The 288,358-nt window shown below is 32.6% G+C and overlaps 4 protein-coding genes across 13 annotated transcripts in view; all 4 read right to left on the reverse strand.

Moving 5' to 3' along the window:
- The window catches only part of LOC114338015 (probable chitinase 10), a 172,932-nt gene extending 145,967 nt beyond the window's left edge, over nucleotides 1-26,965 (reverse strand). For 2 of the 5 annotated variants that reach the window (XM_028288594.2, XM_050649141.1), the window contains exons 1-3: nucleotides 26,831-26,922; nucleotides 9,816-10,049; nucleotides 5,208-5,228 (exon numbers count right to left, since the gene is read on the reverse strand). In XM_028288594.2, the coding sequence (XP_028144395.2) occupies nucleotides 5,208-5,228; nucleotides 9,816-10,049; nucleotides 26,831-26,882 (307 nt within the window). In that variant the 5' untranslated portion in view covers nucleotides 26,883-26,922. Of the gene's footprint in view, nucleotides 1-5,207; nucleotides 5,229-9,815; nucleotides 10,050-26,830 lie in introns of all 5 variants that reach the window. The other 3 variants (XM_050649144.1, XM_050649143.1, XM_050649142.1) reach the window with 3 other exon arrangements.
- Nucleotides 26,966-42,212: 15,247 nt separating this feature from the next.
- Nucleotides 42,213-75,073, reverse strand: LOC114338036 (uncharacterized). 3 transcript variants are annotated; one of them, XM_028288621.2, is made up of 8 exons: nucleotides 74,891-75,073; nucleotides 74,791-74,838; nucleotides 70,081-70,278; nucleotides 69,614-69,658; nucleotides 69,405-69,449; nucleotides 69,193-69,231; nucleotides 55,108-55,269; nucleotides 42,213-42,449 (listed from the first exon to the last, which is right to left on the reverse strand). In XM_028288621.2, exons 1-8 carry the CDS (start codon nucleotides 74,895-74,897, stop codon nucleotides 42,415-42,417), a joined length of 579 nt encoding a protein of 192 aa, XP_028144422.1. In that variant the 5' UTR covers nucleotides 74,898-75,073; the 3' UTR covers nucleotides 42,213-42,414. The 3 variants fall into 3 exon arrangements, with proteins under 3 accessions (XP_028144422.1, XP_028144429.1, XP_050505119.1); XM_028288628.2 differs by lacking the exon at nucleotides 69,405-69,449; XM_050649162.1 differs by lacking the exon at nucleotides 55,108-55,269.
- Nucleotides 75,074-89,772: 14,699 nt separating this feature from the next.
- LOC114337974 (probable chitinase 10) lies at nucleotides 89,773-238,163 on the reverse strand. Its single transcript, XM_050649139.1, has 10 exons — nucleotides 238,007-238,163; nucleotides 237,082-237,264; nucleotides 236,305-236,328; nucleotides 231,077-231,391; nucleotides 148,483-148,506; nucleotides 144,227-144,388; nucleotides 100,266-100,319; nucleotides 95,065-95,220; nucleotides 94,757-94,909; nucleotides 89,773-89,816 (listed from the first exon to the last, which is right to left on the reverse strand). The coding sequence occupies exons 1-10, from the start codon at nucleotides 238,092-238,094 to the stop codon at nucleotides 89,773-89,775; spliced, it is 1,203 nt and encodes a 400-aa protein (XP_050505096.1). The 5' UTR covers nucleotides 238,095-238,163.
- Nucleotides 164,731-205,594, reverse strand: LOC126883526 (peritrophin-48-like). 4 transcript variants are annotated; one of them, XM_050649158.1, is made up of 7 exons: nucleotides 205,336-205,594; nucleotides 205,230-205,277; nucleotides 200,046-200,213; nucleotides 194,838-195,008; nucleotides 181,381-181,398; nucleotides 176,470-176,631; nucleotides 164,731-164,807 (listed from the first exon to the last, which is right to left on the reverse strand). In XM_050649158.1, exons 1-7 carry the CDS (start codon nucleotides 205,340-205,342, stop codon nucleotides 164,800-164,802), a joined length of 582 nt encoding a protein of 193 aa, XP_050505115.1. In that variant the 5' UTR covers nucleotides 205,343-205,594; the 3' UTR covers nucleotides 164,731-164,799. The 4 variants fall into 4 exon arrangements, with proteins under 4 accessions (XP_050505115.1, XP_050505114.1, XP_050505117.1 ...); XM_050649157.1 differs by lacking the exon at nucleotides 164,731-164,807 and adding an exon at nucleotides 165,667-165,744; XM_050649160.1 differs by lacking the exon at nucleotides 164,731-164,807 and adding an exon at nucleotides 165,667-165,744 and having other exon boundaries at nucleotides 205,230-205,271; nucleotides 205,336-205,445.
- Nucleotides 238,164-288,358: the final 50,195 nt, after the last annotated feature.

Raw genomic sequence — 288,358 nt, forward strand, 5'->3', positions numbered from 1 at the left:
ATTGTTGCTGAAGACGAAACCAAGATTTATAAAAAAAAATAAAAAATTTCTACAACTAACCGAAGCCGAAATAATTGTTTTTTTTTTCTTAAATCATAGTGCCTTTATTTATAACAATTAAGAAATTATTTTACAGTCATTGGCTAAAGAAAGACTTATGTTCAATGTAAAATAAAAATTAAATAAAATATAGTTACATTAAATTGTTAAAAATTATTTTTTAAATCGGTGCTTTTGCAAGCGGCCGAGTTTTGCAAATCGCCCGGCTCGCATCAAATCCGCGCTCTCGGAAAATTTTTACGTAGCTTGTATTAAATTTTGACAGAAAACAATTTAATAATATTACCATTATAATATACACTCTATTTACCACTGTATCTGTTTTTCTTGATAAACTTTTATATGTGAAATCCAAAAAGAATAGTCACTACAAGAAGAAAAAGTTTTATATTGTATATTATAGTAAGAAGTAATATTATTATTATTATATTTATATAACAATAAAAAAATTTAAAAAATATACTTATATATTTCATATATATATATGTATCATTTTTGTAATATTATTTTTTCAGAAATGAAATTTCACATATGAAAGTTTATCAAGAAAAACCAATACAGGTGGTAAATAGACTGTATATTATAATGATAATATTATTAAATTGTTTTCTGTCAAAATTTAACACCAGTTACGTAAAAATTTTTCGACGGCGCGGATTTGAAGAGAGTCGGGCGAATTGCAAAATTCGGCCGCTCGCAAAAGCACCGATATTAAAAATAATTTTTAATAATTAAATATAATTATATTTTAAAATAATTTTTATTTTAAGATAACATAAGTCTTTCTTTAGTCAATGACTGCAAAATAATTTTTTTATTGTTATAAATAAAGGCACTACGACTTAAAAAAACAATTATCTGGTCTTCAGTTGGTTGTAGAAAATTTTTATTTTTTTATAAATCTTCGACTTGTCTTCAGCAACAATAATCTGTAAGTTAGAAACTCATACGATGTACAGGGCCGCTTCAGCTCTAAATGTTTTTAACGAAATTTGCCCCCTTATTTTCAATCCCAAAAATTATCTCTGCTTCAGTTGGTCGTAGAATTTTTTAATTTTATATAAATCTTCGTTACATCTTCAGCAACAATAATCTGTAAGTTAAAAACTCATAGGATGTACAGGGCCGCTTCAGCTCTAAATGTTTATAACGAAATTTGCCCCCTTATTTTCAAACCCGAAAATTAGGGGTTTAAAAATGTTTTACGCTTTTATTTACATCAGAATATGAAAACATAACTCTTTATAAGGAGACTAGATGTTTCACCAACTCTCTGCGATTTTTTTTTTCAAAAAATTATAGCCTTCGACATTTGACCTCTTGGGATAAACCATTTATAATATCTAAGCAACAAATTCGTTAATCTGGCTTTACATTTTTTTTATGTTTGGAATTGAAAGAACTTCATTTTAAAGCTTTAAAAAATAAAAAAAATTATTCGTACAATAAATAATGCAATTGTAAAAAACGGCCATTTTGGACATTTCGCAGGCTGTTTTGCAATAACCAATTAACGAAATTAAACTTACCATAGCTCAAATTGTAGGTTTTTTAATTTACTACAACTCTCTATTAAAATGTTTTTCTCTAAAATCGATATCCTAAGCTGCAAAATTAAAAATCATTAAAAATTGCAAATTTAACAAATGAAAATCGCAATAGAAAAAAAAGCGCACCATATTTTTGGTTACATTTTAGTAGAAGTTATTCCTGGCATCGTCCTTTACAACACCTGATAGGTTTCAAAAATTCCTGAATTATATCCTGAAATCGACCTATTTTTCACCCACAGCCTGGGGTATTAGAATTTATTAGTATAGCTAAGAAATGTATGAGGGAAGTTTTATTTGTTAGCTTTTTTTATTCATTTTCCTGGTTTTTTTATTTATTTTTCCACCCCAGGTTATTCCTGGATTTCAAAATGGTCAACATGGTTAGTATTTTACAATAATGTACTTAATATGGTAAAAAATATATTATATATTTTTTATTTGCAAATATAAATGGCTTTAGAAATATATTATAGTACCCAAAACCAGGAAAAAAAAACAAAATTTTTTTAATATACTGTAAGAGCGTAGGCACTAAATTTCGTTCCAGTTCTTTTTAAATGCTTTAATTTGGTTTTTCGAATCCTGAGAAAAATAATAAGTATTTTTGAACAATTTAAAGGCAGAATGAAATTGAAAACCTACATCATTACCGAGGGTAGAAAGTCCCTGAAAACTTCTATAATGTTTATTTTAATAATAGTCTAAGAGCTGGGAGCGGATTTTGTGCGTCATAAGTAATATGGAAAAACTATACGGGGATATGTTGAATTAGTTGTGTACATGACTTTCCCCAACGACCGGAAACCAGATTGGGGGACGAGGGTAGTTATAAGGGGTCAAAGTCGCGGTTTTTATTATTTTTTTTTGTGACGCGCGTGATCGAGATAATGCACCAAAATTTGGAAATAAGTAGGCCATGACGTAACTAAGTAAAATCTCTAGGGGCGGAACGCTGCATGGCCGACAAAGGGGTGGGGGTAGGGGTGAAATTAAAAAATATAAGGGGTTTTTTGCGACGTTCGTGATTGAGATAGTGCACCAAAATTTGGGAATAAGTAGACCATGTCATAACTAACTAAAATCCCCATAAGCGGAAACCAGAGTGGGGGACGAGGGTAGTTATAAAGGGTAAAATTCGCGGTTTTTATTATTTTTTTGTGACGCTCATGATGGAGATAGTGCACCAAAATTTTGGAGTAAGTAGGTCATGACGTAACTAAGTAAAATCTCCAGAGGCGGAACGCTGCTTGGGGTACAAAGAGGTGGTAGGCAGGGGTGAATATAAAAATATAAGGGGTTTTTTGCCGTTAGTGATCGAGATAGTGCACCAAAATTTGGGAATAAATAGATCATGACATTACTAAGTAAAATCTCCAGGGGCGGAACGCTGCGTGTTGGAGAAAAGTTGTGCTGCGTCACATAAAAAAAATAATACAAACTGCGATTTTGACCACTTAAAACTATCCTCATCCCCAACTCTGGTTTCCGCCCCTGGAGGTTTCTCTTAGCTACGTCATGATCTACTTACTCCCAAATTTTGGTTCACTATCTCGATCACGAACGTTACAAAAAATCCATTATAATTTTTATATTCACCCCTGCTCGCCATTCCTTTGTCCCCCACGCAGCTTTCCGTCCCTGGAGATTTTGCTTAACTACGTCATGACCTATTTATTCCCAAATTTTGGTGCATTATCTTAATCATTACCGTCACAAAAAATAATAAAACAGCGGCTTTGACCCCATATAACCCCCTATATACCCTTTCCCTATATACCCTCGTCCCCCACTCTGGTTTCCGGCTCTTGGGATTTTACTTAGTTATGTCATGGTCTACACATTCCCAAATTTTGGTGCACTATCTCAATCACGAGCGTCGCAAAAAAGCCTTTATATTTTTTATATTCACCCCTACCCCCACCCCTTTGTCGGCCACGCAGCGGTCCGCCCCTAGAGATTTTACTTAGTTACGTCATGACACACTTATTCCCAAATTTTGGTGCACTATCTCGACCATGAGCGTCACAAAAAAAAATAAAAACCGCGATTTTGACCCCTTAAAACTACCCTCGTCCCCCACTCTGGTTTCCTGCCGTTGAGGAAAGTCATGTACACAACTAATTCAACATATCCCCGTATAGTTTTTCCATATTATTTATCACGCACAAAATCCGCTTCTATCTCTCCGACTATAAGTTACACAGGTAAAAAAAAAGAGAAAATTGAGTGTGATTTTTAATTTCAAATATCTGATTCAAAACAAACCTCTTGTTTATTTTAAATGACTTTCTATCCTCGCTAATAGTGTAATCTTTCATTCTGCGTTTAAATTTTTCAAAAATATTCATTAGTTTTTCCAGGATTGGAAAAAAAATAACACTATGTCCGTGGTGATATTTTCCAAATCGAATTGATTTAAGACGTGAAATTAATAAATAGTATATTACTTTATGAGGCGGAGAAGCATGACTTTTCTTGACGCGCCCGATATTACGCGCCAAACGGAGTGAGGCGCGTAATAGAGGGCAAGTCAAGAAAAGTCGCTTCTTTGCCGAATAAAGTATACTATTTTTTTTTCAAACGTAGCAATTTTCAACCATAAATAGTGCAATTCATACGCTATTTTTACTCGAAATTAACTGTGACAACTATCAAAGTCGTCTAGATGTTAGAAATTAAAACAATTAAGTCGTCGGAATGATTGCTGAAAGTTGTGCTCGACCATCACTATCATCAACAATTACCAATGCGTATCAAGAGTCGGGAACATTTTTGCACGGTTTCAATTTTGAAAATGCCTCATTAACTAATTGTACTTTTAATATTACTATAAATAAAAATGATGTTTAATTGTTGTTAATGACATTTGTATTGTTGCTTTGTGACATGTTTCATATTGTTGCCATGACAACATTTTTCCCTCGGCCGTAAAGAAATGGGAAAAAAACTGCTGCCGGCGGAGACATCAAATTTTGACAGGATCAAGTTAGATAAGTAATGTCATCATTATTTGACGTTTGAAGAAAAAAGTAATTTATTTTTTATTATTTATGGAAGATCCAAGCACAAAATTCACCAGGGTATATTCTGTTATCCAATTATTTTGTTGTTAACAATGTTCAAAATTTATCTAAGCGTTCCATAGATACAATATATTATTATGATCACATTATCACTTCTTCCCTTTTCTCGACTATAAGTCTTTATTGTGTAATACCTATATAAATTAATTTAATCACTGAATACATAGCTGGTGAAAAAATAATCCTATTAATGAACCGAATTAACAATTTAAGCGATTATACAAGTAACGGTTATCCACGAACTTTCAAAACTTAACGAAATAGCCATTTATATGTTAATGATGACAATATCATTGTCAACTAATATTTACATCTCCATACCAGTGAGAATTTTACTACACGTGATATGCCATGCCGTGTAAAGAAAGAAAAGGTAGCGATAGCCGTAAAATATTAACGCCTACGCTCTCAAGAACTTAGGCAAGCATTAGTGCATATAATTTTATAAAGAAAATAAGAATGACTTTTAAATTAAAAAAAACTACAATATCAATAAATATGCCGTACTTACGTGGAAGGGGAATTATCTTTGCTAAAAAAATAAAGAAAATTAAGTTTTTGGCATACTATAAAAATAAATGAAGTTAATAAAAAAACAAAATATTATGGATGATGTAATGTATATGTAATGATGAAGTGGAAGCGTAGATACGTAATTATGACTCGTTGGTCATCATTAGTACGGTGTAGCCAAGTTAGAATAGCAGTATGTTAACTTGGGAAAGGATCACTACCGGAGCAATGCAACCAATTTTTGGCAATAATATTACAAGACCCTGAGGATTCCAGATAACACATTCACGGAGGAAGCTACTTATTGAACAGTTGACTTTTTATGAAAAGGCGTCTACAAATCATCAGAGTGTATACAATAAGAACAGAGGAAATATGGAACAGAATGGAAGTAGAATGCTCAATTACAAAAGTGTTGGAAAACAGAGCCCTGTAGTGGTACACGCATGTACCAAATAAAAATAATGTCAGAGCAGAGGTGATCGAAAATAATATTGGACTGGGATCCGCCGGGAAGAAGATGGAGAAGAAGACCTGCTATGAGATAGAAAACGTACATAGAAATTCTATGATATATAGAGACCTAAGTGAAGTTCACTGCGAGAACAGATTGCCATGGAGAATGGAAACGGCGAATTCATAATGGGAGAACGTATAAGAAGAAAAAGAACACATCTGGATTTGGTTTCTTATGTTTTCCTATTTCTCGCAATCTTTTGATAAAGTCTGGTACACTGTTCTGCTGCACAAAATGAGACAAGTGCTTCCTCGCAACCACTTTCTAATTCTCTAATCCTATATTTCCAACCGCCATTTCCTTGTAAAAGTAAAGGATTAGTGCACTAACGTATAGCCGTTTAAAGCTGGAGTACCACAGGGTAGTCTCCTTGGACCTGTTCTCTACCTAATCTACACAACATATCTTCCTACAAGTCAAAGCATCGTCACAGCCACATATGCAGACGAGACAGCAATCCTCGCGGCTCACTCAAACCAATACATCGGCTCCCAACTACCCAGACCAATTTAGATAAAATAAAGATGTTAAATTCATGGTAAATTAAAGTAAATGAAAGCAAGTCAGCACATATAATGTTCACAAATCGAAAAGGTACATGCCCAACCCTCTTATTAAATAACGCAGTTCTACAACAAAAAGAACTTAAAATGAAAACTGCTCAAGAAGAAATATCCAGTTACTCCCAAAAATACGATAGGAGATACGACTGCAAAACCACACCAACAGGCTAGCGAAGAACCTTTAAAGGCCCCAGGCAAACAGAAGGCTAAAGCGTCAACTCCAAGCAATCTAGCAACAAGATTTTAAATTTTCACTTTTTTAATTTATTATACACAAGTCACAAATAAATTTGTTAATAACATTATGATTGTCTCAAATAGAATAGTACACCAGGGCGGATCTGTTTTGAGGTGGATGTGAGAGGTGGCATTCGGATTTTTGCAGATAAAGTTAGGTAACAACTTCAACAATAATAATTGACTTATGCTCCTTCTTAAATATGCCCGGAACATTAATAAAAAAATTAAAATATTTAAAAATTTCGAAAAACACCGATTTTTTTCCACTTTCTTTGATTATAACTTTAAAACGATTCAGTTTGGAACAAAGTCGTAGAGAAATAAAATAAAGATAATTGAATTTTGTATGATAAACGACTCCTTAAAAATGTCTTAAATTATTACCATTTCTGGTAAATACAAAATAAGGGGACAAAATAAGCCTGTCTTATTCAATGTTTTTCAACTACTTTGGTTGTACTTAGAACCTTCATATTTTGCTTAGAAAATTCTTATAATATACTTAAACCGTCCACAAAATTTCATTACAATCGACCTAACAGATCTTGCATAATAATTTTGCAATCTATATTTTTTTCTAAAAGTTTAAATTTTTAAAAACTTTCTGAACAAAAAGTGGACCATTTAGAAGTTTGCTAATTTTTTTACATGTAAAGAGGTGCTCTACCTATATAATACACTTTACAGAATTAAAATCAGATTATTTAAGCGGCCTCAGCACTGTGTTAAATTTATAAATAAGGTTTTGGGTTATAAACAAATACAGCGAGGACGTTTGAGTTGGAATAAATTAATTTTCTTGAGAATGGGAGACTCTGCAAATAAATCCCGGAATAAATCGATTTTTATTTTTAATTATAATTTTTTGGCATAAATATCATATTAGTGATATCATCCATCTGGGTGTGATAACGTAATCTAAATATTGGAATTATTTAAATAATTTTTTTTTTAATTCAAACCCTGTATAAATGATTATGTTAATGTTTATATTAGTGAATACAAAATTGAATAGCCTTTCGATTGAGCTATCACACGGCACCTATTCTCATTTAAAAAACTCATCGATTACGTCATCACGCCCAGATGGATGACGTCACTAGTATGATATATAATATACCAAAAAATTAGAATTTAAAAATAAAAATCGACCTGTTTCTGGATTTATCTCGAGAGACGGCTATTCTCGATAAAATGAATTTATGCCAACTCAAACCTTGTCACTGTATTTGTTTATAAGCCAAAAAATTGTTATTTTAAAACAGTGCTGAGGCCGCTTAAATAATCCGATTTTAATTCTGTAAAGTGTATTAGATAGGTAGAGAACCTCTTTATATGTAAAAAAAATTATTAAACTTCTAAATGGTCTACTCTTTCTTCAGAAAGTTTTTAAAAAAATTGAACTTTTTTAAAAAAATTTCAATTGCAAAATTATTCTGCAAAATCTATCAGGTCGATTTTAATGAAATTTGGTGACCGATTTAAGTATGTTATAAGAATTTTCTAAGCGAATTACGAAAGTTCTAAGTGCAACCAAAGTGGTTGAAAAACATTGAAGAAAAACAGGCTTATTTTGCCCCCTTATTTTGTATTTATTGCTATTTTGCAGAAAGGGTAATAGTTGAAGACATTTTTAAGCAGTCGTTTATCGTACAAAATTGAATTATCTTTATTATCATACAAAATGAATCGTTTTAAAGTTATAATCAAAGGAAGTAGAAAAAAATCAATGTTTTTCGATATCTTTAAATATTTCAATTTTTTATTAATGTTCCGGGCATATTTGAGAAGGATCATAAATCAATTATTATTTTTAAAGTTGTCACCTAAATTTATCTGCAAAAATCCGAATGCCACCTCGCACATCCAAAAAATAGGGTTTTTTTTACAGATGCGCCCTGGTCTACAGGGCATTTATCACACAATAAATCGATTTTTAAATACACCACCTAGAGACTTTCAACCTTGCCTGAAAAAAAAATTACTATGTATATAAAAATGGACGGATATACACAGTTGCTTTTTAAAATGCATCACATGCATCCAAAAATGCATGAACATATCAAAACAAGTGTATTAAGGGCCAAAATTTTCTTACTTGTGGGTGTTTTGGGGTCGCTGAAGACCAATACGCTATCAGAATCGACCACCAGAGTACCTGGTACCCAGACTCACTGCTAAGTCTCGTCATCTGAAGTTTTGAGAGTTTTCGGCACTAAATTGATGCAAACTAGTCGGGTTTTGTTGTCGCTGAACAAGAATACGCCATTAGAACCGACCCCTGCTGTACCTGGTGCCCAAAACCCCTCTAAACTCTATAAGATAACATGCCCCAGACCCCAGGTGGTCTGGAGGTTGGTTCTGACTGAGTATTTGTATTCGGCGAAACTCCAGAAGATGACGTGCCTTAGCAGTGATGACCGTAGGCACTAGGTATTCCGGGCGTCAGTTCTGATGGCGTATTCGTGTTAAGTTACCCAAAACTGCTCGTGTAATCTGTTAGCATTAATATAGTCCTGAAATCCCTCGAAACTCCATAATATGACGTAACCCTAGACATCAGGTGCTTCGTGTGCCGGATCTGATGGCGTATTTATTTTCTGCAACCCCAAAAACCACCCGAGTAATCTATTTGCATCAATTTAAAGCCGAAAACCCTCTAAACTCCAGAAGAATTCCAGGTACTCCGTGGATCGCTTCTGATGGCGTACTCGTGTTTAACGTCTCCAAATACCTGCAAGTAATCAGTTTTAATAAATTCAGTGCTAATCGCGAAATTTAGTGCGAACCTCTAGATGACGTGCTTTGGCAATGATTCTGGACACCAGGTGCTCCGTTCGGTCCTGATGGCGTAGTTCAACGACCCCAAAAACCGCCAAGCAAAAAAATCTGGCCCTTAATATGCTTATTTTGACATGTTTATGCCACTGGCGTAACCAGGGAGGTTTTGGGAGTTATAACCCCCCAATTCGGATGTACTTTGTGCTCTATACACTTAACATCATATCCCCAGAGACTCTCCAGTAGTTGTACCCACCCCTCCTTAGAATCATCCTGGTTACGCCGTTGGTTTATGCACTTTTGGATGTATTTTATGCACTTTAAAAATAAATATTATCCAGCTCCACAAATTTTTCTATAGTAGACTGAAAAACACATTGCAAAAAGTTGTAAATCTCTAGATTCCGGTGTTTTTAGTGCTAAATACCCTGGTCTAAAATAAGTAAATTATTCTATGTTTAAGTTTATAAAAGAATTAAAATTCTTAGTACTCTTAGTAACTTACAGCAATTCACATTTGCTTGAATATCACAGCTGCGAAGTTCACTATTCCAGTATAAATCGTCTTGGCATGTACTAAGGTATAATTTTCCTTCTCTACAAGTGTAATATTTCTGGCAGTCGTAAGGGTAATTGTAATAATTTTGTAGTCCATTCTTACAGTCCTCCTCAATGTCACTTTTATTCTCTGAAAGCAACTGTCTTCTAGGCACTTGTCTCGCTGTTGCAGAGTCGACTACTAAAATGAGAAAAATATAAATATGTAAAAACGATTATATTTAATTACATGTTAAAACAAGTTAATGTTTTAACAAGTTAAACAATGTTAACCAAGTTAATATTTAAACATGTTAAAATAAGTTAATTTATAATTAACTTACCAATGATATGAAAAATAAGTTAACCTTCGGATGACCAAGGGGGGTAAATTTGGACCCCAGCGTATGTTTTTATTTAATAAATTCAAAAGTATTTTCAATTTTTAACTCATTATTTTTTATTGGACTTTAATATCATTCTATATATCCTCATATTTTGAAATAAAAAATTTCCTATATTTTACGAATAAAAAATATATTCTGAAGTTGATGTTTAGTAAAATACCGTCTATTATGTGGAATTCCAAGTAGTTTTACAATGGTTTTACACTGCGCCTTATCAAAATCTATTTTTAGACTGTGGTGCTTGTTATGTACGAATCATGACATTCCTGTCTGCTACAGTTAGTCATTATTATTATTTCTTGGCGCACATTATTATAGCTTCTTAGTATTTTGTGTACATATAAGATATGGCCCGTAAATATCTTACTGAGGCTGAGTTACAGGAAATTGTTACTGCTAGCGATTTTTATGATGATATAGAAGATGAAATAATATCAGAAAACGATGATGTATTGTTAGATGAAGGTTTAAATGCTGAAAACATTTATTCCAGGTAATTTTTGACCTGGGGTCATTTTTTACCCCCGTTGGTCATCCGTGTTACCAAAAAAAGTTGGTCATCGGAAGGTTAATTGAATTAAAATTTATGAATATTTTGATTATGGCAATGGATAAATATGTAATAAATCAGAATAACATAACAAATATTACTCATAACAATCATCATCAAGGATAATAATCATCATGAAGAGTTTAAATACATATATGAATATATTATTATTTAAGCTAAAAATTAACTAAAACTTTTGAAAAAGAAAATAGCAGATAAATCTATTGCCCACCTAAAGACTCCAATAAAAAGAACAGTATACTGAATTCTCCAAAAACCCAGGGAAACGGTTTTTTATTGAAGGTGGATTCAATGCGAAGAATACACACCGGAACTCGAAAATAACTGCCTCTAAAGATAAGCTTTTATTAGCTATTGAAGAACATATTTGTGAATCACAATCAACTGGTAGACCAACCTAATGGCTTACGGATCGAAACAAGACCTCTGATCTAATAGACTTATTTATCAATAAGAATATTTCAGTTAAATTCCTAGACATTGGGTGCGTTCGGACGACCATAGCTGGACAGCTGAGTAAGCGATAGCCTTCAGACGGCACCGCTGGAATTCAATCGCTGAGAGATTTACTAAGCTTTCCTATCCGCACTGGATACAACCACTCAGCCGATTTGTGCTAACAATCAGCCGCTGTGGTCGTCCGAACGCACCTAATGATGACTATTGGGATTTAAATGCTGGTCATTCACCCGTAGTACTAACAATGAATGTCAAAATTATTAAAGAAGAGAGAACCCTATAGTGACAAATAAATTGATGGATTGGGAAAATTTTAAGCTGGGCCTTGAAGAGGAAATAAATCTTACAGTTCTACTACGAAACGCAGAGCAATTAGATAAATAAGCACAATTTTTGGTGAACAATATTCAGCAAGGAGCTTGGGAAAATATTGTTACACTGAAACCTAAGTTAAAAGGAAACAATTATCCAAAGGAAATAAGAAACATGATAATTGAGAAAAGAAAGCTGAGAAGAATTTGGCAAGAGCTCCTCAAGTGTCCTCAAGATAAGGCTAAACTATATCATGCAAATCAACAACTCCAAATTAGTATCCATCCAGTAGCTAAAGAATGATTCAATTAATTCTTACTTACAAGAGTTAACATAATATATAACGTAGCACTGATTATTCCTTATGAAATGCTACTATTATTCACTGCCCGCCTATTAAGCTAGAAAATGGAACGTTAAGCTGGGCCAGACGTAGTGTAAAAGCAAAGCTATTTGCTACATGTATCTTAAAAATACATTCAAACCAAATGCAGTTAATAGGACAATGAAAGATAGGACGAATCTGTTCGCAGAAAAGGTGGCAGAAATAAAGGAACGTATTAACCCAAAGAAGAGCTATGGTTAAACTAACACACCAAATTAATGCTGATTTCGGATTAAAATATGTAACAATGGTACTGAAAACGGCCGAAGTCATTATGACTCAATAGTAAAACCAGCACAAGTCATACACGCTAATATCTCAGCTCCCTGTGATATTGTAGCTGTATGAGTATAATGTACCCTCAATTATTGAAGCGAAAAATCTGATTCCCACACATCAATTCAGGTTTAGGAATAAGCCTTGAACAATCGATCAGGTGCACAGAATCACAAATATGATCAAACGATCGCCAGAAGAAAAGAAACTATGTTCAACTGTCTTTTTTGATGTTGCACAGGTTTTTAATAAAGTATAGCATGACGGTTTAATACATAAATTAAAAAATTTGTTGTCCAAAGAGTACTCACAACTTTTACAATCATACATAAATGAACGGTATTTTAGAAATAAGCAATAGAAATCTTTTTTAGACTAAAAAGAAATTAGAGCAGGTGTTCCCCAATAAACTGTATTGGGTCTAGTCCTATACGTATTATACAAGTATGATATACCTGTACTAGAAGACAACTCCGTTGCCACCTTTGCTAATGATCCGGCTATCGAAGCAGTAGGGACGACTAGTAAAGTCTGATTCACATAATATAATAGCTCAGATCACGCTCCGCTCACGGTCAGCTCAAGACACGATCAAAATATTCTCTCGGAGAAACTCCGCGGTCAAAAAAAAAAGGGACGGAACTTGACCGTCGTGTTTAGTGCGGATAGCATGATTAAGATGCATGTAAGGATAGTTGACGGAACCTTGAGCTGAGCGTGAGCGGACCGTGTGGCCTGAGCTATAATGTGAATCAGCCTTAAGGAAGCGACTAACAAGGTCCAAATAGCAATTCGAAATCCATAAATGCACACAAAATGTGTATTCACGCTAAATGAAGCTAAGTCTGCACATGTTAATTTTACCAATAGAAAATACAATATATTCCATTTATAATCAACACCGTCCAAGTACCACATGCAGATACGGTTAAGTATTTAGGGATAACATTAGATGACAAACTACTCTGAAAGGCTCACGGCAACAAAAAATCTTCTTCTTCTTCTTTTTTATATATAGACATTACTCTGTCTGTTTTTCAGTGTGCCTCCAGTAAGTTGTCATTCCATCTTTTTCGTGGTCTTCCCACTGATCGTCTTCCTATTGGGGAACCGTCTCTCGCCGTCCTTACTACTATATTTGTTGTCATTCGGTTTATGTGGTCGTTCCATTCTACTCTTCTGTTTTTCACCCAGTTATTAATTTTGTCCACCTTGCATCTCCTTCGTATATCTGCACTTCTAGCTCTATCCCACATCGTCATACCATCGATTTTTCGCAATGTTTTCATCTCTGCTGTTTCTAGACTTCTTTTTGTCCTTTCTGTATCAGGCAACAAAAAATGAAAGAACTAAATATATGTAAGTTACAAAAAAAATGTATTAGCTAAAAACTCCACTTTGTCGACCAATAACAAGTTACTACTTTACAAAAAAAATTTAAACCTGTATGGACTTATGGATGCCTACTATGGAGGTATGCTGAACCAAGCAATATTACAACACAACAAAGATTCTAGAACAGCACACTGAGAAACATTTGATATTCTCGTTGGGACGTGGCAAACAGTGACCTATATAAGAACCTAGGAATAAAAACTCTGCATATAAGCATGAAGAAGATAGCAGGACGTCATGAGCAACGACTTCATAGGCACGAGAATTTTGAGCCAATCCAGCTCCTTGATACTACTGGACAATAGGGTGGAGCGCAAATTTATTTTTTCGAATTCCATTTTCGCGGGGTGCGGAATTGATGCGTCTTTCATTTTGGAATGAAAAACTTAGATGACATTTTTTTCTATTTTTAGTCTGAAAAGTGCCCCACGGTCAACTAGAGTCAACTAGAGTCAACTAGAGTCAACTAGAGTCAACGATAATGTTTTATTCATTTATTTAAGCTATTAGGACTATAATATGAAGAAAAAAAAAAAGAAAAATAGTCAATATCCGTCAGAATCCGTCTCTCCTCTGTGACCCACAGAGGGCAGCACTTGCTTCTGTAACTAATTTGACACACCTTTCAGAGGATTGTGTGTGACACGGAATTTTTCCGTGATGGCCTATGATGGCCTGAGATATCCTTTCGGTACTTAAATTCTTCGTAAGTGGAGGTTCTGTCTTGGTTTTTCAATCTATCATATCGATATAATCAGCAGCATCCATATTTAAAGTAGGTACTTGGAAAATATGTAAGGCTCCTATGTATGATGTCTCTCTGATCTTCAATATGCTGCGAGTGCAACTTCTCTGACGTACTGTCTGTTGTCGGCTAACATTTCTAGTAGTAGATTCTCTGAATGTTCAAAGAATGCATTTCTCTGTATGACTGGGACAATAACATTCTTCAAGTGGTTTGGCAAATAGCGCGACAGTTTTATCGTATCATATAAATGTTTGGCACCAAAAATACAAACTGGCCTAGTCTTGATCCTGAACCACATAGGAGCATAGATCGTTAAAATAAATGTGCTTTGTATAATTAGGTTTTCTGACGGAGTTTGGCTTGAGACATATAATCTCAATATCTGATTAACCATTGTCAACCATCTAGGGTGAACTAGTTTACCCGGATTTTTTTTCACAAAATTTTCATCGAAATGTCTGCTATTGATATACTGACATTTGTAGTAGATATAGTTAATCGGTGCTTAATTCCTGTGTCGATTTGGTAATATCGGGCAACGTTCATTTAATTGCATCAAACGGAACAATGGGTAATACTTCACAGTTAGTAACTGCCTTGCCAATGGGGCCTGTGAAACCTTTTGGTCTACTTCTAGTGCCATCTAGATGTTGAAAAAGATGACGCAGTGTCAGTTCATTGGCGTGTAGTTGGCATATGGTTTCATTGGAGTGGAGGTGGAAACTTGCTTTCCAATAAACTAATAATGCCACCTTTGTTTCCTTGGTTAACAACAGTCCCATCACAACCAACAGCCATTATTTGATTTACATCAATAGAGTTCGAGAAAATAAATGTCAGAATAGAGTTACAAAGTACTAGCTTTAGAGCGAGCTCATCGAACTCTATTTCTGTGTATAACCCGTGATGAATCGTTTTCAGTAATAAGACCAATTTCGTGGAAAGCTGCAGAAATGATTGCTACTCCAGCACGATCTGAAACCCCATAACGATCTAATGTTCTGGCAACAACCGGAAATGTGACATCAGTCATTGCGAGTGAAAAAGTGGAAATAATCGATTGCGATTGGGAGTCCTCAATTTCACCGCTTTTGTTTGATGTATCTGACTGTTGAACATTCGGTCGTATCTTTGAAGTTGTAGGTAATCTAGAAGTACTAGGAATAGATTCCACCCCTATTTGCAAGACTATTTGTTCTTCACGTTGCTCTTGTTGGTGTAATCTATGTAATTACATCTCAATTTTTTTGGCCGCTTCACGATCTAAACTATTAATCATTATTTTATGGTCAGTTCGTTGGTCGATTAAGAAATTGCGTTCTGGTATTGGAATATTTCGGTTTCTAGGACAGTTGCAATCTCTGAACTCTAAACATTTGCAAGTTGCAATATCAAACAATTTCTTGCTATCCTCACCAAACTTTAATAGCTTCTCTTTGTAACCTTCTTCGTCCTTCCTGCCTTCATAAGGTTTCAATAATGTTATATACTTATCGTGGAAAACTATAATAATTCTGGCCAATATTGTTTTGTGCTCTACTAACTTATAATTGAAATTGAGTGGGAGAGTGAAGGTCGACTCCTGTGACAGGTTATAACTCTTTGGTTGCAGGGTTAGGTCGGTGGTTGGAGCGAAATTCAAAATAGATCAATTTAAGTAGCGCTGGGGCAGTTATTCTGATAAAAATAGAAATAAGTGTTATTGAAGTTTTCGATTCATATCCTAGAAGCAAATTGATACCGCACTCTGCGTAGGTAAAAATACAAAAAAATTTTTTTTTCAAATTTCAAAATTTGACTCACGTTGGGGAAGATGTTAGAGTCAAAATATAAAAAAATGACAGTTAACTTTTCCAATCCTTTCCCACAGTAGCGTCGATTCCGCACCCCGCGTTTGTAAAAATTAATATTTCATTTTTCCCCATATAACAGCGTGGACAACCCACCCTACTGGACAACCTAGAAGATTAAAATGGACAAAGCTTTTTGAACTAGTTTGAGTGGTAGTGCAAAACAAAGCATATTACTTGTGCGCGCGTGTATGTTAGAAGGTTGCACTATCTTCTTAGATTAAATAAGAGACGCCCTAGGAAAAGCTCTCAATTTTAAGGAATACTAGTCATTTGGGTTAAATTAAAATAACTCATTGGTCATTGCTGATAAGATTATAATTGTAATCATCATCGTACTGATGATTCTGGGGAACAAAAAATAAAACAATAGTTTTACAGAAAATATTATCCTGTAGCATACTCGTATTCTTTAATATTTATTTGCTTCTGTACCAATATTATGTACATTCTACTGTAAATAAGTGTCAACATATCAAATAACTTCTGAAAATTTAATCAGTGACGCAACATGCTCTATCCTATTGTATACATCAGTCGAACAAAAAAAAGTGTTTTAATAATGCTGTGTCCATATCTGGTTTAAAAAAGTCATAAATGTTTTATAGCCCTATAAATGAGATATTTTCTGTCAAACAAACATCTGTATGATTCAGGTAGTTTAAAAATAAAGTGCTTTGTAGTATTATTTTACCGTCGACTGCCATGTTGTCAATTATTTGCTTTTAACGTATATAATTTAAAAAAATAAAACAATTTAAAATTTTGTTTTCCTGCAATTTAAATAAAATAAACATTATTACTAAAAGAACAACTAAATAAAAGTTGACTCAAAATTAGCTACCAAAACATTAATTTTGTAGTGGTAATCTAACCCCAATTTTGTGAACTGTATAGGTAATATGTAAGAAGTTTATTAATTTAAAAATATTTTGTTTATATAGGATTAGCCCCAATTGATTGTAATGACAATTACATTTTTAACTAAAAAATTTAACGTATAAATATAAAGGATGATTCATTTTTAGAGGTACTTTTTTGGTGATGATTTGTCGGGAGATCATGCATGAATTGTATCACCTAAAGTTGCTTTCTTAATCAGTATTGTTTGACATTTCATCCTAGAAAGACTTAACTCGACACAACTTCTAGAAATTATTTAACTGTATTACGAAAATAGGCGTTAAATGAGGAATGTATTTCGTGCGCTTAGAGCAAAAAAAGTTTTCCGATAAGGCCCGTTTTTGGCTTAATGAGGATGTGAATAAACAAAATGTCCGTATTTGGCTTGATGAGCAACCCAAAGAGGTTCAAGAGTTGCCAATACATTCAGAAAAAAACACTGTTTGGTGTGGTTTATGGGCCGGTGTCATCGTCGGTCCATGTCTTGGACCGGCCAGAATGTAACTGTGAATGGAGACCATTATCGCGCCATGATAACGGACTATTTGGAACCATAAATTGAAGTTCGTAGTTTAAGTGACATTTGGTTCCAAAAATATGGCGCCAACTGCCATACATCCCGTGAAAGCATGGCTTTACTTAGAAAACGGATAGGTGAGCAATTTATTTCACGCTTCAGACCAGTTACTTGGCTGCCTATATCCTGTGACATCACACGTCCAGTCGTTTTCCTCTGAGAGTACCTCAAGGCCAAAGTCTATATGAACAAACCGGCTACGATTGAGGCATTGGAGGCCAGTATTACTCGAGTCACTGGTCAAATATCAATCGAAAAGCTCGAACGCGTCATCGAGAATTAGACCTTCAGAATGGACCGCCTTAACCGCAGTCATGGTAAACATTTAAAAGAAATTATCTTTAAGAAGTAATTAATTGTAAAGAATGGTTCTTTTTTACGACAATAAAGATTTTCAAACAAAATTCATTTTTTCATTGTTTTTTCTTTTTTAAAAAAGTACTTCTAAATGAATCACTCTTTATATACTATAATATTATTATTATGTTATAATAATATTATAATATATAGTATTCCGGAAATATAATATTTCCGGAGCGGAAATCGAAACGTCAAACTTTAGTTAGTTAAATAATAATAATAGACAAGGCGAAAACGGCGGGTTCGTTGGCAAAAACATTCCCATGAGATTTTTTTGCATAATTACATTCGTGAGACATCCCAGAATAAGGTTCAAGAAGTCGCCCACGTGAAAAGTGGGCCAAATTTTTTTTAACAATTTTTTTTAATCAAATTGCAAAAATTAATATTTTTGACCCGGACAATTTTTTTGTAGGTTTTTTGGACCAGTCTGGATAAAAAAGGTTTCTTATAATTTTTCTCTAAAATTGATTGTTTTCGAGTTATAAGCAATTTAAAATTGAAAAAAATGAAAAATGGCGATTTTCAAGGCTTAATAACTCGGTTAAAAGTTATTATTATGAAAGTCAGAAAGGGCCTAAATCAAAGTTTAATGCCCCCCCTACAAGGTCCCGAAGAAATTTTTGCCATTATTTTATTACTAAGCTGTTATTTTTAAGTAATAATATTGAGCGCCATGCACGCCGTAAATGTGAGTGCAAGTAAGATGCACAATTACTGCCGGAGTGGCATCTCTCTCGCACTCAGTATTTACGAGCGGCTACCACGTGCATGGCGCTCAATATTATTACTTAAAAATAACAGCTTAGTAATAAAATAATGACAAAAATTTCTTCGGGATCTTGTAGGGATATTAAACTTTGATTTAGTCACTTTCTGACTTCCATAATAATAACTTTTAACCGAGTTGTTAAATCTTGAAAATCGCCATTTTTCGTTTTTTTCAATTTTAAATTGCTTATAACTCGAAAACGATCAACTTTAGAGAAAAATTTTAAGAGACCTTTTTTATCCAGAATGGTCCAGAAAACCTACAAAAAAATTATCCGGTCTAAAAATATTGATTTTTGCAATTTGAATAAAAAAAATTGTTTAAAAAAATTTGGCCCACTTTTCACGTGGGCGACTTCTTGAACCTTATTCTGGGATGTCTAACGAATGTAATTATGCAGAAAAATCTCATGGGAATATTTTTCCCAACGAACACGCCGTTTTCGCCTTGTCTATAAGTAATTTTCATTAAATAATAGTTGTGGCTTCTATACAGGGTGTTTCATTAACAATTGTTTATATCGTAAGTGAAGAAACCTTAGCACAAAAATATGAAGATTTAACCCAAAACACTTAAATAAAATAGTCTTCCTTACCGAGATACAGAGTGTTTTATAACAAATATTTTAAAATGATTTTAGTCCATTGTTTTAATACCTTCCAATATTTTTTGTTCAAACTTGACAAACAGTTTACACATGTTAGGATACTCTAACTAGTGTTAACAGATAGTTTTCCGCTGTTACCAGAGGCGTGCTGTAGGGATATATACTTCATTTTCGCTCTTTTCCCCCCTCAGAATTTACTCCACTGCCGTAGTAATCATTACAGCATGTTTTTTTGATTCCTTGTTACTTTTTACATAAATATCATCCTTCCATCTCATTGAGATAAAGTAAGTAGTTTTCAAGTTATTTGCGTTTAAAGATAATGGGTTCCATAATACTAATAATATTTTAAACTACTTATGGTAGGGGATCCCAAGCGGGGATTTTTGCAGTTACTCGAGCGCGTCAGATTATCTTATAGGGAGAAACCTAGCACCCTGCAGATGTACCTCTACCATATATTGGCTCTTAACACAGGAGAGTTCGTTAAGGGGGGCCCAAAAAAAATCTATCCTTAAAAAAACTCGAAATTGTCAGATTAAGATAAGGTAAGTTAAGTACATGCAAAAGAGTGTATATTTCAAAATCTGACGGTTTGAGAAGGGTGTAAGGAAATGGGTGAGTTCCAAAGTTTCACAAAAAAGCGAATATGTCGCGAAATGAATGACAGATCGAAAAACTAAAAAATAATTGCTCAATATTTTTTAAAAATCTATCGAATGATACCAAACACGACTTCCCACGGAGGTGGTGTGGAGGCTACTTTAAAATCTTAAATAGGAGCTCTCCTTTTTTATTGCAGATTTGAATTCCTTACGAACAAATAAGTAACTTTTATTCGAAACACTTTTCGAATTATGCATAGATGGCGTTATAATCGGAAAAAACGATTGTTGGAAATGGAAAATTAAATTAAAAAATGGCAAGCGCCCACTAAAACGGAAAACGTTACTTAACTTTTTTTGGTTTTACGACCTACTATTCATAACCTAATAGGTCCCCAAAGCGCTCGAGTGACTGCAAATTTAGTATACTTTGCTCCCCTACTATTAATAATAATTTTAAACTACATTCAATAAGATTATGTGTGTAAAATAAATAATCTTATAGAATCTATTACATTAAAACGCAAATAACTTGAAAATTATTTACTCTATGGCATTGAGACAAAAGGATGGTATTTATGTAAAAAGATACAAGAAATCAAACAACATGCTGAAATAATTATTACGACAGTGGCGTACATTGTGAGGGGGAAAAGGGGCGAAAATTAAATATATATCCCTACAGCACGCCTCTGGTAACAGCGGAAAACTATTTTTTAACGCTAGTTAACGTATCCTAACATGTGTAAGCTGTTTGTCAAGTTTGAACAAAAAATATTGGAAGGTGTCAAAACAATGGTCTAAAATCATTTTAGAATATTTGCAATACAAAACACTCTTTATCTCGGTAAGGAAGAATATTTTATTTAAGTGTTTTGGGTTAAATCTTTATATTTTGTGCTAAGGTTTCTCCAGTTACGATATACACAATTGTTAATGAAACACCCTGTATAAACATAACAGTTAACTTTATAAAAATTTTAATCTTTATTATGATAGCAAAACTTGTTTAAATTTCACACATACATATTTAATTTTGCCCCTTTTCATAAAGGCAAATACATAACAGGTACTAAATACAGTGATGAGCGTGGTAAGAACCGGTAAAATAACGCAAAAGGTGGACAACATAATGCGTTGTGAAATAAAAATATATGAAACTAGCAGAGGTTGTACATTTTTGGTGTAAACCTATAATAGGACATGACCACTTAAATAGTTTCTCAATTTTAGATATTTAGCTTTTTTTTCGTTTCGACTGGAAATAAGTATGACAAGGAAGTAGCTGAATATTTTTTGCCTGAGGAAATGGGAAACTGTGCCTGTTTAATTTTTAAATTATTTATTAAATAAAAATATTTTAAAAATTAAACTAAAATTATTAAGTCATTAATCATAATCTTTGTTTTTGATTTATTTATGGACGTCCTTGCTTTCAAACTCACTCATTATATTCGTTTTAACAGCTTCGTCAAAATTATTTAAAATTAAAAAAGTGTTAATGCCACGTTAATGTCATATCTATGGCTAAATTCAACTAGCGCGTAGCTACTTCTAAAGGTGTGAAACTATCGTAAGTGGTAATGTTTTATAGGTTAATGCCCATCATTTCCCACCTCTACTATTTTTTCCTACACAGTAAGTAGCCACATTTTATTTAAGAGATTTTAGTTAAATCTTAATATTTTTAGGTCTAGAATCTACAACTCAGAGATTCGAGATTCTTAATAAAATTTAACCCTAAAAGGGGCCGTAGTAATATAACTCCAAGAAAAAAAGAAGAAGAAAAAACGACAAAAAATTTTGTTAATTAGTAAAAAATTACCAGGAACCCAATTATCGAAACGGCATTTCAAAATACTTAATCCCCGCGACGTTATAAAAAAAATATATATATAAACAAATTTGAATAATTTTCAAATGCCATTTTAGGGGGGAGTTTAACAGAAATTTGAATTTATCAATACATTTATCGAAAATATACATAAAAATAAAAATAACGAGATCTTAAGCAGGTGAATATTTCTTTGGCAACAACCGCGTTTTTGCAATTGAAGATATAGTAACATTTAATAAACAAATTCAATATCTCAAAAAATATTAAATATTTTTCAACCAATTTTTTTTTTGGTTAATACTGGTAACATAGCGCAACTTAAGTCTGTAAAATAAGATATTTTATAGTGCTTATTTAAAACGCTAAAAATAATTTTTTGCAAATTTGTTTTTAAAATTTTATATACAATTATAAATATAAATAAATAGGGGGTCAAATTTAATTTAGTAAGTCTTATGTGTAAGACTTACCCTTTAACTTTGAAGAAAAAAATCCCATATACCTTCATTAATAAGTGAGTTACCTCAGCAGTTAAAAAAGTATTTTTTTTTGCAAAAATGACCCCTTTTTAATTATTTAAACAATGATCCCCTTGTATGATTTGGATACTTTCTTGAAAATATCTTTTGTGCCCACCTAAACTTTGATATATAGTTTGTTTTAACCTGTACGATTTGACATTTTGACTTTTTTTTATTTTATTAGGCTAGTTTGCCTTCGCGATATCTCTTTATTATCGTGCTCATCACTGTATATACAGAGAGAGTCTGTAATTTGGAATAAATTCAATATCTCAAACATTAATTTTTTTTTAAATGCTCAGACCCGTCGATTAATATTTCAAATTGTCCTTTTTGACATACAATAATAATGTATACAGGGTGTCCCAATTTAGAGATATGACGTCATCGTTGATTTTCTTAAATGGCAACACTGTCATTTTGATAGCTATTTTGATAGCGTGTCTAAAGTTATACACAACTGCAAAATTTCTAAGTTTTATTCCTTATCATTTATGTACAAGATAATAAAAAATAACAAAAGTTATGAAAAAAAAAGTAATCAAATAATAATTGAATTTAATTATTTCAATTAAGCAAATACTCATAATGTTGCCCTCTATTATTGTCAAATTGTCAATGGGCAACGTTATGAGCATTTGATTAATTGAAATAATTCAATTATTATTTGATTACTTACTTGTTTTTCATAACTTTCTTATTTTTTATTATCTTGTAAGTAAATGGTAGGGAATAAAAATTTGAAATTTTGCAGTTGTATATAACTTTACACGCGCTATCAAACTAGCTATCAAAATGACAGTATTGCTATTTAATAAAATCAACGATGACGTCATATCTCTAATTTGGGACACCCTGTATACATTATTATTATATGTCAAAAATGACAATTTGAAACACTAATCGACGGGTCTGAGCATTTTTCAAAAAAACAATTAGTATTTTAATTATTGAATTTATTCCAAATTACAGATACATATAACTTTGTTATTTTCTATTATCTTGTAAATGGTAGAGAATAAAAATTTGATATTTTGCAGTTGTGTATAACTTTACACACGCTATCAAAATAGCTATCAAACTGACAGTGTTGCCATTTAAGAAAATCAACGATGACATCATATCTCTATATTGGGCACCCTGTATACATTATCATTGTATGTCAAAAACGACAATTTGAAATACTAATCGACGGGTCTGAGCATTTTTCAAAAAAACAATTATTAGTGTTTGAGATATTGAATTTATTCCAAGTTACAGACTCTCTCTGTATAATGTGATATATTTTAAAAGATAAAATCTTTTTATCTGTTTCGTTGAAATTACTTACATGCTCACTATCACTCGTTTTTTGCGCTTAAGTATTAATTGTGATGATTTAACTGTGTTTATTTAATCTTGACGTAAACTTAATAGATAAATATAATAATATTCAAGTATCAAGAAAAATTGCGTGATTTATTATTAATCTATCCTGTGTGTGCAATTATACTTTTACGATTATAACGAAAAACATTATAATGGTAAATTTTTAATATAAATAAATTTGATCACGAAAATATAAACACAGATGACATATCGCACCTCCGCTCAAACAGTGTCATAAGTCAAAAAAGCAAAGTATCGAGTAAACGACATTTAAAATTTGTGCTAGAACTTTTCCGGGTTTAATTCAAAAACTATTAAAATTAGTACAATAACTATTTTAGTCAGTTACAACGGTTTTTGAAACTCTACAAAATAGTGTGTCAATTCTGCTAAAAATATTAAAAAAAAATATTTTCTTTGAGTTGTGACAACATGCAGATAAAATAACGAAAAATTTACGAAATACTATTTTTCTAAAGTGGCTCTTGTAGTACAGAATATAATATCATTATTATTATCTGTTTAACAGACTTATACTTTTTAATGATGTAAGTAACTTTGAATACAAATAACAACATTAAACAAAAAATACTGCAAAAAAGATAAATAAGTGATAAATGTGTCACTTTTCTTGAACACATAATATGCAGATTGATTTGAATAAAGTAATCACATATATACTGTCTTAACTCGACAAACGACGCTTTATACACATCTTAGATGGACAAATGGCTTACACAAGTCGATATGTGACACTATTTATATTCGGTGCACTGTTGATTTTGGTTAATTATACGGGGTGTAACAAAAATACAGGTCATAAATTTAATCACATATTCTGGGACCAAAAATAATTCGATTGAACCTAACTTACCTTAGTACAAATGTTCACATAAAAAAAGTTACAGCCCTTTTAAATTACAAAATAAAAATCGATTTTTTCGAATGTATCGAAAGCTATTGGAGATTTTTTATTGAAAATAGACATGTGGCATTCTAATGGCAGCACCATCGTAAGAAAAAATTATAGTGAAATTTGGACACCCCGTAAAAATTTTATGGGGGTTTTGTTCTTTTAAACCCCGCAAACTTTTATGTACGTTCCAATTAAATTATTATTGTAGTACCATTAGTTAAACACAATGTTTTTAAAACTTTTTTACCCCTTAGTATTTTTTCGAAAAGTCAGTTTTTATCGAGATATTTCGAATATTTGTCAAATCCACCACGTATTTGTATATGGCTAAGTACGATTATGGACACTTAGTAATAATATGAACATTTATCTATGATTTACATTTTTAGGGATATTTTGAACCATATTTAAAAAGAAGTCACATCTCGATAAAAGGTGCCTTTCGAAAAAATACAAAGAGGCAAAAAGTTTTAAAAACACTGTATTTAACTAATGGTACCGCAGTAAAATTTTAATTGGAACGTACACAAACATTTGGGGGGTTTAAAAGAACAAAACCCCCATAAAATTTTTATGTAAACATATTGAAAAATAAGCCTCAACTCGATAAAAACTGCCTTATCGAAAAAATACTAAGAGGCAAAAAAGTTTTAGTAATATTGAATTTAACTAATGGTACCACAATAATAATTTAATTGAGACGTACACAAATGTTTGGGGGGGTTTAATGGAAGAAAACACCCATAAAATTTTTATGGGGTGCACAAATTTCACTATAATTTTTCTTTTAGATGTTCCTGCCATAAGAATGCCACAAGTCCATTTTCACAAAGGGCTATAACTTTTTTTGTGCATATTTGTACTAAGGTAAGTTAGGTTCAATCGAACTATTTTTAGTCCCAAAATATGTGGTTTAATTTATGACCTGTATTTTTGTTACACCCTGTATAATGACTTATGATATAGTGGCATCTAACGAGAACTACTTGAACTATAAATGTAACACTTTTTGAGATAAGATTTTGTAGTTTTATTAAGCTCTTGGTGCAATAAAACCTATTTATTTTTTTTTTAGTTGCAAAACCATTTGAGCGGAGGTGCGATATTGTTTTGGGGCGAAATCAGACCCGCCGAAATCGTTCAGTCCGCCGCCGTCCGGTAAAAAATAAATTATTATAAAAATTTTTAATTTGTTTAAGCAAAGATTGTTTAAATAATTATATAGCTTTCAAATGATAATATTTGCATTTGAAACGCTAAAAGGTACACGTGTGGCAAATTTTTCTAAAAAAAAACACCACAGCATCGGAAAAATATGTAGTTTTATTTTGTTATTAATAAATTAATATAAATACTACAACAAAACTAAAGCATCTTTGGCATTTAGTAATAAGTTAGTTAGGTGGCCCCACTCGAGTTACTTTGCAAAAAAAAATGAAAAAAATTTGTACGTATACCGTTTTTGAACTTCTGTTTTCTTTAACCTTGTTTTTTTTGATATTGTTGGTATTTTTCACGCGTAATAATGATCGTTTTTATTATTAGATATAATATAATATATGTTAGGAGTCTCTTGAAGATATGAAAATTTGTATCGAGAAAGAGTACCGAAATAAAACAATAATAACGGTTTGAATATTACCATCCTATTGTTTATAACTATTGACATATATGACAATCAATTATGAGCGGTTGTATGTCAGAAACCCATTCTCGCAATTCAACTTTTTTCTTGAAGATAAAAAATGTAATACAAAACCAAAACATATCAATAAAATCTTTATACAAATTAATCAATTTTCTGGGCTCTTATACAGTATGTCTGCGTAATGTGGAACCCATTTTGGAATCTTTTATAATATCAATTTTTCGAAAAAAGTTATTCTTCATAAAATGCTCCGCATGATATAAAACCTAAGATGCAACCATGAGATATCAAATTTTATCTTTTTCATACGAGGTATGTCCAAATATATGAATTTCGCTCAAGAGTAAAATACCTCTATATTTCACAACATCGAAAGTTTTTATTATAAATAGTTGTTCCAAATTAAAAGCTATGAATCAAAAGAAATTTTACTGTTTAAAAAATATTATTGTAGAAATTTACTTACTACTTAACACAAAATAAACGCTAAGTATCACCAAAGTACCGGTAACTTTCATAATACTGATTTTTGTTCGGTAATTATCTGAAATAGTAGTGTTAGTAAACAAGTGGATTATAGAAACTTACTTTTATATATACCTTTAAAAAAGCAAACAATATTTGCATTCATATCTAAACTTTTGCTAATCCGTTGAGAAGAATATTTGTTACGAATTTCGGGCGATAAGATCAATTTCTAATCTTTTTGTGTGATTGATACATGATAATATGGGATTAGAGGATATTCCTATTACACTGTGTACTGTCTATCATTATTAATAACTAGTACACATATACGCAGTAGATTTAGAAACTAAAACAATATTAAAAATAAAAATGTATACCATTTTTATTCAGTTGCAAAGCGAAGCCAAAACTGTCTTAATTTTTACTTAGATCAGAGAGTGCAGTGAGCACTCTTATCGACGATTTCACCTCTTGTTAGAGGTTCATCAGAGACTGCATAGGCTGCTTTCTCTTGTCCAGGTAAACATTTTTCGACATATTAATCCCCCATTGCAACTGACGAGAAGGAAGTAGGTGCGTAGCGGCATCTGCTAAATAAAAGACTAAGTTTTTCAACCTAATGCAAATATTTGTAAATTAAATATTTTTAAAAGATTTTTAATTGAAAAACTTATTGTTTAAAACAATATTGTTTGTGCTTTATTATTAATAATTACAAATATTAGTTGTAAAAGATGTAAGTAAACTAAAATACTGCGTTTAATAAAAGTATTTAGTGGAACTTCATCATTTCCTGGTGACATAATAATTGTCTCAATATGTATACCTACTATTACCATGGGCGCCCATACCCATGGGCAGGGGGGCGGCGTGCCCCTCCTAGCTTTTCAGGTGCTGGATACTATATACGGTTATCCAAAGTATACAAAATATAATGTGCAACATCTTCACGTCTGCCCCCCCCTGAAAATTTTTTATATGGGCGCCAGTGACTATTACATGTAAACTCTATAGCGTGTTTTCCCTATCTCCACTTTGAACAAGACTATCAAACAATTTTCTTCCTTAAGCGCCATTCTGCATTTTTCTCTATGCTTCTTTTTCTTGGATCTTTCCCGATATAATCAATTGGGGCAAGCTGTATTTCTCTTATTTTTTGGTTATATTATTTGTTTTCCATTTCTTTATTCATCCTTCTGAGAACCTCTTTGTTTGTGAACTGTTCTACCCACGATAGTTTTAGAAAAGCGCTGAAGAATAATAAAGCCCCAGGGATTGACAACTAACATACCAGCTGAAATTCTCAAAATGGAGGACACACACTGATAGATAAATTCCAAAAATTAATAACAGGCGTGTAGAACACAAAAAAAGTTCCAGGAGACTAGAAGAAAAGCAATTATATGCATGCTATGACTAAAAACTATAGAACCATACCCTTACTCCTTGTTAATTATTAGGTGGTTACGTGGATAATAAACAAGAGATTAAGTCGCTTCACAGAACAAATCATTGGAGAATACCAGGCCGGATTCAGACTAAGCTGGTGTACTATTTACCAGCTATTCAACGTAAAACAAATATTAGCTAAAACCTGGGAGCACGACATAGATATCTACCAAATCGTTGTACATTTTCGACAAGCTATGATGTTAACATACATAGAGATAAAATGTAATTATACAAAAATTTGGTTTACCAATGAAATTGGTAACGTTAGTTCAATCCACCATGACTCACACAGAAGCGCAAGTACGAGTTCAAAATCAGTTGACAGATCCCTTCCAAAAAACTAAAGGACTGAAACAGGGAGATATGCTGGCACCGACTCTGTTTGATATATGTATGCAATATGTAATAAGAAAAATGTGTTAAACCCAAAAATTTATTGTTAATAAATCTAATCAAATTGTAATGTACGGAGATGGCGTATACTTGATGGTAAAAACCGCAAGAGACATAGAGCTTTATGTGGAGCTTAAAGAAAATGCGAAAGGAATAAGGGTTAGCTGTCAACGTACATAGATATAACTATATCTCTAATACAAGCAAGGAACTAACAAAACTTGCAGAATTTGATAAAAGAAGATGCTAACATTATACAGGGTGAGGCAAATAAAGGGCCTATTAGAAATATCTCGAGAACTAAAGGCAAACAAAATCATGAAAATTTGAATTAACGGGTTTTGAAAAGTTATCTGTTTAATGAAAATATTTTCATCTATTTGCTACTTCCGGTTATACAGGAAGTTGCTTATAACTTCGTTTTTTTAAATGGGACACCCTGTATATTTTTACATTTTTGGATTCTGTTCGATGTCTTCTATCTTAAAGTATTAGGTTTTGTAATGTTATACAGGGTATTTTAAAAGATAATATCTTTTATTTTTTTTATTAATTTCGTAGCAATATTCACACCCTGTAGAATTGCAATAGTTTAACATCTAAAACTCTACTTACGTTCAAATGATTTTTAATATATTTTACTATTGTTAAGAATCATTAGTATAGCTAAATTTTTAATTTTAGTATACAGGGTTGGTCGAAACTCGGAATGAGTATTTTCTGAGTTTTCCTAAATGGGACACCCTGTATTTTAGTATTGTAATGAAATGATATTTTATGGTACTTTTTTTATTTCTTAAGCATTCCCTATACCTAACGGCTTTAATTTGCGCTTAATTGTTAATCGTACCAACAATCTTAACTACGTAGGTATTTTGATAGCTAAACCATTATTGGTCATTTTAAGGATCAGTCTGGATTAATATATATTTATTTCTGAAAAATTATTTGTGATTGAATATTTTAACGGCCAACCTAATAAAATTTTACGTATTTTTTTTGCAATTAATATTTAGCTTGAATCATAAATAACTCACAAATTAAAGAAGTTAGGTATAGAGAATACTTATAAAATAAAAAAGTACTATGAAATATGATTGCATTACAATACTAAAATACAGGGTGTTCCATTTAAAAAAACTCAGATCATATTCATTTCGAGTTTCGACCAACCTGTATACTAAAATTTCAAAATTAGCTATACTAATGATTCTTAACAATAATGGACTATATTAAAAATCACTTGAAAGTAAGCAGAGTTTTTATTGTCAAATTATTACAATTCTACAGGGTGTTAATATTGCTACGAAATTAATAAAAAACGTAAATATCTCTTAAAATACCCTGTATAATATTACAAAACCTCATATTTTAAGAAAGAAGATATTGAGGAGAATTCAAAAATGTAACAATTTACAGGGTGTCCCATTTAAAAAACGAAGTTATAAGCAACTTCCGGTATAACGTATTAATAGATCATCCTTCAAAACCCCTTTATTCCAATTTTCATGATTCTGTTGCCTTTAGTTCTCGAGATATTTCTAATAAGCCAGTTATCTGCCTCACCCTATATACGCGTAGTAAAACAGCTCACACACTTCGGTGTAATGGAAATATATTATAATGGCTTAGGAACATTGATCATAACTGAAAAGACAATGACCCTTATTAATACCTTTGAAAGAAAGATATTAAGAGGAAACAGTAGCGATCAACAGGTAGCGAAAACGCGTTCCAAGATTGCGGCTGTAATTTTGAATATTTTTTCGAGATATTTGGCACACGTATTCGTAATATAATAGAGAATGGCGGTACAGAGCACAATTTGAAAAATATATTAATATGTGGAAATTACTCTGTAATTAAATACAATACTAAAAAAACGAGCCTGTACCGCCATTAAGAAGAACAAAAAAATACACTTTCTTCAAATAAACTTTTTTATCCGATGCCTAGATTTTGTGTCATTTTGGAACTACTAAAATTTTTTATTTCATTAGTAGTTCCAAAATGACATAAAATCTAGGCATCGGATAAAAAAGTTTATTTGAAGAAAGTGTATTTTTTTGTTCTTCTTAATGGCGGTACAGGCTCGTTTATTTAATATTGTATTTAATTACAGAGTAATTTCCACATATTAATATATTTTTCAAATTGGGCTCTGTACCGCCATTCTTTATTATATTACGAATAAGTGTGCCAAATATCTCGAAAAATATTTAAAATTATAGCCGCAATCTTGGAACGCGTTTTGGCTACCTGTTGATCGCTACTGTATCACCTTAAGGACGATGTTGGGACTCATTTACGAGAATGGTATATTAGTCCAGTCGAGTTAGACGAATAACAGGCCTAACCTTGCATTAAAAGCTGCCCCAAATTTTATTTTTTTAATCTTTAGGGGGAGTCAATAGAAGTGTAAGTTTAAAATCTCGACTGAATTCCGTGATTGCGTTAGCCGCCATCTTGATTTTAAACGAGAAATGTTTTTGCTCAATATCTCCGCCATTTTCAACTTTTCGACAAAAAGTATAACTACCAAAATTGTTAAAAATATAATTTTCTATCATTTATGTTTTTACAATTTTTTCGTGCCATCGATATTTTCCGAGTTATAGCGGAAAATAGTGACAGTTATACATATAAATAGAGCATAATTATTGAATTATCTCGTTTATTGTTAGTTTTACGACAAAAATGTTCCTATACAAAAATAAAGAGAATTGAATTCTACACAATTTTAGTTTGTTTCACTTTTTTGCTAAAGTTAATATTTAAGGTAGTATGTATGCGATAATGGCGCGAGCGTAAGACTTGATTGATTTTGTAGCAATTGTTTTTGTTCAATATCTACGCCATTTTCAACTTAAATTGTTCCAAATATGATTTCTTACAATTTCTTTTTTACAATTTTTCTTTCTTTTTTCCCAGCTGCCCCAAATTGTATAATTCTCTCCTTTAGGGGAGATCAATAGTAGTGTAAATTTAAAATCTCGACTGAATTCCGCGGTTGAATTAGCCGCCATATTGATTTAAAAGAAGAACCGTTGTTGCTTAATATCTCCGCCATTTTCAACTTTTTGGCAAAAACCGTAGGAACTAAAATTGTTGGAAACGAAATTTCCTACAATTTCTTTTCCACAATTTTTTATGCGATCAATATTCTCCGAGTTAAGGAGAAAAATAGTGGAAGCGGAGGTGAAGCATAATTATTATTGAATTGTCTCATTTATGACGACATAACTGTACATAAACAAAAATAAAGAGGATTATATTTTATACAATTTTTGAAACTTCCAATGAAACACCAACCAAACTAAGTATATAAAAGACATAAATAATAACTTATATGCATTAAGTTTACTTAATTTTATTAACAAGCGGGTTTTATTGGTTGGATTTGTCTGTCGATAATAATTAAGTTTCATGTCAGCCAACATATTTTAATATTTCAACATTTTTTTTTTAATTTCGGACCCCGTTGGGGGAATTTTCCCATTCCCCCTCTTAGACCCGCCACTGGTTCTTTCGAAAAATTGTAGTAAATCCTAATTGCAACAATTTCAGTTCCTACACTTTTTGTCGAAAAGTTAAAAATGGGGAAGATATTGAACAAAAACATTTGCTTTAAAATCAATCGGGTCTTACGCTCGCGCCTTTACCGCATACGTACTACCTTAAATATTGATTTTATCAAAAAAATTAAAGAAATCAAAATTGTACAAATTCAATTCTCTTCATTTTTGTATAGGTTAAAATTTGTTGTAAAAGTAATGATAAAAGAGATAATTCGATGTATCAATAATTATACTTTAACTGTCACTGTTTTTCCCCATAACTCGGAAAATGTGCACCGCAGGAAAAAAACTTTAATAAACGAAATTATAGAGAATCGCATTTTCAACAATTTCAATATCTACATTTTTTGTAGAAAAGTTAAAAATGGCGGAGATATATAGCAAAAACGATTCTCGTTTAAAATAAAGATGGCGGCTAACGCAACGGTCAAATTCAGTCGAGATTTTAAATTTCTACTACTATTGGCCCCCCCTAAAGATTAGGAAAATAAAATTTGGGGCAGCTCCTAATGCAAGGTCAAATGGTATCCCGACTGGGCTATATGGAGAGTAAGATTCAACCACAAGTTATACCAATATTTCACAGAAGCTTCCATAAAAAAATTTGAAAAAATACAAAGATTGCGCTGGGCAGGTCACCTTATAACCTTATAAGAATCGACAACGACAGAACGCCTAGTAGGACACTTAACGGAATTATGGTTGGACGTCAACCAGTAGAAATACCAAGGAAGAGGTGGATACGCGAAGTTAGAACCGATGCTAAAGACATATTGAAAGCGGACAACTGGAGGAGAGCAGCCAGGGACCATGATATAATGAAACCGAAGATATGACACCACGCAGCTCCTAATGTCAAGTGACGTCAATACGTGACGATTCCGACATTTTGTCATTTGTTGTTGTTTGTTTCCATGGTTTGTTTCTTCTATTTATTTACAGGTTGTAAGCTTTCAACGATTGTTATTAGTATTTAATATATCATGAGGTTTGCAAATACAACATAATTAACACATTTTTGTTTATTAAAGTTAATAAAAAGTGTTTTGTTAAATATATTCTATTTTTTATTTAACCGAAAACCTATTTAAGTTTGGAAAGGAAGTATTAAGTTTATGTTGAAATTTAGTATTAACAGGAGCTCTGGATAATAGGTAAGAGACATAGAATAAATCACCTAAGAATCATAGCTACAACCTGTTACGCACAACTTCCAGTTCAAATAAGAAAGAAACTTGACAAAAAGGCAATCAAACGTTATTTGATTGGTGTAGACGAAGAAGACACAGAATTTTTGTTGAGGAAGAGAATAAGGTCACACTGGCAAGAAATGTTAAACATTTAGAAAAACTGATTGTCAGAAACGAGTACAATTGCCTCTACAATACCTCTTTATAGAAAATAATTCTAAAAATGACCATGATTATATAGCTACTTCTCAATTAGAACAAAATGAGATCGATAATGAAATAATCTCCCAGAATGGTGAAGATGACCATAAAAGGACCGGTAGATATGGAAACAGGAAGATATAACCTAATAAATTGTGATCAAACTAAAAAGCCTTCACAAATTTCCACAGCAGGACAAGTTACAGTACAGATGTGATGACCAAACCTCTAACGAAAATAAGATTTCACATCCTCTCAAAGACGGGACTGATGTAGATGCGAGAAACCTTTTTAATAACGGAAAGTGTTGAAATTTAGTAGGTATTAATAAGGTTTATCTCATTGTATTCAGTGAATGTCATAATTACGTTAGTGTGATAATAATTTTAATGAAAATATCACTATTTTAAGTGCACGTTTGCCTACTTTATCTTCAATAAATCCATAATTCACAAAAGTTCATATCCATTACTTTCACATTACGTTTCCCAAAAAGAAATTTAACATAAATAATCCATAATTTTGTTACTAGAATGCTTCCACTCTTCATGTTATCCATAGGTTATTTCAAATTGGCGCCACTAACTAGTCACGTATTGACGTCATGCGCAGAACCGAACGAATTTGAAACACTTTGGTGTCATATCTGCCAGGAACAGAGATACTTGGAGGAGGATGTTGGGAAAAGTCAGGGGCCGACTTGAGCTGTAGGGCCGTAGGAGAGAGAACTCTATGAAATATTTGTGTTACTAAAAAGCGACTGGTAGAATCTTACTTATACATAACTTATTTACACTAAGCGTCAAAATTAACGCACCACCTTAAAAATGGGACATTTTTAAAACCTCGTATTTTCTAAACCTACTGTCCGATTTTAGTGATTTTTTTAGTATGTTACAGCTTTATTCTTCAAGAATATCTGTGTAATAATATTGTTTCCAAACATGTAAGTGTCATTGTATACCGGGTGTAACAATGATAGTGTGTTTTTTCCTCAAAGTTCGGAACACCCCGTGGAATATTCTAGCGTATATAAAATATTGAAATTAAAACTCAACTATAGCCTTACTTTTTCCTAACATTTTGCTTTTTGATCCATTCGCTTATGTTGCATAACAAAAAAGTTAGGTACTTTAACAACTAGCAACGTTCTTCATCAATACAGGGTGTTTCTTAATACTGCTCCATACTGGACCATTTATTTACTGCTCTAGAACCGGTTGAGATGTGCAAATGAAATTTAGTAGGTTTTAAGAGGTAGTTATTGCGCATTTTTTGGCTACAATTAAGAATTTTATATTCACCATTGGCGTGCACACGGGTCATAATCCCCATATGTACGCCAATGTTGAATATAAAATTCTTAATTGTATGCCAAAAAGTGCTTAATAACGACCTCTTAAAACTTACCTACTTTCATTTGTATATCTCAACCGGTTTTAGAGCAGTAAATAAATCGTCAATTAGTAAGAAAATATTCAACATCCCGTATCTCGGAAAGGAAGAATTTGCGGACATATGTTTATAAATCAAACAGTAATTATTTTTCATGCATAATTAACCCTTAAAGTTTGTCGCACTTATTTAGAAACACCCTGTATTGAAGAAGAACGTTACTAGTTGTTAAAGTACCTAACTTTTTTTATTGCGCAATGTAAGCGAATTAACCAAAAAGCAAAATGTTAAGAAACCCTAAAGCTACAGTTTAGTTTTAATTTCAATATTTTATCTAGAATATTCCACAGGGTGTTCCGAACTTTGAGGAAATAACACACTATCATTGTTACACCCGGTATACCGTGACACTTACCTGTTTAGCAACAATATTTTGAAGAATAAAGCTATAACATACTAACAAAAACTCTTAAATCGGACAACAGGTTTAGAAAATACGAGGCTTCAAAAATGTCCCATTTTTACGGTGGTGCGTTAATTTTGACGCTTAGTGTATTATATCTCAAAGAAAGTATACAATATTTGCATTCATATCTAATCTTTTCCTAATCCATTAAGAAGAATATTTGTTACGAATTTCATGCGATAAGATCAATGTTTAATCTTTTTCTGTGCTATTGATACATTATAATATGGGATTAGAGGAAATTCCTATTACCCATGTATTATCTATCAATAGTAATAACTATTACATATATAAGCAGCAGATTTAGCAACTACAGCAATATTTTTTGTCCAGTATCATTAATCATTACAGATTATATTGGAAGAAAATATGAACTAAAGAACTGCGGTTTAAGATATTTAGTGGTATCTCACTTCATAATTTTCTCTTCATATTATAATCGTTCTCCATATACTATTAAATGCAAACTGTATATTGTATTTTTCCTATCTACCCTTTGACTAAGGGGATCAAAAATGTTATTCTTTCGTCTCCACAACGTAAGTCGGCAGCCATTTTAGCTATTCGGATTTTAGAGAAAACTGCTCTAAAAACTTCATATCTCTAATACGTCTGATGTATATCCGTACCATCCTCTAAGGTGCGCAGCCATGATATTCTGCGTCTCTATATGCTTCACTTTCCTTGTTTCTTTCCCTGTATAATCAGTTGAAGCAATCTGTATATCTCACCACGTGTAATATGTTCGAGGTATTCTTATTATCTTCTTGCAATTCGATGTACATCCTTACCATTCTCTAAGGTGTGCAGCCATAATATTCTGCGACTCTATATGTATTCTTACCATTCTCTAAGGTGTGCACCCACGATATTCTGCGTCTCTATATGCTTCTTTTCCTTTGGATCTTTCCCTGTATAATCAGTTGGAGCAAGTAATATCTCTCTTCACGTGTTATATGTTCGAGATACTCCAACTTTTCTTGTGACTGTATTTAGGATTCCCCTTTCTTTATTTATTTTATTTGTATGAACAAAAAAAACACAAAGTATAAAGGAAATTTGGTGACTGCGAATACAATAAATTCATATACCTCGAATGACAGAACTTCTGTAAAACTAACCCTTTAAACATCAAATTCTACTTTCAAATGAAAACAAACATTGAAATAAAAATGTACACCATTTTTATTTAGTTGAAATAGAAGCCAAAACTGTCTTAATTTTTACTTAGTTCAGAGAGCGCAACCAGCACTCTTATCGTCATTTCACCACTTTTTATTGGTTCTTCAGAGAACTCATAGGTTGCTATCTCTATGTTAAATAGAAATTTTCGACTCTATTAGTCCATGTATTGCAACTGACGAGATGGTAGTAGGTGCTTAGCGGCATCTGCTAAATAAAAGTAAAAATTTTCATCCTAATAAAAATATAGGGTGATTGGTTAGTGTAAGGAAGCTCAGTAGATCTGTTATAGTAAAAATTACAAAAAAAAGTTATTGACAAAAATTGTAGGCAGCTTTAAACTCCATCTTTTAAAATTAGTTACAATCTTACAGGGTGTTCCATAAGATGGTGGCAGACCAAACTTTTGTTTTTTTAAATGTAACACCCTGTATTTTATTTTAAATTTAAAATCTGCTTCACTTCCACATCACAACAATATAAAGTTTTATTATGTTATACCGGGTACTTAAAAAGTTATAGCCAATATTACCTGAAAATCGTATCAAGTTTAACTCCCTGTATAATTAAAAAGGAGTATAGGAACATTGATCTATTGCAACCATAGTTTTTTAATAATTGTTAAAAATTATAAAACACATTCGTTTTCATAATATTCGTTAAATCAAATACAGGGTAAGTCAAAATGCAAGTACATTATTTTCTTGGTAATTTTAAATAGAACACCCTCTATTTTATATCACTATCGAAAATTACTAATATCGTTCTTCAAATTTTATGAAGTACTCCCTATACCTAAAGTTATCAGGTTTCTAGATATTTTTATTTTTCCATCAAAGTATTAATTTCGTAGATATTTTAACGTTTACCAATAATTATTGTGAGTTGGCCATTATTGATTTGTCAGAAACTGACAGTTTGACTTTATTGTTTATTAATTCAGTAACAAAATAACGACACAGAAAAGAAAAAAATTTATTTTAAATAAAATTTATAAAAATTAACCGACGCAAAATAAAAAAAAATAACAACACAAAAAAATAAAACACAACAGTAGTTTTAACTTATCTTACTTAAGTAAGGTGTTCAGAATGACCTCCCAAAACATCTATGCATACTTGAAAGCGGTCATTGAAAGAGTTGCTTACATTACTAAGCATTTGTAAAGAAATATTTTGAAATACAATTCGGATTCTATTTTTCATATCATCTCTTGTTTTTGCAGGTATTTTATATACTTTGTTCTTAACGTAACCCCAAAAAAATGAGTCCATTTTATTGAACTCTGGTGACCTTGGGGGCCACCTTACTGGTCCATCCCTTCCGATCCATCTTTCACCAAACTGATCATTAAGTTCACCACGTACTAATTCGTTGTGGTGCGCAGGAGCACCATCATGTAGAAACCACATTTGTTCACGTATATGAAGTGGAACCTCTTCGAATAATATCGGTAACTGATTTACGATAAAATCTAAATAAATATCACCATTTAAATTATCTTCAAAAAAATATGGTCCTACTACATGGTTATCGACGATACCTCCCCACATATTTAGAGACCATCTTGTTTGACTATGTGTTACTATGTGGTATGGATTACTTGTTGAATAATAGTGAAAGTTATGCCTATTGACAGAACCGTTTCGATGGAATGTAGCTTCATCACCAAATAGGACATAATCAAAAAAATCTCTCTGCTCATTAATTTTTTCGAAGGCCCATTCACAAAATACTATTCGTTTCTGAAAATCATCATTATTTAATTCTTGGTGCTTTTGAATATGATAAGGGTGCATCTTGTTTTTAGATAGAATGTTTTAAACAGAGTAGTAACTAAGTTCTTGTTCATTGGAAATACTCCTTTTACTTGTGTGTGGGTTTTCTGTAACTGCCATCAACACACTCATTTCGTTTTCCTCTGTCACACTAGTTTTTGTTCGTTCATGTTTTTCGTAATTCACTGAACCAGTGCGGTTAAATCGATCTTTCAATTTTTCAAATGTATCTTGTCTAGGTTGCCGCCTATCTGGAAACCGTTCTTGATAAATTCTAACTGATAGTAATGAATTTTTATTGCATTCCCCCAAAATCCAGATCATATCTACCATTTCATCAGTAGTAAAATTCATTATTGCTAATTTAATTGAATTAATTACTGAATTACTAAATAATGATTGTTGCTAATTTACGGTGTACCGCAATACTGAATTAATAAACGATAATGTCAAACTGTCAGTTTCTGACAAATCAATCATGGCCAACTCACAATAATTATTGGTAAACGTTAAAATATTTACCAAATTAATACTTTGATGGAAAAATAAAAATATCTAGAAAACTGATAACTTTAGGTATAGGGAGTACTTCATAAAATTTGAAGTACGATATTAGTACTTTTCGATAGTGATATAAAATACAGGGTGTTCTATTTAAAATTACCAAGAAAATAATGTACTTGCATTTTGACTTACCCTGTATTTTATTTAACGAATATTATCAAAACGAATATGTTTTATAATTTTTAACAATTGCTAAAAAACTATGGTTGCAATAGATCAATGTTCCTATGCTCTTTTTTAGTTATACAGGGAGTTAAACTTGATACAATTTTCAGGTAATATTGGTTATAACTTTTTAAATACCCAGTATAACATAATAAAACATTACATTGTTGTGATGTAGAAGTGAAGCAGATTTCAAATTTAAAATACAATACAGGGTGTTCCATTTAAAAAAAACATAAGTTTGGTCTGCCACCATCTTATGGAACACCCTGTAAGATTGTAGCTAATTTTAAAATGTGGAGTTTAAAGCTGCCTACAATTTTTTTCAATAACTTTTTTTTGTAATTTTTACTATAACAGATATACTGAGCTTCCTCACACTAATCAATCACCCTGTATTTAAAAATATTTTTAAAAGATATTTATTTCAAAAATTAATTGGACCATTTTTCTGGTAACACCTTCATGGCTTCTAAAAATTGCAAGCCAGATGGATGCTGAAGCGCAGAAGACAAAAGGGAATTCTAAAACTTGCAATTCACGACCCCGTCTATTCAGCGTGGTAAATTCCAACGGAAAATGGACCCATGTTATTCAAAGGAGTAATGCTAATATAAAATAAAAATGTATACCATTTTTATTCAGTTGCAATGCGAAGCCAAAACTGTCTTAATTTTTACTTAGTTCAGAGAGCGCAACCAGCACTCTTATCGACGATTTCACCACTTTTTAGTGGTTCTTCAGAGAATGCATAGGTTGCTATCTCTGTCCTAAGTAGAAATTTTCGATTTTATTAGTCCACGCATTTCAACTGACGAGATGGTAGTAGGTGCGTAGCGGCAGCTGCTAAATGAAAGTCAATATTTTCATCCTAATAAAAATATTTAAAAATATTTTTAAAAGGTATGTAATTGAAAACTAATTAGACCATTTTCCTGGTAATACCTCCATGGCTTCTAAAATTGCAAGCCAGATGAATGCTGAAGTGAAGAAGACAAAAGGGAATTCTAAAACTTGCAACTCACGACCCCGTCTGTTCAGCGTGGTAAATTCCAACGGAAAATGGACCCAGGTTAGTTAAAGGAGTAATACTGATATAAAATAAAAATTTATACAATTTTTATTCAGTTGCAATGCGAAGCCACAACTGTCTTAATTTTTACTCAGTTCAGAAAGCGCAACCAGCACTCTTATCGACGATTTCACCACTTTTTAGTGGTCCTTCAGAGAATGCATAGGTTGCTATATCTGCCCTAAGTATACATTTTTTACTCTATTAGTCCAGGCATTGCAACTGGCGAGATGGTAGTAGGTGCGGAGCGGCATCTGCTAAAAAAAAGTCAAAGTTTTATCCTAATAAAAATATTTTTAAAAGATATTTAATTGAAAACTTATTGGACCACTGTTCTGGTAACACCTCCGTAGCTTCTAAAAATTGCAAGCCAGATGGATGCTGAAGCAAAGAAGACAATGGTCGTGAATTTCAAGTTTTTAAATTCCTTCTTGTCTTCTTCGCTTCTGCATCCATCTGGCTTGCAATTTTTAGAAGCCATTTTCTATTAGGATAAAAACATTGACTTTTATTTAGCAGAAAACCGCTACGCACCTACTACTATCTCGTCAGTTGCAATGGGTGGACTAATACTTAGTAGGTACAGAGATAGCAACCTATGGATTCGCTTCAGCATCCATCTGCCTTGCAATTTTTAGAAGCCATGGAGGTGTCCAGGAAAAAGTTCCAATAGTTTTTAAATTAAATATCTTTTAATAGTTTTTTATGATATAAGTGTTAAAAGTACAATTTTAAGTCACGCATGTGACAGTCTGCAGAATGAGCGAAGCGAATTCTGCAATTCACATGAGTTCCTTAAAAATGTACTTTTTAACACGTATATCATACTATATTTTTTCTACAATCGTTATAAATTTATAAAATACAATATTTTTGTTAATTGCTGAAACCTTGAAACCTATGACCCGTAAAAGTTAGAACTGGTTGTCTACCGCCGAGGGGAATGTCTAAAAATTCTTAGCGAATATATTATACCGTTACATAAACTTGTTTTTTCTAAAAACGTGTTAAAAATGCAATAATACATTTTAAATTAAATTTTAAAAAACCTTTTAAAACAACTTTTTCAAATTGTGCAAGTTGTACTATTAATATTAATGTTAATAAATGAAATATAAATATTTTGACGTTTCATAATTTGACAATTCGCTTTTAACTGCAGTGCCTTAAAAATTTTAAAGCACCAGTGCCTTAAAGTAGCATTTTTAACGCTCCTATGGAGTGCTAAAAACTGCATTGTTTTAACACAGTTGTAGAAAAAATATTTTTAAATATTTTTATCAGGATGAAAACTTTGACTTTGAAAAAACATTGAATTGAAAAAGGCATTCTCAATGGATACTGCTCTCTGAGGTGTATCCTTAATATAGTAATATTTCAATAGCGTAGTAGTACTCAATTCATTAATTTTTCTGCCAATGAGTTGGTTCCAAGTTAATATTACTCCTTTATAAATAAACATCATGAGCCCTAGAAAGTTGATCAATCCAGAGGTATTATACATAAAAAAATCTTCCCCTCTTAACTTTTCCCATGCATGAAATTATTCACGAATTACTTTTTATACTAGGTTTTTTTTACTCACAGATAGTGGGTACGATGGTTCAGCGGTTTAATGTTGAGTTCATCAATCTCTTCAATAGTGAAAAAATATTAAACACTTCAACAAAATAACTTTATAAAATACGTCCACGGGATAATAGCCATTTCCACAGGATAGTTATTACCACCGACAGTACATATCAATGATACTACACATCGACGTAGGTTTCACTTTATGTTTTGATTTAACTTTTTTGAAAATGAATCATGACGCATGGGTAAAGCTAAAATAAACAACTTTATTATTGTTAAGTTCATCCAGGTCAGAGTTATGCACTAGATTTTTTAGGTGGAGGTAAGGAGAAGCTAAAGTCTTTGACGGCCATCTAAATTCTTCATTGCTTTTAGTTCATTTAAAGAGTTTTATTAAGTATATAAAATATTTTACAAAATTAATTTAAGAACATGATCTGTTATAGTGAAGCATTTTAATTAACAATTAGTACATAAATCAAAGTTTGTTGGGCTAAAAAATTAATCTGCAAGTATATTGCATACAAAATCCTGATTTTTTTCATATTACTTCGTTGCTCCCTCACTTATTTTAGTAGTATATTATATTCTCCGGTGTGGTCTGACCTTAAAAGAAAATATTTCTCATTAATGAAGTATTTTGTTAAGCTAACTTCAAGTTTTCTACGTCATTAAAATTTGCTAAGGGCTTATGCGCAAAATTTCGGCTCCAATGCTTTTTTTTTAATCCTGAGAAAACTAATAAATATTTTCGAAAAATTTGAACGCAGAATGAAAGATAACATTATTACCGAGAACCTAAATTGAAATTAAAAATTACACTAAATTTAGTATTTTTTTTCACCCCTCTAGCTTATTAAAATAAATATTATATAAGTTTTCAGGGACTTTCGGCCCTCTGTAATGACGTAATCTTTCATTCTGAGTTTAAATTTTTCAAAAATCTTAATATTTTTCTCAGGACGCGAAAAAATGAAGGCATTTAAAAAGCAGTTGGGCTGAAATTTTGCGCCTACCCCCTTAACCTTTAACTACACGCGCTGGCGTATTTTGTACGCCAGATATAAAAATTCTGCTGCAAATAGGTTTAAAAATTTAATATTTGACCTTGTTTACCTATTTAACCTATTACTGGAATGTGCTTTACAATTGATTTTAGTTTCGATAAAATCGGCGTTCTGAGAAGATCGTAATTAGGTATCAGTTTATCATTTGTTGTTTCCGGTGATGTACAAAATGTGCCACGATTCTATTTGGTAATATAAGTACATCTTTCAATTGGTTTTTTAGTCATTATGGCATAAAATATAGTTTTCTTTATAAAAAATACTTTTTTTCATGTAAAAAATCACTTTTAAAATTTTTTTATTAGTTGTTTTATTTTTCAAGGGATCATATTCCAGTTAGAAATCCCAATTTACTTACTGAGAAGGAACTTCATGCATTCGCCGATGCTGAATAAGGTTTATAACAAACAACTAAAAGTATTTCTCAAATAAAAAACAAAACCCCTGTTTTAAGTGTATCCTCTTGTGCGCACAAAGTACGCCACGCGTGTACTTATGTTATAGCTTGATGCGTGTAGTTAAAGGTTAAGGATCATAACTTAATAAATAAATATCTACCCATTTATAATAATTGTAAAAATTTTAATACTAATAAATTAATTTTCTCCTGAGTATTTTACTTTTGGTATTGTAAACTCAAAGGAGTCTAATTTTATTTATTATTTTAATTTCATCAGGAACATGCTACAAATTTACCTAAAATTTGGTACAAACAAAACTTTCATAATATTATCACCAATATATCATATTTATCATATTTTATTTTATGAGGCAAATTTTATGGAAAAACACCTGTTGTTCTACTAACGTACGAGGCTGCACTGTCGTCCCTTTTTTTCGCATGTCGCACCTCCGCTTAAACAGTGTCATAAGTCAAAAAAGCAAAGTATCGAGAAAACGACATTCAAAATTTGTGCTAGAACTTTTCCGGGTTTAATTCAAAAACTATTAAAATTAGTATAATAACTATTTTAGCAATCAGCTGCCTGGCAAGCAACACCAACAATACAAAATAAATGGATAATAAATGACTGCCCACAAGTTGTCAAAGAAAAAATTTTGCTAAAGAGAAGATTGAGGAAAAGATGGCAACAGACCAGAGATCCTGCTGATAAGCGTAGATTCAATAGTGCATCAAGGGAATTAAAAAAGCTGTTCGAAGATCTCAAAAACCAATCACTTCAGTACTACTTGGAAAATTTAGATTTCATTAAAGATAGCGATTATTCGCTATGGAAAGCCACGAGAAAACTGAAACAACCCCAGAAACCGTCACCTCCAATCAGAAAATCGGACAAAGAATGGGCTCGTAGTGCACAAGAGAAAGCACGTTGTTTTGCAGAGTATTTCTCCGAAGTATTTACTCCCAATGAAATGAATTCACCTGTGGAAGTAGACGTATTCTCATTTCTTCAAAGTCCATATCAAATGAGTTTGCCTATTCCGAAATTTAAATCGTCCGAAGTTCTTAGCTATTAATAATTTAAACGATAGAAAATCTCAAGGGTACGATTTGATCAGTGGAAAAGTGTTGAAAGAATTACCTATCAAATGCATAAAATTTATAACGTTAATATTCAATGCCATATTAAACTTAGGTTACTTTCCTGATCAATGGAAAATGTCTCAGATAATAACCATTCTAAAACCGGGGAAACCTCAAGAGGAAACTACATCGTACAGGCCAATCAGCCTCTTGCCAATCACGTTTAAAGTTTTCGAAAAACTATTAGTAAAAAAACTCGAACGCTGGATCAAAAATCTAATTCCAGACCACCAGTTTGGATTTCGGTCCCACAACCACGGTCAACAATCCAAAAAGTTCAGAGAGTGGTAAAACATATAAATGCTGATTTTGAGGCCAAAAGGTACTGTTCAGCGGCATTTCTTGACGTTAGGCAGGTATTTGACAAGGTATGGCATGAAGGCCTCCTATACAAGCTAAAAAGGATATTACTGCACAGCTTTTACATCCTTCTTGAGTCATATTTGTCAGGTAGGTGTTACTTTATTAAATACCAAGATGCAATTTCCAAACTCTATTCTATCAAAGCTGGCGTACCACAGGGTAGCGTGCTGGGACCTACCTTGTATCTCTTGTTTACCGCAGATATACCTCCAACTCTTGAGGAACCACTAGAGGAGAGACCACCTACAGAAGAAATGATGCTAGGAACATTTGCCGCCGATACTGCAATCCTAGCCTCACACACATACCCTATTTATGCCTCGCATCTCCTTTAAGCGTATCTAGACAGAGTACACGTTTGGTTTTTGGAATGGAAAATTAAAGTCAATGAAGGAAAATCTATTCATGTTACATTTACAACACGAAGAGGAACTTGTCCTCCTGTAACTTTAAACAATTACCAATTACCATCAGCCAACGAGGTAAAATATCTTGGTATTCATTTGGACAGAAGCCTCACATGGAGGAAATATATCTGGACCAAGAGAAAGCAACTAGGTCTCCAACTCCGAAATATGTATTGGTTAATGGGACGTTCATCAAGACTATCTCTGGATAATAAATTGCTGCTCTATAAGGCAATACTTATGCCAATCTGGACATATGGGTTGGAACTATGGGGAACAGCCAGTCACTCCAACATCGAAATCATCCAACGCTTCCAATCAAAAACCCTCAGAACCATCACTGATGCACCTTGGTACATCAACAACAAAATTATTCATTGAGACCTTAAAACGGATATGGTACAAGAAGTCATCACAAAACGTAGCGCTGCATACATTGCCAAGTTGGAGGATTATGAAAACCAGTTTGCACTTAACCTCCTGGACAATTCCCAAGAACAGAGTAGGTTAAAGAGGTTCAAACCATTGGATTTACCATTTAGAATAAACTTTTAAACTAATTAGTTAGTAGTTATAAAATGTAATTACTTTCTACACAACTTTATAAAAATTGTACTTTTATTTTACCAGTGGGTAAAATCTTTCTTGTCCTTAGTCAATGTAATTACTTTTGTTTATTGTTGACACTCAACAGATTGCAAAACACTTTTAAATAAATAAATAATAAAAAAAAAACTATTTAAGTTTTTTGAAATTCCAAAAAATAGTGTATTAATTCTGTTAATAATATTAAAAACAAGCTGAAAATGCGAGCATTATCATAACGAAAACTTTGTTTATTTACGTATTTAAATTCATAATATGAAAAATTGCTATTTTGAAAAGTTGTATAGAAAAACTATGTTTTAATGTGCAATTGTATCATTCTATTTTAAATGTTGTGAAGTAAACAGATACTTTGCTCTGGATCTGAATTAATATTTTTTTATACCTCGTATAAAATTAATAAAGTTTGATATAATATGATGGTTGCATCTTAAATCTTAGACCATGAAGAGCTTTTTATGAAGAATAACTTTTCTTCGTCAAATTAAAAATAAAAGATTTATTAATGAAAATTATGTTGGTATCCGTAATTTGAGAAAAATCTTCAAATATTTTTTGTTATTAAAAAGATGAAATTGCACATATTAAAACATAATTTTTTTATTCCAAAAAACATTTTATAATAACAATTTTCAATATTGTGAATAAATAAAGATACTTTACTTTTTAGCGAAATTTATATTTTTTGACATATTTCGTATAATATAGATACAATTTGATATCTGATGGTTGAATCATAGGTTTTAGGCCATGCAGAAATTTTGGTGGAAAATATCTTTTTTCGTAAAACTAAAAATAAAAATTTTTCCATAATATATTTGCAACTTAAGAGACACCCCGTATATAACACACACAAAAATATAATGTAAATAATACATATTATTGGGTAGACTAAGGGTCGGTTGTTCGAATGCTAATCAACAATGATCACTATCAAATATTTAATTACTGCCAATGTCAACTTTTATTGGGTTGCTTAAAACATAATTGATTATAATTATGAGATTAGTTAATGAATTAACATAACAATTATTAACATAATTGATTAAGTAATTTCATAATTGTAATCAATAATTATGATTTCAGCAACCGAATCAAAGTTGACATTGACAGTTGGTGACAGTAATTAAATATGTGATAATGATCATTGTTGATTAGCGTTCGAACAACCGGCCCTAAATATTATTTATCAAAAGTGGCTCTTGCAATACCGAATATAATATCATTATTATTATCTGGTTAACCGACTTATATTTTTTAATGATGTAACTTTTGCCTTCCGTGGCTAACATTGGGTCTGTGAGACCGACCAGTTAGAATTTTTTCGATTATATTCAAATCGTTCGTTATGAATCTTAGCCGCCATCCGTAGCTGCCTGATTTAGATGCCTGTTTTTAGTGTTGAAGTTTGAGTCTTCAGTGTCAACTAATTATGAAATTATCGGCAAATCTTGTCTCAGAGACCCATGTTGGACCCATGTTGGACCCATGTTGGACCCATGATCTACTCGATGAAAAAAATATTTAGATTAACGAAAGACCGTGCAAACAAGTGCTGATAATTTAGTAACCCAATTGTCAGGAATGAAAAGTGAACCTAGGTACAAGAAAACAGCAATGGAAATATTGTGGTTGTTTTTGACAAATAAGATGTAATGTGATTGTTTTATTTTCTTTTGTACTTTGCTAATGTTAAAGACGTTTAATAATTTAAAAATAGGTATCATTTGACTCCTTCAGGGAGTAAACACAATCCTACGCTTGAAAGTGTGTCAATGGAAACATATTTTTATATCGGTCTCTGAGACCCGATATTAGCTTTAATGTTCAGAAAGCCTATGTTAGTTGCAGAAGGTTAAATACAATTAACAACAATAAACAAAAAATTTGCAAAAAGAATGATAAATACGTGATAAATGTGTCACTTTTCTTGAGCACATACGCAGATTGTTTTGAATAAAGTAATCACCTGACACTGTTTTTGTTCGGTGCACCGTTGATTTTGGTTAATCATATAATTACTGTAGTATCATCTAACGACAAATACTTGAACTATAAACGTAACACGTAATACTTTTTGAGAACAGATTTTGTAGTTTTATTAAAATGTTGGTTCAATAAAACAGCTTTTATTTTTTTTTAATTGTGACACTATTTGTACGGAGGTGCGATGTGTCTTTAGGGCCAACGGGTTTTATTATCGAAGCAAATATCAGATATTCTTCGCTTATTAAAATTTTAGAATAGTGCAATATATTTACGTAGTTTAGCTTGCAGGTATCTGTTTTTTGATTAATTTACTTTTCGTTCTTTTTTAAGTGGTACATTTAGAGAAATACTTTGCTTTTATTCTTGTTATAATTATCGCAAATCTTGACATTTGATAAATAAAATTTGTTGTCTGTTCTGTAGCATGGGTGTGCTACCGCACAAGAATTTTTCTCTGTTTTGCAATCACTTTTGTGTTGCCTTATTCTTAGTTTTAATCAATGCGATCATATACTGTTCATCACATTCATCTTAGGCTTATCGCATCATATGTATATATTTGAATATTAAGATTTTATTGTACGTATATTAATCATGATATACATCATATGTATATTATGATTTTAGTCTGGACAGATTATCGGAGAATAGGCCGTTTTGGGAAAAGTTATTTACCAGCAATTTTATTGCTGGAATCGAATCTTATGACTGTATATATTAATAATATAGGTATGCAAAGTCCGCAGATAGTGTACTACTTATTTATATAACTCCATATATTTTAACTTTACACCAAAAACACTCTAATAAAATTCACCGTAATTAAATTCTACATAGAGACGTGTTTTTCCTAATTTACTTTGACGCAAATTTTCCCCAGAAAATGCGGGTTTTTCCAACAAAATTTTTATTTTTCTACTAAAATTTTAGACAGGGAATTAATCATCAATAATTAAATAACTTAATAATATAAAATATCCTTTTGTATAGATTATAATTACAGAAGCAGATCGAAATTGAATAAACAGTTTAGCAACAATTGAATTCTTAATTAATAATTTATGGTCGCTATAATATCCACAATAATTATGGTACATAAGAATAACTATGATATTTGCTTAAAAAAATACTGTAACTATCTAATGTACTCTACAGAATTGAAATTGAACTATTTAAGCGGCCTCAGGAATATTTTAAAATTATAAACAATTTTTTGGCTTATAAACAAATAGAATATCTCAGGAAATATTAAATTAAATTAAATTAAATTATGAAAACGGTACTGAAAAAAAAACTGCAGGACACCTCTTTTAAAAGAAAAAACGTTTTATTGGGATGAGTGGTTCCTGAGATACAACCGGTCACAGTTGACCGGCATTTATGGAATAGATATAAACAATAGGATCATAATTTTCAAACCATCACCATTTTATTTTTGTCCTCTTTCTCCACACCAATTTTCATATCTTTAAAATGCTCATAACAGATATTATTATAATAAAAACTACCGATATTACGAGTGAAAATTGCCAAAAATAGCAAAATTCCAATCAAAAATTAGGTTGGAAAAAAATGTAATCCCAAAGTTCAAAATCAGTAATGCATTTTCTCGGGTTCCCATGGAGCAATTTCCTTCATTCTTTTTTTGTTCCCAAGTAACTCGCCTAGAGCAATCCAACTAAGGCATTATTAAATGTCAAAGTTGCCTTTGTTTTGCTATAATAAATTAATTTATTTATTATAACACAATTTTTTTAATTTGTTTAAATAAAGATTATTGACATAACTATACACATTTCAAATGAAAAAATACAGGGTGAGTCATAACTATAGGGACGTAGACTAAGGACAGGTTATTTGGACCAAAATATGGCTATTGGGCCAAATATGCCTTAATAAAATGTTGCTGAGAAAAAAGATACAGGGTGTTAAAGTTAATTTTTGTTTTTCGTTTTTTGCTAATAGTTTCCCTGTATATTTATAAATTGCTATCAAAATTGGCACAGAGGCATAATCTTAGACAAGAAATAGTATTTTATCTACAATTTTACGTTTTGCCATAGAGGGCGCCACGTTGATCATTCCTGATGACCAAATTGATTCTAAACTTTTTCTGATAAAACTTTTTAGTAATTTTTATTAGAAAATATGACGTAAACATCATTTTTACGTAAAATTGGTACTCTTGTTTAAACATGATAATTTCAACCGTTTTCGATAAAAACGCAATTGAAGATTTAAGGAACTCAGAAGGGGATATCAAATACCAAACTAATAAACAAAGTTGCAACTGAAATGATTGTGACGAGGCATTTCAATCAAGAAAGTAATGATTACTTTTAAAAAATGCAACACTACACTACACTGTCACATCAAAATAATTTACTCTGAACAAATGACATTTACCAACAACAATTATCTGACAGTCCAAAGCATACTTTTCATAAATGAAATAATATTTGAAATCCTTTTTTAAGACTCTAAGCAGTTCGACTGCGTTTTTATCGAAAACGGTTGAAACTATCATGTTTAAACAAGAGTACCAATTTTACGTAAAAATGATGTTTGCGTCATATTTTCTAATAAAAATTACTAAAAAGTTTCATCAGAAAAAGTTTAGATTCAATTTGATCATCAGGAATGATCCACGTGGCGCCCTCTATGACAAAACCTAAAATTGTAGATAAAATACTATTTACTGTCTAAGACTATGCCTCTGTGCCAATTTTGATAGCAATTTATAAATATACTGGGAAACTATTAGCAAAAAACCAAAAACAAAAATTAACTTTAACACCCTGTACCTTTTTTCTCAGCAACATTTTACTAAGACATATTTGGCCCAATAGCTATATTTTGGTACAAATAACCTGTCCTTAGTCTATGTCCCTATAGTTATGACTCACCCTGTATGTGTTTTTAACGTTAAAAGTAAGTTTATCTAAAAAATGTCTACAAATGGAAAAAACTTAGTTAGATGGAATTTTAGTTAGTAGAATTTTAAAATAATATACCTTTTACCAAGACCAAATTTTTTTATTAAATTTTACTTAGTTAGATGGCTCCACTCGAATTACTTGGGGACAAAAAAAGAATGAAGAAAATTGCTCCATGGGAAGCCGAGAAAATCCATTTTTTTAACGTATACCGATTTTGAATTTTGATATTACATTTTCTCGAACCTCATTTTTGGGGTCTAGGACATTTCGGCGTCGCCGTTTCGGCGTGGCCATTTCGGCGTGGCCGTTTGGGCGTAGAGCCGTTTCGGCGTAGGCCGTTTCGGCGTCGGCCATTTCGGCGTCAGAGATTTTATTTTAGTTGACTAAATACCTACATTGGAGTCTATTAGTAAGACATTATTTTGAAAAAAATCTTTTAATATAGTTATTTAAATAGATACATTGGAGTCCATTGATCACAAAATTTTAATATTAATGGTAGATTTGTATATGTCAATTTTATACTTATGTGTGTGTGCTTGTTATTTAGCTCATAGTTAATGTAATATCTGTAATTGGCTTCTAGCTGTAGATATTATATATAAATAAATGAATAAACAAGATTTTGGAAAAATGAATATTTTATTTTAGTTATTATTTACATGTTATAATTAGATATGTGCTAGTCCAATTAAAAATCCTGAAACATTTATATTTACATACAAAACATTTATATTTAACCTACAAAACTTATTCACGAAATATTAATTAAAATAAAGTATTTACATGTTATAATTAGATATGTGCTAGTCCAATTAAAAATTCTGAAACATTTATACTTACATACAAGACATTTATATTTAACCTACAAAACTTATTCACGAAATATTAATTCAAATAAAGTACCTACTTACATATTATAATTATGTGCTAGTCCTCTTAAAAATTCTAAAACATCCCCGTTTGCATCAAAATTTCCCACAAGCCGTGAAATGCGATCATCTGCGTCTCTGTATTTTCTTAATTTCAATGGTGGGAGATTACCTGCCACAAGTTGCTCGAAATAGACATCTCGACCTTTCTGCACCTGACGCAGGCCATCTATAAATTTCCATATGGTTGGATGATCTGCTCCCAATTCCATCTTGAGTCTTCTATGGGCGGCCTCAGCGTGATTATTTGTCCGGTCTTCTCCATCCAGAGTTCTCTGGTAGAGGTTCCACATCCTTTGGGGAAATAAACTTGGTCTTCTGCCATTTCCTCTTCTGTTCATACGTCCAATATAGTAGTCTTCAAACCAGTCTACAAGTGGTTGGTGTTCAGCAGGTAGAGCTTCCGCTAGAACGGCAAAGGCATCATCTAAATGTTCGATAGGAACAAATGCTAATGCTGTCAACATTCTGCAATTTAAAGCGAATTGTGGATCAGCATTATACTCTCTCGTATATCCCATAGCAGCCACTTGTTTCTTCATATTTTGTGCCAAATGGAAAAAACATCCATTGATGTCGACGCCTGGAAAACAATCTTCCATTGCCTTAAATGCCGCCTGTTCGAAATCGCAATGGATTGCTCTGGGTTGCAAATTTGGTACAATTTGTCTGATCAATTCAAACATACGGGTATATGTGGATCTTGTTTTATTCGGCAGCATGGCATAAAATATTGGATGGACTCCATTATATTTTGTGGCCATAACTGTGTATACTTGTAAAAATAGAGATGGTGCTATAGCAAATGTACCGTCACCATACCACACATCTGAGGTCTGTAGATGTTGCAGCCACGATTCTCTCCCGAAAATCAAAATTCTTTGCAATCCTTCTCCATCATCTGCTAATAAAAAATTTTCTTCTACACCATCTTGTAACGTGTAAACACGATAAGACTCGGGAATTACTAACTCTTCAACAGTTGTCGGATTTGATGGGGCTGCATGAACTTCGTTACGTTTTCGTCTGATGAATTTTCTCATCGCGCCAGTGTTTGGGAGCCGACCATGACAAGCTTGACTTGTATTTCTCAGGCACTCATTGATTACCACTATTGTCCCTTCGTTTGTTTCTGTAGCACGCTTTTTCATTTTTGTAACAACTTGTGCTACTTCCACGTCCATCGCCGAGGAGTCGTGAGTGTGAACATTTACTTTCTTGATGACTTCACCATCTCTTGTATGTATTCTTGCTTTCCACGTTTGTTTCCTCTCACACCTCCAAAATTTTAGGGATTCATCGCTTTTACTAACAGCGTCAAAAACATACATGAAACCATCAGTGGTAAATTTCTCTCTTCCTCTGGTCGATAAAATTTTTCGTTCCATAGCTTAAAAATTCTTCGTCTGTATATCGTATAAATACTACTATGAAATATTATAAGACACTACATAAACTCTTAAACTGATCTCTGTTTATATAGCTGTACCCTCAATAATCCAACCAATCAAATCAATAATAGGTAGGTACCTACTTAAAATTTCAATTAAGATTAAAAATCAACAAATTACTTGCATCTCTCGTTAATGACATTATAATGTAATTTTTGAAATCAACAACTAATTTAGTTTTCGAATATTTAAAATCAACAAATAACTTGCATCTCTCGTTAATGACATTATAATGTAATTTTTGAAATCAACAACTAATTGATACATGATAATGTCATTTGGAATTAACAGGTAATTTAGTTTTCGAGGAAATGTTAATAACATTATTATGTGATTTATAGAATTTTGTATTTAAATTTTCGAAGAAACTGCAATAAATATAGGGATAACTATTATTATACTAACTAATGGTAAATATTTTAAAAGCAGATTCCTTTCAAGAAAATATTGTATAATTTAATTTTTTTTAAAAATATACATTCTGCAAATATTTTTGCTTAAAAAAGATATTTTAACAATATTAAAATTCTCCGTCTATATACCATATAATGTATGTCTAATTAAAGTTGAAAAATGTCAGTTATCATCTAATTAGCTCTGGGACAATTAAGAGAACAGCAATTATTATTAATATGCATTAATAAAAAATCCAATATAGGTATTTGCAGAATAAAATATAACAAAATGTTTATCAAAGAAATATATTTAGTTTATTTTTCTACTTGACCATTAATGTTAAAATTGTGTGACCAATGAACTCCAATGTATTTAAATAACTATATTAAAAGATTTTTTTCCAAAAAATTGCCTGACCAATAAACCTCAATGTAGGTATTTAGTCAACTAAAATAAAATTTCTGACGCCGAAATGGCCGACGCCGAAACGGCCTACGCCGAAACGGCCTACGCCGAAACGGCTCTACGCCCAAACGGCCACGCCGAAATGGCCACGCCGAAACGGCGACGCCGAAACGTCCCATTCCGTCATTTTTGATTGGAATTTTGCTATTTTTGGCAATTTTCACTGGTAATATCGATAGTTTTTATTATAATAATATATATTATTAGTATTTTAAAGATATGAAAATTGATGTGGAGAAAGAGGACAAAAATAAAATGGTGATGGTTTGAGAAATATGATCCTATTTTTTATATCTTTGCCATAAATTGCCACTCATTCCAATTAAACCTTTTTCCTTTAGAAGAAGCGTCCTGTAGCTTTTGCCATTACCGTTTTCATGATTTAATTTAATTTAATATTTCCCGAGATATTCTATCTGTTTATAAGCCAAAAAATTGTTTATAATTTTAAAATATTCGTGAGGCCGCTTTAATAATCCAAATTCAATTCCGTAAAGTGCATTAGATAGGTACAGTGTCTTTTTAGACAAACATTATAGTTATTCTTATGTATCATAATTATTGTGGTTATTATAGTGACCGTAAATTTTTAATTAACAATTTAATTGTTGCTAAACTGTTCATCAAATTTCGATCGGCTTCTAGAATTATAATCTATATGAAAGGATCTTTTCTATTACCAAGAAATTTAATTATTGATGAACAATTGTTATCTAAATTTTACTTATCTAAAATTTCAGTTGAATATTAATTTTTTTTCGGAAAAACCCGCATTTTCCGGGAAAAATTTTCGTCAAAGTAAATAGTGAGAAACCTTTTCCTATGCAGAATTTACGGTGAATTTTTATTTGAGTGTTTTTGGTGTAAAGTTAACATCTTTGGAGTTATAGAGCAAAAATTGAAAAAAAAAACGATTTTCGGGCGCCACTTTGTTTATAAAAAAAGTAGAACACTATATACACTATCTTTTCATACCTATATTATTAATATATACAATCATAAGGTTCGATTTCAGCAATAAAATTGCTGGTAAATAACTTTCCCTTACATTTTGCTAATTATCCCAGAGTATTTTAAATATTTTTATTAGTATTGTTACTTACCACAGTCTGATTCGGTATAATTAACACATCCGTTTTTGGTGTCACTCCAAAATAGGTCTGAAGGACAGTCCTGAGGGCCATACCATTGGTTATTTTCACAAAAATAAAAACTCTTGCAATTCTTGGGGTCAGGTTTTAAGTCATTATCGTTACATGTTGACGCTAAAATTTAAATGTAGGTTAAAAACTAAATTATTATAAAAATAGAACTAAGTATAAATTTCTTTAAATATACATAATTTCAGTTTTATTTTAAAATAGTTTAAAATGGTAAAATGCCACTTAAATATTCAAAACTACTATTATGCTTGATTTTGCCGAGAATGCTAAATATAAGGGTTTAATAAAGATACAAAAAAGTATGCCAGTTCTACCCTCGAGATTTTTCGTAAAACCACCCCTCGTACAGGGATGCGGAATATATCGATTTACCAAGAATATATGCGCCGTAGAAAAAAAAAGTTCTCTCAGAAACAGCGATTAAATCGACCGGCTAGTTTAATTATCATATAAAATATTTTTTTTAAATAACATTTCTATCACCTTGACGATATCTTTTGATCAGAATGCCCCATAAACAAAAGCCAAAATTTGTCTTAAAGTCAAAAAATAAAGTTAGTTTCTATAAAGCTGCTAATAAATAGAAGGTGCAAGATTTTTGCTATTTCTCTCGATTCTCATGAGGTCAGTAAATTTTATCACTTCCATTGACCGATCACAATGGAATTCCCATTGATATAGCCAACCATCAAAAACTATAATATGAAATTTCGTTTTTGAGATTCTGCAATAAATATGGGTCATTCCTAATATGCCTAAAAACGCCGAATTTAAACTTTGATATTATGACAAACTATTTATATATTTTCAAAAAACCTTGTTACCACATAGTGGTGTAAGGCGACAATACATTACATTATGTAACATTATAATAAACGCTGTGTCTAGATACACGCTAACGTGTACGCAAATAAAAAAGTAAGGTACACGCGAATTAAACTTCATCAATCCAGTGACGTCATTATTTAGCGTACGCAGTGACTTTATATTTTGGTACACGCTATTTTGATATGTTTATTGTTTGATAGAAAAATATTTGTTATTAAGGAGAGGAGAAGGGAAGCAGAACTATTCAGATGTTCCAAACTTAGTGGAGTCACTGAAGGTGGATATGAGCTATTACCTCCGATTTCGTTGAACCTCCATCGATTTGCATGAAAATAGGTGAGTGGTTAGAGGATATCTCAAGGAACAAAGGTGACATGGTGCCAACTTGCGCTTTTACCCTGGGGGTGGATGCCACCCCTTCTCGAGGGTGAAAATTATTTTATTGAAAATATCCCCATAATTCAATAGAGGGACAAATTCTAAGCAAAATTTGTTATATAAAGTTATTAAAATAAATCAAAACTTTTTGAGTTATTAAAGATCAAAAATTTTATTTTTCTTGAGAAAGATGCATGTTTTTAACCGATTTTTCATCAATAACTCAAAAACTGTAAGTTTTTACAAAAAAGTTATTATTGTCAAAAATGAAGCTAATAAAAAATCAAATAAACCCCTTACTAGAAAAGCCTTACAATGTAAATTTTCAACGATAAATAAAAGTGAGTAATAGGTAATTGAATATATATTTTTTTCGGCGAGTAAAAAACTCTAAGTATTCAAGCTGAAATAACAGGAAATTGATGCATTTTATAACATAAACATATTAAACATTAATTTGTCAAAGTACTTAAAAATATCTATCAAATGAGCCCCCGAACATGTTGATAGCGTTAAAATTTATGCTCCAAAATTTTTTTTCAAAATTTATCTTTTAAAAATTTTTCCAAAAAATGGTGTTTTTTTAATAACTCCGTTGATTTTTACGATATGTGATTCATCTAAAAACTGTTTGAAAGCCAATTCTAAGTGCTATTTAACCACGTTGAACCTAATCTTTTCAACCCCTTACTTAAAAAAAAAAGGTTAAATGGCCCCGATTGCATGGTTCCCACAGCAAAATTTAAGATTTAAACGTTTCTATCTCGGTTATTCTTTACCCTATAGAAATAGTAAAGCAGGTAGAATATTTGGTACAGAAAAATCTACATTTAATTGTGTACAATTTTTTACGTATATTGAGTATTTTTGGAGTTATTATCAAAAGAATGTGAGAATTACAATAATTTTAAAAATTATGATTTTTTAAAATTATGACTTCTTTTCAAAAATATGCATTCTAAACCAGTCAAAATTATCGATAATATTACTTATGCTAATATAAAGAAGTTCTTGTAAAGATTACTATAAATTTTAATTTTTGTGGAAATGGCGTATGTTTTATTTTTCACTTTTTCCTAAAAAATTCGAAACGGTTCTTTAATTTTCATCACAACTTGCTTAATTTCGACGCTATTACCTTGTCCTGAAGCTCATTTGATAGGTATTCCGAAGTACTTTGCCAAATGTTTAGCAGGAATATTTTATACATTGCGTCGTTTCCCGTTATTTAAGCTTGAATACTTAGATTTGAGTACTCGTCGAAAAAAATACACATTCAATTGCCAATAACTCACTTTGAACTAACATTAGTTTAATTCGTTATGTGAGAAATGTATTCAGTTTTTTATTATCTTCAATTTCAGTAATAATAACTTTTTTAAAAGCTTATATTTTTGATTTATACGTGAAAAACCGATTTAAAACATGCATTTTTTTACGAAAACAAAATTTTTGGTCGTTAATATTTCAAAAAGGGTTGATTTATTTTAATAACTTTATATAACAAATTTTGCTTATAATTTGTCCCTCTATCGACTTATGGTATCATTTTTAATAAAATAATTTTCACCACCGAGAAGGGGTGGCATCCACCCCCAGGGTAAAAGCGCAAGTTGGCATCATGTCACCTTGATTCCTTGAGGTATCCTCTAATTACTCACCAATTTTTATGAAAATCGATGGAGGTTCAACAAAATCGGAGGTGAAAACCTTCAGTGACTGCACTAATAATGTAATAAATCAATGTGTATATAAAAGTATTATATTCACGTTAGCGAAATAAATTTTAGTTGACATGAAATGTACAAAATAATGTTAAAGATTTGTTTACTACAGTTAATTATACCAGTTTATAAATTATAAACCAATGCTGTTGTAATTATTTCTATTTATACAGGGAATTGAACTTGTTACGATTTTCATAGAAAATATGTTATAACTTTGTAAATACTCTATATAACATAATAAACCTTATATTTTTGTGATGGGGAAGTTAAGAAGATTTCGAACATAAAATAAAATATAGGGTGTTCCATTTAAAAAAACATAATCTTGGTCTGCCACTATGTTATCGAACACCCTGTAACATTTTAACTAATTTTGTAATATGAAGCTCAAAGTTTGCTACAATTTTTATTATTAACTTTTATTGCTATCTATTACTATAGCGGGTCTACTGAGCTTTATCACACTAATCAATCGCCCTGTATCTTTTATCTTAATACTTCTGCTACCGTTAACCATGAATTTTTGTCTCTTTTTCATACTGTTTTCAAATAATGTTAAACTCATTAAAAGAACTAAATAATTGTCCATATTCCATAGTTAATTAAAAAAAAAACACTAAACAAATAAAAAATAAGAAACTATACTAATCAATATTAAAATATGAACACAACGCGATTAGACAAATTCCAACACTCTGATACTCTGCGGTATATACTTACCACAGCATACACGCGGCTCAAGTTAGCGTGTATGCAGAAAACCAGTAACAGTTCACGCTAAATACTGACGTCACTGAATTGATGACGTTTCGCCTGTACCTAACTTTTTTATTTGCGTACACGTTAGCGTGTACCTAGACACAGCGTATAATAAAATACAAAAACAACTTAATATTAAGTTTAACTAATAACTGCTATAAATTTATATTATGTACAAATTTGACCCATTCCTGCTTATTTCTGGCCAGCATCCTTGCTTATATCCAAGTTTTTCCCCTTTTATCGAATATTTTGCCTAGTGTTCTATCCGTTGTTTTTCTTGGTCTACCTTTCTTCTTTCTTCTTTGCGTTTTTACCTGCCAAATTTCTTTCACCAGTTTTGTCTGATCCGTTCTCTCAAGATGACCCCACCAACTGAGTTGCCTTCTCTATATAAATTCTATCGTTTACTCTCTTTCCAAATCTTCTTTTATATGCGTGTTCCGTAGTCTATCCCTTTTGGTAACTCCTCGAGCTCGTCTAAGGTATTTCATTTCTACTGCCTGTATTTTACTCTTTTGTCGTTCTGATAGTACCCATGACTCGCAATCAAAGGTTAATACAGGTCTATATATTGACTTGGACACATAAATTTTTGTTTTTCGTGTTATTTCTTTTTTATTTATGAATTTATTGCTCATTGTATGGTATAGGTTCATCGTTTTTCGAATTCTATTATTAATTTCTGTTTCATGTCTTCAGTTGTCTTCTAATTCTACTCCTAAGTATTGGAATGTTCGTGTTTGTTCTATAATTTGCTTCTTCTATTTTTTGTTTATATTTTCTTCTTCTTCCTTTTCATTCTACCTTGTTGGCTAGGGCTTTGACACTAAACTTGACTAAACATTAGACTTAAATATTATGTTTATAGTTCCAGTTGCTTTGTTCCCATTACTAATATAAATTTTTGTAATGGGGAATTGATTAGTAAAGTTCTTATTCTAGCAGAGTATAAAAATGTACTACTAGCAATAAGAGTTTATCATCTGCAACTCTCTGATAGACGACAGCCAAGAAGAGAAACTTTACAAAGTTTACTAGAACAGTTTCGACGTATGTACTAGGCATTTAGATTACGAGAACGTTCATACTAATATGCAGATTTTCAGTGACACTAACATTTAATTCGTTTTAATCATTTACAATAGTATTTTTGTTCGATCGGATTTCTCGTAATCTAAATGTCCAGTTCGTTGAAAATGCTCTAGTAAATTTTGAAAATATTCTCTTTTTGGTTGTCATCTATCATGGAATTGCTGATGATAAACTCTTATTGCTAGTAGCACATTTTTATTTGTTATACCCTCCTGGAACAAAAAAACATCTGAATCAGTTCCTTATTAGAAAAATTCATATTAGTAATGGTAGCAAAGCAACTGGAACTTTAAAAATAGTATAATGTTTAAGCATATTAGTGTCAAAGTCATAGCCAACTAGATAAAATATTGTATGTTTTTCTTAATATTAAACACACCAACAATTTTAACTACGTAGGTATTTTGAATTCAGGGTCAGCCGTGATTAATATGTGTTTATTTTCAAAAAATTATTTCTGATTGAATATTTTCACGGCACACCTAATAACATTTCACGTAATTTTTGTTGCAATTGATGTTTGGCTTAAAGAACTACGAATAACTTACAAATAAAAGCAGCTGGGTATAGGGAGTGCTTAAGAAATAAAAAAGTACTATAAAATCTGTGCTCAGTTTTGAGATAAACGCGTTTAAAGTTTGAAATAATATGTTTAAGTTATACTTTTAGAGTTTTTACAAGAGCGTACCCTTCAAAATTCTTTTAAATACTTTTGATCAATTAAATATTTATTTCTCTCAATTACATAATCAATAAAAAATATAAACAAACCGTATAAGTATTATAAAAAACAATCATAATCTTTTTCTTACATGGACCTAACACAATTTGCACAAATATCATGAACTTAACACGCTTAACGCATAACACAAACTATAACAAAAAGCATAAAAAATAATATTTATGGAGATTTTTAAGACCAAAATAGCAGGTTTTAATATATAATAATAGAAAAACATTTAAAAAGACAAAAACTTGTGTTTATTCACCATAAACCATGTAAGTAATAATACAAATTAAGTAAAATAATACAAAAATAAACAAAAACTGATATGGAAAACAAATCAATTTTTTTTAAGTTTTAGATATTATTTAATATGTACATTTTTCCCTTCTTCCTGACAGTTTGTTTCGTTACTTATTTTCTTCATTTTAAATATGTATATTTTCATATTTATTTATATTTTTTTTTTATTTAGAAATAACCGCATTAACCACGAAGGTCATCAGCGGGGTAACGAGAATACAATTAATAAGTTTACAAAAGTATGAAATTGTGTACAATTAAATCTTACTTACTAGGTTACATTTATTAAGGAATTGGATAAGAGGTTTACAGTCGGTTTGCAGGTTAAGAATGTCTTTCATATTGTTTGAATAACCAGATATAGATTGTTTGTAAGTGGCGAATTCATCACATTCTGTTAGCACATGTTTTACTGATACTGGTATATTACATCTTCTGCATTTTGGTGCTTCGGTATGTGTAATGAGATGCTCATGAGTAAGTTTACAGTGTCCTAACCGAAGACGAGATAAGATGACTTGGTTCGATCTGTTGGTTGTATGTGGATTCCATGGACCAGTATCTTCTTTAACGTCTCTTAACTTGCTCGTGGATGTTTTCCATTTTTCACTCCATAAATTGAGAGTCATTGATTTTAGTAATTGTTTTGTATCTGCGGCTGGAATTGATTGTTCTGCCAATGTTGGTAATTGCGCAGCTGTGTAAGCCCAACGATCAGCGTTTTCATTTCCCTCGATTCCAGAATGAGAGGGAACCCATAGAAAAACTATTTTTGAGTCTGTTTGATGCAGACTGTGTAATATTTCTTTGATTAATATGACTATTGGATTTTTCGTAAAGGTTTGTTGTATGAGTCTCAATGAATTGAGTGAGTCAGATATTATTAAGGAGTGTTTGGTTTGTGCATTGGAAATGTGCTTCAACGCTTGTAATATGGCATAAAGTTTACCATTTAAGATGCTGTAGGAGCTGGGAAGCTTAAATAAATATTTGGTTTCATTGTTTATGTATACTGCTGCTCCTACACCTTGGGAAGACTTGGACGAATCAGTGAATAAGTGGGTATAATTTTTATATTTTGCGACTATTTGTTTATAATTTTGATATATAAGACGTGGATTGGTATCGTATTTATTATATTTCGTCAATTGGGTGTTTACATGTGGGGTTCTGATAATCCATTGAGGAATGCTGTGTTCATTCATTAACCACGTTCTGGGGAAATTTTGGAGATTTAACGTTGATATATACCGGTGAATTCTAATATAAAAGGGTGGTGGAGAGGTGCTATGTTGAAAAGTTGATTTGAAACGATTACAGAACGTGTTTTTGCGAGCAGGAATTGATGGTATTGATGCTATTCTGGAGGCATAGGATAAACTAAGAATTTGTCGTCTGAAAGATAGAGCTGGTTCGCCCAGTTCGCAGTATAGGCTTTCTACAGGCGTTGTCCTGTAAGCCCCTAGAATTATTCTTATTGCGGTGTTGTGTATAGTATCTAAGCATTTTAATATTGAAGGACGAGCAGATGTGTATGCAATACATCCATAATCAATTTTCGATCGAATAAGGCTTCTGTATATTTTTAGCAGCATTAGACCATCAGATCCCCAAGACTTGTTTGCTAAGCATCTTAATAAATTTAAGCCCTTTTGACAAGAAAGAGTTAGTGTTTTAATATGATTTTTCCACGACAGACGTTCGTCGAATATCATGCCCAGAAAATTTATGTGTGGAGTATAGCTTAGTTTCTGGTTGTATAGGAATATTGATGGTCGCTGCTGCTCTGGTATATTTCTTTTTGAGAATAATATGCAATTTGTTTTGTTTGGGGAGAAATTGTACCCAGACATTATAGACCAACGTTCGAAGGATGTTATGCATTGCTGAAGGCTTTGAGCCATGGTGCTAAGACATCTTCCCTTGATAAACACGATCATGTCATCTGCGTAAAGTCTGGCTACAACTGGTTTCTTTAAATCTTTTAAGACATCATTCATAGCAATTAAAAATAAAGTTGGGCTGAGAATTGATCCTTGTGGTGTGCCGTTTAATTGTTTCTTGGTTGATGATGTTGTTCCAGAAATTCGGACTTGGAATTCTCTTTGAGATAAAAAATTGCGTATGAAATTTATTATATTGCCTTTCAATCCCCAGTGATGTATTTTATTTAGGATGATTTTATGGCATGTAGAATCAAAGGCTTTATTAATGTCAAAATAAATTGCTAGACATTTATCTTTAGTAGCAAATGCTTCGTGAATATGACTTTCTAGGTCAATAATGTTATCAAGTGTGCTTCTAGATGGTCGAAATCCGGATTGTTCGGGAATTAATAATTTGTGAGTTTCCAAAAACCATATTAGTCTCTTGTTGATTATTTTTTCTAGCAATTTACTCATGGAGCAGGTTAGGGAGATTGGCCTGTAAGATTCAGGCAAGAGTGAAGATTTGTTAGATTTAAGTATGGGGATGATTGTTGCTTTCTTCCAGATTAAGGGGAAGTCACTATTATTCCACATGTGATTAAAGATATTAAGCAGGATTTGTTTCGCCGTTTCTGGGAGATTTTTTAGAAAAACTGGAGGGATGTCATCGGGACCAGAAGAACTGTCTTTTAGTGATGAGAGAGATTCCTCCATTTCTTCTTTTGTCAGTGGCTTGTTTAGAGAATTAAGGTTTGCCAGCTCTTTGAATTCCGTAGGGAGGGCAATGTTATCATTAGTTATATTTCTGTTTATGGAAAGCTTATGATAATAGTCTGCGAATGCTTCACCTATTTCTTTTGTTTGGTTTATTCGTTTGCCGTCATAATCTAATGCTTTAATGACATGGTAAGTTTTGTTTCCATAAATACCTTGTATCTTCCTCCATGCCGATGATATTGTAGTGTTTCTGTTTATGCTTCCTACGAACTTCTTCCATGACTCTTTTTTACTTTTGTTGGTAATATATCTTGCTTTTGCCCTATGTTTTTTGTATTCAATTATACTTGTTGCGGTTTTCTCCCTCCTACATCTATTTAGAGCAGATTTGCTGTTTTGTATTGCTTCGGCACATTCGTCATTCCACCAAGGCACAGGTTTAAATTTCTTGATATGTTTTGTTTTTCCTATTGAAAATTCAGCGGCTTTTATGATTATTTCGTTAAGTTGAGTTACTGCTGTATTTGCGTCCTTCCACTCATTAATTTTGTACGTGTTATTCTCAATGGTTTTTGAGAAAGAGCTCCAGTCGGCTTTCTTTATTTTCCATTTCTGATGGATACTATCTCCGTTTGATATTTTGTCTTTTATAATTGAATTCGTTAATTTTATAGGAAAGTGGTCACTGCCTAGTAAGTCATCCATAACTCTCCATTCAAGGTAAGGACTAATAGTTGGGCTACATAATGAAAGATCGATGCAAGAAGAATTGCCAGTAGCTATATTGAATCTAGTATTGCTGCCATCATTCAGTAAACTTATGTTCATGGTGTTGAATATGTTTGATAGAATTCGTCCCCTTCTGTCTGTTTTTTGAGAACCCCAGGAGTAATTGTGGGCATTAAAATCTCCTAGAAGAATGAAAGGAGTTGGAAGTTGATTAACTAGAGACTCCAGTTCATCCTCAATTAAATAATGGTCAGGAGGAATGTATATGTTGCAGATGGTGTAATTTAGTTGTGCTTTAATTTTTACGGCTATCGCTTCTAGGTTTGTATTTATTCTAATTTGTGTTGCTTGTAGATTCTTTGAGACGTAAATGGCTACGCCGCCACTCGCAACTTGTACATTTCGGTTTTTAACGAATTCATTGTATCCCCTCATTTTGTGGACATTTTCGTCTCGGAAGTGAGTTTCTTGTAGACACAATATGTCCAGAGAATGGAGGGCTATGATATGCTGTAGCATATTTAAACGGGTATAGTACCCATTTAAGTTCCACTGGAGTAATGACTCGAATGTATTTATTGGGTATCTTGAGATGTATTTGAGATATCAGATTGGGTATCACTTAAATCTTGGGATTGCTTTAGTAATTTCTTTTTTAGCCTTGTGACACGAGTTTTTAGTTTCTTAGTGTTTGCGTGAGGATGTAGTTCTTCTAACATATCTATTAGTTTTGGAATATCTTCTGTGAAGTCTTCCGCAATGCTAAGAACATCCCTCGATCCGTATGTATTTTCTAGGAGCTGTTTAAGCTGATGGCTGTTGATTATGAAGTGAGGAGAATGAGAGTCGATATAGTTTATAATAGATTCAGTAAGTTCTATTTCTGGATCTGATGTATTAGATTTGGGTTTTTTGTTTTTCTGAACGACTATTTGGGGAAGAGAGAAGGTAGAAGTATTGGGTGGCATTTGTTCTTCTGGAGTGGCTGGGGTCATATCTTCAGCTGTTCGTTTTGTTACGGATGAAGTTGTTGACTTAGTAGTTTTGTCCGAGGTTGGGATATTTTCAGATTGAGCAGTGTGATCTGGATTTGTTACCAGATTGGATGTGATCAAAGCAGTATTGGCGACGTTTGCACAATTTTCTACTACTGAGGAACTTTCGGGTAGAATATTATTTATTGAGTGGGAATTTAAGTCATTAGGAGATGTTTCATCCGGTTGAGATATTGACGAGATTGGAACATTATGTGTGGGTTGTGATGATTGTTGGGAATGTGGGTTAATATTGCCCGAAGGGCATTGGGATGCAACATGACCCGATAATTTACAGGTGAAGCAGCCTTGACTGTCTAGGGCTAAAAAGATATGATATGATAGATTATCATGTGTTATTTCTAAGAATTCGGGTATGGTAATATCTGGGGAAGGAGCGATATACACCTGTCTTCTGAAGCTGAGTATGTGTTGGTATTCTGGATTTGATGCACCTATTCTAAGAAAGTTTATTGGAGAAACTAATTTTAATCCAATATTTTCCAGTAAGGTTACAAGAGTTTCGTGTGGGATCGTTGGGCTTACATTCGATAATACTAGTCTGTCTGCTGGTGAAATTAGACGTCTTGCTTTGATGACTTCATTATTGACAACAATTTGACCATGATTAGTTAAAAACTCATCAACCAGTGATTTATTGGTTAGATAAACACATATTCTGTTGTGTGAAATTCTGCTACAGAAAATTATGTTTATTGGTTTTACCAGAGGTCCCAATTGGAGAAGATAATCTTGAAGTTTTGCTCCCTGAATGGAGCCGAAGATAAGTGCCTGGTCTTTGTTAGGATACTTGTAGATATTTTTTGAGACAGTGCTTGCATAAGATGTGTTGGAGGTATTCATATTATTTAAATTATTATCTGGGTGAGTGTTGGTGGATGAAGATTGATTTGTAAATGTTGGTTGTGACATTTTATTTAAAATATTCAAATTTGCTAAGTTATTTTGTTAAATATAATTATTGTCCAAAACATTTTTCCCAGGCCGACCCTGCCTTTTGTTGTTAAAAATTCTTTATTTCGCTAGGCGAGTTTTTACTAGCTAATTACTTTTCAGTCTTGTGTATCTGATATCTAACTTCAATCAGCCTAACAAAAATCGTCTGGATGCAGTTAATATTAAAAATTTACTCACAGTTGCTGTTCTTGGTATTTTATGTCACTGCACTAGTAAAACTTAACTATTAAAAGGCTTTTATTTAGCGATAATTTGTTTAAATCGACCGTAAATTATAAAACGTGTGTTTACAAACAGGTCTCACAAACAAGTCCCTTATTTATATTTTAACTGTCATTTTTTTCGTGGTTTTTACATTTACTTTCTTATTTTGTCAAGTATGTAGTTGCACAATCTCTTAATTTGCTTCATCAGGAATGTCATCGGTGTAGGTATTCTTTGCTTCATTTGAGGATATTCTTTATAGCATTAGTGAAATACTGGTGAAATGTATGAAAGCACGTTAAAGAGGACATTTTTTTCTTCTTGGGTATAGAATTTTGTCCTGGGTAACGTAAACCAGGGTCCATTTTGCTAATGGTTTCTTTGCCTCTTCTTTTGAAACTAATGCATTGAAACGGTTCATTAAGGTCTAAGGTATTCTTATAGGAAATTATTCCAGACTCGTTTTTAACAAAATTCAGCCACTGTACATCTCTGCAGCTAAAATCGTTTGCAATAACATTATTTTTTCGCTGCTGAAGGTCGGTTTTTAGAAACTTAGCAAAGTCAAAGAAGTTGTCTTGATTCATCTCCTTCACCACGAAAGGGTGTTTCTTACCAGTGCTTTGTATAAATAAGTTCGGCCTAATCATGAGGATGGTGGAACGTCCAGCAAAAGCTGTTTTATTGTTTTCCATAAGGACGTGTGTAGTATCACACTCAATGTTCGTGTGGCTAGTTACCAAAAATTTATAAATTAATCTCTTCCAAGTTAGGATAATTTTGCAGGGCTATCATACACATAGCTGCTACATGAGTATTCTTGTTTTGACCATCACATGTATCTGAGTAACTATATGATCAAACTTTTCACAACTGGCTTTAAAGCTTTAGAAATAAATTTGTATACACATGAGCCAACTTCATTTGCACCTCTCCCAGCTACACCTTCATGCCAAAGGTAACAGTAAATTGTGCCATCACTGCAGTCGTAGACTGTTAGATTAAAAGTTCAAAGTTGGCGTGTGTAGAAGGCTACAGATCTATGCACGAGTGGAGTGGGAAGGCATTGCTGCATGTCAAATGTCACAATTAAGGTTGAATCGTTAACTGTTGAATTTTCTTTCTTTAACTTTTCAGACTCATAGGCATACTCCGCGTTATCAAGGTTGTCATTTTTTTTGTTTTAAAAACTCCTGGTTTTCATTCTCAGAACATATTTTTAAGTTGCATGTCTAGCCTAACACATTTTGAAGAGGTATCTGATTTAGGCTTTTTAATTTTCAAAATTTAAGTTGTGGAACTCCTTACAAAACTTAATATAGCTTAGAGGTTTTAAATTGTTTTCAGATAGGGTACGCTTGTTTTCTTCATATTTTAGTGTCACTATCGTCAAATGTGGAGAAACAAATTTTTCCCACAATCTTGTCTTCAGTAGTGTCTTTCGTAAGCTGGAATTCCAATCAAAAATTGATTTACTGCATTCCTTTCTTCTTCAGTTATACATTTTTTTTCTCAAATTTCCTCTATTATTTGGTTGGATTATGCCTGAAGAAGATGATCTTTTCTTTTAAATAATAGTTTATAGGTATCTCCGACTTTCTTTAAATACTTTTAGTAAAAGAGACAAATCAGCTTTAAAGGCGCGGCCTACAGAGAGTCAACGAACTAACTTATTAATGTATAGTGTGTTAAGTCGCAAAATTGTGGGACTTAACACACTGAGTCTCCCTGTTTCTTAAATAATGTTTAGTGTAAAGAGTGATATGTCTAAGTTCGGGACTTAACACGCTTTACACAGTTAGTATTGATTGTTTTTCATTTGTGTAAAATGAATATCTCAGTTTAGGAATGGAATTAGACTTGACAAATTATACACACATGTAGATATCAAATTCTAACATACAGATAGGGATTTGCTAATTTCGACCATTTTTGGACTTAACTCACTTTACGCACAGAGCACAGAAAAATGATTTCATTACAATACAAAAATACAGGATGTTCCATTTAAGAAAACTCAGAAAATACTCATTCCGAATTTCGACCAACCATGTATACTAAAATTAAACATTTCGCTACATTATTAATTTTTAATAATAATAGACTATATTAGAAATCACTTGAACATAAATGAAGTTGTTGGTATCAAATGGGTACAATTATACAGGGTGTGAAGTATGCTACAAAATTTATAAAAAACCGTAATTATCTTTTAAAGTACCCTGTATATTATTACAAAACCTTATGTTTTTAAAAAGAAGACATCGATCAGAAGCCAATACTCTAAAAATATACAGGGTGTCCTATTAAAAAAACGAACTTACAAACAACTTCCGGTATAACCGAAAGTAGCAAAGAGGCCAAAATATTTTCATTAAATAGTTTATACCTCAAAACTCCTGTTTTCCAATTTTCATGATTCTCTTTCCTTTCGTTTTTAAGATATTTCTAATAGGCCCTTTATCTGCCTCACAATGTATAGTACCCAAAAAACCCATTTGCAACCTGGCTGCTCAAGTATCCCGAATATGGTATATTTTTGCGTTATGTCCCTGGCGTATAAGTATGGTTGATGATACAAGTTAGAAAAAAATGTAAACAAGAACTAAGTTTTTACTTACTTGAAGTTGTTTCGCCGGGAGTTGTTGAAATGACTTTTGCTAAAAAATAATTTAATAAAATTATTATTTACAAACATTTTATAGAATACATTATTGTACTAAGTAAGGTGGAAGGTACACCTTAGACAAAAATGAATGTTACACCTTAGACAAAGGCGAATGTTACACCTTAGACAAAGGTGTAACAATCACCTTACACGTTTTTTACTTACTTGAAGTTGGTTCGGAAGTACCGAAAGTTGTTGAAATGACTTGTGCTAAAAAATAATTTAGAAATAATAATATATTTTTGGCATGCATATACAAACATTTTATAGAATCCACGATTGTGTTAAGTAACGTGCATATTACACCTTAGACAAAGATGGATGTTACATCTTAAACACAGGTGTATCAATCACCTTATAAGTTTTTTACTTACTTGAAGTTGATTCGGAATTACCCGAAGTTGTTGAAATGACTTGTGCTGAAAACGGATTAGCAATATTAATACGGTATTTTTACGGACTAATACAAATATTTTATATGATGCATTATTTTATTATGCAAGGTGGGTGTAAACAATACAGTACGTAATAACAGTAAAGAAATTGTAATAGTTTTTAGTGAATAAGTCAGATAAAATTTATAACATATTCAAAGCAGTTTTGTATAGTAACAGAACAAAATATTTCAATTTTTATTGTGCGCTATTTGCATAGCGCAAATCAAAACGTCAAAATAAACATATTTTAGTGTAAAATTGTGGATAATTGTTAATAAAAATTGTAAATTAAAAAAATAAACAATTAAGCATCAGTAGAAAAAACTGAAATTTACAAAAACTGAAATATTACGTAAAATTACTTATTGTTTCATTAAATAAATAAGTATTATTGATATACATACAACAGTCGGACTCTTCTTCACATCCTTGTATATGGTTATCCCAAAGGAGTGGAAAAACACACTCCATGTGCTGTTTGGTGCCATTTATACATTGAAAAAATGAGCTGCAATCGTTTGGATCAGGATAATAAGCATATTCGTTGTCACAAGATACATTGGGGTTTTCCGTTTGAGCCAATATAACAGCGGGTAGTAAAGCTGAAAAAAATATATATTACTTTTTTCTAAACAATATCTACAACAAAATAATACAAGAGTAAAAACCGCTGAACGACGTAAAAATCAGTGGCGCATACAATATTCCAGCTATACAAAAGATCTGATATGAATATTACGTGGCGCGAAAATGTATTTTCATTTTGATGCAAAATAAAATTCGTAAGTTATGATTCGGGAATCCTCCTAGTAGCATTTAACGTGTCTTGGTTTGTTTATTTTTACTGCATCTTGAATGTAAATTTAGATATTTAAAAATTTAAATAAAGAAATAAATAAAATAAAATAAATAAATTCTTGACTTCACTTCATTGTTGTGCCGGTTTCGCCATATAGTATTACATATTAAGGCATCTTGCCAGTTTATTTGCTTTTTGTACTTGATCTCTCACTGGTTTTTCTAGTTTTTCATAACTGAACACTGTAAATCCAAGGTATTTTATTTCAATTACTTGTTCAATACAAATGCCATCAATTTTTATTTTGCATCTGATTGGTTCTTTGTTGATTACTAATTACTGTTTTAGTTTTCTGAGATGAGATGGTCATATTAAATTCTTTTGCTCTTATGTTAAATTTGTTTCATTCTTATATAAATTTGACACTGGTTTTGTACCGTTTGTTACCAAAAAATAAGTAATGTAATTTACTATTCTGCTATTTATAAGTCAGATAGCTTAACATGACATATTTTGAACTTTTGACCACCGTATTGAAAGTAATTTTTTTGTTTCAGACTGAGTTCAAAACATTTTCGGTAGGTAAGTTAAGCAGTAGGTACAGCTGGTTCCTAAAAAAACTGATACGACTCTTAGTAAGATTTGATCATTTTGAGCAGTGTATGATTGATCTGACATTATATTAATTATGACAGACAAATAATAAAATAAACAAACAAACAGCCATCTTTTGACGTTGAACAGAATAAGTTATGTGACCAATTTTAAGATTTGGCAGTGACAGTGGCAGAATGTAAATAATAATTATTTATCCTTCAAAATACACTGCTCAATTTTCTACAAAATACGCTTTAAGGGTCGGATCAGTTTTTTTTGGAACCAGCTGTACATTATTTTAGTGTTTAAGTAGCATTGTATTTAAAACTGTTAAAAAGAGATCTACTTCTTTTTGATATTAGTACAAACTTCCTCGAGAGTTTACATATAGTTTGGTGCAAATGTCTGGAATAAATTCGTTATTTCATAAGCCGTCAACTTTAAGAAAAAATTATTAAACAGGTCAATTTTTATTTTTAAATTATAATTTTTTGACGTATATATCGTACTAGTGACAACATCCATTTGGACGTTATGGCGCAATCGATAATTTTTTTTAATAGGAATAGGGGTAATGTGCTAGCTCACTTGAAAAGATATTTAATTATCCATTTAGTAATATACACGTTAACATAATTTATTATACCGAAGGGGGCATCATTAATTATAGGGGGTCTACCGAATTTTTTTTAATTAAATTAACCCGGCACCTGCCACGTGGCTTTGCAAGGCGCCAACTGCCACGTGGGGTGCTCACAGCACCCCTTAAAAATTTTCTGTGATCTACTTGTTTAAAAAACAAAATAATGTGTTGAGTAACACAAGAATATAAACAAACATGTTTTATTAACTTATTAGCCACTAATATGTTACAAAAGTTAAAAAATAAAATGAAAAAGGTGTTATAAGCAAATTAGCAAGTACCAACCCATAATAAATGAAGTCAAGTAAAATATCTAAAAAAAATTAAGATTTAGTGAGTATAGAGTCTATATTAATAATTTAAATCAGTTATTTCAATAAAAAATGTAAATTTGACCTGTTTATCAAAAATACAAAAAAAATTTAAAACTTAAAGTGCCAGATGATGACACCCCAATTCGACTTTAGATCTATAAGTTCAGAATGACAATAAATAACCACTTCAAACACTAACACATATACAGAGAGAGTCTGTAAAGTGGAATAAATTCAATATCTCAAATACTAATTGTTTTTTTGGAAAATGCTCAGACCCGTCGATTAGTATTTCAAATTGTCCTTTTTGACATTCAATAAAAATGTATACAGGGTGTCCCAATTTAGAGATATGACGTCATCGTCGATTTTCTTAAATGGCAACACTGTCATTTTGATAGCTAATTTGATAGGGTTTGTGAAGTTATACATAACTGCAAAATATCAAATTTTTATTCTCTACCATTTACAAGATAATAGAAAATAACAAAGTTATATCTGTAATTTGGAATATATTCAATAATTAAAATACTAACTGTTTTTTTTTGAAAAATGCTCAGACCCGTCGATTAGTATATCAAATTGTCATTTGTGACATATAATAATAATGTATACAGGGTGTCCCAATTTAGAGATATGACGTCATCGTTGATTTTCTTAAATGGCAACACTATCATTTTGATAGCTATTTTGATAGCGTGTGTAAAGTTATACACATCTGAAAAATTTCAAAATTTTATTCCCTACCATTTACAAGATAATAAAAAATAACAAAGTTATGAAGAACAAGAAGTAATCAAATAATAATTGAATTTATTTATTTCAATTAAGCAAATGCTCATAACGTTGCCCATTGACAATTTGACAATAATTGAGGGCAACATTATGAGTTTTTGCTTAATTTATTAAAATAATTAAATTCAATTATTAGTTGATTACTTCTTTTTCATAACTTTGTTATTTTTTATTATCATCTAAATGGTAGAGAATACAAATTTGAAATTTTGCAGTTGTGTATAACTTTACACACCCTATCAAAATAGCTATCAAAATGACAGTGTTGCCATTTAAGAAAATCAACGATGACGTCATATCTCTAAATTGGGACACCCTGTATACATTATTATTATATGTCAAAAAGGACAATTTGATATACTAATCGACGGGTCTGAGCATTTTTCAAAAAAACAGTTAGTATTTTAATTATTGAATATATTCCAAATTACAGATATAACTTTGTTATTTTCTATTATCTTGTAAATGGTAGAGAATAAAAATTTGATAATGTATAACTTTACAAACCCTATCAAATTAGCTATCAAAATGACAGTGTTGCCATTTAAGAAAATCGACGATGACGTCATATCTCTAAATTGGGACACCCTGTATACATTATTATTGAATGTCAAAAAGGACAATTTGAAATACTAATCGACGGGTCTGAGCATTTTCCAAAAAAACAATTAGTATTTGAGATATTGAATTTATTCCACTTTACAGACTCTTTCTGTATATGCTATATAATATTATAGAAAGCTGCTATGCCGCACAGCTCGGCTACCAAACTTGAAATACCAAATATTTGATAAAAATGTGTTATGGGGTGCCCGGCACCTGCCACCCCACGTGGCAGGTGCCGGGTTAATTGACAAAAAAAGAAGAACGCATGTAATTTATTTGATTCAAAATACATTCTACTGCTGTAAGAAAACAGAAAAAAATGTTGCTTTTCGCTAAATTCAATGTTCAAATTGTAACGCATTGCCTCTTGGAAATTTGAACATTGAATTTAAGCGAAAAGTAATGTTTATTTGTGAAATAAACATTTTTTCTGTTTTCTGAAAGTGGTATAATGTATCTTGAAATAAATAAATTACATACATTCTTCTTTTTGTGCCAATTAATTTAATAAAAAAAATGTTTTTCACATCCTGTATAAATAGTTGTGTTATTGTTTATATTACCGAATAGAGAATTAAAAATAACCTCTCAAAGCTAGCACATGACCCCTATTCTCATTAAAAAAAATCATGGATTTCGTCATAGCTCCCAGATGGATGACGTCACAAGTAAGATATATAGGTCAAAAAATCGTAATTTAAAAATAAAAATCGACTTGTTTCAGGATTTTTCCTTAAAGTCGCCGGCTTCCGAAATAACATTTGCATATAATTTGGTTTATTCCAAACATTTGCACTATACTGTATACTGTTAAAATTATAATAGTAACATCCTGATCCTGACTTCATACGCTTAACGACTAATTTTTATTGTACATAAAGACAGGTGGAGAAAGGCAGAGTCCAAATTTGGGATACCGAAAAATTTAAAATAAATATTTATAAGGTCATGTACAACATTGATTGTATGCACTTAATGATTAAGTTTAATTTTTAAGAACAAGTTGAAAAGAAAGACTTGAAAAATTTGAACTCCGTGGAATTTAAAATAAGTAATCGTAAGGAATATACCTAGGTCTTGATAAGTTAATTGTAATTATAGAAATAAGGCAGAACAGTAATTAAGCAGATCATCGCACAAACTTAATAATCTAGAAAAATGTTGACGACCAAAATAATGTTGATACAAGTTTTATTGAATAATATCAATATTATATCATGATTACAATATTCTAAGTTTACGTTTGTACGACTTCTTAAAATTTAAGTTATTAAGGTATACAGTATACAATATGTAAACATAATTAAAAACTTGTTTTAATAAATTAGTTTAGCATGTGTAATATAAATATTTAACTTACCCCCCTGCATCAAAACTGCAAGAACCCATCCAATAGGACCATTTAATCCTACAAAAATTTCTAGTAAGATAAAGTGTATCTATTTTTTGTTGTTACTTACGCAACATATTCCTAGTTTCGACACCTAAATAAATATATTTTTATCATCAAATTGATCAGTAAGATTCAATAGATAAATTGATAAAAAAACCTATATTATTTATCTTATCTTCGTAATGTAACTATTAAAAATTAATTAAGGTTATATAAATAACTATGTTCTCAATCACTTAATAAAGAAGTTTTTTCTTCTTCACGTGCCACTCCTAGCGGAGATTGGAAATCATCATGGCCACTGCGACTTTGTTAGCAGCGCGCCTAAAAAGTCCAATCGAACTACACCCGAACCATTCACGTGGATTGCGAAGCCATGATATTTTTCGTCTTCCCACACTTATTTTGCCCTTAATTTTGCCCTTCATGATATTTCTTAAAAGTTCGTACTTTTCACCCCTCATAATGTGCCCCAAGTATTCAATCTTTCTAGTTTTTATCTCATTTATAATTTCGCATCTTTTGTCTAAAGTTTGGAGTACTTGTGTGTTAGTGATGCGGTCCATCCATGATATTATGAGTAATTCTCCAATTCCAATTCTCTATTCAGTAATATAAACATTAACATAATTATGGATACATTGTATCAAAAAAAATTGTTTTTGAATTAAATTAATTAAGTCAATTAATTAATTAAAAAAATGTGTTTGGACACCCTGTATAAATAATTACATTAATGTTGATATTACCAAATAGAGAATTAAATAACCTTCCAAATGAGCTAGCACACGACTCATATTCTCATTTAAAAAATCATCGAAATAGACAAATAACCTAGTCTATAATCTGTAAGGGCCTAGGACGTTTCATCGCCGCCGTTTCGATGCCGCCAGTTCGATGCCGATACCGGCCGATTCATCGCCAGTCAATTAATCGCTATCTGATATATTTCCGAATTTTCGACAGTTACAGTTATTAGTTATTTTTAGTATTAATTAGGAATTCTAGGAAATGCGAGATATGACGGCGATGAAATGGACTGGCGATGAACCGGCGGCATCGAAACGGCCGGCGATGAACCGGCGGCATCGAAACGTCCCATTCCGAATCTGTAATAGGTAAACCTTGTATATTCGGTAAACTCACTTCTTCTTTTAAGTTCCATCTGCTATCGAAGGTTGGACATGATCATGGCTATGCGAGCCCAGTTGACTGAATGTCTGGCACCGTAAAATTTTTTTTCAACACTGCATTCAAACCATTTCCTCAAGTTGTCAAGCCAGGATGTTCTTGGTCTTTCCACTTTCCACATTCCGCTTTCGTCGATTATTTCCCATATAGTCCATGTCGTGAGACCGCTCCCGTCTGAAAATTTCTAATTCGGTTTATCTGCGAATTCATATTCAAAAATGTCCCCTTTAAACAAATCTGGGCCCGGATTACGTACACTCGATACGCATCGTATCCGCCATGTTTTACAATAGCGCCTTATGGGAAAACATGGCGGATACGATTCGTATCGAGTGTTCGTAATCCCTATGCTGAAGGGTGCCGGACGGAATTTTTGGGCAGAAATTGTTTAAACAATTTTTTTAAACAAATACATAAGATCACCTTTTATTGCTCCAAAAAAATACTTTTAGGTTTTCTGGGTCATTATAAACAAGAAAGGTATCTTGTGATTTTTCAAAAAAATTGACAGTTTTCGATAGGCGATTTAAAATAAAAAAATGCGAAAATACGCATTTTCGAGGCTTAAAAACTCATATTTAAATTAGCATTTTTAAGGGTACCAACAACTTGGATTAAAGTTTAAACATTCCTTTTCAAGATTCCGAAGAGTGATCGGGTCTAACTTCAATTTAGACCGTAGTTTTTTAATTGTTAGTTATGCGTGTCCATCCGGTTTTTTTGCCGATGCGGCGCGCACTAATTTCAAAAATCTCCTATTTTCCTCCAAAAAGTATTTTTTCTAGGTTCTTTGGGACATTCTAAATAAAATTAATTTCTTGACATTTTTCTCAAAAGTTAATAGTTTTAAAGTTATAAGCGATTAAAAATCCGAAAAATGACACAAATAAACACATTTTCGCATTTTAAATCGCTTAAAACGTAAAATCTAGTAACTTTAAAAAAAATGTCAGGAAACATTTTTTGTTTAGAATGTCCCAAAGAATCCAGAAAAAACATTTCTCGGAGGAAAGTAGGAGATTTTTGAAATAGAGCGCACCGCACCGGCAAAAATAGGATGGACATGCATAATTAACAATTAAAAACTACGGTCTAAATTGAAGTTAGACCCAATCACTTTCGTTAATCTTGAAAAGGAATGTTTCTACTTTAATCCAAGATATTGGCACCCTTAAAAATACTAATTTAAGTATGAGTTTTTAAACCTCGAAAATGCGTATTTTCGAATTTTTTAGATTTTAAATCGTCTATAACTCGAAAACCTTTCTTGTTTATAATTACCCAAAAAACCTAAAAATATATTTTCTCTACGAGCGTGCAAAAATGTCTACTTTCGCGCACGCATTTTAGTTTAGAAAGTTTCACTTTTCCGCACGCGTGTTACTTTTCCCCACGCGTGTTACTTTTCCGCACGCGGTTTTTACTTTTCCGCACGCGTGTTAATTTAGATATGTTAATATGGCCTTAAAGTAATAATAATATATGCAATAAACTAATATTTAGATGAAATAGACTAAATATTAGTAATAGATGAAATAGACTAAATATTTCACTTATTCCCCGTTAGAGGGCGTTCTAACCTTACTCCGGTATAAATAGTTTTATTGTATACCGAGAACTACGGAAGTTTTGATTTAAATTTGTCTTCTTGCATAGCCTCCTTGACAAAAGGTAGACCTAGAAATAGCGCTATCGGGGGATGGCAGGAGACAGATTTAAATCAAATCTAAACCGTCTATTTTTGTATTTTTAATATTTAGATATTATTTACTAATTTATTTCAAATATATCTTATTGTTTTCCTGTTTTAATGAAATTAACGCGACAATTCGATGAAATAAAATTATTTTGACATAATATTCGAAAGTCAAATCGGTAGACAATAAGAGTCGTTTTGAATTAGCGTCATGGAAACCAAGATCGTCGTCATGCTAACTAATTATATTGAAAGTTTGGTTTTGACAACCTTGTCAAAGAATTAATTTGTGTATGTATTTTCATATTAATTAAATTAATTGATTAAGATTTGGTAATTTTTTAAAGACTCTTAGAAAAAATATTGTTCCTAACTCTTGCAGAAAGTCTCTTTTCCGCACTCGACTGCTTGCCGAACTCCCGCTTCGCGTCGTTCGGCAAACTGCAGTCGCGTGCGGAAAAGAATGACTTTCTGCACTTGTTAGGAAAACAACATTTTGGAGAAATAAAAGGTGATCTTATGTATTTGTTTAAAAAAATTGTTTAAACAATTTCTGCCCAAAAATTCCATCCGGCACCCTTCAGATTTGTTTAAAGGTGGCATTTTTGAATATGAATCCGCAGAGAAACCGAATTAGAAATGTTTTTCAGACGGGAGCGGTCTCACCACATAGACTAATATAATAATAGGTTTAGCCTTATTTGACTGGATTTTAATAAGGTATTGAATATTTCGGCTTAGTTATTTAAGTCTTGTGTTCTTTTCTTGCACCTTCGCAGGATAGGCTATTCTCCGTTGGATACATAAATTTTCTGTTTCGTTGAGTGTATTTTACTGTCTGCTTGTTTAAGGGGCCGATCCTAGATCTAGTTCAGCTAGAATTGGGTCGTCTGCCGATAGATATATTTTATGATGTATAGTAAGGCTAAGTAATCAGATATGGCCATGCATTACTGTACCAAAATTTTCCATTTTGAATGTGGAAGACCTGCAACTCTATAGTACAATTTGTTGCTTCAAATGCTTATTGTACTTGCATTTTGAATTTTGTTAAATTATTTTCTAATTTATTGTTTAAAATTTAATATTTCCAAGTTCACATAATAATTTTTTAGACTATGAGCCGGTATAGGTGAAATTTGCTAATCATTTTAGGCACGATAAGACACTATAACTTAAATATATATATATATATATATATATATATATATATATATATATATATATATATATATATATATATATACAAGCTGTACGCTCCCGAGGAAGCTGATGCTGTTTTCACTTGAAGATCCTTTTTGTGGGGGATCATCCCATTCTGACTTTGGTTTTACAATTGCTGGTGTGACTTCGCTGTTTCCACTACCTTTCTCCATTCTTCTCTCTCTCTGATTTTGCTTTCTATATTTCTAATTTCCATACTTCTTAAGTCTTCTTCCACTTGTTGTCTTCATCTGAGTTTAGGCCTGCCTCTGGTTCTTGTACCTGGTGGTATCCATTCGGTTATAACTCTTAACGGATTGTTCTTCTCTCTTCTCATTATGTGTCCATACCATCTAATTCTCTGTGCTTTTGTTGCTCTTACTATGTTCTCTTGACCCATCCATTCTTGTATTTCGTGGTTCATCCATTGCCTTGCATCCTCTTCGTTTTCCCTCTTTGGTCCCAAAATTTTTCTCATAATTTTTCTCTCAAAAATTTTCAGCTGCTCTTCTTCTCTTGCTGTTAATGTGAATGTCTCCAAAGCATACGAGTATAGCACTATTGGTCTTATGGTCGTTTTGTAGATTTTCATTTTTTATTTCGGCTTATCTTCTTATCTTTGAAAATTTTTTTATTTCTGGAGAATGCTTTGTTTCCTGCTTGAATTCTTCTTTTCATATCTACACTTTCATTTCTTCTGTTGACTAATACTCCCAAATATTTGAATGTTTCAACCTCTTCGAAGCTGTGTGCGTCTATTGTCATTTCTGTCAGTTGCGTCTTCTTTTGTTTACTTACATTCATGTATTTTGTTTTATTTTCATTTATTTCCAGTCCTCTTAGTTTGGATTCGTTTTCTATTTCTTGAAAGGTTTTCTTTAATGCCTTTTTATCTGTTGCTACTATGGTTATATCGTCCGCATATCCAATTATTTGTACTGTATTTTTATTTATAGTTCCTGCGTTTGACAACTTTTTTATTATCTTATCTAATGATAGAATAAATAGTACAGTTGAAAACGCATCTCCTTGTCTTACTCCATTTTTAATTTTTATTATTTCTGTTCTCTCTCTTCCGGTGTCTATTGTTGCTTGGGAATCTCGCATTGTCATTTCTATCATTCTTATAATTTTATTTGATATTTTGCTCTCTTGTAAGTCTTGGATCATTTTTCTTCTACTTAGTTTGTCAAAAGCCTGTTTAAAGTCTAGAAAAAGTATATGTGCTTCTCCGTCGTACTCGTATGTTTTCTCTATCGCTTGTTTTAGTGTATGGATAGCATCTATCGTGGATTCTCCTTTTCTGAAACCGTACTGGTAGTCTCCTATGCTTTGTTCTGTGTATATTGTTAGTCTGTCTCTAATTATACCAGTCAGTACTTCATATGTTACATTATAACTTAAATCTTCTTCTTCAGGTGCCGTCCTCGTTCCGAAGTTTGGCTATCATCAAGGCTATGCGTATTTTTGATACCGTAGATCTAAATAATTGGCAGCTGCTGCACTTGTATCAATCTCTTAAATTCTTTAACCATGAATGTTTTCTTCTGCCAATGGATCTTTTACCTATTATTTTTCCCTGAATAATTAATTGTAGTAGCTGGTACTTTTGTCCCCTCATTATATGTCCCAAGTATTGCAGTTTGCGCTTTTTAATAGTAAGCGCAAGCTCTTTTTCTTTCTGCATCCTTCGCAACACTTCCATGTTTGTCACTCTCTCTGTCCACGATATTCTCAGTATCCTGCGGTACATCCACATCTCGAATGCTTCTATTTTCCTTGTATCGATCTTTTTCAGTGTCCAAGCTTCCATTCCATAGAAAAGAACTGACAGCACGTAACATCTCATGAGGCGAATTTTAAGATTTAAACTTAGCTCTCTTCCGATTATAACTTAAATAGTAGAACCTAAAAGAAAACGTTTAAACACTGTGCCGTCAGTTTTTAGTGGCACATGCGTCGACAGTGGCGCATCAAACTTTCCACTTGTGGACGGGATAAATAAATTAAAAAGTACTCTGCCCCACTTCCAGAATTAAATTTTTTTCATTTTTAAGTTCTACGTGATGAAATAATAAAACTCAGCCTAATTTTAACTCCCACCCCTTCCCCTTTACCCCACCTTCAAAAACTTCATTTTTCGTTTTTATTTTTTGGTGGGATGCAATCATTTTAAAATTTCAAAAAATTCTTAGACTCAGTTGAGGCTTTTACAAAACATGTCTATTTTTTATAGGTCCGTAGGTTAAGTGTACATAATTTTTAATTATTTTTTTGGAAAAAAAGCGTATAACTTTTTTGGAGATGGCTGGAGCTCTAATTTTGTTTCTATTTTATGTACTTTATCAATAACTATGTTTTTAATTTTTTTCAGATTTTTCCGTAAGGTTCGCCACCTTCAAAAATCCAAATAACTGTTTTGTATGGGGTTTTTGGGGGTTTGAACGTATTTCTACCATTTTTAAATGTTCTAAAAGACCCAGTTACTTCAACTAACATATGAAATATAATAGATTTTGAGAAGGCGTTTGATAGAGTTCAACATGATAGGTTGTTTGAATATCTAGAAATGATTGGAATAGATGATAAATATCTGAGACTTTTACAACATCTATATTGGAATCAAGAAGCTTCTATTCTGGTAGACGGCAAAGAAACAGACAAAATTTGCATTCAAAGAGGTGTCAGACAGGGTTGTGTGTTATCCCCAACTTTGTTTAACGTATACTCAGAAATAAATTTTAATGAAGCCTTGGAAGAACAATGTGGAGTTCGAATCGGGGGAGAAACTATTAACAACATCAGATATGTAGACGACACCGCGATCATGGCTGAAAATATCGAAGATCTTCAATTCCTTATTGATCGAGTCACTAGAGAATGCTCCAATAACGGACTTAACATAAATGCAACAAAGACAAAGTTACTTGTGGTTAGTAAACAAGACGTCGGCCCTATGCAACTAATTGTCAGTGATGAATCAATAACAAAAGTTAACTATTTTAAATACCTAGGATGTTGGATAAACGAGACACTAAATCCGGATGAAGAAATTAAAACTCGTATAGAAATTGCAAGAAGAGCATTTATGAAACTTAGATCTATTCTGAGCAACTCTCAGCTGAATTTACAACTAAGAATCAAGTTCCTAAAATGTTATGTGTATCCTGTATTACTATATGGATGTCAAACCTGGATCATGAAGGTTAACATGATGAACAAATTAGAAGCCTTTGAGATGTGGTGGTATCGTAGAATGCTCAGAATATCTTGGGTTCAACGCATTTCAAACAGAGAAGTCTTAAACAGAGTAGGTCAAGGCGAAGGTGACTTAATGAAGATGGTAAAAAAGGGAAAACTTGAATATCTGGGGCATATAATGAGAGGTAGCAGATACAGGATGCTGCAGTTAATACTCAATGGAAAGATCGACGGGAAAAGAGGAATTGGTCGAAAGAAATATTCATGGCTCTGAAACCTTCGTCAATGGACTGGCTTATCAGCAGATCAATTGTTACATGCCGCACAATATCGAGAACGATATTTGCAAATTGTTATGGAAGCTACCCACGCCTAAAAATTTGGGCACGGTACTTAAAGAAGAAGAAGATGAAATATAAAAAAAACTTTGCTTTGGTCTATTTTGAAGTCTATAAACTTGGAAAATGCTCCAAAACCCCCCCAAAAAAATACAGTTTTTGGGATTTTTGAAGGTGGCAAACCTTACGGAAAAATCTGAAAAAATTAAAAATATAGTGTGTGATAAAATAAACAAAATGGAAGAAAAATTAGAACTCCAGCCATCCCCAAAAAAAGTTAAACGCTTTTTTCCAAAGAAATATTTTTTTTGAGGCTATGTACGGATTATATCTTCCTACGGATCTATAAAAAATAGACATGTTTTGTAAAATCCTTAACTATGTCTGTTCATTTTTTGAAATTTTAAAATTGATTGAATACCGGCTAAAAAAAAAAATAAAAACGTAAAATTAAGTGTCGGATGCGTGAGGAAATGGGAAGGGGTTGGTGGGTTAAAATTCAGCTGAGTCTTATTATTTAATCACGTAGAACTTAAAAAATGAAAAAAAAATGAATTCTGGGGGTGAGGGAGGGTACCTTTTAATTTATTTATCCCGTCCATAAGTGGAAAGTTTGATGCGCCACTGTCGACGCATGTGCTACTAAAAAGTGACGGCACAGTGTGCATACGTTTTCTTTTAGGTTCTGCTATATGGTCTTATCATGCCTAAAATGATTAGCAAATTTCACCTATAGCGGATCTTAGTCTATTTATCTGAAATCAAAATGCGCTTCAGGTCTCAAAAATTAAATTTTATCTGAAATCAAACACAATCTTTGCCGTAATATTGATTATGTCTTTCAGAAAGTTCATTGGTCTATAATTTTGCAAAAATTAGCACTTTTTCTAGGTTTGGATATCATAATCACAACAACCTTTTTCCATCTAGATTGGAAGTGCCTGAATTTTACTGTGCTGTTTATAAGCCTTAGTAGTATAAGTTATACTATTGCCCTTTTTAGGTTCTTCAGTTGTCTATTTTATTGTTTCATCCGACTTTTTGTGCCGTCTTTGCGAAAATGCTTCGGGTGAATTCGTTGACTTCCTCTGGAAGTTTATATTGGATTTCTACATATCCGGCATTTTGTATTATTTATGTGTAACTTTTTTGTACCTCGTGTTAAATTTGAGATCTCTTTGTAAATAATTTTTATTGCTTCTGTTTTATCTTCGATAGTACGGACCACATAAGATGATTTTCCTTTAGAATATAGATATACAGGGTGTAACAAAAATACAGGTCATAAATTTAATCGCATATTCTGGGACCCAAAATAGTTCGATTGAACCTAACTTACCTTAGTACAAATGTGCACGGAAAAAAAGTTACAGCCCTTTGAAGTTACAAAATGAAAATCGATTTTTGCCAATATATCGAAAACTATTAGAGATTTTTTATTGAAAATGGACATGTGGTAGTCTTACAGCAGTAGTATTTTAGGAAGAAAAGATAATAAAATTTGTACCCCCCATAAAAATTTTATGGGGGTTTGGTTCATTTAAACCCCCCCCCCCCCCCCAAACTTTTGTGTACGTTCCAATTTAATTATTATTGTAGCGCCGTTAGTTAAACACAAGTTTTTAAAAACTTTTTTGTCTCTTAGTGCTTTTTCCAAAAGTCAGTTTTTATCGAGATATTTGAATATTTGTCAAATCCACCACATATTTGTATAAGGTAAAGTACGATTATGGAGATTTGGTAATAATATGAAAATTTATTTATGATTTACATTTTTAACCATATTAAAAAAGAAGCCACATCCCGATAAAAGATGCTTTATCAAAAAAATACAAAGAGGCAAAAAATTTTAAAACACTGTGTTTAACTAACGGTACCGCAGTAATCGTTTAATTGGAACGTACACAAACATTTGGGTGGTTTAAAGGAACAAAACCCTCATACAATTTTTATGTAAACATATTAAAAAAGAAGCCGCAACTCGATAAATACTGCCTTATCGAAAAAATGTTAAGAAGCAAAAAAGTTTTAAAAATAGTGAATTTAACTAATGGCACCACAATAATAATTTATTTGGAACGGACACAAAAGTTTGGAGAGGTTTAAGGGAACAAAACCCCATAAAATTTTTATGGGGTGCACAAATTTCACTATAATTTTTCTTTAACATGTTCTTTCCAAAAGAATGCCACATGTCTATTTTCAACAAAAAATCTCTAATGGTTTTCGATATATTAAAAAAAATCGATTTGCATTTTGTAACTTCAAAGGGCTGTAACTTCTTTTGTGTGCATATTTGTACTAAGGTAAGTTAGGTTTATTCAAACTATTTGTGGTCCCAGAATATGTGGTTTAATCTATGACCTGTATTTTTGTTACACCCTGTATAGGTAATTTCTTCTTCATATTGAATTTTTCTATGATATAATATTATGTATACCATGTATATTTAATAGGAATCAAGAAATAAAAAACCAGTAATGTAACATTTGCTTTTTTATTTAAGTAGATAATGATTCAATCAAGTAGTTTTGAGTAGCATTGAAAATTTATCTTCGGTTAGTATTTTATATTAGTAAGTACCGTATTAATCACTATTCCAGGCTAAAAAATATTTACAAATTACCACTAAATCATACAAATCAAAATATAATATAATTTAAAATAATATGTTTGCAATAATTGAATAATACGAAATAGACAAAGTGTAAAAGTTCTGGCCTGTATATTCGTTCATAATATTAGTAACACATTGATCCAAACTAAAGAAAATTTCAATATACACTAAGCGCCACCTTACTAGATACATAAGAACATTGAGCTATTACAATTCTGGACCCTCCACTTGTTGCAATGTGTATTTTTTATGTCTAGTGACGTTTATAACGTCAGAAAATGTATAGAAACTGAACATTAACCAATGAACTGTCCATAGGGCTTTTCATTCACAGTCATTTGTTTCGAGCTTCTGTCATGTGTCACATAATATTAATATATCTACGTCATATGTCTTTGGTTTCTATCATTGGTATGTACCAAAGACGTATGACGTAGATATATTAATACTCTGTGACACATGACAGAAGCTCGAAACAAATGACAATCGATTAAAAGCCCTATACGGATGGAATGGCCCTGTCCCATTCAAATAGTGAAGCGAGATTGCCACCAACATACAAGAGAGAGGTTCTAGAGAGAGACAGAGAAGGTGCTGGAAAACTTGACAGGCCTAGTAATTTCAGTTGCCTATATCAACTTAAATCGGAGAAATGGACCTCATATTTTTTTAACTTGGTATCAGGGCTGATAGGCAGTATTTAAAAATTAAATTAAGTTAATAAAATTAAAAAAATAGGAGGTTTATTTCCCCGATTTAAGTTGATGTAGGCAACTCAAATTACACAGCCTGTCAAATTTTCCAGCACCTTCTCTGTCTCTCTCTAGGACCTCTCTCTTGTATCGTGGCCGCATTAATTTTTTCATACCTATTTCATCCGTATTGACAGTTCATTGACATTAACACAGAAAGTTAACAAACAAACAAATATAAAAATATTTTGAGCATAATGGGTAGACAAAAAACTAATCAGTAAAACTAATCAGTGAGAATTAGAAGCATTCAAATTGTGATGTCATCATCCTAGTTGCTATCAACGCATCGAGATATCGTAGGTTTTACAAACTTTCAATGAAGCTATTCTTAAACTGATGAATTCAAAACGTCTGCTAATAAACATCAAAAAGAGGAGAAAAGAGAATACGAGGACCTCAATACCATCTACTTCGCCTTATAATACCGGGAAAAGTGGAAGGAAAGAGATAGGTTAGTCGAAAGAAACTTTCGTGGCTGCGTAATTAGACAATGGTGTGGTTCCACAGTAGAAAAATTACACTAGCTTGATATTTAGCAGTGGCCGAAGGTACATACAAAGAAATCTAAAGTGCATCCGAAAGTTTTTATCGGTTATAGTGATTAATACTAAATGTGTACTTATATACATGTGATAAATATAGTCAATATTGGAGACTAAGATTAAAAAGGGGGTGCATCACTGGATGCCTCCCTGGATGCCATAGTACTTCAATTATTATTATCAGTTCTATTGCTCGTTGTCTACAATGTATCTAGTGAAACATTTAGGTTTAGGTTGAGATTATATAGATAGATTGTAACTAAAGAGGGGTTAAGAGCGTAATCACAAAATTTCGGGCTTATGTGTTTTTTATTTGCATACATTTAAAAAGTGAAAGCTCACTGAAAACTTCTATAATGTTTATTTTAATAAGTTACAGGGGTGAAAACGAAAAGAAAATTGAATATGATTTTTAATTTAAGCATCTCCTTCAAAAGAAACTTTTTGTTTATTCTAGGGGACTTTCGGCCCTCGGTAATAATGTAATCTTTCATTCTGCGTTTTAACTGTTCAAAAATACTTGGGTATTAGTTTTCTCAGCATTAGAAAAAAATGAATGCATTTAAAAAGCATTGCCTCGAAATTTTGCGCCTATGATCTTTAATAATAATAAAAAAGATGACATAATATATACAATACAATCGTAAAGCAAATACTTACGACAGTTAACGGTTTCTGGAGCTCCACAAAGATTGGCCATATTGCTAAAGAACAATCCTTTGGGGCATTCCAAATGAGTTATTTTATTATCTTGATTATATACGTAATATTTCGCACAATCTTTGGGATCAGGCCAAAATTGATGGTCCAAGAGCTGTGAGACATTTTTGAGTAGGTATTTTAGGCAACCTGAAAATTTTTCAGCTGACTATTCCATGATAGCCTAATACAAAAATGCCGGTCTGGCTGGAGGGTAGCGGTTATTTTCCCCAAAAATCCCCCCCAAAGTTAAACAAAAGGGTAAAAATTGTTATTACAAAAAATATCATTGACGTGACTTTAAAGTAAATTTATATATTCAAATATAAAGAAAATAAACAGGCCATGCGATTTAAGGGCGATTTTAACTCTGCAAGATACTTGCATGGGCGCCCCAGGATTATTTTCAGGGGATGCATCTGCTTCAGAAGATTTCATCTGAATCTGTACATACTATTAAGAAGTATATAATATACAACTATACATGCATAGCTATGTATGTACATTCCTTCCGGACAGGGAGGTGCAATTGTTATTTGACAGGGTATTTTTTAATAATAAAAATAAATATTCTAAAAAAGACAGGTTTTTTTTTGGTGAAATTTTCCAATTGTCAGGTGATCAAAAAAATTACGCGTGAATATAAATGAAAAGCGCTATAGGTCAGCAGCAGTGTGAGAAAGATCGTATACCGATAGCTGTTTGCGTCCTCTGTTGTAGCTGAGCGAGTCCGTTCGCAGGAGAAAAATCACATAACCTGGCCATATCCATGTTGTTGTTTCTCGAAACGTTAGAGTAATTATTATATATTATAGTTTTTTAAGTAACTTTTTCTTAATTAAAGAAAAATAATACGTATTTTACAATAGACTTTTCAAATATGATAGAAAAAGACAAATTTATTATTATAAATATATAGGTAGAAAAGTATAAAACTATAAACTAAATTATTTCTGTGGCCGAGTCTTGTACTTCTTCTTCAAACTCCTCATCTGAGCCTTAATATTCATTCTCTTCCTCTTCGTCAGACTCCCCTCGAGACTCAGATTCCTCTTCTACATGATCTGTAAATAGTTGTATCATTAATTAGTTTAGTTGCTACGTATTCTCCGTCCTTTTATACGGAGTCGAAGCCTGGACAATCACATGCTCATCTGAAGAAAGACTTACCGTTGTTGAGATGTGGAGTTATCGAATACGTAACAAACACGGAAACATTAAGAAAGATGAAAAAGGCAAAAGAAATACTCAACACTATGAAGGAAAGAAACATGAGCTACTTTGGTCATATACTAAGAAATAAAAAACGTGATGTGATTGGTTATATAAGGAAAAGTATTAAGCATTGGTTATATAAGTAAGAATACGTAGCAACTCAATCAATTAACCACTAATTAATTTTTCATTAATTCTAAATACATATTACAACTATTTACAGATCAGGTAGAAGAATCTAAGTATCGAGGGGAGTCTGATGAAGAAGAAGAGAATGTATATTTATTTTAGCTCATTTTTCTTTCCTTCATAGTGTTGAGTATTTCTTATTTTGCCTTTTTCATCTTTCTTAATGTTTCCCTGTGTGTTAAGTGTTGTGTGCATGATATTTTTTACATTATTCGATAACACCACATCTCAACAATGGCAAGTCTTTCTTCAGATGCGCCCGTGATTGTCCAGGCTTCGACTCTGTATAAAAGGACAGAGAATACGTAGCAACTTAATTAATTAATCACAGATTATTTTTAATTAATTCTAAATACATATTACAAGTATTTACAGATCATGTAGAAGAGGAATCTGAGTCTCGAGGAGAGTCTGACGAAGAAGATGAGAATGAACATTTAAGCTCCGATTAGAAATTTGAAGAAGAAGTACAAGATTCGGACACAGAATTAATTTAGTTTATAGTTTTATACTTTTCTACCTATATATTTATAATAATAAATTTGTCTTTTTCTATCATATTTGCAAAATCTATTGTATAGTACGTATTATTTTTCTTTAATTAAGAAAAAGTTACTTGAAAAACTATAATATATAATAATTACTCTAACGTTTCGAGAAACAACAACATGGATATCGCCAGGTTATGTGATTTTTCTCGAGCGAACGGACTCGCTCAGCTACAACAGAGGACGCAAACAGCTATCGGTATAAGCTCTTTCTCACACTGCTGCTTACCTATAGTGGTTTCATTTATATGCACGCGTAATTTGTTTGATCACATGGCAATTGGATAATGTCACCAAAAAAAACGTGTCTTTTTTAGAATATTTATATTTAAAATTAAAAAATACCCTGCCAAAATAACAATTGCACCTCCCTGTCCGGAAGGAATGTACATAGGTATGCATGTATAATTGTATATTTTATACTCATTAATAGTATGTACAGATTCAGATGAAATCTTCTGAAGTTCAGATGCACCCCCTGAAAATAATCCTGGGGCGCCCATGCAAGTATCTTGCAGAGTTAAAATCGCCCTCAAATCGCCTTGTCTGTTTATTTTCTTTATATTTGAATATTTAAATTTACTTTCAAGTCATATCAATGATATTTTTTTGTAAAAAAATTTTTACTCTTTTTTTAAATTTGGGGGGGATTTTTGGGGAAAATAACCGCTACCCTCCAGCCAGACCGGCATTTTTGTATTAGGCTATCATAGAAGAGTCACCTGAAAAATTTTCAGGTTGCCTAAAATACCTACTCAAAAATGTCTCACAGCTCTTATACTATGAAATAGTTTAGAATCTAAAACAAAACTAAATTTACATACGTAAATTACACAATAGTAAAATATTTTGGTGTATGATTTATTTTTCTCTTTCATGACATGAGCCCAAACTGTTCTTGTCCCCTCGATAAGTAGTCGAGGCATTGAAGGATTGAAGTGTCGATTTTTTTGCAGTAAGACGGATTTTAATGCGGATTAGTGCGTTGGATTCGTGAGAATATCAGGAAATTTTGTGAACTAATGTAATGAATAAGAAATCTCAAATTGCATTTGTGCATAAGAAAAATTCATTTCAAAAATGCATTTCGATAAATAGTGGAAAAAATTGACTCAATTTTCTTACTCGGGGGGTTTTTGGGGTCGCTGAAAACGAATATCGAGGTCGGCGAGAGTGTGCAAGCTACCTGGTGCCTGCAGCGGGTGAAATAAACGTCTTCCTCTGGAGTATTGTGGTAATTTATCATATAATTGGCTTAAACTTATTACTCGGGGGTTTTTGGGGTCGCTGAGAATGAATTTAAGGTCGGCGAGAGTGTGCAAAGTACCTGGTGCCTGCAGCGTGTGTAATAAACTTCTTCCTCTGGAGTATTATGGTAATTTATCATATAATTATTTTAAACTCGTTACTCGGGGGTTTCTGGGGTAATCTATTTTCTTCGATGTAACTATACTCCATCTAATTTACTTACCGTTGCACGTCATCCGCGTCATAGCCCGTCACAAGATACCAACACGAAATATTTAGGCGGTAGTTGTGTTCTTTTTTAGAATCACTTTGCCGAGTACACTGGCATTACAGCCACTAGGCATATTTTATTATATATGCGTAGAAATAATATTTAAAGATTTCTATTAATGTTAACTTAAAGAAATGCACAATAAAATGTTTCACTTAATTTGTATAAATGGATTATAAAGCTTTTTTATGAAGCACATTTGTTCGGAATACACTGTAACTATAATCGAACGAAGGTGATATTTTGGCATGAATTGGTAACATTTATTTGACAGTTGCGGTGATGACACTTCATATTTGTTTATATCCTTAACTATAAGTATTTGTTTCATTATATTTACTGTTTTTATTATGTACTTTAACGTAAGATTATAACTTAATTCTTGTTTTCTATTTCTAAAGTTTTTATTTATTTACACTGAATATTAATTTGTTTTGCTGTATAATCCACTTCCGCAAAAATTGTGTGGTGTATTTGATTTAAAATGAATTCAAGAATTTTTTGTAATGGGGTAACAATGTCAACTTAGATCTCTAACGTAAATAATGACGTGCAACAGTAAGTAAATTAGACGGACTGTATAGCGATCGAAAAGGGTGGTATTTTTATTATAAACAAACATACATTTTTATTATTACAATATATTTATGGTTAAAAAAGTTCATTATACAGAATTTATCGTAATTTATCTTTAAAATTCATTTTCTTCATCATTATCATCTTCTTCTTCAATATTGCTTTCCTCTCTCGAGTTTAATGCAATATTTGTGCAATCAGAGCTTGCACAATTTTTGCAGGCTAAATTACAAACTAACCCATGCTCCCTGCACCCGCATGAGTTGCCGCAGTCTGACTTACAACTACAGAATATTAAATTTCAAATGTTTGGGGGACCAGGTTGCTGAGTCATTCTAATTCTACATTATTTGGTAATTCCCATCCCTAATCTGTTGCAGGCACCAGGTAATTTGCACACTCTCGCCGACCTCATATTCATTTTCAGCGACCCCAAAAACCCCCCGAGTGATGAGTTTAAGCCAAATATATGATAAATTACCACAATACTCCAGAGGAAGACGTTTATTACACCCGTTGCAGACACCAGGTAGTTTGCACACTCTCGCCGGCCTCATATTCATTTTCAGCGACCCCATAGACCCCGAGTAATGAGTTTAAGCCAATTATATGATAAATTACCACAATACTCCAAAGAAAGACGTTTACTATACCCGCTGCAGGCACCAGGTAGTTTGCATACTCTCGCCGACCTCATATTCGTTTTCAGCGACCCCAAAAACCCACGAATAAGAAAATTGAGTCAATTTTTCCCACTATTTACCGATATCCACTTTTGAAATTAATTTTTCTTATGCACAAATGCAATTTGAGATTTCTTATTCATTACATTAGTTCACAAAATTTCCTGACATTTTCACGAATCCAACGCACCAAACTGCATTAAAATCGTCTTACTGCGCCAAAAATCGACAGTAAGGCCTATTTTTGTGCTTCAATACCTCGACTAAAGTCCCACCTTATCCATCTCTCTACAATTTCCTTACAAATTTTTATTGTGTACATTAGCTTTATTCCTGTATAATTCTTTCAGATCCTATGTTCCTTTTATATTAATACAGTGATACCATCACTCTCTCCTTGTATGCATTGGGTACCCTTTTTTCCTCACATATCCTACTTATTATTCATCACAACATATCCTAGAGTCTTTATATATCCTTGTCTAGAGCGTTCCAAACCCTAACATGTATTTCATCAGGTCTTGCTACCTAACCATCTTTCATCTTCATTTAAAGCCTCTTCCACCTCATCTCTCGTTATCACTGGTATTAATATCTTATTTGAGGTCCCGCATCCTCTGTGTCATTAAGTCCTTTGATGACTTGTCATATACGTTAGCAATGCTCTATAAGCTTTTCATCCCCTCGGGCGCTCCAACTTTTCACAAAGCTTTGAAGACAATCTTTTCTTAGCAGTAGCCTTGGTCTCTCTTTCCAACATAGTACGTACGTTTATCTTTCTCTCTTTTATACCTCACGTTGCTCAATCTAGCTGTTTTCTTCTCCTTAGCCTTCTGTTGCATTTCTTTGATCCACCCTCAAGCTCATTTGTCTTTAGAAGGCTGATAACATGTAGGAAAAAAATTAATCTTATATACCAATTTAATACTTCCAATATTAAATAAATTGCTCGTCAAAAGTTAGGGATATAGAAAATTCTGCTGATTTTCATAGTTGATTTTTTCGCGAACAGACGGATTCCGCTATTTTTTTGAAGATATTTTTCTTTAGCGGCGAATCGATTAAGGGTAAAATTTGATTGATCCGCGCGGATGCGCACACCGACAGTATGGTATTAGTTGTTATACGGGCTCTGATTGGGTGTTGAAATTTTGAAATGATCTGTCAATAATTGTTCAATATGGAGGTTATCGGTAAACAACAATATTGTATAATATTAGTTTTTATTGATGTGTGGACAGAAATAAAATCAAATTTATAATTATAGTGACTTTTTAAATAGTTTTGAAAAGCCGCCGGTACGTAATTCTAAATGTTTCAGTTGGAAATACCTAATAGTTTCAATACCTATCTATTTGGAAAATGTAAACAAAATAATGTAGTTACCTATTAGTAGGCAATGCTTTAATTTACATAATCTGATTACGAACAAACTTTCTACAAATCTTCATCTCATATATCGTTTTCTTACTCTATATTTTGTTGTATTTTATTTCGACAAAAATCAGACTAATAATTTTATTAAATTCATATAAATTTATGGTGTAAACGTTTAGTTTGTGTATATTCCCAGATGACGTATACGAGAGTTTGGTGCAGTTTGAAATGGCGTCAACTTTCGTACGGCGCGGTAGACGTGAAGTGGGTTTAAGCCCCAAACAAGTTATTATTTTTTTATTTTTTTTAATAGATTTTATGATTGTCAGTATATTATTATATAATTTTTGAAGATATTCTTCTTTTTTGAAAGTGGTAGATAAGAAAGTTAGTTTGATTTTTAAATAAAATAAGTACAAATAACCTTTTAAATATATTCACTTCGTTTAAATTACCTATTATATAATAGAAGAATATCTTCTTACGTGCGTACAAAGTACACACACATTCCTTTTTTTATTTTAGCCTTTTCTCTAGTATTTACACAGTTATGTAAAGGTTTACTCAAACTTATATTTTGTACTTAAACCGGATGGGAGAAAAAAATATGTTTTTCTTGTGTTAAGTTTGAGATACCCTGTAGGAAGAACGAGGTACAAATGTGAGTATACATTAGAACAATATTGTAGTCTTATGTTTTGTGAACATGCTGTTGTTTGAATGTCCCTGATATCTTTAGAAACATAAAAAATAGACGGTTTTGTAATTTAACATGTGTTTTAACCGAAACAAAAGTTTGAGACACCTTGTAGGGAGAAAAAGGCACAAAGGTGAGTATACCCCGATATTATGTTGTAGTCACATATTTTTTGAATATTTCATTTTTTTAATTTCTCTCATATCTTTAATAACAAAGAAACTAGACGTTATTACTCTTTAATATGTTTTTCTACGTTTCACATGTGTGATGAGACGCATGTCGTCAGTGAAAACACATATTAAAGAGTAATATCGTCTAGTTTCTTTGTTATTAAAGATATAAGTGAAATTGAAAAAGAAAAAATATTCACAAAATATAAGACTACAACAAAATGTCGAGGTGTACTCACCTTTGTGCTTTCTTCTCCCTACAAGGTGTCTCAAACTTTTGTTTCGGTTAAAACACATATTAAATTACAAAACCGTCTATTTTTTTTATTTCTTAAGATATCAGGGACATTCAAAAAACAAAATGTTCACAAAACATAAGACTACAATACAATTTCGATATATACTCTTATTTGTACCTCGTCCTCCCTACATAAACTTAACATAAGAAAAACATTTCTTTTCTTTCACCCGGTATAAGTACAAAAAAAAAGGTAAAGGTTTGAGTAAACCTTTGCATAACTGTGTAAATACTAAAGAAAAGTCTAAAATAATAAAAAAAATTAGCGGAATCTGTTAATATGTTTATATCCCTAACTTTTGACGAGCAGTTTATATATAATAAACATATATATGCCAATAAAGGTAAATATGCTAAACTAAAAATAGAAAAAAAGCTTATTGAATTATCGTGCAATAAAATTAACGTATACTTACAACAATGAACATTTTCGTGACGATCACAAATATTTTGCTGGTCATCAAAGAAAAAGTCTTTAGGGCATTGAGCTACAGATATTTTACTGCCGTTACAGACAAAGAACCTCGTACAATCTCCATGATAAGGCCAATATTGGTGTGGTTTGCAGGCTAAAACGCAGTAAAGAAATAAAAAACAAGTAAACAACCAAAATATTATAATAATCTTCCTTTATACCGCTAGTGCAGTTTGTATTATAGCGTTGTAGTCTGCTATTTGTTGGACCAACTGAATATAAGGAAGGAATTTATTTATATTTACTTACTGCACTCAACATTCTCATATTCGTCACACACATTTGATGTGCTATTAAAGAACAATCCCATAGGACATGGCCAGTGCTGTAGTTTTCCATCACTATCACATTCATAAAACAACGAGCAGTCATTAGGATCAGCCCAACGGTTACCTGGTGTACAGTCTAAAAAATTACAATAACTTTATAATTTGATGTCAAGGGATTTACATCACACTAAGCAAACAACTACTTCCATAGAACAAAAGCATAACAGTTATAAAACGAGAGTTGAAGGCAGTAACGAGGGATATTCATAAATTAAAAAATAAACAAGGACAGGCCATAATAATATGAACAAGATATCCTGAAAATAATCGAAGAGTAATATAAAACATTATACATATTATACTCGACGTAATCACACTCCACGAGTGGAAATCCCTTCTTCTTCTTCTTCTTCTTCTTCTTCTTCTTCTTCTTCTTCTTCTTCTTCTTCTTCTTCTTCTTCTTAAGGTGCCTGTTCGTTCCGAACTTTGACGATCATTCTGGCTATGATGACTTTATTGGTTGCTATACGGAATAGTTGTGTTGAGGTCTTTCTATACCACGCTCTCAAGTTAGCAAGCCGGGATATTCTTCTTCGTCCTGGGGCCCGTTTTTCTTCAATTTTATCTTGTAAAATGCATTGGAGTAGCTCGTATCTGCCATGATTTCTCATTATATGTCCCAAATACTGCAGCTTACGGTCCTTCAAGATGTTGACTAAATATGCGGTTGTGTTTATCCTCCGTAGTACTTCTTCATTGGTGAAAAATCCCAGCAATACAAAATCAAGGATTACAGAAGTTTCCAAAGAGGTAATAAGATCAGCAGTAAAAGGAATGAAAAACAACAAATCACCTAGAGAAAATGGTAGTTTAAGTAAAAATTGTAACAATAGTAGGCACGAGTGAGTCATAACATTCTTAAAACTTCGTTATAATGCCTCTTTGAACCTCTTTGAAGGAATTAAACCAGAAAGATGAAATAGTGCCATTATAGTATTTTTACTATAAATGAAAAGTAATTGAAATTGGAAACTACAGCTGTTTTGGGAATAATTACTAACAGACTGAGACCTAAGCTAGATTTTCTCCAACCACCATTTTCACCACTGGAGCAAGACGGATTTAGGAGTAGCTTTGGAAAGAATAACCACCTATAATTAAATAAAGCCCTTGATGAAGAATGTTAAAGAATACAACAAGCTGTCGATTTTAATATTTGTAGACATTAAGAAAGAATTTGACCGTCTATATTAACAAGTTAAATGAAAATATAATATTATAATAAAATAACATTTATATCATAAATAAAAATTATAAAATGGTGTACATTATTTTTTATCAACAACATTCAAACAGATTATTCAGCGCCAACCAAAACCTATATATATTATCTAATATATACACTGGTCAAAATAAAAAAGGAGCCACTAACTTAAATTAATAAAACACCTACCTCTACCGGAAGTATTCATTTCCTGACCTGATTGTAGGGAGCAAAGTCATACTTCTCCTCCTTAGGGAGTAAAAGTAAAAGTGACGTGATAATATGTCTAATGAAATACATTATTGATGCTCTATACAATATTCTATTTTCTATTACGTAAGTATCTACACATTTTGTTCTATTTATAGAACACCCTGTATACGCTCCGAGCTTCGCTGGTATCGCGACCTACCTACAGTATTACTAGTATAATTTTTACCGGAAATTTATCTGGAAAGAAAAAAGTGATGCCTATCCTCTGTGAGTTTCGTTGGTATGGCTGGTATCGCCATCTAACGGTTGACTAGTGTTCCTATTTCGGCCGGAATTTTAAAGAGGACAGTAGAAAAGCAAATGGTAGTTGTTTAAAACTTGTTATTTATTATTACTGATAATTAATATCAATAAGTACAGAATTTATTATTCATTATGATTATTTTTAAGATTCTGCTTATCGTTTTGACGTTTATGTTGACAACTAATATTAGAAAAAATTATTCTGCAAAAAAGTATAATAATTTAATATAATTATAGTATAATACTTCTTAAATATTAACTTATGCATTTATTGCACCTAAATAATTAATTAATTAACAGCGTAAACCAAAAATTGTGTTTACTTACTTTTTTCTAATTGCATCAATCCATTTTTGTCGTTGAATCACCTTATGCCTTAGCGACAGGAAAGTTGCAGAATACACAGTTACCATTGTAACCAATTGAAACCAGTATTTCGACACTATTTAATAGGGCTTTTCATCGACTGTCATTTGTTTCGAACTTCTGTCATGTGTCACATAATATTAATATATCTACGCCATACGTCTTTGGTTTGTATCATTGGTATATACCAATAACGTATGACGTAGATATATTAATATTATGTGACACATGACAGAAGCTCGAAACAGATGATTGTGAATGAAAAGCCCTATACAACAACTTTGGTGAGACATTTAAAAGCTATATGCAACTCTTAATGCAGAACATCAAATTTCCGGTAAAGGTTTACAGACTTGTCATTACTGGCGCTCGCGAATTTTTAATTATCCCCTCTACCGACGAGCTCACAGCGTATTGCGCAGAATGGAAAAAACAGTAAATCGCTATTTTGATTTAACAATGTTTACATTAATAATTTGACTTATATTTGACAGTTGACAGTTATACTGTACCTATTTGTTAGTTTTAGTTTTCTAATAAATTGTGTTAGTTACATAAATAAATTATTTAAAAATGAAAAATGACTTGTTATTTGAGAAAGGTAGAAAAATCATAGTATAACATGGGAGTAAAGTGCCTTTCCTCCCTTTACTAGAGTAAACTTCATTCTCGGGAGAAAAAGTAGCACTTTGCTCCCTTGTTATACAAATTACTAAATATTTCAATAGGTAGGAACTTAACTATCTACGTAAACACAGTAAACACATACAGTTTTATAAATGAAAGAAAAAAACAAGTTTCTTATCTTCGTTTTTCTTGTATTCAATAAAAAAGCAAAACTTGAAAACATGTTGAAATCACATTTATTCAATTATTGACTTTCTGGCGATATTAAAGTTACAGTTTTTAAAACTTAATGATGGATTTTGATGTGCTTGTAAGGCCCCGAAGGAGTAGAGTGTATCTTACAGAAATTTAAATTGCTAGGGCAATAACTTAGTTTGAAGAAAGCTACTCAAGACGCCGTACGCGTACGGGAGCAATTTTAAAAGCTAGTCGTACTAAGAAAAATAGAGTATGGACCAGACATATAATGTATGGAGCTATTAGAGGACAACCTTCTACGCATCTTACAAGGCAACTACAGCTAGAGAGGATCGGCCTTTACAGCTGGACCATCAAAATCATCTAAGTACTGCTCGAAAGCTAAAAAATGAGTTGGTAGAAGCTACGGGTACAAGAGTAAATACTCAAACTATACGTAATTGGCTTTACGAATATGGGTTGAAAGCAAAAAGCCAGCTAGAGTACCATCTTTAACCCCTGCGTATCGTAGAGCCAGACACGTGTTTGTAGAAGAACGCATGAATTGGACCATGGTACAACGGAGTAACGTGATGCTTACTGGCGAGTTAAGATTTCTTTTAGATCATGTTGATGGACGTGTAGTCTGGAGAAAAGCAGGCGAGCGCGTTTTGAATTCAAAAATTCAAGAAACTCAGGCTTTTGGGGGAGGTTCAATGATACATTCGGGTGGAAAAACCTTAAATGGCGGCTCTGACATAGTAATTATTCGGCGAGGGCGATTACAGCAGAATGGTACATTAATGAAGTTCTTGACCACATGTTGTGCCATTTCCTGAAAATATGGGCGCAGAATTTTTCCTTTAGCAGTATAATGCGAGACCGCACGTGGCTAGGATAGCACAAAATTATTTGTTTACCTACAATATTCCGGCCATGAAGTGGCCATCGAAGAGTCCAGATTTATATCCCACTGAAAACATTTGGGATTCACTAGGGAAGCTCATGAAGGATGATCGTAAGCTACTAAGAAACCTACAACATGTCGATGAAGTTCTGGTGGAAGAATGAGAACAGCTAGACCAAAAAACCATTCCAAATGTAATTGAAATCATACCTCGACGTTTTGCTGAAGTTCGGCACGTTAGAATAGCCCACACACGCTATAAGTTTTGTTTTAAAATAATTTTTGCAACGCTGATATTAAAAAAATAAACCTAATTTTTCGCATTTAACACTTTTTATTTTTTTCACAAGAAAATGTACAGTAAATTAACAAAAATATTTAGATTTAATTAATAAAAAAATAAAAATAATGTAATAATAAAAAGAATTACTAAATAACAACGAACGTCTTTATAAGTGGCTCCTTTTTCATTTTAATCAGTGTATTATATTATAATCCCAACACAAGCAAATTTTCTAATAAAACACCGTTATTTACAGTTGAGTCTAAGGTTCTTTACCCGTGCGTCATCATTTAAAGCATACGAAATAATTCGGAAATTTACTAAACGCAACAGCAAGTGACAGTAAGTAGCTACTGCTCTAATCACGGATTATAATTTGACGTTATCAAAAAATAACATGTCAAAGTAAGTTTTGCTTTAAACTTTTGGTTCAGAATTACAGCTACATTTGGAATTGCTTAAAAATGATTTTAATATTGATTAATAAATAAATAAACAATTTATAAAAAAATTCAATAACATTTTTCTTTTTGTTATTTTATTCACTTTGGCGGAACATTTAAAACAAACATTTCTTAACTGTGTCAATAAGGTTAGCTTTGTACGTTGTCAAAATGAATCGTTAAATAACATAAACTTACCATAAAATTTCAAACTCCAATATAAAGTTAGTTGTGAAAACCACTGTTAGTACACTACAAAAAATTTCAAAATTGAAAAATTCGACAAAATAGCAGCAACAAATTCAACAAACTGACAGCCACAAAAGTAAACATACTAAAACGTCAGAAATTGTACTTAAAATGTGAAAACATCCCCAATCGTCTTTTTTTTGTACCTATCTATTTTCAATGTACTGAGGCTAGATCGTTAAAAAACTAACATGTGTTTTTACTTAACAAGAGGAGGTAGCTAGTTTGTCATTAGTTTCATGCGTGCAAGAGAATGATGCTAGATAAAAAGTATGCGTTTTATCTCGTCAGGTATTAATGACGCACGGGTAACGACTTGTGAACTCAAGTGTTACGGTTTTGAACTCACCGCTTGAATTAGCCCCGTACACACATACGGCTCCGAACAAAAATAAAATTACAGCTGAAATAAAAGGAAATTATTATTATACGAATGTACTTAAAATTAATAAATTGACATTTTTTTACAATTCAGAGCTTTATTTTACTGAATTTAAAAAAATATTAAAAATGAAACTTTTTATTGAGTCCAAGTTTCTGGTAACGCTTTCGTGCTTTCTATCATTTGCAAACCAACCGAATGCTGAAATAAAGGAACGCCAGGGGAGATCTATGATTTTCATCTCGCTTCCTACCTGTTCAGCGTGGCAGTATTCCAACGAAAACTTGTTTCCGATACTCAGGGGTATCTTCTTCTTTAAGTTCCATCTTCTATCGAAGGTTGGAAATCATCATGGCAATGCGGACCCTGTTGACTGCCGCTCTAAATATATCTGCACTACTGCATTCGAACCATTCCCGTAAGTTTTTAAGCCAGGATGTTCTTCGTCTTCCCACATTTCGCTTTCCTCGAATTTTGCCTTGCATAATAAGCTGTAATAATGAGTATTTTTGCCCTCTCATCACATGTCCCAAGTACTCAAGTTTTTGTCTTTTGATAGTTAGTATTATTTCCGGTTGATTTCCTATCCTTTTAGTTACTTCCACATTCGACATTCTTTGAATCCATGATATTCGTAGGATTCTTCTGTAACACCAAAATTCAAAGGCGGCCAACTTATTCAAATGGACTTGTTTCAACGTCCACGCTTCCAAGCCATAAAGAAGGGTAGAGAACACGTAACATCGAAGCATCCTTAGGCGTAGTTCTAACCTTATATCCCGACAACAAAGAAACTTTTTAAGTTTAATGAATGATGCACGTGCTATTTCAATACCAGTCTTAATTTCTTTGGTTTGGTCTACATTTGTTGTTATCCATGTTTCTAGGTATTTGTAGTTATCCACACTCTCAATCACAGTATCTTCAATAGTTAATTGGACGTTTACCTGTGCTGATTTAGTTATGATCATGCATTTAGTTTTCTTTAAATTCATCTTCAGTCCGTACCCATGAGAGCGTTCATTAAGGCGTTGCATTACGTTCTGTAAATCATTGTTGTTATCTGTTATTATTACTGTATCGTCTGCAAAACGTAAGTTGTTCAAAACTTCTCCATTGATAGATATACCTTCTATTGAATTTGAGAGCGCTTCTTGAAATAACGCTTCACTGTAGACATTGAAAGGTAGTGGAGACAGTACGCAACCCTGACGGACTCCTCTCTGTATTTTGATATCTTGGGTGTCCTGGTTGTCAACTCTTTCCTTTGCAGTTTGATCCCAATATATATTAGATATAATTTGCATGTCACGACTACCAATATTTTTGCTTTTTAATATATCTACAAGCTTTTTATGTTGAACTTTATCGAATGCATTTTCAAAGTCTACAAAACATAAGTACATATCCTGATTCATGTCCATGCATCTCTGGGCCAGCACATTCAAGCCAAACAAAGCATCTCGTGTGCTCATACAATTTCTAAAGCCAAATTGTGTGTCACTGATTTCATATTCGAGAGTTTTAACAATTCTACTGTGTATTATTTTCAAAAATGTTTTAAGTGTGTGACTCATTAAAGATATTGTTCTGTGATCCGAGCAGGTTATTGCACTTGACTTTTTGGGAATTGCTACAAAGGTCGATTGCAGCCATTGTTTGGGGATTGTGGCAGTCTGATATATTAAATTAAAGAGTTCAACCATTACATCAATGCCATCTTCATCAATAAGATTTAATAATTCGATGGGCACATCATCTGGTCCAGTGTAGCTTTACCCTCTTTCGTGTTTTTAATGGCATAGATGACTTCGTCTCTTAATATTGGTGGTCCGGTATCCTCTGTGATTTCTAATGACAGTTCTCCTCTTTCATCATTAAAGAGTTGTTGGATGTAATTGGTCCATTGACACAATCTCTCCTTCACGTCAGTAATAATATCCCCTTTATCATTTTTAAGGGTATTCGTTCTTGTGCTTTTTCTAGAACCTGTCATTTCTTTGATTTTTTTTTTCACTCAGAGGTAGAGTCTGGACTAATTATCGGAGAATAGGCCATTTTTGGGAAACGTTATTTACCAGCAATTTTATTGCTGGAGTCGAAGCTTATGACTATATATATATTAATAGCATGGGTATGCAAAGTCCGCAGATGGTATGCTATTTTTTTTGTTAACAAAATAGCGACCCCAAATCATGTTTTTATTAATTTTTGCTCCATAACTCCGAACATTTTAACTTTACACCAAAAACACTCTAGTCAAAATTCACCGAAATTAAACTCTGCATAAAGACATGTTTTTCCCGATCTGCTCCGACGAAAATTTTTCTCGGAAAATGCGGGTTTTCCCAACAAAATCTTTAAATTTCAAATAAAGTTTTAGATAAGTAATTGTCTACCAATTGCAGCTTTCTTGGTTTAGATTATAGTTCCAGAAGCCGGTGAAAATCTAACGAATATTTTAGCAACAATTCAATTGTTAATTAATAATTTACGGTCGCAATAATAACCAAAATAATTATGATACACTGATCAAACTTTGAAATCTTATAAAGGTGAGATGCCTATTTAATATTTTGTCGACAAAATATAAATTTTTAATTTTTTTGAATAATCTTTAAATGTTTAAAAAAAATAGTTATAAACAAATTAACGTTTCTCAGAAAGTTTTTACTATATTCTAATTTTAAAAAATAGGTAAAATGCGTATTTTAAAGATCTTGAAAATGAATGCTTTAAAACTTTTTTGCAACCATTTGCAAAAAAGTTATGAAACAGCAAAATCAACATACGATTACTACGTTGTTTATATATATTTTTTTAATTATTTCAAAGCGTAAAAGTAAGTATAAGGTGCAAGCTAATTACTTACAAAAATATCGATTATTAGTTTAATGGTTATATTTTAATTAAAGAATAAAATTATTTTTTTTATAATTTTTTAATACAGTACCGTAGATAAAATTTTCACTGGAAGCGACGACCGCCGCGCGACGTAGAGTAGTTAATAAATAAAATTATGTAGGTATTTTAACCTACATAATATATATTTGAGATTGTACACACCTGGGCTTCCTGATAATAGGAAATAACCTCTCAATCATGATAGAAACCAGTAGTGTCTAGTCAATTATGCAGAAATTTGAAAAATTTGGCTGTACAAAATAAAGTACTACAAAATTGTGTATAAAAAAAATTCCAGGAATTTTATTGATCTTATAACCCCTTGAAACATATAGAGACATTAGATACAACACAATGCACATTAGGGTGGGTCGAAAAAAATCGATATTTTTTTTTCGGATCGTAATACCGCGGAAAAGTTGCTAAATGGTATGACTAAATAGGGGAAAAAATATTAAAATTATCGGATGTTATCTTCCGTTCGCGCATGAGCTCTAAAGTTTGATTAAATTTTGAAAAAATTAAAGTTTTTTGGAAATTTTTAATAATTTTTTTTATTACGATATTTAATATGTAATAGGGAAAAATGTCATCTACGACACACTAATGAATTAATATAAAAATACTGGTAATGAGTTTTAACATCTTCCGTTCGCGCATGGGCTGTAAAAATAGCAAAAAAGTGTTGAAAACCTCAAAAATGTGGACTTAGGAAAAATAAATATATACAAGCTTCAACATATTATTGATGTATTATCCAATAAATACAAAGTACATATTTCACTTACGAATAGATTACATGTCTGGTAGTTTGAACTGTCTTTTGTTATCAAAGTCTGGCATCGTGGACCTTGACTTAAGTGTCGTTCTTATGTACCCGTCTCGAGCTGCAGATCTGCAAACCTTAGCAGAAGCCTCGCTCACCAACTTGACGCTTCTCTCCACTGCTTGAGTATGGACTGGCATCTTCTGTGATAGGATTTCCCACTTCGGTACTTCTTCTGTTTTGATGTAGGTTTTCAGTTCATCATCAGTGACATCTTTCAATAGAGGCGGCGAAGAAAATTCACAGTTTGTCCAATAATTTAATTCCGTGTAGTCTGTTGCGGAAAAGTTTAGCTTAGGTGCCACGTACGTTCGAATTGTTTTCCTCTTTTGTTCTCTTTCTCTTGCCTTAATGATGCGGCGGAGGCCCAGTTCTCTTATATGTTTTCTGGGATCTTGAGTCATAGTAATCATAACATGTTCTGGATGCGCAAAGAACCCATTTCTCTCTATAACTGGGTCAATTACAGCTTTGAGTTCATCTTTAAGATATCTTGAGGTTTCAATACATTGGTGCACGAGCTTAGGGCCATCAGTAAAAAGTTTGGTCTTCTTAATACAAAACCACATCGGCATATATGACTTCAGAATGAATATTACTATTTCCTGGAACTCAGCAGTTGGATTTTCTTGACTAATGTAGAGTCTTAAAGCACGGTTCGCTGTTGTTAGCCACCTTGAGTGAGACAAAGGTCCTGGATCCCTGATTGATAAATCTTTTGGGCATTCACCTGATTTAATCGCTTCTGATATTTCCAGCAAATACTTCTGATCCTTACTAAGAGTTTTTTTGTCTATCTCAGGGATTTGGCAATCAATACTTTCAAACTGCACTACTGGAAGTGTTTCACATTTGATCAATTTCCCACCAATCGGTCCTTTCAAAGAATTTGGCCCGGTCGACTTACCATCTAAATACTGAAATAAATGGCGGAAGGGTAGTTCATTAAAATGAAGAAGACAAACTGCCCATTGCAGAGGCTTACCTAAGTGTGTTTCAATACGGCGTATTATACCGTTTTTCAATCCGGTGTTAACATTGGTGCCATCACAGCCAATAACGACTAATTCGTCCAAAGAAATGTCATTGCTTGTCAAATAGGATATAATAGAGGTCGCAATATCCTCTAAACTTCCTGAATTCGGGGTCACGTGACCCAGAAATATATTACCAGGTTCTTGTATAAGCACGTAATGTTCCTCCTTTACCACTCTTTTAAATCGTTTTGAATGTGCCTCTTGTACCACAATAGTGTCGTCTTTACGGCCATCAAAATATAGCCCAATTAGCTTATTTTCTGTTATAGAACTGGACAAATCAGCCCTAACATTGTGTTTTTCTCTTCTTATTTTACACTTGTCAACTACTTGTGAATTGTCGCTATTAGTTACCACGCCAACGTCCTGCAAAACACTTGAGGCTATTGCTGCTGTAGCACGATCGGAAACACCGTAACGATCACTAGTTAATGCAGTAGATTTAAGGTTAATCCTCATTTGCCAACCGGATTTCTTTTTTGGAGATTCAGGTATGAATTCTTGGTCACTGTCACTGCAATCGTCACTGGAGGTCAAGGATTCATCATGTTGTTCAGTTTCGGAAACTTGGACATCTACTTTTGGTTTTGGACAGCTGGAACGAGATTTCCTCTGTAAAGATTTGGCACGTTTCTTTGTTTCATTTAAGTCCACACCTCCAATTTTGCCAATGCCGTGAGTGCGTAGTGAATAGATAAATTTCAGCTCAAGTAAAGGTATTTTTTTAAGCTATTCACAAGTACAAGTTATTGAGCAGATACACTGGCATTGATCCGATGTTTTATGACAGGTACATTCAAGGGCAATGGGGCATTTGCATGCCGCAATGTCAAAAAGCAAACAGCATTTTTTCTTAAAATCATCAAGGTTTCTCTTAAAGACTTCCTTGTTTTTGTCTCGAGTATGAGATTTTCTTAAACTATAATACTTGTCATGCAGTGCAGTCAACAGTTGTACTACTCTCTTATCACTTACGGTGGGAATTGATGCTCTATTGTACAAACACACTATTTTGCCAGCTACTGTATTGGCTACTTGTCCAAAACTAACTCTTTTGTTGTTTACTTTAACTGCTAAATTATACCTCTCATTCGATATACATCGAAGAACGTCCTCTCCTATAGGGAGCTTGTTAGGCGGAAAGTCTCTTGGTGTACCGAAAAACGGACACTGGAATTCTTGTCTAGTGATCACTGTCTTTGATAATGCCATCATTCATTGCACAATTGTTCAAAAAACTACACCAAAATATGAAATTTGGAACACACACTACGCAACACATCCACCGCACTCAAGAGACAACAGCAGACTGGCACACAAAATTGCGCGGCGGACCAGTGTAATGGCTGCCTGCAGCGGAGAGGGGGTATCACGTGACGCGGCGTGGGTCGTTGACCCGCTAGTGGCGCTGACAGTAAGTTTTGTATCGCTGTGCGCGATCGAAAAACCAAGCCTAATTACGTCTGAATTTTTTTCTTTAACTATCAGAACATGTATAATCAGATATTAGGTATTACATTATTGATATCTGTAACTATACATGAAAAGAAAATAGGACAAAAATCCGATTTTCTTGTATTTTGGCTATATTTGGATGTCCATGCGCGAACGGAAGATGTTGAAGTGCAATACCGGTATTTTTATATTACTTTATTAGTGTGTCGTAGATGAAATTTTTCACTATTACATATTAAATATCGTAAAAAAAAATTATTACAAATTTTCAAAAAAAAATTATTTTTTTCAAAACTTTAGAGCTTATGCGCGAACGGAAGATAACATCCGATAATTTTAATATTTTTTCCCCTTTTTAGTCATACCATTTAGCAACTTTTCCGCGGTATTACGATCCGAAAAAAAAATATCGATTTTTTTCGACCCACCCTAATGCACATATTATATTACAAGTTAACAAACGTTTATCTACCTTAACCTCTCAACCTCTGATACATGTACCACTGGTGGTAGGTACATGGTACATATCATTATGTATTGGCACCCAAAACGCAAAATCACGAAAACAGAGCGAAAATCAACACCGCATAAAATATCACAAAAATATTGAAAAAGTACTTTATCGCCAACCGTCACTAAAGTTAATCATTATTGTCTCATTTGATGCCATTTGCGGCAGTAAAGTAACACTTTATTGTACTGAAAGAAAAATTTTACTTTACCTGCCGCGATTAATCAAATTAACTGAGATTGAATGTAGGTGGTCGATGGCAGTAATCGATTATTTATTTGAGTGAACTTAAAATTTATTTACTTTAATTATTAAAAATATTGTACAAAATTTACGTTATTATTAATTAATCAGTTATTTTCAATGGGAAATAAGCCACAATTTTACAAAAAAAATTGTTTTTAATAACGTTTCGAAGCCCAAATCGGGTTTCGTTGTCAAAATACAAAATACTACTAAAATAAACATTTCGAAATTAAAAAAATCGTAAAAAATATCAAAAATCATTAAAAGTATAAAACTTGCTTAAAGTGATACAGTAGCGATCAACAGGTAGCCAAAACGCGTTCCAAGATTGCGGCTGTAATTTTGAATATTTTTTGAGATATTTGGCACACGTATTCGTAATATAATAAAGAATGGCGGTACAGAGCCCAATTTGAAAAATATATTAATATGTGGAAATTACTCGGTAATTAAATCTAGGGCCGGCAGACTAAAGCACATAAGTCAAAAAAACCGATTTTTCTTTTTGTACATGCACATGTCCATATATTTTTTCGGGTCTAGGACGTTTCATCGCCGCCGTTTCGATGCCGCCAGTTCGATGCCGATGCCGGCCGATTCATCGCCAGTCAATTAATCGCTATCTGATATATTTCCGAATTTTCGACAGTTACAATTATTAGTTATTTTTAGTATTAATTAGGAATTCTAGGAAATGCGAGATATGACGGCGATGAAATGGACTGGCGATGAACCGGCGGCATCGAAACGGCCGGCGATGAACCGGCGGCATCGAAACGTCCCATTCCGTATTTTTTCTCCACCGACTGACTCAAGCACATACGTCATACACGTTTATTTCTCATTGATTTTAAGTAGCGTACTTTTTCAACCTTTCAATTACTATAAATCTTTAGACGTTATAAAGAACATAAGTTGACTTATGTGAAAAAGTACAACTGATATATTCAGTTTTGCTGATTTATAAGCATGACTTAAGTTGTTAGGTACATCAAGTATATGACGTTATTGTCTTCCTTGATTAAGAATATACAGATATTTAACTTTAGGTACCTACTTAAAACATGGCTAAGAGAGAAGCAAGATTCAATGAATATTGGGTAATGGGTATATACAGTCCGAAAAATGAAAAAATACCCATGAACGACCACATCAATCACTTATTTCGTATTTGCTGTCTTTTTCTATAAATAACAAACGTTTGTCATAGAAAAGGACAGCAAATACAAAATAAGTGATTGATGTGATCGTTCATCGGTATTCTTTCATTTTTCCGACTGTACAAAAAAAAGTCTGCTTACATGTCATCATTAATAGAAATTGTAGAAAAAGCTTCTCAAAGACAACGTGAAATAGACCCTGAAAACAGAAATTTCGTATGAAGACGTATAAATATTTTGTTGTAATAGATGTACTGCGTTAAGCTATTTGTAGGGGGTGGAAATGAAGAAACGGTCTTCAGTAGGTGATACACAAATTAATGATATGCGTGGAACAACTGTACCTAAAAATAAAATATCCGAGAACAAAAGGAAGGAAATAAAAAACCATATCTTGTCTCTTCCGTGGTAAGAAAGTCACTACACCAAAAGAGTACATCAAAGGAATATTTGCCTTCCCTCCTAACAATCGCCAAAATATATCAACTATTTGTCTATCAAACCTCCTTCAGAGCAGATCAAACCAGATCAAGCTTACGAATCTAAAAAAAGACACACAGATGTATCAAAATGATAGTACCGTACAAGTGCATACAATACATGTGATTTACAACAGTGTTTACCGACTCCACCATTGACTTATGTAGCTTTTTATAAACGTCAATTGTGGACGTTCAATTTGACCGTACATGATAATAAAACTAGAAGAGCTTTATGATATGTGTGGTATGAATCTACTACTGCTCGAGGAGCGAATCAGATTTCATCTTGTCTCTTTAAACATCTTCAAACAAACCTACCTAATAACACAAGAAGTGTAATATTTTACTCTGATACCTGTGGAGGTCAGAATAGAAATTCTCACGTGGGTTCTATGTTTACGTGGGCTGTACATAACTTACAGTAGAGAGAATCAACCATCAATTTATGGTTCCCGAACATAGCCATTTTGAATTTTAACAGTTCATGGAATAATAGAAAGATAAAAAACAGAAGTCCAAATATATCTTCCTCATGACTGGAGTCAACTTATTAGGCCAGCAGTAACAAATTTCAAGTTGTGGAAATACTGACTTTTTGGATTTTTGGACTTTTACTTTGGTATTAAGAAATAAAGATGTAGATGGAAAGCAGTTTAAATGGTTGGACAAAAGGTGGCTCCGCTATGATACGGAATTTAGAATGGTATCTTACAAAGACACCTTACAAATGGAATCAAATTTTCACAAGAGACATTTAAGACGGAGGGAATCCTTTATAAGTCGCCCCCAAAATCTCAACTATCATCAACACGCCTAACTTCACGCGCAACTTTGATACATCATTGATTCAATTTCTACAATATCCTAAATATTTATGTTTCTTATTATTATGTATCCGAGTTGCTGTGAATATGATAGGTCGTATCCAACTTGGGGCCTATGATTTTTGGATATATCAAAGTTGCGCGTGAAGTTAAGCGTGTTGATGACAGTTAATCTTTTGGGCCGCACCCATCATTTATACCTAATAACATTCCAATTATATCACTATTGCCTTTAACTATATCAAAAGACAAAAAGATGACTTAGTTTCTCTACTAACAATAATACCAAATTAATGTTTTCCATAAATTTTATATAGATTTGCCTAGTAAGGAAAAAGTAGCTAATTTGGATTGATGGAAGAAAGTATTGTGTTGTAACAAACTAAAATTCCTAGTTGTGCTGTTAGACATAAGTCATATATACTTGTGTTCTTTTTAACATAAGTCAGGAAAAACAATTTTCCATAGTTTTTTATAGAGTCATACTTAGCTACAAGTAAGGATGTTATACACACTCTCATAAAATACAATAAAAGTTTTTAAGAAATATTGAATTATTTTTTTATACAGTTTTATTCGATTAGTGAAAATCTTTAATTTTTGACTTATGTGCTTTAGTTTTCCGACCCTACAAATATAATATTAAAAAAACGAGCCTGTACCGCTATTAAGAAGAACAAAAAAATACACTTTCTTCAAATAAACTTTTTATCCGATGCCTAGATTTTGTGTCATTTTGGAACTACTAATGAAATAAAAAATTTTAGTAGTTCCAAAATGACACTAAATCTAGGCATCGGATAAAAAAGTTTATTTGAAGAAAGTGTATTTTTTTGTTCTTCTTAATGGCGGTATAGGCTCGTTTTTTAATATTGTATTTAATTACAGAGTAATTTCCACATATTAATATATTTTTCAAATTGGGCTCTGTAGCGCCATTCTTTATTACATTACGAATACGTGCCAAATATCTCAAAAAAATATTCAAAATTACAGCCGCAATCTTGGACCGCGTTTTCGCTACCTGTTGATCTCTACTGTTTCCTCTTAAAGCTAGTCGTACGACCTTATACCATAGACCATTTTAAAGGTAATTGACTTCTCTTCCTACTAAATGTAACATTGTATAAATATACATATTATGTATACCTAGAAATGCGTAGAAAAAGGTTGCAGAACAATGTTTGAGAAATAACAAGGAAAATGGCCCAAAATCGCCGTGAGTGGCGAATTTTTAAACATCATATTTTGGAAACAGTAAATCCTAGAGACTTCTACCAAACGTTATTTTAAAGAAGAAGGATGGAAATTTTTTTATAAAGCAATGTCTATAACTATCTCCTTACAGAAAAAGTTATGGGGCAAAAAAGAAAATTGCTTTCTTTAGTGTTTTTTTTGCTTTTTGTTTTGAATATATTTTTGTAAAAAAAATATATTTGACTTTAAAAGGATGATATTTCGATAGTAAATTTAACCTGGAACAGTTTTTTTGTAGACCTGTTTGTACCAAAAGTGCATAGAACTCACCCTAATTCACGCCTTTCTCAAAAACTCACCCCTTTAAATGCTAGCACTCCGCGGTTTTTTCATATTTACTGATCCGTTGACCGTATGAAACAATAAGACCCTGTTAACTTTGTAGTTCCTTTCTAAAGTTGAAACAAGTACGCGAAGGACTACCCCAGCTAATTGAAACAATTCGAAAATATTATTCCAATCATCCAAGATAGCCATCGCTACACCCTCAGCTTAGCTCAGTCACTGAGGTATTTTTTCGTCTTGTCCTAATCTTAGAAATGAACTCTGAAAATTTGCGAATGAAAGCAAACCAAACAGTATTTTTAACTACACATATTTATTGTTCAATAAAGATATAATAAAAATATGGCTAATTATGTGCATTAAGAAATATATTCAAATTCTTGCCAAAAACTAACAATTCTTGATTATACTTATGGCTTTTGGTATCTGATGGTAACTTCTTGATGTTGAATGGTACTGCTGTTGGTTCTACAACGGGCTCTGAGGTTGTAGGTGTTGTATTCCACCAGGCCTACGGATGTTGGTCGTTGCAGTCTTGGTGATTTTTTTTATTTGTTTTTAAATACAATCTGTTACATCACAAAAAAAGTAACACTAAGCATTTTTGTTGAACGAGCAAATGTGAGAGGAGTTTTAGTCCAATGACTATCAACTCCTAGTAGGTTTGTTACTAATAACTACACTAAATCACTTAGTTTCACTTAAAACCCTAAAACACTTTAAGACACTTATGTTTTAATGGCAAGTCAAGAGGAGTTCTAATTTTCAGTCTATTTAGTTGTGTAGAGTTGTCCAAAAAATCCACTACTAATTCGTTGGGGTGCTTTTCCATTCGTCTGAAATATTTATCACTGCATTTGATGATCATCTGCTTCACTGTCTCGATCTTCAAGTCCCTGTAAATGTCTGCATTTGGAATAAACCACGGTGCATTTGCGATAGCACGAGGAACCTTGGATTAAAACCGCTCCAGTTTTGCTAGGTTGCTGTCTGCTGCAGTTCCCCACAGTTCAATCCCGTATGTCCAGATGGGCCGGATGATTGCTTTATACACTAATATTTTGTTAGATAGATGTGGGTGCAGCAGGGATGACATGTCTTCATTGTTCTATCGCCAGCGATTTGAGGGTTGTTGAAACTCCCGGAGGGAGAACGGTGATCTTATTCCAAAAACTTGAACAGTAAAACACATATCAACAATCAAGAAGATAAATCAACGTGTGCCGTCTGCCATTCTAATCGTCAGAAAGAGTAGCAGATGACAAGAATAAATTAAATGAAATTTAGATGAGGAGAATAGTTAAAATTTCTGATTACTAAACGTGCATATATGTAAATTAAAAAGATATATACAGGGTGTAACAAAAATAGAGGTCATAAATTAAATCACATATTCTGGGACCAAAAATAGTTCGATTGAACCTTACTTACCTTAATACAAATATGCACACAGTTACAGCCCTTTGAAGTTACAAAATAAAAATCGATTTTTTCCGATATATCGAAAACTACTAGAGATCTTTTAATGAAAATGGACATATGGCATTCTTATGGCATAAACATCCTAAAAAGAAATTATATTGAAATTTGTGCAGCCCATAAATTTTTTTGGGGATTTTGTTCCCTTAAACCCACCACCCCCCCTCAAACTTTTATGTGCGTCCCAATTAAATTGTTTTTGTAGTACCATTAGTTAAACACAATGTTTTAAAACTTTTTTGCCTCTTAGTACTTTTTCGATAAACCAGTTTTAATCGAGATTCGGCTTCTTTTTTAATATGTTTACATCAAAATTTTATGGGGTTTTTGTGCCTTTAAACCCTCCAAATGTTTGTGTACGTTCCAATTAAACTATTATTGCTGTACCATTAGTTAAACACAGTGTTCTTAAAACGTTTTTGCCTCTTAGTATTTTTCAGATAAGGCACCTTTTATCGAGATGTGGCTTCTTTTTTAATATGGTTCAAAGTATACCTCAAACTGTAATTTATAAATAAATCTTCATATTATTACCAAGTCTCTAAACTCGTACTTAACAGTACAAAAATATGTGGTGGATTTGACAAAATATTCAAAATATCTCAAAAAAACTAACTTTTCGAAAAAGTACTAAGAAGCAAAAAAGTTTTAAAAACATTGTATTTAACTAATTTTGCCACAATGATAATTTAATTGGAACGAACACAAAAGTTTGGGGGGTTTATAGGAACAAAACCCCATAAAATTTTTATGGGGTACACAAATTTCATTATAATTTTTTTTCTCAGATGTTCCTATCATAAGAATGTCACATGTCCGTTTTCAATAAGAAACGTCAGTGTTCATTGAAAAAAATCGATTTTTATTTTATAACTTCAAAAGGCTGTAACTTTTTTTAGGTGCACATTTGTACCAAGGTAAGTTAGGTTCAATCGAACTGTTGTTGGTTTCATAATATGTGATTTAATTTATAACCTGCATTTTTGTTATTATTTAAAACTAAAATATCAGAAACCATGCTTTTGACATTGGAGGTTAGATATAAAAATTTTTATAAAAAGCCGTTAGATTTAGAAACGTAATTACAAAAAAAATAATTAGAACACAACTCACCCCAAGAGAATGAAAGTCTGGAAATAGATAAGGCCTTATGGGCTCATCTCTTTAAATAGATAATTTTTCCCTGTCCCTTCCATTTTCATTTTGTGTCAGCGGGTAGGGATAAAGTGTCACTTTCATGACAGTGCGACGTTTGAAATGACGACCAAGTACTATGAAGTAGCAGGCATGTTCCGTATTGAAATACAGATATTTACTGAGTAAGAATTTACAGGGTACGTTCAGTATGTTCAATTGATGATTTAGATTTTAGATGAAAAGAGATATATTAAATATATTAAAAGAGGATAATAAAAGAGGATGATAAAATAGGATAATAAAAGAAAGCACCAACGAGTTTTTAACGAAGAAAACAGGTAAAACAAATAGAAGAAAATTATTGTTAGGCCGAAACCAAATTTTTTGAGTAATATGGACATCTATATTAACCACCTTTATGTTTCCTGCAGCCGATTTTGATGATATACATAGTTATAAACAAATGAAAATCAAAAACGGTAAATTTTCGCTTTTTTCGTCTATGTCAGAAAATTATGAGGTTACAGTAAAACTTCGGACAGTTTATGGAAGAAGAAAATTTATTAAAAAAAAATGACAAGAAGTAATTTTAAACAGTGTAAAATTATTTTGCAAAAACACGTCGATTTTTTACTTACTTATAAACAATTAGAATAACTTTTTAACCGTTACCCGTAGATAAATTATTTTTTTTCAGATCTGGAAAGACCAAATTTTTATACACATTTAGAAAGAAAAATAATTGTCCTAGGACAATTAGGGACGAACTTAGCCCCCCTTTTTTAATTCACATGTTATTGCAAAATAATTTTGCAGTATTTATAATTATTTTTTGTCATTTTTTAAATTAAATTAATAGTATAAATCTTCTTCTTTCATAAACTATCCAAAGTATTAGTGTAACTTCACCATTTTCTGACTTATAGCGTTGCAAAACAAATTAATTTGGGAAAAACAAATTAAATAACTTTTAAACAATTTGACCAATTGGTTTGAAATTTAAAATATAATTTAAGCGCCACAAGTCTCACCAACTTGTATATTAAGAAATTTCTAAGTTAATTTTTACATAAGTTATGAATATTTATAAAACTCAAAATTTATAATTTATTTTGCAATTTTCTAAGCAACCAATAAGGATAGACATATTCAGTGAACGCCATATTAAATTTTTTTATACGATATATCAGTTTCTCACTCTCAAATTTGTTTAAAATACTTAACTTTTTGATTATAGACGAAAAGACGAAAATTTACGGTTTTTTTATCTTCATTTCTTTATAACTATATATATCATCAAACTCGGCTGCAGGAAACATATGGGTTATTATTATAGATGTCCATACTACTCAAAAAATTTAGTATCGGCCTGGAGGCGGATGTGTCACCAACTTGATATTTTTTTTTCTTATTTCTCTGAACTAAATGACTATTATATGGGTAGACGCATTAAATTTGATAAAGTTTTTCATTGAAGTGTTTGATCTTTTTTTACTATTTAGGAGATCGACGGGCTCAACATTAAACAGCTTGTACATCATACCGACTGTTACTAATATAGAGATAAATATAAAAAACTGTAATAAATAAATAAAAAAAAACAAAAGTTTTATAAATGGCTATTTTCTTGTGTCATTTTTAAAATTACTAGTTTTGATGGGACACAAGCCACAATTTTACTAAAAAAATGAGATTATTTACGTTTCGACGTCCAAATCGGATGCCGTTGTCAAAATACAAAATATATTAAAGAAATAAACAAAAAGGTTGTGGCTTAGTAAAAATTCCTCTAATATTTTTTTCTGATTCATTTATATCGGCAATTCGGACATATATTATACATTTTAAAGTAGGAAACTTTAAAATGATATTGTCAATATTTATGTGTTGAGTTCTTGGGACGACTTTACTGAAAGATAGTTCATTAGATTACATGAAATCAACCGAAACTCAAGAATAGGTATCCGTCATAAAAAATCATTACACGTGATCTGTCTTTAAAAAGACAACCACATGCAACGGTGACAGTAAAATTCTCGCGTTAGAAATTCCATAGTAAATCACGAGGGAGAAACCAGGAAAAAACCTCGTGATACTATCGCGACATCTTGAGTATTAGGTCTTACTTTTGTTTACTTTCAAAACTAATACCAAATTCTGACCTTAATATGTAGATATGTTATTTAAAATTATAAATAATATTAATAGTACATAGATATATAAATATTACTAAAATATAATTATGGCTCTAATTATGCTAAATGAAACCAATTTTGTCGCAAATTCCTCGGTAGAATGCAGTAGGATGTGGTTACCCAAACTAAAAGAGGAAGTCAATAGAAAGAAAATACCAGGATTAGTAAGTCAATAACAAACGAGCTAGTACAGATTTTATATTCGTCATTTTATATCCATGAAAATCATACGTCAAAATTCTTAATAAATAATTTATCAAATGCATGCCGTATCGCTTATTCTTGTATAACTTATGGGTTCCATGGAAAAGTGGCTTAGTTTTGCGATATTGGTTTCTGTGAGTAAAAAAAAGAGAGTATAAAAAGTAATTCGTGAACAATTTCATGCATGTGCAAAGCTCCGTTGAAACAACTGTGGTTAATTTAATCGTTTAGAATTCAATAGTTGTTAAAGTTATGTAAATGATATTAAAATAATTGAATTACCAACGGAATGCATCCACACGCTCATGAAATCAAAACAAATACGCCTATTAACAAAATAAAAATTTTATTAGTTGCAGATATACACTGTATATATGCCACAATTACCTAAAATACCAGAATAGAATATCTATCTCACTAACTACCCATATAATGAATAGCCCTTGGGGAACTGCAATTGTACATATTATGAAGACCCATTATCATTAGCACTGGAAAGTAATACAGGCATACTGACAATATCTGCAGTATATTGCTCACCTAAATTTGACAATGGATTTATGAAAGTCTTAGATACGAATAAGTATATGAGAGCCTTATCAAAGTATTGGAAATAAATTCATAAACGGCGGAGACTCTTCTTCTTCAAGTGCCCTGTCCGTTGGGAACCTTGGCTATTAACATGACAATTCTGACCTTGCTGACGGCAATTCTAAATAATTCGACCGATGTGAGCCCTAACCAGCCGCAGATTTTGCAGCCACGAGTGTCTTCGCCGCCTGGACCCGGCTTACCGTTTATTTTCACCTGAACAATCAATAATTACAGTAGACTTATCGTGTCCACAAATAAAACCATACACACTCTAGACTCTAGACCTTTCACGTAAATGGTCAATGTCAAGGCAGCAAATTAGTTGTCTTTCCAATCCATAGATGTCGCCTTTAGTTTTGTATTTACTTTAGAATTTGTGGCTAAATTATTATAGTGGTGTTACGTTTTTAGTCAGATATAATCACAATTTTAATCAATTTTATTAACCTTCTTTCGTTTGTATAAGCAGAATTTTTAGTTTACATTAAGCGTTGTATAACGATATGAGTTATATCAGTGGTTACTATATAATAGTAGTATATATGTCAAAATATTTATTCAGATAAGCAACTTAATAATATGCCACCAAATATGCGTTGACGTGTAGTGAGTGTTACCTAGATTGGTACTGTATACTTGTAGTATGTTGCTAACTTTTGGTGAATTCGGGTTCTATCAGTTGCCTCGTCTGACGATGACAGCTTCCGCCTGGCGTGGTTGTCATAGCGGCAAGAGCAGCTAGTCGTCACTCGATCTTCCGACGTCGTTCGTGAAATAAATCAAGCTTCCAGTGGCCGGTGCTTCAGAATAGAAATTTTGTTTAAAATGTTTAGAAAAGGAGTTTTTTGTTGGGGTTTTCTGCAGTTAGGAGGAGAGTTTGGTTCCAATTTTTACAAGGCACCGGTCACTGGAGAAGGAGATAGAAGATTGAGTCAATTTGGCACCTTATTTATGTTAAGTATGGAATAAATAATCATTTTGGGGTTTTATTTTTGTGGTTGAATGTTGTATAGTTTGGATTTCATGGAACAGATGTTTATTTCACGGTACTAGAAAGTACCTCCTCGTCGTACCTTCTCGTCGGTGACAAAAGTATCCCATAGGGTTGGGGAAAACCGGAGGATACCTTTACTTGGCTCTCCAATCATCACCCTTGAAGGAGTTTGGATAAAGAACCCACTCTCACTTTTGTAGAAGCAACAGGTTTTATAATTTAATTCGCGTTTCAATTCTTTTAATATTATCTTTCAATTTTAATAATTTTTGTCAATAATTTTAAATAAATTAATAATAATATACCTTCATTTTTTTTAATAAGTACCGGGTGTCCCAATAAGAATGGCTCTCGGCCATATCTCAGGAACCGTTTATAGTACAGCTTTGGGAAAAAAAAAATTTATAACAAAAGTTACCTCGAGAAAAGCCTGGAAATTATTTTCATATTTGTAAGTCCACCGCTAGAGGGCGTAATTGAATGTCAAAAAGTTACAAATCAAAATTTTACAAAATTTACATAATGAAAGGGCACTGAAAATCCAATCATCGTATTCTTCGCAAAATTCTGCGAATATTTGATTACACAAGTGTAACTCTACCTTTGCAAATAAGAGGTGGGGGTGAGTGGGAACCTTGTTATGAAAAATGGCTGTACGTCCGGTTCTGCTTAATCGATTTTTGAAAACTTGGTCTCGTTGAAAGCAGATTTTTTCGTTATTGTAAGAGTTATAATTACGAAACAGCCTAATAAGTAATATGCCAGCTAGGGGGCGCTATTTTATGTTTTTCAGAAATCTAGTTTTCTTTGGAAAATATTAAATACAAGTATGCACTTTTAGCCCTGTATTACAAAATTAAACCAAATTATCAACAGAATATCGAAAACCGCATGTCGATACCTTTTTTCTATCTCGAGATATCTTAAGAAGCGTGTTAATTTTTAAACATAACTGATGATGTCTCCTGTAAACGAAGTTACGGAAATCAAAGTGGAAACAAGTAGTGTGCTGTGGAAAAAAATTAAAGCGTGACAATTGTGGAATGCCGACAGAAGTGAATACTTATTATAGATTCGATTATATTCGTTTGATTCAATTAGATTCCATTCGATTAGATTTAATTTTATTTAATATATATTATATCTATAATTTAATATAAATATATAATATATAACTAATTTAATACATAATATTATGTACTAGTGATTTTACCCGTTAAAATTAGGATTAATAAGATATAAAGATACATAAAGCTCTAAATTATTATTTTTCTTAATAATGTAACCGATATTTTTTAATTTAAAAATTTAATTACTGATGAAGTATAGTAAATACATTTCTTGTAAATTTTGATCGTAAATAATGCATGGAAGAGTTCATTTATTTTTAGATACTCTCATTTAAGTGGAGGCCGTTATACAAAAGTGACTTTTTTAAATTTGTTAATTACATTATTCCTTTCAACCTACTTATACTCAAATTGTATTTTTAAACATCCTATTCATTTTATATATTAATAATTAAATTCATTATCAAATTTGAAGTAAAACTTCTTTTGAAAGTTTGTTAATTCTAAAATTAATGGGTAAAATCACTAGTACAGTTTGTCAAACGTAGCAAAAAGTTTAAAAATGTCGGCGATTGTAAGATTTTCAAACTCTTTCCTACGTTTGACAAACCATATATATTATGTATTAAATTGGGTATATTTTAAATATATTAAATTATAAGCATAATTAGAATAAATAAAATTAAATCCAATTAAATGGAATCGAATTGAATCGAACCGAATATAACTGAATCTATGATAAATATTCACTTCTGTCGGCACTCCGCAAGTATTCCGCTCTAATTTGTTTCCTTAGCACACTACCTATTTTCACTTTGATTTCCTTAACTTCGTTTACCGGTGACATTATCAGTTTGTTTACAATTTATACGTTTCTTAAGATATCTCGAGATAGAAAAAAGGTATCGACTTGCAGTTTTCGATATTCTGTTGATAATTTGGTCTAATTTTGTAATACAGGGTTAGAAGTGCATACTTGTATTTAATATTTTCCAAAGAAAACTAGATTTCTGAAAAACATGAAATAGCGCTCCCTAGCTGGCCTATTACTTATTAGGCTCTTTCGTAATTATAAGTCTTACATTAACGAAAAATATCTGTTTTCAACGAGACCAAGTTTGCAAAAATCGATTAAGCAGGAACGGACTTACAGCCATTTTTCATAACAAGGTTCCCACTCACCCCCACCTCTTATTTGCAAAGGTAGAGTTACACTTGTAAAATAAAATATTCGCAGAATTTTGCGGAGAATACGATGATCGGATTTTCAGTGCCCTTTCATTAGGTAAATTTTGTAAAATTTTGATTTAAAATTTTTGATATTCAATTACGCCCTCTAGCGGTGGACTTACAAATATGAAAATAATTTCCAGGCTTTTCTCGAGGCAACTTTTGTTATAAAATTTTTTTTCCCAAAGCTATACTATAAACGGTTCCTGAGATATGGCCGAGAGCCATTCTTAGTGGGACACCCGGTACATATAATTAACTCAGTAATATTCAATAGTTTTCAGTAAATTTAATCTTTTCACCGTTTATCACATTTATCTAAAATAGTCTGGGGTTGTAGAATCTTCATTGTAAGATCATTTGTGCACAAACGGTCAGAGGGTTTTGCTTCCTTACTTCATGACATTTTTTTCATTTATCAGGTATTATACTCAGGTTTATCACTTCCGATCAGATATGAGATAGTCATCTGATAATTTAACCAACTTTAATAATAATTTGGTTCAGTTACATACTTATTGAGACCAACTAACTGTCTTGGGTCTAATAAATTAATATTGTTTTTTCCGCTGTAATCCTGCATTCTCGACACGAGTCTACTATTCCAGTACGTCACGTTTTGACTAGTTAGTTTGTATAAATGTGTATATAGGGGTTTAAGGTATATTTAATTAAATTTAATTTTACATACGTATATGTTTTATTATCGTACCATTCTAGTAACTATATAAAGTATTAGTTAAGTGCAGCAGTATAAGTCATTCGGCGAAGTATTTATTTAATATTTCCCTGGCGCCCCAAACCGTTCTTCTTAATATCTTCTCTGTCAGTAGTTCTCTTTCTTGGCAGTCGTTCTTACTCTAACTTATTTTCTTTAATCTCCAAGATTTTCGGTAGATACCATCCTTAGGGTATGCAAATTGGCCTAACCCTATCCTGAGCCCCCACTTTTAAAGTCTCAGACATATCCAGCTAACCTAGCTCCATCTTACTTTAATAAATAATTAAAACCATCCATTACCACCCCAACATTGATTTGTTACAGTTGCATCCCGTGGTGTTTCCCCACATGCAAAAAAAAAACAATATAATACATAATAGATTCTGAAACAGTTTATTCCAATATAGCCCAATCAGGTAGCACAACATTTAACGAAAACCTCCAAAAAAATAAAAAAAGGATGAAAATTTGGGAATAGGTAGTTGAAATTGTCTATTATTATATAAGAAAAAGTTTACAATTCTACATCCCCTCCATTTTACAAAAATTGGGAAATACGTGGTGAAAAATATTTTCTCGGGGGTAAAACAATATACGTTCAAAATAAGTCCGAAATTGTATAAAATTACTAATTCTAAGTAACTTTTGTTCTATAGAATTTTTTGATTCAAATAAAATTATTCGTTACCGCTTCACAAGTTACTTTACTTATGTATTATTTATATTATCTGTAAGTTTCATTAATTCAAAGTGCTCATTTTTGAAAAAAAATTGGGTTTAAAATAAAATGTTTTTTTTAAGTTTGAAGAAAAATTAAATTTTTGATGGAATTAACTTAAAAATTATTAGTAATACCAAAAATCTCAAAGAGTAATAAAATGTTGGTTTGGCTTTTCTGAATATTTTTAGTTTTTTGTTTTCTTGTTAGACAAACATTGGTTGTGCTACGGCTGTTCAAAATTTGCCTAAACTCGTGATTAGTTACTCGTTCAAGCCATTTTAACCACAGCTTTTTCAAAAATAACCATTTTGAACCGATGAAACTTACAGATCATATAAATAATACATAAGCAAAGTAATCTGTCAAGTGGTAATGGAACAAATTTATTTGTGATGCTAATTAGGGGGTGATTTTCGCGGATTTTTTTACCAAAAAATAAAAGGGACCAACAATATTTTGAGCGTAATTCACTTACTTTTAATGTTAGAAGTTTTTTTAAAAAACAAAAATAAACATTTTTTATACGCTTTAAAAAATTTTACGAATTTTCCCCGAAAAGTGCTCCGTTTTTGGGTTATTTCACATTGAAATATTCAATTTGGCATTTGACAACGAAGAATATCCTACTTTTCATTAGCTACAACTTTGCTTCTACTGTGTCTACAGACTTCATGCATACAAATTTTTTTTAAATTTTTTATAAGCTATATTTTTGCTAAGAATATTTTTTGCAATAAAATACTGACTTTTTGAGTTATCTCCGAAAAACCGTCCAAAAACATGTTTTTATTTGTTAAAAATGGATATATTCACTCGCAAATAACTCGAAAAGTATTGACTTAACGAAAAAACTCTATAGAACAAAAGTTGTTTAGAATCAGTCATTTTATCCAATTCCGGTCTTATTTTGAATGTATATTTTTCACCTTCGAGAGGTGAAAATTCTACATCCCTTCCATTTTTATAAAATAGAGGGGATGTATTATAAAATAGAGGGGATGTAGAATTGTAAACATTTTCTTATATAATAATAGACAATTTCATTTACCTATTATCAAATTTTCATCCCTCCTTTATTTTTTTTTTGGGTCAGATTATTCTTTGATCGGGCTAATAGACGAGTGTGTCATTAACATTTCGGGCCTATATATTTTTCGAAAGTTTGTAAAAGATTATACGGTATTTATCTAAAAAAATCTTCCTACAAGGTATTCTTTAACAAAAATTCATTCAACTAAATATTTAACGTGAAATTTAATAAAAATTTTCTTCTTGGTAAAAAATACCTAAAATAAGTATAACCACATTAATAAAGCAAATGTTAAAGTTAAAATGATGACCAAGCTAAAAGGAAAGTTTGGCTATACTTACAAGAATATGGTGAGCCAACCAAAAAATACAAAGGTCAAAGCCTTTCAAAAAACAGACAAAATTTTATATAAATGAAAACATCGAAAAATCCAAAGGATGGATAAAATTCCTAAGGATACGGCCCTATGGCAACATATGACTCCCAAACGTTGTAAATGGGTCAAAAGGTAACTAGGTCATTCTGTTATAAGAGGTGGCAAGCAACTAATAGATGAGACTTCAAAAGCGAATCTGTCTGATGTCAGGACGACAATTGTCAATGATTGAAGTTTTATGAAATTTTGGTAACGCAGCTACTAAATTTAAAGTAATTTATGGTACAAGCAATGATAACAGCTAACATCAGTGTGTTGGAATTATAAAATTACAAGAACTTAGTGCGAATTAATTATCTAAGATTTATAAAATAATGGGCGAATTTGAAATTCCAAAATCATCAATGAGGTGTATATAAATTGATGAAGTGAAGATAGGCAAACCAAAATACATGTGGCTTGTTTTACGGTTTGTGTTAAAATGAGATAAATAATATTTGTGAACCAACACAAATGATGGTTGATAAAAAAGTCTGCATGAAGATGAGACAAGTGAATAGGGGTTGTAATATCAAATGCTGAGGAATATTGTAAATGCAAAAAAAAAATTTATAGTTAATAGGATATGGATGGATTCATCAACACCAATTTAAATGACTGAAAAGTCATATATCTAGTCAGTATCTCTCCCATACTCTTCACATCATCTTTGTCAACCTGGTCTTCGTTTAGTGTCCAATCATAACCATTTCACTTTCTCAACTCATTCATCCAACAATACATACAATATTTCAATTAAATTTCTCACATCAAATTATTCTATCAGCCCACCTTCTACTCACATCATAAGGTTAGTTTGGTCTTTGGGTCTCTGGAGTTCCCAGTCTCTCAATAATTATCATCATTAATTGTGATAATTGTGATATAAAAAAAATATCCACAACGTCGTTTATCTATCAACCGTTCTTTTATTCTGTTCTACCTTTCAATTTAATTAAACTAAATACATTTAAAAAAAAAATTCCCCATTTACTCAATAATTTTACTCAACACCTAACTTCATCTGATCTCACGTTAGACATAGCTTAGATACTTTTATCCAATTTTATTAATTTTTCTTTGCCTTAGATGTTATTTTACATAAAAGGACAGCATAAAGAAATTCGGACTAAGCTTTAAAACAACCTTTCCAGTCACTTAAATTGGTGTTGATGAATCCATCTATATCCTATTAACTATAAAAAAGTTTTTTTGCATTTACAATATTCCTCAGCATTTTAAATCACAACCCCTATTCACTTGTCTCATCTTCATGCAGCCTTTTTTATCAACCATCATTTGTGTTGGTTCACAAATATTAATTATCTAATTTTAACACAAACCGCAAAACATGCCACATGTATTTTGGTTTGCCTATCTTCACTTCATAAATTTATATACACTTCATTGATGATTTTGGAATTGTAAATTCGCCCATTATTTTATAAATCTTAGATAATTTATTCGCAATAAGTTCTTGTAATTTTATAAATCCAACACACTGATGTTAGCTGTTATCATTGCTTGTACCATAAATAACTTTTAAAGTAGCTGCCTAACCAAAATTTCATAAAACTTCAATCATTGACAATTGTCGTCCTGACATCAGACATATTCGCTTTTGAAGTTTCATCTATTAGTTGCCTGCCACCTCTTATAACAGAATGACCTAGTTACCTTTTGACCCACTTACAACGTGTGGGAGTCATATGTTGCCCTAGGGCCGTATCCTTAGGAATTTTATCCATCCTTTGGATTTTTCGATGTTTTCATTTACATAGGTAAGACTTTTGTCTGTTTTTTGAAAGGCTTTGACTTTTGTATTTTTTGGTTAGCTCACCATGTTCTTGTAAGTATAACCAAACGTTCCTTTTAGCTTGGTCATCATTTTAACTTTAACATTTGCTTAATTATTAATGTGGTTATACTTATTTTAGGTAACACTGATGATGCTCTTGTTACAGAGCGAGAAAGTTTTGTTCATATGTTTGTTGCCCTTTAGGGCTTTTTAAACTAATATACCTTTTACCAAGAAGAAAATTTTTTATTAAATTTCACTTGTAATTAATGGTATACAGCCAACTACAGGAAGTTCTTCCTTGTGGATTTTTAAATATTAAACCTTGATTTTATACAAAAATAGTGCTTTAACATGACACATGGCAGTAGTGTTTAGCATTTTGAAAACAAATTGGAATATTTGAAGTTTTCAGTAAAGCTGTGATTTTTGTTTATATTAGTATTTCAGGACGGATTACAATACTACCTACTACCATAAATTTAGACAGAACTTAAGACGTTTAGTATTTTTTTATCTAGATTGAACTTTTAAGGAAATTTTAAGATATACCTACTATAATTATGGGATAAAACATTGAATTGTGTTTCTGTTTTAGTTTCCTGCAAAATTTCATCAACACTATAATTTGTAAATTTAGTTGCCTTTCCAATCAAGAGATGGCGTTAATTCGATCCAAAAGGTTGATATGGTCGTGGAATGTCTAGAGTATGTATGGTTTGTGATCGTGTCTTAATATGTGGCCTAGATATTCAAGTTTTTTTTTTGTTTAATTGTTTTGTTTAATTTATCAAAATCATGAAAAATTTCAAATTTTTATAGATTTTGATTGGCTTTGCGCGATTGGACGATATTCGTGAAACGCGTAAACTATTTTTTTTAATCAACCATGCAAACTGTAAATAAATTTTACTATAGCCATAAATAAAACGTACATGGAGGATAATTTAAAAGTTTTGAAGAAAGGTGAATTTTAATTTTTTTTTAACATTTAGGCCGGTTGCGGGATTGGATCATATAGCCCGATATGAATAATTTTTGTTTTGTTTTTCTTGTAATTTCCAATCGCAACTGTTCTGAATTATAGCGAAACGGAACTATCAGCTTGACTTTTTTAGCACCGCTCTATCGGGCAGTTAGTTGAGAAGAGTGAAATTAACTACCTAATTACGGTTTACGTTTTGCTTTGATCAGTTTCTCAGATGTAAGTTCGCCATGCCTTAATCGAAAATATTAACAATGAAAATGTTTATTGGAACAAATGAAACATAGGAAAAACTAATCATCTTTATTTATCATAAAACAAAGTAATATTGGCTCCAGATAAGGTGGGTAGGAAGTAGCTGTTAACTATGTCTTCAACTCTGCTGTATTCTTTATTCATCGTCGACTATTTGGATTAGGATCAAATCCCTCCCAAAAATGGGGGAACAGAAATTACTTAGTTATTTACAAAAAACTATAATAACAATTTATATATTAGAAAGACATTACAATGCATTCCTCCTTGCAATAAAAATAATAATTTAATACAATAACAAATTGGCAAGCAATTATTGCAATATATAAATATTTTATGGGAATACCTATTGCATGATAATAAAAAGAAGCATGTACTATTAAGATTTAATAATTATTAAGGAAACGTACAATATTAGCAATATCGTTTGCTATTTTGTGTTATTATCCTGAAACAAAAAAAATTATTAACAATAATATCATTATCCCATTAAAATAAGCAATGGTGTGCATACTTTAAAGCGTTAAGTGTGTAGGCGCCAAATTTCGGGCCTACGTTTTTAATTAATTTTTCCGTCGACCGTCCATTTATGATCAATTTAAACACCCTCAAAATCATTGATTAATGACCCCTATTAATGAATGATTTTCTATTAATGAACGATTTCATTATAGGCAACACAACATACATTGCTGGCATATATAAACAGTACCCTTATACTTTACGGTGTCGGGTTTTCAATTTCTACATTATAATTACTAGTATCTATAATAATCATTTAAAAACTTTTCCCATTCTTTTCGATTCTTTACCACATTGGTTGCCCCTCTCCATGTTATTCTTTTCTTTTCTAGTATTCTTCTTACTACCCCATCCCATGTTGTTCTTGGTCGTCCTCTTTTCTTCCTTTTCTGTATCTTTGCTTCCCAAACCTACATCACTTGTCTCATTTTGTCCATTCTTTGCAAGTGTCCCCACCAACTAAGTTGTCTTTTTTCAATGTATTCCAGAGCAGCTTCTATATTTAGATCTTCTCGTATATCAGTATTTCTTAATCTATCATATCTGGTCACACCCTTAACTCTTCTTAGATATTTCATCTCGACTGCTTGGATTCTGCTTTTCTGTTTTTCATCCAACACACATGTTTCACACCCATAGGTTAGTATAGGCCTGAATATCGACTTGAACACGTTCATTTTTGTTTTTTGCGTCATTTCGCTTTTGCTGATGAATTTCTCGTTCATTGCATAATAAAGCTTCATTGTTTTGTCTATTCTATTATTGATTTCTAACTCAGTTCTTCCTGTTGCATCTATTTCGACCCCTAGATATTGAAACGATTTTACTTGTTCTATGTTAACATCTTGAATCACTATATTCAATATCTCTGGGTTTTCATCATTAACCAATACTTTGTTTTTTGTTTGTTGATTTTCATGTCATATTCTTCTAGAACTTCATTCCAGAGATTTAGATTTTACTGTAAGTTGTTTCTAGTGTCCGCTATTAGTACTACATCATCAGCAAAAGATCATTCAGATATTTCTACTTTTTGTAAATTTCTATGTCCTACATATAATTTTTTAGCCTTTACTCTATATTCCTTTATGATCTCGTCTAAGTATATGTTAAATAATAATGGACCCATTCCCCCTCCTTGCTTTAGTCCCTTACCCGTTGTAAATGATTCTGATATCTTGTTATTTCTTATTATGTAGTTCTTGTTTTTATTTTATATATATTGAATTATTCTTATTAATTTGTTACTGACGTCTCTATCTTATAGAATGTTCTACTGTTTTTCCTTGTAACTCGGTCAAAGGCTTTTTCAATATCTACGAATGCATAATATATTTTCTTTTGTTGTTGCAGCGATTTTTCCATCAACTGCTTGACTGTAAATATGGGATCTTGTGTACGGTGGCCTTTTCTAAAACCACTTTGTGATTTTTCCATATTACCTTCAACTATTACTGTTAATTTTTATTAATTATTGGCTCAAAAACTTTCATAGCAGTGCTAATTAGTGTTATCCCTCTGTAATTATTACAGTCCTTGCAATCTCCTTTTTTATGTATTGGTGTAATTTCTTCCCTCCATGCTTTTTTATATATTTCCATTAGTATTTCTTCTCCTATTTGCCCTATGTTTCTTAGCATCTCTGCAGTGATTTTATCTTTACCAGGAGCTTTCCCATATTTCAGATTTTGAATTGCCTCTCTTACTTCTTCTATACTTATTTCTTCTTGGTCATTGTGTTCATTCATGTTACTGGGTTTATCTACAACTGTTTCAACTTTTTCATTAGCTTCCAGTAATTTCTCAAAATATTCTTCTCATCGCTCCATTATTTCTTGTTCTTGGGATAATATATCTCCTTTATGGTCTTTGATATACCTACTATCTTGTTTACTTCCTTTTCTAATGGTTTTGAGCACCCTATAGAAAAGTTTTTGGTTTTCTCTTGAATTTATTTCCATTTCTTCTCCAAGTTCTTTCCATTTATTTTGTTTGGATATTGTTATTAAATCTTTTACGTGTTTTCTTATTTCTTTATATTGATCGTAATAATCTGTTCTTTTATTAGTGAGATATCGTTTCCAAGCAATTTCCTTCGTCTTTACTGCTTCTTTAATTTCGATGGTCCACCAATCTGTTTGCTTTTTATTCCTACTCTTTCTGTAAGTTCCGCATGTTTCTTTTGCTTTATCTAATATAATGGTCTTAGAGGTGTACCACATTTTTTCCAGTGTATGATTTTCCATATTTCTTTCAATTTTCTTTAGTTCTTCTGTCACATTTGCTCTATACATCTTGGCAACTTCTGGATTCTTTAGTTTATATGAACGAATTGTTTCATATTCCGTTTGATTTTGCTTCATTTCTTACTTATCATTTCCAATTTCGTTCTTTACTTTTAATTTTGTTACTAATAGGTAGTGATCACTACCGATTTCTGGTCCCCTTCTTGCTCTGGTACCTACCACGTTTTTATAGTCATCCTTTTGTACCAATATGTAGTCGATTACGGATTTTTCTCCTCTACTTATTACTTCTCGCGTGAATTTGTGTATATCTCTGTGTTGGAAAAATGTATTTGTAATTATCATGTTCTGTAGCATACAAAATTCAATCATTCTTTTACCATTATAGTTTCTAGTTTCTTCCCCATGAACCGTTTTATATATCTCATCTCTTTTACCAACTCTGCTATTGAAATCCCCCGCTATGATTATTTTTCCTTTTGCGTCTTCCACTGCTAGGGTTAATTCATTCCAGAAATTTTCCTTCTTGCTGACACTGTCATCTTCATTTGGACCATATACAATTATTACTGTTCTTATTATTCTTCTTATTAATCTTATTCTTCATTACTACTATTAATATTCTTTCTGATTTTGCTTCCCATATTATAGATTTCTTTTTCCCACTTCTTATTTATTATACACCCTACTCCTGCTGCTGCTCTGGTATTTTCGGTGACTCCACTGTAGATAAAATTATTACCATTTTCTGTTTTGTATGTGCCACTGCCTTTCTTTTTTGTTTCTGTTATTGCTAGTAAATCTAGCTTTGTTTCCATAAATTCTTCTTCTAACTCGCTTTCTTTGCCCTTTATACTTCTTACTTCCATGTTGCTAGTTTCATTTTTTTTTCATTTCTTTCTAATTCGTTGTTATCAGTTTTTCTCGTTTGCCGTTTTCTTTGCCTTGTCGTCTCATTGCCATCATTCAATGTACTTAGTTTTTTGGCATCTCTTCGAGTTTTTCGGTTATTTCATTCCATTTCTAGTTCTGATTATTAATTAACAGCTTTCTAAAACCTATTTTAGCAATATTACCTCTGTCTCTTTCTTCTTTGGCAATTTTAGTAATTTTCATTTGTACTTCTCTCTTATTTTGACATGTCATCATTAATGTATATTTTATTTTGCTTGTATTTTTTCAATTTATGTTTATTCTGCATTATTTTGATTTTCTCTTTTTTCTCATCCATTACTAACAAGCACGTACTATTTTAGAGTTTAGGCAGTGTTTTGACATTAACATCAACCTTTAAATGATTTTCGATAAATTTCTTTATTTCAGTTTTCATTTCATTTTCTTTGTTCGTTTCAGTTTTTATGCCTTGGATTATGACATTGTTTCTTAATTTTTCTCTTTCTAGATTATTCATTTTTCCCTTGAATAATTGCATACTTTTCTTCGGTTCTTCGTTTTTTTTCTTATGTTTGAATTTTCTTTCTTGAGTGTATCTATTTCTTCCAAGTATTTCTGCTGACCAGACCTTATTTCCTTTATTTCGACTGCTAGTATTGTTATCAATTTCAACATCTTTTCTAGTTTATCTTCGCTACTCATTCTGTTTCTTTATTTGTGTTTTTAATTTTATTTCGTTTATGTTATTGTGGAACGATTCAGATTGCGAAAAAGGCCGTTCCCACCACAACGGTTCGAAGGTCAAACCTTTATCTATTTGCATAAATTAATTAAACGCTCTGTGATTGGCAGTGACCTGTAGTGAAGGCAACCAAACATATACCTATTTATATTCCCACTAAAAAATTTAAAATCCAGTAGCCGCTGTTAGTACTGTCTGTCATTGTATGTCATTATTTACTTTGCTGTTTAAAATTCTGTGTATTTGAAAAATCAAAAGATGGACATATCTTTATTTCTGAAAAGTACGGTTGATTGAAAAGTTTTGTAACGAACTCGTGAATTAAAATGGCGATTAACAATCTCGAACATTAACGCGCTCGCGCCGCTCACGCGTTAAAATATCTCAATTGTTAATCGGCCTTATTAATACACTTGTTGGTTAAATAACTATTATCTACCCTATCTCATATATGCATAAGTTTTTAGTTTCTGAAAACTGTCATTATAGATATCAGTACGTGAAAGTTGTCACTCCATCTCTTCCATGGCGTTCCTATACTACTTCGGCCGTTTGGTGATCTATCTCGTGCTATCTTCTAGTCTTCCTTCTCCCATGCTGCTTATATGGCTATACCATTCTTTTTTCTTTTCAGTGTCCAGTCATTTATATCCTCCAAATTACAGTTTTGCCTGAGGTCTGTGCTACGTTGTCTATCCCATAATAATTTTCCTGTGATATCTCGGACTATTTTCATTTCACATGTTTCCATCAGTCTTTTTGTCCTTGTGGTTTCAGGTCTTGTTTCCGCAGTGTAAGTCATAATTGGCCAAACTACTGTCCTATAGATCTTGGCCTTTGTTTCTGTCCGTAGATGTGTGTTGAGCCAGATAGTGTGTTTAACATATGCTATTCTGTTGGTTTTGTTTACTTGTTGGGCAACTTCCGCTTCTGTGTCTTTATAGCTGTGCATTAGCACTCCCAGGTAGCTGATACTTCTTTCGTGGTGGATTATTTTGCTGTCTATTTCCAGCTTGCACCTTATTGGATCTTTAGAGATTACCATACTTTTTTATTTATTTGGTGATATTATCATGTTGAACTTTCTTGTTGTTACAATAAATTGATATAAAAGCCTCTGAAGGCAACTTCACTCTCTGCAATAAATATGGCATCGTCTGCAATGATGAGGTTAAACAGCAGTGGGCTAAATGAGTCTCCTTGACGTATGCGTCTTTCCACTTGTATCGGCTGTGTTAGTTTGTTATTAATTTTGGTCTGTATGTTATTCCTGCTGTATATGTTTTCGATAGTCTTGATAATATCTGACGGTAGGTTTCGTTTATATAACATGTGAACTACGTCAGATTTATGAAGCAACAGTAAGCCGGGACGTTGTATTCTAGTGTTATGTCAAGACTTGCCTGACGATAAAAATTGCATCGTTACAGGATCGTCCGGATCTAAAGCCTTGTTGTTTATCTTCTACATCTATTTCGTTGATGATTTTGATGGTTATGACTTTTGTGGTCAATTTCAGAACGGTACTAAGCAGGTTTATTCCTTTGTATTATTCGGATGCCGTTTTATCACTCCTTTAAACATTAAGATGGTTGCGCTAGTACGCCAGCTGTTAAGTATGGTATGACCCGAAAAAATTATTTGTACAAGTATCCTCAGTTGTCCATTTAATGTGTTTCCACCGTATTTTAGAATTTCGTTTGGAATCTTGTCCGGTAATGGAGATTTTCGGTTCCTCAGTTTTTCTAATGCATTATTAATTTCCTCCGTTTTGACGATTATATTTTCGGTTGTTATTTCTGGAGTTTCTGGTAAGGCCTGGTCTTCGCCTGCCTTATACAATTGAGTGAGATAAGCGGTGCAGGTATCGACATCTATTTGGTTGGTTTCTGTTAATTCTCTTATTTCTTTTCTCTGCGTTTTAATAAATCTCCATATTTGCCTTTGCAGTCCGTAGTAGTAGGCTTCCATTTTTGATGAGAAAACCCGCCAGTACTCGTCTTTGGTCTTCTTTTCTAATGCTTTAGTCTCGTTTCTTATTCTTTTGTAGTTATTGTAAGCTTCTGGTGTTTGTTGTGATCTGTACTTTAAGTGGCCTTCTCGTTTTTCTTTACGACATACTATAGTTGACGACATAAAACAAACAACTAAGACGGTTTGGTCACGTACAACGTACGGAAGACGAAAGATTAGCCCAGCGAGTACTAAGGCACTAAAAGGACGTCGGAAAAGAGGAAGTGCTAGGAAAAGCCGGATAGAGGGAATTCATAGAGAAATTAGAGAAAGAGGTTTGAACGAAGACATATGTTACGATAGAGAACAATGGCGATTGGGAAGCGGAAGACGTTGTAGAACGTTGTGAACCGATTATACAGGGTGAGGCAGATAAAAGTTCTATTAGAAATATCTCGAGAACTAAAGGAAACAAAATCATGAAAATTTGAATTAAGGGGTTTTGAAGAGTAATCTCTTTAATGAAAATATTTTCATCGATTTGCTACTTCCGGTTATACCGAAAGTGGCTTATAACTTCGTTTTTTTTTAAATGAAACATCCTGTATATTTTTACATTTTTGGATTCTCCTGGATATCTTCTTTCTTAAAATATGAGGTTTTGTAATGTTATACAGGGTAGTTTAAAAGATAATTACGTTTTTTTTCTTAATTTCCTAGCAATATTCACACCCTGTAGAATTGTAGTAGTTTGTCATCAAAAAGTCTATTTATGGTCAAATGATTTTAAATATAGTCTACTATTATTAAAAATTGTTAGTATAGCTAAATGTTGAATTGTACTATACATGATTGGTCGAAACTCGGAAAGAGTATTTTCTGATTTTTCTTAAATGGGACACCCTATATTTTATTATTGTAATGAAATGACATTTTATGCTACTTTTTTATTTCTTAAGCATTCCCTATACCTAACTGCTTTAATTTGTGAGTTATTGGTGCTTCAATCCAAACATTAATTTCAACAAAAAATAGGTGAAATTTTATTAGGTTGGCCGTGAAAATATTTATTCACAAATAATTTTTCGGAAATAAATACATATTAATCTAGACTGATCTTTAAAATCGCCAATAATGGTTGAGCTATCAAAATACCTACGTAGTGAACATTCTTGGCGCGATTATAAATTAAGCACAAATTAAATCATTTAGGTATAGGGAATACTTAAAAAATAAAAAAGTACCATAAAATGTCTTTTCATTGCAATACTAAAACACAGGGTGTTCCATTTAAGAAAATTCAGAAAATCCTCATTCCGAGTTTCGACCAACCCTGTATACTAAAATTTAACATTTAGCTATACTAATAATTTTTAATAATAGTAGACTATATTAAAAATCATTTTAACATAAATAGAGTTTTTGATATCCTACTATTACAATTCTACAGGGTGTGAAATTTGCTACGAAATTAATAAAAAAACGTAATTAGCTTTTAAACTACCCTGTATAACATTACAAAACCGCATATTTTAAGAAAGGAGACATCGAGTAGAATCTAAAAACGTAAAAATATATAGGGTGTACTATTTAAAAAAACGAAGTTTTAAGCAACTTCCGGTATAACCGGAAATGGCAAATTGATGAAAATATTTTCGTTAAATAGATCACCCTTCAAAACCCCTTCATTCCAATTTTCATGATTCTGTTACCTTTAGTTCTCTAAATATTTCTAATAGGCCTGTTATCTGCCTCACCCTATATAATACACTCAGATGCAAAAAAATCGATCCAATGAAAATTTGGTCATTTTTGATATCTAGGATATCCTAAACCTGTTGTCCGATTTAAGTGATTTTTTTATTATGTTATAGCCTTATTCATTAACAATATCGCTGGAATAATATGGTTACTAGACAAGTAAACTGTCGTTGTATACCGGGTGTACGAATCAAACTGTCTTTTTTTCTCAAAGTTCGCATCACCCTGTGGACTATTCCAGCATTTATAAAATACTGAAATTAAAACCTAACTATAGCCTCATGTTTTCTTAACATTTTGTTTTTAGATTCATTCGCTTATGTTGGATAATAGCCCGATGAAAGGAAAATCTGACCCCAAAAAAGATTAATGAAGGATGAAAATTTGGAAACAGGTAGTTGAAATTGTCTGTTATTATATAAGAAAAAGTTTACAATTCTACATCCTCTCCATTTTACAAAAATGGAGGGGATACCCCCTTCTCGGGGGTGAAATAGGGTAACGGGTACAGTTGTTGGCCGGTCACTAGTGATTGGCCACTTTCACAAAAATCCGAAATATTAAGATTTTTAGAAAGTATAAGGAAATAAATGTATTTGCATTGCAATTCGGCAACATTGCTATATATTTGGTCTAGTCATTATCTCTCTCAGTTAATATTGTCTAGTTGTGACAGCGTGTGTTGTTGGAAGCTTAACAGGTGCATCCAGTTTTAAGAGTTTTTTAAAGAATTTGTTAAGGAAGGCCATTCAAGAGGTGAGTTATCGTGGCTAATAATATTGTGTATCTACTTATATTAATGTTTTGTGATGATTTAGTGGGGTACATCTTACGTTATCGGTGATTTTAATAGTAAGGTTATAATGTTTTGGCGGTAAATTTTAGTGGCCAAGCACTGTATCTCAAATATGTCCGCATTATAATGATTGGCCTACCGGCCAATTACTGTACCTACTTTAAATTAAAATATTTATTATAATTTAGGCTCTTTTAGCTTAGTTTGGCCCAACACAACATATTTCAAGCATTTTTTCTTATTTTTTATGGCAATAACTAGTGGTTGGCCGACTGCCAATCACTAAACTACAGGGTGGCCAATAACTGTAATGTGTAATAAGAATATATTTTTTGTCCGGATTCGTTTTTATAAAATTACAATTATTTTAGTTGTTATAAAATTAATGCCAATGCGGGCAATCTGAATCAAATTTTAAACGTCCGTATTGTAGATAATATTATTAGATACTATTAAATGATTTTTTATTTTTAGAATAAAAAATGCCAAATATTCGGAAAGATAAAACGTATCACAAAAAATATACAGAACAAGATCTTCAGTCTGCTTTTCAGGCCATAGAAAATGGCATGAGCCAACGGAAAGCCGCTGAACAATTTAATGTGCCAAGAGCAACACTGCAGTTTAGAGCAACCGAAAAATTTAATGAAAAAACTAATCTTGGTCCCAATCCTATTCTTTCTTTGGAGGATGAGAATCGTTTAAAGAATTGGATCGTAACATGCCAAGACAAAGGTTTTCCAGTAAGAGTGGAAAATATACAAGACTCGGTTAAAGGTTTTCTTGATGCAAAACCACGTGCTAATCCTTTTACTGACAATCGGCCCGGAAGAGGTTGGTATAGATTCTTTTTAAAGAGACATCCAGATTTAAGCGAGCGAACTCCAGAAGCGGTAAGACCAGCAAGTTCAGTTGTGTCTGAAAAAGATATAAGAAAATGGTTCACCGGTGTTCAAGAATATTTACACCGTAAACGTTACATTGATATTCTTCAAGACCCTTCACGTGTTTTTAATGGGGATGAAACCTGCTTCCTCTTGTGTCCCAAAAATAAACGAGTGTTGGCTGTAAAGGGAAGCAAAAATGTATATCAAATAGAACATCACTAAAAAGTTAATTTGACAGTTATGTTTAGGTTTGCAGCATCTGAAGAAATACCAGCACCGATGATTATTTACCCATACAAACAACTTCCTAGCAATGTTATAAATTCAGTTCCTCGAGAATAGGGCATAGGCTGTAGCGATACGGGATGGATGAAGAATGAAAACTTCTATGAATACACAGGAAACGTCTTATATAAGTACCTAGTTGCAAAAAACACTAAATTTACAGTCATTTTGTTCGTTGATGGACATAAAACTCACTTAACCATTCAAACCAGTGAATTATGCCCAAAGTTACAAATTATTTTAGTGGCATTATATCCCAATGTGACCAGAATTATGCAGCCTGCAGATGTTGCTGCATTTAAACCATTAAAGGCAAGTTGGAACCGGGCAGTATTAAAGTTTAGACGAGAAAACCCAAACAAAAAGATACTATTGTCACAGAAGATACAATGACTTTAGATATTCAATCGACATCCGATAATCTGCCTTTAGTAAATCAAGACAACATAAAAAAATTGACACCTCAATTGACAAATTCTTTTTTGGCCAAAAACCCCAGAAAGAAAGGGTAAAAAGCAAACAGAACGGTTGCCTTTCGTGCTCACTTCTTAAGATCGTCAAAATGCAGAGAGGCGTAAAATTGAAGAGAAAGACGAACAAGAAAAAATAAAATTAGAACGAAAACAAAAGCGAATTGACGCAAAAGCAAACAATAAAGGTAAACAAAATAAAGAAACCAAGAAGAAAGTAATAAAAAAAATTGCCACAAGAGCCAATTCCGAGAGCAAAAAATGTCAAAATGTTGTGAAGAATAAAGAAAATGTTACACTAAATACAGATGATATTGTAGATACAAATACTTTTAAATCAGACACACTTCTTGATCATACAATTAAAAGCACTACTTTGAGAAGTGGAGTTAGAGTACATATACCAGAAGTGATTAACGCCAAAGAAAACCACGAACTGCCACGGAACCAATTTCCTGATTCTGTAGAGGAAAACACTATTCTGCCCTCAATTGATAACGTATCTTTTGATGTCTCCAACAATAAGAATTCATGAAATTTTGAGGAATACTTCCTAAAGCAAATGTACAAATTTGGAAAGCAGCAAAGAAAAACGTGCTGGTGAGTCGGCTAAAAGAAAGTTATTTTTCGAAACAGAGGGATATCCAGAACATGAAAAAATACAAATTCTCTCAGATATATTGGTGAAACAATCAGACAACACCAACGTATCTGTAAATAATAATCTTTTGTATACAGGATTGTGCTATTCTTGTTCCTAAAATATTTCTAAATCAAAAGTTGGAATAAAATGTTTATTTTGTGTCAGAGGCTCCCATATTGGTAGTTGTGTTAAAAAACAACAAGAAATTGAAAATATAAATAGTTTTGTGTGCCCTAACTGCACAAACAAAAAAAGAAAATAAATTAGAAATTTTATGAGTGGCCAATAACTGTAATTCTATATGCCAATAACTATGTTTGCATGGCCAATAACTGTGTAATTTTGTATGTTTTTAAATTTGTGTTAATTTTTTATGTACATTATTATTTTTACTAAAATAACCTGAGTTTTTATAAAATTTGATGTTTCGTTGTTATTAAAAAACCCTTACAAAATATTTCACATTAAAATATACCAATATACAATTTTAATTCAATTTGAAATCCCTTAAGTGGCCAATCACTGTACCCGTTACCCTATATACATTTAATGCAAGTCCATAATTGGAAAAAATAACTAATTTTAAACAACTTTTGTTCTATAGAATTTTTTCATCAAGTCAATACTTTTCGAGTTATTTGCCGAGTTGTTATTATTCGAGTGAATATGTTCATTTTTAACAAGAAAAAACATGTTTTAGGACGGTTTTTCGCAAATATCTCAAAAAGTAAGTATTTTATCGAAAAAAATATTCTTAGCAAAAATGTAGCTCATAAAAAACTGAAAAAAATGTTGTATACATAAACTCTGTAGACCCAGCAGAAGCAGAGTTGTAGCTAATGAAAAGTAGGTTCTTCGTCGTCAAATTCCAAATTGAATATTTCAATGTGACATAACCAAAAAACAAAGCACTTTTCGAGGAAAATGCATTACAACTATGTTAAAGTGTTTTAAAAAACGGTTTATTTTTGTTTTTCAAAAAAAGTTCTAACATTAAAGGTAAGTGAGTTACGCTCAAAATATTGTTGTTCCCTCTTATTTATTGGTAAAAAGAATCACGAAAATCACCCCCTAATTAGCACCCCAAATAAATTTAATCGATATCGCTTCACAGTTTACTTTGACTATGTATTACCAATATGATCTGTAAGTTTCATCGGTTTAAAGTGCTTATTTTTGAAAAGGCTGTAGTTAAAATGGCTTGAACGAGTAACTAATCACGAGTTTACGCAAATTTTGAACAGCCATAGCATAACCAATTTTTGTCTAAGAAAAAAAACAAAAAATCCAAAATATTCAGAAAATCAAAACGTACTTTTATTACTATTTGAAATTTTTGGTATTACTAACAATTTTTAAGTTAACTTGAAAAAAATTTATTTTTTTCATAATAAAGAAAAATATTTTATTTCAAAACCAATTTTTTTCAAAAATGAGCACTTTGAACCAATGAAACTTATAGATCATATCAATAATACCTAAGTAAAGTAACTTGTAAAGCGGTAACGATTAATTTTATTTGGGAAGCTAATTAGGGGACGATTTTCGCGATTTTCTTATTAAAATATAAAAGGAACCAAAAATATTTTGAGCGTAACTCACTTACTTTTATGTTAGAAGTTTAAGAAAAAAAGAATACACCTTTTTTAAACACTTTAAAAAAGCTGTTATGAGTTTTCCCCGAAAAGTGCTCCGTTTTTTTGGATATTTCAAGTTGAAATATGCGCTTTGGAATTTGACGAATAAGAACCTACTTTTCATTAGCTACAACTCTGCTTCTACTGAGTCTGGAGTCTTCATGCTTACACAATTTTTTTCATGTTTTTATAAGCTATATTTTTGCTAAGAAAATTTTTTTCGCTAAAATACTTACTTTTTTAGTTATCTGCGAAAAACCGTCCAAAAACATGTTTTATTTTTGTTAAAAATCAATATATTCACTCGCAAATAACTCCAAAACTATTGACTTAGTGAAAAACTCTATAGAACAAAAGTTGCTTAGAATTAGCCATTTTATCCAATTCCGGACTTATTTTGAACATATGTTTTTTCACCTCCTAGAAAATAGTTTTCACCCTGTATTTCCCTATTTTTGTAAAATGGAGGGGATGTAGAATTGTAAACTTTTTGTTGTTCTGAAGCTATTTCCTTGTGGCATTTTTATAATTACGTATTTTTTATGGGAAATAAGCCACAATTTTACTAAAAAATGAATTTATTAACGTTTCGAAGCCCAAATCGGGTTTCGTTGTCAAAATACAAAATACTATCTCAACAGTATTTTGTATTTTGACAACGAAACCTGATTTGGGCTTCTAAACGTTAATAAATTCATTTTTTAGTAAAATTGTGGCTTATTTCCCATAAAAAATACGTAATTGTAAACTTTTTCTCATATAATAATAAACAATTTCAACTACCTATTCCCAAATTTTCATCCTTCCTTAATTTTTCGAAAAGTTTTGCGTTCATTGATCGGACTATAATAAAAAAGTTAGGCACTTAAACAACTGGCCATCTTCGTTATCAGTACAGGGTGTTTCTAAATAAGTGCGAAATACTTTAAGGGGTAATTTTAGACAAGAAAATAATGACTGCTTTATAATTATATGTCCGCAAACGCTTCGTTTACGAGATACGGGATGTTCAATTTTTTTTACAAACTGACTATTTATTTATTGCTTTATAACCATTTAAGATATGCAAGTCAAATTTGGTGGGTTTTAAAACGTAGGTATTGCACATTTTCAACGAAAACTTTTCGTTTATAAATTTGCAAAAGTCTGTGTGTTATTGCGTCGCCGCTCCTGCAATACTTAGAGCAGACGTATCGATGGATTTCTATGTAGTTTTGTCTTCTGAATCCAAATCTGAAAACGGCATTTTGATTTCTCTAACCGTCTTCGAGATAATCGATCTCAAAATCGAAAATGTGACGTCACAATCCGGTTATCTCCTACCAGGCACTAAACGTCAGCTGAAATCTTTGATTAGGAAGTAGGCTACTTTTTAAACCTGAATTTGTTAAGCAAAGCAAATGTTATTATTTACATTTGAGTTTGACACTTCGTGAATGTCAAACTAAATTTTAAATTATTTAGCTATTAATAAAATATAAATGACATTTTATAGTGAATTTAATTATTATATAAAATAATATGTGCAATAAATGTATAAAAATACAATTTAAGTATATTTTGAAAGCAATAATACATATTATACTATATTAATAATGAATCAGTAGAAACGATTATATTTAAATTTGGTAAATTATCTGTTACTCCACTCGACCAGTGACCAGCGCACACAACTCAAAACACAAGTACGCAAATACGGTTGCGTGAAGCGTGGCGTAAAGCCGTGGAATTTACGAGACTCGCTAGGTCTGTAGATCCAAGTAAAGTTCATCAATAAAAGTATCTTTATCATGTATGTATTATTTATTTTACAATATTGGAAAATTGTTATATAAAATGTGGTTTGGAATAAAAAAGTATGTTCTGATATATGAAATTACATCCTTCTAATGGAAAAAAATATTTGACGAATTTTCTCAAATTATGGATACCAACATCATTTTCATTTATAACTCTTGTATTTTTAATTTGACGAAGAAAAGTTATTCTTCATAAAAATCTCTTCTTGGTCTAATATTTATGATGCAACCATCATGAATAAAATTTTATTAATTTTATACGAGGTATGTAAAAAAATATGAATTTCGAGTAAAGTATCTTTATAGTTCACATTTAAATTAGAATGATGTACTTGCACATTAAAACATAATTTTTAATTCTAAACAGTTTTTCGTAATAGCAATTTTCTATATTATGAATTTAAATAGGTATATAGACAAAGTTTTCGTTATGATAATGCTCGCATTTTCAGCTTGTTTGACATACAATTAAGAATTTTATATTCACCATTGGCGTACATACGGGTAATACGATCGGTCATAATACCCGTTTGCGCGCCAAAGGGGAATATTAAATTCTTAATTGTATGTCAAAAATGTGCAATAACTACGTCTTAAAGCGCACAAAATTTGATTTGCATATCTCAACTGGTTTTAAAGCAACAAAATAAATCGTCAGTTTGTAAAAAAAATTGAACATCCCGTATCTCGGAAACGAAGCCTTTGCGGACATATGATTATAAAGCAAACTGTCATAATTTTCTTGTGTAAAATTACCTCTTAAAGTTTGTCGCACTTATTTACAAACACCCTGTACTGGTAACGAAGATGGCCAGTTGTTAAAATGCTTAACTTTGTTATTATCCAACATAAGCGTATGAATCTAAAAACAGAATATTAAGAAAACCTGAGGCTATAGTTAGGTTTTAATTTCAGTATTTTATAAATGCCAGAATAGTCCACAGGGTAGTGCGAACTTTGAGAAAAAAACGCAGTTTGATTCGTACATCCGGTATATAATGACATTTACCTTTCTAGCAACAATATTATTACAGCGATATTGTTAAAACAAGGAACGAAATCGACTATTTCTTAACAAATAAAAAAAGAATTATTTAAAGACGTAAATGTGTTAAACCAGTTCAGCACAAGCAGTGATCACAGGTTAGTAAGAGCTAAAATAACGATATCGATCGAAAAGGAAAGACTCAAAATGATAAATAAGAAACACCCAAAGAAATGGGTAAAACCAACTAATATTCAGGAGTTCGAAAAATATATTAATGATACATTGAAAGATACAACAACAACAGACATTAATATACTGAACAAGCAAATAATCACCACAATACAACAGGCTCAAACTAAATACTGTCCAACAAACCAAAAAGATGAAAAACTAAGTCAACCTACTAAAACCCTTATAGAACTAAGACGACAGATGAAAGGAGATACAAGTTCCAGCAAAGAAGCGCTAAATCAAATAAATAAGACTATCACAAAGTCAATAAGAAAAGACATAAGAAACTACAATGTAGAAAAAACAAAACAAGCAATAGAGCAAAATAAGAACATGAAAGTTTTGAAGAACGTAAGCGTACAAAAAGGAAAAATAGAAATCAACAAACTAAGAAACAGAACTGGAAAAGAAACTACAAACAGAGATGAAATATTAACAATAGTCGAAGAGTTCTACACAGAGTTATACAAATCAAGAAAAAAAGATGACAATGCGCAACCTCCAATTACAGTAAAAACTGGAGTATTAAATCAAGGATCGGATTTAATGCCCGATATAACAAAATCAGAAATCAAAGAGGCTCTGAAGAAAATGAAAAATAATCGAACCCCAGGTGAAGATGGAATAGTATCAGAAGCACTAAAAATTGGAGGAAATATACTACTTGAAAAAATTAAACAACTTTTCAATATCTGCCTTCACAACGCCAATATTCCAACAGACTGGAACAACGCTACTATGATTCTATTACACAAAGCAGGAGACAAAGCCAATTTAGAGAATTACAGACCGATTAGCCTCCTCAGCCATTTATATAAGTTATTTACGCGAATAATAGTTAAGAGAATGGAAAGAAAGTTAGAGACTTATCAACCAAGAGAACCGGCAGGATTCCGAAAAAATTACGGAACAAATGACCATCTACAAAGTATAAAAACCCTGATAGAGAAAGTAGTGGAATACAATAAACCCCTAGTTCTAGTTTTTATCGATTTTCATAAAGCCTTTGATACAGTTGAACTTAGCAAAATATTACAGGCGCTTAAAGAATGCAGGCTAGATTATAGGTATACAAAATTATTACACAAAATATACTTACAGGCAACAACCACTGTCAAATTACATACTAACAGTAATCGCATAAAAATAGAACGGGGGGTTAGACAAGGAGACCCAATGTCACCTAAACTTTTTAATACGGTCTTAGAACATGCTTTCAAGAGTTTGGATTGGATGACAAAGGGAATAAAAATAGATGGAGAATACCTAAACAACTTACGTTTCGCCGATGATATAGTCATAGTAGCTGAGGATCTAGGTATGGCAAGAGAGATGGTACAAGAACTCGTTGTAGCTACAGAAAATGTTGGTTTAAATATAAACATCTCAAAAACAAAAATAATGACAAATTTGGTACCCAACCAGAACATCAGTATTGGTGGGAAGGAAATAGAACTCGTAGATAGATATAAATACCTGGGACATGAAACTACGATTGGCAGGGATAACCAGACTCATGAGCTGAAGAGAAGAATCGGTCTTGGGTGGGCAGCATTTGGAAAACTGAGAGAAACTTTTAAAAGTGAGTTACCCACATGTCTAAAGAGAAAGGTATTCGATCAGTGCGTCCTCCCAGTCTTGACGTACGGATCAGAAACACTTACCTTAACTAAAGCCTCGGCTACCAAACTAAGAGTCACGCAGAGAAGAATGGAGCGGTCAATGTTAGGAATAACTCTGCGAGACAAAATCAGAAACGAAGAAATCAGGAGAAGAACAAAGGTGACTGACGTCATCGAGAGGATAGCCAGGTTGAAGTGGAGATGGGCAGGACACGTAGCCAGAATAACAGATGGGCGATGGACGAAGAGGTTATTGGAATGGAGGCCAAGAGAAGACAAGAGAAGCGTCGGTCGACCGCCTACAAGATGGACTGACGACTTAAGAAAGGTAAATAAAAACTGGATGAGGGCGGCGCAGGATAGATGGGGTTGGAAACGAGGGGAGGAGGCCTATGTTCAGCAGTGGACTTTTGAGGCTGGATGATGATGATGATGATGATGATGTTAATGAACAAGGCTATACAGTGGTAAAAAATAACTTTAATCGGACAACAGGCTTAGGAAATTCGAGACATCAAAAACGATCAAATTTTCAGTGGATCGATTTTTTTGCATCCGAGTGTTAGCTGCTTTTATATACATATATTATGAACGCAGGTTTCTAATAATTGATCGCCATTAGTAATACTATACTTACAGCAGTCAGAATCCTGACGTTGGACACACCCTTTGGTTTTTTCGCTCCAATAGAGATCTTTTGGACAATTGTAAGGTCCTATCCAGCGGTGTCCTTCACAAATGAAGAATATATTACAGTTGGCAGGGTCATCGGTCAGGTCACCGTCTTCGCAATAGGCAGCTAAAAATATTAACCAAGTTCATTTGCGTTTATTGTATTTAAGGCAATAATATAATTTTAAAAATATATCTGTAGTCAATATAGTCAGGAATCCCAGACCTATTGTCACCATTTACTACTAACAAGCTAATTTGTTGAGAGTAGCTTCATTTTGACGAGACGCTCAACTTTTTCCCTTACAACAATTTCCGTATGTGGTAGATAACAAAGATAGCAGGGATAGTCCAGTAGGAATAGATGACTAACAGGCTTAACCTTGCATGCTGAGCTGCCCCAAATTTTATTTTTCTAATCTTTAAGGAGCGACAATAGTAGTGTAAATTTTTAAAATCTCGACTGAATTCCGTCGTTGCGTTAGCTCTCATTTTGATTTTAAACGTGAACCGTTTTTGCTCAATACCTCATATATCTATAATTTCTTTCATTGAAATAATTTTTTTCGTGCGCTCTACATTTTCAGAGTTATGTGGGAAAATAATGACAGTTAGAGCATAATTATTGAATTATTTCGTTTATTATTGATTCTGGTCGGATACACACCTGTTTTTTGTAGGACATTATTTCATTGAAAAATAAACTAACCTATCAAGTGATACCTTTGTCCTACAGTTACTAATAAAGAAATGGACTTGTGGTATTTAAACAACTTTTGAAAGTAGGACCAGGACAACCAAGCACACAATTTTAGGTCAACGTGAGTGTTAAACATATATTTTTCATCCTAGCCCAGTCGGGATAGCATTTGTCCTTGGATGCCGAGCTGCAATTTTTTATAGGTACATTTTTGTCGTAAAATTAGTAATAAACGAAATAATTCAGTAATTGTGCTCTGTCATTATTTTCTGAAAATATCGACCGCCGAAAAAAATTGTAATAAATTGTAATAAATAAATTATAGAAAATCACATTTTCAACAAATTTAGTTCTCATACTTTTTCTCGAGAAGTTGAAAATGGCGGAGATATTCAGCAAAAATGGTTCCCGTTTAAAATCAAAATGAGGGCTAAAGCACCGTCGGAATTCAGTCGAGAATATAAATTTACACTACTATTGACCCTCCCAAAAGGTTAAAAAAATCCATAAGGAAAAATTTCCCGTAACTGGCTGTATACCATTAATTACAAAAATTGAAGAAAGACTTCTGTGTAAAAGGTATATTTATTAAAACCCCAATAAAGGGCTACATCAAAAGACAGAACGTTTTCGCTCTAAAGAGAGTATCATCGGTGTTCTAAGCAAGCTCTATATTCTATATGCTAAGCCACCAAAAATACATAGGTTAAAACCCTTAACACGCCGACCAAAAGTCTTACATTGGCGTGTATTATGTTAAACCCTGGCGATGGGTGAAAATGAAAAAGATATGCCTCACAGCATTATATGACTCTACCACGTGTATGTGGGTGGGTTGGGTTGATTTCTCTGTCTTCACAAAGAGAAAGGTGAAAGCCAACTCCAATGTAACATTTTTGGTCGGCGTGTTAAGGGTTTTAACCTATGTGTTTTTGGTGGCTTAGCATGTAGAGCTTGCTTAGAACACTGATGATGCTCTCTTTAGAGCGAAAACGTTCTGTCTTTTAATGTAGCCTTTTATTGGGGTTTTAATAAATATACCTTTTACACAGAAGTCTTTCTTCAATTTTTATTAAAAAAATAATATTAGGGGCAGATCGGCATGCAAGGTTAGGCCTGTTATTCGTCTAACCCGACTGGATTATCTTTGTTATCTACCACATACTGAAATTGTTGTAACAAAAAAAGTTTGGCGTCTCGTCAAAATGAAGCTACTAATAAAAAATTAGCTTGTTAGTAGTAAGTGGTGAAAATAGGACTGAGATCCCTGACTAATACATAGTTATAGCAACCATATAAACTAATTTTTATCGCTGTTTCTATTTACGGCCAAATCCACCGTTTGCTTGTTCTTCACTAAAAGTCTTAAGTAGTGAGATTACAAACATTTTTGATCCTATGTTCCATGTAGCATGTACCTGTCACCTGTCAGTTTTTTGAGCAATTTTTGTCGATTGCTCCGTATAATTAGTCCAGAAAGCCACTGTGCATCCGCTAGGAAAAATATTCCGATTCGGATTGTTTGCACAATCTTACTCAAAAAGGACCCCTTTTAACAAATTTGCATGTTGCCAGGACCAAAAGTTGGTCAAAAATTTTTTAAACGTTTTTTTTTCTTAAAATTATTTTTCTTGCATGGAACAAAGTTTTTTTAGGTTTTTTGGATCATTCGAAACAGAAAAGGTCTTTAGTGACTTTTCTCTAAAGTTGATAGTTTTTAACATATATATAAGCGATTAAAAATTGAAAAATTGCGAAATCGGCCATTTTTAACCTTCAAAAACTATGTGAAAAACTGAAAATTTGAATGTTGCAAAGGTAGGTACATATTCTTTAAACATCGATGGAAGAAATCCCGAAGAGTTTTCTGAAATAAAATATTCAAAATTCCTTTGGTTTTCAATTGTTTATCGAGCGTGCGCGACAATATTTTCCACTGTTGCATGTGTATACAGTATGGTGAAAATGAAAGGAATAAATTCGTTATTTCGTAAACCGGCGACTTTAAGGAAAAATCCCGAAAAAGGTTGATTTTTATTTTTAAGTTATGATATTGTGACATAATATATTATGGTCTACTAGTGACGTCATCGATCTGGGCGTGATGACGTAATCGATGATTTTTTTAAATGAGAATAGGGGTCGTGTGCTAGCTCATTTGAAAGGCTCTATTCAATAATATAAACGTTTACATAATTATTTATACAGGGTGTCCAAAAAATTTTTATTAAATTAAATTATTTGACAAAAAACGAAGTTGAAGGACACCCTGTACAAATAGTTATGTAAATGTTTATATTACCGAATAAAGAATTGAAGAACCTTTCAAATGAGCTAGCACACGACCCCTATTCTCATTTAAAAAATCATCTATTACGCCCAGATGGATGACGTCACTAGTATTCCATATATGGCACAATATCATTACTTAAAAATAAAAATTGACCTGTTTCGGGATTTTTCCTTAAAATCGCCGGTTTACGAAATAAAAAATTTATTTCTTTCATTTGCACCATACTCTCGGTATAAAATAGTGTTGCGCAAGCTTGATTAGCAATTAAAAAACAAAGGAGTTTTGAATATTGTATTGCAAAAAACTCTTCAAAATTGTATCAATCGATGTTTAAAGAATATCTACCTACCTTGGCAACATTCAAATTTTCAGTTTTTCACATAGTTTTTGAATATGTCAAAAACTATCAATTTTAGAGAAATGTCTCTAAAGATCTTTTCTGTTTGGGATGATCCAAAGAACCTAAAAAAACTTTGTTCCATGCAAAAAAAATAATTTTAGGAAAAAAAAACGTTTAAAAAATTTTGTCCCAAATTTTGGTCCTGGCAGAATGCAAATTTGTTAAAAGGGGTCCTTTTTGAGTAAGATCGTGCAAAAAATCCGAATCGGAATATTTTTCCTAGCGGATGCGCAGTGGCTTTCTGAGCTAAATGTGTATCGTATCGCTTGTTTTTTTAAATATATAAAAGTCGTTCCCTAAAATCTCAAAGCTGCTTCATGCATTTTTAGATCAATGTTGTTTTTATTTTAATAGTATAGAACATTATGTCCTTAACGTGAAGACATATTGTCAATTAAGTAACCCACAGTAAAACATCAGTTAATAAAATAAATATAGCCAGAGTGATCGCCAATGTACGAAACGAATATGCACCAAAAGAAGAAGAAGTAACCCACGGGCATTGTAGGGGGTCATAGTATGCCTAAGGCCATATCCTTACGAATTTTTATCTATCAGTTGGATTTTTTAATAATAATGTCTTTGTAACATATGTTGTTAACATTTAAAGATTTTTACCCATGTATTGTTGGTGGCTTAGCATGTGATTTGCTGTAACAGCATTGATAATGATCTACTTAAATCGAGAACGTTCTGTGGAAGATTTTATAAAGGATGTTTTCATTAAATTTTTTTTGTTATCAATGGTGGAGAGCCAGCTACAGAAAATTTTTCCTGGTGATTTATACAACTGTTAATTAACGTAATAGTTATTAAATATATCCTTACCTGTTGTGGAAGTCGAAACTTGCGCTAAAATAAAAAATACGTTGTTAATTTTTGGCAAGGAAATTTATAAGACATGTATTGCATTGACCTTGATACTTGACATTATTTATGACCTTAACACTTTAATTTATATAGCTTATAGAAACTAGAGTTAACAAAAATCACAGAAAATAATGAAAGCGCATCTAAGTATATAAATCACTTCCGTTATGATTTAGGTTAGGTTAGGTTAATTTACTTAAAATACTTCATAAAGCAAGTTCTTGAACTCCTAAGTGGAGCACAGAGTTTCAGTGAAAACGCGCCATCAAGTTCTAATTTGCGCTAAGGCCTTCACCTTATTCCAAGACTCTTCTTGGCCTCTATGCCCCCCTGACCCTGAAAATGACTGAAATTTACAAAAAATACATCAATTTTCATCATTACATCATATATTATAATGTATTGTATATACAGGGTGTTTGGTAAAGAATGGACCAAGTCTTAACCTAAGATTCCTGAGGTTAAAATATGTCAATTTAAGCTAACTTACTTTAGTACAAAAGTTGATAATACAGGGTGTCAAAGTTAAACTTTTATTTTATTTATTTTTGAATATTTCCTTACAGGCATAGGAGAACAACACGACATTTGGTAAGTTGTGCTGGTGTTTTACAATCTACTAAATTATGTTAGACAAACGTTTCTGGCTACTACCAGAGGCGTACGACGGGGGAACGTGAATGGTTGACCCTTCTTAAATTCTACGCCACTGGCGGAATTCCTATTTAGTGCAATTTTTTAATTATCCAATATTTTCTTTGTAAAAAATATACCCTTCATTCGTAACTATAAAGCCATTAGTTTTCGAGATATTTGAAGCTAAAAACGAAGGAGCTTAATACATAATACTCAAAAATAAAAGTTTAAATTTGACAGCCTGTCTTTCGGTTATTATCAACTTTTGTACTACGGTAAGTTAGCTTAAATCGACCCATTTTAAGCTCACGAATCTAAGGTTAGGCTAAGGCCCAATCTTTAACAAACACCCTGTATAATGCTTGCCCCCCCCCTCTCAATCAAAATTTCAAATGACGCCCCTGGACTGGGCAGTGTTTTCAATACTGGGACTATTTTTTCTGAGTGTCACTTTGGAAGTGTAACTATTAAGACACTTTCTTGACTCAATTAAATTTTTTTATCTTGTTTTGTTCGGTCAGCTGTAGCAGATCTTAGTTTTTAATGAGGTTAGGCCATAAAATACGAACAATTCTTCGTTAGAATTTATAAACAAAGTCCTGCAGTTCGTCTGTATGCTCTATGGTTGTTCTGACGGCGTATTCGTGCTCAGCAATCCCAAAAACTTCCCAGTAATCTGTTTGAATCACTTTCGTGCCGAAAACCCTCTAAACTCTAGATGACGTACCTTAGCAGTAATCCAGTACCTATTCAGGTTTAGCGGGATTAAAACCCCCGAGTAAGAAAATCTGGCCTATATTATACTGATTTTGACAAATTTATCCATTTTGGATGCATTTCATGCACTGTTGCATGGATGCAATTTTTCATTTATACATTTCCACTAATTTTTCAATTGTAGATTTTTTTCTGACATTACCCGAACACAATGCAAAAAGTTGCAAGTGCTGTATTTAAAAATCGATTAATTTTTCAATAAGTAATGCCCTGGACACCATACAAACCAGGTTTTAGTACACTAATAATTTAATTATATTTTGATATAGGTTTGTTCCAACACAACAAAAAACCGTCATGTGACGCTCACGTTAGTATAAAATAATACGTTCCCTGGGTTATTTTGTTTACTGTGCAGGACGGTGATCGTTACAGGACGGATTTTAGTTGTGTTGGAAGAAACCTTATGTAAAATAAAACTTACAGCAGTCAGAGTTAATACTACATCCAGGTATATGAACATTCCACAAAAGAGGATCGGGGCATATATTGTGTTTCTTTTCTCCGTTAATACATTCGTAAAAAGCTTGACAATTAGTTCTATCTGGAAAATATTCGCCTTCCTTGTTACACTGCTCACTGAGATCTACTGCTACTGCTGGTATTTTTGCTAAAACATATAACTTTAGTTAGTAAAGACTTAAGGACATATTAGCTTCAACACTGAATTACTGACATGCGGTGCTCCATACCGCGCTGAAAATAAGAAATATACTTCTTTCTATACCGTGTTTTATAAAGGATTCCTAGAACATCATATGTGCACCTTTAAGTCCTGTGTACCCTCAAACCCTCAAATTAAGCATTTTCAGATTAATATAAAAAGAGATGTAGATGGCGCTACATACATTTTTTTATCCCCCATTTTACACAATTTTAAGATCAAAACTTTTATTCCTCTATTACATTTATTTATAAAAGTTATACTACATTTATCTCGCCAAACTTAACCGTTTTCGAGATAATCGCATTTTAAATCTACTATGAAAAATTCAATTTTTGGAATTTCATTGTAGTTATTAAAACCATTTGACATATCCCTGTCGCACTTGCCATCAAGTGTAAGTACTGTACACCCAACTATATTGTACTAAACAAACGATTCTGGCTACTACCAGAGGCTTACGACAGGGGAAAGGGAATGGACCCTTCCAAAAATCTACGCCACTGGTAGAATTGCTATTTTAGTGCAATTTTTGTATTCTCCCATAATTTCTATGCAATTAATATACTCTTCATTCGTAACGATAAAGTCATTAGTGTTCGAGATATTTGACGTTAAAAACGAAGGGGCATAACACATTAATCAAATTAACTGTGCCGTTTCATTTTTAACGCCAAATATCTTGAAAACTAATGACTTTATTCTTACGAATGCAGAGTACATTATTTTCATAGAAAGTATTGGAGAATCTAAAAATTATGCGAAAATAGCATTTCCGTCAGTGGTGTAGAATTTGGGAGGGGTCAACCATTCACTATCCCGCGTCGTACGCCTCTGGTAGCAGCCATAAACAACAACTATGTAACGTAATGTAGAAGGGTCTACAATACTTACACTTTCTGCCAAGGATGATAGGATATGTCAAATAGCTTTAAAGTTCGGCGTACAAATAAATGTTAACGTTTTAAATAAAGAATATAATATTTAAAAAAATAATACTTTAAACTTTTTGACATTTCAGTGTCATACTTGGCAGAAAGTGTAGGTACTGTACACCCTACTAAATTATGTTAAGTAATCGTTTCCGGCTACTACCAGAAGCGTAAGACAGGGGAAAGTGAATGGTTTACCCGTTCCCTTTACCCCGTCGTACGCCTCTGGTAGTAGCCAGAAACGTTTGTTTAATACAGTTTAGAAGGGTATATAGTACTTACAATTGCTGCCAAGTACGACAAGGATACGTCAAATTACGTCAAATGGGTTTTAATAACTACAATAAAAATAAAAAAGATTTTGCATAGTAGATTTAAAAAGAGTTTATCTCGAAAACGGTTGAGTTTAGCGAGATAAATGTGGTATACATTTTTTAAGCAAAAATAATAGGGGAAAACATTTTTGATCTCAAAATTATTTAGAGAGGGGGATAAAAAACTTGAACTGTTAAATGAACGCTGAAAGACGTATGTGGAGCCCTCTGGGTAATACATATATAATTTTTGTTGTAGAATTTAGGTTTCTCGTCCCAAAAAACACCCCGCTTACGAAATTTCGTGTTATTATCTCATATCTGTCACTAAATATTCAAAAATAAATAAAATAAAAGTTTAACTTTGACGCCCTGTATTTCTGTTAATATTAACTTTCGTACAAAGGTAAGTTAGCTTAAATCGTCCTATTTTAATTTCAGGGATCTAACGTTAAGCTATGGCCCATTCTTTACCAAACACCCATTTAGTATCTTTATTCGCACGTCGACAGATCCTTGTGACTGGCTGTGTCTTGGTTTGCTGTGCACTATCTTTAAATCTTTCCACATGGAGCACAGTTCTTCTATAATTATGTCGAAGAATTCTCGTCCATTGTCGCTTTGAAGAATGCTAGGAGCTCCAAAGGTACAAAATATGTCAAAAAGAACTAAAGGAACTTCTTCTGCATGCCTAGTAATTTTAAACGGCCGTAATTGTACAAATTGTTACGTGATATTGGTACACAAAAATGAACTTGCATTAATTATCTGCTTGGGCTTGCATATCTATCAAATCTATTTGGTATCTACTATTCATTTCTTGTTTACAATATATTATGTTTGAGTGCTAAACCTCTTTTGGGAACCTTAGATTTTTCTGGCAAGTTTCACAGAGATCCACATAGATCATTATGATTTCTACAGTTGTTATGTATTGTTTCATTCAGCTTGCGTGTCGATCGTTATAATTTGAATTTATTAAGATAAAAAAGGGGTTCAAGGCAGGTTTTGTTTATATTCGATTCAGAGTTGGACTACCATCTCCATATAGTAATTATTTCAGCATCCTTATGCATCATCAGTGAAGATTATGCAGTCACAACTCTGAAGGGAATACAAACATTCTGCCTCTTCTAAAGCAAACCATCGCGATGCGATGAACCCGCCTTTTGAGACGCAATACAGCGACATCTCTCGTATTACGAGGAAAACGAAAAGCCCTAGATACAAAGTTTACTACTTTTTAAACAATTAGAATAATTGAAATAAAAATATAATAAACAATATTTTAAATCTAAGACTTTTCGTTAATAAACTGCTTTCTGGCTGCATCCCATATCTCCGGATTTTACAATATATAATCACATAGAGACGACGAAATAGGAGAAAGCAAATAGAGGACACTTAGGCCACGCATTTACCTTTTCTTCGTCTAGGAAAAGGACCGAAAGACAGTTTCTAAATACTCACGAATTGAGTAAAAATGAAAAAGATAAAAAAGGGGTTTAAGGCAGGTTTTGTTTATATTCGATTCAGAGTTGGACTACCATCTCCATATAGTAACTATTTCAGCATCCTTATGCATCATCAGTGAAGATTATGCAGTCACAACTCTGAAGGGAATACAAACATTCTGCCTCTTTTAAAGCAAACCATCGCGATGCGATGAACCCGCCTTTTGAGACGCAATACAGCGACATCTCTCGTATTACGACGAAAACGAAAAGCCCTAGATACAAAGTTTACTACTTTTTAAACAATTAGAATAATTGAAATAAAAATATAATAAACAATATTTTAAATCTAAGACTTTTCGTTAATAAACTGCTTTCTGGCTGCATCCCATATCTCCGGATTTTACAATATATAATCACATAGAGACGACGAAATAGGACAAAGCAAATAGAGGACACTTAGGCCACGCATTTACCTTCTCTTCGTCTAGGAAAAGGACCGAAAGACAGTTTCTAAATACTGAATTTATTACTTTTACCAAGATCCTCTGGGAAATGTATACAATTACCGGTAAAATAGGAAATAAAGGGGTTTTAAAGAATATTTTCTACATTTACCGTCAACTCTGGTAATGGTAATTGTATACAATTACCGGTAATTGTGTACAATTACCAGATTAATCTGCTTTTACCGTAATGTATACACACCGTAAATTCCAAATAATGATTTACGAAGTTTATACGTTGTAAATCATGATTCAGGAATGCTCCTCGTAACATTCATCGTGTCATGGTGTGTTTATTTCTAGTGCATTTTTTATTTTGATTTTAGTATAGAAGCACAGTAATATCTTACTTACCGATGGTGCAGCCGACAAACACGACGGCGACAAATATTACACTTAAAGCTGAAATAATAAAAATACTTTAGAGATAAACTGAAAACTTAGGTCATATATTTACTTACAATGCATTTTGTGGAACTTATGATCACTTTAAAATCTAAAGTAAGGAAACTTTATCAAAATGCCCTATTTATTAACAAGTATAAACAAATTTTTTCTATAGTTAATCTATAAGTTTTACTGTACTATAGAGGTTAATCTATAAGTACTTGATTCGCTCCGGATAAGACCACTTAAGATTTAGTAATAAAAGATTACTACAAATATAGTTTTTAGGTAGATATGTATAAGCAATTAGAGTGATTTTTAATAAATTGCCTTTTGTAAATTGAAACATGAACTTGAAAATATCTATATACGTTTTTTTCTATTCTCAATCAATTATGATGTCACTACCTGTATCATAATGAACTTCATTATGATACAGATTTTCAAGAAGCAAGCGAGCAATTTGATTCAACCCTACCTGTGGGAGATGTCCACCCTATCGAAAAAGTACATTCGGGTGTAACAATTCATTGGGGCGAGGTGTTTTGACCCGAGTAAAAACAGGGATCACCCCACCTCGCTCCAATGCCCCAGGCCATCCCTTCCCCCCCCCCCAGGGGCACAACTATCGTAGCCAAATGCTTTTCACAATGGAATCCTTGGTAATAAGATTCCAATGTGGTGCCCTAATCGAATTACAAAACTAGGCCAGCATGAAGCGCTCTATGCCGTTATCTTCTAGTTACTTATCCGCGGTACTAAAATGGCTTGCTTGGGCCCCTAGTCACTGTACCAAGCCCCACTGAGATCGTTCCAATGGCTTGGTGCTCAAGAATTTTATGATTTTTGTGTTTTTATGTTTTTTTTTTGGTGGCTTACGCCTTTTTTTGTTTTTGTGTTTTTTTGTTGGCTTGCGCCTTTTCCTCTATTTTCTTACTGGCTGACTTACCTGGTCGTGGTGTTGGACCTACGCTTGGGTTGCGTGTTTCTTCGGCACTAAGTGTTTCGAGCTACGAACTGACTACTACTTTCACTTTTACTTTTTCTTTTACTTTGTCACTCTTTGTTTGCTTTATTCGATTTACTTTAATCCGCTATTTGCTGTTTAGGACGTTTGTGCTTCCATCGGTGGAACGCGTCACATCCTAGCATCTCTCGCAGTATGTGACTTGAGTGGTGCGCCAGCTCCGCGAATTTAACCCTTGCTTTATCTGTCATCATTTCGGTGACTCTCACCTGTTGAGGTTCTCTGAACAGGAATCTTTCTGCGACGCATCTTGGGACTTTGGCTGCTTCTGTTAAGCTGCTGTTGTGGACCGCTTGTATCTTATTTTTGTGGGTGTTGCATACTTGTCCTCATGCGAGTGATGCGTATGTTAATACCGGTAATATTATGCTATTTATTAGTCTTAACCTCTTTTTTAGTCTTAATTTACTTTTTCTTCCTGTGAGTCCTCTTAATGTTGCTCTCGCCATGTTGGCCTTCTGGACTGTGGCTTCTACGTGTTTGGAAGGTTAATCCTTTGTCCATGATGACTACCAGGTATTTAGCTTCATTTTTCCACTCGATAGGGTTGTTCATCACCGTCAGCTGTTCTTCTGGCTTCATTTCTTATATAGTGCCGCTTGCGTCTTTTCGGAGTTGATGACTATCTTCCATTTTATACACCATTCCTCGATGACTTCTAACGCTGTTTGTAGGTTGGTCACTGCGATGTCTACGTTTCTGTGTTTGGCTGCTATCGCTGTATCGTCGGCGTAGAGGCTCATTAGGGTATCTGTTGTTCTAGGTATGTAGCAGATGGATTTCTACTACAATGTTTTATAAAAAAATATCCATTAATTTTATATCCTATCCCAAGAAAAATATTTATTTTTCTATTTTATTTTGTGAGTTTAAATATCTTTAAAATTTCTAAACCGTCCCTGCTTATGCGTAATACCGTTTGTTTCACAACAAAGTAAAATCATAGGAAATTTCCTGTTTACTTGTATAAACATTTATTATTCTAGAATGAATCCTCAAAAAGTCCCAGTATATTTCCCTTAAGTTTTGAGCGCTAAAAACCCTATGATATTATTGGTCTGAATTTTGAAAGATCCTTGAGTTTTAGTTGGCGATTGGTTAATATCTCGGTCGAGAAGTGCTCCGGCTCAGCGCACGAAGAGAATTTTCGGAAGGTTAGGCACTAGGGTGGATCGAAAAACGGGTTTTTTCTGTTATACAATTCTAATAGCACGGAAAACTTGCGCATAGACGTCATTATAAAGGGAAAAATAATAAAAAATTTTTTTTTTCAAATTTGAAATCGCGCAGAAGGCCTAAAGTTACAAAAAAAGACAAAATACCGGGAATTTTCAAAAACACGTAAAATTACAAAAAAAAGTCTGTTTTCGTTCTAATAGTGAAAAAAGTGTTGTCAAGAGTGTCCTTAATGCATACAAAAAATAATTAGACCTGTTCCCGTTTATCTGAATTCGCGCAAAAAGCCTAAAGTTGCGGGTTGTTTCGTAAAATAACGATATTGCATTATTTTTGACGATTTTTAGACGTATTCCAAAACCATACCATTTGTATTTTTAATTTGTAATAGTGTGAAAACCATTCAAAATTGTTTTCCTAATCCATAAAAAATACTTTCAGACCTGATATTCCTTAACTGTATTCGCGCAAAAGAATAACGCTTAATCCCCTTCGTCGGCACCGAGTGGACTCGCCCACGCGTAGTGGAACTCGCACACATGTCACGCCAAAGAAAGGGACCGCCAATGAAATTGCAGACAGTATTTGCCAACACTTAGAAAGGAAGGAATTTGATATAAGTGCAGTAGAGGCCATCGGATGTGATGGAACAGTCACAAACACTGGATGGAAAAGCGGTGTTGTACATAACATTGAAGTTAAGTGTCGCCGTCCTTTACAATGGTTTATCTGCTTGCTACATTTCAACGAGTTACCTTATAGGCATTTGTTTGATCACTTGGATGGAACGACAACAGGACCAGTTTCATTCAGCGGTCCAATTGGAAAATAACTCCCTGGCTGTGAGAAACTCCCTGTTGTAGATTTTGAGCTGATCCAATCAGAAGAAGTCATTGATATCACTAAAACCGATCTGAGTAAAGATCAGCAGTATCTCCTAGACATTGTCAGAGCGGTCAACACAGGAATCTGTAATCCAGAATTGGCTGCTAAGAATCCTGGACGCATCAGTCACTCTCGTTGGCTAACCTGTGCTAACCGGGTTTTAAGATTGTATGTCTCCCAAACTACTCCAACAATTGAGTTACAGAGTCTTGCAAATTACATAGTGAAGACATATGCACCTGTTTGGTTTGATATAAGAAAAACTACACTGTGAAAGATGGACCGAGGCATATTTTGAAGGTAGTTAAAATAACCAGACATCTACCGGAAAATATCAAGAAAATCCTTGATCCAGTAGTTCAAAGGAACGCATTCTTCTGCCACCCTGAAAATATGATGTTGGCTATGATAATGGATGAAAGACCACACATTAGGGAACTTGGCTAAAATCCAGAAAAGAGCCATCAGCTGAAGGATACGTTAGGGACTTTAAAATACCTTCAATAAATTTTAGTGCAAACGACTATACCGAACTTATTGATTGGTCAATCTGTAAGCTAACACCACCGCCTCTACTGTCCAAGATACCAACTGCACATATTACTTCTTTATTGAAAGACAAAACTTTACCAGAGTTTAAATACCTCAAATTCCCATGCCACACCCAGTCAGTTGAGAGGTGTGTAAAACTGGTTACAGAGGCAGCAGAAAAATTGTGCGGGCATGAAAATCGAGATGGTTATATTCGAGCTACTTTAAAATAAAGGCAGCTGATGCCCACATTTAATTCAAAGTCAGAATTTAAAGGGGCTTCTATGTAAATAACCTTTTGCTTACAACAAATACATACATAGTACAGAGTAAATAATTACTGTAAATATTGTAAATAACATTCACCCTGGTTGGTTGGTTGGGTAGGGTGGGGGTGGGACTTGCTTTGCAGCCACGTCGTCGTCGTGAGTCCTAGGTCATTTCAGCACAGATTAAATGTTGAAATGAGCTGAGAGCTGCAATATGATGTGTTGGCTAATAAATTTGTTTGTAAATCACTTGTTATAGTCTTATTACAAAACTTTAATGTGTTAAAAAACACTCATCAGATATGGAAAACCGCGTTTTTACGGGACTGTACAACTTACGTATACTACTTTTTAGACCTATTGCGCGAATACAGTTAAGGAATAACAGGTCCGAAAGTATTTTTTATGGATTAGGAAAACTATTTTGAATAGTTTTTACAATATTACAAATTAAAAATACAACTTGTATGGTTTTGGCACATGTTTAAAAATCGTCGAAAATAATGAAATATCGTTATTTTACGAAACAACCTGCAACTTTATGCTTTTTGCGCGAATTCAGTTAAACGGGAGTGGGTATAATTATCTTTTGTATGCATTAAGGACACTCTTATTAACACTTTTTTCACTATTAGAACGCAAAAAGTTTTTTTTTTCTAATTTTTGCCTGTTTTTGAAAATTACCGATATTTTGATTTTATTTGTAACTTTAAGCCTTCTGCGCGATTTCAAATTTTGAAATGTTTTTTTTATTTTGTTTTTCCCTTTATAATGACGTCTATGCGCAAGTTTTCCGCGCTATTAGAATTGTATAACAGAAAAAACGCGTTTTTCGATCCACCCTATTAGGCACGCCTCCGAAAATAAGAATAGTTCTGAAAGTATGTTCGAGTAGAACATATCTTTTTTTGTTAGAACTCAACAGACTCGCAAAGAAACGCACTTTGCCGGCTTTTGAAATGGTTTTCTTCTTGTGGTAGAAGAACTGATGGGTTTATAACTTGTCAAGGAATATTATTGCAATAGTTTCACAACATTTTACATGGATATATTCTTGTGAAACACTATTATTGTTATGCAGTTTGGTTTGCCGGCGGTAAAAAGAGAAAGTGCGTGGTTTTCTGGTTTCCTGTTTTTATGATGTTATGGTAACATTCCTGTATTGAAGTACCCCGATTATATTTGATTTGGTATCAATTTTATCCTGTATCCTGTTTGGATCAAAATTGAATGTCTTCCCCCCAATCTCGAATGGAAAATTTTGAAGTTCCTAAGTGTGACATGTGAATGGATTTTGTTTTAACGAGTTTTAGAATAGAAGAAAATGTAATGGCATAGAAGCCAATGAAGGTAAATGATAGCCCAGTATAACCCCAACGAGGAATCTACGATGAATGTCCCCCCAGTTGGTTTCCAGTAAGTACTCGATATGAGAATTTGAGGATTTTTTCAAACGGCGTCCCAATTTGTTTAAATAGTAGGAAAGTCCTCAAGTCTGTGTAAGTATCCTTTGCTTATTTGGTTATGTAGTTAGTCTTCTTTAAACCCTCCTACCCCTCCTAACGAATCTACGACCCGCCACCGCACAAAAAATTAGCTGTCGTTCGCATGAAGGTTTGCGTGTCTGTTCCTTCTACTAGCCCCATTTCGACCCCCCAGTATCTTAGTAGATAGTCTTTCCTTGTCCCCATATGAGCAGACATTTAAAATGCTACAGGTACGTCAGCGGTGTATATTTTGTACAGCAGAGGTGACAGGACCGCTCCCTGCGGCACTCCAGCCCCCGGGCTTCCGAGCTCGGACAGGACTTGTCCTATCCGAACCCTGAAGCTCCGGATGCCTAAGTATGAGGAGATCAGCCTCGTCATCGCTCCGCTGTACCCATAACCTCGCATTTTGTATATGAGCCCCTTGTGCCATACTCTGTCGAAAGCTTTGCTTACGTCCAGGAATGCTGCTCCAGTGTACTGCTTGTCGTTGAATCCAGCTCCTATGTACTCAGTTAATCTTAGTACTTGTAGTTCGCTGAAATGCTCTGGTCTGAATCCGAATTAAGCTTCTGGGATTATCTCTAATCTGTTTGTTTCCGTTTGCAGTCTGCTGAGAACAATTCTTTCCACTATCTTGTTGATCGCTGGGAGTAAGCTGATTGGTCTGTAGTTCTACGGGAATGTGTGGTTCTTGCCAGGTTTTGGAATCATGATGACATGGGCCTCTTTCCATCTGTTCGGGAATATTTTGTATCTTAATATCGCGTTGACTATGTTTGTAAAGTACACTATAGCTCTTATAGGCAAATACTTTAGGGTCTATTTGTTATTTCGTCTCGACCAGGTGCTTTTCTGGGTGAACTGTTTCTTATATGTTCGTTGATTTCTTCCGGTGATGTTGAGGGAATGATGTCTTCTGGGTCCTCTGGTCCTTCTTCTTGCTCTTCAACTTCTTCCATGAAGTCTACGTCCTCGTCTTGGTAGAAGTTTAACCTGCATTCTCTTTCGAGTGTAGACCTCATCACCTCTGCTTTTTCTTCTATGGTATACACCATGCCGTTTTCTCCATGTAATGGGGGGATGGGGTTTCTGTCACTTCTCATTATTTTCTGGAGCTTCCAGATATTTTTCATGTTTGAGTCTAGCTCTTCCATCTCTTGTACGAAGTTGTCCCATTTTTCACTGTGGTGTTGTCGAAGGGCCGTTTTGACCTCTCTGTTTAATGTGTTTGCCCAGGTTTTGTCTACTCGGTTTCTTGTTCTTCTGGATATTTGCTTCGCTCTGTTTTTTCCCTTATCAAGTCTTGTACTTCTTGTGGTATGTCTTTGAACCTTACCGTGTGGATCTCGACGTCTTTCTCTGTTGTGCTGTTTCTGATTGCTTCTTGGACGATATTTTCTAGCTCTAGAACTTTTTCTTCTATTTGTTGAGGGTTATTTATAACTGGCACTATGTTTATTCCTTCACTCACTAATCTTTTGTAATTCGTCCACTTAATGTTCCTAGTTCTAGTAGAATGGGGTTGTGATATTTATGTTGTTTCTTCGTTCAGGGTGATTAGTTCAGCTTGTAGTCCTAGGTTTTTAGCCACAACGATGTCGATGTGGGTGGGAAGTCCATTTTCTGGGAAATGTGTTGGTTCTTCTGGGCCCATTGCCACTATGTCTTCGTTATTTTCGATATAGTTATTTAGTAGTCGTCCGTTTCTATTCGTAGCCCCATCGTTCCAGTTGAGGGATCTTGCATTCAGGTCTCCTATTATTTTCGATGTTTCAGCGATGTTTAGGAACGTATCTAGGTCATCGTCCATCAATGGGTCTCGCGGTCTTACGTAGGCTGATGTTATTCTGACTACGCCTTGCCTCATTTTAACTTCTATTGTTGTTACTTCTATGTTTGCAAGTGGTGGGGTCGTGAATCTTGTGTGTTTAATTCCCTTCTTGACTAGGATGGCTGTTCGTCCTGATCTTCTTGTGAGGTCGTTCCTATATACATCGTACCCAGGAAACTTTAGGTTAAAGTTGTTTGTAAGCTTGGTTTCCTGTATTTCTACGATGTCCATCTCGTATCTGTTGGCGAGTTCATCCATGATGTTCTGATTTGTTGATACGCCGCCCGGATTCCAGGAGCATATCCTCAAGTGTCCCCTGTCTGCCTGCATTACTTCTGTGTCTGCCTGGTGCCTAAGATCATTTCTTGGACTACCTTAGTTACAATATTGGTGACCTTTCTGACTAGGTAGTCTTCGTCTTGGGGGATCGCTGTGTTGTTCTGCGTTTGTTGGTTGTTTTGCGTAGCTTGGGCGTATGAAACCCCAGTTGCTTGTTGTCGTCTGGGCGTCTGTTGTTGTGGCCTCTTTGGTGGTGGTCGTCCCCAGGTTGGGCATTTCGGGCATCCTCTGTAATTTGCGGGATGACTTCCGTTGCAATTGGCGCAGGTTGCCTTGGTTTCTCTCGGTCTTTTACACAGCTTCGTCGGGTGATCTTCTCCGCAGTTCACACATTTGGGATCTTTGTGGCACGCGTTCTGTGCATGGTGATAGCCTTGGCAGTTGAAACACTGCGTAGGTCCTGTTGCCTTCCGTAGGTCCTCAACCACGACCTTCATATGGCACAAGTTGGTGATCCGCTTTGCTCCCTCGATGTCCCCGTGATCCAGAGTCAGGACAAACATTGGGAGTTGTCTCTTGGGGCTGGCTCTGGTGGACATATTTTTGGCTGAGTGACAGACAATATTATATTGTGCTGCCATTTCTTTTTGTATTGTCTTCTCAGTGGTTTTAGTGGGCAACCCTCTTAAGACCACTCTGGGTTTTACGTCCTCGTCTAAGGGGAAGGCTATCCATTGTAGCCTCTTGGTTTTATCTTTGGCATCATATGCCTTTGCATATTCTTCCACTATCCTTGAAACCATATTCCTGACATCATTCATTCAGATATTGCATTATGTTCTTTAAATCATTGTTGTTATCCGGCATTATTACAGTGTCGTCTGCAAAACGTATCTTCTTCTTTGGGTGCCGTCTGCTTAGCGAAGGTTGGCGATGACTTTTGCAAAGACTTCTCTATTTTGGGCTTTTCTTATTAGTAGAGAGCGGAATATATGCAACACAACATTACCAAAATATGCGCATATATATGCATTACTTTTACTACAAATATGCAGAAAAATAAAATTACATATTTACTACAAATATGCAGAAATATGCAAATATGCAAAAATAAAACAATATATTAAGTCGTAAGATCTTCAGAAAAGTTGCCTTCAAAAATACGTACAACTTTCCTCAAACAATCGAAGCCCTCATTTTTTTCTAAAACATTTAATTTATTTCTAATTGTAATCCCTGTATTTCCGGGAATTTTTTGAGAATGAGCAGAAAAAGTGTTAACAAGATTAACCGAATCACTTAATTGTAAATTCCTTTGGTCTAATGACTTTATTAGATCTGGTAAAAAACTAAAATTAACTTTTATGAACATAAGTTCTATAGCAATTTGTACGTTACTTAAAGAACAAAGTACGTTACTTAAGCTGAAGAACAAAAACGGAATTGTCTACAACTTGATGGATTTTTGTATTTTGATGCTTCTCTCTATGTCCGTCTTTATAGAAGTAAAAGCGAATTTGTGGAATAAAAACACTCTTTCCAGAAAAATTTCTTTTGTGGGACATGATGCTTTTGTTTGTCAGTTCCTCATTTAAAAAAGAAATGTGAAAATGAATGTAACTTACGATTTTGGAACATGCCTTGCAAAATACTTTCTCTCCACTTAGCTTTAACTCGGGAAAACACTTTATCCAAGCACTTTTTTGAATGGTAGACATATTTAAACTTAATATATACCAATCACTTCAAAAACACTAAATACGATACAACGTTTACTTTAAACAAATGTTGGCCGGAAACTGACAAAATAATTATTAGACCCTTAAAAGCAGGTAGGTACCTACGACTTGCTACGCTAATAAAATAATATTTTTCTGGGAACACCCATAATTGCTAAATTCAGGTAGTAATGGGAAAGTCCAGATGAGCGATAGATAGATAAATAACGAGCTCGTTCATATCGAAGTTATAAAATTCCAACTAAGTGAGGAAAATTTTAAACTTTTATATAATTTATTTTTAAAATATGCAAAATAAATCGTGTTTAGCTTAAATATGCAATGTTGTGTTTGTTGTCTGAAAATATTCAATATATGCATCTATATGCACTTTGCATATATTCCGCTCTCTACTTATTAGAGTTTGAAAGTCAAATCCTGTCCATTATTTGATGTTGCGCAGCTAGGTCATTTGTCGTCTACCCGGGCGGTGTCTGCCTTCTATTTTCCCTTCTATAATAAGTTGACGGAAGTTATACCTATCTTGTCTAAGTATGTGTCCAAGATAAGATGTTTTACGTTTCTTGACAATTTCTGTGAGTTCACGTTCTCTATTCATACGCCTTAAAACTTCTTCATTTCTCGCGCGGTCTCCTCAGTGTATTTTGATATATCTCGGGTATCCCGCTTCTCAACTCTTAACTTGGAAGTTGGGTTCCAATATATATTTTTGCTTTTTAATAAATCTGCAAGCCTTTTATGTTCTATCTTATCAAATTCATTTTTAAAGTCAACATAACATAAGTTCATATCCATGTATCTATGGCCTCTGTAAGTTTAGCGTCTTCATCCAGCAACTTGCATTTTTTATGAATTTTATATTGTTTAATTTTTTGACGTTAATTGTTATGCCAAAAACGTTATATTATTGGCTTTCAGAATTGATTATTTAAATATTTTATTTTAGTCTTGAGTTTTAACCTTCACTAAAACTAGTGTGCTACCTAGTTTGTGGTAACTTAACTTATATCTTTTTGTGTTATAGGATCTCCGCTTAATACCTATCTTTATCAAATTCTAGCGTATTTTGCTGTTAGTTATTATTACTTTAGCGTATGTTCGTTCGCTCTAATGTCTCTTCCCATTTTTTTTGTGGAGCCTGGAGCAACATTGTGATGCAGTCGATAGTGTTTTCACTAAAAGGATTTATTTGAAAAAAAATCTTCGTCTTCTTTCAGACGTGTTTCTGATTCCTGTGTAACAGCTAACAGCACGTAATGTACTGATGCTGCCTCTACGAATTTTCATGACAACATAATAAAAGAAAGCATATATATTATTAAAATTTATTTCTATATGAAACGTACAATATCAATATAATTATTTAATATATTTTGTTTTATTTTTCTGAAACAAAAAAGGAGTATATACTAACTTTTATTAAAACTATTAAAATATTAACAATTGAGGGGGTCAGACGTAAAAGGGTTTAAGTACAGTTTTGATAGTTCTGAGATAATCAGCTTCAAAGAGTTGCGAGCTCACGTTCTCTATTAATACGCCTTAAAACTTCTTTATTTCTCGCGCGGTATCCTGTGTGTATTTTGATATATCTCGGGTATTCCGCTTCTAAACTCTTAATTTGGAAGTTGGGTTCCAATATAGATTTTTGCTTTTTAATAAATCTACCAGCTTTTTATGTTCTATCTTATCAAATTCCTTTTGAAAGTCAACATAACATAAGTTCATATCTATGTATCTCTGGCCTCTGTAAGTTTACCGTCTTCATCCAGCAACTTGCATTTTTTATGCATTTTATATTGCTTAATTTTTTGACGTTAATTTTTATGCCAAAAACGTTATATTATTGGTTTTCAGAATTGTCTACTTTTAATGTTTTATTTTAGCCTTGAGTTTTAACCTTCAATAAAAACTAGTGTGCTACCTAGTTCGTGATAACGTAACTTACATCTTTTTGGGCTATAGAATCTCCGCTTAGTACCCATCTTTATCAAATTCTAACCTATTTTGCTGTTAGTTAATATTACTTTAACGTATGTTCTTTCGCTCCAATGTCTTTTCCCATTTTTTTTTGTGGAGCCTGAAGCAACATTGTGATGCAGTCGATAGTGTTTTCACTTAAAGGATTTATTTGAAAAAAATCTTTGTCTTCTTTCACACGTGTTTCTGATTCCTTTGTAACAGCCCGGAATGTACTGATGCTGCCTCTACGAATTTTCACGACAATATAATAAAAGAAGGCATATTATATAATATTAAAATTTATTTCTTTATTAAACGTACAATATCAATTTAATTATTTAATATATTTTGTTTTATTTTTCTGAAACAAAAAAGAAATATATATTAACTTTTAATAAAATTATTAAAATATTAATAATTGAGGGGGTCAGACGTAAAAGGGTTTAAGTGCAGTTTTGAAAGTTCTGAAATAATCAGCTTCAAAGTTGTTTGAGTTTTATAAATTCTAGGAACCATTAAACTAAAATATATCTAGTGTAGAATGTACTATGAAATGATAAAAATATAAGCGTATGTTACTAGTTTCACTATACAGGGTGTCCCGAAAAGATTGATCATAAATTATACCACACATTCTGGGGTCAAAAATAGATCGATTGAACCTAACTTACCTTAGTAAAAATGTGCACATAAAAAGAGTTACAGCCCTTTGAAGTTACAAAATGAAAATCGATTTTTTTCAATATACCGAAAATTATTAGAGATTTTTTATTGAAAATGGACAAATGGACATGTATCATTCTTATGACAGGAACATCTTAAAACAAAATTATAATGAAGTTTGTCGACCTCATAAAAATTTTATGGGGGTTTTGTTCTTTTAAACCTCCCAAACTTTTGTGTACGTTCCAATTAATTTATTATTGTGGTACCATTAGTTAAACACAACGTTTTTAAAACTTTTTTGCCTCTTGGTATTTTTTCGATAATCCAGTTTTTATCGAGATGCGGCTTTTTTTTTAATATATTTACATAAAAATTTTATGGGGGTTTTGTTCCTTTAAACCCCCCAAATGTTTGTGTACGTTCCAATTATACTATTGTTGTAGTACCATTAGTTAAACACAGTGTTTTTAAAACTTTTTTGCCCCTTAGTATTTTTTGACAAGTCATCTTTTATCGAGATATGGCTTCTTTTCCAAAATATACATAAGAATGTAAATTATAAATAAATTTTCAGATTATTAACAGGTCTCTACAATCATACTTAACCATATAAAAATATGTGGTGGATTCGCCAAATATTCAAAATATGTCGATAAACACTGGCTTATCGAAAAAGTACTGAGAGGCAAAAAAGTTTTAAAAACATTGTGTTTAACTAATGGTGCTACAATAATAATTGAATTGGAACGTACACAAAAGTTTGGGGGGGTTTAAAGGAACAAAACGCCCATAAAATTTTTATGGGGTGAGCAAATTTCACTTTAATTTTTTTTTCAGATGATGCTTTCATAAGAAAGCCACATGTCTATTTTCAATAAAAAATCTCTAATAGTTTTCGATATATGAAAAAAAAATCGATTTTCATTTTGTAACTTCAAAGGGCTGTAACTCTTTTTATGAGCACATTTGTACTAAGGTAAGTTAGGTTCAATCGATCTATTTTTGACCCCAGAATGTGTGGTATAATTTATGACCAATCTTTTCGGGACACCCTGTATACTTCAATTTTTTCAATTATTAAAAAATTGAACTTGAATCGGTACATGGTGTTGATAAATAGGTATTACTCGTAAAACAATCATTTTAACAATAATCATTTTTGGCCCAGCTGATATCCACAGTGTAACTACAACTGGCACGTTGCATAATACTTATAGGTCTGGATCCCGCGTATGAAAAAAAAGTTGATTAATAGCAAGCTGAAAATTTGTTAATAGCTTAAGGGTGTCTAGTCGGACAAACTTTGATATAAGGAACACTGGAACAGGGGAAGTTTTATTTGTGGAACAGGTTAAAAATTTGGAACGGTTAGACCACGAAAACGTCACATGAATTTTGTCCGACAGAACTTCCAATTGATTTGTTACCCTTTCATTAAACTCTCATGCAAAAATTAGGCTGCCATTTATCACCAAATGGGAATTATAATAAATGGAACACGTAGAATATGTCAAATGACAGGAATTATGACAGGTGATAAATAGCAGTCTGATTTTTGAATGAGAGTTTAATGAAAGGGTAACAAATTAGTTGGAAGTTCTTTCGGACGAAATACATGTGACATTTTCGTGGTCTGACCGTTCCAAATTTTTAACCTGTTCCACAATTAAAACTTCCCAGGTTCAAGTGTTCCCATATATCAAAGTCTGTCCGACTAGACACCATTAAGCTATTAACAAATTTTCAGCTTTCTTTTAATCAACTTTTTTTCATACGCGGGATCCAGACCTATTAATTATTCTTCAAAATTGGTCACCAATCTAATATTTATTTACTTGAAATTAATCTTGTATTCATATGTTTACACATTACAGAATACTAAAAATAGTTTTGTGGTAATACGGTGCAAGAGCACGGTTAAAGCTGTTTACTACAAAAGCAAACTCCAATTGTTTTCAATGAACTAAATGTAATGGCCTTAGATGGCGACTGTAAATAAAGACAGTTTAAGATTTGATTTCGTTTTAGAAGCACCGCCATCTGTTTATGCAGACTTCGTTCTCTTGAACTCATCAGAACAACTCGTGGTGTGCTCTGAACCGAAACCACATCTGCAAATCGTGCAAAACACGCAACAGCGACATCTATTAAAGCAAAAAGAAATCCAAAGCACCGGAGAACTAAAGACTTCTTGTGATAAAAAAACAAATTATGGTTACAACCTAGACCTGTCGTGGAATACGTATTGCAGATTCCCCAATATCCTTTTTTAATCTGCTTTGTAAATTATAAAAGGCTTCGATTTAAGTTGTAATCAGAATTTGTTTTCCGGTGTAATAAATCTTTAGTTTTCGGGTTCTCTGAAAATATGGTACACAAAATGCCTAACAATGGGCACACTACTCTAAATTTACAATCAAGATGCAGAAGAAATAAACAAACCAAGTCTCGTTAAATGCTCTAGGAGCATTCCCGAATCATAATTTACAATGTATAAGCTTTGAAACTCATGAATTGGGATTTACAATGTATATACTGTTATATTTCTATTTGATATGAAAATTAAAATTTGATAATTATAAACAAAATTCAATTTAATATAAAATATTTTCAATTTTCTCAACCACGGGCATATAAATTTAGAACAACCTGTATACAACAAATTGTTATATTTAATTTTAAGAAGTGATTAAATAAGACTCAAGTGAAATGGATAATAGGTCATAATCGTTGTTCGCGGAAGGTTCGATCATTAGCCGATGCTAAATAAGACTTAGTAGAAATAGAGAATAGGTCATTAAAATTTTGTAATTAGTAGAAAGTAATTTTAGAATGGGAATTAACTATTTTTCTTTTGAAATCCATTAAGCATATTTAGAAAGTTTAAAAATTGGTTTTGAGGAATACTGCGAATGAGAGTTGGTGGTGGAAGTTTGATTTGTGAATCTGGAAGGGATATTTAGAAAGTAGGGGAATGAATGACAAATAGAGATCAAAATGTTTTGAGCTGTCGAGAAGTGAAGTCCAGTAGTAGACGGTAGTGTACGGAGAGTGAGAAAGCCGGTGTAGTTCCGTGAGTGTGGAGTATCTATCGTGGAACGAGAGGTAGGCCAGGTTGAGAGTAAAAGAACCTCTTTGAGCCAAGAGTTCCCGGTAGCTGATTGCAGTTTCGAAAAAGGTAGAACACAGCATCACGACAGAAGCAGGAAACGAGAGCTATACGAGCTAGTTTCAAAGGAGAACATTACTGGAAGCCAGGACGAGGTTTTGATCGCAGCCAAGGATAGCAGGAAACGGGTCTTGTGTGAAGACATTCTCAGTTCACCAGAAAAAGGTCAGTCTCATTTGTTTGGACATGAATGTATGGGTTTTTCGTATTAAATACCACATTTAAAATTAAAGAAACATAATCAATAATATCAGAAAAGCTTCATCAAACTTAAATAGAATTGTTGCTAATAAATCATAATAGTTAAATGTTAATAAAAACTTTCAATTGGAAACCAAAAGGAAATAAGATTCCCATGTGTAAATGTTATGTTTAAGAATAATAAGATATAGCAAATATTAAGCAGTGATTGCCATTTAAATAAAATAAACAATATTTTGATTACAATTGTAACCCATATGTGTTATTATTTTACTCTTTTCTTTCCTATCCCGATTAGGAACCATTAAGAAATACTTAGAAGCCACGTATGTAAGTACTTAATTTTATAAAAAGCCCTGAGATTCAAAACACATTGATATGTGATCTGGTAAATTAATTAGATTATTATTCATGCATTGATTAAATTAAATGACATATAAAAATATTATCTCATATCAATAATAAAGATCACATCAATACATTGTAAATTATAATTCAAGATTGCTCCTACTAGCATTTAACATGTTTGGTTTGTTTATTTCTACTGCATCTTGATTGTAAATTTAGTATAGTACAATAAAATATTATATTACCCTCAATTATTTTCACAGAAGCAAGTAAATTTGCACAATACACGGAGGACATAATATGATAACGGATTAAAAAAGATAATATTACGAGCAATGGGGAATCAAGACAACTATGCGTAAGACCGAATAGGTCTGGATCCCGCGTATGAAAAAAAGTTGATTAATAGCAAGCTGAAAATTTGTTAATAGCTTAATGGTGTCTAGTCGGATAAACTTTGATATATGGGAACACTGGAACAGGGGCAGTTTTAATTGTGGAACAGGTTAAAAATTTGGAACGGTTAGACCACGAAAACGGCACATTTATTTTGTCCGACAGAATAGACTTAAACTCTCCGAACAGAGATTAAATTCTCATGCAAAAAGTAGACTGCTATTTATCACTCGTCATAATTCCTGTCATTTGACATATTCTACATGTTCCACTCATTAAAACGCCCATTTGGTGATAAATAGCAGTCTGATTTTTGCATGAGAATTTAATCTCTGTTCGGAGAGTTTAAGTCTGTTCTGTCGGACAAAATACATGTGCCGTTTTCATGGTCTGACCGTTCCAAATTTTTAACCTGTTCCACAATTAAAACTTCCCCTGTTCCAGTGTTCCTATATATCAAAGTTTGTCCAACTAGACACCCTTAAGCTATTAAAAAATTTTCAGTTTGCTATTAATCCACTTTTTTTTCATACGCGGGATCCAGACCTAGAATACTTATTCATTGGATCAAAGGTTGCAGATTAAAACTTAAGTTTAGATAAGAGGCGATTAACAGCCCTGCATATAGATACATATATACAGAGCTCTGCAGGGTTATGGTCCTATAGAGAGAATGCTAGATCTTAGGCCGAAAACAATATTGCACTTGGACCTGCTGGAAAGAACATGGAAAGGAGGACCTGCTGCAAGACGGAAAACGAAATCCTAATAGATGCGCAAGACAATCCGTTATGTAAACTCTAGAAGTTTATTCTAGAGCTTTATTCTAGAATCACAGCAGAGGCTGACTTATTGCCAAGAAGTACTGGATCTCAATTTGAGCATCTTATTTAAACTGGCATTTACTTAAATAACCAGGAATTTTGTTTCTGATGTATAAAAGTTAACATAGTTTCTTAAACTGTCCAACTAATTATTTCATCGTTAACACCATGTATTTTCAAATCTGCTAGGCAACTGTACAACTTGAGGGCAATACTGATACATACTGTCGTTCATAGAACATTGGAGACAACTGGATAGGAAAATATAGGTTTCTGTGAAAACAAACAAATTAATGATGTCATCTCGACGGAAGGACGACGTCATCCTAGTTGCTGTTTTCCGAAATAACCACAAAACTACCTTTAAAAATGGATCTGACTCAGGATTTCTTTCTAGTATGTCCTACTTCTTTAGATGATAAAGGACACTTGAATACATTCACATACTTAAGAATGGAGCTGGTCGCAAACAATGAAGAAGAACCGGAAATAAATGGAAGGCACATGCTGACAAATAAAGCCTATTTTACGATAGGCCACATATTCAAATCGCAAAACTTACACCGGAAAACAAAACTCTGGGTCTATTAGAAAATAATCAGGCACATAGTAAGTTACGGGTGTGAAACGTGGGTTGACACAGATATCTGCCAACGCATTCGACGTTCCTAAAGACGCGTTCTTGGAAAAGAACAAGAGGAAATCGAAATAATTCGAGAATATTGCGAAAGGAGGCCAATGATCTTTTGGACTATAGTGCCATTGAAAGGATGGATGTCTTATTTCTGAAATATATGGCTACATCAACGCGTGGAAAACGCGTTCCAAGATTGCAGCTTTAATTTTGAAAATTTTGTTGAGATATTTGGCACACGCATTCGTAATATCTCTCTCTCTCTTGTAGTTTCCCCATTACTGAGGATCGTGATTTCTTCCAATATTCCTAACAATGTTTCTCCATTGGTCTCTATCTTCAGCTGCTCTAAGAGCTTCTCAGAATGAGTTTCCAGCTGAATTCTTTATTTGGTCGGACCACCTATTTGGTGATCGTCCTCTTGATCTTCTCCCCGAAACGTTTCCAGAAACGATTAATCTCTCCAAACTGTCGTCACCTATGCGAACCACGGGACCAAAGAATTGCAGAGTTCGTTGCAGACATATTGTGGACAGCCTTTTTTTAATATTGAGTTGGTTTAGAATGGAAACGTTTGTCCTATGAGCTGTCCATGGTATGCGCAGCATTCTTTTTCAGCACCACATCTCAAAGGCATCAATTTTTTGGCGCTCGCATGCGCGAAGAGTCCAAGTCTTTGCTCCGTATAGAAATATTGAGAATACAAGGGCATTCACTAGTCTCATCTTGATATTTTGAGAGATAGATCTGTCTTTCCAAACTTTAGTTAGGCGACTCATCGCATTTTTTTACATACCAATACGTCTCCGAACTTCTGCTTCACAGTTGCCATCGTTAGTTATACTAGACCCGAGATAGACAAAGGTGTTTACTATCTGGTATTCCTGTAACATGTTAGTCAGTTGCATAGTGTCGAATCTGTCGACCACCATTTATTTTTGTCTTAGCTTTATCGATTTTCAGACCAACTTTGATGCTTTTGTGCTCAACTCTTCGCAGAAGATCAAACATTTCTTGCTCATTAGCTGCTATTAGTGTAGTGTCATCAGCAAATCTCAAATTGGAGTTTTCCTACCGGCTACTGTTACTCCACCGGCCCATCCTTCTAAGACCATCCTCATGACATGTTCACCATAAATGTTAAATAAGTCAGGTGACAACACGCATCCTTGTCTAACACCTTTCTCGATCTTGAATTGGTTTGAGAACTTCTGATCTAGTCGTACTGTCGCTATATTAGACTGGTACAGATTTTTAATAAGTGTCACCAGGTGCATTGGTGTGCCCATTTCTATTAAACTTGACCACAGATTTATCCAGCTTTCACAATCAAATGCCTTTTGGTAGTCAACGAGGCATATAATCATAGGTACTTGAAATTCTCTAGACTTTTCAATAAGTTGTCTCAGGTTCAGGATTTGTTCCCTTGTACCTTTACCCTTTACAAATCCCGCTTTTTCCTGAGGTATTTCGTAATGTAGATAGGTTTTTAATCTGTTTTTGATGATATGCAACAAGATTTTACTAGCATGTGTTATTAGTGATAGTGTGCGGTAGTTTTCACATCTGGTAGTAGTTCCTTTTTTGTGTAGCGGGATATAAATTGAGGTGAACCAATCAGATGGCCATTTTCCTGAATTCCAAACAGCGACACAGATAGAATGGATGATATGTATTCCTTTGTCATCTAGTAATTGTAGTATTTCACATGGTATTGAATCAATGTCTGGGGATTTATTTCCCTTTAGTGATTTAATTGCATCTTTGACTTCAGCGAGTAAGACAGTAGGTTCTCTAGAGTAGTCAGAGGGTCACTGATGTTCTGCTGATACCTCGTTATTTTTATATAGCTCGTCACAGTAGTTTCGCCATTTTTCCAATATTTCGTCAGTATTGGTCTTTAGATTACCTTCCTTATCTATTACAGACCACGTTTGAGGATTAAATTCTCTGGTAAGGAGTTTGATCTTCTGGAATAAATCCCTCGGTTCATTTTGACAGCCATGTTCCTCTATCTCTCTGCATATTTGAGAGATGTAATCAGCTTTGTCTTTGCGGCACTGTTTTTTGATTTCTTTCGATAACGCTCTGTATTCATCGTTTGTTCCGTGTCTAGTTTTGTGTTCTTTTCTGCATTGAATCACAGTTCACGTATTATTGGATATCCATGGCTTACGGCCAGTGGAAACCGCTGCCTCAGTCTTTTGCAGTCTCGATTACCTTATCTTTGAAATAAATCCAAGTACTCTCAGGGTCACTATCTACTTGGTCTAAAGAGCTTCTACTAGAGAGCTTCTTCTAGGTTGTGTTGGAAGTCATTGATTTTTGATGGATTTAGAGACATGACTTTTCTCTGGGGTCTTCTTTTCGGAATTTAAAACGAAGTCAAACGTTCAATACCAGGAGTTGATGGTCGCTTCCACAGTCTGCGCCAGGATATGTTTTACAGTTGATGGCCGACGACTTCCATCTTGATTTTATTAGGATGTAGTCTATTTGATTCCTTGTTCGTCCATCTGGGCTGCGCCATGTGTATAATCTCCGTGGATGATGATGATATAACGTGTTTGTAATTGTAAGATGTTGTTCTACACAGAACTCCACTAGACGGTCGCCATTCTCATTTCTCCGTCCCAGTCCATTTTTGCCCAGCACTCCTTCAATATTTTCATTAGATAACCCCACTTTGGCGTTAAAATCTCCTAGAATTATGATAAGTTCACGATTCGGAATAGCGCGAACAGTTTCTTCTAGACGACCATAGAACCTGTTGATATCTTCTTCTTGTGCAGCTGTTGTAGGAGCGTATACCTGGACAAGGTGTAGGGTATTGGTGGATATTCTCATTTTAAGGGATATTATCCTGTCATCAATAGTATTATATCCAATTACGCAGTCGTTAAGTTTAGAGGGTACAATTATTGCGACTCCATTTGTACTTTTGCTATCCGGGCCTGAAAAATAGACGACGTTGCCAGCAGTTGTTTTAAAATGCCCTTTACCTCTCCAGTGAGTTTCAAAGAGTCCCAGTACCGAAAGATTGTGGTCTGCCATTTCTTTTTCAATTATGTGTAACTTTTCAGGGATTTGGATCAGTCCCTGGACGTTCCATGTACCAATTCGCTGACATTTTCTTAAATTAAATGAAAATTTGGATTCAGTCGCACAATTTCTGCCAGGTGCCTGGTCCCTCATACCTTGGCAGCCGGTAGCAAATTTCACACCATCCGACCCGGAACCGAGATGGCGCCGAGCGTGAGTCGGGTCGCTAAACATTCCATCTTCACTTACTGGAAAGAAGAAATTCACATAAGAAATTCTCTTGGGAAAATAGTGCAGTGGTTTCCCTTTGCCTTCTGCCCGCTGTATATGTGCCGTTTCTGTGGCTATGATTCTCGACGCATGGTCAGTTTTGTAACAGCCAGCTGCCACTGTCCAACTTATCACCATGTCTGGCTACCCTCACTTAGTTTAGCCTGCAGACCAATGCAGTTGCCCGGGATGTGGCACGTGGAGCCATAAGTGAGAGTTAAGTGCCTTATGAGGACCAGTTATCACAAACAATCTCCCGTCGATGACGTTTGATGTGGTCGTTCCAATAAAAGGTGCTACCTCTATAACACATTCTTACACCCCTATAGTATGTGTAGATTAATCTATAATTAAATAAAATATTACAAAAACGAGCCTGTACCACCATATAGAAATACAAAAAAATACAATTTCTGCAAATAAACTTTTTTACCCCATGACTAGATTGTGTGTCACATTTTTTTCTTTCTTTATGGCCTTGGCTTAGCCAACTAACCAGTCTAGTTTTGTCACATTGAAATTACTTAAATCGATTATTGGCAATATTTAGCGCACCTATGAGTATAATAATTATTCTTATCATAATATCGTGCTTTCGTCTTTAATCGAATAGTGTCATGTACTACCGAGGCACTGTTGAAAGTTCGCAAAACTTTCGAAAAGAAAAATTGATGACGCTCTGATGTAGCCTCTTAAGGGCGGATCTTTTTCAAATGAACACAATGTTCCTTACATTTATAGTAGGAACGCAGTTTTCTAATCATCTATTATAATTCATCGCCTTAGTACCATAACTTGACAACTCCAAAATTGACGTTTTTTTGATAACTAGTTCACAAGATGTATTTTATTTGCCTCCATATTGTGTAAAAACTTGATAACTCGCTCCAAACGGGTTAAGTATTTATTTGTGATTGACAAACGTTGATAAAACTCAAATTCCCTTAATATTCAGTGCTAAAACTTGACAATATAAGTTATTAAGTTATTGTTTAATTGAAATAATCGTGAATACGACATACACTGAATGCTACAACTAGCTAACTCTAGTTATCTAGTTGTAGCACGTGTTTTTCTAAAACCATTGAGCTTACCACGTCATTGCTATTTGTTTATTCGGTTCATGTTAATGCAAAAGTTCGAGAATTGTTAGCAGATCTGGCTACCACCATGGCAGAGGGCTAATTTTCACCAAAATAATGCTTAAAATATTAATTTTGTTAAAAACTTCACTTAGATGCAACTTGGCAAGACATGCGACATTACCAAATGTTAACATTATGTTAGTGCTAAAAGTTGGTAACTTTAATTTTTTATGTTATTTTCCATATTGTAAAACAAATTTGCACCGTATTCCTAAATAGATCAACAGCCAAAAAGTTAAGGAACGGTATTTTAAAGCTACAGAGTGATTTCCGTATTTACAAACACCATGGCAGCAGCACAAATATCTTTAAAATCTTTAAACCCGTTTATCTCACAACTACTAATTTCGAGTTATCAAGTTACGGCAGTCAGAAATTCGAGTGTACTTACGGCAGTCAGAATCCTTAATATCGACACACCCTTTGGCTTTTTCACTCCAGTAGAGATCGTTTGGGCATTGGAGAGGTCCTACCCATTTGTCATTTTTACAGATGAAGAATCTATGACAGTCATCAACGTCACCTGTCAGGTCTCCTTCAGTGCAAGTAGTAGCTAAAAATATCAACCTAAGTCTAATTTTGTTGTTACTGTTAAAGGAAGAAAATAAATTTACAAAATTGAGCAACATTTTTTATAGCACCTATAGCAAACAAACTCAATTATTTTTTTTTTTTTTTAACCCTCTGTCGCATAAACTTAATATCGTGCAACACTTATGCCTGGTGGGACTAAAAAATCTTAAGACCCAACTTAGCTAAACTCAGCTTATATATCCATAATTCTCGATTTTTATGTAAGCATGTCTTAACTAAAACGTAGTTTAAAATTCAATCCACGTGGAAATCCATTTTGCCAAGCTGAAAATTGATCTGAGACTCAATGATGCAACGCGTATGTTGCGTAAGCGGAACTTAACGCACGTCTGAAGCAAGATATGTTGGTGCAACCAGGCATTATATTAACAGTCTTAATCAATTATTGTTTCCTTCTCATTCACTAAAAGTTTGAAAGCATTGAGATTTAAAATTATTTTTTTTTTAATTTTACATGTAGTATGTATCTTCTACCTTCACAGTTTAATGAGTAATTGTTTTTGATTATTCTGTTTGTTAAATGAAGGGTGGATATATAGAACGGGCCAAGTGACAAAAAAACTCAATATTTCTGTTTTTTACATTATAATGGCCTATACAACAATGCCGTTAAACTGTGTTATAACAGGTAGTATACAGGTAGTACAATACAGGTATAGTAAACAGCTTTAAATAAATTCGACAGATAGCCTCCGCCATTAAGTATTGGCTACGTGCGTCTCCCCTCTATTTACAGAAATTTACAGTCACGTCTAGGGATGGCGGTTTTTGACAAAACACCGGTATTCGGTTATACCGGTTTTTTTGCTTACGGTTTAACCTGGCGGTTATAACCGGCCAAATAAAACCTGTAAGGAATGTTGAAGGGTTGGTATACAATTAACCCTTATAGTCCTTATTTAAATAATTACTGCTTCATCTGCTACAACATACTTTATTTACAAGTCTTTGAAGTGTATTATAAACAATAACATTATATCAGCCAAACCATTTCGCAATCCTACGTACAATAATATAATTATAACGATAACGATGATCCGTATCATCTGAATATGTGTCTTTGTCTGAAAACTTTCAATATGTGTCTCTAAAAAAACTTCTAATAACTCTCTTGTACCTATAATAAAGATTTAATCTCTCTAAGAACTTCACTTTTTGTGTCCCTTTGCTTACTATCTACTAACACTATTGTAAGATATTGTCTATCCTTAATTCAAACACTTCCATTTTCCACGAAAATTTAACCTGAATTCATTATCTACATTTAAAAATAAGTTATTTATAATTTACGTTACTTTAGAGAATAAAATTTACAGCTTTAATTCTTAGACATATTTCAATGATTAGCTACTTATTTGCTTAGTATCTTCTTAATTTTGCTTCTTTTCTTGCAATGTTTATGTGTCTTCTTTCATTTTTCCCACATATTATAATAAAATTCTCTTTTTTTTTCTATTCTTCTTCTTGTCTGGTACTACAACTATATATTTCTTCATTTTCTCCACATAATAACACTTCTACAGTGTACATAATTCATATTCATATACATATTTCATATAACAATCATATATCATTTATCTCATATATCATTTCACATAACATCATAATTATCACTTCATATACTAGCTCCGATACCTTCGTTTTACCTTAATAAAAGAGGTTTCACTCGGATGTCTTAGTTCTCCGCCAATATTAACCCGAATTTTCGCCCTGGTCTGTAGGCACCATTAAGGTGGTATAGTTAACTCAAAACACGAAATAGGTATTTTATGCGGTTCAAATTCTTCTAAAAATATCACAACCTCAATCCCTTGCTTTGAGGCCGTTGTTTATTCACGAATAATCATGAATAAAATAGGTACTCTCAAAACACAGAGTGGGTCTCTAATAAGCGTTCAAGCTTCTATAAATCACTTAGTACCTTCCTAATTTGACAAGAGCCGTGGGTTTCTTATTGTCTCTAGTTGCCTCATAATATTTAGCTTATAGTATTGTTAGTTCTAATCTATATAGTTCTTCTTCAAATTCCTTATCTCGACTCATCAGGTCGGTTCGTTAAAAACATATCTCTTGCTTATAGCAATGTTTATCTTAAGCTCTTATATCAACGTATGTCATCACTAATCATTATTCATTAAAAAAATATCATTTATCACACAAAAAATATTAATTCAGGTTCATATCATACAAAATGTAACACAAAATCGATAAAAATGTATCTAAAAGATCAATAACAAAAACAACTGCTAATAAAATTCAATAAAAATTCAAAAATAGCATATGCAAAAGTTAGATAAAAATATTCAAAATAAGTTCATATCTCAAAATTCGATAGAAATTTTTGAAAAAAAATTCGAGATTCCATAAAATATTCAAAAATAACCGTACTAGAAATAGAAATAGGATAGAGATTTTTCAAATAAATTCGATAAAATTCAAAATTCAATAATAGCATATATAATAAACTTCGATAAAAATATTCAATTCAAAAATCACTTCATATTTAAAAATTCATATATATTCTTAAAAAAAAATCGATACTTCATAAATTATTCAAAAATCAGCAAAGATAAATATTCAATGTTCAATAATAATATAAAAACGAGGGAAGCATTTTTAATAAAGATAGACATTCTTACTTACATTTTATCACTTTGTCTTTGTTCCCTGGGTTCTCTGCATCTTCGTCCTGGTCCATCTTCGCCGTCTCCGTTTCCAATTTTTGTCGCCCATTGTCAGAAGATTCTCCCAATTAATTTACAGGAGCGCCATGTAAGGAGGGTTTTTGTAAAACCGGTTTTCGGTTTTTTAATCCAATAGGTTACGGTTACAAATTTACATTTACAATACACTTTAGTTTGCGATACTCCATTCGACTCGATATCAATATGATCAAAATTAGTACTATCGAAAGAACATGTATTACTTTTAACACGTTTGTATATTTGTAGAATAGGTACATTTTAACTCATTTAGTACTTCCTGTATGAGTGTATCCTTTTGAAAACGTAGCGAAATTCTTGGGAGAATCGTATTCGTAGTCAGCAATTCGATATTCATAGTCAGAGCATTATTTTTGGTAATCATAAAAAGTCATTCACCCACTTTCAATGTCAAGAGTTAAGTGTGAAAAATAGATGATGTTTGCGTCTAATTCAACCAGATCACTTCTTATGTAAATATTATGATTACAAATTCCCTTTTCAAGGAAATATTATAACAAAACTTAATAATTGTTTCTGGCTGATGTGAGATTGCACTTTAAGTTTGCTTCTGTATTTTATAAAATAAAATAAAATTTGAATTATGGTTTTGTTTGGAATAATTACTTGAGAATAATAATTATGATTGGGATCCAAAATAATACCTAACCTAATCCTAATCACCGTAAAAACCTAATAACCGGTTTTTACTTTAAAAAGAAAAAACCGGTTATAACCGGGCCAAAAAACAACCGGTAAAACCGGTTATTCCGAAGTAAAAAAACCGGTTTTAGGTTTAAACCGGTAGGTTTTTCCCATCCCTAGTCACGTCACACGCTGTCAGTTTTGTAAGGAGGTTTTAGTATTGACTCGTATGGGATTATTTTGTTAAACTTGAATATTTTATTTTCTAGTGATAATAAACGAGCACAAATTGTTAGAATTCATTAGTTATTTTTTATGTCATTTAGAGTTCAACAAAAATATTGTTTGTCGTTAATAAAGATTTATTGACATAATCTGCGATAGTGAGGTTATATAGGACATACCGTATCCGTATTTTTGGAGTCGATTTGGATTTATCAGAGCTAAAAATTGTATGTAATACCTAAGTACAAAACTTATAAAAACGTAAGCAATATTATTATATCATGTGTATATTGCCACGTCGTTTGTATATGTAGAAAAAGTTAACCTCACTTCATCCTTATAACAGCGTTAATTAATTTTTTTCTTTTATCTAATTTTTTTTTTGGGAACGAGGAAAATAAAAGTATTTCATATACATCATTAGTTTTCCATGTATTTTTACAGTAAACAACACAATAAATAACGTGATATGGCAATTTTTTTTATGTCCCATTTAAACATACAATAAAGCGCCCTTACAAAGATTCAAGCAACCGCCACCATGTGCAGGTCGGTCGATTTTGCTTTGACACTTTGTTAACGCTCGGAGCGAATAGTGTTCCGTTTCCTGAAAAAAACTCATTTTTCTCGATTGTGTATTTTTGTCACTTGGCCCGTTATATATCTTTAATCTTCAAATGGTATCGCTTTATTTTTTGAAATCCAATAAGTTTGAGACGCCCTCTAAAATTTTCATGAAGACAATGCCCTTTGTATTCATAAATCAATGTTATCTTTTTTTTTTTGTTTAAATCTTTATTGTACTAAATATAGTGATGAGTTCACTAAAAGCCGTCAAAATAATGCAAAAGACGGAAAGTATAATCCGTTGTGAATTAAAAAGACACGAAACCAGTAGATGTGGGAAATTATCAATGGAAACCTATAAATTTACATTATATTAATAGTTTTTCACCTTTCTACGTATCGGAGAATTGGGTAAATTTATAGGTTTCTATTGATAATTTCCCACCTTTACTAGTTTCATCTCTTTTTATTCCACAGCGTATCTTGCCGATTATTAGCGCACTGATCACTGTACATACAACCGTCTATAAATGTAATAATAGGATAATATGTAGAATGTGGGTACTTACGTGTTGGAACGACTTGCGCTAAAACAAATAATACGTTTTCAATTTTATATTACGAATTTTGGTTACATTAAATTAAAAATTATTTATATCGAACATTAACCTAACAGTTAAACTTACACTGTTTAGAACTAACGAAGTTATTATAAACTAATATGCTTGATAAATACGCCCTTTAGAGGAAAGGCGCAAAATGTTGCTTGTCAAAATTTTCAATTTGTTTTAAATGTTTTCATTTTTATCGAATCCTGAGAAAACTAATCAGTATTTTTGAAAAATTTAAACGAAGAATGAAAGATTACGTTATTACCGAGGGCGGAAAGTCCCATAGAATAAATAAGAGGTTTATTTTGAATGACATATTTGCAACTAAAAATCACACTATCAATTTTCTCTTTCTTTTTACCTCTGCAACATATTAAAATAAACATTATAATAGTTTTCAGGGTCGGCCCACAGTAATATTTTACTCTTTCAGACTGAGTTTTGTTATGAATATAGTTATATTAATATTTAATAAATATTTTTCAAAAATATTTATTAGTTTTCTCAGGATTAAAAAAAATTAATATATTTAAAACACATTGAACATTTTGACAGGAAACATTTTGCGCCTTTCCCCTTAAGACAACACACATATATCCGCAGTGTTTTTGTACATTAAGATAATTGACTTCTTGTACATTTTGTATCCTGTAATGTCAATTTTGAGTCATTGGATTGTTACTAAGTAAACTAGACTTGATTCTTTTTACAAAGAATAGCTTAATCGTGACGAAAAACATGATCGAGAACATCATATTAATTATCGAATCGACACATTATATACTCCCCATCCCTTTTGACTTAAAGAATAAGCCAATAGTAACGATAAAACTTTTTCTCTGCATTAAAGACGTCACGAAGAATATAAATATTATAAATAAGTAGCTCTTAAATCAAATGGCTAAGGATACACGACTTAAAAAAAGATTCTGCGGAAATACAGCTATTGCAAAGTAAACAAGATTCATTCAGTATGCACAAAAAAGTTAAAGAAGCTGCAAGCTAGCTTAACAAACCTAGTAGAGTTGGCTGTGTGGCAGATAACCAAGGCAAATCACTATTAATTTCCGAAGTTTAAACTAGACAGGTGGAAGAAATATGTGGAAGTAACTTTTGCAGATGAAAGACTGAATACCATTGAAGAAACGGAATGTCAAACATGACCTCCGATTAACATTGAAGAAATCACGTCAGCGATTAAAAAACTAAAGATGTTAAAGCTATACGGCCTGCCAAGTTTTGTGATAAATTCCTGAAACTAATGGATGAACGAGGAATAAAATGGATAACAACTGTATTTAACAAAACACATGTAACTGGAAAAATGCCCCAAAGCTGGTTAAAGTCGACCTTTTGAACTATACCAAAAAAATGAAATGCAAGCACATGCGAAGACTACAGAACAATTAGCCTAATGGGCTAAAACCGGTTTTTTTAGTTCGCAATATCCGGTTTTAGCGGTTGCTTTTTTCTCCCGGTTATAACAGGTTTTTTCTTTTTACAGTAATAACTGGTGAAAAACCGGATAAGTTACTTCTGAAAAAAAGAAGGAATTCGAAGAAAAAATATTGTTTGTTTAAATTCATCAATAGTTATTGATTTGTTTAATGTTTATACATATTCGTTAATGACTCTCGCAGTCATTGAAATATGTTTATAGACGAAGCAACGAAGCACTAAAAAGCCCAAAACCTAGGAATTTTGTGCAGTAAGATGAATCGTCATGGAACTTTTTGCATTCGATTAGGGAGAGTGTCAGGCAACTTTGTGAACTAAATTCATCTAGGGCAAAAATTTATGTGCATAAGAAAATGCATTTTAAAAGTGCATCTCGAAGAGGTGCAAATAAAAAATTTAGAACTTGGGAAATATTGACGGAAATGAGTTGAATTTTTATACTCGGGGGTTTTGGGGATCGCTGAGCACGAATTTCATATCGGCGATGGTCTCCAAGGTACCTGGTGCCCGCGGTGGAACTCATCGCCTAGAGTTTTATGTTATAATCATTAAAAATCAGTCAATATCCATTAGTCGGGGGTTTTTGGTGTCGCCGGCCACAAATTTAATGTTGGCGATGGCATACAAGATACCTGGTGACCAGGGTGGAATTCGTCGCCTAGAGTTTTTAGTTATAATTATTCAAAATCAGCCAAAAACTATTACCCTGGGGGTTTTGGGTGTCGCTGAGTACGAATTTCATGTCGGCGATGGTCTCCAAGGTACCTGGTGCTCAGTGTGGAACTCGTCGCCAGGAGTTTTTAGTTATAATTATTCAAAATTAGTCAAAAACTATTACTCTGGTGGTTTTGAGGGCCCCTGAGTACGAATTTCATGTCGGCGATAGTGCCCAAGGTCCCTGGTGCCAAGGGTTGGAACTCGTTGCCTAGCGATTTATGTTATAACCATTCAAAATCAGTCAATAACCATTACTCGGGGGTTTTTGGAGTCGCTAAACACAATTTAATGTTGGCGGTGGTCTCCAAGGTACCTGGTTCCCAGGGTGCAACTCGTCGCCTGGAGTTTTATGTCATAATTATTCAAAATCAGTGAAAAACCATTAATTTGGGGGTTTTGGGGGTCGCTTAGTACGAATTTCATGTCGGCAATGGTTTCTAAGTTACCTGGTACCCAGGGTGAAACTCGTCGCCTGGAGTTTTATGTTGTAACCATTCAAAACCAGTCAATAACCATTACTCGGGGGTTTTTGGGGTCTCTCAGTACGAATTTTATGTCGGCGATGGTCTCCAAAGTACCTGGTGCCTAGGGTGGAACTCGTCGCCTGCAGTTTTATGTTATATTCATTCAAAATCAGTCAATATCGATTACTTCGGTGTTTTGGGGGTCGCTTAATATATGTTTCATTAATAATCTTTCTTAAAACACTTTTATATTATATCCTAAATAATTACCTATTTAAAAATTATTTTAAAATTTTGTCGCTTTTAAAGCAGTAGTCGTTAAATTTTGACACTAATGACATTTATGAAATTTTGACATAATTGGCATTTCAAGGGTAATTAAGTTATATCAGCGATTTTTTGTGTTTTCTGCGGTACTATTTTAATTTTTAGATTTCTAGTCTGCTTTTATATAAAAAAAAAACAGTGGTTTTTAGAACTCTTTAGCGACGTATTAGTATAATATAATGTTGATGGATTACCGTCGAAGGCCAATATGATCAACCAAAAAAGAAGATGTATATGGTGATTTTTCTATTGACTTTCTTGGGTGTGAATCTGCCTTTTTATTTTACTGCTCCTGGCTTAAAAACAAAGCATAGTATATATGTGAATACCTCCAAGCTACACTTTTATATAGTTCTGATATTTAAAAAAATTTTAATTAATTATAAAAAACATCTAAAATGTGATACCGTATTTAAAGCAAAGTAAGTTTTTAATGTTGGTGTTTTGAAATAGTCATATATTTTATACTCATTAGTTTTGTTAATTACAGGATAAATAATAAAATAAATAATATTATAATATCAAGCCGTTTAAGATTGGTATTAAAGGAATTTTCATTATCTACAATCTATAGCTGCGCTGTTTTATAATTTTGGTTTTCGAAATTGCGGAAGAGGTAACTTCAAGTAAGTAAAAATATTTTTTTTATTTTACTTTACTTTTTTATTAATTTTTTCATTATAATATACAAATAAATTAATTATGAATACGTGCACTAACATTTAATTTAACACATATTTTTTAGATTATTGTATACCTACCTTGAAGACCATCGCCAACATGAAATTGGTGCCCAGCGACCCCTAAAACCTGCATAGTAATGGTTATTGACTGATTTTGTATGACTATACCATAAAACTCCAGGCGACGAGTTCCACTCTGGGCATCAGGTACCTTGGAGACCATCACCGTCATGAAATTCATGTTCAGCGACCCCAAAACTTCCCGAGTAATGGTATTAAATGATTTGTAATAATTATAACATAAAACTCCAGACGACGAGTTCCACTTTGGGCACCAGGTACCTTGAAGACCATCGGACACATGAAATTATTGTTAAGCGACCCTCAATATTCTCAGATTAATGGTTAGAGGAAAGGATGCAAATATGGGCTACCCATTTTGTTTTTCTTTGTAAAAAAAGAATAAAAATTCTATTTTATTTCCAAAGGTACGTAAGAATACCTACATTTAGTTACTTATAACCTGCCCAAAGTCCAAATTGATTAAAAAATATACAACTGTTTTAAATGTACAAATAATGAAAAATTGTACTTTTGCGCCGTTTGAATAATGATCCTAAATATGGGCTACCCCGAAAAATGTGTCTTAAATTTGTGTGAAGTGAGATAAATGCGTGACAAATATATTTTAATATCTAAAATACAAAAAGTCCATTAAATAACTCATAGGCTAAAACTATTTGCAAAAGTCACACACATAGGTATTCTTCTTTTTTGGCCCCAGCGCACTCGTTATGTGCCCAAAAATGACACATGAAGCACTTGACCGATATTTCACCAAGATTATCCTCTGAAAAAAGTGCTTCGCAAAACATACACGTTACGTCAGCTGCGTCTTGTGGAGGCTGTGTAGAAGGAAACTCATTGTAATCGCTCCCATCATCTGCAGGCACATATTCCTCCTCATCCTCGCTACTAGAACACGATTTCTTTTTTTGGTCCTTTGTGACTTTGGTAACCTGCTTACGTTTTCCTTTTTTTTATTTCTTTTCCTTTCCTTTTTTCTTTGCATTTTCCTACTTCGTTTTGCCAACATTGCTACATTGTTCTAAATATGGGCCACTAGCCCATATTGTAAACACACTTGCTTTGCACAACAAAAGAAGTTATGTCTAAAAGCAGACAATTTGAAGAAAACTCATTAGCATATATCAAAGACTAATAATAGAGCTTCAACGTGACACAGATGTTTTTTTTAAATTCGTGCTTATTTTTAAATACTGGAATGTATCAACTTACCCGAAAAAGTTTTGACACTCACACCAACCGACAAACAATTATTATAAACTGGGAAATATCTACCACAGTGGCGCCATCGCTACGGTGATAGTTTAACTTCGTCAAATACCGTTTGCAATAGTCAAAATGTAGAGATCTGCAACGAATAGCTGTGAAACCCACCTAGCCCATATTACAAGACCAGCCCATATTTGCAGCCTTTCCTCTATTGACTGATTTTGAATGATTATAACATAAAACTCCAGGCGACGAGTTCCACACTGTGCACCAGGTACACATAAGATCATCGCCGTCATAAAATTCGTGCTCAGCGACCCCCAAAACCCCCGTGTAATGGTTTTAAATGATTTGGAATAATTATAACATAATACTCCAGACGACGAGCTCCACCCTGGGCACCAGGTATCTTAGAGACCATCGACCGCATGAAACTCTTGTTCAGCGACCCCCAAAACCCTCAGAGTAATGGCTATTGCCTGATTTTGAATGATTATAACATAAAACTCCAGGTGACGAGTTCCACCGTGGACACCATAGGTATCTTGGAGGCCATCATTAACACTAAATTCGTGGACGGCGACCCCAAAACCCCCCCAGTAATGGATATTGACTGATTTTAATGATTATAACGTAAAACTCTAGGCGACGAGTTCCACCGTGGGCACCAGGTACCTTGGAGACCATCGCCGATATGAAATTCGTGCTCAGCGATCCCTAAATCCCCGATTATAAGAATTCAACTCATTTCCATCAATATTGCCCGAGTTCTAAATTTTTCATTTTCACCTCTTCGAGATGCACTTTTAAAATGCATTTTCTTATGCACAAAAATTTTTGCCCTAGATGAATTTGGTTCACAAAGTTGCCTGACACTCTCTCTAATCGAATGCAAAAAGTTGCATGACGATTCATCTTACTGCACAAAATTCCTAGGTTTAATGCTTCGTTGCTTCGTCTATTAAGCAATGTGATAAGCTGAATTGGCTATTTTGATGTACTTGAGAATAAGCATGTCTTACTTGTATATCTACACAAAAGAGAATAAACTTATATTTATAAATCCAGGAGAAAATAACCATTCCTCTGGAATCACTTAAAAAAATGGAAATAATAAAATTGTTTTGTCTATGTTGTACAAAAAGAATTTTTTTTTTCGGAAATACACTACACATACAAATTGAAGACAATAATAAATTCAGTTCAGAATTTTAAGATTGATTTTATGTTTTACCATTTTTGATGTTACATTTTTGTTTTTATAATTCATATATGTATATACCTCTACACGTTATAGCATAATTTGCTTCATAGTTTATTACGTTTATAGTCTTATACCTAATTTCACCACCATTTGTATTTTGCAATTATGTGATATTATTTGGGGCCGAAATTTTCATTGCGTTAGTTTATTATAAAGGGTGTAACAAAAAGGTAGGTAAGAAATTAAATCACATATTCTGGGACCAAAAATAAATCTATTAAAAGTACAAAAGTGCACATAAAAAAAGTTGCTGCCCTTAGAAGTTCCAAAATGAAAATATATTTTTTGCAATATATCGAAAACTGTTAGGGATTTTATATTAAAAATGGGCATGTGGAGTATCACAAACTAAAGTGCAATACAAATTGAACGTTTTAACCTATTGGGTATTGAATAATGATTCAAAAAACCGAAAACCGGTTTTTGGAATAACCGGTTTTTTTTTGACCGGTTATAACCGCCAGGTTAAACCGTAATTAAAAAAACGGTGTTTTGACAAAAACCGTCATCCCTACTATTCGCTGTCCAAATATATATGCAGAGGTGTAGAAATATCAACTGTGACGTACATATATATTTGATTTATCGACTTTAAAAGGCATGTCATAGAGTAAACATCATATATATCTACGGGGGTCCTATAGCCTCTGCCGCATCCCACATTTCGATCTCCACCTTTTTCGGTCGGTCCATTCTTCCTCATTTATGGCTCTATTTCTCATTATTTCTCTAATTCCTTTTCTCCATTCCAGTGCTGGTCTTCCTCTTTCTATTCTTCTATTCCATGGAACATAGTTTAATGCCTGTTTTAGCCATCGTTCATCATCCATTCTCATTACATGCCTGTACAATAACAGCTGTTTGGATTCTATTGTATCTACGGTATTGTAGATTATTCCTGTCCTTCTTCTTATTTCTTCATTTGGGATGTGATCAAGTGTAGATATCCGACACGCTCTTCTCAGATAGTCCATTTCACCTATTTCCAGTTTTTTCTTTTCATTCATTGTTATTTGCCAACATTCAGAAACGTACGTCAAAATTAGTCCTACAACCGAATTGTAGATTGTCATTTTGGTTTGTAAACTAATTTTAGACCAAAGTAACGAGTTTAGTGTTTGTACCACATTTCGAACCTGTTGTATTTTCTGCTGGATGTCCCGTTTCGATGTTCCTTCCTCCGCTATGACTATCCCTAAGTATTTAAATTCTTCGCATTGTTTTATGTCTCTAATCGAGAGTTCTGTGTCTCTTTCTTCGTCTTTTATTCTAAGGTATTCCGTTTTGTTTATATTGATTGTGAGTTCCTAATTTTCGTTATTTTTCGGTTAACTCTCGAATCATATAATCCATGTCTTCCTCATCATTTGCCATAATCACTTGATCGTCTGCGAAGAAAAGATTTGTAGGTACTTGTTTCCAAGTTCTATTTCCATTCCTGTGCATTTTCTCCTCCAGTTGTTTAATGATTCCTGAATATAGATTTTAAATAGGGTTGGTGACAAAGAACAGCCTTTTCTTAAGCCTTTTGTTACAGGAAACGGGTCTAATATTTTATTTTCCATTTTAACGGCACTTTTTGCATTTATGTACATATTCGCTATGGCGTTCATGTATGCCTTACTTAGGCCTGCCTTCGTCAATACTTCAAATAATCTTTTTAAGGGTACTGTATCATAATCTTGAAAATCATAATCTTGAAAAGACATCATAATCTTGAAAAAAGTTTTTCTTTTTCTTCTTCCTGCTTCCCTAATAGGCTCGCCTTTCTTCCATCTTCGGATACCTCCTCGTCAGATATGCAGGTTGTCACTTCATCTCTTCCTTGGCCTTCCTATACTCCTTCGCCCCTTTGGTGATCTATCTCGTGCTATCTTTACCAGTCTTCCTTCTCCCATTCTGCTTATATGACTATACCATTCTTTTTTTTCTTTTCAGTGTCCAGTGAAAAAAGTGAGATTAGATAATAGAGATTTGAGAGTCATATTATGTAACTTATAATTAATCAAACTGCCAATATTAAAGTGGATGAGCCGTCAACAGAGATAATCCCCATAAATAGAGGAGCGAGACAGGAAACAGAGGAACATATTTTTGTACTTTGAACTAGTGATGTAACGAATGTCATTTTTTGAACATTCGCGAATACGAATGCGAATGCGAATATCTGCTACCAACATTCGCGAATGCGGATGCGAATGCGAATATTCAGTTTTTTTTTTAATTTGTTTCTATTTTTGTAATTTTTCCATTTATAATGAAAAGTTAATTGACATTTAGTGTAAATCAATTTGAATCTTAAGCTTTATTACATAATACCAAATAATAAAAAAAATGAAGATTGATAATGTGATTATACAAGGTTAAGTTGTATCTATCTATTGCCCTTCATATGTCCAAAGTTGAACGTAGGCCTCCCCCTTATTTTTACACTCCTCTCAGTTCAGTGATAATTCTGTCGATCTGGTCCCTGCGTATCTTTTTAGGTCGTCAGACCATCTCGTCTGTGGTCTGCCCCTTCCTCATTTGTAGTCCCAAGGTCTCCAGTGGGTTATTTCATTCCATCTTCCGTCTCTTTGTCTGCTTTTGTGTCCTGCATATTTCCATTTGAGAGTAGCTGCATGTTTTAGGTTACCTTTTCTTAATAAAAAAAGATGAGAAGTGAGATTTTGATTTTATTAACCTAATATTATCTTAAAATTTTTTTTTCTGATTTTCATATTCGCAAAACATTCGTACAAATTTCGCGAATGCGGATGCGAATGCGAATATGCAAAAACATGAGAATATGCGAATGAGAATACGAATATTCGTTACATCACTACTCTGAACATATCATCGAGCAAGCGCTGGGAGAACTACAGGAAGGCGTATTAAACGGAGTGCGTCTAATCAACATTAGATATATTAAGGACACTGTAATTTTTGCAAATAATAATTTCGTGGATATCAGATATAAGTAGATAACACGGATTTGATCTCAATATGAAAAAAAAAACAAAGTTCATTGTAGTCAGTAAGAGCTAATTATGAAATACACGGCTTTTGGTTAACCAACAACCAATTAATAGGCTGAACAGCTACACATACCTTGGTCCCAAAATAAACAGCTAATGGAACCACTTTACTGAAAAAACAACGCATAGGAAAAGCGAGATCAGTGTTCATAATGATGAAGTCTCTTTTCATAAGTCACGATTTACCCCTTTTTCTACATTGGGTACTATAGGGAGTACAGGTCAGGACACTGACCGAAACTTCCAACTTGAGTCATTCAAGATGGGGTGTTACAATAGTTATTTATGAAACAGTTTGTGAAGTATGCTTTTTGCGAACGCACGCGATTTTTAGAGCACGAGCGGCAACGGAGCGAGTGCTACACATCGCGTAAGTTCGCAAAAAGTACTTCAAACTGTAACTCTTCGTCACTGGAATTTATTTCTATTCTACAATTTTTAGAACTTTGATATTTAAAAATCCTAACTACTTTCAAACCACAAAACTGTCAAAAATTTTGTTGTAAGTCATTGCTCATATTGTCATCACCATGACCACGCGAAAGTTAAGGATATTTGATTACATGAAAGTGTGCCAAAAAATCCATTGAAAGTGTGCGAAAAAGTAAATCCCATTTAAAATACATTGTTACTTCACGCACACTTTAAATCCTTCACGCACTGCTATCTATAATGACAGTTTTCACAAACTAAAAACTTATACATAATATGACATAGAGTAGATAAACCATGTCTACGAATTTAATGGGTGGATCGTGTGAAATTGAAAATGAGAGTGAGAAAATGGGAATTAGTGGCACATAGAGTTTCACGATACTCGATAAAAATATCGATATTGTATTGATATCGTATCCAAAACCAATACGATATCGATATAATAACATACCTTAGCAATACTAATGTCGATACGATACTCATTACCTGAAATCGATACAATACTCTTGTATTGTCAATACGTTTGCCTCGATATTATTGAACATATCGATACCGAAAAAAAAACGCCACAGTTGTTTGGATTATGTTTTCTGGAATATTGAGATCATAAGTAATTATTTATTTATGTATATAAAACTATAAGTGATCTGCAACCCAAGCATCAGCTGTTGTAATAATTTACACTTAAGTACCTGAAATTGAAACTCTTGAGAGTGAGTAAATGACTGTGTGATTAGACTGTTTATATCATTGTTGTGGCTTTTCTGGCAATATTATGGAAGTTAGTGATGATGACGCAAAAATAATTTTCAACAAAAATATTGAATTGTGATTTATTCCGAATCTCCGGGCTTTCCCTATCTTTTCAAAAGCAGTTTTTAAACAATACAGATTTAAACTAAGTATTTCAAAGAAGCATTCATCCATATTGAATTTTTATAAAAATTTATAAGTATAATAATCTATAATCTATATATCCATATATCCATAATCTATATATAATCTATAATAATCTATATGAAATATTCGTAATATTTTTAGAATAATGTCCATTTGCTAAGCATGCAAAAGGGGGCACAAAGAGCCTACACAGCTCGGATGTATAATTTTTTATATCGATATTTTATCGAGTAAATACGGAAGGCAATAGAAAAGGCGGCAAACACTCACGAAGAGTTGTAACGCCATTGATGATGATGATCGTGTGACTAATGTTGAGGTCATATTTAGAATGCACAAGTGTCATACTACTTAGAGACCAGGGCGGATCTGTTTTGAAGTGGATGTGAAAGGTGGCATTCGAATTTTTGCAGATGAAGTTAGGTGATAACTTCAATAATTATAATTGACTTATGCTTCTTCTCAAATATGCCCGGAATATTAATAAAAAAAATTAAATATTTAAAAATTTCGAAAAATATCGATTTTTTTCTATTTTCATTGCTTATAACTTTAAAACAATTCATTTTGGAACAAAGTTGTAGGGAAAGAAAATAAAGACAATTGAATTTTGTATATTATGCGACTGGTTTAAAATGTCTTAATTTATTACCCTTTCTGCAAAATAGCAAAAAATAAAATGGAAAATAGGGGGCAAAAAGACTGTTTTTATTCAATGTTTTCCAACCACTTTGGTTGCACTTAGAACTTTCATGATTCGCTTAGGACATTCTTATAACATACTTAAACCGTCCACCAAATTTCATTAAAATCGACCTAATAGATTTTGCATAATAATTTTGCAATCTAAATTTTTTAAAAAAGTTCAAATTATTTAAAAACTTTCTGAATAAAAAGTAGACCACTTAGAAGTTTGCTAATTTTTTTATATACTATAAAGAGATTCTCTACCTATCCAATACACTTTACATAATTAAAATCGGATTATTTTAGCTGCCTCAGCACTCTTTTAAAATTATAAACAATCTTTTAGCTTAGAAACAAATACAGTGAGGACGTTGAGTTGGAATAAATTCATTTTCTTTAGAATGGGCGACTCTGGAGATAAATCCCGAAACAAATTGATTCTTATTTTTAAATTATAATTTTTTGGCATAAATATCATGCTATTGACGTCATCCATCTGCGTGTGATGACGTATTCTAAATATTGGAATTTTAATTCAAACCCTGTATAAATAATTAGGTTAGTGTTTATATTAGTGAATATAAAATTGAACAGCTTTTCGATTGAGCTATCACACGGCACCTATTCTCGTTTAAAAAAATCATCAATTACGTCATCACGCTCAGATGGATGACGTCACTAGTATGATATAAATATACCAAAAAATTAGAATTTAAAAATAAAAATCGACCTGTTTCGGGATTTATCTCCAGAGACGCCTATTCTCGAGAAAATGAATTTATGCCAACTTAAACCTCCTCACTGTATGTATGTGTTCATAAGCCAAAAAAAGAATGTGTGTGTACTTTGTACGCACGTAAGAAGATATTCTTCTATTATATAATAGGTAATTTAAACGAAGTAAATATACTTAAAAGGTTATTTGTATGTTATTTAAAAATCAAACTAACTTTCTTATCTACCACTTTCAAAAAATTTTTATTAAAACAACCAAAAATAAAAAAAAATATGAATCGCCCAGGAATTGAACCCGCAACCTTCCAATCTCAGTGCTAACGCATTTCCCACTACTCCAGCGAGGCCCTAGAAATAGACATGTAAGTTTCGGATATAATTACACAACACGGCGACATATAGTTTAAAAATGTTATTTTACTACAGGGAAACACAAATCCAAAAACACAAGAATTATAATAAATAATACATTTCCTAAAACCACTAATATATTCTTTTAATGACTTATTTGCACGGTTACAGATACATACATACCTATCTTGAAAGATTAGCAATGAACTACATACTGTCAGAACTACATATTGTCAGTGTGCGCAGGCGCGCGGATAATGTACAATTTTACCCTCAATCGATGCGCCGCTAAAGAAGAATATCTTCAAAAATTGTTTATAATTTGAAAACAGTACTGAGGCCGGTTAAATAATCCGATTTTAATTATGTAAATTGTAATAGATAGGTAGAGAACCTCTTTATATGTAAAAAAATTAGCAAACTTCTAAATAGTCTACTTTTCCTTCAGAAAGTTTTTAAAAAATTTGAACGTTTTTATAAAAATTTAGATTGCAAAATTATTCTGCAAAATATATCAGGTCGATTTTAATGAAATTTGGTGAACGATTTAAGTATGTTGTTAGAATTTTCTAAGCGAATTACGAAAGTTCTAAGTGCAACCAAAGTGGCTGAAAAATATTGAATAAAAACAGGCTTATTTTGCCCCCTTATTTGGTATTTATTGCTTTTTTGTAGAAAGGGTAATAATTTAAGACATCTTTCCAGTCGTTTATCATACAAAATTCAATTATCTTTATTTTATCTCCCTACGGTTTTGTTCCAAAATGAATCGTTTTAAAGTTATATGCAAAGAAATTAGAAAAATATCGATATTTTTTGAAATTTTTAAATATTCTAATTTTTTTATTAATATTTCGGGCATATTTGAGATGGAGCATAAGTCAATTATTATTGTTGAAGTTGTCACCTAACTTTATCTGCAAAAATCCGAATGCCACCTCGCACATCCAAAAATATACGTTTTTTCACAGATCCGCCCTGGTCTATCATAATACTTGTAATTTTAGGCTTTCTGTAACTTGACAGTTTTTTATTTACTGCCCACTGAGTTTTATTTTGATAATGTTAAACTAAAACTTACAACAGTCAGAACTAGTAGTACATCCAGGTAGATGAACATTCCACAAGAGAGGATCCGGGCATAATTGACGTTGTTTTGCTCCGTTAATACATTCGTAAAATGCTTGACAATTGGATGTGTCTGGAAAATATTCTCCTTCCGTACATCCAAGACTTTTATTTGGTACCGGTTCTGAAACATATAACTTTAGTTAATAATAATAATTATAATTGTATCCAGATCTACGCAAAAAACTAAAGACAAAATCAATGGAAAAATCCCATCAGCTGGCTGTATACCATAATTCAAAAATCATATATAAGTAAAAACTTCGTTTGTATAGTGGTATAAAATAAACTAATAAATATTTTTTAATAAACTTTTCATACCATTGTACAAGCGAAGTTTTTACTTCTGTATGATATTTTAAAAAAACTAAACGTTTTCCAGATATACCATCATCATGCAACCTCTTCTGTCCACTGCTGGACATAGGTCTCTCCCATTCTTCGCAACTCTTCACGGTTCTGTGCTTCTTGTGGCCATTTCTTGGATATCCTTTTAATGTCGTCCATCCAGCGTGTTGGTGGTCGTCCTCTGCTGCGTTTGTCTTCTCTTGGGCGACAGTCAATTAGTTTTCTGGTCCATCTTGAGTCTTTCAGTCGCGCTATGTGACCTGCCCAATTCCTTTTCAGCTTGGCTATACGTTCAACGACATCAGTGATACCTGTTCTTTTCCTTAAGTCTTGGTTCCTTATTTTGTCTTTTTTTTCACGCCGAGAATCGATCTTTTCATGTGCCTTTGTGCCACTCGCATTTTTAGTGCTGTTGTTTTCCGTTTCATAGCTGTCGGGATGTTGCTCTTATATAGATGTCTCTTAGTGAACCATATGCCGCAGATATACCACTTGTGATAAATTTTATGGTTAATACTATACTTAACAAGCTGAAAATGTAAGATATATACGGACATATTTTATATAGACACGCATACAATTATGTTGAGAAAGATAATTAACTGGACACTGGACAGGTAAACAGAAAGACCTAGAAGACGGTGGCTGGATGATGTAGAAGAAGTCATGAGGGGAATGAATGTGACAGACTGAAAAGTTCAATGCAAAGACAGGAAGAAATGAAAAAGAGTCAAGACAGCAGCAAAGAGAAAGCAAGCTATAAATGCAGGACTAATCCAGCTCACACAAGAAGATGATTTTGAACGCCATGGCTTTAGCTATAATCCCTAGAGATTGTAATGCTTAATGAATGAATGAATTCAGCTAGAAATAGCTATTGGTGTAAGATAGATTAACAGACATATTTTTTTGTTGTTTTTGCTTAATTTGTACACTTTGATCAAGTTATGTTTTGGAAAAAAAATTTCAAACTGTCTTCTTGTTATATGTGTAAGTTACATAATATTAAGATGGGATTAGGCCACGATTAATTTTAACAAAAACTACATTTGTATATTACTATGCAACGAGCATTTAATAATGGTCATTATGAAGCGAGCGTGACGGATACGAAACGAGCCGTTTAGCGGCGAGATTTGTAAAGAACACGAGCTTCATAATGATAATTAAATGCAAGTTATATACACGATTTTTTCTATGATCAATCACAACAAACAATATATTCAAGATTATAAATTTTGTAATGCAAACTTAAGTCGTTATATGGTTAAATTAATTATTTTGTTGATGCATTTATATTTTCAATATTACAATTATTAGAATGAATTTAAGGGTAAATTTTTAATATCTCTATCGTGTTCAGGCCTTTTTTTAAATTAGTTAGTTTGTTTACATATTGAGAACTGTCAAAGCGTATGTATTTGACTCGCCATTGGTCACTGCGCATGTTTCACCTTCATCGCAAATGCCATATCGCGATTCTATTGGTTAAAAATCTGTATCGTAATAAAAATATGTATCAGAGTTAAACTCATTATGATACAGGTAGTGAAATCATAATTGATATATATAGTTCAGGGCGCATCTGTTTTGAGATGGACGTTGAGAGTAGGGATGGGAAAAACCTACCGGTTTAAACCTAAAACCGGTTTTTTTACTTCGGAATAACCGGTTTTACCGGTTGTTTTTTTGTTCCGGTTATAACCGTTTTTTTTTTCAAGTAAAAACCGGTTATTAGGTTTTTACGGTGATTAGGATTAGGTTAGGTATTATTTTGGATCCCAATCATAATTATTATTCTCAAGTAATTATTCCAAACAAAACCATAATTCAAATTTTATTTTATTTTATAAAATACAGAAGCAAACTGAAAGTGCAATCTCACATCAGCCAGAAACAATTATTAAGTTTTATTATAATATTTCCTTGAAAGGGGAATTTGTAATCATAATATTTACATAAGAAGTGATCTGGTTGAATTAGACGCAAATATCATCTATTTTTCACACTTAACTCTTGACATTGAAAGTGGGTGAATGACTTTTTCTGATTACCAAAAATAATGCTCTGACTATGAATATCGAATTGCTGATTAAGAATACGATTCTCCCAAGAATTTCGCTACGTTTTCAAAACGATACACTCATACAGGAAGTATTAAATGAGTTGAAATGTACCTATTCTACATATTTACAAACGTGCTAAAAGTAATACATGTTCTTTCGATAGTACTAATTTTGATCATATTGATATCGAGTCGAATGGAGTATCGCAAACTAAAGTGTATTGTAAATGTAACTTTGTAACCGTAACCTATTGGATTAAAAAACCGAAAACCGGTTTTTACAAAAACCGGTTTTATTTGGCCGGTTATAACCGCCAGGTTAAACCGTAAGCAAAAAAACCGGTATAACCGAAAACCGGTGTTTTGTCAAAAACCGCCATCCCTAGTTGAGAGGTGGCTCATATTTTTTTGCAGAAATTGCTTGGAATTAACTCATATAATAATAATTCAGTTATCCTCTCACTCAAAAAGATCTGGAACATTGTGTAAATAATCAAAATGTCAAAAAATGAATGGAAAATTCGATCTTTTTCCTCGTTTTTTTATTATAACTTTAAAAGTATTCACTTCCGAGAAAAATTGCACTAGTATAAAAGTTGCACAATTAAATTTCCCATAATATAGAATTGGTTAAAAATTTTGAAAATTGTCACCCTTGTTGCAAAATAACAATAATTGCGAACAAATCATAAAAAAAAACAAGTATTTGCACAATATCAACCATTTATATTACACCTAAAACGTTCATATTTTACCCAAAAAAACGCTATGATATAATAAAACAATACTGTAAATTTCATTAACATCGGTTCAATACACTTTGCAAAATAAATTTTGCAATGCAGCTTGCGCAAAAAACATTATTTTTCAAAACGTTGCAGGACTGAACACAAAGCAGATAGCAAGTTGAATTTATTTTTTACATATAGAAGAGTACTCTGCCTTTCATGTGCAATTTGCAAAATTAAAATAGGTTAACTACCGCGGCGTCAGGCATTTTTAAAAATAAACATTAATTTTTGGTGCTACGCGCAGGACAGCGGTGTTTGATTAACACAAGTTGATTTTCACCAAAATTTCTTTCAATTTTTATCTAATATATTATTTTCTTACACTCTATATTTTGTTGTATTTTAATATTTAAATTTCACAAAAATCAAACTAATTTGATTATTGTTTGTGAAACATTGTTTAAACAGTTGCATATGTTTAAAAATAATAAACTGTTATTCTCTAAGTTAAAATATATGAACAAAGAAAGTTTTTGCTAAAAAATGTAATTTTAAAGGACAAAGTGTGTGTTTTTATTTTGTAATAAACAAATTTATTTATTTGTATCAAAATGTACTAAAAATTAAAATTTATCAATCATTAACAAAAGTCATTGGAATGCCCAATCAGAGCAAACATATCCGCTGTCCTGCGCGTAGCACCAAAAATTAATGGTTATTTAAAAAAATTCCTGACGCCGCGGTACCTAACCGATTTTAATTTTGAAAATTGCAAACGAAAGGTACAGTAATCTTCCATAAGCAAAAAAAAATTAACTTGCTCTCTGCTTTATTTTAAGTGCATTTCCTGCAACATTTTGAAAAGATGAATTTTTTTTGCGAAAGCTGGATTGCAAAATTTATTTTGCAAAATCTATTAAACCAATCTTAATGAAATTTACAGTATTGTTATACTATGTCATAAAATTTTTATGGGTGAAATATGAAGGACCTAAGTGTAGCATAAATGGCCGAAAAAAGTAAAATGCAAATACATGTTTTTTTTATGGTTTTTTCGCAAATTATTGCTATTTTGCAAAAAGCTAAAAATACAATTTTTAAAATTTGTAACCAATCCTATATTGTAGGAAATTTAATTACACAACTTTTATGTCAGTGCAACTTTTCTCGGAAATTAATACTTTTAAAGTTATCATCAAAAACCGAAGAAAAAAATCGAATTTTTCCTTCATTTTTTGACATTTTGATTATTTAAACAATGTTCCGGACCTTTTTGAGTGGGAGGATAACTCAAATATTATAATATGAGTTATTTTCAAAAAATTTTTGCAAAAAAATGTGAGTCACCTCTCAACATCCAAATGTACTAATATTTTTACAGATGCGCCCTGGTCCAATATTAAAGTATGAGAATAGAAAAACTAACGTTTCAATTTCCACTCCTTTTTCTCTTGGCACTTTCAAAGCCAAATGGCCGTTCATCTTTCCTTACAGTTGTAATAGTAAGTATTATCGTTGTGACTTTGAAAAATTATAAGCCATAAGGGTGCCGAGAAGAACATTAAATGAGGGAATTTTAAATAATTCACGTCATAATTCTCATAATAATTCTCATAATCGTCATAATTTTTTAAAGTCGCGGAGGTAGTAACCAGAGAGTTTCCATCTGTTGTTAATCTAGTGATATGAGAACGATATTTATTGTCGTTTTCTGTACTACTTGATTGAGAACTTAAATTGTTTCTTAGCAGATGTCGCTACGATATCCGTAACATGTCTTTCTCTGCAATCTGGGAAGGCACAGATCGAGGTACCTGGTTGAATCGGAGAGAAGAGGATATGGGTCTACTGATGAGAGGCAAAATAGTCACGAAACCGGTATAGAGTCTTCCTGCACTCTCTGATTTAACTAGAGTATAATGGTGCTGCATTTTCAGGTTGCAAAGAAATTGAAAATGTTTATACATTTTTAGTTACAGGATATTTTATCAGAAAATATAAGTGCATATTTACTTACTACAATCAACGTTTTCTGGGTTATCACAAGTCGTTAACAGGGGATTCCACCAAAGACCTGCTGGGCAACTCATTTCAATCTTTTCGCCCTTAGGATTACATTCAAGATACTTTGAGCAGTCGTGTACATCAGGCCAATATTGGTGTTTATCGCAATCAGGATCACGTGCTAAAGAATAAAACGTTTGTTAATATTACTAGCAGTAACTCAGTTAATTCCTGTCTTTTAACATTGTCTTGTCTTAATAACTCCATGTCTAGTAAGAGTATTGAAACCAGCGATCATGAGGCAAGTAAATCAGTATTTTTCATAAGTAATCAACATTTATTTCTAGGTTCATGGTTTTGAACTACTATCAGTAACCCCAAAAATTAATTCTTGTATTTTCTTAGATAAATTAAATCAGATACGCCAAAATAAACGGTAGATACTGAAATGGATGGTGAAATGTGTTATTTACCTAACTATTATACATGATATAAGCTTGCAAACATTATTCACGACGACGTATGTTCCCGATAAAACAGATGTTAAATATGCTCTCTGGCCAGTGGCGGATCTACGGGCAGGGAAAATGAAGAAATTTCCATAACTAAATGTCCATAACTAAAGAAAAATATATTCAAATATAAAAATATATTAGCTAACATGCAACCGAAACAAAAGACAAATTCAACCCAATAAATACTCTAGTTAGGAAAATTAAGGGAACTTAATGCCTGTAAGTTATTATTTATACACCTAAAATCGACCGTTTCTCGGATATTTTAAGTTGAATACACCAATTTCAGAATGTACTAAAAAACAAACTAATTTCACCTGCCATATCTCTTTTTGTGTTATAAATAGAAGATTTATGAAGGCAAGTATCTATTTGTTTTTTTATAGCCTATAAAAATGTTTAATATAGTTTTTTTAGTTAGATGCATAGTTTTTAAGGTATTCGCAAATAGCCGTTTGAAAATGTTTCAATGAAAATGGCCAAATTTCAACCACGAATTTCTCAAGTATTGAGTTTTCAAAAAAAATTGTAGAACAGTTTTTGCTTAGAATTAGGTTCTCTAGCGAATTCCGTGGTAATTTTAACCAAAAAATTTCTTCCCCCAGGGGGGGTAGGGGTGGGAACCACCTCCAAGTTAAAAGCACACAAAGGCATAGGGTAAACTTTGAATTAGGAGATAAATAGAGGCTAGGCCCAAAATTTCATTAAAACCCATGCAGTAGGATAGAATTCGGAGAAAAATACATTAAAAAATCTTGAAAGGGTCCATAACAATTGAAAAGGCCACGGTGAGCTCGCTGGCCTCTAGGATAATATAACAAACTATACACACCTATATTAAAATCAGAATATTGTTCTGAAGCTATTCCTTTGTGGAATTTATGTAATTTACTATTCTACTTGGGAAATCAACCACAATTTAACTGGAAACATTATTTCATTGACGTTTCGACTTCCACTTCGGACGTTGTTATCACCACGTCCATAACGACGTTCTAAGGCCTATTTCATATTTTACGACTTCAGTAGTCACGAAGAAAGGTCGTAACGACAGTTAGTCGTACATTCCATTAGTCCAATACAGCAATGTACGGAGCCTTTCACACAGGACGACCACGACTAACTGTCGTGCCGTTGCTCCTCGCCTGTCGTCCAATGTCACTGCAATGAACAACGGTCGTGCTGTGCCCTGCTATCACTGAACCACGAGCATAAATTAGTGCTTCCATACTTAACGACAGTTAGTCGTGTAGTACCAGTGAATCCAGTGGCATGTACATAATTTAGCCCATTATTTTCCAACGTTATGTAAACGCAACATTTTTAATTGTATTATTTTTAATGTATTACTACTTGAATAACATTTTTATTGCTACATTTTATTTAAAACAGAACATAAAGTACAAATCTAATAAAATATTTTGAAATAATTATGGCATGTAATGTAATACGCGTAAAGATAAAGACAAGACGAAGAAGAAGAAGTATTTTGATAGGATTTTCCGGAGTGGAAATCGAAACGTCAAATAAACTTAATCATAAAATAAAATGGTGGCTTATACCCAAATAAAATGTTAAATTGCATAAGAGACCAGAAGAAAATAGCTTCAGAACAATTATTATTTTTTATGATATTTAATTTCAAAAGATTATAATTAGGATTTTTAGTAAAAATGCTTATTTTAAAGATATGTTGCTTATCTTTGCTTATTTTACTTTTTATGATAAACTATAGTGAAATTTCATGTTACTTACTGTCTTAATCAAAATTCCATGAAGTATACAGAGCTGTAATAAAACTCTAATAATTTAATAAATCATGAGCATTTTAATTCCTTAGGCTTCGGAGATAAACGGGAAAACCCATCGTTATACCTGCCATGTAATAAACTAAATTTAATTACGCACCTGCACATGTGCACATATTCAAACAACTTTTTCTACTTATAAATAATAAATTTTTTCCCGATTCATTCTAGGTCCTGTGCTCTCTACGACAATAAGATGAATACTGTCGTAAAGTGTTAAAGTCCGATGAGCATGACAAACCGTCGTACGACCGTTTGTTTTGACGACCAAAGTCGTAAAGTATGAAAAAGGCCTAAGTGGAAGTCTAGACGTCAATAAAATCATTTTTTAAGTTAAATTGTGGCTTATTTCCCAGTTAGAATAGTAAATTAAAATCACATAAAAAATATGAAAAAAAAAATTTGAAGAAACGCTTTTCTTTATACGAGTGACTAAAATTAAAAATATTATAAAAAAATCAACTAAAAAGCAAAAAATAAAAAAAAATAAAAAAAATCTAACACATTTGTCAAAGAAAAGCGTGGCGCGTGTTCATCGAATAAACGGTTTTCGCCCCACGCTTTTCTTTAACGAATGTGTTAGATTTTTTCAATTTTTTTATTTTTTGCTTTTTAGTTGATTTTTTATAATATTTTTAATTTTAGGCACTCGTAACTAAAGAAAAGCGTTTCTTAATTTTTTTTTTATATTTTTTTATTTTTTACTTTTTAGTCTTACACTTTTCAAAAATTTAAAATATGTCGTCATGTTTATTAAAATATGTATAAATGATGTACGAACATGAAAAGCAGTCGGAATCGGCAAAAAATTTGAAACTTTATTGTTTATTAATGAAGCATAACGTAAACAATTAACGTAAAAAGTGAAGTTATGTATTGTTCATATCATTAGCTATACAATCCGTAAAAGTTTTAAGTTTTTACGTTGTAAAAACAAGAGAATTTTTAGCGTTTTCCATTAAAATCGTTTTTTTTTATTTCAACAATTAATAAATATGAAAATTTTTTTATTGACTATTCGTGTATTGTTCCCGCGAATGCATATGTCTGCAAATTTTCATTCATTTGCATTAAAGAAACGGCAGTCAAATTGACGTCTAAAAATTTAACGCAAACTATTGAACTAAATAAAAGTGTTTAATAAAAATGCACTAGAAATAAACAAAGCAAGACAGGTTGAATGTTGGAAGGAACAATCTAGTCCAGAAAGCCACTGCGCAACCGCTAGGAAAAATATTCTAATTCGGATTCTTTGCACAATCTTACTCAAAAAGGTCTCCTTTTAACAAATTTGCATGTTGCCAGGACCAAAAGGTGGTCAAACATTTTTTAAACGTTTTTTTTTTGTTTTTTTCCTAAAATTATTTTCTTTGCATGAAAAAAAGTTTTTTAGGTTTTTTGGATCATTCCAAACAGAAAAGGTCTTTAGTGACTTTTCTCTAAAGTTGATAGTTTTTGACATATAAGCGATTAAAAATTGAAAAATTGTGAAATCGGCCATAATTAACCCTCAAAAACTATGTGAAAAACTAAAAACTTGAATGTTGCCAAGGCAGGTAGATATTCTTTAAACATCGATTGATGAAATCCCGAAGAGTTTTTTGCAATACAATATTCAAAACTCCTTTGTTTTTTAATTGCTAATCAAGCGTGCGCGACACTATTTTCAACCGACAGTATGATGCAAATGAAAAGAATAAATTCGTTATTTCGTAAACCGGCGACTTTAAAGAAAAATCCCGAAACAGGTCGATTTTTATTTTTAAGTTATGATATTGTGGCATATATGGTATACTAGTGACGTTATCCGTCTGGGCGTGATGACGTAATCTATGATTTTTTAAATGGGAATAGGGGTAGTGTGGTAGCTCATTTGAAAGGTCCTTCAATTCTCTATTCAGTAATGTAAACATTTACATAATTATTTATACAGGGTGTCCTTCTACTTCTTTTTTTGTCAAATAATTTAATTTATTAAAAAAATTTTGGACACCCTGTATGAATAATTATGTAAATGTTTATATTACTGAATAGAGAATTGAAGAACCTTTCAAATGAGCTAGCACACGACCCCTGTTCTCATTAAAAAAAATCATCGATTACGTCATCACGTCCAGAAGGATGACGTCACTAGTATACCATATATGCCACAATATCATAACTTAAAAATAAAAATCGACCTGTTTCGGGATTTTTCCTTCAAGTCGCTGGTTTACGAAATAACGAATTTATTCCTTTCATTTGCACCATATTGTCGGTGGAAAATAGTGTCGCGCACGCTTGATTAGCAATTAAAAAACAAAGGAGTTTTGAATATTGTATTGCAAAAAACTCTTCGGCATTTCATCAATCGATGTTTAAAGAATGTTGCCACCTACCGTGGCCAGATTCAAATTTTCAGTTTTTCACATAGTTTTTGAGGGTTAAAAATGGCCGATTTCGCAATTTTTCAATTTTTAATCGCTAATATGTCAAAAACTGTCATTTTTAGAGAAAAGTCACTAAAGACCTTTTCTGTTTGGAGTGATCCAAAAAACCTAAAGAAACTTTTTTTCATACAAAAAAATAATTTTAGGAAAAAAACAAAAAAAAATGTTTAAAAAATTTTTGACCACCTTTTGGTCCTGGCAACATGCAAATTTATTAAAAGGAGTCCTTTTTGAGTAAGATTGTGCAAACAATCCGAATTAGAATATTTTTCCTAGCGGATGCGCAGTGGCTTTCTGGACTAATCCCAACTCATGATTTACAAAGTTTATACATTTTAAGTCATGATTCGGGAGTGGTCCTCATATCATTCAACGTCTCTTGGTTTATTTGTTTCTAGTACACATTTTTTGTGATTTTAGTATAATTATTAGTATTTTTGCTTACCTGTGGTGCTACCAACAAACAGTACGGCGATAAATAATAAATCTGCAGCTGAAAGAGCAAAATAGACTTTAGAGATAAATGAAAAATAAAAAATTGAATCACTTACAGTGCATTGTATGTATCAGTTTATCACTACTTGTCAAGACTAATGTATAAAAACTTCATCAAGACGCCCTTTTTATATGGAAATCTAAAAAGATTTTTTATATTATTTATCTACGAGCTTAATTGTAACTATAAGTGGTTCTTTCCGTCTCGACAACAAACAACTGTTAAGAGATACTACAAAATCATACTATAAATAATTGATTTATTAGATTTTCAAAAATATTGATAAGTTTTTAATAAAATGCAGTTTGCTAATGTTTTTTCGTTCGCAATTATTTCTACACAATACTAAATAGGCTATGTATTTAAATTTTAAAAGATATCAGTACCTAGATTTTATTGAGTTATAGATAACACTGGTAAACACACAGTTTGCTGCCGGAAATTTTTTTTACTGTTTCTAGGTAATTTGGGTCTGCTGAATCCAAAAATGCCACCAAATTTGTTCCATCAGATTGTTTTCAGAAAATACGAAAACAGATCACATTTCTAACATATAGGGTAATTTAACGCAGCACTACCTACATATATCTAGTGCTGCTACCCATGAAATAAACCAAATACGAATAAAAAGTAAGATATTTATTGTACAGTAATGTACTTACAAAAATCATCACACATATCTGCCAAAAAACTTAACTTTTCATCTAACCTAACCGGCAGCGTCGCAACAAAAATGTGTTATTTGGAGTCACCTAAAAACTTCCTTTTATATGATTTTCTTGCAAAGGCTTTAAAAGCACGGTCCCTTTGAAGACTCCAGCAGTAATCCGCCATCATGTGATAGCCCCATCTCCCTAATACCCCTCTTCCATCGTTTTGATATCTTGTTGAAGATTTTCTGGGAAACGGTCTAAATGGCTGTGGAGGTAATGAATTTTAATACTCATATGACAACCGTGTTTGTTAAAACTGTTGAGCATTTATTCCACTCTAATGTCCAATTGGTTTACTTCCATATTTGTTGCCATTATGTAGAAGGACACACTTTAAACTTCGTTTGGAACTGTCGATAAAAAGACGCCAGTGATCTGGTGTATACTCCGATACACCCATTATTTCTAACAGTCCTTTAAAAACCATATCATCTTGCTGAGAAAAAAGGCAAAAGATCTTTTATCTCTATTATGGTAGAATGTAATTTTGGTGTCTGGGTGAAGAACATTCTTTTCTTTTAGTCTGGAGGTAAGTAGCTCGGAAGAATCCTTTGGAAGGTTCAAATTTCTGATAAGATCGCTTAGCTCTTCCTGAGTAAAGCGCTCAGGACGTGTTGAATCCCATTTAAAATCACTGTCGTCTTCCTCAAATCTATTAGTCTGCAGTTCATCAAATAACGTTTCGGCATTATCCTCTGGTAACATAGGTAGACTGCTAAATATTGGAATGGGTATCTGCTCAAGCTGATGTGGAATTGGTCTTATTGCTGAATCCAGGTTAGGATATGTTTAGGTATGTCGATTGTTACAATTAATGCTCTTTGTATTCACAAGACAGAAATAGCAATCGTCAAAATGATTTTTTGGTTCCCTCCATACAATTGGGAAACCAAATTTAAACATTTTCGTTGTCCTTTCGTCCACTGTCGCAAGTTTTCAATACAAATTTTGCACGCTACATGTGGAGCTCAGGATTTATCTTGATCTCCTAAATGAACACCAAAATAGGCCCTTTTGTTCATTTACCCATTTGTCTTAGAATTTGTTAAGTTTGTTTATAAACATATTGCAAGTATAGTGGTGGAATATACAGAAATGTAAGAATACTGAAGTATTTGATAAGTATACTATATCTCGAAAATTAGAGCTGATACAAAGAAAAGGTTTGTATTTTTGGAATCAGCACAGATTAATTAACTAAAATCAGTTGATTTTTTTCGGCAGCAAGACAAAAATTTTTTTTGTTGGGCTGTGTAATTAATAGATCATCAGATTTCAATACAAAGTTCAATTACGGAATTTTCCCTTATATGATTTTTTGTGTATCTAGAATATCATGTGAAAGAAGTAAAAAGAAAAGAAAATCTATATCTGAACCGCATTAGTTGTTCTACTGATAAACTGATCTACTAAAACTGATCCTAGAACTTTAAAAGCGGAAGTCCAGAAAGTCATAAAAAACAAAAATGGTAAATCTCCAGGCTCTGACCAAACACCATCAAACTGGCTCAAACTTCTAGATGACGACAATGTCTCAGAACTCATCATCAGTGGCGTTACAGCTCTTTATGAGCCAAAGCCTTTTTCAGAACAATCCTCCATTCGCCCCTGTCTCTGGCAATTCTTCTTCATGCTCTAATTCCAATAGATTTTGAATCATTAATTTGTCTTGGCACCTAAGTCTCGATCTTCCACTTGCTCGTTGTCCTATCGGCCCTCTTCCGGCAAAAACTTTTCTGACTCTGGTTTCTTCCTCTTGCCTCATTACATGACCTATTTATCTTAGGCGTACTACCTTAATGAATTTTACGTCAGGTTCTCCAAAACTTCTATACAACTCAAAGTTGTAACGCCTGCGCCACAAATCTTGTTTTTTAAGCCTCCATATATTCGTCTTAGGATTTTTCGTCTCAAAACGTTCTTGACCATTCTGTGTAATTGACGAAGTTTTTGATCCATATGTTATCACTGGTCTTATTAATGTTTGGTAGACAGTCAATTTAATATTTCTAGGTACTTTTGAGGCCATCTGTTTTCTTGAGCCATAGTAACACTTACTGTCGAGCACTATTCTTCTTTAAATTTTTTCACTGTCATTGTTATCTTTAGTTAGCAGCAAGCCTTTCAGTTCCAGGTAGTCAATTATTATTCTTGTAGGTGTCGGGTTACTTGACCTAGTGCAAAACATATATTTGGTCTTTTGAACATTTATATTAATTTAGTCTCATTCTCTGTGCAGATGCTCTTAATGACCGAAATGCTTCAGTCAGAGATTCTCTGTGGATCTACCTATGATATCTATGTCATCTGCGTATCCAACAATTTGTACTGATTTATTAAAGATAATACCATTCATATTAATTTGGGATTCTCGAATTATTTTTTTAATGCTAGGTTAAAATAAGAGACACGATAGTCCATTTTTACAATGGAAGGGTCTTGAGAAATTGTTTTGGATTTTTACCATGCTCTCTGCTCCTGTGAGTGTAAGTTCAGTTAATTGCACAAAATAAAGCGGTATTTTAAATTCTACCATATCAAGTAGAAGTTTACCTCTATTAGCTAAGTAGTATGCGGCTTTGAAGTCCACGAATATGTGGCGGGTGTCGACGCCAAACTCTAGGGGTTTTCAAGGATCTGCCTCACTGTAAAAATATCTGGTCGGTTGTTGATTTATTAGGACGGGAACCGCAGTGATATCCTCCTATTTCTTCGGCGTAGGGGGAGAGTATTTTATGCAATACGTTGGACAACGCTTTATATGCCATATTGAGTAGAGTGATGCCTCTATAATTATCACACACCGTCATGTCTCTTTTTTTTATGTAAAGTGTAACGGTCCACGCGTTAGTCCGTTCTTGAACGGTAAAATATTGCAAACAAAATTAGAGAATTTAATTAAGCGACCAAAAGAAAATAATTAAAGTGCTAAAAATGATATAACGTAGTCCATTTTTCACGGTTTTTGCTCTAAATTTTAAAGAACCGCTTGGATTGACATGAAATTTGGCATACACATAGCTAATAAGTCAAAGAAAAAAAGTGATATTGTGCCGATATGTGCTTTTGCCCTGGGGGTGAAAAAATATTCGTCCAAAGAAAGTCAGGAAATGGATAAACTGGCTAATTTTAAGTAACTTTTGTTCTATAGAGTTTTTTCACTAAGTCAATACTTTTCGAGTTATTTGGCAGTGAATATGTTCATTTTTTCAACAAAATAACCACGCTTTTAGACGGTTTTTCGCAAATAACTCAAATAGTAAGTATTTTGTCGAAAAAAGATTCTTAGCAAAAATATAGCGTGTAAAAATTTTTAAAAAATGGTGTATATATTACGTCTCTACACCTAGTAGGAGCAGAGTTATAGCTATTGAAAAATAGGTTCATATTCGTCAAATTCCAAATGGAATACTTTAACGTGAAATAACCCAAAAATGAAGCACATTTCGGGGAACACTCATTACAACTTATTTAAAGTGTTTAAAAAAAGCTTCATTTTTGTTTTATAAAAAAAATTCTAGCATCAAAATTAAACAAGTTACGCTCAAAATAAAGTTAGTCTCTTTTGGTTTTGGTAAATAAATCGAGAAAATCACCCCCTAATTAGTAACTTAAATGAACTTAATCGTTACGACTTCACAAGTTTATTGACTCATGTATATATTGTTTATATGATCTGTAAGTTTTATCGATTCAAAGTCTTTATTATTGAAAGGGCTGTAGTTAAAATGGGTTGAACGAGTCACTGATCACGAATGTACGCAAATTTAGAAACACCAAATCTCAATCAATTTTTGTCTAACAGAAAAACAAAAAAATACGTGATATTCAGAAGAGCAAATCTGACTTTTTTTGTTTTTCGAGATTTTGGTAACTCTAACAAGTTTCAAGTTGTTTTGAAAAAAAGCATATTTTTCAACATTTAAATTTTTTTAAATTTTACTTTGAAACCAAATTTTTTTAAAATTAAGCACTTTGAATCGATGAAACTTACAGATCAAATAAACACAACATAAGTAAAATAATTTGTGGAGCGGTAACGATTAATTTCATTTAAGTTGCTAATTAGGGGGTGGTCTTCCCGATTTTTTTTTTGCAAAAACAAAATGGACCAACTTTATTTTGAGCGTAACTTGCTTAAATTTAATGCTAGAAACCTTTTGTAAGAACAGAAATAAATCTTTTTTTAAATACTTTAAAAAAGTTATAATGGGTTTTTCCCAAAAAGTGCTTAATTTTTTGGATATTTCACGTCGAAATATTCTATTTGAAATTTGGTGAATATGAATCTGTTTTTCATTGGCTATAACTGTGGTTCTACGATATCCAGAGACCTAAAGTGTACACCATTTTTTTTTTACTTTTTTATAGGCTATATTTTTGCTAAGAACGTTTTTTTCGACGAAATACTTACTTTTTGAGTTATTTGCGAAAAACCGTCTAAAAATATGGTTATTTTGTTAAAAAATGAACATATTCACTCGCAAATAACTCTAAAACTTGACTTAGCGAAAAAGCTCTATAGAACAAAAGTTACTTAAAATTAGTCAGTTTACCCATTTCCGGACTTATTTTGGGCATATATTTTTTCACCCCCAAAAGGGGATGAAAGTCACCCCCAGGGCAAAAGCACACATCGGCACAATATCACTTTTTTTCTTTGACATGTAAGCTATACGTATGCCAAATTTCATGTCAATCCAAGCGGTTCTTTAAAATTTAGAGCAAAAACCGTGAAAAATGGACTACGTTATTATAATATCATTTTTAGCACTTTAATTATTTTCTTTTGGTCGCTTAATTAAATTCTCTAATTGTGTCGTAATTATACATTTACGTGACGTCACATTTCTATGTACGGAACATGCTCTACGCCTCTGGTGGCGAATATGACCTCGCGTTCTGAGAGTTTGACGTTTACCTTAGGGAGACGCACATTTCGCTCGTTACTTGACTCGTGGAGCCGGAATAGTGAAGTACCAATACCCAAAATGGCGGAGAATATCTCCATAAATTAATTTAGTATTTGTGTCTACAGTTCCCAGTTTGTCTTAAAAAGAATATTATAGCATCCAGCTGTGTCTTGAACCAGGGAAAATGGCAGTCCACTAGGAATTTATTCCTGGTAATTATTTAATTTTTACATAGTCAGGTTTTTATATGACCGCTTAAGTATATTGTTTTTGTGAAATATAGGAGTCTCATTGTTGGATTCAAATCAATGTGAATTTTATATGGATTAATCGATGTTTATTTAAAATTCCGTCCAGAAAAATTCTATATTCTTTTCTAATATTTTTTTAACGTAACCAAACATAGGAATTTCTAAATTATTGTTGGAAATAATCCAATTTGCACATCCAATATCTATAGATAATTTATTCAGAGAAAATTCTAGTAGTCTTCATTTTTGGTTATAATTAAGTCAAAAATTTCTCTTGAAGTCTTCTAACATAAATATCCTATAATTATTTTAAAGATGTCATATCTATTTTTTATTTAAATTCCACACTCATGTGTCCGTTCTTGTCAAGGTCAAGTAGTTCAGTAATAATGAGAGATTTTTTTTGTGTGGCCTTTCTACATTATCATTTATCCTAAAAACACTTCTCTAGTTGTATTTTTCTCCTTTGACTTTTTTTTCGGACACTTTTACATAGAAACTAAGACTGGGTAAATATTTGTTTTAGCCTTTTGGGGAAATAATATAAAACGAACATGAGAAACATAGACCCTCACCCACCTGAGAGGAACCTATTCCGGCTACATAGTCAGTCACCTGGGAGCAAGCGAAGCGTTCCAGCTTCATTTTCTGTCTACACCTGTGCTTACAGGAAGCATGGTTTGGCACTATCCTCGTGCTCATTTTCTGGGAACCTTTTGGTTATACATTTGATGAATGGGTTTGTTTGGGAACACTCAGTTTGGTGATTTGAGTAACTTTTGTGTTTTATATTTCGGACTTTTGGTAATGCACTATGTTTATTAATATTTTTTCAGATTTAGCTGCCTGTGTTTTTTTTATATAACATATTTGTTTATTAATGTATTAGGTTCCCAAACTTATTTACGATCATATGGTACGTTACATTGTGCACAAGGTAATTAGTCCCAGAAAATTAGGTTTTTATACTTTATTATTGGTTTGATATTTATTTTGTAATATTAATTGCTTGTTCCCAAATATTTTATTGTTCATTTACTTATCTTCATTCATTCGGTAAATTCAAGTAGGTTTCATATTATGTTTATTCGCTTCAATTTTATTTATTAATTTTTGCTTAATCCATTATAGTATTTTCTCGTAATCAGGCTTGTGCCTATTTATTTGTATTATTTTCATCTTCGTCGGTTTCAATTTGCAAAATTTAATTCAATATTCCTATTTTTAAAGCCCCCCCCCCACTAAAATATTAAATTCCTACTCAGTGGAACGAGCTCAAAATTTTTAATTCGCGGAAAATGAGAGCTCATAAATAGCTCATAAATCAGGGCTATTTGTTTTTTAATTTTTGCAAGTGGGGGTGGGGAAGCTCAACACGGTTGACTTATTTCCGATCTGTATTGCTTGCTCGGGCGCCGAGTCCTCGCTTTGGGCTACGTCCAGTTCGGTAACTCGGCGCTAGAAGAGGAGCCCTCTCGGCGCCCCTCTTGCCCGTTTTTTTGTTAGTATTTTGTTGTGGCTTGCGTCTGTTGTTAATGCTTTCTTGAGTTTTTAGTGGCCGAAGCCGTTTTTTGAGTTTTTTGTAGATTTTTTTGAGGGATGTCTGGAATGTATAAAAATCAACATTAATATACAATGAGTATAATGATAGAGCTACGATTATCTAGCCCTTATTAATATATTTACTAATATTTGGTGGTACACATAATACCTTGTTATCTCTTGCATGATCCGGTTTGAGTGGTCTTCTAGCTCATCAAATTTTGTTCTGACTTTTTCCTCCATCATATCCAGTACTCTTATTTGTTCTATGTCTCCAAATGTAAACTGTTCGGCGACGTATCTGGGCACGTTTGCAGCTTCTCTGAGTCAATTGCTGTGTGCCGTTTGTATCTTCTTTTTGTTACTTTGACTTCTGTGACCCCATGCAAGAGATGCGTATGTAATTATTGGAAGTATAATGCTATTTTTAACAGTATTAATTTTCACAAGGGATAATTTGGTGTAGCTCTGGCTGTGTAACATTAATTACAAGTAAATTTAATGAAAAATTTGTCTTAGTAAAAGGTATAATTATTTAAAAAACTCCTAAAGGGACTACAAATACTAAAACAAAACGTTTTCGCTCTGTAACAAGAGCATCATCAGTTTTACCTAAAATAAGTATAACCGTATTAATTAAGACAAAAATTTAAAGTAAAAATGGTGACCAAGGTACAAACAAAGTCTGGTTATACTTACAATAATATACCGAGCTACCCAAAATTACTGTTAAAACCTTTTAAAAATTGACTAAATGTCTTATAAAAGTGTATACATAATCAAATTCAAAGAAAGTATATAATTCCTATGAAAATGGCCTTAGGGCAACATATGTTTGTACCTATGTGTGGCCTGTGTACCACGTGTGGAGTCATATGTTGCGCTATCTAAGGCGATATCCATAGAAATTATATCCATCCTTTGGATTTTATTATGTATACACTTTTAGAAGACATTTAATTTTTAGAAGGTTTTAACCTTAGTATTTTTGGGTGGCTCGTCATGTCATTGTAAGTACAGTAGAACCCCGGTTATCCGAAATATAGGGGGGAGAGCCGTTTCGGATAACCAATTTTTCGGTTTAGCCGTCATATGCTAAAAATAGCCTAATAACAAGGCGTATAGGGAAAATGAATTTACAAACAATGTCTATATATACTGTAGTATGTACAGTACAGAGTACAGTAATACAGTATTTTATTACAGCTATACAAAATATTTAAAATAAAATAATGGATTGCTAAATACATACATAGTAGGCTACTAGAGTATGTACTGTATAAACTGAACAACTTAAGTTACTACAGCATTGTACATTACTTAATACAGAAGTCAGTAATTTTTGTTTGTTTTTTCGTAAGTCCTTCACATCGTTTTCGAGCGGCGATGTTCCGCCATCTTTTAATTAGAAGGAGGAGTATTAAAAACACTTTTAAATATTTAAGTTCCGGTTAACCCGATTTCGGTTGACCGGGGTTCTGCTGTATAACCAAACTTTGTTTTTACTTTGGTCATCATTTTAACTTCAAAATTTTTATCTTAAATAACACGGTTATACTTATTTTAGGTAACACTGATGATGCTCTTGTAACAGAGCGAAAACGTTTTGTTTTAGTATTTGTAGCCCTTTTTGGGGGCTTTTTAAATAAATATACCTTTTACGAAGACAAATTTTTCATTAAATTTACTAGTAATAATTTGATTTTCATGGCTAACTTGCATCTTCTTCCTGTGGGTCCTCTTATTGCCGTTCTGGCCGCTGCTGTTTTCTGGATTGTTGCGTTGACATGTGATGTGAATGTTAGACCTTGGTCCATTGTGACGCCTAAATATTTAGCTTGGTTTTGCCATTTGATGGGTCTGCCTTGCAATGTTAGCTGTTCTTCTGGGTTATCTCTTCTCTTTTTGAAGATAACCGCTTGGGTCTGATCTGGATTTATTGCTATGTTCCATTCTTTTTCTAGATTTTCTACAGCTATATCCAGGTTCATGTGTTTACTTAACTGCTTCTAGGTATTTTCTCTAGTTATCCGCGATTGTTTTTCCTTGGCTACCTTCAACATCAATGATAAATATTTTGTGGAAATATGGCATGATAATAAAAGAAAGCATATTATATTGTTAAGGTTTATTTATTGATCTAATTTACAATATACTAGTGAGAACTATATGTTGTATGATTTGCTGCAACAAAAAATGTATATTATTTATAAATTAACACTAATAATACCATTAACGTATTAAACCAATACGATTGAATGTATAGGTACTTTAAAATTTTAATAATTAAAATAATGAAATTGATAAACAAAATTACTCTATTTAACATCAATCAAAGCTAGACCATTAAACTGAATTTAAAGAAAACAAAATTCATTCATAGTCATTACAAAACACCCAAAAGACAACGAGACTCTCCGCATTAATAACATCTACGAGTAGATAGAAAGGGTAAATAAAAACAAATATCTAGGAACATTGGTTAGTCAAAACGCAGAACAAACACAAGATATTAATAGCCGTATAGATATTACAATGGGCAAAATTGTGAAAATAAAACATACATATTTTATGTGGTAGAGACATAAGAACGGATCTAAAGATAAAATTTTTGCACAATTATGGGTAGACACAATTAATAATATTGAAGTCATTAATAGGGTTAATTAGAGGGAAGAAATTAGACAATTAAGAGGCGGAAGCTTGAATATTTCGGTCATAATAAGGAGTCCTTGTTATATTCTGCTGTTTTTGGTTATAGCAGACAAAGTTAAAAGGTAAGAGAGATGTAGGGAAAAGACAATGCTCTTGGTTACGAAATCTAAGAGAATGGTTTAGTCTGTACTCTAACCAACTATTTAGCTCTGCTGTTAGTAAAATACGAATCTCTATGTTGATATCCAACCTTCGATGGAAGATGGAATCTTAAGGAAAAGAAAGCGATACCTGATTGGTTACCACGAAATAAAGAAATCAATGAAGTCAACCGCTACAATAATGGCAATACGCCACTAGATAGATTTTTGGAGGAGGTCAGCAAGAAGATCTAGACTAGAACACATAAGAAACGACATTAGACAACAAATGAGAATAGAGAGAACAGTCATAGATGACATCAAAGACAACAGCTAGTATGATACGGACATCTAAGACGAATGGAGGAAATAACGACTCCAGAACAAGTGTTAGAATCGACACAACAGAAGAACGAAAACGAGGAAGACCAGCAACCAAATGGATAACGGGTATCTCCAAGGCGATGTCGGAAGGAAATTTAATAGAAGAAGACAGTCACAATAGATGGGTGTGGCGATTTGGAATGGAAAGGAGTAAAAGGCTATAAAACCGGTTTAATATACATATAACAATTTAAATTATGTATTCACTATCTTTATATTTTTATAGTAATAGTCTAGGCGCCAGAGGGGCCACCGTGTCCTTTTCAATTCTGATGGACAAACTCAACGGTTTCTTATGGATTTCTGACTGCTGATTACGAATTTCGAGGGTGGATTTCGATTCAAGTAATCAAAAAATTGTTATAAACAATGCTCTTGCTCATAAACTAAAAGAGATAAAAAGAATGTTTCAAATAACATTTGTTCGATAATAAAAACCGAAGAAAAAAACGTTTACTAAACTTAATCCAACTGTTATAATTCAAGATATTGTAAAATTAGTGCACAATACAAATTGCAAATTGCAAAATAAGTATTTTTCTAAGCTTTATCGATCGTAACTCAGCTTCTTCTAATGAAAATGGGCCTTTGAAGGTCTAACTTTAAAATTTCATTATTATGCTCCCAAACAAAGTTTGTTAAATTATTTTATCTTCATTTGTTTGAAAGTTCCCTTTGAAATTATTTTTTTTTAAATTGTACATTAATTTGTTTATAAGGGTTTCAAGTAAATTTGAGCTGTAAATATTTATACTTTAATCAACCATAATGATAGAAGAATTCAAAAGGAATATTTTTAGTTTTTAAAATATTTTTAAGTTTATTTTTGGTCAAGATATCGATATTTTAGTGGCGCGCTATTAGGCGCTAAATCGGCTCACAGTCAAGTATGTAAGTCGTAAGTATTTTTCGAGGCTTTATCAATCATAACTCGGCTTCTACGCTTGCTAATGAGCCAATATGTAATATCCATATAAAAATGGATCGATTTTTTTTACAGCATTATCGTTGCATATAAAACGAGCATTTATGTTGTGGCGGCATACACACAATTGACGTGCCTTGATGATGTTGCAAAAGAACTAGATCCACTTTATATGGATATCATATAGATAATTAGATTCTGAATCCCCAGAGAGTTTTAGTTTTACTGCCTACAAGAACAAACTTAGTACCACCATGTAACTGTAAAAATTGCTCTAAGAACTTATGCAGATGTAAAAAAGCTGAGATTCTCTGTATATCTTGATGCAGATGCATGAAAAATGTTTGTAAAAATAGTATTAATAAATAATATCAACTTAACTTTTAGTTATATTTCTGAAATATTAGTTTTTGATTTTTTTTCTCATTTAGTACAAAAAATAGAAGACAAAGTAAATAGAATGAAAGCTGATACGGGGTACAGTATGATGATTTAATTATAAGAATTATATGATAAAATTTTATTAGGATCTTTAAAAATGAAAAATGAAGATAACGTATATATACATAGAAATTATAATTTGCATCGAGAAGTTAGCGCGTGAACGTTTACGCGGCTAGCCAATCTGGCGCCTCGGAGCGCGCTATTAAAATATTGATATCTTGGCCAAAATAAACATACGAACATTCTCTTAAGCTCAAAATGTTCCTTTTGAGTCCTTCTATCATTATTGTTAATTAACGTATAAATGTTTAAAACTCAAATTTGCTTGAAACCCTTTAAACAAATTAATGTAAATTTTTTTTAAGAAAATTTTAACTTTAACTTTAAATTCAAACGGATATAACTTTAGAACAAATGAAGACAAAGTGATTTAAAAAACTTTGTTTGGAAACACATTCATTAAGCTTTAAAATGAGACCCTCTACGGCTTATTCTCGTGCGTAGAAGCCGAGTTACGATCAATAAAGCTTAGAAAAATACTTATTTGCAATTTGCAATTTGCATTGTGCACTAATTTTACAATATCTTAAGTTCTAATTGTTGGATTTAAATTCAGTAAACATTTTTTCTTCGTTTTTTATTAACGAACAAATTTTATTTGAAACATTTTATAAACAATTAAATTGTTTATAACAATTTTTTGACCACTCGGATCGAATTCCACCCTCGAAATTCGCAATCAGCAGCCAAAAATCCATAAGAAACCGTTGAGTTTGTCCATCAGAATTGAAAAGGACACGGTGACCTCTATTTGGCGCCTAGACTAATGTATGGTCGCAGTTTTTAATATTCTATTCAAATTAATTGCTTTCAAGAATTTGGATTGGATGACAAGGGGAATAAAAATAGATGGAGAATATCTAAACAACTTACGTTTCGATGATGACGTAGTCACAATAGCTGAGGATCTAGGAAGAGCAAGAGAAATGGTACAGGAACTCGTTGTGGCTACAGAAAATGTAGGTTTAAATATAAACAACTCAAAAACAAAAATAATGACAAATTTGGTACCAAACTAGAACATGAATATTGGTGGGAAAGAACTCGTAGATAGATATAAATACCTGGGACATAAAATTACGATTGGCAGCGATAGCCAGATTCACGGACTGAAGAGAAGAATCGGTCTTGGGTGGGCAGCATAAGGAAAACTGACAGAAACTTTTAAAAGTGAGTTGCCCACATGACTAAAGAGAAAGGTATTTGAACAGTGCGTCCTCCCAGTCTTGACATACGGAGCAGAAGCACTTACCTTAACTATAGCCTTGCTACCAAACTAAGAGTAACACAGAAAAGAATTGAGCGGTCCATGTTGGGAATAACTCCGCGAGACAGAATCAAAAATGAAGAGATCAGGAGAATAACAAAGGTTACTGACGTCATCGTAAAGATAGCCAGACTAAAGTGTAGAACAGCAGAAAGGACACATAGCCAGAATGATAGATGTGTGATGAATAAAGAGGTTATTGGAATGGAGACCAAGAAAAAACAAGAGAAGCGTCGGTCGAACGCATACAAGATGGATTGACGATTTGAGAAGACTAAATAAAAACTGGATGACAGCGGCGCGGAATAGATCGGGTTGGAAACAAGAGGAGGAGGCCTATGTTCAGCAGTGGACTTTTGAGGTTGTATGATCATGACTGAAATTAATAATGATGTACTTACGACAGTCGGAATCCTCAATCTTGACACACCCTCTTTTACTTGCGCTCCAATATAGCTCATCTGGACATTGAATGGGACCTGCCCATTGGTTATTAGCACAAATGTAGAAATAATGACAGCTATTAACATCAGCGGTCAAATCACCGTTTGTACAGTAAACAGCTAAAATTATTAATCTATGTTCATTTTTATTTTAGTCCAGAGAAATAAGATTTTTCTCGTGACACATCCCTCTCCAGGCCGAAAAAATTTTTTTTGAGTAGTATTGATATCTATACAGTGCTAGTCAAAAGTCCGTACCCCCCCTCGTATCTTTTGAACGGTTATACCTATAATAGTGAAATTTGGAGATAGGAAATAAACGGACGTAAGCTTCTTAACTAGTCATGACAGGTGACGTAATAGTGACAGATGACTTTACAGCGCCACTGTGACAGATAATTTTAAATGGGACCTTATGGCAAGTGACACCTCGTTTTAAAGGTATTGAAAATACCTATTCAGTCATACTAATATTGTTTAAGTTTAAGCTAATTTTGACGAATTAATGAAATAAATATAAAATTGTAGTTTCATTTAATTAATTCAAAATTCAAAATTCCGCCTATGATTACTTGTCAAAAAGGTTGACGTTGACGTAAAAACTACTAGAGAATCGAAAAACGTCAACTTTTTTGACAAAAAAAACGTAGGCGTACATTTGAATTTTTATTAATTAAATGCGAAGCTACAATATTATATTTATTTAATTTATTCACCAAAATCAAAATCAACTAAAACACAAAAAAATTAGTATGGCTGAGTAGGTATTTTGAATACCTTTCAAACGAGGTATCACTTGCCATAAGGTCCCATTTAAAATTATCGGTCACAGTGGCTCTGTAACGTCATCTGTCACTATTACGTCACCTGTCATAACTAGTTAAGAAGCTTACGTCAGTTAATTTCCTCCATCCAAATTTCACTATTATAGGTAAAACCGTTTAAAAGATAAGAGGGGGGTACGGACTTTTGACTAGCACTGTATTAATAACCTATATGTTTCCTGCAGCCGATTTTGATGATATACATAGTTATAAACAAATGAAGATCAAAAAATGGAAAATTTTCGCTTTTTTCGTCTATAACCAAAAAGTTAAGCATTTTAAACAAATTTGAAAGTAAGAAACTCATAAACCGTCTAAAAAATTTCAATATGACGTTCGCTGAATATGTCTATCCTTATTAGTTGCTTAGAAAATTGCAAAATAAATCATAAATTTTGAGTTTATATAAATATTCATAGCTTATGTAAAAATTAACTTAGGACCTTCTTATTACACGAATTGCTGAGACTTCTGGTGCTTAAATTATACTTTAAATTTCAAAGCAATTTGTTAAATATTTTAAAAGTTATTTAATTTGTATATCCCAAATTCATTTTTTTGCAACACTACAACTCAGAAAATTATGAGGTTACAATAAGACTTCTGACAGTTTATGGTCGAAGAACACTTATACTATTGACTTAATTAAAAAAAATGACAAAAAGTAATTTTAAACAGTGTAAAACTATTTTGCAAAAACACGTCGATTCTTTGCTTACTTATAAACAATTAGAATAACTTTCTAACCGTTACCCGTAGAATAATTATTTTTTCATATTTGGAAAGATTGAATTTTTTACACATTTAGAAAGAAAAACAATTGTCCTAGGACAATTAGGGACGAAGTTAGCTCCTCTTTTTTTAATTCACATGTTTTTGCAAAATAATTTTGCAGTATTTAGAATTATTTTTTGTCATTTTTTTTAATTAAATTAATAGTATAAATCTTCTTCATTTTCTGCCTTATAGCGTTGCAAAAAAAATTAATTTGGGATAACCAAATTAAATACCTTTTAAACTATTTGACCAATTGCTTTCAAATTTAGGGTATCATTTAAGCACCAGTAGTCTCAGCATTCCGTGTAATAAGAACGTTCTAAATTATATTTTACATAAGTTATGAATATTTGTATAAACTCTAAATTTTTTATTTATTTTGCAATTTTCTAAGCAACCAATAAGGATAAACATATTCAGCGAACGCCATATTGAAGTTTTTTATACGATTTATGAGTTTCTCACTCTCAAATTTGTTTAAAATACTTAACGTTTTGGGTATAGACGAAAAAATTGAAAATTTACCGTTTTTTGATCTTCATTTGTTTATAACTATGTATATCATCAAAATCGGCTGCAGGAAACATATAGGTTATTAATATAGATGTCCATACTACTCAAAAAATTTGGTTTCGTCCTGGAGGGGGTTGTGTCACCAACAGGATATTTTTTTCCTTATTTCTCTGAACTATTTTTACAGTTTGAGCAATACGATAAGTTTAAAAATACAGAAATATCTATATCACCTATAGTTGGTACAGTATAAATCCCGATGCACAGGATGTCATTATCGACGTCAGAGATCTTAAATTAACATTGTTGACAAATTACAAAAAAATTCCTGAAATTATTTTAAATCGAATATATATTTATCAAAATTATTGTAGAAGTGGATTATAGAACAAAACATATTAATGTTCAAGCTAAATAAATAAAGAATTGACTAATATTTTAACTTAATTAATAACTGAAAATAATAACTAAAGAATAATAATTTAATAGTAAATATGACAAACATATCTGAACTATCAACACTCTTTAACCCGGACAAGGGTGTTTCACAAAACGCTATATAATCCACTTAATCAAATTAAATAAAACAAGATAAGGTTTATTTCTTTAAGTTTACATTAATAGAAATCTTCAAATATATTATTTCTACCCGTGCATAGTAAAATATATCTCCCTTCCAATTAATAAATTATAATTTTGGTACCATTAGATAAATACAATGTTTTTAAAGTATTTTGCCCCTTAATAGTTATTTTGAACACCCAGTTTTTATCCAGATATTTTGAACATTTGTAAAATCCAGCACACATTTTTAAATGGATAAGTAAAAATACAGAGGCCTGAGAATAATATTATGAAAATAATATTCTATAAACTCAATTAACCATTGAACAATATAAGGTAAATTTTACGAATGTTCAAAATATCTCGATAAAAACTGGCTTATCCAAAAAGTACTAGGAGACAAGAAAGTTTTAAAAACATTGTGGGTTAAAGTAATGGTACACCAATAATAATTCAGTATTAGTGTGTCTTCCGAACAGTAAGGTTGGTTTTGTTACACGCGCTTAATTACTTTTTGCTCGAATTTAGGCAGGTAGATATTTTATTTTGGTTTGTTATTTCATAAATCCATAGTTAAGGTAAGTACAAGTTTTTTAATATTATAATGAGTAACTCTTCCGACGGGGGTACTCCCCCGTCTGGAAAAGACCCACCAGATGAGAAAGATATACAAGGCGAAATGGAAATTGATAATAAAATATATAATTTAGACAACAAATATATTTCGACAGACATCGGACCGTACTATGTTATCGTTGAACCGGTTGATCAAAAAAGTCACTTATCGGCTGTTAAAGTTGGGCACTATTTATTTAAAAATACTACTTTTAACACACATGTTATTGACATAAAATTAGTCGGGAGAAATAAAGTAAAAATTATTTTTAAATCTTATAATATTGCTAATGCCATTATAGGACATAAATTAATAAAAGATAACAATTTGATCGCGTATATACCTATTTTTTTCTACCATAAAAAGGCAATTATCAGACAAATTGACATATTTTTGTCCGAAAAGTATATAATGGAGAATATCGAAAGTGAACATAAAGTTGTAGATGTAAAAAGAATGAAACGTAGGATAGTTGATTCTGATAATGAGACACAGTTTGTTCCTAGACAAATGATCGTCTTGACGTTTTTAGGAAATAGTTTGCCAAAATTTGTTAAAATTGATTTGGTGAGATTTGCACCCGTGTTGAGCTGGCCCCCCCCACTTGCAAAAATTAAAAAACAAATAGCCCTGATTTATGAGCTATTTATGAGCTCTCATATTCCGCAAACTAAAAATTTTGAGCTCGTTCCACTGAGCAGGAATTTAATACCCTATTGGGGGGGGCTGAGTCAGCCCCCCCACTACTTAAAAATAGGAATATTGAATCGGTTTTTGCGGCAGAATTACGAGCTATTTATGAGCTCTTGAAATTATATACTTTCGATTTTTGAGCTCATCCCCTTCACCCCCAAACAACCCTTTAATTGATTTAACTTAAGAGAAAGATGCTGAGAAAACTTAAAATATATCGTATTGCGGATATAATTCATATAGCTTATATACTCTAAGAATAAACTATTAAATCAAGAGCATTTCGATTATTGAGCTACAACCCCTTCGCAAGAAAACCACCCTATCTTCCCGGCTTAAGAGAAAGTTGTACTTAAAATGCATTAAACTAATTATTTGGCGACAACATATCATTTAATAATTTATAAGCTTCCAAATTACGCGCATTTAGATCAGTAAATTGCAATTTATTTTGTATAGTGCAGTCACTGAAGGTAAAAATCAACGATTACCTTCAATTTCGGTGAACCTTCATCGATTTTCACGAAAATTGGTCAGTAGTTAGAGGATACGTCAAGAAACAAAGGTGACATGGTACCACCTTGCGCCTTTACCCTGAGGGTGAATACCGCCCCTTCTCGGGGGTGAAAATTATTTTATAACAAATAAATGCACAAATCAATAAAAGAACAAATTAAAAGCAAAATTTATTATATAAAGTTAATAAAATAAGTCAATACTTTTTAAGTTATTAAAGATCAAATATTTTAATTATTTGTGAAAAAATGCATGTTTTGAAGAGGTTTTTTGTAAATCACTGAAAAACTTTAGGTTTTTACAAAAAAGTTAATAGTAGTTTAATTCGTATAGTAGTGTATTCTAAGAATAAACTCTTAAATCACGCGTCTTTCGATTATAGAGCTACAACCCCTTCGCAAGAAAACGACCCCATATTCCCGGCTTAAGAGAGAGAGAGTTGTTCTTAAAATAATTTAAATTAATTATTTGGCGACTACATATCGTTTAATAATTTATGAGCTTGCAAAATATACGCATCTCAATTATTGAATTGCCATTTTCTTTCTATAGTGCAGTCACTGAAGGTAAAAATCAACTATTACCTTCGATTTCGGTAAATCGCCATTTATTTTCACGAATTGACAATAAGAACTTGGGGTTTTAGCCTGGGGTATATGTCACCCCTTCTCGGGAGTGAAAATTACTTTATTAAAAATAACCCCACAAATCGAGAGAGGGACAAATTGTAAGCAAAATTTGTTATATAATGTGATTAAAATAAATCAATACTTTTTGAGTTATTAAAGATCAAATATTTTAATTTTTGGAAAGAAAATGCATGCTTTAGAGCGATTTTTCATAAATGACTCAAAAACTGTAAGTTTTTACAAAAAAGTTTTCATCACTAAAATTGAAGCTAATAAAAAATATAATAAATTGCTTACTTTAAAAACCCTTTAATGTTAATTTAAAGTAAGTTATTGGTAATTAAATGTATATTTTTTCCGCGACTGTTCAAATCTAAGGGTTCAAGCTTAAATAACGGGAAAGAGATGCATTTTATAACACTTAGGTACTAAATACTTGTCAAAGTACTTAGAAATACCTATGAAAAATAAGATCCAGAAAAAGTTGATAGTATCAAAATCCGCTCACCAATTTTCGTGAAAATGAATGGAGATTTACCGAAATCGAAGGTCATAGTTGATTTTTACCTTCAGTGACTGCACTATAGAAAGAAAATGGCAATTCAATAATTGAGATGCGTATATTTTGCGAGCTCATAAATTATTAAACAATATATAGTCGACAAATAATTAATTTAAATTATTTTAAGTACAACCCTCTCTTAAGCCGGGAATAAGGGATAGTTTCCTTGCGAAGGGGTTGTAGTTCAATAATCGAAAGGCGCGTGATTTTAGAGTTTATTCTTAGAATATAAGCTATACCAATTAAACTACTATTAACTTTTATGTAAAAACTTACAGTTTTTCAGTGATTTACAAAAAACCTCTTCAAAACATGCATTTTTTCACAAATAATTAAAATCTTTGATCTTTAATAACTTAAAAAGTATTTACTTATTTTATTAACTTTATATAATAAATTTTGCTTTTAATTTGTTCTTTTATTGATTTGTGCAGTTATTTTTTATAAAATAATTTTCACCCCCGAGAAGGGGCGGTATCCACCCTCAGGGTAAAGGCGCAAGGTGGTACCATGTCACCTTTGTTTCTTGACGTATCCTCTAACCACTGACCAATTTTCGTGAAAATCGATGAAGGTTCACCGAAATTGAAGGTAATCGTTGATTTTTACCTTCAGTGACTGCACTATACAAAATAAATTGCAATTTACTGATCTAAATGCGCGTAATTTGGAAGGTTATAGATTATTAAATGATATGTAGTCGCCAAATAATTAGTTTAACGCATTTTAAGTACAACTTTCTCTTAAGCCGGGAAGATAGGGTGGTTTTCTGGCGAAGGGGTTGTAGCTCAATAATCGAAATGCTCTTGATTTAATAGTTTATTTTTAGAGTATATAAGCTATAAGAATTATATTCGCAATACGATATATTTTAAGTTTTCTCAGCATCTTTCTCTTAAGTTAAATCAATTAAAGGGTTGTTTGGGGGTGAAGGGGATGAGCTCAAAAATCGAAACTATATAATTTCAAGAGCTCATAAATAGCTCGTAATTCTGCCGCAAAAACCGATTCAATATTCCTATTTTTAAGTAGTGGGGGGGGGGCTGACTCAGCCCCCCCCCAATAGGGTATTAAATTCCTGCTCAGTGGAACGAGCTCAAAATTTTTAGTTTGCGGAATATGAGAGCTCATAAATAGCTCATAAATCAGGGCTATTTGTTTTTTAATTTTTGCAAGTGGGGGGGGCCAGCTCAACACGGGTGAGATTTGCTGTAGAGCCCTACATATATCCTGTAGTTCAGTGTTTCAGGTGCCTTCGATATGGCCACACAGCCAAATACTGTAAAAGCACTACAACTAAATGTAAAAAATGTGGTCAAACCCACGATGAAAATGATGATACCGATTGCACTTCTGGCACTTACTGCATATACTGTGAAAAGCATGACCATCAGTCCGTATCAAAAATTTGCCCGAAATACCAGGAACAATTAAAAATTAAAAAGATCATGTCTGAAAAAAATGTATCATTTAAAGAAGCTGAAGTTATTGTAAGAAATCCGTCTTACGCTAAAATAGTAACACATAATAATTTCGATATTTTAAATAATTTAAACAATTTCCCTGAGCTGAATGGTAATATTGACACGAACAATTCCCCCTCCACGAGTAATAAAAATTGGGTACCACGTCCACATTACCAACAGCCGAAAAAGCGCAAAGTAAGTTCGCCCCTTTCAGTTAATAAACCCCCTTCATTTAAACTTAAAAATACCGCTTCAAATCCTATCATTCCTAATCCACATAGAGAAGCTTTTCATTCATACAAAGAAAAATTAGAATCACAGATACTGCAGAAACTTCCTTCTATTTTTGAAAATATGCTTAAAAAATTTAATTTGGTAAACCCAGATCCACTAGTTATCCAGGAAACACAAACAGAAATCAGAACAATCTTAGACACGATACAATACAATGATAGTGATAGTGACGAAAATTATTATTAAGTAGATGATAAATATATTGCAATGGAACTGTAACTCCATTACTAAAAACAAAGCTAATCTTATTAATTTTCTAAACGATCACGCTGTTAAATTTGATTTAATTATGCTTAACGAAACTTGGTTATCTAAAAAGAAAATATTTCATTTACCAACTTACAATATATTACATGTAGATCGAACTGATGGATTCGGAGGCACTGCCATACTTATTAAAGATTCCCTATGCTATCATGAAATTTCAATTCGTAAAAACTTTAATTCCAAAATAGAAGTATGTGCAGCATATATCGATGACCTTAAGATATCCTTAGCCTCCATTTATAAAGCCCCCAACATAAAAGCAACTAAGACTGACTGGAATAATCTTTTTTCACAACTACAGGGTGATGTCATTATATGCGGTGATTTTAACTGTCATCACAGTCTCTGGGGCTCTACAATAGATAACTCACAAGGAAATCGACTTGTAGAAGCTATAGAAGAAACTAACCTAATTATTTTAAACGACGGACGACCTACTAAGATAGTCAGACCTAACGAAAGACCTTCTGCCATAGATCTTACCTTTGTCTCGCCTAGCCTTTTAAGTTTATCTGAATGGAATCCTCTGAATGATACACTTGGCTCAGATCATCTCCCTATCCATATTACTATATCTCGGGAATATATCCCCACTAACAAAACACCCTCTAGAAAATGGATTGAGTCTTCAGCTGACTGGACGCTTTTTCAAAACCTAATCGAAACACAAATCTATAACAATAATAGTAATAATAACTCCTTTGATTTTTTTATGAAAGTAATAAATGATGCAGCTTCTAAGTCAATGAAATCTCGTTCAGGTAACAGTAAAAAACCTCCAAATCCTATTTGGTGGGATAATGAATGCACTTTAATTGTTAATGATAGAAAAGACGCATACCATGAATATAAAATGACCACGAATTATGAAAATTACCTCAAGTTTAAGCATATTCAGGCCAAAGCTAAATTACTTTTTAAACAAAAGCAACAACTATGCTGGAAAAATTTTATTAACAAATTAAATAAAAAATACCCCAATATCAAAAATTTGGAGTTTTATAAAAAAAATATCGAACAAAAACTCAACTTTTAAAAAACATCCTCTATCTGAAGAACTAATAAACCAAATTTTTGATATTGTAGCACCTAGTTTTGTGCCAAATATGCTTGAAGGTCCGAACGAGAAAATTGGCAGCCACTACATGGATGCACCTTTTGATATAACAGAACTTGAAGCTTCAATTAAGACCTCTAGATGTACTGCTCCGGGTAATGATTATGTTACATATGACATTATTAAAAATCTTCCCCAAGTTGCTAAAAATTTTATACTAAATATATACAATGATTGGTGGGTGAATTCAAACTATGTTGAGCATCTCAAACAAATTACCATTTGTTTAATTTTAAAACCTACTAAAGATAGAAATATGCCTTCCTCTTATCGCCCTATATCTTTAATGTCATGTATAACTAAAACGTTCGAAAGAATGATAAAAAAAAGACTGGAGTGGTACATGGAGTATAACAATATCTTACCTAATACTCAGTACGGTTTTAGAAGGGGATATGGTACTTTGGATGCAGTAACTCATTTAGTAAATGACATCCAGATTGCCTTTTCTGGCAACAAGTATCTAGCTTGTTTATTCCTAGATATAAAAGGGGCTTACGACTCTGTAAATATAAATATACTTAAACAGAAAATGGTTAAGATTGGTCTTAGCGAAACGACTGCTCTAAATATATTGCAACTATATTTTTCTAGACATGTCTATATTAGAGACCATAGAAATGTGTTACATGGTCCAAGGATTGTTTATCATGGGTTGCCACAGGGATCCGTACTTAGTCCTATACTCTTTAATATATATTCTGCCAATATTCATTCACTATTTCATAATTCCGTAAATTGCATACAATATGCAGATTGTATCTGTATATACACCATCCAAAATAGTTATGAAGCATGCACTGAGGCTCTTGATAATATTATGCATAAGGTAAGTACATGGACAGAAGAAACTGGTATGACCCTTTCAACAGAAAAATGCTCTATTATGTTTTTTACCAGGCATAGACTACGTGCACCAGAGAGATTAACTCTGTGTGGGCGTACCTTGTCGGTAGTTAAAGAGTTTAAGTATTTAGGTATCATTGTTGACACCAAGTTACTATGGTCGAGTCACATACGTCACTTAATAAACAAATGTGAGAAAGGCTATAATTTGCTTAGGTGTGTAACAAATCGAAGTTGGGGCGCAGCTACTGGCATAGCTTTATTGTTTTATAGAGCCTATGTGCGGTCTATCATTGACTATGGATGTTGTTTATACGGATCTGCTTGTAACACCAATCTAAACAAAATAAACAGAGTTCAATATAAATGTTTTAGAACTTGCATAGGTGGAATGATATCATCACCGGTGAAAGCAATACTGGCAGAATGTAATGAATTGCCTTTGGATTTGCGTCGGCAGCTATTATCACAAAAATATCTTTTAAAACTAAAATCCTTAGAGTCAAACATGATCAACAAATTAAGTGATATTGCAAAAGAAGATTTAACAAACCGCTTTTGGAAAATAAAGAATTCTCCTCCACTGGCAGAAGCTTTCGTTGAGACCAATGCTGATCACATTTCCTTTGGTAAAAATAAAACATTGTTTATGTATACCATACCCTATAGATCACTAATAAAACCACACAGAGTCATAATACCCAATTATACAGAATACCATCATATAAATCACACCCTTCTAAAATCCATATTAGGTGGATTAGTCAATAAGCCATTTATATATACAGATGGATCAAAAACAAAACACGGAGTTGGTTGTGGAGTTTTTATCCAAAATACAAAACAATCATTTATGTTTAAATTACCATCAATATGTAGCATATATACTGCTGAACTTATAGCAATTTGGAAGGGCATTACTTGGTTAACATCAAATAATTTACGAGATGGAGTAATACTAACTGATTCTAAGTCTGCATTGGAGTCAATAAAAAGCATAAAATTTGAAAGAATGAAATGTCCTATATTATGCAATTTAAAAAATTTGATAGCAGATTTAAATATAACATTTTTATGGGTCAAAGGTCATACAGGTATACTAGGTAATGAAAAAGCTGATAGTTTGGCTAAGGAAGCAGTACTTAACGGAGTTCTTTGTAATATTTATACATTACCAGACGTCTTTCATTTGATAAAAAATAAAATAAGATTAAAATGGGAACGACAGTGGGAAAATACTGTAGAAAACTCACAAAATACCTACTTTAAAATACATCCTACCCTACCATCCCCACCTCTATATATTTTCAACTACCCTACTTCAAAATTCTTTTCGGCAAGTGTTTTTCGACTTAAAACAAATCATGGGCGATTTCCATCGCACCTTGCTAAGCTGGGCATTATACAGTCCTCGGCCTGTTGTTGTGATCAGAACTCTTACGGAGATCTAAATCATATATTTTTCGGTTGCAAAAAACATTTAAAAAAATCCAATGATTTAATTCGTACACTTATTGAAATGAAATATTTTCTTCCATTAAATCTCACACACATTTTGTTAGCTGCCAATAAAAACACCTTGGAACTTTTAGTAAATTTTATTAAAGAAAATAAAATACAAATTTAAAACGGCATAACCCACATCTCTGTAGTTATACTATAAGAAAATTCCTTTTACACCTTTCTGTGGCAAATGGACTTGATTCCATGCCATTATCTTTCCACACACACACACACACCAATAATAATTTAATTGGAACGTACACAAATATTGGGGAGGAGCTACAAAACCCCCATAAAATTTTTATGGGGTGCACAAATTTCACTGTTATTTTTTAAAGATATTCCTGCCGTAAGAATGCCACATGTCCATTTTTAATAAAAAATCTCTTATATAAGGTAAGTTAGGTTCAATAGAACTATTTTTGGTCCCAAAATATATGATTTTATTTATGATCTCTCTTTTCGTTACTGTATATCCAATTTTTATAAATATAATAATACTACAAATTTACTTACCCGTTGTTGATTTTGCAATTTGCGCTAAAACAAATAATACGTTGTTACTTTTTCGTTGATCTCTTTTTTTGCAATAATTAAAATTATTTATTTTAAACAAAACTGTAACAATTTAACACTAAAATTTATACATTGAGCACGTAAAGATTTGAATAAATTCATTTTTTGACGATTTGGGAGATAAATCCTAAAATATGTCGATTTTGATGGACTGATGACATCAACTGAATGGCTGGCCACGAAAGAATGCAAATAAAAACAGCAAACAGATATGAATGGATACACTTAAGGGAGGCTTACATCCGAAAATGGATGGAACAGCTGTTGATGATGATGATGATTAAATTAAAACTTACAGCAGTCAGATTCCTCGGTACATCCAGGTAAATGAACATTCCACAAAAGAGGATCAGGGCAAATCATATGCTGTTTTACGTTGTTAATACATTCGTAAAATGCTTGACAGTTTGTTGTATCTGGAAAATATTCGCCGTTTGTGTCACACCTAAGCCATGGAGGTATTGTTGGTTGCGTTGTTCCGGCTGTTGTTGGAGTAGTTGTGGGAGTTGTTGTTGGAGTAGTTGTTGGAGTAGTTGTTAGAGTAGTTGGAGTAGTTGTTGGAGCAGTTGTTGGAGTTGTTGGAGCTTCTGTTGGAGCTGGAGTTGGTTTAGCTAAAAATTGAAAATATCGTATTTTGGTAGTTTAGTTTTGTTTAGATTAAGATTCATTTCAAGATTAAAATATTATTTAGTGAAATAGTCTAAAATTCAATCCAAAGATATTTAAAGGTTTCATTGGGAAGGAGTGAAAAATATTATTGAAATTTGATTCTCAAAAACTATCTAAATACGAAAATATTAATTGATGGATTCGACCGTTACTTGATGGAAGTTCATTTTATCTCATAATAAAACACTGAAAACGTTTGTTTTCTATACTTCCACTTCAAATGAAGAGGTTGAGGAGTGGGGAGCTGTTTGTCTTGAGTTGGTCATTTAGAATTATATCTGTATTTTTCAGTTTATTAATTTCCATAGATTCTAAAAAAGATAGCTTAAGGCTTTTATTTTGAATATGCAGAATTTGAAACTCTTCATTGAAAGAATGATTATGATCTAGAAAGTGAAGTGCGTATGTAGAAGTGTCTGTTTTTCTATTGTTGAATGCCCTTTTGTTTTCTGCTATCCGTTTGTCAAAAGTTCTGCCAGTTTGACCGATGTACGTTTTCGGACAGTCACCACACGCTAGTTTGTACACACCACTCTGTAGTTGCTTTCTCTTTCGGCTTTTATTGTTCTTAATATATTTGTTTAAGTTGTTGTTAGTTCTGAATGCTGGTGTTATTCCTTTCTTTTTTATGTATCTGGCTATTTTTGTTGTTATCTTGCCAGCATATGTGAGAGAGCAGAAGGTACTGGGTTCTTTCTGTGGTGGTGGATACACTAATTTCAGGGCTTTCTTATGGAGTTTTTGGTTTAAAATTTTGTTAACTGTTTGTTCGTTATAGCCGTTGTTTACTGCTATTTGTTTAATGATGTTTAGTTCTATCTCGAAGTTATTTTTTGTCATGGGACACAATTCATCATCCCATCCTACACAACACAAATTAGCAGCCTACCATAGCATGATACATAGACTGGCAGAAATTCCCATGACAAAAAATAACTTCGAGATAGAACTAAACATCATTAAACAAATAGCAGTAAACAACGGCTATAACGAACAAACAGTTAACAAAATTTTAAACCAAAAACTCAATAAGAAAGCCCTGAAATTAGTGTATCCACCACCACAGAAAGAACCCAGTACCTTCTGCTTTCTCACATATACTGGCAAGATAACAACAAAAATAGCCCAGAAACAGAAATACATAAAAGAGAAAGGAGTAACACCAGCATTCAGAACTAACAACAACTTAAGCAAATATATTAAGAACAATAAAAGCCGAAAGAGAAAGCAACTACAGAGTTGTGTGTACAAACTAACGTGTGGTGACTGTCCGAAAACGTACATCGGTCAAACTGGCAGAACTTTTGACAAACGGATAGCAGAACACAAAAGGGCATCCAACAATAGAAAAACAGACACTTCTACATACGCACTTTACCTTTTAGATCATAATCATTCTTTCAATGAAGAGTTTCAAATCCTGCATATTCAAAATAAAGGCCTTAAGCTATCTTTTTTAGAATCTATGGAAATTAATAAACTGAAAAATGCAGATATAATTCTGAATGACCAACTCGAGACAAACAGCTCCCCACTCCTCAACCTCTTCAGTTGAAGACTTAAAAAGCAAACACATTGTAAACTATATCACTTGAGAAAGGCACTCTGCCGAAACAGCTGTAGTCACTTAGTTATAATAAATTCTGTGGAAGTATAGAAAACAAATGTTTTCAGTGTTTTATTATGAGACGAAAATATTGTCTAACAGTGAAACACTAAAAGATTTTGTTTTCCATATTTCCTCAAAATTTATTAGAAGGTAACTGAAACTTCAGCAGTTTCGCCAAATTGCCTTTTTTAAGTGATGTATTTTATTGTGAGTCTCACTTTAAACTCTCTAATTGAATATAGTCCAAGTAATGAAGCTTAAAATAGGACAAAACCTCGTAATTTTTACAGAATGGATCGATTTCCTTGAAAGTTTGAGAATAAGTAGTGGATAGTCCAAGGATCAAAATCTATATGATGTCGAAAGGCGCTTTTACCATGGGGGTGGTTGCCACCCCATCTGGGGGTGGAAATTTTTTATTATATTTTGACCACAAAACTTGGTAAAAAACATTAATTCTTAGCAAAAAATGTTTCACACATTTTTTTGATAAAATTAATAGTTTTCGATTTATTTGCTATCGAAAGTGTTAGTTTTGTATCGAAAAAATCAATGTTTTTAATAAGTTTTCTGCATATAACTCTACTTAACAAAAATGTGCCTTTTGAAAAAATAAACAAAACCGTTTTTTTAATTTTCTTTAAGAGCAATAGTAATCGAGCTATACTTTATTATATATGTTAGCTCTTCTTCGTCAAATGCTAAATATTGTAGTTTCAAAGTCAAAAGACGGGAAAACTATGCATTTTTCGAGAATAACTTAATCAAACTAATTTAAATTATTTAAAAATATATATCTCCTGGAATAAAAACAAGTCTTTAGCTCAAAAATTAAGTGACTTATAATGAAAAGAGTGTCAGTCCATATTATTTTCAGCGAAAAAGTGACCGGAAGCAACCTCCCAATCACTACCTTAATTAAGATTAGTCATTGACCTTATTTATTCTTCTTTATTTTTGTATTATTAATAGGTTCTTGTTAATTGGTTCTAGAGGTTTGACCGGCTTAGAATGGTTAGCTAAAAAAAAATGGAATTAAAAGTGAATAACTAATTTTAGTAGTTTGGAAAAAATGGCCTTTTCTTCAGAATAGAAAGATTAGCATCAGAGATACCAAAAACATGTTTAAATATGAAATTGTAGTTTATTAGTTCACAAGAACCTTGTTTGCAATTTTTCTACGGCAAAAAGTGTGAGTGAGATATTGACAATTAATACTTGTAACAACATGCAAAAACCACCTTTACCAACCCTTTCAATGTCATCTCTTTTTGCGACTGAGAATTTTAAAAAGATTTAATATTAATAGTTTTATAGATCTTGCAAAAACCTACAAAATTCTTTTTAACAAACTTTCTAAGAAAAAAAAATAAAAAAGTTACAGTCAAAAAGTCAATATATTTTTTTGAAAAAAAAAAAAAAAAGAAGGAATCCAATAATTGGAAGCATAATAATGTAAGTTAGCGGTGTTTTTAGTCATTGGCCTTATCTATTCTTCTTTTTTTTTATGTATTATTAACAGATTCTAGAAGTTTGACTGGCTTAAAATGATTAGGTTTTAAAAAACTGGAGTTAAAAGCGAATAACGAATTTTTGTAGTTTGGTAAAAACTGCCATTTCCTTCAGAATAAAAAGATTAGCATCAGAGATACAAAAAAATGTTTGAATATGAAATTGTAGGTTATTTAATTCCCAAGAACTTGGTTTGAAAAAAAATTTCTACGGCAAAAATTGAGTGAATTATAAATGAGTATATCGAAAAACATTGATTTTTTTCGATATAAAACTAACACTTTCGATAGCTAATAAATCGAAAACTATTAATTTTGTCAAAAACATGTATTAAACATTTTTTGCTTAAAATGAATGTTTTTATCAACCTTTGCGGTCAACATATAAAAAATTTCCACCCCCGAGATGGGGTGCCAACCACCCCCAAGGTAAAAGCGCCTTTCAGCATCATATAGATTTTGATCCTTGGACTATCCATTACTTATTCTGAAATTTTCAAGCAAATCGATCCATTCTGTATGAATTTCGAGGTGAAATGCTTCGGTTTCTCGACTAATAGGTTGAGGAGTGCGGAGCTGTTTGTCCCAAATTGGTCATTCAGCATTATATATGTATTTTTTATTTTATTAACTTCCATAGATTCTAATTATTTATTTTGAATATGAAGAATTTTAAGCTGTTCAATAAAAGAATGATTATGATCAAGAATGTGAAGTAAGCACGTGAGCGAGTAGAATCTGTTTTTATATTATCGAAAGCCCTTTTGTGATCTACTAGAAGTTTGTCAAAAGTTCTGTCAATGTGACCGATGTAAGTTTTTTGGACACTTACCACATGCTACTTTGTATACACCACTCTGTAACTGCTCTTTCTTCTGGCTCTTATTGTTGTTAATGGATTTGCTTAAGTTATTTTTTGTTCTGAAAGTTGGTGTTATTTCTCTCATTTTTATGTGTTTGGATATTTTTGTTAGTATCTTGCCTGTATATGTATTAGAGCAGAAGATAGTTACTAAGTTTTTTGTGCGGTGGTGGGAAGACTAATTTCATGGATTTCTTATGCAGTATTTGCTTTAAAATTTTGTTATTTGTTTATTCGTTTAAACATTGTTTACTGCTATTTTGGTTAATGCTGTTCAATTATATCTCGAAGTTATTTTGTGACATGAGAAGTTCTGTCCCCTTATTTATGGTAGGCTGTTATGGTAGGCTGCTAATTTATGATTTCAGTATCAGTATTATAAAAGTCCCCTGTTTTATACCGCTAACGCGGCTTTGGGATTATAGCAGAGAAGGTAACAGGGCCAGTGCTACGCTTAAACCGCCTATTATAACCCCTGGTTTTACCCAAGGTATTCATTTTTATTCAAGCTGAGTCTACCTGAGGCCTATAGATATTTTAAAAATCTGTAAATGTTCTCGCCGTCGGTCGCTGGGTTCGAATTGCGGCCTACCTGCGTGGAAGTCAGACATGTAACTGCCTGAGCTATCCGGGCTTTTTCAGTATCAGTAACAGATAATAAAGATAATGTAATATATACCTGTCACCTGTTACAGTTTTTGAGTATTTTTTCTCGATTGTTGTATATAGTGCATTATCTCGCTTTGTTTTTTGAAATGCCCGAAGTAAAAGACGTCCCATAAGACTGCTTCCTATAATTTTAAGTCAAAGTTGTTTTTATTTTAATATCTGCAACTTTTTATAAAATATAATAATACTAAATTATGTACTTACCTGTTGTTGAGCGAGAAACTTGCGCTAAAACAAATAGTACGTTGTTAATTTTTGGCTAGTAGTATTACACAGTTGTATTAATTTAATAGTTTTTTAGTTCATACATCACACTCTATTAGCTTAACACTTAAATTTATATAAACTAAAATCAAAACAAAGATGCACTAGAAATAAACAAACCAATATATAGTCCGTCCGCTATACCTTTTCCCATGCGATACGATTCATTTTCAATCAAATTAAGTCAAAACAGAAAGTGAAACGTACACCGATGTATGTAGTGTATAGTATATAATATACAAAATGTATATACACATCGACGTTCGTTTCAATTTATGTTTTGACTTAATTTGATTGAAAATGAATCGTACCGCATGGGAAAAGTTATAGCGGACGGACTTTTACATGTAAGAGACGTTGAATATTATGAGGAGCACTCGCAAATCATGATTTACAATGTAAAAATTTTGTAAATCATGATTTGGGATTTACAATGTACATACATTGTAAATCATGATTTATTAGTGCTCCTTGTAACATTTAACGTGCCTTGGTTTGTTTATTTCTAGTGCATCTTTATTGTGATTTTAGTATAGCTTTGAAGTAATACAAGGCCTATTAAAGATGTGTTAAAGATACAGAATTATAAAAGTGTTAAAAGTTGTGGTTACGAGGAGTGCTGCGAATCTTTTAAAAACGATGTAAATATATTGTAAAAGTAAAGTTTTTATTCGCTACTAATTGAATTTTATTTTGATATGTTAAAATAACACTTACAGCAGTCAGAGGTAATGCTACATCCAGGTATATGATCATTCCACAAAAGAGGATCAGGGCACACATTATGTATTTTTTCTCCATTAATACATTCATAAAATCCTTGACAATTAGTTGTATCTGGAAAATATTCACCATCCCTGCTACATGGCTCATTTCTTACGGCTTCTGCTGGTATTTTTGCTAAAATATATAACTTTATGTAGTTAGTAATGACTTGACGAACGTAGCTGACGAACATTGTCATTAATAATAACATTAATGATCGTGTAACGTTGACAAAGATGGAATGACTGACAGTAATGATGCAAATCAGGATTTTCTGTTTTTGGCACATCATTACTATAAACGGGAAGGGATACTCTCAGTACTAATGATCATGTACGGTGAGGTGAATCATTACTTTATCATTACTACATCATTACCCAGGGTATTTGTCTAGGAAAGTATGGAGCACTTATTTAAATACTTTGAATTCTTATTTTTATTATTTTATATATGACTTAATTATATGATACCAAATATATCATTTCTTCTCATTCTGATTTCGTATATTTAAGTACATATTTCTTTGTAAATTGACCTGTTTTCATAGTTAACACTGCCTTTTTTCATACTTTGGGTAAATATTCTAAGGGAAAAGCCTTTAACCGTCGAGTCATACAATTTATACAACATCAAATCTGATTTTTACAGGATTATTTAATAAAAATACTTTAATTAGAATTAACTGAAAATATTGCCCAACAAATTTTTAAGGGTACTCCAGTCGGACGCTCTAAAGTTGACGGTTTCACGCAACGTCTATATTTACTAGATACTTCACCAAAATTTTTGATTTTTTATTTGTTCTCTTGATATTTAAAATAAAAATGATATTTTCTAAGTGTGTGCCCAAGACATGATATAATAATTTCTTACTTACCGATAGTGCTGTCAACAATCAGGACGGCGACAAATATTAAATTTGAAGCTGAAAGAACAAAAACTCTTTCGAGGTAAACAAAAAACATAATGTGATATTTACTTACAATGCATGGTGTATACCTTGTAATCACTTTCAAAACAAGTGAGAAAACTTTATCAAACTACCCTATTTATCTACAAGTGTAAACTGATTTTTTCTATAGTTAATCTAGAAGTTTCATGGTAACTATAATAATTATTGATTTATTCACTCCGGATAATACCACTTAATCATTAGCATTAAAAGATTAGTACAGAAATATTTATCAGGTATGTGTAAACAATAAGAATTGTTTTTAATAAAATGCAGTTTAGATATTCTGAGAAATGAGATATATTCTTGAAAATATCTATACCTATTGCTTTTTAAAATATCTAGATATAATATGAAATAAGCACTGTTAATTTAATGATGGGTATCAAGTTTTATTGTAACTATACCAAGTGATTTATTTGCTCTGGATAATACGACTTTAAATTTGGTAATAAAAGGTTACTATAAAAAATATATTTTTTAATATAGGTACAACTGAGGCGTCGATCACCAGGGCTCGATTATAAGAGGCGCAGTCGATCAACAAGTTTAGTGGATTTGCGATCGAGGGTTCGAGCCTCAGCCAGGTCATTTGAAATATTATTAAAAGGCCAACGTCGGTAGTATAAAGTTCAATATAGTCTACGTCTTGGTCTGAAATAAGCTGGTGTCTGATCGGCCTATGAAGGAGAGGTACGGCAAGGGATAAGAGCTTGCGGCATGGTGATACTCCTCCATAGATATCTACCGAATACCGCACTATGCGCACTACACTAGTTCATATGGTTTAGTTCTTTTGAGCCGTCTGGTCTGGTTCGTGTTGTCAAGTAGCTGGAGGGCCTCAACATTCACGTGACGGTGGAGCCTATCTTCGTGGTTCCGGGCAAGTTTAGATATAGTCTGTCTAACGGTGTCGATCCCCAGATTATTGTAGATGATACTGTTTCTAATGTACCAGTGGGCATCTAGGATGTTCTTTAGTACCTTGTTTTGCAAGCGTTGAATTATTTGAATATTGCTTTCGCTGGCACACCACCATAGTTGTATGCCATAACTCCAGACAGGCTTGAGGATTTGATTGTAGAGTAGCAACTTATTATGAATTGATAATTTGGAGTCACGTCCAAGCAGCCAATACATTTTTTTTATATCTAATTCCAACCTCTTGTCTTTTATTTTTAATATGTGCTTTCCACCTGAGTCTTCCATCAAGAGTGATACCAAGTTATTTTGCAGTATTCTTATATAGAACCTATTTATCATGTATTCTGATTGGTATGCATTGCCTAATTTTATTGGTAAAATCAAGAAGTAAAATTTAATGACTTGATTTATTGAAACAGTAGGATAAACATTTGTAAAGAACAAAAAAAGAAATAGATTAGGAGCAAAACAAAAATATAATATGCAGGATAACATGCTGCCAAACTGAATTGGAGCTTCGCAGGACACAATGCCCGACTGAGGGATAAAATATGGAATCACGAAATACAACAATGGAGACCATGCTTAGGAAGGAGAATTAGAGGAAGGTTACAAATGAGATGGGCTGATGACATTAAGAAGTTTGGAGGACAAAACAATAAGCAACTGGCGCATAATAGAAAACACTGCATTGAGTTGCGGAAGGCCTATGTTCAAAGATGGATTACTTAAGTCTGAAGAAGAAGTAAGTTAAAAGACGCTATTATTGTAGGCTATTTTAACAAAGTGCGATATCCTACTATCCTACATATAGTTCTTCCACTGTACCTTTGCACATCGTCATTATTCGTATTCAAGGAAAAAACCAAAATATGTGAGCCAAACCTAAGTCCGTTATAAGAATTAGAAAATGGCTATTATTTCAATGGACTTTTTTATATTTCTCTTTTATGTCATTATTTGTCATATAGGTTGTCCAATATCATCTACGTTAAATAAATATTTAAACCGTAGTAATCAGAAAAAATAACGTTACGGATTCTCGACTTTGTTTTACGGAATGGAAGCTTGGACCTTGAATCATCAATAAAGAAACTGGAATCATTCGGGTTGTGAGTATATAGCAGAATTCTCAAAATATTTTTTAAGCAAAAAAGTAAACATTTTGGCGGGTATTTTTCATTCCCATTATTAGATAATGTAATGTTTTAAATAAAACGAGCGGTTCGTATTTATATAGGTACGACTTTATTATTTATTTATACAGTACCTCGCACAAACCTTATAGAAATTAGGTCCCAATGGATTTAGTTCATACTTTGAGAAAATACTATTTGCAGCATTGTGATGAAAAGTTCTTATGGGCACAACTCGATCGTATGGAGGATTTTCAAGAAATAGAGGCACAAACTCGGAAAAATATAAGATTTACTGGGTATTACAATTCCTGAGTTCTGGTTATCTGGCAACATGTAGAAGTTTGGATCAAAGAAAAGTACTAGTAGTCTAGGATTTTTCCTGTCTATCCAATAGCGACCTTTACTTTGACCTTGACGTTCAACGGAATTCATCTTCTAGAGTTTAGAGGGTTTTCGAGGTCGCTGGAGGGTTTTTTGAGGTCGATAAGCACGAATATACCACCAAAACTGACTCCCGGAGCACCTGGTTTCCAAGGTCAATGAAAGGGTCTCCTGGAGTTTCGAGGGTCTTAGGTACTACATTAGTGCAAACGGATTAGTTATAGGTTTTTGGGGTTGCTGAAAACGAATACGTTATCAGCACAGACATAGGAGAACCTGGTGCCTCAGGCAGGTGATCTCCGAGAGTTTCGGAGGAATGAAATGGATAACTCTTGGGTTTTTGGGGTTGCTCAAAATGCATGCACTATCAGATTCGACCCACGAATCACATTGTGCCTACGACATCTTCTGGAGTTTAGAGGGTTTTCGGATAAAATTAAATTGATAAAAACGGATTACTCGTGGCTTTTTGGGGTCGCTAAATGCCATCAGATCCGACCCACGGAGCACCTGATGCCTAAGGTTATTCATCTTCTCGAGTTTCAAGAGTTTTTGGCATTAAATTGATACGAATACATTACTCATGGCTTTTTGGAGTTGCTGAACACGAATACGCCATCAGAACAGACACCGGAGTACCTATCGCCTAAGGCACGTCATCTTTTGGTGTTTCGAGAGTTTTCGGTAATAAGTTGATGCAAACGGATTGGTACACACCGAGTACTCGGAGGTTTTCTGATGAGTTGCTGTTTAAAGAAAGCGTACATACAAACTGGTGAAAAGTTTTTTTTTTGTATTTGTAGATTTGTATTAAAATACAGTCGGAAAAATGAAAGAATACCCATGAACGAACATATAAAACACGCTGTATTTTCCTGTCACCGTCTCACACAAAAAATTGGCCAGCGCAAGTACATGTAATAATTATTGTTACATGTACTTGCACTGGACAATTTTCTTTGTGACACGGTGACAGGAAAATACAGCGTGTTTTATATGTTCGCTCATGGGTATTCTTTCATTTTTCCGACTGTAACTATATTCTGCTATTCAATTCTTTTAATTATTTATCAATATAAACTCAATTTATATCTGACAATGTTTTTCCTTCATTTATTTTAAGATCGATTTACTATATTCTATTTTGATAGTGTTATTCATCGTAGTCAATAGATACTCCAGAGTCTTTTATCTAAGTCATATTCGTGTTCAGCAACCCCAAAACGCAAGGGTAAACCGCTTGCATCAATTTAGTAACGAAAACACTCGAAACCCCAGAAGATGACGTGCCTGAGGCACAAGGTACCCCGATATCTGCTCTGATGGAGTATTTGTGTTCAGCTGCCCCAAAACCCATGAGTAATACCCATCTGCATCAATTTAATGCCGAAACCTGTCGAAACTCCAGAAGGAGACCTGCCTTAGGCACCAGGTGCTCCTTGGGATGGAGCTGATGGCGTATTCACGTTCAGCAGTCCAAAAAACTGTGAGTAATCAGTTTACATTAATTAAGTAACGAAATCACTCGAATCTCCATAGCATGACGTGCCTTAGGCACCAGGTACTCCGATGTCTGTTCGGATGGAGTATTCGTATTCAGCAACTCCAAAAACCTAGGGGTATTCCGTTTGAATCAATGTAGTACAGAAGACCCTCGAAACTCCAGGAGCCCCTTTCATTAACCTTGGAAACCAGGTGCTCCGAGAGTCGGTTCTGGTGGCATATTTGTGTTTAGCGACCTCAAAAAACTTTCCAGTAATTCATTTGCATCAATTAAATGCAAAAAACGATCGAAACTCTATAAAATGACGTCACTGGCAGTGACCTTGACCACCACGTCCCCCAGAGGTCAACTCCGATGGCACATTCGTGTTTAGCGATCCCAAAACCCGTGAGTAATCTGTTTATATCAATTTAATGCTGAATACCTTCGAGACTCTAGAAAATGACGTCCGTTGAAGGTCAAAGTCAAAGTAGAGATCGCCATTGGATAGCCAGGAAAAAAATCCTAGGCTACTAGTAGGTAGTTTTATTTAATCCAAACTTCTACATGTTGCCAGATAACCAGTAACTCAGGGAATTGGAATACCCGGTAAATCTTATAATTTTCCGAGTTTGTGCCTCTATATCTTGAAAATCCTTCATACGATCGAGATGTGCCCATGAGAACTTTTTATCAGGATGCTTCAAAGGGTATTTTCCCAAAGTGTGAACTAAATCCACTGGGACCTAATTTCTATAAGGTTATAATAATAATTTAATAATAATATTTACCGTGCCTCTGAGAGCACGTTAAGCCGTCGGTCCCCCTGGGCTAGTGTACATCAGCACTAGTTACTTGAAACAGGGTTAAAGATGTAAATGGCGCCGGAACAATCCGAAAGGATCTCCCCGGCAAAAATGCCATAAGATATTATTATTATCCATAAGGTTTGTGCGGGGTACTTTACTTTAAAAATTCTCGCTTATAACTTATATCTAACTCAAATAAAAGTGCGGTTCGCTTAAATAGGGAATAGGTCCTGTTCTAGAAATGTCTACGTATTGCGCCGATTCGAAACTCTTTCATCGTGCATAATATGTGTAATATGTCTGCTATTTAATCTGAGAGCACTTTTTTAAATACGTAACACTTCACTGTAGGCATTGAAGACTACGAAACCATGGCGGACTTTTCTCACTATTTTGATATCTCTGGTGTCCAGGTTGTCACCTCTAACCTTGACAGTTTTATTTCAATAAATATTAGATATAATTTACATGTCACGACTATCATTATATTTGTGCTTTTTAATAAATCTAAAATATATCTACACGCTACAGGCTACAAGCAATTTTTTTTAACTACACCAGATTAAATTTAAATAAGTTAAGCTATAATTAAATTTTCCCACCCAAATTTTATTTTGAAAATTCCCGCGTACTTTCTCGCTTGGATTAGTTCCGATACAAATCTCTTGGAGCGCTAAATTTTATATCCAAATATAGCGTTGTCGTGAAACATAAAATAGAGGTAGGTGATTTGTGATGCTATCTATGTAGTTTTCGGTAACGTAAGGGTACGAACATGCCGAAGATACATGGATGAGCGCGGTGTAGGTCGAGATCGCGGTCGAGGTTTACAACGGTGACTAGCAAAATATACCGAAGATACCTTCCTTTCAGTGTTCTTTGCGGTTTCCATGTAACCAAAAATTATCGCAACCTGATTACAACAAAAAATGAATAAATACACCAGCCGTATCTCCGGCGAATGTAACGTGGCTTAAAAACCACCAATAAACTTTAATTTGCCACGCGATTAGCAGCTCGATCGCGATGTAAAACGAACTATTTTGTTTTGGCATCGACAGCGCTGTAAATCGCGATGATAGGTCGCGAGCGTGAACGGGTGACACGTCCTTTGTATGTGCGATCTCATAATGAAATGAAGGTTTGCTTTGACATCGATGTAGCGACCGCGATAGCGACTTACACCGCGCACATCCATGTATCTTTAGCTTGTTCGTACCCTAATAACGTAACCTTTTAGTGCTGTAGGATTTCCTCTTATATTAGTATTTTTATCGTATTCTAGCCTATATTGCTATTGTAGCGTAGTCCTTTCGGTCTAATTTCTCTTCCTTTTATTTTATGTGGAGCTTGAAGTAATATTGTAGCGCATTCAATAGTCCGTTCGATAAAAGGATTAATTTCGAAAGAATTCTTTGTATTCTTTTTTACATCTAACTATTGTGTATGTATATCATACATGTATCTATTTTTTATATACCAACAGTCGGTTCGCTAAACTCAGACACAACTGGCTAGTGATTTTAGTAAGTAATTTTGCCAATTTGGTAAAACTGGCAAGAAAAATAATTATTGAATAGTTAATAATTAAAATAAAAATGTATACCATTTTTATTCAGTTGCAATGCGAGGCCAAAAATGTCTTAATTTTCACTTAGATTAGAGAGCGCAACCAGCACTCTTATCGACGATTTCACCTCTTGTTAGAGGCTCTTCAGAGGATGCATAGGTTGCTTTTCTCTAATCCAGTAAACTTTTCGACATATATTAGTCCCACACTGCAACTGAGGTGAATGGATTAGGTGAATGAAATGGTGACAAATGGTGAATTGAAAGATAAAGTTTTTCAATCCTAATAGCAACATTAATAATATTGAAAAATATTAAAAATATTACTAAAAGATTTTTAAATTGAAAACTTATTGGTACATTTCCCTGGTGACACCCCCAAGGCTTCTACAATTTGCAAGCCAACTGGATGCTGCAGTGAAGACAAGTTAATAATTACTAAATAGTTAGTAATTCTGCCAATTTTGCTAAAATTGCCTAAAAACAAAAAAATTACCGGCTAAAATCACTAGCCAATTGTGTCTGAGTTTAGCGAACCGAATATATAACATACCAATGCTGCATCTACGAATTTTATTTTTGCTATGTCCAATAACAGTGCGAATATGGCATGAAAATAAAAGAAAGCATATAATATTAAGTTTTATTTATTGATGAAATGTAATACAATATTAACATTATTGTTTACTATAGGTAATTGGCTCTATTTTTCTGAAACAAAAAAAATATATTAAATTTTATTAAAACTATTGATAGTATGGTATAACTAGACCTAAACCCAGACATCCAAAGTGAAAGTTATCCTTCAACACCAAATTGTTCTATGTGTTCCACATGTTGTTCAGTAAAAAGTCACACCATTTTGAGCGTCAGGTTTGAGGGATAGGTGGGAGAGAAATTGGTAAATTAGGAGTTTTTTAGGTTTTTCGTCAATATTTCTAAAACTATGCGGTTTAGCGTGAACAATGTTTTATAAAACATGTTCTACATTAAACTATAAACGAAAATTTTACTGTTGGAAAGATGTTCATGCGACATTGTCCATAGAAAGTTCAGATTGGGTTTCTCAGTACCAGAGATTTATATGACCTAGGCCTGTAGAAGCCTCTTGATGACGTTGTCGTTCCTTTAAGGGCTTATCAGTAACATACCACCGGCCACTGAAATAGCAAATTATATTTAGAAAACACAATCCTGTTAAAAAAATAATTTCTTCAGTATGTGTGTGTAGTTTCATTTTCTGTCTAGGGACAAAACCCATTAGCCTATTATAGAGAGAACCCGTAATAATAATATAGACCTAATCGTATCTTAACTTATACAAATATAGCTACATATATATATTGATTTATTTATTTTTTTTTTATTTATTATATTTTATTTACTTTTTCTTTTATTTATTTTTTTTTAATTTTTTTTTTAATTTTTTTTTCTATTTTTACATTTTTTTATCTTTTTTTTATTTATAATTTTTTTTCTTTAGTATCAGTTTATTTCTTTAGTTTCTTCAGTAATAATAATATAATTTGTCCAAGCAATATAAAAAATATGGAAAACATTTAATTTACACCCTCCGTAATTCCGGACCGGAATTTCAAATTTAATGTTTTTTGCATAGAATATTGTTCACGCTAAAGCGCTTAACTTTTTACTGAAGAATATGTGGACCATATAGAACAATTTGGTGTTGGAGGAAAACTTTAATTTATGATGACGGGGTTAGGCCTTTTTTGGACCAATTATTATATTATACTACCTCCTTAACTTTGGAACCGTTCATTTCAGAAGGATTGTGCATAGGACCTTTTTTGTTTGGAATTTAATGGAGCACATTTTTGTATAAAACAGTGTTCACGCTAAACCGCATAGTTTTAGAAATATTGACGAAAAACCTTAAAAAACTCCTAATTTACCAACTTCTACCCCATCTCTCTCCCAAACCTGACGCTCAAAATGGTGTGACTTTTTACTGAACAATATAATATGGATCATATAAAACAATTTGGTGTTGAAGGATAACTTTCACTTTTGATGTCTGGGTTATGTCTTTTTTTTGGGCCATCTGTATCATACTATAAAACTTTTAATAGTGACAGTAAAAAGGATAAATAACATTAATATGTTATTTCGAAAACAAGCAAATTATTGACACACTAGTTCCACGAAATCAAAAATCTGCCCGTCGTCTCCACTCAAGAATTTTTTTTGTTCATCTGTCGCCTTTCATTCTTGCAACATGTCCCTCCCATCTCTTTACCTTTCATCGATTTTAATGCTTATTTCAAGCATTAATCTCTCCATCTTTCGTTGTGACCTCAATTTTTCGGCTGCTGCTTTTGTGTGAGTTCAGGTTTCTGCTCCGTATGTGCGGTCTAGTAAAACGCACTGGTTAAAAAAAAGCTTTCCTTTTTAAATGAATTGGTATACAGATTTGCTTTTAACACGTCTCTCATTTTCCTAACGCAGCCTAATCTAAACTAATTCTTCTGAGTAGCTCGCATGTTTGATTGTCTCGTGTTAACCTTTTTTCGTGACTCAAAATCAAATATTTTTCCACGAGTTCAATGGGCGATTTCTCGATTTCTTTAGCTCATTGAGGACGATATTGGTCATCATTTTTGTTTTTCCATGGTTTATTAATTTATAAACCGACTCTACGTATGATTGTTGTAATTGTTAAAGAATATAACTCTAGTATTAATGTTTGCTTTAAAACAAAATGAACACAGGGTACCTATCGTTTAGTTATGGTATGAACGCATTTTTCTAATAATCTATTGCAATTTCTAATAATCTATCCATAGCAATATTTTGATGTTGAATCGGTTGCATATGCGAGTTCGTTGTAAATGAAATAAAAAACAGACGTAGTCGCAATAAATTAACAATTAACACAACATATTAATAAATAAATCTTTTATGAATATAAATAAAACTGATAAATGTTTAAATATATGACATCACATTTTTTATTCCATCAAACAAACAAAATGTCAAACACGGGTTTGTTGGCTATCTTTCGCCACTTTCTTCCCACCCTCAAAAACTTGCTTAAAGATTTGCTAACATATGAAGCATAATCTGTTCATACTATCAGTTCCCTGTTGGTAAAAATTAAGCAAGAAGGTATAATAGTGCAGACTTTAGAAATCATTCTTTGTATCGGCATGTAAATACAACACTTATACATTGCTTAATCATATACTTGTATGAGTGTATACTTTTATATGCATGCATATGTGTATGTCTGTAATTATAATTTATATTTTTTAATATTGGCATGATCATAGTCTTTGATAACTACCACAGAACGTTCTAACTCTGGTATTTGTTATTTGTAACAGTTAGTTTACTTGTAACCGTTGACATGATGATGCTCTGCAAATTGTAGAGAGCAAAACTGGTCGTCGGAGTTAAACAAAAATTGATTGCTAGTGCGTCTCTCTTTTTGTTTTCATTCATTAATAATATTGTACTTACGGCAATCAGATTCATTAATATCGACACACGCTTTGGCTTTTTCGCTCCAGTAGAGATCGTTTGGGCATTGGAGAGGTCCTATCCATTTGTTAGCTTGACAAATGAAGAATCTATGACAGTCATCAACGTCAGCTGTCAAGTCACCGTCAGTGCAAGTAGTAGCTAAAATATTAACCGAAGCTTATTTTTGTTGTTATTGCTAAGGTAAGAAAATATGTACAGAGAGGATCTAAATTAGGGAATAAATTCATTTTTTCTAAAATGGACGACTTTAGAGAAAAATCCCAAAACAAGTCGATTTTATTTTTATATTAAAATTTTTTGGCATATAATTCATACTAGTGACCCATTAATAATATTGAAAAATATATAAAATATTACTAAAAGATTTTTAATTGTAAACTTATTGGTCCATTTCCCTGGTAACACCTCCGTGGCTTCTAAAAATTGCAAGCCAGATGGATGCTGAAGCGAAGAAGACAAGAGGGAATTCAAAAACTTACAATTCACGACCCCGTCTGTTCAGCTGGTAAATTCCAATGGAAAATGGACTTACTCAAAGGAGGAAAGACCAACATAAAAATAAAATAAAAATTCCATCTTTATTCAGTTGTAATGCGCAGGCAAAACCGTCTTATTTTTCACTTAGAACAGAGAGCGCAGACCAGCACTCTAAATCGACGATTTTCGACTCTATTTGGAGTCATCATCAGAGAGACGTAGGCCTGCTGCTCTCTGCCCGAAGTGACAAAATCACGAAAGCTTATTCTCGCATTGCAACTGACGTTTATGGAGTAGGTGACTTGCGTCATCTGGCAACTGAATGGCAAAGTAAGTTTTCAACCTAATAGAAATATTAATAATATTGAAATATATTAAAACTCATAAATATTGGCGATATCATTTTAAAGTCTTCTACTTTAAAATGTATAATATACGTCTGAATTGCCAATATAAATGAGTCAGATTAAATAAATGATTAGAAGATTTGTTTTTACTTAGCAACAACATTTTTGTTTATTTAAGTAGTATTTTGTATTTTGACAACGAAACTCGATTTGGGCTTCGAAACGTTAATAAAATAATTTTTTGGTAAAATTGTGGCTTATTTCCCATTAAAAGCAATTTATTATAAAAATTCCACAAGAAAATAGCTTCAGAACAATATTACTAGAAGATTTTTAATTAAAAACTTATCGGTCCATATCCCCGGTAACACCTCCATGGCTTCTAAAATTGCAAGCCAGATGGATGCTGAAGCGAAGAAGACAAGAGGGAATTTAAAAAATTTACAATTCACGACCTCGTCTGTTCAGCTGGTAAATTCCAACGGAAAATGGACCTAGTTACTCAAAGGAGTAAAGAGCAATATAAAAATAAAATAAAAATGCAAAACAAGTATATCAAAAAGTTATACAAAACAAGTAATCGAATAATAATTGAATTTAATTATTTCAACTAAGCAAATGCTCATAATGTTGCCCATTGCCTATTTGACAATAATTAAGGGCAACATTATGAGCCCTTGCTTAATTGAAATAATTAAATAATTCAATTATTATTTGATTACTTGTTTTTCATAACTTGTTTTTTTTTATTATCTTGTAAATGGTAGGAAATAAAAATTTGAAATTTTGCAGTTATGTATAACTTTATACATCCTATCAAAATAGCTTTCAAAATAAGAGTGTTGCCATTTAAGAAAATCAATGATGACGTCATATCTCTAAATTGGGACACCCTGTATACATTATTATTGTATGTCAAAAATTACAATTTGAAATAGTAATCAACGGGTCTAAGCATTTTTCAAAAAAACAATTAATATTTGAATTATTGAATTTATTCCAAATTACAGACATAACTTTGATATTTTTTATTATCTTGTAAGTGGTAGAAAATAAAAATTTTATATTTAGCAGTTATGTATAACTTTACACACCCTATCAAAATAGCTATCAAAATGACGGTGTTGCTATTTAAGAAAATCAACGATGACATCATATCTCTAAATTGGGACACCCTGTATACATTATTATTGTATGTAAAAGAGGACAATTTGAAATACTAATCGACGGGTCTGAGAATTTTTCAAAAAAACAATTAGTATTTGAGATATTGAATTTACTCCAAATTACAGACTCTCTCTGTATAAGATATTAACGCTCATAATGCAAGGTAAAATTAAGGGTAAAAGATCTATAGGTAGAAGAAGAATTTCCTTACTGAGAAACCTAAGAGAGTGGTAAAGTAGCAGCTCAATACATCTTTTCAGAGCAGCCGCCAATAAGGTACGGATATCTGTGATGATAGCCAATCTCCGACAGGAGAAGTAACTACAAGAAGGAGAAGAAAAAACTGAATAATAGAATGGAACGACCACATAGCCGAATGAAAACAAATAGAGTAGTAGAAACTGCAAGAGACCGTTTCCAGTAGGAAGACAATCAGTGGGAAAATTATGAAGAAGAAAAAATATAGTCAAATGAAGTTTCAAAGACTATTTCACTAGACTGTTTTTAACTGATTATTTTTTTCAACTGTCAAATTTTGACGTTTTTGCTTTTTCAGCCAATCACCACGCGTCGTTCTAGCCAATCATTGAGTGTAATACTGATAAAACAGCCTCTTCCTTGATAAAACAGTCTCTTCCCTGATAAAACTTAAGGTACCCTAAATTTCACATAATACGTACATACCTGTGTCTACTAACTTAATTTATGAACAGCCCTGGTACATAGATATTTTAAAAACACTAACCACGATATACTCAGATTTTCTCTTAGATTAATGAAAACACCGAGATGTAACATGGTTCATTGCGCAGCGTGCCAAATTCTTCTTTATCCCTACCTACGCCATTCCACCAATTGGAGTGGACTTTAGCATCGTATCGTGACGAGAACCGCCGATAATGTTCGAAGCTCATATTTTGTTTCGTGCCGTTGAAGGTTAACGCAAGCAATTAAATTGTGAATATCAAAATAGTTTCTGTTTTTTTTTGTGATTTTAGTGTCAAAATGAGTCGATGTATTGTAAAACAATGTGTATACAACAAATCTAAAGTATGCCGACGTGATAAAAGAAGTATTCATTTGTTTACGTAAGTATTGAACAGTATTTAAATTCAAATGCCGCGCCGGTTTGTTTACATTCGACACCAGGGCCAGGGTGGTATTAGGCCCGATTGTTTGTAATTGTAAAAAGTACCGAGTTACTTACTTTAGCATTGTATTGCTTTGTTTATTTTTTTTATATATGTATATGCTCAAGATGTCGTAGTCTGTTGTAGTTGTTTATTCTAAATATATATTAATGCAATGTAATATAACTTAAAAAAATATTACAAAAATTTAGACACCATATTTCATCAAACTTCTCACATAATCATTATACAGGGTGATAAAGTAAATAAAGCATGTAAACATAAGTTAGTCATTATTACTGATTAATACAGTTACTTTTGATACATTACTTTAATTTGATGGTGTATAATTAAGAGTGTGTGATATTATGGATATGTAGATTATGGAGTTGACTTACAAACGGATTGTCATTCAATTGCCAAGGAAGCAATAGTATTTATGTTAGTATGTATTAATAGCTCTTGGAAACTTCCCGTAGGGTATTTCTTAATTAATTTATTAACTGGCAAACAAAAACAAAATTTAATATTACAATGCTTAAATTTGGTAAATCAATCTGGTGTAGAAGTGATATCACTGATATCAGTAACTTTTGATGGTGCATAAAATACTGTGACAATGGTAAAGGAGTTAGGGTGTAGTTTTCAATTAAATTCATTAAAATCTACATTTACTTTACAAAATTCAAATAAAGAAATTGCAGTTCTGTTCGACCCGTGTCATATGATAAAATTATTAAGAAACACACTAGGAGATAAACTAATTTTAGTTGATGATAATGGTGAAACTGTAGAGTGGAAATATATTAAGGAATTAAATAAACTCCAAGCGGAAGAGGGGGTTCATTTACGAAATAAACTTAAAAAATCTCATATTAATTATAAAAAAACAAAAAATGAAAGTAAGGTTGGCAACACAATTATTTAGTAACTCTGTGGCACATGCTATTGAATATTCAACACAAGTTTTACAGTTACAACAATTTAGTAACTCTGCTGCTACGGTCAATTTTATTCGTATCTTAAATAATTTGTTTGATGTTTTTAATTCTAGAAATATGTCACAAAAAGATTATAAAAAGCCTTTAAATACAGAGAATTATATCAAAATAATGACTTTTTAACCGAAACTGCTGAATATTTAAAATCATTAACTTTAGTTAACGGGGTAAAGCTTTGCGAAAGCAAGAGAAAAATGGGAGTTTTGGGATTTCTATTTTGTATTAATAGTCTTCAACATTTGTACAAACAATTAGTGGAAACAAATTTATTAGTGTATATTCCAACCTATAAATTAAGTCAAGATCAGAACTTTTTTTGGGTTAATTAGATCAATGGGAGGTTATAACAATAATCCAACTGCTAAACAGTTTAAGGCAGCTTATAAAAAAATGTTAAAACATTTAGAACTAAGGGATAGTTTTAAAGGAAATTTTATTCCTTTAGAACTGATTACAGTTATGGCTCCTGAAAAAATAATTAATAAGTCTTGTGGCAGAGAACGAATTGTTGAAGACGAATGTGTTGATGAAAACGATGACATATCCAATACGAATTTTATATCACTTCAATTAAGGAACTTATCATTTACACATTACAAGAGAGAAGTTATTATATACATTTCAGGATATGTCGTTTATAAAATATCGAAAATTTTGAAATGTGAAAACTGTGTAAACGCATTTATAGGAGACCGAGCAGACTTGTTGACATCATTCATCAACCAAAGAGATACATTAAATTTAACTTATCCATCCAACGATGTTGTTATTATTTGCTCTACTGCCGAAAAAGTGCTACAGTGCCACATAAACATTAATAAAAGTATTAATGTTAATATTGTTAATGTCCAAATATTAAAAGAATTAACAGAACAATTATTATTTAAGAACTTAAACAACCATTTCAAACATTATTCCTTTTTAGAGTCACATTATTCCAATTTATTAAAATTAATAATTTTCACCTACATTAACGTCCGAATTCATCATTATAATAAAACAATTATAGATACTAGTAAAAGTAAAAGAATTTTTCATAATAAAATGACATTATTCTCTGGACAATGAAAATATTTTTTAGTTTTTGATCATTGATTATTTTTATTGTAAAACTTTATGTTGTTTTTTGTGATTAGTCAATACGATTAGTGTAATTAGTTAAATAAGTGTATATTAATTTGTGTTATATTCGGAACTAATTCAATAAATATTATTAATTATTCTGAATCCAACTCTGTTTCATTTATGTAGAAGCTCCCCACCCCTGCAATTCTGTTTAGAAACAAGGCAACATTCGCGCAGCTATCTAAATAGGTTCATGTTACATCTCGGGCTTCTTAAATCTATGGATTTTCTACAGTTTTTATTTTCAAAATAAATATTTCTAAACTTTTCATAAACGTCAAACAGAACCGATGTAAACCGTACACAGAACACAGAACTAATTATAAATAATTATAATAATTATAAATAATTTTATTAATAATAAAAAAATTATTAATAAACTTAGAACAACTACTACAACTGAGTGCATTGCCAGTACATCAACTGCGACTGTAATTAATGACACTGAAAGTGACGACAGATTAGACGTTACGAACGACATTGCAAAATCTCATATTGGTTATAAAAATTGTGTTTTTAATAATTGTTCATTTTCGATTTAAACAGTTTTTTATGTACTAACAATATAATAAATAAATTGGTTCATTTTTAAATCATAAAATAATTTATCTGTAACCTCCTTAAGACATTGATCCTAGTTGTCTTAAAAATATTTCACAGATGCCCGTATTTACTAATAATACATATTGGTTCACAAAATAATCTTCTCAAATATCACTCGTCCTCCAAATTTTGCTTGATAAATTTTTTCGTTTTCATACTTAAACTTCTTTATTTAGGGTAAAATCACTCAAACAAACCGAAATGGATAAAATCACTCGTCCTTCGGACTCGTGATTTTATCATTCGGTTTGTTTTCGTAATTTTACCAAATAAAGAAGTTTTCGTGAAAACAAAAAAATTTATCGATAAAATTTAGAGGACTCGTGGTATTACCTTTGATAAAACGGCATAGCAATGCTTCGTTTCCTACTGACAAAACTCCTTAACGACGTGAAATCTAAGCGATAAAATTATGACAGATAATAAATAAAGATAAATAAATAAATAAATAAAAAAAGATTATATTTCGTTGATATGGTGCATTAATTGTCTCGTGAAATAGTCTTGTCGAATATCATTCGAGAGAAAATTATTTCCGGCAAAATTTTCTCCTGGTTTCATTTAAGTTCGTTGCCTTTTGGTAATTTTCGCTTATGAAATTTTGACAAAATCACTAGACTGACGTCTCGTGATTTAGGTCAAAATTTAATTCGCGAAAATTGCCAGGCAACAAACTTTCATACCAGTCGAAAATATTGCCGGCAAAATTTTCTCTCTTGTGATATTATATATACGAAAACATATGAGTTTAAAAATCTGTATACATTAATGTTCAGAGTTTTTTTTTTCAGGGATTTTTTAATTAAAAGTTTTTACTTCAAAATTGTGGGTTCCAACAATTCCAACAAATATAACTAGACTTAGGCAAATATGCAAATTGCATATTTTGCATATTATGCATAAAAAATGCAAAAATTTACAATTTTGCATATTTTTATATAAATGTGCATATAATTTAAAATTTTGGTAGTAACTATACATATCTTTTTATGTTCAGGTAACAAATAACTTTAAAATCTCAATATTTGATTTTGTTGTATAATTTCTTGGTATTCAAATTTTTGGTGTCCGAATGTAGTAACTAATAAACGATACTGGCTTATACATAGTTTTGTCCTTGATACAACAAGGGTTCCAACATCTGCCAGTTTATATCTCTAGGTAAAAATTGGCCGTGAAGAAGTGTCTTTGTAATTGTGAATAATTATTGTGCTTTGAAAATGCCGAGAATAAACAGTTCAGTGCCATTCATAAAATTAAACTATAGTTTTGTTTAAAAAACTATTACCCGATTATTAGAATGTTCCAAATTAGGTACATATCATTGTTAGACAGTGCATTTTTAATAAAAGAATTTGAACCATTGTGTCAAAACATTAAAAATAATACATATTGGGAAGGAAATTTTCCAAAAATTTAAAGCAACCATGGAAATAAACAGTGGTTACCAGGTTCTTTCTGAGGTGGTTCAATTATAGCTATGACATTTTCCGAACCACTTAATTAGGGCAGTCAATGAGGGTATGTGGCTCCAAATTCCATCCTACTATATCGATTTATGTGATATTTTCACAGTAAGTAGGGAATAGCCCAAGAAACAAAGTCTACCCTATGCCGATGTGTGCTTTTGTCTTGGGGGCGGTTCCCACCCCTTCTCCGGGGTGGAAATTTTTTTGCTTAAATAACTACGGAAGTTCCTAGAGAACCTAACACTAAGCAAAAACTGTTCTATAATTTTTTTCGAAAACTCAATACTTTTTGAGTTATTCCTGGTTAAAAATTGGCCATTTACATTGAAACATAACACCTTTTCAAACGGTTTTTTTCGAATATCTTAAAAACTATGCATCTAACTAAAAAAACCATAAAAACATTTTTGTAGCTTATAAAATATCAAAGAGATTATTTCCTTTATGAATCTTCTAGTTATAACACAAATAGAGATATGGTAAGTGAAAAAAACTTGTTTTCTTGGTGAATGCTCAAATCAGTGTATTTAACTTGAAATAACAGAGAAACGGTCGATTTTAGGTGTATAATGCTATCAATAACTTTTGTTGTGCTTCAAAAGACCTTTAAAATAAGCAACATTAAATGTCAATTACATTCAAACTATGCGAGATAAACTGTAATTTGATGATTAACGTATTTTAAGAAAAAGAAAATGAGAAGTATATTTAACCCCTCATCCACAAGAATTTAAATGCATCGTTTTCCTTCTATAATACATTTAACAATAGTGTTCTCTTTATGTTCAAAAGTTGCGCGGGTTTAAAATGAATGGTTTTTGAAGAAAATAAGATCAAATTATTGAGCGCATTTTTAAATTTTCTTAAAAATCTTCCTATTTCTCCATGTAACTCGAAAATGATAAGGGATGGCAAAAAAATGCCATACAAAAATGTAGGTTTCTTCTAGATAAACATTTTGATTTTATTTTTTATAACAGTATCTCTTATAATTTTCAAGTTACATGATATAAAGGTATTCGAATTTATATTTCAATGAAAATGGCCAATTTTCAACCACGAATAACTCAAAAAGTATTGAGTTTTCGAAAAAAAAATATAGAACAGTTTTTGCTTAGAATTAGATTCTCTAGCAAGTTCCGTAGTTGTTTAACCAAAAAATTTTCCACCCCCGAGAAGGGGTGGGAACCGCCCCCAAGACAAAATCACACATCGGCATAGGGTAGACTTTGAATAAGGAGATATTTTCAGGCTATTCCTAAAATTTTATTAAAATCCATGCAGTAGGATAGAATTCGGAGGTAATAACCTGTTCTTGCTCTCATTGACTGCCCGAAATTTAGAACCAACTATTATAGTAAATTTGAAAATTTTGAACAGCATTTGACAATTTATTGTTACCCCAATTCGAAATAATATCATTTATGTAGTTGCTAAAATCATTAACATGTAGTTGTACATGTTAGTTAATACAACTTATGTGAAGATGGTGAAGATTGTAAATAAAAAATATTGTAAATATTGTTTTTACTACATGCATATTTTCTAGATAAACATGCATATTTTTGGGTAAAATACTGCATATTTATGCGCATATTTCATACTTTTTTATTTGCATTTTTGCCTAAGTCTAAATATAACTATACACATTTAATTAGTACTTTTGCTTACCTATGGTGCTGCCAACCAACAGGACGGCGATAAATAACAAACCTGTAGCTGAAAAACAAAATAGATTAGAGATAAATAAAAGTATAACGAAGAAAGACCGTTAAATTTAATTTCGATACTTATTATCAACCCGTACTCGTCCACTGCTGGATATAGGTTTCCCTCAGCGCTCTCGATCCCTGTCTGTTTTGTGCGACTTGCATCCAGTTGCCGACAATACGCTTCAGATCGTCAGCCCATCTGGTTGGTGGTCGTCCTCTGTTCCACAGTGCTTCTTCACATGGTATCCACTCGACAATACGTTTTGTCCATCGGTTGTATTTCTTCGTTTGGGATTCGGTCCTCAGGGAGACACCCAACATCTGGAGCTCCATAGCCCTCTGAGTTATGCGAATCTTGTTCACTATCATTTTCTTGAGTGTTAATGTTTCCGCTCCATAAGTGAGTACAGGCAATACACACTGGTCAAAGATTTTCCTTTTCAGGCATATGGGTAAGTCCGATTTAAATAATAAACTATTTTTAATGGGAAATTTAACTTTAAGAAATCCGATTTAAATACATAGCTCAGTTTACCAAACGCTGCCCAGGTTAATCCTATGCGAAGTGGGAGCTCGCACGTCTGATTATCTCTTCCCAACCGAATTTCATGTCCTAAGTACTTATAAAATGCAGTCTGCTCAATATCCATTCCACCAACAACAATATTACGATTTAGCACCAGTTTATTCATTATTTGCGTCTTGTTGATGGTAGTCTTTAGTCCGATCTCTAAGGAAGCGTGATATAACTTGTTCAATATTATTATTGCATCATCCATACGATCGGCTATAAGGACGATGTCATCTGCGAATCTTCAAATGACTGAGCTTCTCTCCATTTATATTGATACCATATTCGTTTAGATCTGCTTTTTTAAAAGTGTGTTCTAAAGGGTTGTGAACAGCTTTGGTGAGATGGTGTCTCCTTGCCGTACTCCCCGCTGCATACAGAATTTATCAGTATGTTGATCAGAGAATCTTACGCTAGCCGTTGCATTGTGGTAGATATATTTTATCATGTTAGTGTAGCGATGGTCTGTTCGGCATTCTGTCAATGCTTTTAACAATTTCTGCTGGTTTATGCTATCGAACGCTTTCTTGTTGTCCACGAATATCAATGTCAATGATTCGTGGACTACGTTTGTTGTGTAGTTTGTTGTGTTCCGCCGACTTCTCTATCAAGTTTTTTATTACAAGTAAGTGGTCGTTAGTGCTATATAATTTCGATACACAGTACCACTATTCGTTTATAAGCATTTCATCATTTTGGAATCATCAGAGCAACCTCTGGTAGGCTCTTTGGATCGAAACAAAATTTTTCTGTCATATCAACACATTATTTTGTAAATGTAAAGACTGAAATAGTTTTGTACACACTTATGACTACAGGTAAATAGGGAGAAGTGTACTTTTGAAGTGTGTAAATTAAATAATTCCTAGCTGAGCGCTTTCGGCTTATAAAGCCATCTTCAGAGCTATGGTCAAAAGGTTCAAAATACCACTATGAAGAGAGATGGATCCCATGTATGGTATAAAAATACTTATATTCTTTATGCAGTTTTTTAACTGATGGAAAAAATTGGAAAAAACCTTGTGTGATTGTTGAAAAATGATCAACCCAGTTACTGTTTTATGGTCGGAAAAGTTAAAAACATCTATTACAAGCACAAAGGACTTTGACACGAAAAATTACATTACATAAAACGAATATTTGATCATGCTAAGGTCAAGAAATCTTACCATCTGAAGTCTACGGTATCAGCATGTAGAGGCCTTTGTGCTTGTAATAGATGTTTTTAACTTTTCCGACCATAAAACAATAACTGGGTTTATCATTTTTCAACAATCAGACAACAAAAATTTCAAAGGTATTTTTCCAATTTTTCCATCAATTAAAAAACTGCATAAAGAATAGAAGAGGACATAGATCAATGATATATTATGTGGTCACCAACAGAAATATTCACCATAAACAGATAGTGGATGTGAGAAGTTTGACGTCACCAAATGTGGAAAGCGATCACTATTTGGTACTTGGTAAAATTAGATTCAATGAAAGATGGAAAGAGAAGATCAAACAATCGAATTCAGTAGAAATAATAAAAATTGAAAATTTAAGAGATGACTCCATAAAATCATTATATGAAAAAAGGCTAGAACAGAAAATAAAAATGGAGACTATCGAAAATGAGAACAATGTAGAAACTAGCTGGAGAAAACTCAAGAAAAATATTCTGGACACTGCCCGAGAAGCCCTCGGAATGAAAATAATAAACAAAAACAAAAAGTTGTCAACGAAAACACCATGGTTTACACTAGAGGTTAAACATAAATGTCACCAAAAAAATAAAGCTTTCCTAAAATATAAGTCAGAAAAAACGAATGAATCATATGCAGACTATAAAAAAGTAAGAACTGAAACTCACCAATTGGTAAGAAAAACAAAAACAGATTACTGGGAAAGATTTACAAAAGGACTAGAGATGGATTTCTACGGACAACAGAGACAAGTATGGCGCTTCATAAGACAACAAAGAAGCGAAATGAAAGAACTAGTTGAAATTGAACACATAAATGAGGATACATGGGTGGCCTACCTGACAGAAATGTTTAAAAAAGAAAACGAAGAACCTTTACCAGAAACGCCAAATATAGTAACTGATGAAAATACCAAAATCTCACAAATAGATGTGAAACAAGGAATAAACAAATTAAAAAATAGAAAGTCACCAGGGGAAGATCAAATACCAAATGAACTCTTAAAATATGGAGGTGATCACCTTGTACAACAACTGCAACTTCTTATTCATAAAATAATCACCACGAACAGAATACCAGATGAATGGAGGACAGCGATCATGATGATGTTCTTCAAGAAAGGAGATAAAAAAGACCCAAATAATTATCGAGCAATAAATCTTTTAAATACAACACTCAAATTGACAACAAGAATTATAGCGGCAAAAATAAACGAATGCATAACTCTACAAGAGGAAGAGCAAGGATTTAGGACAGGAAGGTCATGCACGGATGCAGTTTTTGTAATAAGACAAATAAAAGAAAAGTTCCTGGAATACAACAAACCAGTATATATGTGCCTGATAGATTTAAAAAAAGCGTTTGATAGAGTGAGAATTCGGGACGCGATACATTTATTATATGAAAAGGGAATAACACTGGATTTAATAAAAACCATTGAAAATATATATAAAGATTACATACCTATGGTAAGATGTAAGGGAAAACTATCGCAACCTATCAAGCATGAAACTGGCATTAGACAAGGAGATTCGCTGAGCCCATTAATATTTAATCTGATAATGGATGAAATCATAAAGAAAGTTAAAAAAAGAAGAGGATATAGAATGGGAGAAAAGGAAATCAAGATAATTTGCTACGTCGACGACGCCATAATAACAGCCGAAAATGAAGATGACCTACAAAGATTAATTAAAGAATTCGAAGACACGGCTCTAATATATAACATGGTGATCTCAACAGAGAAAACTAAATCGAAAGTAATATCAGCGGAACCGAGACGATGTAAATTGGTCGTAAATAACAAAATAATAGAACAAGTGATGGAAACGGAATACTTGGGAATAAAACTGTCAAGCTACGGAAAAGTAGAAGAAGAAGTGCAAAAACAAGTGAACATGGCGAACAGAGCAGCAGGATGTCTCAACAACACAATCTTGAGAAACAAATACCTCACAATGGAAACGAAAACCAGGATATATAAATCAACAATAAGACCGATAATGACGTACACAGCGGAAACCAGAGCAGATACGGCGAAAACACAAAGATTTCTGGACACAGCAGAAATGAAAGTCTTACGAAAAATAACAAACCAAACTCTAAGAGACAGAGTAAGAAATGAGGAAATACGAGCGAGATGTGGTATAGAAGAAATAAACATGTGGACCAAAAGAAGAAAAATGGAATGGAATCAACACATTGAAAGAATGACAGAAAATAGAATAGTACGAATAGCAAGAGACAAATCGCCAAATGGAAGAAGATCATTGGGACGACCGAGGAAAAGATGGTCAGACAATGTAAATTGAGGCTAAAAACCGAAGTAAAACAGGCATTGAGCCTATTTATAAAGTAGGAAGAAGAAGAAGAAGAAGAATGGAAGTATTTTTATATCATACATGGGATCCATCTCTCTTCATAGTGGTATTCTGAACCTTTTGACCATAGCTCTGAAGATGGCTTTGTAAGCCGAAAGCGCTCAGCTAGGAAGTATTTAATTTACACACTTCAAAACTACACTTCTCCTTATTTACCTACATTGTTTTGTGTTGACATCGTGAATATCTGATCTGAAGACATCTTCAGATCGTGAAGATCTGAAGATCCGAAGATTTCTTACATTTGAAATCAATTCAGGTATTTAACAGTCGAAATCTGTACTTTCTATAATTCTAAGCATTATGGTTTGCTAAGCAAACAGTCAGTAAATAAACTGATGTCGGGAATCTAAAAATTGCATTCCAAAACACGTCAATATATCTAGGCCAAAACTTGAACGGATTTGATTTCAAGTACTCCATTGTGTGAGTAAACGAAAAATAAAAAAAAAACAGTTAAGATTTAATTTAGATACAGAGTACCATTATCCGCTGATACGCATTTTATCATTTTGGAATCATGGAGCTTCTCTGGATCGAAACAAAATCTTTTTCTCATGTTAGTACAATGGAACCTCGTTAACTCGGATTAATCGGGACCGCGGCCGATCCGGGTTATCGAAAATCCGAGTTAGCCGGAGAAAATGGTAAAAATTAATAAAATACGGTATACTTATAGACAAACTCCGTTATAATTAAAATAACATGAAATATATATGCACAGTACACATCTAAATTACGTATCAATTACGCCTTTATCAATTCTACCTAATGCTTCTACTTTCTTTTCCATTGTCACTACAACATTTTTACGTTTTGCTGCCATTACGTAGACAAAAAACCCGCAAACACAAAATCTGAATAGATTTACGAACGATTACAGAACGGAAGCGAACAATACGACTGTACTACACACAATACGGTCTCAATCGCAACGATGTTATGTTATATTATAATAGTGAAGACTAAGACCATTGTTTAAAAAAGAATTGTTTAATAGTCTTTTTTAGTCTTTTACAAATATTATATTACATACATTTTTGTTGTTGAAATGTTTGTCTGATAAAAATCGGTCCGGGTTAGTCGGACTTCCTGGTTATCGGGGGCCGACTTATCGGCGTTCCACTGTATTTTGTTACTAATATGCAAAGAAAAATAAAAAAAATATAATCACTTACGGTGCATTGTATGTATCAGTTTATCACTTGTCAAAACTATTGTGGAAAAACTTTAGATATACACTCTTTTTATACAAAAGTCAAAAGTGATTTTTTATATTAATAATCTACAAGTGGTTTATTTATTGCCGATAAAAAACTATTAAAGATTACTATAAATTGATATTATATGTAAAAATTAATGATAAATGTTTAATAAAAGGCAGTTTGTTAATTGAAATAAAATGCTAAAAATGTCAATTTAAATTTTAAAAGATAGTGGTTTTTTTTTGTTATCTGCAGGGTGATTGATTAGTGGGGTAAAGCTCAATAGATCCGCTACAGTAATAGATAGCCATAAAAGTTAATAACAAAAATTGTAGCCAACTTTGAGCTTCACATTACAAAATTAGTTAGAATATTACAGGTTGTGCGATAACACAGTGGCAGACCCAACATATGTTTTTTTTTAATGGAACAACCTATATTTTATTTTATATTCAAATTCCTGTTAACTTCTCCATCACAAAAATATAAAGGTTTTTTATGTTGTACAGGGTATTTACAAAGTTATAATCAATTTTGTCTGAAAATCGTAACAAGTTCAACTCCCTGTATAAATAAAAATAAGCACAACAGCACTGCCGTACCATGCAAAAACGCCGTATCTGCAAAAATCGGAAAAAAATGAAATTTTTACTTTTTTCTAACCCAAATGTACATATCTATCGTATTTGCTTACTAAAAATGACGTAAGTTAAGCCAAAACACATTAAACACACCGCGTCTTATGCCGTATCCTGTGTAAATGTATACGAATTCTTAAACTAAAATCGATTTTACTCGAATGTAATGTCTCTGCAGATACGGCGTGTTTGCTAAGCACGGCAGAGCACTGGTTCATTAATGCCATATTTTTTGTTTATTGTCAAAATTTTCAAGAATTATTGACATTGTTCAAATCAAATCAAATTTATTTTATTTTTTTTTTAGTCCTTTTTTACGCTGTAAACATACAGATTGAACGTGTCAAAATATATAATACGTATATAATAATAAGTAATGAGTTAAGTTAATTACATGTAAATATAAAATATTGTGTGTTAACATACACAACATACACATAGTCAAAACACAGATAACAATACAAAAATACACATAACACAAAAAACAGTGATTATAAATAAATTACACTAGGCGTAGTTCATACGGTTGTCTTTAAATTCCTGAATGGAATAAAAACATCCATTTACCAGTAATCTTTTAAGTTTTTTCTGAAACAGAGTTGTTGAGTTTGAGCTCTTTAATTGTTCTGGTAGCATATTATATAACGAAATACCTGATTATAAAGGTGATTTTTTTGAAAAATTGTGGTATATTTTATTCAAAATAAAATTGTCCTTATGCCTGGTATTGTATGAATGTAGATCCGAAAATTTCAACAAATTATATCTCTTCTTAAACACATATGAAACTAATTTATAGATGTAAGTAGATGGGACTGTTAAGATTTTAAAATGTCTAAAAGTATCTCGACATGAAGTTCGGAATGGTAAGTCGAATATTAGTCGAATCAGCCGTTTTTGAAGAACGAAAACTCGCTGAACATCGATCGATTGGCCCCATACTATTACATTATATGAAATACCGGAATATGCATAAGAGTAATAAATGGATAATAATGTATTCCTCTCCAACATTTGTTTTAGTGTCAACAGAAGATAAAAGCAATTGTTTAATTTTTTACAAGTAATATTTATTTGTGGTACCCAAGACAAACTGCTATCTAAGGCTGTTCCTAGAAACTTTGCTGACTTGGTTGGTGTTACTAAAACATTATTAAACAAAAAACTACAGTCCGGTGGAAATCTTTGAATAGTGTGGAAGTTGACGGAGATTGTTTTATCATAGTTTATCATGAGTTTGTTACTATGACACCATTTTGAAAATTCGTTAAGAACAATGTTTATTTTCTCATTTAAACCTTTTTCTGTAAAATCAGAGAGAATTATACACGTATCATCCGCATACATAAGGACCTTGCCTTCAGATATATAAGAAGGAAGATCGTTAATAAAAATTAAGAAAATTAGTGGACCTAAGACACTTCCTTGTGAGGTGCCCATATCTATGTCGTACGGACTGGATAGTATCATCAATTTTCACTATCATTTTCCTGTTTTTAAGAAAAGACATAAACCAATCATTGAGGGGACCTCTAATACCTAAAGAACCCAGTTTTTTGCTGACGAATACGTGATCAACAGTATCGAACGCCTTACTTAAGTCCAACATCAAGGATACAACAAAATGGCCCTCATCCATCCTATCACTAATAAATTAAGTACACTCAACCAAGCTAGTCTCAGTAGATGATCCTTGTGCTATAATTGATTTACAACCTTTAATCACTGAAGCCGGAACACCGTCGGGTCCAGAACATTTTTTATTTGGCAAATTATTAATAATTTCAATAATATCATCTTCTATCAAAAGGACTCCTTTTAACAAATTTGCATGTTGCCAGGACCAAAAGGTGGTCAAAAATTTTTTAAAAGTTTTTATTTTGTTTTTTCCTAAAATTATTTTTTTTGCATGGAAAAAAGTTTTTTTTAGGTTTTTTGGATCATTCCAAACAGAAAAGGTCTTTAGTAACTTTTCTCTAAAAATGATAGTTTTTGACATATAAGCGATTAAAAATTGAAAAATTGCGATATCGGTGAAATATGTGAAAAACCAAAAATTTTAATATTGCCGAGGTAGGTAGATATTATTTAAACATCGATTGATGAAATCCCGAAGAGTTTTTTGCAATACAATATTCAAAACTCCTTTGTTTTTTAATTGCTAATCAAGCGTGTGCGACACTATTTTCCACCGACAGTATGGTACAAATGAAAGGAATAAATTCGATATTTCGTAAACCGGCAACTTTAAGGAGAAATCCCGAAACAGGTCGATTTTTATTTTTAAGTTATGATATTGTGGCATATATGGTATACTAGTGACGTCATCCATCTGGACGTGATGACGTAATCGATGATTTTTTTAAACGAGAATAGGGGTCGTGTGCTAGCTCATTTGAAAGGTTCTTCAATTCTCTATTCAGTAATATAAACATTTACATAGTTATTTATACAGGGTGTCCAAAAAATTTTTATTAAATTAAATTGTTTTACAAAAAAAAGAAGTGGAACGACACCCTGTATAAATAATTATGTAAATGTTTACATTACTGAATAGAGAATTGAAGAACCTTTCAAATGAGCTACCACACGACCCCTATTCTCATTTAAAAAAATCACCGATTACGTCATCACGCCCAAACGGATGACGTCACTAGTATACCATATATGCCACAATATCATAACTTAAAAATAAAAATCGACCTGTTTCTGGATTTTTCCTTAAAGTCGCCGGTTTACGAAATAACGAATTTATTCCTTTCATTTGCACCATACTGTCGGTGGAAAATAGTGTCGCGCACGCTTGATTAGCAATTAAAAAACAAAGGAGTTTTGAATATTGTATTGCAAAAAACTCTTCGAGATTTCATCAATCGATGTTTAAAGAATATCTACCTACCTTCGCAATATTAACATTTTCAGTTTTTCACATAGTTTTTGAGAGTTAAAAATGGCCGATTTCGCAGTTTTTCAATTTTTAATCGCTTATATGTCAAAAACTATCATTTTTAGAGAAAAGTCACTAAATACCTTTTCTGTTTGGAATGATCCAGAAAACCTCAAAAAACTTTTTTCCATGCAAAAAAAATAATTTTAGGAAAAAAACAAAAAAAAAACTTTTAAAAAGTTTTTGACCACCTTTTGGTCCTGGCAACATGCAAATTTGTTAAAAGGAGTCCTTTTTGAGTAAGATTGTGCAAAAAATCCGAATTAGAATATTTTTCCTAGCGGATGCGCAGTGGCTTTCTGGACTACATACTATTGTTCAGTTGTGGACGGGTGGTACAACTGCGTGAGAAATTAGAGCCAAAATGGGCCGTAAGCTTATTAACAACGGCAACTGAGAGATGATCACCAAAAGCCATTGCTTTATCAAAAGAATTAGTGATTATTTGATTTTTGTATTCTACTTTTGGTATAGAATTATCGGTCTTTTTGCCCTTAATACAATTGACCATATTCCATACTGCTTTATTTTTATTACTGGAGTGATCGATTTTATTTCTAAAATATTCTTTTTTTTCTCTTACAATCATTGAACTAACTTCCTTTTTTAATGATTTATACTCGTTATTGACATTCATGTCAAATGTTCTATTCCTAAGCCAGTCTCTGTCTTTTGATATTAAGTTGGTCAGAGAATTTAATTTTATAACGTCCATCCAATTTATTTACATTAATTTTTTTCTCCCTCCTTTCGAAGGTTATATTAAAATGCCATAAAAAATCATTTAAAAAATTATCGAATATTTCATCTACGTCCTCCTCGGAATTGATAACATAATTAGATCGCGCAATGGACTGGCAAAATTCTGCTATTGAGTGTTCACTAATGTTTCGATCAGCAATAGTTTTATAAATTTCCTCAGGAACGCAGTTTTTAAAGTCAAATTTAAGTACTTGGCAATGATGATCCGATAGTGCCGGATCAAAATTGGAAATAGTGGTGTTTTCTGGTTTGTTTGTTAGTATATAATCAATAGAAGTAAAACTAGTATAGTTTATTGTTGTAGAAATTCGCGTATACTCAATAATTAGTGAGCTAAGCTTAAACGCATTAAAGATGTCAAAGAGTTTTTTTGACTTACTTAAGTTTTCAAACTGACATATATTAAAATCACCACCAATTATGACATACTTAAATTTACTATAGGCAACAGTTAAAATATGTGTAAATTGCTCGAAAAACTTATCCAAATCCTCGGGCTTATCAGAGGGTCTTCTATAAATATTGATAAGACAGTAGTCTCTCCTGAAAGTTATACCAGATACCTTAATAATCATTTCGATTGACAGTTTGTTAATGAAATTCAAAGGCTGACACTCTCTGCTTAAATCGTTTTTTACAAATATTGAGGTTCCACCCCTTACGTTATTACAGCGGGAAAACTGGCTGATTAGCCTAAAATTATTTAAAAAAACATTTTCTATATATTGGTTATTATACCATTGTTCACACAAAAATAAAAAAGAGAACTCAAAATCAGCAACAAAGTTTTCAATTAGTGATATTTTGTTAGACAAACCTTGTACATTAAGATTAAAAATATGTAACTGTTCAGAAGTGGTTATACAATCGTCAGCACTTATGGTACCACCTGATTCACTGGAGTCTTCTGAAAATTTTTTAAAAACTTGTATCTTCTCACTGCACATTGGTCGGGCCAAATTTCAGGATCATATACGTCTCCCACGTTTGAGATAGGGAAAGCTACTTTAAAGGAAGAAGATGACTTGTCCGTTTTATCAATTTTCTCACAGATAAAATTAATGTGTGGAGCAGTTTTCGCAGAGACTTTTTTAACGATTCCTCAGATTCGTTTGCAGATATTCTGTGGACATGTAAATAACCCATTTTCGGAATTGTTTTTATATCAGTTGTTTTATTACTTCCAATAATAATGTTTTGTTTACTACTTTTTCGACGATAATGAACTGTTTGCCATTCATGATCTTGTTCATTTACTTTACTAAATTCCACACTTTGAGAAATTGCGTCATCATTTTTTGCTAAAGTTATTAATTCGTTACACTTGGCCTCTGTTTGTATTTTCAATATACCAGCTGATAGACTTTTATTATCTATTAAGGAATTCCCTTGTTTGTTGTTGGTTTTTGCCATCAAATTTGTAACATTTTTTGTAGTAATTGACTTCGCCTTATCATCAGTAATGGTTTTACGAGATCCAGTTTCTTTTAATTTGTAATTTACGTTTTTCTTGGGAGTTTGTACACTGTTGTTTAAATCCGGTAGGTTACTGTTTAATTGATTATTTGAATTTATTACTTTACTTGTAGATAGCAGCCTACCATTGTCAAAATTTAATTTATTCACTAATTTTAATTGATCTTGAAGAGCCTGTATAGCTATTTGTTGATTTGCTATTGTTAATTCATTTTGTTTAATAATTTTCTTTAAATACCTTATTTCCAAGATCTTAGGGTCCTCGCTGTAATAGATCGCACTTGATTCACTCAGCTCCTCATCTAACCTTACATCTACCTCGCAGCACAACACAGTACCATCGTCCATATATTTTATTCCCTCCAACAACTTCAGACAGCCTTTATGAGATAACACACCACATTTTGCACATTTCAAACCACTTTTTGGAACTTTGTGACACTTAGGGCTCTATTAGTCTAGGTAACTGGTGGCGCAACTAGTGGCGCAACTAGTGGGCCCACCAAATTGTGAGCACGGGCAACTGGTGGCCGAGAATAGCCACCAGCAAAAATAATAAAATGAATTGGAATTGTAGACCAGGGCGCATCTGTAAAAATATTAGTACATTTGGACGTTGAGAGGTGACTCAAATTTTTTTGCAGAAATTGCTTGAAAGTAACTCAATTAATAATATTTGAGTTATCCTCCCTCTCAAAAAGGTCCGGAACATTGTTTAAATAATCAAAATGTCAAAAAATGAAGGAAAAATTCGATTTTTTTCTTCGTTTTTTGATTATAACTTTAAGAGTATTCATTTCCGAGAAAAGTTGTATTGACATAAAAGTTGTGTAATTAAATTTTCTATAATATAGAGGTAGCTGAAAATTTAAAAAATAGTCACCCTTGTTGCAAAATAGCAATAATTGGGAAAAAACTATACAAAAACAAGTATTCGCATTTTACGTTTTTCAACCATTTATGCTAAACTTAGGACCTTCAAGTTTCACTCAGAAAAACTATATGATACATTTAAACAATACTGTAAATTATATTAAGATTGGTTCAATAAATTTTGCAAAATAAATTTTGCACTGCAGCTTTCGCAAAAAAAATTCATTTTTTCAAACTGGTACAGGACTGAAAATAAAGCAGATAGCAAGTTGAAATTTTTTTTGCTTATAGAAGTGTACTGTACCTTTCATTTTCAATTTGCAAAACTAAAATCGATTAACCACCACGGCGTCAGGAAATTTTTTAAATAAACATTAATTATTGGTGTTGCGCGCAGGACACCGGATAGTTTGCTCTGATTGGGCATTCCAATGACCTTTGATAATTATTGATACATTTTAATTTTTATTACATTTCGATATAAATAAATAAATTTGTTTATTGCAAAATAATAACACATACTCTATCCTTTGAAATAACACTTTTTTAGCAAAAACTTTCTTTGTTCATATATTTTAACTTGAGAATAAATGTTTATTATTTTTAAACATATACAATTGTTTAAACAATATTTCACAAACAATAATAAAATTAGTTTGATTTTTGTGGAATTAAAATATTAAAATACAACAAAATATAGAGTAAGAAAATAATATATTAGGAAATCAACTTCATGTGAATCGAACACCGCTGTCCTGCGCGTAGCACCAATAATTAATGTTTATTTAAAAAAATTCCTGACGCCGTGGTAGTTAATTGATTTTAATTTTGCAAATTGCAAATGAAAGGTACAGTACACTTCTATAAGCAAAAAAAATTGCTATCTGCTATCTGCTTTATTTTTAGTCCTGTAACATTTTGAAAAAATGAATTGTTTTTGCGAAAGCTGGATTTCAAAAGTTATTTTGCAAAATCTATTGAACCGATCTTAATGAAGTTTACAGTATTGTTTTACTGTATCATAAAGTTTTTCTGGGTAAAATATGAAGGTCATAAGTGTAGCATAAATGGTTGAAAAACGTAAAATGCGAATACTTGTTTTGTATGGTTTTTTTCGCAAATATTGCTATTTTGCAACAAGGGTGACTATTTTTTCAACTTTTAACTAATTCTATATTGTAGGAAATTTAATTATGCAACTTTTATGTCAGTACATCTTTTCTGGGAAATGAATACTTTTAAAGTTATAATCAAAAAACGAAGAAAAAAATCGAATTTTCCTTCATTTTTTGACATTTTAACTATTTAAACAATGTTCCGGACCTTTTTGAGAGGGAGGATAACTCAAATATTATTATTTGAGTTATTTTCAAGCAATTTCTGTAAAAAAATTTGAGTCACATCTCAACGTCCATCTCAAAACAGATGGGCCCTGGACTATTGGAAAAATAATCAAATGCAATTGGAAACTTGTTGGTTATCAATTTTACGAAAAAAAGTTATTCTTCATAAAATGCTCTTAATAGTATAAAATATAAGATGCTATCATCAGATTCAAATTTTGTGAATTTTATACGAGGTATGTCAAAAAAGATGAATTTCGCTCAAGAGTAAAGTATCCTTATATTAACCCTTAAGTACTAACATCTTAAAGTAATGGCGTAAACACTAACTAACCGTCTGACAGACGGGTTTAATATTTTAGTGGTAATTTTTGTTTTTGTTAAATATTTTAATGCAAAAAAATATCTCAATGACTTACTGAAAGTATTGACTATCTAAAAAACACAATAATTAATTTAGTTTCTATGTACTTATTAAAATAAAAAACATTATAACAAGAATGGAAGGATTGTTTGTGTACCTTTTTACTCCTGAAAAAAAGTGTGATAAAAATGAAACAAATTAAAGAATCTTAATAAAAATTTATAATCAAGTTAAACAAAGAGTAAGAAAAATGAAAATAAAAAGGTTTTTAAAAAATGTCAAAACAAAAAAAAACTGACAGGTACTATAGTTAGTACAGTGTAGCAATGGTAGTCAGTGACAACATTTTCATCACAACTTGATTCCACTTCGCTTAGGTCGTCTTCTACCTCATCAAACCATTTCAAAAGAGTTTCCTCAGGGTCTTTATTCCCTTATTTGATGATTTTTGACGAACTGGGGCACATTATGTGTAATGACAAACTGGGCACAAACACTAACACCCCGTCTATTAGACGGAAATCACACTTTGAGCCTAAATATCTTTCGAATAACAACCTGCAGCCAATTTCCGAATTCAATACTACTAAAGAACAATCCAACTTGAAAAGTCATAAACGGGTGACCTTCAAAATTTTCTAGAAAGGGAAATATCCCACTTTCGACAAGCGATGCCGTCTGAGAGACGGGGTGTTAGTACTTAAGGGTTAAACAATATCGAAAAATGTTTTATAAAAAGTTGTTCGGAATTAAAAGCTATGTTTGAATATGCAATTACATTCTTCTAATTGAAATATTGTGAACTGTAAAGGTACTTTACTCTTGGACGAAATTCATATTTTTTAACATACCTCGTATAGAATTGATAAAAGTTTATATATTATGATTGCATCTTAGATTTGAGACCATATAAAGCTTTTTGTAAAAAATAACTTTTTTCGTAAAATTAATAATAAAATACTTAGAGATATTTGTAATAAATGATGTTGGGTATCCGTAATTTAAAAAAAATGCATTTTTTTTTCAATTAGAATGATGTAATAAAATTAATGCGTCCCAAAACATAGTTTTTTTAATTCTTAACAACTTTTCATAATAACAATTTTCGATGTTGTGAAATCTAAAGGTACTTTACATACAATTTTTTTGACATACCTCGTATAACATAGACTATGCAGAGCATTTTATAAAGAATTTTTTTTTTTTCGTAAAATTGATAAGAAAAAAGTTTGCCATGTTACGCAGACATACTGTACCTATATATAAAAGCTCAATTTTTTTTAAATTCTCCGATTAACGTCACATTCGGATTCAGCATAATCAAAAACAAAATAGAAACATTTTTGATCAAGGTAAAGTGATGAATTTACCGGATATTTCTAAAATATAAAAAGAGCTTTTATTGTTTAAACAATGAATAAACAATTAGCGGCTAAATGTGCGAGAAGAACTTTTTAATATAGCATATTTATAAATCAACAAAAAAGGTTTTAGAAAAATATACGCTTGTTAATAGAAAATATAGAAGTTAATAGAAAAGAAATACGAAGCACTCGATTACAATACAAATGAACTAGTGGTGGCCGACACCAGTTGCTCAGTCTAATAGGGTCCATATAACATAATGCCCCGGCTTGGTGGCGCCACCAGATCCGGTTACCCGGCTGGTGGACTGGTTCGGCCACCAGATCGACAACAATTTCTGGTGGCGCAACCAGTTGCCGTAGTCTAATAGGTCTCATTTACTTAAATGCCCCGTGACGTCATGAGTCACTGGTGGAGCAGCTTGGTGGCGTCACCAGTTGCCTAATATAATAGCGGCCTAAGGCCGCTATTATGCAAGTTTTAACTTCTACCACTTCATTATTGACATGCTTAGTTGACGCCATCTTCTTATACGCCCCAATGTTAATTTTCTTTATATCAAATACAGGGTGAGTCAAAACGCAAGTACATTATTTTCTCAGTAATGTTAAATGGAACACCCTGTATTTTATATCATTATTGAAAATTAACATTACCGTACTTTAATGTTTACATAAGATTCCCTATGTCCAAATTTTTTAGTTTTCGAGATATTTTCATTTTTCAGAGCAAATTATTTTAGGTGTCTAAATTTATCTAAATTTTAAGTAAACCATGACTGAATTGATAATTGACGATTACTGATTATCAATCCAGTAATGAATGTAACAATGTAGCAAATAAAGAAATAAAAATAATTTATTAGTAATACATTTTACAAACAAAAACACAACCACAACATGCAACATTTTTGAAACAATTAAAAACTGCTTTTTATGTAAATTTAATAAATAAAGTAACAAAATTAGTAATAAATTTTCCAAAAAAACGCACAAACACAAAATACAACATTTTGTGAAAACAATTAAACACTACGTGCTAGTATGTAAATGTAACAATGTAACAAATAAAGAACGAAAAATAAATTATCAGTAATACATTTTGCAAAAAAAACATGTTTGAAAAAATTAAAAGCTACTTTTAATAAAACATTTTTAATATTTAATTACATAAGGTGTTTAAAATTACCTCCTAACACATTTATGCACGCCCAAGAACGATCATTGAATTAGCTACTTACTCTACGAAGCATTTGTAAATTAACACATTGAAATACACTTTATATTCTATTTTCGGAGGTATTTTATTTCATTCCTTGTTGTTGGAGGTATTTTATAAACTTCATTATTAACGTAAACCCAAAAAAATCAGTCCAGTCTATTAAATTCTGGTGATTAGGGTGGCCACGCTACTGGTCCATTGAAAAATGAAAATATCTCGAAAACTAATAAATTTAGATATATGGAATGTTATCTAAAAATTAAAGTACGGTAATGGTACTTTTTAATAGTGATATAAAATACAGGGTGTTTCATTTAAAATTACTTAGAAAATAACGTACTTGCGTTTTGACTCACCCTGTATTTGATATAAAGAAAATTAGCAATATCAATCACTCTTGATAATTTTGACAATATGTACGTAAAAAAATATGGCATTAATAAACCATTGCTGTTTTGCTTATTTTTATTTTTACAAAATTGGATATAACTTTGTAAATACCCTGTATAACATAACAATCCTTAATATTTTTGTGATGGAGAAGTTAACAGGATTTCGAATTTAAAATAAAATATAGGGTGATTTATTTAAAAAACATAAGTTTGGTCTGCCACTGTGTTATCGTAACATTATAACTAATTTTGTAATGTCAAGCTCAAAGGTGGTTAAAATTTTTGGTATTACCTTTTGTTGCTATCTATTACTATATCGGAGCTATTGAGCTTTACCCCACTAATCAATCATCCTGTATAGACCGCCGCGCCGCGGCAAATTTCAATGCGATCTTTAACCGTAGACGAAAGATTCACAGTAAACAATTCACCGAAATCAATTCACCGAAAACAATTCACCGAAAATATTTCACCGAAGTTTTTTTTTTTATTTTTTTTATTAATGGCTTTGACAGAGCCAATTAGCCAGACTATTTGTGTTTTTTGTATGGTATTACAATAACAATTTTAAGTTAATATGTAAGCCTACCTACTTATTATCTAAATTTACAGAGTGTTATAATATATTAATGGATACATTTTCAATTTTGTGTGATATTTTTACAATTTTATAATTTTATTACCTAAGCCTACTTAAAATTTAAATTTACAAGACCTTACATATTCGTAAAGACATTGTAACGTCTGCTTATTTTTTGGAAAAAGAATTTCGTTTAAATTGACAGGTAAAGGACAATTTAGATCAACTAACTTTTCATACATTACTTTAATATTTTGTCTGTACCGTCCGCACTCCAATATGAGGTGCTGTAGATCTCCCATTCCACCACAGGCGCAATATGGGTTATCACTGACACCTATGCTGTGTTTGTATGCTGGGGTTAGTGCGTGATTTGACCTCATTCTGTTTATTGTTTTTATAAATAGCCCATTTGATTCTTGTTTAAACCATCTCTCATTGGGAATTAGTAGCTGGCAATTTCTAAAATTTATTCCCGTTGTACTTTGGTTATATACACGTTGCCAATTTTGTTTGCAATGGTTTTTACTGATATTATCTATATCGGTTACTGGTAGAAGTATGTTGCTTATGTTTCGTTTGGTTAAAGCTGCAGATTTAGCTAATTTGTCGACTTCTTCATTTCCTAATATTCCAGAATGTCCTTTCACCCAACAAATAATAATTGAACTGCCCGAGGAAGTAATATCATAATATAGACTCTTAATTTCTATCTCAATGTGGTTTAGATTTTTTGTCGATTGGATAGAAGTGAGTTTGTCCACAATACTTCTACAATCGGTGAAAATGATATAATTGTCCATACCAACAGAGGCTATATATTTTAACGCAGGTAATAAAGCTGATAATTCGGCAGTATATATTGAAGCTTCATTGGGCAATCGGCATGATTCTTTGTATTCAGAATTCCAGTGATCCGGTTTTATTTTGAATTTTGGAGCCGTCAGTAAAAATATATTGAAACATAGGCCACCTGTCTTTAATTATTGTGTTGATAATATTGCCTGGAGGGTTTGAATCCATGTAGTTTGTTTGTATTACCTTGGAAAAGAGAGTTTCAGGAGGTTTAGTGTAAATTAAAGGTATTTTATTTTTGTACATTTGGTTTTCATTCATTGTCAACTTCCTGTAGCTTTCAACGTATATGGGGGTTTTTTTAGTACACCAATATTTATGGCTTAAATCTAATATATTCAAGTTACGAATAGTCCTTAAGTAGCTGACGTTTTTTGAGATAGCTCTAGCTACAAACTTATCTGTAAGTGGTGGTTCCTTAGCTTCATTCTCGATAATAGTAATAGGAGTAGATTTTAAGGAACCAAGACAGAGTCTCAAACATTTATTTCTTTGGATTTCAACTTTATTAAGATATCCTGTTGACGCAGAACCATATAAATGACAACTGTAATCGAAAATTGGTCGAATCATTGAGCGATAGAATAGCAATGCAATATTCGGGTCAGCTCCCCAACCGGTTCTACAAAAAGCTCTAAGGATATTCATAGAATTTTCTGATTTCTTTATAATATAAATTCCTCAAGGCACCTTTAAATTAGGTAGAATAGAATTTCCGATAAAAAATTGTGTTAAATATTTTGGGACATATTTGGATCTAATAGAATGAATTTGATCCTTCCATAACAATTTACGATCCAAATATGTCCCAAAATATTTAACACAATTTTTTATCGGAAATTCTATTCTACCTAATTTAAAGGTGCCTTGAGGAATTTGGCATTTTTTGGAGAAAAAACAAATTTCAGTCTTTGTGGTTGATATGGATAAGCCTAGAGAATGGTAATCATTTTTTACACAATCTAATGTAAATTCAAGTTGACGTCTACAAATGTCTAGGGAAGAATGGGAGGTGTACAACACAACATCATCTGCAAATTGTAAAATATTAGAGTGTGGAGGTACTATATGTTCTAAATCTATATTGTACAATGAAAAGAGAAGTGGACTTAAAATACTACCCTGTGGTATACCTATACTCGTTAACCTTGATGGTAAAAGCTTCTCGTTTATTTTTAAATAAGTCCATCTATTCTGGTACAAGGATACAATGAAATGTGAAATTTTAAGTGGCATTCCAAGATCTACTAATTTTTTATAAAGAATATCTAAATTTATGTTATCAAACGCTGAAGTTACATCTATAAATGCCTGCAGCTGTCGACGCCTGATTTGTAAAATTGACCTGTAAAGAAGAGACTAGGGAAGTGAGAGCATCTTGTGTAGACCTGGATTTTCGGAAGCCGTACTGAGATTTGGGAAGGATATCTTCGGACTCAAGCCAGTATTCAAGCCGATTTTTGATTAATCTCTCTAGAGTTTTTAGTATAGGTTTTTAGTACAGGAACTTAAAGATATAGGTCTGTAAGATTCAACTTTGTTATCTGGCTTTCCTGGCTTTTTTATAGGTAATACAATATAGTCCTTCCATGCTTTGGGAATTAAATTTTTGTTTTGCCATATAGTGTTAAAAATTTGTAGTAATAATAGTTTATATTCTGTAGGTAGAAAATATAGCATAGAATATGATATACAGTCCATACCTGGAGATGAACTATTATTTTGCTTGAGTCCATGATTTAATTCCCATAATTCAAATGGTTTCTCTAGATTGAAGTTTTCTCTGGGTACGGTAACTGTAGCTTCATTTATCTGACTTGGAACCCAAAGAGGTGAAATCTTGAAATGGAACTCTTCTATCCATGCAGCTTCGGGGTTTATCGGAAGTTGATTGGACTGCTTTCGGTTTTTGTAGCGATTTACTTTCTTCCAGACTTCGCTGATTGGAGTGTTGGAGTTTAAGCTTTCGCAGTAATTTATCCAAGTTTGTTTTTTTCTAATTCTAAAAGTTTTCTTTGCTAAGGCATCTAATTTTTTGTATTCGATTAGATTGTGAAGATTAGGATTTGTTTTATAATGTCTATATGCTGTTTTGCGGTTATTTGCAGCTGATTCACAATTATTATCCCACCATGGTTTTGGTATCTTGTTTGTAGGATATTTGTTATTGTTGTATGATTTTGGAATTGAAATGGTTATATGTATAAATTCACCGAAGTTATATGTATAAATAAATTAGTATAAAATTGATTTACTTTAAAATATTATTATCAGGAATAACAATATAATAATTATTAGAAAGCCAGTAAGCGTTACCGAGAAGACACCAAGATTAGATCGTTTTTAGTCTTCCACGTTTTTTTTATAATTTCGTCAATTTATCAAGTTATCTGCATCATGTGTATCCACAACTCGTTTTATTCTTTGAGCAGATTCTGTATAATTTTTCTTTGTATTAGGCGGTTTATGTCCACTGAGATATTGCATTATTCTTAGTTAATTTATATACTGTACCCTTTCCAAAGCATCTATAAACTTCCAGTAAGCTGCCATTGAAAACCACGATGTCATCCCTCCAAAAAGTTGTCCATTTTAGGCAAATTATGTTTTACTCTACTGTAACAGTTCCCCATATATATTGAAAATAATGGTCCTTTTCTATTTTTATACCTACATATAAAGGTTCTCTTCTATATCTACATAATAAATTCCATTTTATGTAATTTTCTTTTACTTATTAAAACTAATTTATTTATATCATTTCGGTGAATTTTTATATCGGTAAATTTTGCTTTCGGTAAACTGTGTTTCGGTGAAATGTTTTCGGTGAATTATTTTTGGTGAACTGTTTTCGGTGAATTTTCCTAATTTTAAGTTCAACTACGTTTTATCCCTATAACTTTTTCTGTCCTGAAAATGTCATATGAGACATGTAAAACGAAAAAGTAATTTAGAGTTGAAACGGGTTATTTTTGTGAAAATCGAATTTTCTTTATTTTCCGCAACCTTTCCAGGATACAATTTTTCGTTTTAATGACCTGCCCTATGCCAAACTCTTGCAGGTTGCTTATCCCGAAAACTAATAAAATTTTAAGTGGCATAAAGGAGAGAATCATGGACACTGGTCTATTAGCGTTACATGGTACAAAAGTAGCGCTTATGGCAAAATTTTCAATAAAAACATACGCCTTACTCCTCTATCGATTAGTAAACTAGCTTGAATGCTATAGAACAATCGTACATCAGGCCATAAAGACAATAGTCACATATCTTTACGCTTATTATTGGTCATCGCCAAAAATACACTATGATATTCTTCTTCTCTCCATCTGTGACTTCTTGTGGTTTTACAGGGTGTAGTCAGAAAATAGACATGACATCGTGCCAAAAAGACACTATGACGTATCATCGTTATTCTCCTTTATATCTGTCACTTTTTGTAATATACAGGGTGTAGACAGAACTTATATTGAACCTTTATTGCTTGAAAATATAGACGTGGAAAATAGCGTTTAAAATAGTTGTGGTATAAAAACAGTTCGGGACATTGCTAGTCTATGCTTTATTTCTGAGGACTAATCGCCATTGTTGGTTATCACAGAGCCAAAGTATACTTTGTCTACTACTTCGAGATTCGCCACTTGGCGTATGTGCGGTAGATTATTATTTGCCCTAACAAAGATCATTATTTTTGTTTTTTCGGTGTTGATTTGAAGTCCGAATTTTTTACTTATCCAACTTGGGCATTCGGCGACAATATTTATTTCTACTTCATTCGCCGCTGGCATAAGTGTGTCATCTGCGTATCGCAGGTTACTGATTTATTTGCCTCCTAAGTGATTCCTGTTACAAAATAAAAAGTTAATGTTTGTTACAAAATAATAAGTTAATGTAGAAATTATATAAAGGTAGTTATGATACAATGCAAAAACTATTTATATCCTTATCTCATCTCAGGGGTTTACAGTTGGTTCACAGAGGGGGACCCTGGTTAATCCTGAGCATTAAAACAACCTTATAGCTACAAATATTTACTTACCACAAATTATAAAATAAAACAGCAAGTGGGGAATTGAATCAGAAATATATGAAAAGTGTACTGACTAGTGAAACTATTATATTTTTTGAAGTGAAAACTTCTTTAGGGACTTTGTGCGATTTTTGGATAGGGGAAAAAGCATTGAATTCGCGACCGTCATCGCGACCTTCATCTTTAGGGACGTTGTGCGTTTTTTGGATAGGGGAAAAAGCATTGGATTGGCGACCGTCATTGCGACCGTCATCGCTTATGCTATATATTATGTGCATGTATATATAAATTGTGTAGAGGTATTTAAATTTAAAATAAATGTAAAACCTATTTTAGGATGGGGAAAATGATTTATTTCGCGACCGTCATCTCTTCGGCGAAATAAATTTTGTACGTATCTATATTATGGGTATGTACATATACATAAATTGTATAAAAGTATTTAAATTTAAAATAAATGTAAAATCTATTTTGGGATGCGGAAAAAATATTGATTTCACGACCGTCATCGCTCGACGAAATAAATTTTGTACGTGTATTATTATAATGTACATATAATAATACTAATATTATTGAAGTAAAAACTTCTTTAGGGACGTTGTGCACTTTTTAGATGGGGAAAAAGTATTGAATTAGCGACCGTCATCGCCTTGGCGAAATAAATTTTTGAAGTGAAAACTTTTTAGGGACGTTGTGCACTTTTTAGATGGGGAAAAAGTGTTGAATTAGCGACCGACTTTGCTTCTGCGAAATAAATTTTTGAAGTGAAAACTTCTTTAGCGACGTTGTGCACTTTTTAGATAGGCAAAAATATTGAATTAGCGACCGTCATCGCGACCGTCATTGCTTCGACGAAATAATGTTGTGAAGTGAAAACTTCTTTAGGGACATCTTGGTCTTTTTAGATGGGGAAAAAGTATTGCATTAGCGACCGTCATCGCAACCGTCATTGCTTCGACGAAATACATTTTTGAAGTGAACACTTCTTTAACGACGTTGTGCACTTTTTAGATGGGGAAAAAGTATTGAATTAGCAACCGTCATGACTTCAGCGAAGTAAATTTTTGAAGCGAAAACAGTTCTTTAGGGACGTTGAGCAGTTTTTAGATGGGGAAAAAGTATTAAATTAGCGACCGGTATTTGTTCGACGAAATAAATTTTTGAAGTGAAAACTTTTTTAGGGACGTTGTGCACTTTTAAGATGGGGAAAAATTGTTAAGTAGCGACCGTCATCGCTTCGGCGAAATAAATTTTTGAAGCAAAAACTTCTTTAGGGACGTTTTGCACTTTTTCGATGGGAAAAAAGTATTAAATTAGCGACCGTCATTGCTTCGACGAAATAAACTTTTGAAGTGAAATCTTCTTTATGGACGTTGTGCCCTTTTTAGATGGAGAAAAATATTGAATTATCGACCGCCATCGCGACCGTCATTACTTCGACGAAATAAATTTTTGAAAGCGAAAACCTTTTTTAGGGACGTTTTACACTTTTTAGATGGAGAAAAAGTGTTGAATTAGCGACCGTCATCGCTTCGGCGAAATAAATTTTTCAAATAAAAACTTCTTAGGGATGTTGTGCACTTTTTAGATGGCGAAAAATTATTAAATTAGCGATCGTCATTGTTTGACGAAATAAATTTTTAAAGTGAAAACTTCCTTAGGGACGTAGTGCACTTTTTGGATGGAGAAAAAGTATTGAATTATCGACGGTCATCGCGACCGTCATTGCTTCGACGAAATAAATTTTTGAAGCGAAAACTTTTTTCGGGACGTTATAAACTTTTTAGATGGGGAATAAGTGTTGTATTAGCGACCGTCATCGCTTCGGCGAAATAAATTTTTCAAATAAAAACTTCTTAGGGATGTTGTGCACTTTTTAGATGGCGAAAAATTATTAAATTAGCGATCGTCATTGTTTGACGAAATAAATTTTTAAAGTGAAAACTTCTGTAGGGACGTTGTGCACTTTTTAGATAGGAAAAAAGTATTGAGTTTGCGACCGTTATCACTTTGCCGAAATAAATTTCGTACGTACATAATATATATATTATGTGTATGTATACATAAATAGCATAGAACGTACGCAACGCTTATATAATATAGGTATAACACTTCTTTTTGGATGTGGAAAAGCATTGAGCTTATAATTTATATACTATAAGAAGTTTTCACGTCCGTCGGTACTCCCATGAGTGCTTTAAATTTTTTTTATTGTTTTAATATTTACAATCTGTCCTTAACTAAGAACAATAGGTAAATTCCTTGACAAAAATTGAAAATTTGACCTGTAGAGGGAGATCCAGTGATCACCCTCTTTTATTATATTTAAAATATTGTTATGGTTTAACAGCCCTAACTTATCACATTTATACACCTAGTATATAATACCTAGAAATATAGAGATTATAAATATACACTATACCCTGAATAGTAAAAAGTACCTAGGTTCAGCAAGAATCAGATATCAGTAACCAATTAACCATACTATATTATATTAAGATTGTCAAATATGAGGTGAATAATTTGTACCCTGAAGTGTAAAATACCTATTTCTGTAAGTCTAACGGTGAAATTAACTAAGTAGAAATAAATATATGCCCTGTAATTAGTCTGTTAAATTTAATATCTTCGTATAGCGTTATCATAGCGCTGCTATGTTCCGGTGTACAACGAGGGTAACAAGAAGGTCCGAGATCTGTACAAAAATGGTAGGTACAGACACACTATGGAATATAAATATGGGATATTTCTATAAAAAGAAAGATATTTAAGGGTACTGACTTCCTCTGTTCTTGCTTACTCTGGTACTAGATGTCGGTTACTAGGGCTAGATACTGGTGCTGGTTACGAGGTACTAGTTGCTAGGTGTCGTGGTGACTACTTGCTAGCGCTGGTAAAGGTCCCCAAGAAATTGGCCTGAGTTTTTAGGTAGCCAACAAGAGAATTATTTTTCCTCAAACAAATGCGTCTTTCCTCAAACACCGCCAAAGGTGGGAAAGCCCGTAGAGATTATGTCCTGTAACTAGGTCAAAATTTCCATCAGTCTACACACACATTATGGCCTATATTTCCGTATTTGGCCTACGCCTAATTATACGATGGTTTTTCATAAAACCAGACCATATATTTGCCGATGGACTTGGGTTCTGGAAAACTCTTTTTCCGACCGCATTATCAATCCGGAATCAGTGGCGGCTGGTCCTATGAGGTAGGTGAGGCAGTGCCTCACCAGTATACCAATCGACTATTTACGTTATTTCATCATCAATTCTTTAAATACAATTTAACTGTTTGAAATTTGCTAAATAACTTTATTTTCGTTATATCATCATTAATAATTCTTTAAATACAATTTAACTTTTTGAAAATTGCTAAATAATTTAATTTTTATTATAAAACTTTTTTTATTAACTTTATTTTTATGATAAAAAAAATTAGTACGGCCCTGACCCGTTCTTCATAACACACCGATATACCTACTCTACAAGGTACCATTGGAGGCACTGCCTCTGATGGTACCTCGTCTAGCATATTACGAAGCTGACGGAGATCGGCCGGCAGCATGACTGAGAATAATTTTTGGAAGCGGGATTAAGTATCCTTTCAGAGGCAGGCAAAAATATGCCTCTAGCGTGGTTTTGCAGTTTTAGGTAGTTTGTTAGAGCAGTTTGTTCTAGTTACGTGTACTTACTATTAGTATAAGAGATACAATAGATGTTTAGAATATGTTATTATGCTCTGACTGGCTGAAAGTCATTTGCCAATGTCAATTAAATAAATAAATTAATAAAAAAATTAGAAATTATGATTTCTTTCATAATAATTCATTTACTTTTAAGTACGCTGTTTATAAAATAAATAAAAAACGAAAAAAATAAAATTTAACCCTTAGTTTATTTAACATAAAAAAAACAATCTTATAATATAACCGTAATTTGCTTACTTGCTTGTTTCTATTTGCATATATGCAATACATTTACAATATAATAAAATTGGCTTGGAGGGACGCCGGTGTTCAACATTCCTCCATGGAGAGTTTGGAGTAGTTCCAATGTCTCTTTCCAGCGTTTTGCACTTGCAGTAAGTTCAATGTGTCGCTAAGCCTTCGATAGCTAAGAGGAGAAATTTTAATGAACCGTAAGATGCTGTAATTCTGGCCTGTTGAATTGTTTATGTAAATAAAACACTTTCTATTTTGCTATGACTGTAATGAATTTGAAAAAGGGCAAGAAATAGAATTTTACGTGTGAACAATTGAGTTACAACTATCCGTGAAAGACGCCACCACACATAATTTTACACTTCATGTACCGGCTTTTTGCTAATTGCCGCGTGAAGAATACTCTTCGAAAAAGCGTAATGAAAAAGTGCGTTCTTAAGAAGTGTCGATAGTTGACTGACTGTTGCACCCTTGCATCCCGTTAACAAAACTTTCCGTTGGGGGTGCTTTGAGTAAAAAGAAGGCGGAGAGTAACATTCTTGGAAGATTCAGGCACTGCGTAATGGAATTATTTTATGGTTGTTACAGAGGCGGCGCGGAAATTTGTTGTTGGTGAAATAGAGTTTATTTTGGGTGGAGAATACAGTTCTCCAACATTCCCCCCGGCGTTAGAGCCTTGTGGTCTAACCTACTCTTCTATACCTTGATTAGGGAGAACCGAAATTTTAGAGATTGCCCTTGTGAATTGACCATCGATGGTCTTCAACTTGACCACTCTGACTTTGCCAACTTGCCCGGGCATTGTATCAACACCCGTGCTAAAGGCCATTTTAGAGGAGGTACATTATCCTCTCTCAGAAGAACTAAGTAATTGACTTTAACGTTTTCCCTTGGTCGGGACCATTTTGGAGAATTTTGTAACCGGTTCAAGTAATCAACAGACCACTTTTTCCAGAAACTTTGTTGTATTTTTGCAATTTGCTGAAACATGGATAGTTTATTTTCCGGAATTTTTTGTAAGTTTTGTTCAGGATGCGCTGACAGGCTGGAGCCAATTATAAAATGCCCAGGACTGAGAAAGGTGTAATCTGAAGGGTCGCTGGACATGGAACAGATAGGCCTTGAATTCATCACAGCTTCAATTTGAACCATGACAGTGTAAAACTGTTCGAAAGTGAAAGAAGAACAACCTATTAGCCTACGCATATGATATTTTGCGCTTTTTACTGAAGCTTCCCAGAGCCCAGCCCAATGAGGAGATCTAGGGGGGATAAACTTCCATGAGGTTTGATTTTCAGAAAGGTATTCCATATTGGTTTGAGAATTAGACTTATTTTGAAAAAATTTGTATAGTCATAGAGTTGGTTTCTTGCACCAGAAAAACATGTGGCATTGTCACTGTAAATGACGGTTGGGTTACCACGTCGGGAAATGAACATCTTAAGTGTTAATAGAAAGGAAGAAGTTGTTAGATCAGAAACAACCTCAATGTGCACAGCTTTGGTCACCATGCACACGAAAATGGCTATGTATGCCTTGATTTTTGGCGCTTTTCGGAGTGAAGAAGATTTTAACAGAAAGGGTCCACCATAATCTACACCCACTTTTTGAAAGGGTCTTGTTGTAATGGACAACCTATCTTCAGGTAAATTACCCATAAGCTGTTGTGCAGGAGCACACGAAAATCGGAAACATATGGTGCAGTTGCGAATGACTCGTTTTGCTTCCTTTAGACCATTGAGAGCCCAGAATTTCAAACGAAGATTTGAGAGAACTGATTGCGCACCAGCATGTCACAATCTGAGATGTTCATTTTTGATGATAAGATTGACGATAGGATTATTGGATGGGAGCAGTATCGGATGTTTTTGCAAGTAGTCTATGTCGGGACAGTTCGTAAGTCTGCCTCCAACTCTGAGAAAATTAGAAGAATCTAAAAATGGTTTTAGTGAAATGATGTTTTTATTTGAAATAAATTTGTTATTTTTAAGCGCCGAAATTTCTTTTGAAAATGCATCACCCTGTATTTGCTTGATGATGAAATCCATTGCATAATTTAACTCCGCAACAGAAAGAGGTTCAGAAATTTTTTGTTTTTTACAATTAGAAATAAAACGAAATACGTACGCTACTGTACGTTTTAAGCGTGAAATATTTGAGAAACGTGAGAAAATTTTTATCCAGAAATTTTCCACATTAGAATTTACCACGAGGCTTATTTTTCTTTCCTTGGGCAGGTTTTCGAGAACTTTGTCATTTACTAGATTGGAAACATTGAAATTTTTATCTCGCAAGCATTTGGGACCTTGCCACCAGAAGTCGCTATTGAGAATTTCAGAACCAGACATTCCTCGAGAAAGAAGGTCTGCGGCATTTTGCGCAGACTTTATGTGAAGCCATGTAAAGTTTTGAGTCAACTCTTGGACAAGAGCTACACGGTGAGCCACGAAAACCGACCACCAACTTGGATGACTTTTACACCACGACAGAGCTACTTGGGAGTCTGACCAGAGGCTGACTGAATGAAATTTTATAGATTGATTTTCAAAGATAGAAATTATTTTTGCAACAAGTTTTGAAAGAAGAACCATTGCGCACAGCTCAAGCCTAGGAAGTGTTACCGTCTTTAACGGAGTTATCCTTGATTTGGAAGAAACTAATGCACAAGAGATGGTCTCATCTGAATAGAAAGTTCTTAGGTATACGCATGCGCCATAAGCTGCCATGCTGCTGTCTGCAAATCCATGAAGCTCAACCTTCAGAACTATTTTTTCAGAAAAATAGAAACGAGGAATTTTTAATTGTTTTAATTGTGACAAGTCCTGTAGAAAGTTGTTGCAATCGTTTAGAATAGTTTTGTCCGAAATTTCTGTGTCCCAGTGAATTTTTTGCAGATAGAGTTTCTGCATAAGCATTTTGCCTTTAACAATAAACGGATTGATGAGTCCCAGAGGGTCGAAACATTGCGCTAACGCAGATAGGATTTTTCTTTTTGTTATTGGTGAGCAGAAATTATTTTCGGGGACGGAAATTGTTATTTGGTCTTCTGCAGGGTCCCATTTTAGGCCTAGAACCTTACTGGAAGTGGAATCGAAATTTAGGTCATATTCCTAAGTAGTATTTTTTGAATGTTCTGGGTTGATTTGTTGTAGGAATATGGATGAATTTGAATGGAATTTATGTAAAGTAAACCCATGGCGGTTTAGAACAGAATTTAATTGCTGAAGTGTTTCGAGCAATTCTTGAATATTATTTGACCCACATAAACCATCATCTACGTAGAATTGGTTTTCGAGAAAATGCGAGGCCAATGGGAATTGAACTTTATTTTTATTTGAAATTTCTTGCAAGACTCTCGTCGCAAGAAACGGGGCGCTATTCGTCCCGTATGTGATAGTATTTAATTGAATACATTTTATAGAATCGTGGGTATCATCCCTCCACAGAATATTTTGTAGAAAGCGTTGATCTTTTTTGATCCACGTCTGTCGAAATATTTTTTGAATGTCACAGGAAAATATGAATTTGTATTGTCTGAAACGAACCAGAATGTCGAATAAATCGGGTTGAACCTGATACCCTTTTAATGAAATGTCGTTCAGACCTTTTCCTGTAGAGCTTTTACAACTAGCGTCCATGACGACACGCAAAGTTGTACTTTTATTTTGTTCGTTGATGACACATAAATGTGAAATAAAATATTTTTTGTCCGAATTTTCATTTACGAACGAAAGAGGTACATATTCAGCATGCCCTAAAGAAATATATGTGTCAATGAAATTTTTGTACTCGAAAAATAATTTTTTATCTTTTTGGAATTTATTTTCGAGCGACAGAAAACGCCGTTTGGCTATAGAAAATGAATCACCCAGTAATTGGTGTTCTTGTGCACTTTTTAATGGAATATCTACTTCAAAGCGTCCATTTTCAAGGATATTTGTTGTAGTTTGAAATATTTGTTCGGCCAGCTCGTCAGCTTCCGACAGAATAAGTTTTTGAGAAAGTTCTTCCATGTTCCAGAATTTCGTGAGCAGCTCGTCCGTGCTACACGTAGAAAGTAGAGTAACATCTCCAGAAGCATTGTTTGCTACTGTAGGTGCCGTCAAGTGAGGAGCAATCACGCTGGCTATTAGGTGCCCCAGATGAGAAGCCTGCAAAATTGGAAGCCTAGGGCCCAGAGGAATTATGTCAGGAAGAATTAAGTCGTAGTACAAATCAGCCCCAACCAAGATGTCTACCTGACTAGGTTTGTAATATGAATCGTCGGCGAGAAAAACGTCCCTTGGAATTGGTAATTTTTTTGTAAGAATGCGGAACTGTGGAAGATTGCAAGTAATATTCTCTAAGATGGCACATGAAATTTTGAAAGACTTTTTATTATAGTTAGAATGCATTTTTATGTTGACCATCTTTTTTGAAACCGAATTACTTTGGCCTATGCCAGAAATGTTTAGAGATATGTCATATGGCTTGTAGCCCAGCCTATCAGCGAGACACTGGGTACAAAAGCTGTTTTGACTTCCCGTATCGAGTAACAATCGGGCCGTTAAAGGTTTCCCGTTTTTGTCGAAAATGGTTACTTTGGCCGTAGCTAGAAGTATGTTTAAATTTTTTACGGACAAAGCAGAAAAGGAATTTGTAAAAGGTTCTTGCCCTTGAAACGAAGGACCTTGAAAGTTTGAATTTGACGAATGTTCGCGTTCGTAATTGTTTGAATTTGTAGAAGTAGACGGACTTTCATTTTTATGGGTCGTAGAAAAAATATTATGTTTACCCGAATTATTATTTGGTGCCAGAATGTGCAAAATTGTATTATGGCGCCTTTTACAAACGGTACATACATGTTTTGATGAACAATCTTTAGAATTATGCCTACCTAGGCAGTTTACGCAGAGACCTTTTGAATTCACGAATTTTATTTTGTCATCATGCTGAATGTTTTTGAAAAAGTGACATTTGTAAATTTTATGACCTTGCTTTTTGCAGAAAATGCAATAAAAGTCAGAAACTAAATTATTTGACATATTATTTTTATCTGAATCCTCTGATGTGTTATTACTGGATGCATGATGTGAAACTTTTACGTTTTTGGCTTGCCTAGGATTTGTATTTTCCAGGTTTTCCAGAACAATGCACCTTTTTTCAAGAAATTTAAGAAAAACATCTAATTTTGGTACATCTGAATGATTTCGCTCAGTTTCAAAAAGTCTCCTTGTTGAAAAATCTAATTTGCTTTCTAGCAGGAAAACTAAAATTATATCAATGAGCTCTGCACTTGAAAATTGCAAATTTTTTAGCAATTGCATA

Source organism: Diabrotica virgifera, chromosome 4 (assembly GCF_917563875.1).
Source record: "Diabrotica virgifera virgifera chromosome 4, PGI_DIABVI_V3a".
Taxonomy (NCBI): Eukaryota; Metazoa; Arthropoda; class Insecta; order Coleoptera; family Chrysomelidae; genus Diabrotica; species Diabrotica virgifera.

Bases quoted from the DNA above. Each gene is read 5' to 3' on its own strand.
- LOC114338036 (XM_028288621.2), bottom strand. The intron at 69,450-69,613 runs GTAAGTAAAAAA...ATTATTTTTTAG, and splicing joins TAATTCCGAATCAACTTCAA to CACAAGTCATTTCAACAACT. The intron at 42,450-55,107 runs GTAAGTAACAAT...TTTTCTTTTAAG, and splicing joins TTATACCGAATCAGACTGTG to GTCAGACCACACCGGAGAAT.
- LOC126883526 (XM_050649158.1), bottom strand. The intron at 200,214-205,229 runs GTAAGCAAAAAT...TTTATTCTTTAG, and splicing joins GTTTGTTGGTAGCACCACAG to CACGTGATCCTGATTGCGAT. The intron at 195,009-200,045 runs GTAAGTAAATAT...TATATGTTTCAG, and splicing joins CCCAGAAAACGTTGATTGTA to AACCGGTACCAAATAAAAGT.
- LOC114337974 (XM_050649139.1), bottom strand. From the start codon at position 238,094: ATGTTTTTTGTTTACCTCGAAAGAGTTTTTGTTCTTTCAGCTTCAAAT. The intron at 148,507-231,076 runs GTAAGTTTTAAT...TTTTTATTTTAG, and splicing joins TACCGAGGAATCTGACTGCT to CGCAAGTTTCGACTTCCACA. The intron at 144,389-148,482 runs GTAAGGATATAT...TAATATTTTTAG, and splicing joins AGTTTCGACTTCCACAACAG to CTGCCTATTGCGAAGACGGT.